General features: G+C 44.9%; 5 protein-coding genes and 1 long non-coding RNA gene across 24 annotated transcripts; 3 read left to right on the top strand and 3 right to left on the bottom strand.

Moving 5' to 3' along the window:
* The first annotated feature begins 16,523 nt into the window (after positions 1-16,523).
* FBXW4 (F-box and WD repeat domain containing 4) lies at positions 16,524-77,362 on the top strand. 4 transcript variants are annotated; one of them, XM_048311402.1, is made up of 10 exons: positions 16,524-16,993; positions 28,073-28,168; positions 30,895-31,080; positions 32,260-32,392; positions 34,885-34,979; positions 49,569-49,730; positions 63,486-63,551; positions 75,903-76,043; positions 76,201-76,342; positions 76,596-77,362. In XM_048311402.1, exons 1-10 carry the CDS (start codon positions 16,743-16,745, stop codon positions 76,710-76,712), a joined length of 1,389 nt encoding a protein of 462 aa, XP_048167359.1. In that variant the 5' UTR covers positions 16,524-16,742; the 3' UTR covers positions 76,713-77,362. The 4 variants fall into 4 exon arrangements, with proteins under 4 accessions (XP_048167359.1, XP_048167361.1, XP_048167360.1 ...); XM_048311405.1 differs by lacking the exon at positions 16,524-16,993 and adding an exon at positions 23,943-24,077; XM_048311403.1 differs by lacking the exon at positions 49,569-49,730 and having other exon boundaries at positions 16,529-16,993.
* A 1,627-nt stretch (positions 77,363-78,989) lies between these two features.
* On the bottom strand, positions 78,990-86,211 carry DPCD (deleted in primary ciliary dyskinesia homolog (mouse)). The gene is made up of 6 exons (XM_048311534.1): positions 86,114-86,211; positions 85,749-85,829; positions 84,955-85,079; positions 84,023-84,156; positions 80,313-80,415; positions 78,990-79,192 (listed from the first exon to the last, which is right to left on the bottom strand). Exons 1-6 carry the CDS (start codon positions 86,175-86,177, stop codon positions 79,088-79,090), a joined length of 612 nt encoding a protein of 203 aa, XP_048167491.1. The 5' UTR covers positions 86,178-86,211; the 3' UTR covers positions 78,990-79,087.
* A 27-nt stretch (positions 86,212-86,238) lies between these two features.
* On the top strand, positions 86,239-98,010 carry POLL (DNA polymerase lambda). Of its 5 annotated transcripts, none has more exons than XM_048311532.1 (9): positions 86,239-86,460; positions 87,577-87,695; positions 87,963-88,260; positions 88,873-89,038; positions 91,779-92,102; positions 92,602-92,775; positions 93,671-93,799; positions 95,774-95,942; positions 96,249-98,010. In XM_048311532.1, the coding sequence occupies exons 2-9, from the start codon at positions 87,581-87,583 to the stop codon at positions 96,611-96,613; spliced, it is 1,740 nt and encodes a 579-aa protein (XP_048167489.1). In that variant the 5' UTR covers positions 86,239-86,460; positions 87,577-87,580; the 3' UTR covers positions 96,614-98,010. The 5 variants fall into 5 exon arrangements, with proteins under 5 accessions (XP_048167489.1, XP_048167487.1, XP_048167488.1 ...); XM_048311530.1 differs by having other exon boundaries at positions 87,552-87,695; XM_048311531.1 differs by having other exon boundaries at positions 86,239-86,672.
* Positions 98,011-103,013: 5,003 nt separating this feature from the next.
* Positions 103,014-107,463, top strand: LOC125329569. Its single transcript, XR_007205213.1, has 3 exons — positions 103,014-103,285; positions 103,677-103,854; positions 107,248-107,463. It is a non-coding gene; the product is annotated as an uncharacterized LOC125329569 (long non-coding RNA).
* Positions 107,464-114,133: 6,670 nt separating this feature from the next.
* LOC125329689 (solute carrier family 2, facilitated glucose transporter member 5-like) lies at positions 114,134-122,397 on the bottom strand. Of its 4 annotated transcripts, XM_048311972.1 has the most exons (13): positions 121,681-122,390; positions 120,609-120,707; positions 119,998-120,158; positions 119,786-119,910; positions 119,385-119,530; positions 119,172-119,304; positions 118,982-119,068; positions 118,635-118,822; positions 118,397-118,507; positions 117,129-117,230; positions 116,539-116,614; positions 114,897-115,024; positions 114,134-114,685 (listed from the first exon to the last, which is right to left on the bottom strand). In XM_048311972.1, the coding sequence occupies exons 1-13, from the start codon at positions 122,170-122,172 to the stop codon at positions 114,446-114,448; spliced, it is 2,088 nt and encodes a 695-aa protein (XP_048167929.1). In that variant the 5' UTR covers positions 122,173-122,390; the 3' UTR covers positions 114,134-114,445. The 4 variants fall into 4 exon arrangements, with proteins under 4 accessions (XP_048167929.1, XP_048167930.1, XP_048167931.1 ...); XM_048311973.1 differs by lacking the exon at positions 118,982-119,068 and having other exon boundaries at positions 121,681-122,388; XM_048311974.1 differs by lacking the exons at positions 114,134-114,685; positions 114,897-115,024 and adding an exon at positions 115,035-115,910 and having other exon boundaries at positions 121,681-122,395.
* Positions 122,398-132,781: 10,384 nt separating this feature from the next.
* Positions 132,782-253,372, bottom strand: BTRC (beta-transducin repeat containing E3 ubiquitin protein ligase). 9 transcript variants are annotated; one of them, XM_048310749.1, is made up of 16 exons: positions 253,238-253,372; positions 234,981-235,049; positions 224,144-224,251; positions 203,602-203,679; positions 190,650-190,739; positions 156,393-156,624; positions 151,579-151,765; positions 147,600-147,696; positions 146,584-146,721; positions 145,987-146,105; positions 143,436-143,685; positions 142,649-142,767; positions 138,329-138,439; positions 137,652-137,730; positions 134,181-134,374; positions 132,782-133,158 (listed from the first exon to the last, which is right to left on the bottom strand). In XM_048310749.1, the coding sequence occupies exons 1-15, from the start codon at positions 253,283-253,285 to the stop codon at positions 134,213-134,215; spliced, it is 1,887 nt and encodes a 628-aa protein (XP_048166706.1). In that variant the 5' UTR covers positions 253,286-253,372; the 3' UTR covers positions 132,782-133,158; positions 134,181-134,212. The 9 variants fall into 9 exon arrangements, with proteins under 9 accessions (XP_048166706.1, XP_048166707.1, XP_048166710.1 ...); XM_048310750.1 differs by lacking the exon at positions 253,238-253,372 and adding an exon at positions 245,932-245,936; XM_048310753.1 differs by lacking the exon at positions 190,650-190,739.
* Between the last annotated feature and the right edge of the window lie 6,566 nt (positions 253,373-259,938).

Genomic DNA, 259,938 nt, shown 5'->3' with positions numbered 1-259,938 from the left:
TTAAGCTGATTCCCATCTGTCAATATCTCTTGTGAAGTGTCTTGGCCTCAGCATCTGGCGATACAGTCTGATGTTGGCTTGCTTGTGTCCAGGACCTTGAGAGGAGAAAAGATGCAGTGACCACCCACTGGGGTGATGTCTCTCTGCTCAGAGCTGGTGTTTTCCAAGAGCTTCTTGCAGGGACTTGAGGAGCAATTGAAGCCAACCATGGAGCTGTAACCCTCATTCAGATGGGACCACTATAACTCCAGTCTGTTTTGAAGAAGAGAAACATGGATGGTCCTCACAGGAGGTGCAGGTAAGGCAGTTACAGTCTCCTGGCACTTATTTCCAGCTGCAATGCCCACAGCACATCTCCAAGGCAAAGGCAACATTTATTTTGACATCTGAAATGCCAGATCTTGTGCTTTCTCAGGAGGACTCCATCTCCTGTCATCTAAATATTGATGTCTGATCTATTTTTGCTCTCAGTTGTGATGGGTAAAGCCACAGTCTTTCCTCCAATTTCACTAGAACCTCTGTTCACATGTGAGCAGAAGGTGGTTTGACCTAATTATCCTCCATGCCCATGTCTGCACTCTCATACACTAAGCCAGCACAGCGACAGCAGTGAGTGCACAAGTTTTCATATACCCAAAGGTTTTGGCAGAATGTGTTTTTCAGGAGCTGGTCACTGACCCCAGATGCTGTCCCACAGCACTTTTGAGGAGTGACCAAGATGTAGAGGGGCACAATAGGGCAGGAAGTGCTGTGGAAACTGCAAATTCCCAAGGCTGTAACTGTGGCTTGTGGCAATATGTTCAGCACCTGCTGCTCTGACCCAAATCCCACCACTACCACAAGCTGGTTAATTATAAGAAAAGCTCTTTCTTACTAATTGCTGCTGCCTGGTAAAGGGGCATCCCTAGCCCCTAAAGGCCTGGTGGGATCAAGAGCAGAGAGCGGTGGTTGCTGACATGTGCTGAGCCCTTGCAGCCTCCATTGTGGAGCCTGAAGAAGTGTCTGCACTTCACTCCCTCTCAGAGCGATCACTGTAAGGAGCTGAGAGTTTCACCACCTCCCCCTGCAGAGCCGTGGGTTTGCCGTGCACTTGACACCGGTGCAGGGGGATGACTTGCGCTTGACGACTGTCCCCACCACAGCAGCTGCCTGTCCTTCACCAGTGCTGCCCTCCAACCTGCTTGTAAGAGTTGTGGCATTCCTAGAAGGAGGCCAGACTCCAGGGTGGTGCAGTGTGATGTGGAGGTGGCACCCCCAGGGGCCATGTTGCCAGCTGGTGAATGTGGCAACCTCCAGGCCACTATGGCTCCAGACACTCCAGTCACCAGCTAGAGGTTTCCAAATCAAGTCTGGAGCTCCCTGGGGGAGCCAGTTTGCCTTCAGCATCAGTAAGGATGAGAAACTTCCCTATGGGGAAGAGAAAACTACAGCTGAGATTTTTGTCCTGATGGCGATGCTCTGTGAGCTGGCATTTCAGACAAATCCTTAGTGCTGCGATGTGGGATCACATTGCATGTGGTGAGGATGGGGCATTTCTTTTGTGTATTTGCTACCTACAGTGTGGAAAGCTGGATTGCTGATGTGAGCAAAGGGACGAACAGCAAAGGGGACAAAGCAGGCAGGAGCATAGACAAGTCCTACATGGAAAAGCACAAGCAGCCAGACTGGCCAGTGGAAAGGGGAGGTGGGGCTGTGGGTCCCATCCTATGCTAGCTAAAGTACATTTTCTGGGCATGAATATCTGTTGGAAGGAGAAGGAAGCTGGAGCCAGTTAGCGAAGCACATAGGCTTTCAGTCCTCCTGTCACTCAAGGGCATGCAGAGATGACAAATGTGGACCCTCTGCTATTGAGACCAAGTGAACCCGTAATGGGCTGCTTCAGGGGACTGTCACTTAGAGAAATGGTGGCACAGCTATTTCATGGCTACTTTACTAGGCAGCACCCACTGCTCACTGTTCCTCTGCTGCCTGCTCCACCCCAGAGCCAGGTTCACCCTGTGGCATGGCAAGCTGGGCTGAGCTGGCCATAACCTGTCCTGATGAATTGTCCAGAGGAGTTGCACTGACTTCCCGGGGGAGATGTTGGACACTGAGATCAGACTCTGCTCCTCGTCTGGGCAGCATCACAGGTACCATGCACTGGTGGGTACTTACGGGTCTGGCCTGCCCTGTTGGTGTCAGTGCAGGAAAGTTCTGAGTGTGCCAACTTGCAGGATTTTACGCATAGGATGGATACATGCTGTCACTGCTGTTGTGTGGAGCAGGTTTGGAGATGTTACTTGAAGATGGCCATGTGGGAAGCAGTCATGATACAAAAGGACATAAGGTAAAAGGTAGGGTGGGTGCCAGTGGGGCATGAAGAGCTCAGAATGGGGAGGGGAAGAGTCATCCACATAGCACAGAATCCTCATTCGCAGAAACCTTACTGTGTTGCTTCTTGCTCTGATTTAAACCTATAGAGAGCATGTGGAACTCTGAAGATATTTGTATATTATTTCAGGAACATACATTATGGGGAAGCAAGTCTTTCCCTACCAAAGCAGTGAATCCATACCTCTGCCAACACCCCACACAGAGAAGGCTCAGCCCTAGATAAGACCTGAGGAAGCAGGTGAACATCACGATGATGCAGGACCGTAATACAGACTTAGCTGCAAGCTGGGTGCAGCATTTACTGCTGGGAGCCATCATGGAAGGCAACAGGTCTCTGGAGTTATTTGCCTGTATTGAGCTGCTAGGAAATGTCTGACCTTCCTTGAAACTGGAGTATGCAGAGCAGTCTGCTTACCCTCAGCAGTGATCTCTGGGCAGGAAGCTCAGACGTGAGCGATGAAGGCAGCAGCTTTGCTGAGGAAATGCATTTAATTTGATCTACACTGCAGTTTTTGTTGGAAAAAATGTTGATGCAGTAACATTCTGCACAGTAACTAGGGGTGGATTAAAGGTCATAGAGATAATGTAGCACGCTGAATTCACAGGTGGCAGATGGGAAGAGTCCAAGACGCACTGGGAAAGTCTCCCTGAAGTGTCTTCTCTGCAGCTTTGTCTGTTCTACTCAAGAACTGGGTTTGCTTCTCCTTCCTAGCAGGTTTCACTCTTGCCTGGACATTTCTACACACTGGAAATAGCTTGGCTAGCAGGGCTACACCTGAATCTTTCCCCCATGCTTTAAATCATGGGGTGACCACTTGGCATGGTGCGGGTGGAGCAGGGAAGTGTCTTCTGGTTGGGATGCAGAGATGGCTGGGCAAACACAGCCTCCAAGAAGCAGTTTCCTGTGCATGCAGACAGGTCTCACTGCAGAGCATGCTTTTGGGACAGGGCAGGAGTAGGTTTCCCCAGTCTGCTGCAACTTTTGCAGTTATCCGAACTGGATGCAAAGTCTCCTGTGGCAGACAGCAGGTCTGTGACAGAAGCATTTTAAAGGACTGTTCCCAGAGGAGTGAAATTCAGCACTGTGCACTGGGAGAATGTGTGTCTCAACGGACAGTGGAGAGCCTCACATGTTTCAGCTCATGACATGGAGCAACTGGCCGACCACCTGAGCTTCTCCTGCCCCCTGTGTGAAACAGAGCTGGTGCCACATCCGTCCACAGGTCACTGGAAGTTTAATGCAAGTTTCCCAGCAGTTTTGGATCATGCAGTGAAGGATGTTGCAGTGCAAAGCATTGCTGTTTATTCCACCGTTAGCACCCAGTGGAGAAAAACGCAGAGTTTATTGTGACATCTACTGAAATGTCATGGGGGAAAAAAGCCAACTGTCCAGCAGTGAAAACACTCTGTCCTACGAAACACAGACACCACCCCCGCCCCCTCCGTATTTTGTGCTCTGTCCCAGCAGAGGGAGCCCGAGTTTATTAACAAATCCCGATCCCGGAGATAGCAGCTATCAAGGTGGTACCAAACCCCGGGCAGGATGCTGGCTGCTGGAGGAAGGCAGCAGAAGGAGTAGGGGTCTGGTGGTGATGTTGAAAGCAGGGCTGTGTTTCTAACCAGGGAAGCAAGCGAATGGTTAGCCAAGAGGCCCTGCAAGGAGCTCTGCTCCTGGAACACTGCAACCATGTCAAGAGATGGATGACCTGCAACAGCCAGCAGACATGCTTATTGCATGGGGAAAACATTTTGCATCAATAGATGCAGCAGATCCACTCTATGATGGATGATCTGAGTTTAATTTACTTCAGAGGCTACTTCAAGGCAGCCAGTAACCTGTGTACCTGCACTTGTACAGGGCTGGCCAGTTTTAATCCTGTCATCTGGACAGCTCTCTCAACAGTGCTCAAAGCCACTGATCACTGTGGGGCCAAACCCACAGCCTTTTGGCACCTTGTGCCTGAGTCTGATCCCATTTGGGCTGCATGGCAGTGCTGTATAACCCTTCAAGCACAGGACAGTGGCCCTGAGCCACCTAACATGAGCTTTTGCACTGATTTCCCTTGGTTTTGGAGGCTCTACGTTAGTGCACAGTGAGTTTAGTTGAAGGAAGCAGGAGCAGTTTTAGTGAAGTGCCTTCTCAGAGCTCATGAAGATGCCCTGAGTTTTCTCTACTGATAATGTGAGATGAAATGGTTCCTAGAGGAAAAAAAAGATTCCTGGCAGATGAAAGTGTGTTCTTTTTTACAGCCAGCAGTTGCACTGATGCCATGGATGCATACATGAATACAAGATTATCTGGGAGAGAAAAAGGTTGTGTGATTCGGGTGCAGCAGGGTCACAGATAATTTTAGGCCAAATCCAAAAACCATTAATATCAATGCAAAGCCCCTCATTAGCCTGAGCAAGCACAGAGATTCCTGTTTTAGAAGCTGAGTAACTGTGACATTTTAGGATGCAGGGATGGGAAGGCAAATGACTCAGGCTGCACTTTGCAGAAGGCAGCAGGCAGATATTTTCCGAGGCAACTTTTGAAAGGAAGGTTAAATTTCTCCAAGATAAGGAGAGCTCCAGCTCGCTGGAATGCATCGTGACCCCCCCTCCCCAGCTCATCCTATGATAACAGCTGTTGTGTTGGAAACCTAATGCCGATGAAAGAGTTAAAGGCTGGTTGATGGGCAATATCGGTGACACACCTCTGAATTGAGCATACTCCTGGAGTGAGACTGCGGACTGGTGTTACTCAATGAATAGAGGCCACTCCAAGGGAGTTTTTCCTTGAATAGAATGGGGTCAGGGAGCCGCTTTGGGGAACAATGGTTGCCACCGGCTAGCTGAATTTCTTACAATCACACACCATACCCCCTGATCAAATAGCTCCTTTGTCAGTCTGATATAAAAACATGTCATACAATGATGATCTGGAAGAATGACAAGAGCTGGCCTTTCAAAGAGATCAGAAGGGCTTGTTTTGCACAAAAAGAGCCCCCATCAGAGTCAAGACAGAAAAAAATGGAGAATAAAAGGGGGTGAATGGAAACAAACAGCAATAACAACAACAACAGAAAAGAGGGCAAGTTGGAAACTTAGGTCTGGCTTGTTTCACAGCATCCCATGGCCACAGCAGTGCAGCACGGTCGAGTTGAATCTCTTTCAGTATGGACGTGGATGTCAGATTGCGCTGCCACTGGGTTCCCATTGTCATTCTGCACTGGGACAGAAGAAATTGCTGGATGGGAAAAGGTCACTTGGCCCAACGAATCATCTCCCTGCCCCCCCGAAAATGTCTCAACACCATCTCTCTCCTTTCTCACTGTAGTTCACTCCTCTGCCTTTTTAATACAATGTTCATCTGCTGTCTTTATGCTCCTATACAAAGTTCAGATTGCTGAGAAGGCTATTCTTGTCCATCTGTTCGTGTGAGCTGGAAAATGTCTTTATTTTCCCCTACTATCTTTAATATTTTTGTTTCTTGAAGTGCGTACCCCGTTTTCAACCCTCTTCCCAGGATTTTCAGGGACATAATTGAGATTCTGAATGGAGAGAAAGAGTTTTTCCCCAAAGAATATTTCAAGATGTGCAGGGAAGTGGATCCCGCTCTGCTACTTGCAGGGGAGCTGCATTCCTACACTATCTGTCACAGGAGTCCCAAGAGATGGCATTTACACACAATCATTACAATTATTTGCAAGCCAGAAAAGCTCAGCAGACCTGGGAGTGGGCAACTAAAGCTGCCAGGCAATTTCAGCACCTAAAAGTGTTCGGAAAAGTTTATATTTAGATTTTAATCTGGTATTATATAAAATAAGAAGTCAGAACAGGCAGAAGAAATCACAGTATGTAAAAGACTGAGCTCTTGCGAAACTGCTCCTGAAAATACACTCACAATAACAACACCCCAAAGCTTTGCCCCATGTTTAAATTCTCCTTATTTTTTTTTAACCACAGCATTTTCTCTAAAGAAAAACAAACCCCAAAAATAATTGCTAATGCTTTCAGGAGTTTGTAAGACTAAGCACACTAGCTGGGACGTACCTTGCAGAAAGGATAACTTCATGCACCTTTTTTTATGCTCCAAGACAAGTATCTATTATCATCTAGGATTTCCCCATTATACGGTATGTCACTTACCCCTTTCTGCAGTTTTGTACAGAATCTGTTATACTCCTTTGCATGTTACTCAGCATATGTTCATTTTTAAGAAAAATACTAGGTAAACTGTATTTACACAGTACACTGTTTATTAAATACAGAGAATATTTATAAACACACACACACCACTGACATGTATAAACCAAACAGAATCGATGCTGACCTGAACAGTTGAACTCTTCAATTCCTTTACCTAAAAGTCTGTATAGTTTATACAATATAAAATTAGGGTCATAATTAATCACTTCTTCTCCTGCAATAAAGGTCTGAAAAGCTGTGCAGCTGGCTAAAAATAACGGCCACATTCTGGGTGCAGGCAAAATTAGGATACTTAGGAGATACTGGTTAGAAATCCTGGGTAGGTTAAGTTTCAAGACTGTTACTACCAGTGTACTTGAGGTGGTAGAGGAAATACGCTGTGCTGTGGTGTTTGGGAAGTAATTTGGAATTGTTGTATCAAAATTTGTACCACAGCAGAACAGTGCAGAAGGTAGGTGAGACACAGCACATGTAGTGTTAGGAGTCAGAAACTAGACACTGGAAAAAGTATTTAGGCACCTAAATAAATTTTCAGTGGTCTTGAGCACCCAACAGTTCTGCTTGATTTTCAGAGGTAGTGACAGACAAACGACTTTGTCAGTCTGAAAGGCAGGTTTTAGTGCTTCTTTTTATGGTTGCTCCAGCCTCCAGATGGAAACCACAGGTAGCAGAGAAGGTGACAATTCAGTTCTCAAATGGGATGTACCTGCCCTGGGACCAGCTGTTGAACTGACCTGAACTGAACACGTGGTAAGTGGTGAACACGTTTCTGCAGCACTGGTTTTGATCCAGCTGCCATTAATGCCTCATCATTTTGTGGTCTAGTGGGGCTACATGAGAAGGAGCTCTTGGCATGCCATTACCTGCTGGCTGGCTGGACTTTGCAAGTCCAGTTTGGCTGGGAGAGTGTTATGCATGTCCTAAAGGACCAGGACTCTGGTCCACTGGTTGTTGGTGATAACCTGCAGCTTCACAGCACCTTTATTTTTCTTACTTAAACTATTTTGAAATTGTGTTGTTTGGCTTTCACTGGACATTACTGGGTTTTCTTTATTATGGCAGTCCTGGGCAGGTGGATAATTTTTGTGTTTTCTTTAGATGACACCCTGTTTCAATATAAAGCAGCATAATTCTGTTAAACACAGTGAAAACTGTTGTTTACAGCACCCTCCATCTGGTCCTGAGACCCTGGACAACTCTGGAAAAGAAAAAAGTATGTTAAGGGAACACTCACTGTGGAATTAACTGTTCCAAAGATTGGAAGGCATAAGAGCCAGCTTGCACACACATCTTAATTTTGTCCCTTTGTCAACAGGTTGTACAATCAAAATTTAAATGACACTTCTGCCTTCTTTGGGCTGCTGGCTCTGCTGTGCTGAATCTCACCTGTTCAAGTTTCCAGTGAACCTTCTTGTATTCTCCTCTGGTCCTTACCCTACAGTTATAACCTCAGTATTGGGAGCAAGCCTGGAAAATTTCAGAATGAAAACTGAAACCTTCCAAAAGGTAGGAGCAAATAAAAAACAGAGGATATTAATATAGCAACAGCTGGACTTCAGCTTTAATAATGTATATTTTTTTAGAGCACGTAGCAATTCAGATCAGACAGAGGTATTTCTGTGTGCTCCTGTTAAATCAGGCCTCTTGCCAGTAACACAGTGAGAGGCTGGTACACTCTATTAAAATATTAATTACCAAGCCCCTTTCTTTTGATGGGTCTACTAAAGATACTTCAAATGGATATGTGAGAATTGATCAAAGATTCTGCAGGTTGTTGCCACTGCTCACTGGGCATTTCAAACTAAAGGAGAACCTGACTCTCATGAAAAAGATACTGTGTTTTTACAAGCAATAAAAAAACACTGGTCACTTGATTGCTATGGGGATGGATATAACTAAACCGGGCTTTCTTAAGGCAGAGAGCACGATCTAAGAGAAACAAAAAAAGACATGGGAGAGGGAGGGAAAGAGCGAGCAAGAGAGAGCTGAATTGATTTCAGTCTGTTCAGGTCTAGCTGGAAAACACAATGCAGTGAAACGGTCCCTTAGTCGGCAAGCTTCTTTTCCTAGGTTTTTCCCATGGTTTGAAGTGGAGAGGGAGGGATGGTATTAGAAAAAGTGTGTGTGTGAGAAAGAGAGAGGAGGCTGTAGGAAAGGCAGAGATAAGAGACATCGTTTGAAAGGGTGTAAAACAGTCCTTTCCTTCTGGGGAGTGGAAAACTTTGATGTCCACATCTCTGGTTTTAAAGTGGCAGTGTCAGGTTCAGGCTGAAAGGTCCTGGTATTTGAATCTTTGTGCTGGTGCTCGGGACTTTGCCTGTGCACACACCTGCACATCCAAACACCTGCCAGGGCATCCACACAGCAAATGGGCCTCACCCTTCAGAGGGGCAACAGAAAATAAGCAAGGAGATGGCTTCACTGCTTCCTTGTACAGAGATTCATGCTGGGGAAAAAAGCCCATTTGTATGTGTGTGCATGGAAAAAGACATAACCAAAAGGGAAAAAGTGCTGTGGGCTTTACCTGCTTTAGAAAGCTGTTTTCTTCCTGGCATTACGAAGGCAGTTATTAGGCTCAGAGTGTGTTAAAAGGCTCACAACGGCTAAACAGATGAAGAAGCACACTTACAGGTGAGAATAATCTGTGAGAAGCACTGTTATTTGTCAGGCTTCACCATACTAGTAAATTCAGTTTCAAGAGTCACAACCTATGTCTGTTAATTAGAAGCCTTTTTTCCTCTTCAGGAGCATGGGCGTCTTGCCCAGCCTGGATGTTTTGTTCTTGAAATGCATTTCAATATATTGCTACTAGTAATTCAGGCATACTAACAACAGTAAGTCCACTGCAAACTGGAGGAAAAGAGAAAGGATAGGAAAAAATGTAGCACTTGTTGCAGTCAAGTGACTTCTGCTAAGACTTGATCCAATGTGCAAGTGTCTCTTTCTCCTCTTTTCCCTTCCAAGAGCAGGAAGGTTTGTGCTCATGGTGGAGCTGACAGGGCTCATGCTCTGCTGGGTAGCAAGCTAATGTCACTGGGATCTGCGCCCAAAAACTGCACCATGTGCTGACAGGCTGCAAAACCAGAAAGGTATTTGAGAATTGTGCAGTTTCACATCAAGCCCATGGCAGATGTAAATGTTACTGTGATGGCCTGGGACTGTGAGGTCTCTCTTTCAACCCAGAATAGAAGCATACGTGCATGGGGTGGCTTGTGGGTCCTGATGGGAGACAGACAATGGATCAATCTATGTTCAATTGACAGACCTCCTTTACTGGAGGGGGAGATTTTGACTTGAATCCCTGGAATGTCGGCATTTTTCTTCCGAATACTCAATTTTCAGTTTAAATAGATAGAGTGAAAAGCCTATTTTCATGGCAGGTGGGCTGGAGAAGGGAGGTTTTAATGACTCTTTATTCTTGGATTTATAATCTGACACGCTGTATGCACATGTGTTTGTCACAAAACTGTGTGAGGTGCCCACCACCCAACCACGCATTGTCCAACAGATGTTAAAGCCATCAAGTGTGTTTGCTTCCAGTTCCAAAGGAAAACATTCTCTATTTTGGGACCTGGGATTTTTTTTTAAACTGATCTAAACAAACAAATAAAAATAGTCTTGGAGAGTGGGGGCTTACATGATCGTAAGAAACTGTGTAAATGAGGATCTAAGGCCTGTTCTCTGACCCATAAACTGGGTTAGCAATCAGTTGTTCCTGCAGTTTGTTATTGTCACCACTAAACCCAAGGTTAGGCTGAGGACCATTTAAAAATCACGTGCACTACCAATACAGGGTATCTAAACGTACACTTACTGCAGTGACAAAGCATTAATTACTCCTTATAACAATACCTGAGAGGCTCAGTCACAGCAGAGGTGATGTCATGTGAGGTACTGTAAGAGCACAGAAAGGACAGTGCCTTCCCCAAGGTGGGTCCAGCTGAAGACCCCAAATCTATCGTGAATCTGTGAGGTGGGACCATGCACAAGTGTGGCGCTTTGCTGCAGGACTAGGACCTACTGTGTGTGGACAGCAGGATACTTTCCTTGAGTTTTTGATATATATGTGTGCTTCATTTGTAAGATGAGAGAGGGTAAAACAAGCCTTATGGGTTGGCATAAGCTGAATGGAATAGAAAGAAAGGCTGTTTCTAGCACCAGCCAGATTCCTGTTGGTGCATTATAAGTTAAGTCTCAACTTCAAATTAACGAACTCTGTGTTTCAGTAATAAGAAACAGAATTAACTTAAAATTAGTTAATTGATTAATAAAAAATGTCAGCTTCCTGATTGAGAAATCCTACTGTGCAAAAAAGGACTAATAGTGAAATGTTTCCTCTGCCTGTAGAAAAAGAGAGAAGTAAGCCTAGGACTCTTAAAAAATTTTGCACATTTGTAGTTGTTGCAGGTAATTAGGCTCTGTCTCAGTTGCCTGGTCAAGGCAGACCCAAAACTACTTGTAGGATTACGTTTGCTCACTTTACTTAAACAAATTATTACCTTGTGATATGACAGCAGTGAATCCTCCAAGAGCAATGAACCCCTCTGTACCCATGGGCACAGGAAGAGTCAGGGCATTGTCAGACTTCCTCATGGCAGGTGAGGAACTGCATGACATAGCCATGTAGGTGGAAGGAAAATGCAGGATAAAACAGTATCACAGTCACTGCTACACCAAAGATATTTATATTGCTTTATAAACACTCCAAAAAGTTTTGGAACTACCCATGGAATTAATGAAAACTGAGCTGAGAATCCCTAGAAACAATTCTGTACGTCTTGATCTCACTCCCAAAAAAGCCAGCGGGCATTTGAATGTTTAGTTCCTCAGGTTTTAAGTATGAAAGGAAAAAGCCCCTAAAATATCTTCATAGGTAGCCCCTATAAAAGAACAAGATTCAAAAGCATTCCTTCAGGAGATCAAGGACGGTCCAGCCTTTGAAGCCTGGAGGATTGGGAAATTTAAAGATCTTTGTGGCAATCATATTGTGCCATTAGAAATCTACCATTTGGAATTGTAAAGCGTTTAAAAGGAATGATTCCAAATTCCACAGCTGTCTGGTGAGTGACAACTTGATGTGGCCTGGGGGGGAGGAAGAAGGTCATTGTTGGGAAAACAGTTAAAATGAACATTTTCTGAACAGATGCTTTAGATAATACTTTGATAAATGAGGTTTAAAACAAATAAAATATTCCGGGTGACTTCCTGGGAAGAAAAGCTTAGTAAAACAAACAAACAAAACTCAAAATGAAAAGACAAGAAATAGGTATATGGCTTGTATTTAGCAAATAGTAGAGGATTGTTCAAAATAAAATGCACAATAAACAGAGTCTAAACCAGCACGATGAGACAATTCTGCTGGCTATGGGAGGTGATACATTTTTTTTTTTATTGTACTGCAGTTTTGCCAAGCAAGAAAGATTCTGGAAGGCTCTGTTCATTTTGATACACTAAAATATTTGAGAATCCCTTTTTATTGCCTTTTTTCCCAAACCACTCAAGCAGCTCAGCTGCTGATCAAAATACAAAAGCATTGCATGTGCCTAGCAAGTGGATAATGAAAGTGATCCCCTCAGTTTAGTATCTTTGTCAGCAGAGTGTAGTGAGAAAAGTAAACAAACAGCATCACTGATGACAAACTCATTCATGGAATTGTTTGTTATAATTTTCAGCATAATCATGACTAAAAGTCCCAATCCTGTGGCTGCTGAGGACCTTGTAGGGGATGGCTGCTAGCTGTGTGCCATTAGTACTCATCAAAAGCTCCTTGTGGATAGGGTTTGGAATATGGTCTGTTGAGAATATCTTTAAGGGAAGATTTTTCATCTCCCTTTAACAGAATCCATATGAAACAGCTTCTAATCCTCGTTTCTTCTGGCAAATATTTCACAGGTAAAACGAAATGAATATGTATAATTTAGGAGAAAATTTAAAAGCAGAAAATTTGCCCCCAAATTCAGCATAACCTTTTAATTTTATCCTCTTTAATCCTTTGATAATTTTTGTGCTTCTCCTACAGAAAAGCAATTCTGCTAATCACCTTTGTGCCAATCCCTGCATTCCTGACAATGGCGTGAACAGCTTCCATCAAAGTCTTTGATGTGGGAAAGACACACACACACACATATAATCTGAAAACAATTCAGCTCCTTGGTTCTCAATGGTGAGCACTCTGCTTTAATAGAGTGCAAGTTCTGTGGAGGTTTCTAATCCTTTCTGCCAAACAGAAGAGACACAGTCAGGTAGCACACCTTATTCAGAAGTTAAAATAACATGTTACTTGCTCTCAGAGAAAATCAAAACAACTCAAGATCAAAAACAGATTCCGCCAACCCTAACGGGATAGACTTTCTACTCAGATAACTCTTGATCTAAGTGTGTAACAAGTAACCTGCTTTAATCCCTCAAAGCGATGGTGTTACAGATAAGTACTGTAGTAGCAGAGGAGGTGTCTTAAGTTTCAGAAATACACAAAAGCATTGGTTGGAAGGAAAAACAAAACAAAGAGCTGTCCACATGAATGTGTCTTTAGCTGGAAAGGTGTATTTGAGGGCACAGCAAATAATAAAACCCCTTGAAGACAGAAAAAAAAATGACAGGCAGGGATTCAAATGGTGTTTCTCCAAGCTGGATTTCATTGACTTATGATGTTAAGGCTTTACAGATATAAGCCCCCTGATTTTTAGAGTATAAACCCTGCAAGTCATGATGTCGGAATGGTCTGCTGCTTCAGCACAGAACCCAACCCCCTTTTCTAGGGGTTCAGAGAGGTCATGAGCCATGAAAAGGACTGAGATCTTTGACTGTAAGATTTGGGAAAGACACATTATTATGATTACACTGCACTGAGCACCTGCTCTGAGTCCTTTATTAGAGTGTGAACAATGCAATGGAAATAATCATGCTACACATACAGTTTTAGTAATGGTTCAGAACCTTCCTTGGTTCTTGCTCCTGCAGACACCTACCTAAGCACTTACTTTGGCATTGTTGGGAAGACTAAGGCCATGGGGTTCTCAGTCTGTGATGCACTGCTTTAACTGCTCTGCAACGGCTGTATCCGAAACCATGCCTGAGAAAGTGTGTGCAAGTGCATGCAGTTGCTGGTATATTTCTCTTAAAAAAAGAACCCAGAGAAAGTAATGGATGACATCTACGTTTTGGGCAAAAAATAACTATTGTTACTATGTTGTAAGACAATTATCCATACTTGAAAATAATGCCACATTTAAGAGCAATGTATAATAATTTTTTTCTTCGTACTGCTCTGTGTCCCCTGCTTGGAGCATAGTTGACCTTCTCCAAGAGTACTGGATGCAAACACATTTCATCTTAACCAAATATTTCACAACTGTTTATACCTTGGGTCACAAATTGAAGGGCACTAAGGCTCCCCTTCTTCAGATGCACTTGTCCATAACCTTGGACCTGGTATCACAGAGGGTCACACCGCACGTGTTACTTTGCACCCAGGCTTTCTGGTCTGTACCAAGTAGTTTTCCTTGGCAAAGCAGCACAGCCACAGGCTGGAGACTGTCCACTGGAATCTGGGTGCCACACAGTGCAGGGAGACACACTGTGCAGGTGTTGCCTCTGTAGAGTAAGAGAGCCTAAGACCAGAAGAGACCCCTTGGACTGCTGTGGTCTGATATCCTGAGTTAGGGCTCTCCAGGTCAGTTCCTGGTTAAGTTTTAGCAGTTGTGGTCTAGCCAGTCTCTCTCTCTAATGAAAAAACCTGAAACCAAACCCAACAAGTATTGTTTTTTATAAATCCAGTAATGGTGGATCTACCAGAAATCTTGGTAAGCTGTTTCAACAGTTAATTTTATTCACTACAAGAGCACACTTTATTCACGAACTTGTTTCCCATCACCTTCTGTCAAGAGATCTTACCTCTTTGTCTGTTAAACAGAAGATTCAGATTTTTCTTCCTGTTTCAGTGCTCATAAGGTATGATCACCTCACACCTTAACCTTCTCTTTAGAAAGCTAAATATACTGAGCTCTTTGGGTCTTACTACAAAACATGTTTGACAGTCCTGTAATCATTCTTTACTAGCCTTCTTTGAAACCCCTCTAGTTTTTAAACATCCTTCTTGAAATGTTGTCTGGACAAATTATTTCCAAAACAGTCACAACAGAGTCAAAACCAGAGGTAAAAGAACTCCCAGCTCTTGTTTTTTTTCCCAGGACAGCACTAGCCCTTTGGTCACAACACTGCAGAAGGAGCTCACGTTCAGCTGATTATTCATCTTAATGAAGTCTTTACGGAATTGCAGCTTTGCAGGATAGAGTTACATCCTTTCAGTGTGACCTACATTCTTTGTTCCTAGATGTGAGACTTTACATTTGGCTTGATTGAAATACATATGATGTGATTATGCCTAAACTTAACTTAGGGCTATGCAGCTATAAGCATCCTTTGCCTCTTGCCCCATGCTTTGTGCCTCCTACAAGGCTCAGCTAAGATGGATTTCAGGTTTTTTTCAGATTGTTAGTAAAAATATTAGAGAGTGTAGGGTGCATAAGTCTGTGGGATCCTAGTAGAGCAAGACCAACTTGATAAAATGCATGTATTTACAGTAACAATTTAAGACAGAGAAGTCACTCAGCTTTTAATAGTTTTAATGTTTCAGACAATGCTGTAGTCTGTTACAAAAATAACTAAGTTCCATATCATCAGAAAGATACGTTGATATAAAACTGCATTCACACACTGTTTCCATAATCTTAAGCAAAATTTGTATTACCTCCCTCTCAGCTGGCTACTAAAGTCCTGTACTAGATGTGCTGTTATTTCACCTGAGCTCAAACTCAGCTTGAGAAATTTTTAATTACTTCAGACATCACTCCTTAAAAATGCTGATAAAAATTTTGCTGCCTTTTGGAACTTCCCTGACTTCCAGGGTATGTTAAAACTCAGTGTAAATGGACCAGAGAGCTCCTTATCCAGCACTTTTGAACCTCTTAAATATGAGGATTCCAGAGTTGGTGATTTATTCATAGGAGTATTTGGGAGCTTGAGATTAGACGGACAAGATGACCTTCTGGAACAGGATGCAAGTACTGTCAAATGGCCTGTATGCTATGGCAACCTCATTATATGCTGAAATTTATTATCCTACTCCACCCTGCAAAATGAGATGTAGATTGTGGTGGCTAAGTGATACCTGTTCAAAACATTCTAGGCAGATGATGAACTTCTTACAATTTATCTAATATTAAGAAGCATTTCAGGCTTCTGTAGAGTGGAAAGTACTATAAGAAAGAATAACACAACACTAGACTCATATTTTCCTGCTCCACTGTCTGTGGAGAGCTACTTTGCCATTTTGGACCAGAATCCTTCTGCATTGTCAGTACTCCAGGCTCCTGTGGATGGCAACAATGACTCAGTTATTATGAACTGTTCTTTCGAGGTGGTGTGCTTGTGTATGTATACACACACGTGTGAATTGTGAGCACTTTTCCGCCCCCACTCTGTGGAGCTCTGGAGGGGGAAACGGACTGCAAGGATGGATGCTGGTGAAAAGCCATCCCTAAATCCACTGTAGCAGGGCCTGCTCTTACGTTGGGAAGACCCTTTCATGTGTCCCAGGAATTTGGGAGTGTTGAAAACTGCTGTGCAGCACCAGATGACCCCTGCTGTCATTTCGTGGGTGACAGGGGCTCCTGACCCTGGTCAAGGATAATTAATGAGCATTAATCACCTTGCTGTTCACCCTCCTTTGCAGGGGCGCAGTGCCTAGCTGGGGTTGCTCCAGGTGGTGAGGCAGATGTTCTGGTTACCTGGGATCATCATCCCCACCATTAATTGTTGACGTTATTAATGAATACTCGGATCAGGTGACGTTGCTAATCCCAGATCGGAAGATACAGACCCGTGAGCCGGTCGTGGCGTGGCGTGGCGTGGCGTGGAGAGGGGGGTGTGGGGGAGGGCAAGTGGCACGGGGGGAGTCCCAGCGGCTTCCGTTAATGAATTAATCCGCTAACGAGGGTGGGCTCGGCGGCCCGTGCCCCCTCCGGTCCCGGCAGCCGCCTCCTCCCCCGGAGGGGGCAGTGACAGGCAGCGGCTCCTGCCCCATGTGACTGGGGAGCGGCTGCCCCGTCCATGGCTTGGCCTCCCCCGGGCAGCAGCAGCTCCGGCTCCCGGGGAGGAGGGGCGGGGGCTGCTGCTCCATGGGGAGGAAGGGCAGCCCCCGATCCCCCCAGGCGGAGGGGGGATCCCGGGCCGCCTCCCCCCCGTCCCCGCTCTGGGCCTTACCCGAGGAGCTGCTGCTCCTCATCTGCTCCTACCTGGACGCGCAGGCCTTGGGCCGCCTGGCCCAGGTCTGCCGCCGCCTGCGCTTCCTCAGCGGCCGCGATCTCCTCTGGAGGCGCATAGCCCGCGGCTGCCTCAACTCCGGCTTCACCCAGCTCGGCACCGACCTGTAAGCGCGGCCTTCCCGGCGGAAGGGCGGGGGGCGGCGGCCGCGGCGGCCGGGAAAGGCCGGGGATGCCGCGGCCCAGCCGGTTGCCAGGGCCGCGCTGCGCTCCTACCGTGGCTGCCGCTGGGCCGCGAGGGGCGGGGGACGCGGGGCCATTCCCAAAGCGCGGTTGCGCCGCCCTTTCCCTGCGCCAGGAGGGGCGGCGAGGGCACAGGAAGGGCCTCTCTGGGAGAGAGCGGCCGATGCGCACCCCAGGGTGGCGGGGCCCGGCCCCGGCGCTGCCCAGAGAGGTTGGGGGAGGTGCCTCTTGTACCCGCGAGGGAGCGGGCGAGGATGGCGGGGGCTTCTCGGGATGTCTCATTGTCAGGCCCAGCTGGAGCGTGAGGCCCTCTCCACATCTGGAGAACTGTGTCCAGTTCTGGCCTCCTCAATACAAGAAAGACAAGGAGTTACAGGAGAGGGTCCAGTGGGGGCCACGAAGAGTGACGGGGCCACGAAGAATATGGGGAGAGACTGTAGGAGCCAGGCCTGTTCAGTCTAGAGATGACTGAGAGGGATCTCATCAATGCCTATAAGTATCTCAAAGGCAGGTGCCAGCAAGAGGATGAGGAGCAATGGCCATAAACTAAAACACACGAAGTTTCCCCTCAACATGAGGAAGAACTTTATGCTGCGGGTGGCAAAGCACTGGAGTGTGCTGTCCAGGGAGGGCATGGAGTCTGCCTCTGGAGACATTCAAAACCCATCTGGACACATGCCTGTGTAACCTGCTCTAGGTCACCCTGCCTTGGCAGGGAGATTGGACTGGATGATATCCAGAGGTCTTTTCCAGCCTTAATAATTCTGTGATTCTGTCATCTTGTCAGTCCCCAGATCCCTCCAAAGGCTTGGGGGCTTCAGGCTAGGGGAGGTTGGAACATGAGACGGACAGAGCTGCTGTGTGCAGCTGGGGTGGCTCCTGTATGCCCACACGCCCTCCCCACTTTTGAGCAGTGGTCCCTGCCATGGTCTTGAAAACACCTCAGAGAAGAAGCTGCAAGGGAGCAAGGCCTGGGACAACATTCTGGGAAAAGGCTGGAGAGTGGATTTAGTGCATTCTTAGGTGCAAGAGCTCTCATGGGCCCCCAGGAACACATGTGTCTTAGGTTCTCACAGAGCAGCTTGCTGGTATAAATGGTGATGGCTGGCACAGAGAAAATGACTCTTGGACTTTTCATAGCTTCTGTGTTTTAAAGTTTTGTGAGTAGGAATTGTTTGAGGTTTTTTTCCTGGGGTCTTTATTTTTTCCTCATAAAACAGCAGTTCAACAGCACAACATAGATTAGGCATAGGGTCAAGCCCTCTAGGCTTTGCAGTGTGTATGACACCAGCATCTCTTTAGATGAAGTGCCTTTGGGGCTTGGGCCTTGACAGTGGTTGGTGAGGATCCAGAGTTTGCCTTTCCTCTCTCAAATTTGTCTGTGTACCAAGCACCACTTGGAGGCAACCAGACAAAGTTGGCTTTCCTTCCCCATTTAAGGATCCCAAGAGGAAGTTTGTGTTCTTAGGATCTATGAATCCCTTCCAGTGGCTTCTCTTTAGCTGCCAGCATGGGTCTTGTTTGTCATTCAGTGACTCAGTATTGTTTCCATAAACACTGTGGTGACATGACTCAAAAGAAGGGATGGCAGGTTTTGACCCCTATTTTGCTGTCTGATGTTGCTGCCTCATCAATGCATAGACTTTAGAGAAACAATTAGGTCTTCTGCTGGCAGGAACAGAAGTTTGGTGCTGCTGAAAATCCTTGTGTTGGGTTTTCAGGCCAGCACTTCAACCCACTCGGAGTTCACAGATTGGAAGTTAAGCACAGTTCCCTTGGAAGTCAGCAGGAGTAAGCTCTGTGGAATGGCTGTGCATTGGACTCTTGTCTACTGTGATATATGATTTTGTCTCCTGAGGAAATGAAGTTCTGTATTTTTCATTAAGAATAAGGTGATACTCTGCTCCTTCAGTTGCAGGAGGGATCAGGTGTACAGCAGAGCAGGTGCTCTGTGTGTAAGGACCACCACTTCCCCCTGTGGAGGAATGCACGTCTATAAACAGCTACAGAAGAGATTTGCTAGGTCACAGGGTTTCAGAGAAGGGAAGGCTGCTTGAGTATCATAAATTCCCAGGGATTTCAGTGCTGTTAGATTTGCTATGAACAGGGTTTTTTTAGTAATTCTGGGATGTACTTTTGTGCTGTGTCCTATTTTCAAGTTTTCCTCAAACAACTCTAGTACTGAGAGCTGCTTTTAGCATCAGTCAGCACTGCCTTGGTCCTGGGGAGTTCAATCATGGGTAACACACCAAGTTACATTACAAGTGGTTATGAAGAAACCTTGAGATATATCTGGAGGATGTTTCCTTTAATTACTTTTAGCTTCATAGAAGGCTCAGACAGTCTCCAGTTCCTTGAAATAGTGTACCAAATCCTATGGAGAATACCTGAAAAACAAACACTTGTTTTTCCTGGGTGGAGATCCAGCATCTGGGGACAGTTGCAGGAGTTTTACTCCAGTAGGGTAGACAGTTTGGCAACAGGTAAAAGGCAAGGGCATATTGCAGTACCAGGAGGTCTGGATATCTGAACATCTCCAGAAGAACCAGTATGACTGCATGTGTTGAGCTGTACAGCTGTAAAATTTGTTCTTAGCTGAAGAAGAGTTCAATAGTCTCTCTGGCATCTCAGGGGTTTTAACTAGCCACGTCTCTTCTGTAGCACTTGCTCCTCGTGCATGTCTCCAAGATCAAGAGCAATCTCCAAGATTGCTGCTCTTGCAATTGAGGGAGTAAGATTTGCAGAGAGATACTGTATTTTATTTGACTTACCAGTACAAGTTGGGGAGGGAGTTTAGGCAAGCTTCTGGGCACACCATCCTTCTTGATAGCACTTCTAAGTAGGAACCTGGTAGATTGCTCATTGAAGATTAAATTTGAGCTGATTAGGTATTTAAGCTAAAATATTATTGCGTAAATAGAGTGGTGATGAAGATAATGGTTAGCTGGACCTTCTTGATAACTGTGCTTTCTTGGCGATATGGAATAACTCTTGAGTTTGTCAAGCTTGGCTTTGACTCATGCAGGAGCTGAAGCTTCTGTTGCGTGTTCTGGCTAATGTTGCATGAGGTGAACACTAATTTTTACTTTTGAGAGGTTTTTGTACAATACTGTGTGCAATTGAGAAAGCAAAGGTTGGAACTGTTTATGGTTAGTATACTTAATGAAATAACATACATGGTTCTAACATTAGATCTTAAACTGATGGTCCCTGGGAGGCTGGCATAAGTTAAAAATTAGTCTAGGGAGTATTTACAGTTTAAAACAAAAATCCATCTCAGAGTAGTTTGATCATTTCTGCTGTTAAGTGGCTTTTGATAAGCCATCTGTTGATGCTTTGTAAATAGCAATAAATTTGAGCCTAGAGGAGATAGCTGTGAAACTTAACCCCCGCCTTCACTTCCCCATTTTTAAAAAGGTGATTAACTTGAAAATGACACTATTTCTTTAAAATGTTGTTTCTGTTGGGTATATATTCAGATAATTGTAACAACAAGGATCAGAAGGAACAGGCTTTATCTTGTATGTGAAAAAACTGTTTGCACAGTCAGCTTGCTTATAACACTTCTTTCTGCCAAAATAGGGAAGAGAGAAGATTGATAAGAAACTGGTTGCAAACCCCTAGTTGTTAGCAGCGTGCAGAAGAAAAATAGTAGTATATGTGAAAAAATTTGATTTTATCTAATTTTTAAAGTTGTCATCCTGGCTACGTACCTTTAAAAATTGCCAGCTGTGGTTATCTCTGGACGCATGCTTGGGCTGAAACAACATTAAATTAAGTTGCTAATGATGTCAAAGGAAGATGTGGACTTCAGCCCAGACACTAGGTGTTATGCTGAAAGGCATATCCACAACATTGACAAGCTCTCATATTTGCCCTTTTTGGTAGATTCAGCCAAATGGGAGCCACAGATGTAAGCCAAGTTAAGTATTTAAGGTATGGATTCAATTGTGCACTTGCAGGAGAAGAAAGACGTTTGCTTTGAGGGATGTATCTGTACACTTAATTCCTTTGGCAGAGAGGAATCATTAGGTTCACATCAGCCTGAGTCACTGTATGTTAGGGATGGCAGGGGCTGACCTGGAAGAGTTCTTAAAGCACATTCTCAGTGTTAAAAATGTTCTATTTCTTCATTGAATCAGCAGTAACTAAATGTTCAATAGAATATTGTGTCACTATTATGGAACTACAGAGTGGTTGTAGATGGATGTGCTTCTTGGCATCTGAACTGTGAGCCTCTACAAATCAGGTCAGTTTTTCTGTATAGACAAGTTAATTTTATGTATAGATCTGTACTGCTACAAGACATTGTTGTGAGGATGGTAAAAAGAGAGTCCCTATGCTGAAGATTTTTGCTTTACTCAGTCATAGGAGCAGCTGAAGTAAAAGTTGAGCCACGTCTTCAGGATGTAAGGTGAAAGGAAAGTTCTTTGTTTTAAAAATGTGTGGCAGCATGTCACAGAAAAGTAAAGGCTTAACAACGCTTTCTGCAGCTAAACTGTAGCTGAGTAGTAGCACAAAGCCTTTGGGGGTTTTGGTGATATAGTGATATTACAGTTGTGTCCGGTAGCCTGTGTCTGTTTTGCCAGCTGTTGTACAGGCCCAGAAAGAGCAGTCTCTGCCCTGACGAGCTTGCTGCCTAAATAGCCAGGGTAAACAAGGGCTGGAGGGGAAGGAGAGGCAGGGAGATGTCAACCAAGCTGCCCTCTGTGCAGCAGGTCAGTGTCAGAGCCAGGAATAGCAGAGAGTGCTTTAAGCCTTTATCCAGGGCCTGCTTGCTGGACCACCTTGGACTGGAGAAATCGGAGAGGCAAAGAGCTCATTGCAAGGTGATTCTTTATTTAAAGCATGGAAGAAAGGAATAAAGTTGCAGCTGGGCTAAACTTATTTCCTCTTTGTTACAAAGGAATTTTAGAGGGCAGGTTAAAAGTTGGAACCTAAATAGCTTGACAATTTGCTCTTTGTAATGTATTAATAGATGTCAAAATATAGAAATGTTCCACTGCATGTTTTCTCTTTCCCTGTCTCCTGTTCTGCCTTGCCCACTAGGATCATGGTATATTCTCCAGTTCAGAGAAACAGATTCATTAATGCATAAGTTTATCATCTGTGAGTATTTAAGAGCTTGTGTAAGCATTTTGGTGAGTTAATAAAAGCTGTGTTTTCTCCAGATCTTGGAAAAATGTATACACCTACAGGAGCAGGAAATGGCCAATCTGTGCAAGTCAAATCCAAATGCAAACTGCAGCAATCATAGGAGACCTCAGCATTCACCACTGGAGGGGGAGGGAGTGTGAATGCTTGTAAAGCTGCTTCAGTTTCCTTCATCTTTTAAAACTTGTTTTAAAAACAAAGTTTCATTAAGACGAATGAAGAAGGCAATGAACTAGTGCATATGATGCAGAAGGGAATACTCTAGGGAGGATATTGCAGTAACAGAAGAAGCTTGGAAGAGGGAATGCAGCTCTTGCTTTGTGCTGGAAAAGTCAGTGGTTTTTATAAACTGCTGTTACATTTATTCTTACTCTGTCTTAAGCTCTTAGTGCTGGGCAGGACAGATCTGCCAGGACAGCTCCACAACAGTGAAACTGCTGCTTCTTCTGGGCATGTGAAGTTGTTTGTAAGAGTTTTTTGAGACCCTTACCTTAAGATCTTCACAAGTTCAAAGAGGAAGAAGAATTTTATGTAGTTCAGGGCTTAAAATATGTGTGCTTTGTCGCCGTTACCCCTGTTGGACTAGCTATGGGTTATTTCATTCTATCCAAGTGCTACCCTGACAATCTACTCTTTCAAATCAGAATACACATGACACCTATTCAACAGCTTCAGGTTTTCTCATATTCTTTCCAGGGCAGTGCATTTTTTGAAGAAGCCCAGATTTAATCTCCAAAAAGCCTATGCAAGTCCCTGAGAGAGTCCAAACCCTGCCTGGAGTTTCTAGCCAAAATCCCATTGCAATCACTTGTAAGGGAGAGGGCATCTGATGGCAGAGTGGCCTGGCTCAGTCTTGGTGGTGGTGTTCTGTTGGGAAGCCTTTGTCAAAGTGTGTGTCCTTGCTGTGTGTACAGAAATTTGTTTGCACCTCTGGGTGTTATGACAGCCTCTACCTTCTTCATGAGGTGACTTGTTCACAAGAGCAGTTTGGTGGAGCAGTTAACAGCCTGGTAACGTCTGAGATGGTACAGACACAGCAGAGGAAGCAAGAACAGTGAGGAATGGTTGCAGAGCTCTCTTCCATCTCGGAGTTATTTGAACCCGTGTCCCGTAGGGAGGGGGGAGTACAGAGGACAGGCTGAACATGGCAGTAAGCTAAATAAGGGTCATGTGCTAAAGGAATTCAATTGGAATTTTTGTCCCTGGAAGAGACATTTTGAAAGCTAGCTGGCTTGTTGAGGACAGCAACAGGGGCTCCTGACATAAATAGCTTTTCCCTCTCGGCTGTCTGTTGGTGGCCCATGACTTGTAGCTGCACTGAGACCCTGCCACTCAACAGGTGTGTCCCAATTACACAAATAAGCGCAGTTGGTCCTTGTGTTAGCCAGCCTTGCCACAGGGCCAAGGTTGAAAGTGGGGCTTAGCCACTGTGACCTGTTTGTTCTCTGTATGACCCTTCCAGTCAGGCCTCAGGCAGGCTGGTGACAGCTTTTATGCAGACACAGATTTTGTCCACAGAAGAAATTCAGTCTCAGCAGGTCTCTGCAGACTTGCATTTCCAGATGAGCTCTTCAGTACCTAAAATGTAGCAAAACATGAAGGTCTTTGGTGGGTTAGGATGCACCATGCAGCTGGGAAAATACACGGTATGACATGTTGGTGTTATGTTCTGTAACATGGTCTATGTTGTTGCAGGCACCACTGTTTTGGCACATGCTGAAATTGTAGACAGCCAGCAGAAATCTCCCTGGGATGCACTACAGCACAGAAGCTCTTGCTGTTGCAGAAATACCATTTCTGCTGGCAAAGGACTTTGGCTGGGGAGGGGATCATTGAAGGCAAGATCTGTTGGAGGTGATGTGCCCTGGCTGAGTGATTCTTTCTTTGCCTTCTTTTGGGGCCCAGGCCAGAAACTGCCTTGGTAGCTGAGGTCACCTGGGTCAGTGGTGCTGTGTGGGGACAGTTCCAGTCTCTTACTTCAGCAGCTGGGAAGTGGGGTCCAGAAGGAATATTACATTTCTTTTGGTAACTCTGCCAAGAAAGAGAGGAAATTCATAATTTGAGCAAAATACTTCTAGCTTTTTTTGTAGGGTGGGGTGAGGTAGGAAGGGGGAAATGAAAAGTCCTTTATAATGGGTTGCTTGGGATGACTTTTCTCTTGAAGCTTTCTCTCAAGCTGTAAGAAATGTTCAGCTTCTCTTTCTTAGTATAACGAAGTCTTTGTAAAGGGAGCTTCCATCAGGAGTGCATGCAATTGCAAACATGCATTGGCTCAGGTCATGTATGGCAATATATGATTTGGGATCCTGCTGGAGTGCTTGTTGGTGGTAATTAGGTAATAACAAAGACAGCCTTGCATGTCCTGAGTAATGTAACTTTATCAGATATTGATAATTGTGATGCCCTAGCAGAGGTGTAAGATGATGCACTCTAAAGGGCTTTAAGAACATTTTGCTTGAATTTCATTGTGTTTTCATAGTCAGTGTTCACTTGTTCCTTAATCCTGTGTTTCCTGTCATCCTTCTAGGATGCTGGACTGTACCTCATTTGCTTTCTGATGCAGGCCTGTGTAGGTCCTGCTAAAAATAGCAGCCCTTCCCCAGTGAGTCAGCCCTCAGCAGTCTTGAAGTTCACCATTGGGTGGCTTCTCTGGGAACAAGAATGCCAAGATCTTGATTTCACAGAGTACTTAAGCATGTGCTGAATTTTAAGCATGTGGCTTAGTATTTTTCTGGATTGTATATTAAGAAAGATCAAGGTATTAGTTGGCCAGTGGATAGTGTTCTCTCCATAGCATTTTATATAGCATTTGGCTTCATAAGGTGGTTCAGTCTCCTGAATCTTTTGATGTTCTATACAGTTGCTGAAGTGAGAGGTACCTAGTTAAGTCAACCACTCATTGCAGATATGTGATGTCTGTTGATTGCCTTAGGTCAACATGGAAAAGTTCTTAGACGTTTGCATGTGTAGAAAGTGTGTTGATCATGACTGAAACAAAATAAGCTCTTGTAGGGGAGAAAAGGAATTTTTTTATCAAATTGTTAAGTTCATATAGTAATGCCCCTTTTAACTTTCTAAGATTTGAGAATTGTTCTCATGCATTGCAGTGATACTCATCACAATTTTTGATGTATTCTGGAAATTGCTCTGTGGAGGTGCTGTTGAGGAAGCAAATTATCAAATTGTATCTCAGCACTTGGTTCCATAACTGTGTTTGATTTAACTTCTGGTATAAGGGATCGAATGTCTCTGACCAACACTGCACTCAATCTTTGCTGCCCCATAATTGGCAAAGAGGAGAGATGTATCAGTCCAATTTCTACGTCATCTTTCTCCATGTGTTTTGTCCCTTTTCTCGCCTCTATTTTGAATAAATAAAATGTTTGGAATATAAAAGGAGGATACTTTTAAGACATTTTTAAATTAGTTGGATCCAGAGTTGCTATATGGAGGAGGAAAGCTGGATGAGTAATATATCTATTAAGAGCAAAACAAAAAAAAAGACAAATTAACACCACCCCTCCCCGCCCTCCAAATCCCATCAGACCTCCCCCATATAGTCCTCTCCACCCAACGCTCATCCCTTCCAGACAGGAACTGTTGATATGTGGGAAAGAATGAGTCTGCTACAGGAGTAACTGCAATAGTGAACTGGTACTCTGGGCCAAGCCAATGTGTGACTCTTTGGAAATTCCATTTTCAGCAACAGGAGGGTCCAGGCCTGCTAGAAAAGGGACCAGCAGGGTAAGATGGAGGCTGCTTTTTTGACCTTGGATTCACCTTTTTCAGAGCCTTGGAAATTACATCTAGTCTTAGTAGAGTTTATGCATTGGGCTCAGAATGTCTGGTTGGGCCAGCATGTGTTGGGAGTGGGATGTGGTACAAGTGTGTTTTCCATCACTGTGCAAGCTGGTGACTTAAAATCTGTATGTAGGGAGAACTCAACTGAAGGTTGAGTGTAGGGAGGAGAAGTGTTTTGGAGTAATGAATGGAATTGGATGTAGGCGGAGAGCCTGAACTCTGTCTGGGAGAGTAATAAGCAATGATGAGAGTGGACCTGACCTGACTTTTCAGTATTGTGCATTCCTCATCTCAGACACTATCTGGCCTCATGAGCTCCTGCAAGTGCTCCCTTTAGAAAATGAACTCCTCTTCTTGCGGCCTAGTCTAACTCTATTTTGGGTTTGTTTGTTTGTTTTTAAATGGCTATGAGAAATAAAGAGCCTGTACCTTTCTAAATTCTGTTTTAATTGGTGTGGCTCTACTGATCATAAATGTAAAGTTGCAAAGCTTTCTAGAGGATGAAAAGCTTTTCTGTGTGTGGTTTCTGTTTTTGTTTAAAATGGGTCACATGCCCAGGAATGCAGTCAAATTATAATGGTGACTAAGTGCCGGAAAGCACAGAAAAGAGGAGGGAAGGGTGAGCAGAAAAAAAAGGAGCCTGAGGCTATGGAAGGAAGGCTGGGAAAATAAGAATCTGGCCAGACCCCAGGGCCAGGTTAGAGATTCCTACACCCATTAACAACCACAGGAGATGTTTATTTACAGGGAGCTAATCTTTGTTTTAAAAATGACAGAGTACCCAAAAATGCTACTTTTGGGAAGTAGATTGGAGGGACTGTAGGGATGGGAGGAGGAAATTGGTTCTGATGAGGCACCAGTTCCCATCTCTCAAGGATCTTCCCTTCTTCCTATGCATCTGGGTGTGTTGGTTGTTGAGAAATGTATGAAAGCCGGATAAACTCTTGTAGTCTAGTAAGCGGTTCACAACCCCTAGTTACAAAATGTAACTTCTAGAGTTTCTTCTTGTTTGTAGTTTTCTAATCTTTTCTACCTAAGCAGCTCCAGCAAGGATATTGAAAATTAAGTTTATGATATGAGAAAGATGGGAGCTAAAGCTGCCTTTCCCCCTGTCTTTAATCAAACCTGGGTCATGAAAGCAAAACAGATGCTGAACAGCTGCTTGAACTGGGTATGTTCATGTAGACTCTAAAGAGACCTTGGTCCCAGGTCTCTGTGGTACCTACTTTTTGTCACATCTTGAAGAGTGTTGATCTTGGTTTGTCTCCGCTCATTCCAATAACTTTGATTTGTAACCCAGCAACAGCTAATGATCTACAGTCTCTTTTAGTAGCTTTATCTGATTGTAAATAGAGAATTTTTCAGCGATGTGCTGGAATTCTCTATCCTTTGGTGAGCTGCTGCAAAAGATAGTTTGTCTTGTGGTGTGTGTGCATTGGGTGGTTTATACAGATGAATGTATTTTATTTTTAGTTGGAACACATCTTGATTTCTGAGTATTGTATCTGGTTATGTGATTGTCAGGCAGGTGAGGCTCTGGAGGGGGTTTCTTTGCTAGTCCTTCTTGGATAGGCACACTGGCTTCTCATTTCAGTGTTCTCCTGACTAGTGTTTCCTCTGTCTGTTCTTGTGTGGTGTTGTCCTTGTCTTAAATGGCTCTTTTCAGTCTCTATTTAAAGGGTGATGTCCTGTATCTCTGGTTCTTCTGGTGGTTTCTTTCTGTGTTATCTTGTTTGGATTACATTTTGTCTGAACCCTATGCTGCATTCAGTATACTTGGTCTAGTCTTTATCATATTTAAGGTTTGTAATCATCAGAGGTGGCTTTCTTTGCTGATGATTCCCCACTCTTCTCAGTGTTCCTTTCTTGTCAGCTCTCATGAGTGTGCTCACTGTAGTGTGGCTTTGGCACCATCAGTGTGTGCCAGTTCATCATTGTGAAACCAGGGTGAGAGCTTAAGAGTTTACCTGTGGCCATCTTGAGTGCATTTGTTGTCCAGAAAGCATCAGTCCTGGTTGCTAATCTCATCTCTCCTCCTCTGTCTGCAGAGCTGCTGGCATTCCAGTGAAGGAAAGGGTGAAGGTATCTCAGAACTGGAGGCATGGACGCTGCCGGAGGGAGACAGTCCTGAAATGGAAATGCAAGCAAGTGGCTTCTTTCTCTTCTTCTTTGTTATGTGACAACTGCTGTGGGGCCTTGGGTTTGTGCCTGTGCCCTGAAATGAGATGTTTCCTGCTCCTTGTGATTCATGGGGTCTTACAACTGATTGTTGCTGGCTTATTTTGGCTGTTGCTGGCTACCTGGGTATGGGGTAACTGGAGTTGCTGCCTTGCCCTAGGGATTCACGCTGAGTGTCAGGAGTTTCTTTCTTAGTAATTTGAATTTGTCTTTGTTCTGATCGGTGCAGTTCTAGTCACATTTAGCAACCTTTGCTACAGATTTCAAACTGTTGCATTCATGTCTACTGCTATATACCATGAGCAATCTTTTGTCCTGCTCTCACAATGAGCTCATCTTGATCCCTGATGTGGACTTAGGTGTCCCTTCAAAATGCTTCATTTGTCTCCCGTGGTTTATTCTGGACCCTGATTTGGATGTACATACCTAAAATGCTAATTGCCATTCGTCTGCCTTTTGCTCCTTTATTCTCATACCTTATGCTTCTCTCCTTCAATTAAAAAAAAGTATATTTGACATTAATGATAGGAGCTTGTTGTTAAATTCTTGTTTGCAAAGGCGTACTTGGCTTTCAAAGCAAAGTATAAGATAGGTCTCTTGTCTGAGCAGCACATCTAAATTTTCAACCTTCACATCATCAGACTGAAGGAAAAATGAGAAACACTACAGTTTGTTAGCTGCTGAAGAGCAGGGACCTTCTACTGAGCTTTCATGCCTTTTTGTGCTGTGTAGATTGAAGTGGTGGATAATGTGCCACTTCTTGTCGAAAGTCCTGGGAACAGCTGTAATGAGCAGAATGGGTTTTGGTGCAGGTTGTATACCTGCCTTTGAAGTGCTTGCAACCATCTGTGAAGACAGACTCTGTGGATATTAGAGATCATTACTAAACCAGCTTCCCAAGTGAAAAGGCAAGGACTGATTTAATGAGGCCACCATCCAAATGGCATCCCCTAATTTCCATTTATCCTGCTTCAGATTTGTTACTTCTCCTTATGAAAAAGCCATAGAAAAAGGTAAAAAGCTAAACTTCTGCAAAAGGAGAGCCACAGAAACTGGCTGTAGTCTAGGTAAGCTGGATATTCACTTGCTTTTAGAGGACTGTGTAGGAGTAGAGGAAGGAAGGGGAAATCAAAGCCTGCCTAAACCCAAAGCTCCTGCTCTAAAGATGCCTCTTACTTTTTCCATCTATATGATCAGGTCCCAGATGAACATTATAAACTCAACTGCTTTGTCCATGTGATTAAAAGCCTGTTACTGGAGATGAATACAGGCAAGCAGGAACCTTCTGTCTAATGAGCAACCTTGTCCTCTTGTTTCTAGTTGTTCATTGTGATGTTGCGAGGTACGGCTGTGTGTAATGACTCTGATGACACAGAAAATCATGACCTCTGAGGATAAATGATCTGAAAAAAAGAGTGAGACAGGTTTTTATGAGAAGCCCCCCTGCTTTCAAAGCCATTTGTTCCTGAATAGTTTGAAAACTGAAAAGCTGCTCTATAGAAAGGCTCTGGATTTGCTCGGTGTTTCCATGGGCGTTGGTGCACTTGGCAATGACTGCAGAGCAGAGCCAATTTCACACATCCATGCCCCATAGGACTTGAGTCCCATGTGTCTTTGTATCCAGCCTCGCTATATCCAGAAATCTTACTTGCTGATTCTCTGGTGGCTATACAAAAGCAAAAACTTGAGCAAAGATCTCACAGCCTAAGTGTGTGTTGTAGCCTGTTTTCTTCTGTATTTTGGTTTTATTTCAAGAATAAATAAACATCTTGAGATGACAGACTTGATTCAGACATTACTTGAGTGTCTTCTCCTCTTCTTGGTCTCCCAGAAAGTAAAGCATGTTTTCCATTTGTAGCGTCAGGCTTCAAAAAACTTGGAGTAGTTTTTTAACTCCACTGCTCTTGGCCTGGAGCCTGTCCGTAGAAACCTGCCACTGTCCCACATAAAGCAGGGGCCAGACAGGGTGTATGGCCTCTTCTAAAAGATGGGCGAGAGAAATCAAGAGCTTGCTCTACAGCTTCTGGTTTAGCAGTGGAAGAGGTATGAATGTACAAAAATACCTCCTCTATATGATGAGTGTAAAGTTCTTGGGTAGCCTCAGAGTGCAGGAGGTGGTGACTTTCTGTCTGTAGGAAGATCTGTGGTATTTTGCTGACATGCTCCCCTGCTTAGAGGTGTGTGGAACAGTGGCAGCTTTGTGGTCTCTGCTGGGCACCAGCAAATAGTGTTCAGGATCAAGACTGACTGTACCAACAGCCTCACATTGGATGCTCTCTTAGAAAGGCTTGGCATAGCTCACCAACACCAGAGTCTAGTTTCTTAAAAGGTATAGAGCTCATGTGAAGGTTCAGGGGCCCTTAAGTATTTCCTATCTATGCTCACTAGACTTTTGGCCATCTCTCTTTCAGAGATTCCATGCTTCCTTTTCCTCAGCTCTTGGTTAGAAAAATGCCAGCAATGTCATCCTCTTTTTATGTTGCTGGAGAAGCTTCACTTGTAGCTGTGCTGCTATATTAAGCCCTGCTTTTGCATGTGACCTGCAGCTCCAACTTCACCTTTCTTGAGTAGGCATTTTTGTTAATATGTTTGCAGATGGAATCTTTTTTTTTTTCTTTTTCTGTGTGAGGTTGTTTTGTTTCATTTTCTTCTCCCCACTCCTGCATGCCCCCAACCTGCTGTCTGTTTGCAGTTTGATGCCCTGGATGGAGCTGGATGGCGAGTATCTCTACCTGTCTCAAGCGGAGAACATCCAGGCCTACCACCTCTGTGCAGAAGGGACAGGTTTGCAGCGTCACCCTCAAGCCATCTTCTCTGGCCACCAGGAGGACGTGTGTCGCTTTGTTCTTGTCAACTCCCACATCGTCAGTGGAGGGGGGTAAGTTGGGTGAATGAAGGAGCCCAAGGGTTTTGCCACTGAAGCTGGAAAGATTCTGTGTAACTCCAGCCCAGAGCGGAGAGGCCAGTCCTGCTACACGGTGTCCTCATGCTTGGCTGTGGTCAGCTGCTGCTGCTTCCTCTCTTATAATTTTGTTTCTGGCCTGAAAAAGCTACTGCAGCAGTGAAGGAGCTGAGTCTCATGCTGTTGACCTTAAAAAGTGTCCTTTGCTCTTGTAAACTTGTGTTGATGTCCACAGGATTGTTGGATTGTGATTGACTGATCAGGCAAACCTGAACTGCTGTGCAAGTTTCATTTCTTTCCCTGTTAAAACCAGGGTAGCTAGACTGTTCTAATAATCAGTACTGCTGGTGGCTGGGACTGCAGTGGTGCAGAAAGTTTTCTAGAGACAAGTGTGTATTTATTAGACCCACTGATACGATAGTGGAGAGGGGAAAGCTGCCAAGCATTCCAGCACACACACACTTCTCCAATTAATTTTGCATTTGACTGACCTTTTTCAGTTACAGCAAATGACAGGACTTTTATTAATAGCTAAAACTTTATAAATATACACAGCAGTAAAGCACAGAATTGAGAGAGACAGTCATGGCTGTCTGCCCTGGGTATCGTGAGACTCTCCCTGTGAACTTCAGCCCAAAATTCAGGTGAAAATGAAGACTTCCATTTAAAATTCCAGTAACTGTGTTGGTTGAAAAAGGTCTAAATGTCTGTGTAGTTAATTCAAAGCACAGCACCCTGCATGGCTGCTCTGAAATGAATGAAAAGCTGAGGCTTGGGCATGGGTGAGAATGTCCTCTCACTTGTTCCCTTACTCCAGACATTCAGCATACAGACAAGATTCTGGCAAGCTCAAAGCAGTAGGAGGAGGAATGGCTGCTTTGCTATAGTTTCTGCAGCTTAACACAAAGTGGAGGGTGGAAAGATAGCCAGGAAAATTTTCATGTGCATCAGATCAGGCTTTGACTGGCCAGATGTGGAATTGCAAGAGAACAGGTGATGTGTGAAGAGTGAAGGGTTAATAATGCTGCATGAATTTCAGCCCCTGTCAGAGACCAGTCCTGGTCTTTTTATAGTGCTCTGAAGCATTAATAGAAGGTGCATGTCCAAGGGAGATGCAGCTCATACAGCTTCCCTGCCTGTGGATTTGTTTTTCAGAGATGGAAGTATTGTCCTTCACAAGATCCACGGCTCCTACAGCGTCAAGTTCTCTGCGCATGAACAGGAGGTGAACTGTGTGGACTTCCAAGGTGGCCTCATTGTCAGCGGCTCCCGGGACCGAACAGCGAAGGTGAGCAGGGGATGTTTCAGCAGCTGCAGGTGCTGCTGTAGAGGTGACTTCAGAGGTCTTGTGCCATGAATATTTAAGTGTCAGCAGAACTGTTTCGAGCCCTGTACTCCTTGCAGGAGGAGTGCTGACTATCTTGGTTCATGTCTCTGAAAAGATGCTTGCTCTGCCAGGCTTGTTAGAAAGCGATTTGGCAGTAATTTACAGCATCAGCTGCTGGCTTAAACTTAGAAGTGCAGAAGGCAGCAGCTGATATTTTGCTTCTTTCCCTGTACGTCTGTCTATACTGTACGTCTATCTATACTGGAGATGCATGCCAGTTAGTGTGAAATTTGCTGTATGTATCTCAAACCCATCCTGGTTTTGTGATTTAATATTGCAGTGTGATTTAACATGCTCTGTGTTATATATTCAATCTTTGTAAAGGATAACGTGATGTCTTTTCCAAATCTGTGGTTATTTACTAATTTTGTGGTTTATTTATTTGTGTGTGGGTTTTTTTTAAATGGTTCGCAAACCAGGAGTGAAGTTAGACTATGAATACTGTTAGCTCCCATTTTTCTCTTCCAGCTGGCGTCACTGGGTCCTGTCACATAATTTTTGACTATTTCTTTTTGGGGCAGGACCTTGCTGATTTTTTCCTTCTGGATCTGGTTGGCAATGCTCCGTTCCTATGTGGACCTGAAGAATTGTTCTTCTGAGCTGTAAGCAGCTCTGTTTTATCAGTTTAGGAAACTCTACACAGATGTTTCACCCGTGTCCTGCTAGCATGGTGCAGTACCTGTGGCATCTTCACAACCAACCACTTGTTTCATTGTTGGAAGTGGTTGCTGTGTGTTGAATAAGTTGGTTTTTGCTCTGGGTAGGCTGATGGGTACTCTTGGTCCCTGGTTTATATCACAGAGCATTCATGGAGGTAAGATGAAAACCAGCCAATTCCTGTTTTTCAAGAGGGGAAGTTGAAGCAAGGAAAGACTTAAATGTCTCTTTCAAGGTTTTATAGGAAGTGTGTGGAGCAGCATGACCTGATCTATTTTTCTTGGTCCCTCTGTACAGATGTACTCCTGAGTAAAATCACTTCCAAGTAAAGCAATGTTCAGATGCAAAAGGCAATTCTGGGGTTGCTCTTTGCCTACTGGGAGCAAGGCCTTGATGCTGCTTTGTCTCACACTTTAGCAGTGCTGCTCCTCTCTGGTCGTGGATCCTCTTTTCTGGGAGAGTGCCTTCTTGCTCCTTCTCTGACAGCTGGAGGACAGACATCCCCGACCTTGAGAACAAATTCCTGAAGGCCAGAGGGGAATTTCAAGCTGTTTTTCTTAGAGCTAGTGTGAGATCTTGCCCACCCAGTGCTCCCCACAGCATATACTCTGGGGATGTTCACCTCTTATTTTTTATCATCTCTTTTGTAGGCTGTCTTGTTTGCGTGAATGAGACCCTTGGAGGGTGGAAGGGAATCCCTACCAACCTTTTAAAGGGGCTCTTAAGTGTCTAAGCTATTGAGGGCTCTGCTGAGTGTTGATTAGGACTAAGCCCTGAAGAGCTGCTAATGTACATTCCTGTGTGATAGGCAGCAGACAGTGTGCTCTGAGCAATATTTTTAACCTGTAGGAGATAGGGATGCCTTAAAGGAGTTAAGCTTTTCTGTTGCTTTTGCTGACACTAGGTGCTAAATTCCCCGCTGACAAGAATAGCCTGCAATCTTGGGCATTATCAACAAACAAACAAATAGGGCACTCCCCGCTTTGAAGTCTTGAAGTGAAACATTGGGGGTTGGTTACAGACTACTGGGGGGCTTGAGTCCTGTGGGCCAAGAATGATGGCAAGGTGGAGAAAATGGGGGCCACTAGCAGAGGCCCCAGCAAGAATTTGGGGGCCTTTATTAGGGCCCAGAAACAAAGGGGTGGACTGGTGGAAGGAGATGTGCATGTTTGCACTGTTGGGGGAGGGAAGGAATTCTCTCACATTTTTAGTGAGCAAGGGGGGCCAGTTTGAAAACAGCCTGGGGTACACTTGAGAAACTTGGTCTAAAGGAGGGACTTATAAAAGAAGATTATTTTACAGGCTGGTGAATAATTAACTTTATAGCTAACATTAATGGAAAATTTTCAGGGATGCTACTAAGTCTTCCCACACTGTTCAAGAAAACAGATTTGAACAAATCCTAATTCTCATTTGTTTAACTACAGAAGATGAGGAGTTGAGCACTTCTTGAGTCTTGCCCCTAGAGAGCAAGTGGTGATGGGGGTGCTCTCTCTGTTACCAGTGGGGTGGAAGGTCATACTTATAAGCTGAATCTTTGTGTGATTTCAACTGCTTGTTTCTGCCAGCAATTGAAGGCTCTGCTCCCCAAAAATAAGTAATTGGAATTCTGGGAGAAGGTCTCAGGGAAGGTAAGCATGGCAGTTTGGGCAGCTCTTCTAGTACATCATTAGCAGCATGCATCCTACCTTCTGCTATTTTGGGTGATGTGGCATAACACGCATCTTTCTCTTTAGGTTTGGTCCCTGTCCGTGGGCAGAGTTGGTCAATGTCTACATACAGTGCAGACAGAGGATCGAGTGTGGTCCATTGCTATCAGCCCATTATTAAGGTAACAGATCTCTTTATTCCAAATTTCCAGCAGAGAGAAGTAAAGGAGTTGGATAGGCTGTGTGTCCACAAATCTTTCTGAGGCACCAATGTGACAACTCAGGGACTTGATTTGTGTGGAGGCTGATCAGGTGCTTGTGCCTGCAGCAGGAGCTCAGTGAAGAGTATGTGGTCTTTATTTCCTATACCAGTGGAGTGATCCGCTCCTAAGGAGGCCGTGAAGGTGGCCCTGGGTTCCTTGTAGTGCCTCAGGTGGGACCTGTTCATTCTTTCTTGATGAAGGAACGCTGACTTGCTAATTAGAAACAGTGAACTGGATCCTCTTGAGATTTTCTGTGCCGAAAAGATGCTGACTTGTATTCTCATTCTCTGGCAGAAGAGATGCTGAGCAAAAAGGTCCCTGCTTGAGAGCTGCATGCAGTGGTTAGAACTCAGTTTTCTTTGAACATGTTGAACTGGCAAAGATGGAGTTCAGGGATGTGGTTTTCCAGCCTCTGTTGCCTGTAGCTCCAGGCTTCTAGTGCAGGCATAATGCTACAGTCCAACTTCAGCATGGGAGACAAGGGCAATACATATACCAGTGTCTTCCAGGGTGTTTTTTAAAGTGCTCCTGTTCCTGAGGAAGTGAAAATCTGAGAAACCCTCGCCGTTAAAATCTTAAATCAACGAGCAATGATCTGTCTCTGTGGTTCCCTGTTAAACTGGTCATCTGCATGCAAGAGAGGTTCTTCCTCAGCATACCTCAAGGAAGAGGGGAGGAGGAGCTACTGTTGCTGCTCATGTGATGTCTGCAACTACTAAATTTTAGGCTTGTGCAAAACCACAATACTGTCCACAACTGCTGTTCTTACTAGATTTCCAAGCTTGTTTTGCAGGCAGCAGAAACTTAGTGGTACGGAGCTAATGACTTTATCAGGGAAATGACACTCCAGGCTTGCTATGATTTTGCTGTTCCCTTGTCCCTTTGCTCCAAGTGTTTGAGACAGACTGTTTTTGAAGAAGTGCCCTGTGCGTTAGTGCCGCTGCAAGATGTGATGGAAGCCCTGTGCTGCAAGGGTCCCTTTTCTGGCAGACAGGCTCTAGCTCAGGCACTGTGGCTGGTTAGAGCCCAGTGGCATGCTGCTTCCTACTCATAAGTGATGACCTACTGCCGTGGCCTCTTGTCAGGACAGTGTTCCTCTCCCTGGTGTGCACGCTTGTGCACACTCTCTGTCACAATATTTGCCCTCAGTCTCCCCACCCCCCCTTTCCTTCCTGCAGGGTGATAAATTGGAGGTGGTGGAACAGCTACCCCATGAACAAGTGGGCTTAAATTGTGTACTCTCATTTTTTTATGAGTCTGTGGACTGTACCAGCCTCTCCCACTAGCCCACTCTACTGCAGCCCCCCTTACACCTCCATATTTTAGGGAGGGGGGTGTGGAGAATTAGAGCCAATTAGCCACATCATTAATTCTTCAATTTGACGGCTGATATAGCAGGGCCTGAAACACGCTGCTGACCTCGTATAATGGGAACTCTGCTCCTTAACATATTGACGATGGGAGAAGTTAATTAAAATTCCACAGAGAGAAGGTGTCGGCTAACTTATAAACCTGTCGCTTCTCAGAACAAATCGCAGCCATCCTAGAAGAGAGAGAGGATCAGAGCAGGAGGGCATGTGGTGGGGGTGGGCCAGGGCAAGGGGCAGGGGAGATGAATTTTTCACTAATAGGTTTTATTACTTGTTGTCTAATGAGGGCGAGTATCAAAAAGATAATATCTGGTTTCTAGGAAGGTCTGCTTTGGGGAACTCTGTGGTTTCTGTTTTATTTGCAAGAGCCCATATTTCACCCATATGCATTCCCTATGCAATTGTGTCAAGCTTTTCATCTCTTGCAGTCCCCATCTTTCTAGTCAGGGCTTGGATCCGTTTGTTCCTTAGTGAGACTGAACATGGCCTATAACTTCCACTTCCTCCTAAACACTTAATGTGCCCTTCTCATTCTCCTTTCTCAGTTGTGCTGATGTAAACTGAGATCTCCTCCATAAGGACAGGTAGTTCTCCTGGTGTAGAACTGCTGGAGAATCAGGCTCCAACCACCTAAGTATTTTGGCCCATTGCTGCTCAGAACCCACTAGCTGTTTCTGCTATGGACACACAGAGATCAGAAACAGCTCAAAGCAGTTGTGTGCAGTGGGGTGGGAGCAAGGAAGACTCCTCCAACTCTAGCCGTTCAAAATTGCTTTGGGGAGGCTATAGTTTCCTGACCTGGAAGTTTGCCAGGACTGAGACACTAGAGTACTCAGGGTTGTATTCTTACTGAACTTCAGCTGTTAATGGGCTGAAACTTTTTGTCTTTGCAGTGATATCTTCCTCTGTGTGAAGCTTCTTACAGAGTATCCCATATGCTTCTGACTCACAGCTGGGTTTTTTTCTGTGCCTGCTTGTAGTCCTGCACTGCTGGACAGCTGCTCTAGGGGACAGTGCCTGTACACTCAAGCTAAATGTTAGGGACTTGTGTTCTTGGAGCACAGCTCCTCTGGCTTCAGGCATTTTTTCTTAGGTATCCTGCTTTGATTTGTCCATAGTTTCCCTGTGTCACTACAGAAGTCATCCTGTAGATGTACGGAGCTGGGGGAGGAGGCTTCCTTGTTCTTTGTGTAGTGGTGCTGTTCTGGATGGTTTTAGGGTCTGCAAACAGCATGATTCCTATAAGGGAGATTAAGTAGAGGAAAAGGTGGTAAAAGGGTACCAAGAGTATTGGATTTTCTGTGCAGGGAAAAACTGTGCTTAGTCCTTTATATAACTATTTCAGCCATGGAAGTGTCTTGGCATCCATGTGTGTTGTTGGAACTTCATTGCTCTGGGGATCCCTAACAGTGCCCTGCAGGGTAGTGGGGATTGGAGGGCGTTGTGTTCATTCTGCGTTTTCACCGAGTCTTCTGCAAAGTTGTGATGGTCGATGTGCTTTGGATAGCAGGTCACACACTGCGTGTCACGTAAGTGACTAGAGAAGAGTCTGAGAGTGTCCTTGAAGTAGGATACTTAAAATAAGGGTATCTCAGCTTCCTTCAGTGACTGGTTTAATTGCTCTCCAAAGCTGTCCTTCTCCATGGATTAGTAAAATGCTGTACTTTGCTGCGTACTCTAAACTACGGTTCTTAGCTGCTCATAATCCTCTTCTCCCTGAGTTCATTTGCCTTTTGAACTCTGCATCACGCAGATGTTAAACTTTCATTTACTGCTGCTTACTGCAGTGACTTATGTGTGCTCAGGGACCAAGGCAAGCCTAAGTGCAGTGGACCAATTCAAATGTGCAAAGTGAGGCAAACTCAGGAGTTTCTGGTATAGCAGTGGTACCTTCATGCTTTGTGGTTCCCTGAGGTGGCAGTAGCCAGGGAAGAGAAGGGAGCAGTGTACACTGTAAACTGGAGGGAAAAGAAAAGAAAAAAAAAAGTGGACCTTCATGTTAAGTTCATTATTAATCTTGGATCCAGATTTTTTTTTTGGTGTTGAATTAAAGATTACTCAGATCTAAGCTGGCTTCTCCTGCCAGGTCTGGCCACTGGCATTTGCTATTTTCATTTAAAAAGTTTTAAATATTTATCATGAGATGCTGTACTTGAAGTGTGTCGGATTTTAAAGCAAGAGAAGATGGAGGCACAAAAATGGTTTCCTATGTGCAACTGTAGATGAGCAGGAGGATGCCAGGTTTCAAGTGTAGACAGAGAGCTAGGAAACCCTTGGTACATTTTGGGGCAACATCAGGCAATCGTAAAGTGCCCTATTGTGACAGAGACATGCTTTGGGTGTGTAAGCCCAAGAGACAGTCTCTTCTTTTCTGACTGTGTCATTAGTCTGCTGCAGTAGATGACCTCTCCTCATGGATGTTGCCTTGGTGAAGTGCTGCTTAATTCCAGAGAGCAGGAAAGTTTGTACTGAGGACTAGCTATCTGCATTGGATGCTTACTTTAAAGGAAAATAAGTATTTATGTGAGCAGTGGAATTTAAAAAGCCAGGCTGGCTCTCCTGTTCATGCAGTGTTGTAGTTGAGACCTAACTCCTCTATTTGAACACGCTGACTTTAACCTAATTGCCTCTCCCATGGATTATCATGAGGAATTAATATCTGAGGAGATCTCTGCTCCTGTGGACAACCTCAGGCAAATTGTAAAACATACCCCAAACTCGCTGGGGAAAGGAAGGAAGAGAAAGGTTACTGACAGGCAACTTTACTGAATGGGCCTCTCTTCCGTTGGGAGCAATCAAAATGATTAATTTTGAGGGCTTCTTTTTAATGGTTATCTAGAAACTTTTTGTGAAAGTGTAACAATATGATCTTGCAGATTTGCCTTAGAGCAAAACCACCCACTTGAATCAGAGTAACTTTGCAGTGGTTTTAACTGTGCAATTGAAGCCCTAACATGTAGAAGTTAAAATGTTGGCTAATGTTCTCCCAATCCTCATTTCTTCCTCCAGTTTTATCTGCAGATTTCCCCTACTGCATATCAAGATGAGCTGTTGACCGTAGTGGTGCTCTGTTTTGACCTAGCTTTGTGCAGTTAACCTCCCTAAGTCTGATAGGACTTGGGAGAAGTAACTGGGTTTTGTTCGGGTTTGTGCACTGCCAGCAAAACAGCCGGCAGCAACAGCTCTGCTGTCCTTGGGGATCTTCCTAGAGCCTGGTCGGTTTGAATAATTGAGCGGAGACTCTGACCTGCAGCTGTTTCTTAAGCGGGACAGGAAGAAGCTGCTCAGCTGTGAGATCCCAGAGTGGACGTGCAGTGTTAGTGGTGGCATTAACTACCATCTTTTACTGACCTCAGAGGGTGAGCTGGATGTGGGTTTCTAGATATATGCAATAGTCATAACTGACTTGGTGCTCTTTCACCCTAAAGCTGAAGAGCAGGAAATGAGTATCAGTTTCTCCCCTCTGGAGCTAAAAAGACACCTGTGTCTTATCCATTTGCCCTGACTGTTCCCTTGATGTTGGGAGGAAGAAGACTTTGTTTTACCTTCTTTAATTGTGAGATAATGACTCTATTTAGTGTTCTTCACATGGGTGAACACATGAACACTCATGTGTCCTTTCCCTCTCCTCTAGAAACAAACATATATGCAAACATTTCTGTAGACTGAAAAACTGCAGCTTAACCTTTCTTCACTTCAATTTCTTTCCTTTGCCCTCTAAAGCTCACATGATTGATGACTTCCTCCCTTTTTGTCACTTTTCGCCAATACTCTAATGTATATATTTTCTGTGACTGTGTGAATTGGCTCACTAGTGATTGTGGGCAGGTGAGCAGGTTTTGGGAGGCAGTAGCTGACTGAGTTGGAACCCAGACATCTGTTTCTAATCGTGTTGAGCTGTGTTGCACAATGAATTTTTTTCCCTCCCCCTGCAGTTTTTTATCATCTTTCCCCTTGCTTGAGGGGAAAGTCTGTCTCAGAAAGCTTGGAGGAAGCATCTTTCTTGTGCTGCCTGGTTTGCACAGGAGAATCCGTGACTGTTTAATCGATGTGACAGAAGAAACTTAGTAGAGGGGGCTGGCAACCTTATGGTTTGAGGTTTCCATTTCCAGTTTGTGATTGTTTTCTCTTTGCTTTTTAAAGTCGCAGGGGGACAAGGTAACTTCACCAGACCTTGGCTGCTATTTACCTTCGCTCGGTTGTGCAGTGTGCCTTTGTTTTTCCACCTTTGATCAGTGTCCTGCCAACAGATAATTTAGCAATTGCATCCTAGGGTGGAAGTGTGGAGTTAATGTTAAAATTAGGGTTTTTTTCCTTTCCTTACTTCTGTGGCTGATGGAGCAGAGAAGAGGAGAGGGGAGGTGAAGGGGGCCATAAATTCTGGACCTGGTGATTCTGTTCCTTGTAGAGAAATGAAAGCCTCTGATGTCTCTTCAGCACTTTCATTAACATTTAAATTAAGGGTTTGTTTTCTAGGCGGCTTCAGTCGCAACCCTTTCATAGTCTGACGCATGGAGGTCGTTCTCTCTTTTTCTCTCTCCCTTTTTCCAGCTTGCATATCAGTGTACAATAGTAATCACTGCTGTATTTTTTTTTCTGATCTCTCAGGAGGGCAGCGACCTGACAAGCTGTACCAGAGGTTCAAAGAGAAACAGAAACGGAGTGCAAAGGTAGATGAGCAGGAGGATGCCAGGTTTCACTCCTACAATTAGAGTGGTGTCTGTTCCCTCCCCGCCTTTCAAATGACTGCTTTTGGGGGTGGGAAGGGACACAGAGGGATGGACCTTTCTTGCACGGTGAGAGCCCCAGGTGCAGATGCCTCTAACCAGGCTCAGCTTCCTCTGTTACTCCTCCCAGATGAGGCCGGACAGTGTCACTCAGAGGATGCGAGCTTATGCCCTGAGGTGGGAAGTGAAGCTGTAGTGTCCTAAGATAGCAGCCTGGCCCTTCTAAAGGAGTGTTGATTCACTCTGAGGACAGCAGGAGACTGGTCCTCAGCCTGCCATTGGCATTTAAAAGGAGAGCGATAGTGGAGGATATTGCCCTGAAGTAAAGGCAATATCTGTCTTTTGTGCTGCAGGGCTTAAGTAATGGCTGCTCTGAGCACTGCAGTTTACAGTGTCTGAAGTGTCAGTTTGGATCTTGGCTTACAACGACCTAAACCAGACCATGCCTAGCCATAGCTAAGCAGTTTTTGGTATAGGAGCAGTTGGTTCAACATCAAGAAGAAAAAGCCGTTTTCCACCTGCTTCAACAGTTGTGTAAGAGCTAAGGAACAAAGGGACAGTTTTAGGAATGTCAATGACTTGCAGTGGAGAAGCAATGTAGTAGGATTTGTGTAAAGACTTGGGTCTTTGTCCCAGAGCTCTTTTGGAATCTTCCACTTCTAATCTCTTACCCAGCTGGTCACCACTGGTAGGCTGTTACCTTCTGCAGGCTCTCTGACAGGAACTGTGGGGCTCCAGTAGCACTGCACTGGTATCTTTTAGCTAAAAGACAGAGTAAAATGAGCCAATGCATGAGCAGTGTTTAGCATAAAGAAACTTACAGCTTGTGACTGTTACACTTTTCATGACTTCACTCTACTACCCCCCCAAATTTGTTTTCCTTTCACTATGACCTTCATCTAGGTGAGCTTTGAAGAATGCCAACAGGATGAGAGCAGCAAGCTGGCATGGGATCAGGAATGATATTCTCTGAATGACAGTAGATATGGTGCATAAAGAAGAGTGCCAAAGATTTCTGTTTCTTCAAGACTGATCATAAGTGGTGGCCATGACTTATATCATGTGGCTCTTCTGGAGGACCTAATTTAAAGTCACACACTTGCAGAAGCATCCTATATGTGCTGAATAATGTTCCTGGTACAGAGTTTGGATTTTTTTCTTTCCTTTTTGTGTGAACTATCACAGACTGTAGTCTGTCATTTCTTGTGTCACTTGTCAGCTTGAAGTATTGTGTTCTGAGTGTACAGTGATGACTCAGTGAGTGATGCAGAACAACTTTTCAGAGGCAGTTGATCTTGTCCATATTCCAAGTGCTCTGGAGCTGTGTGATGGGATGTGCTTCTCTGATCCCATCTGACCCATGCTCTAATTGTCTTGTGCCCATCTCATTGTTCTGCCAGTGCACATGGGTCCTACCTCTTCTCTGTGTAGTCCTAAAAACTGCCACCGTCAAAATCATCTTGGTTTCTTCATCCAGTATCATGCAAGGGGGAGTCAGGATGTCTGCTCTGCACTGCTGGCATCTGTCCACTCTTCCAGGTGCTTCAGCTTTTGGAGACTCAGAGATTCACATCCACTGAGTTTTTCTTCTTCAGGACTCACTGTTGGATGGTGCTGACTGTGCTTAGTGAAACCCACAGCCTGCGCAAACCGAAGATCTCAGGAATGGGAAAAAGGATGCTTAGTATTTGTCACACAGTGTCCTCGATCATGGCTTCTGAGCCACCTCCAGTGTTGCTCAGTCTGTAACTTTTCAATGAGGAGTGCTTTTAATTTAAGCTCTCCTGAGGCTGGATGCCAGCATGGAGCTCTGCTTGGCTGCCCTAGTGGTACTTGGGGCAAGTGTGCTGCAGCACTAGCTGGGGTAACTCCTACTAATTCTCTGTGGAAGCTCCACTGTATTTATGGGTGGAGAAGGCAGGGGGATGCTTGCTCTCCCACCTTCCCCCATGTTGTCTCAAAAGTCCTTGGTGCATCTTTGATTAGGTGTAGGTCAAAAGAATTTCCACATCGTGACCTTAATAACTGGGGTTGATTGGCAGGCAGTCTGCGGAGAGGGAGCAGCCTGTTCCTTTCATCTCCCTTGGTGCCGTGCTGGGACAATGGGCCAGCATATTTTCCTTGTTGTTCCTCATTTGAAAAGGGTCTGGTATCTCTACTAGGTACCTGTGACATGGGGGTCTTGATTGGGGTCTCATAAAGGGCCCTGTCACTGTGTCCAAAGGCCAGGAATACAAAGGCGGTCAGTGGGTGGGGGTCTCAGCTGACCACTGAAGAAGGGAGGGGAGGGTCCTGGAAGCAGTGGAGGGAGAAGCAACCCCTGATGGGAGACCTTAAAGGGGGGAGGGGGGGAGGAGGCGGCCCATTTTTGTCCCAAACTCATCAAGCACATCTGCAGAATTGTCCCAGCCGCTGCCTCCCAGTTTCAAAAGAAAATGATCGTTTGATAAACCGTCCTGATTCACCACTTTCTCACAAGGGAGGGAGACCCACCTTTGACCTCTATGATTTCACATTGGGCCCAGCTCCCCCCCATCCAATTGCTGGAGAAACTTTGAAATGCATCCCTTGTGCTCCTTTTCCTTCTCCCTCTTTCCCTTTACTCTCTCTTCCCCCCTGCTTTTTTTTTTTCAGTCCCCCTCCTCCTCTTCCCACCACCCCCACCTTCCCCACTCTCCTGCTTTGTAGAAAAGCAGGCATACTGCTTTGGAGTTTAGGCAAGTAATTAGTAAAATCTTTTCTGCAGCACAATAAAACCACAGCCCTTGGCCTGCATATTCCCACAATTTACATACTCGCGGGCATTCGAGAAAACAAGTGGTATTCCCAGTGCATCGTTGCCTATGAAAATCATTTGGAAGGCAGGGAGGGGAGGGTGCTGAGACCCACTCGCTCCTGCAAGCTATAGGAATGTGCATGAATATATTAAAATGTTTTCACACAATGCTTGTATTTTCCAACGGGAAGAGGCATCTTCTGGATGAAAGGCAGCTGGCCCAGACACAGGCCTCTTCCGAACACTCTTTCCCACTCAGGGTTTGTTTGCATGGACCAGATAGAGAGGGGCCTGGAGGGGGAGGAAGGGGCAAGGCTACTATTTATGAAGAGTAAATCTTTGTGTGTCTCTTACCCGCTCCCCATTTGTGGTCCCAGAAAGTAAAATTATGAGGGAATTGTGTCTGCAGAGGGGGCAGGAAGGGAGATCATCAGGAGTTTCTGCAAAAGCTTTTGGAGGCATTGCAAATGTAGAGAGGAAATAGCTTGTAATGGAGCATATAGTGCTGTGACCAATGGGATTCAGTGGCTGCAGCAGGAAATGACTGAGAGGGAGCTGACTATCTTGAGCAGTATTAGCAAAGTGCCTATTAATAACAGAAAACACTCTTGCAGCACTTTTCCAGCTTCATCTTACTGTCAAGAACTCAATGCTCAGTCTGGGCAGCGTGTCCAGCTGTTCTCCTCCTTTTTCCACGAGGGTGGTTGTTCCAGGCTGTGCCACTGGTGGAACCCAGCAGTTTCCAATCCTTTTCAATCAGGGGCCACTTAGCTGCCTTTCCTCCAAAGAGATTCTCCAGGCACTTTCAACTTATAGGACGTTGACAACAGGTGTGTGGTGAAACTTGGTCTAGAGAGTGTAGATCATTGATTTCCTTTCTAACAGACAAGAACTGAAGGAGAAAATGGAAGTGAAAGGAGGGAGAGGCTGAACACAAGTCCTGAATGGCTTGGCTTAGGAGCAGGGTTTGTATGTAGGGAAGACCATGGGTTCAGCTCCAGGGATACTGTTTTATTTGAAAATATTGGGGCAGGCTGCAAAGAGGCTTTGCTTGGAGGTAGGATGGTGGCTGCATTTATTTATTTTTTTTTTTTCAGTTACAGTCTTTTGGTAAAAAAGCCCTTTGAAATTTCTGTGGGAAGTGGTGTGGCACCAGCAAGGTCATCTAGATGCCTTTTCCTTATGTGGTGTATACACAGCTCTTCTGGGTGGGTAACTTGTCCAGATGGGTTTTATCCTGAGGATTTACATGTCTGCCCAGGCACAACCATGGCATCACAAATTTATGGATGCCATGAAGCGCTATTCCAAGGCCCACACTACCCATCTGAAGTCTCTGGTCTCCTGAAGGAATTTGCAGAACACAGGCTCCCAGAACAAGGCATAAGCCATTTAGAGAGAAGTGGGAAAGCTTTATTGAGACTTTCTCCTCAGCTGAGCCAACTCTTCATGTCCTTTCTGACCAGACTCTCCCTGTGAGAGATGAGAGAATATGTATTCCCCAGACCTACAAGGAGCTAAACAATTTAGAATCTCAAAACCTTTTGCAAAAGAGTATTCTTGCATGGCAGCTGTTCCTAAAATGCATCTGCAGAAGAAGCAAAGCTCTGTAATGCTGTTGCTCCTGGCTGGCCTGCACTGGTCATACTGGTGTTGGTCATGGTGCAAAGGTCTCTAACCTTTTGTTGGAAACAACCAACAACCCAACTTGCAAGAGGGCTTACTTCTTATTTTTAATTATTGTCTTCCCAATTCCCTGCTCCTCCCCTTCATCTTTCTGCATTTCTTAAAGAGGCAGTGGAGGGAAAAAAGCTTTGGTTTTTGTTTGGGAAGGGGGTTAGGAAGGGCGACATGGCCCCTGCAACCTCTCATAGGGGTGTCTTGTCAGGGCGCGGCATGGAGGGCACAAACAGATCATAACCTTTAAATGAAAATGTGATGGAGGGGAGAGATGAAAGCAGTGAAACAAATTAGATACATCTAGAGGGGGTGCTCAACTGGAGAAAATTAGCATTTCTTCCTAATTGGAGTGCAGGGCATTCCATCACAGGGTTTCATTACAAGGAGGGAAGCACTGGGCCTCTTTGGGGGATTCCCCCCTGCCCTCAGTTTTTCTAGAAGTAAAAAATACATTTGGGAGAGAACTGCGAAAAGTACTGAATTTATGAGAGTGAATGTTTCAGACTGCTGCAGGAGGAAGAATTATAGTGAAGCACTAGTTCTTTGCTTATTAAGACAAGAAAGTGATGATTGTGTACAAATGAAGGCAGTTGCTACTCCTAGTTTTCCTGAAGGAAACTAAAAAGTATACAGGAGGCTACAGGTGATGGTAATTTTCTGATTCAAGTACTTGCTGAATCAAATTTCTAGACTATCCAAAATGCACTAGTTTGTTTGAAGCAAAGGGATATGTTTTTGATTATGGTCAATGGAGTCAATTCAAGCCTGTTTTATACTGCATATCAAGTCCGTGCTGTGCAAAACACTTGTTTAATGCATGTTTGCCTGATTCTACCTCTAACTACCTCTAACTAGTGCTGTTGTATCCAATAGAAATTTTTATATATCCCTGGGAAGACAATGGCCAACTTCCAGCACAGAGTGTCTGGTGGCTGTTCTGGGGCTTGTGCACAGCTTTGTGATCCAAATAGCTTGTGCCAACTTGAGGAACAGGCAGACATGGATGTGCTTTATATGTGCATCTGTATGTATGAATGGATGCAAGGAGTAACTTAAGAGGCAATTCAAGGGACAAGGTTTTACATAGCATTTCCTGGTTAGAAGTAGAGGGGGACAGTTTCTTTTTTCCAAGCATGGATTGGATCGTTTATCAGTTAGTGCTGTCAGGAAAGGCTGGGGGGAAGAGGAGAAGGGGGAGGAAGAAGAAGAGAAAAGCATACCTTCTTCAGGTGTGTGGTATGCTATGTATGTTGCTCTGCCAATCTACAGGTACAAACTTTTCTGTTCCAGCTCAGGAGAGGGAATGTATGAGCATATCAGTATGGATCGTCGGAAACTGCTGAAGGAAGGGTTCTGTCTGCAGAGAAGGTGGTTCCTGACAGAGTGGGAGATGTTTACAGCAGCACTGCCTTCATCCTGGGCAAGCTCTGTCATCCATGTGCTCAGGATGAGGTTGCAGATGGTATGAATTTACAGAGGTCGTAAATGTAAATCTCTGACTTATCACTTGCTGCTGAATTTTGGCGTTTTGAAACAGAGCATAGCACTGTGCACAGGAATATTTTCAGGCCTACAGAAAATACTGTTAAAAATGAAAGCATGGCTCAGAGGTGGGCTTCTCCCATATTAGGTCCTGCATACATCAGGATGATGATGTCTCCTGTCGCAACATTCTCCTTGTCACTTCAGTCCTCACAAAAAATGCTTGGCAGACTGTTTAAAATAAGGCAAGAGGGGAACAGGACCAGAGAGGCTAGAGTTTGGAGAAGAGCAAATGAGTAAGAGCAGGTAGTCATCTTTGAAGGAGCAACTGAGTAAGAGAAGATAGTCATCCTTGAAGGGAAACCAGTTCCTCTGAAGAATGGGAATTTCTCCTCAATGTGTGCATCTGGCTTGAGTGCTAATACACTTTCAAATGGAGCATGCCAGAGCGCCTCTTGCCTGTAACTAAGCTTCAGTTTCCTTGGGTTGCTGGCATCCTGAGTATCTGTTATGAGTTGAATCGGACACTGGAAACGTGGACAGAATTGTGTGGCTCTGACTCTCTCCTTGGCTCCATTGCCTCTGGTTTCTTTTCAGGTCAGCATGAGACTGTCCCTGACTGGAAGGCAGAGTGGAAAGTCTGTTCTTTCTGTGCACTGTTGCCTGTATTGTGTTCTGTGGTTCATTATCTAGGATTTGTCAGATCTTCTCTACCTTCCCTCCCAACTGCATGAAACACAACTGTTGCAACCACTTTCTTGCTCTAAAGAGGTGTTGTGGGTTCATGATGCTCCATTTACCATCCCACATGCCTACATGTGGGATGTACTCTTACTGCTTTGTAGGCATCCTGACACTTAGCAGGTGCAGGGCTAATTTGGGACCAGGTATTAAAGCCAGCTTTTAATGTGCATTGCCCTGTCTAATTAGTAAATTCTTTTTCTCTCTCCTCTGAGACTGAGGCACATACTCCTTTAAGTCTAACCGTCCATCAAAGAGGACTTGAATGAGGCCCTGCTATGGTTGGCAGACACAGGCAGCTAATGACAAGAGAGAGCCCATTTCCTTTGAGAAGAGCGACCTGTACCAAGGTGATTTATAGTCCCAAAGATTTATTAGTGTGGGGGCTGAAGAGAGGCTTGCAAGCTGGAACCCAACAGCTTGTGTTTTTTTCAGGGGAAAAAGAAATCTGTATGTGTACCTCTTCCTCACTCCTGAAAGAAGTGAACTCATCAGAAGCAGTTGCAGACTAAGCTGGGCCAAGCAGCAACTGCTACCATTGCTGTGCTTGGTCTCTTCCTCCTGGTGCAGCTGTGTTGAGCTTTACAAACCTGTGCTTTGTTCAGTGACCTGCTTCGGCTCTTCAGGCTGATTTAATGAGGGATGGGGATGGAGCAGGACTGTCTGATTGAAGAGTTTCTCTCTTGCATCTGATTTGCTGTCTTGGCCAAGAGCATGTTCTTGTTTTCTGTATACTTCCCCTGGATTTTCTCCTCTTTGACAGTGGAGAAGCAAGGGAGTCTGTTCCAGATATTAGAAAAGCAATAATGTTTCTCTAACATCTGTCTTCTGATGGTCTCAGGGCACTCTGGGAACATGGATGGTGTGCAGATCACTTCAAATAAGTTTGGAGCCTGGCAAAGCATGGACTTCATGCTCCTAGTACATGGTGGAAAATATGAGGTACTTTAGTAGTATTGAGTGCAGGTGAGCAGTGCTGTTGCCACTGTGCAGTGTCTGAGTCCTCTGCTTCCCAAACTGGTTTGTGAGACCCTCATGGTCCTGAGACCTGTGCTGGCTCTTCAGCTCTCACAGTAGAGCCAGTGATATTGTTCCCTGCTAATTTTAGGAGTGACTGAGGCTGGTTGAAGCCTCAAAACATTGAGCAATTAACCTGCCTCAGAAGGAGCAATGAACCAACAGGTTTTGAAGAGGAGGTACAGCAGAGGAGCACTCCTCTGTGCCAAAGAAATGGCTGCATTACTAGTTTGTATCGTGTTTTTGTGGTCTTCCCCCATACTCGGCCCCAAGTAAAACACTCTGCAGAAGTTAATGACGTGCTGATACTTGGTTGCCTCCATTATTCCTTGTAAAACCAGCCTGAAAAAAATATGGAGAGTAAGATGATGGTGGGTAAACTCGAATGTGGAACTGTTATTCGCCAAGTCCTACAACAGTAGTACCAGAGACATTTGAAATTACCAGGAGATTGTTTTAAAGTGAATAAAAGATACAGTATTCCTTCACACAGTGTGAACTTAGTGCTTCAGAAGGTTGTAGAAGTGGATGATGCCAGCAGTTTTGAAAGTGATTTTGTAAATTGTAAATTTTGTGAATTGTAAATTCATGGATAGCAGGTTCATAATGGGGGACTAGGTGGGGATACACTCTTTAAAATCCTTAATACAGCAATTGTGGATGCAAAGCGAATGACCACAGAAGGTTGCCAAGCTTACATGTTCTTCCTGAACAGCATCTGCCGGTACCACTGGAGACAAAATGGTGAGCTGGATGGGCCATGGCTTGACAAATGTGGGCATTTCTCTTCTTCTTCTGGCCATGGTGCCAGTCCAGCACACATCTACCCCAGCATTTGGTGTTCAGCAGTGGTCAGCAGTAAATGTCTATGGAGAAGGTAAGAAACAAGAGCAAAAAGATACTTTCCTGCCTGTTCCTTCCCAGCTTCCAATGAGGAGAAGTTAGGGTTTCCCTGGCTAGAGTTTTCATCTGGACTAGTGTTTCTTTCATATTTGCAGAGGACAGCTCTGTGAGCAGCTCATCTCTTCTTTCTGAATCTGTTAGTGTTCTGGGCTTCATAGGCTCCTTTCAAATTTAGTGTTGTGTCCTGAGGAAGAAACACGTTGTTCCATTGTTAAACCTTTTGCCTGATTGTCTTACAGGGTTATACAGTGAATGATTTCTCTCTCTGGATACCCTCCACTCTGTTTAAAGTTTTAATATTTTTCCCAAGCCACCCCAACTCCAATATTGATGGCATTGTGTGAAGCAGTAGCAAGCCACGACTTGCAGGTACTTGCTGGCCAGTTGTTATTTGGAGTGGAGTTCATATGGAGTGGAGTTCAGGCATCCCTGAGCTGTGGTAAGCTCATCACTTCCTCCCAGTGCAGCCTCTGACTGGAGTCCACAGAGATGCAGCCCAGCATGAATTGATGGCCACGTAATTGGTTCTTGTGTATTCACATGATAAAAGATGAGTGACAGTTTCGACTGGAACACTTGTAACTGGCTACAGAATCAAATACTGATGCTCAAGTAATGTGCTCATTTCAGTGTAGGACGTGTGAGTGAGCTTGGTTCTGGCCTTTCTTTGTGTGGGTGTTTGACTTACCAAGTAGAAATTGTTCTTTTAATAGCTGTGTTTTTGGATCTGACTTCCTAAATTCTCAGAGCACATGGAAATAGGGCAAGCCATGGAAAGGAAGGGAGGAAACTGTGGTTTCACACTCCTATCCGCAAAGCTGCCTAGGCATTTAAAGCTTCCAGACTTCTGTTCCTTGAAGTGTTGGAGGACTGACTGCCAGCAGGTTGTCCTGCTTCACCTAGACAGCAGCTTACTGAGTGGCAGGAGGCAGTGTGGTAGTTAATATCCCTTTATCAGATATTTCTTCTCATCAAAGGACAATGTGTGTTAGGGAATCCTCTGTTTGATTGCAGAGTTGAGATGTGTGCATGAAGAGTCTTTTTCTGAGTCCTTTCCAATACAATCCTTTCCCTCTTATACCATTTTATGTGTTATTTTTTCCCTGATATACTGACATAAAGCATCATAATAAATTACTGCTCACCTTCTTGTCTTATCCTTTCCCTATCTCTATGCCATCTATTTTGCCTGATCCCTTTCCCATCTTCATCTGGCTTATCTCAGTTATCTGTGAAATGTAATAATTCTTAGCCTGCTTTGCAGCCCAGCCTGATTACAGATACTGAAGGTGATAACCTGTGCTGTGAAACTGTGCCTTATTGATGTCAGCATGGTTTGAACTCTGGCTTCTCCAAAACTTTTCCAGCGAGTTTTTAGGTGGTTTGGGATCTGTGTGGGAGGTGGCCACTAAACATCTTTATGCCTTAGATGTGTGTTGTCTGTTACTGAAACCTTAAGTGCCTTTCTTACAGGGCTGGGGCTTTCTGGCCTGACTGGCAGGTTTGATTTCTCACTCTGGTGCTTGCTCACAAACAAGCATGCCCTGAGCCTGCAGATGGGGAGGAGGGGTTTTATTCAGGATCTTGGTTGCTTAAGGCTGAAGAGTTGACATGCTCCAAACACTTAGCATGAAAACCCTAAAGCAAATCATATTGCATAGAGTGGAGAACTGGGGAGGTGGAAGCTGCCCAGCGCTTTAAGGGCAAGTGGATTAAGGCTGTTGCAAGCGTGTCCGTGTCAGGGATGGAATGATCAGAGCAGGAAAGCTCTAGGAGTCATTTCATGGCTGAGTTAAACACAGATGAGGCTTTGCTTCCCTCCTCCACAGAGCACCTGTGTCTCCATGCCTCAGTGTCCTGGCCCTTTCTGTGTGTAGCACGTGCTGCATATACATGCCTTTCCCCTTTCACCTTTCCTGGTCTTTGACTTCTTAAAACCCTCTGAGCATTATTTCCCTCTCCGCTGGTGAAGAACTCATTTAGACTTAATTTGTAAATTGTTTGAATATCACAGGGCAGAGGAGGAAGACCAAGCACTCTGTTTTTGTGATTTGGCTTCTTTCCCCTAAAAGCATTGAACAAGTACAGCTCCTGCCCCTGCATGGTGTCGAGAAAGAACTGCTGCCCTGTGTGCTAAGATAAGGAAAGTATATGTTTGTTGAGAAATCCTCTTCTTCCTCACCATCCTGATTACTTTTTTCAAAATTCTCCTCAATATGGAAGTTTGAATTTGGTATACGTGTGTCTGTATGGCAAAAGGAAAAAGACAAAAATAATTTGTGGCTTGTGGCACCAGGAAAAGAGATTCCTTCCATCTCTACTTTTAAATTGAAACATTCTTGATTTTTAGTTGTTCTGGCAGACCTGAAAGGATTCTCCCCTCCCCCTGACCTCACTGGCATGCATGAATTGCTGCTTATTGAAAAGTAATTTTCTGTCATAGATTCTAATGGAAAAGTTTATATAAAATGTCATTCTATATATATACATGCATTTTTAAAACAATACTTGTTAACTGAAAACTTTGCCAGTCACATCTGAAAAAATATTGTGATTGGTCTTGGCAGTCCTGAACCTTAAAAAATAGAAAGGAGATATTTTATAAATAGAAGAGATTTTCTTCTTTTGCATCGTGATTCTTTAAGCATTGTCTATACATGAGCAAATATTTAGACTTTTGTCCAAAGCAGTGACAGCTGGAGTATTTACTTAAATCAATTCTACATGTCCTCTTGTAGGGTATGGGGTTATAAGAAGAAAAAGCCCTGGACCACTAAGGTTTGTGATAAAGTATGAGCACAGATGACATTATATCTCTTTTCCCACTGGTGCAGGTAATGTTCACTCTGTTTCTCTGTGCAGGCTTGAAGTTGGCCTGGTCTGCATGGGTCTGCTTATGTTCATTCTTGGTGTCTGCTTCTCAGATGCTGGCATGGATTTCACAGCAAGCGTACTTTGTCCAGAGGTGTGAAAAGTTGCTTCTGAGGAAAAGTCTTGAGCATTGATGGGTCAAAGGCACACAGTATCTGGCTGAACTCATCTCTGTGACAAGTACTTAAGGCAGCTTGGGTGAGGCTGAAAAAAATAGGATTGAAATTGAAAAATGATCCTTTCTGTGAGAGCCTTTTGTAAAATGTGATACAGATATGGACTGAAAAGAAATCAGAATCATTGGGTTTAATCAGGCAATTTGCTTCTCTAGTTTGCAACCTGCTGCAGCATTGTGTCACAGTTGTATTTTAGGCAGCTCAGAAATTACAAGTCTGTGCCCTGGGGGTTGTGCTGCCTGCCTGCTCCCTTCCTACAATTGGAGTCCCTGATGATCTCCTTTCCTTGTTGTCAGGATTGTTGTAATTTCATCATCTCCTAGGGCTTGCTCAGCACTCCAGTGTACCTGTGTTTTGATAAAAGTAGTGGCATCTTTTCACTTCCCTGCTTACCACCTGGTCTTCATTGCAGAATCAGGACCAAGCTTTTCGATTATGACAATTCTTGCTTTCTAGTAGGATACTGCAATCATAAGAGACACGAGGTGAGTTTTTTAAAACTACGGTTTAACATTTAAAAACAAACAAAAAATCCCCCAGACCCCATTGCACTGAAGCTGTGATGATCAATTCAGCTGAGCAGCTTTAACTTGTCTACAAGACCTGACCAGTCAGAACAAACATTTCTATCCTGAAGACAATGGTGATGGTTCAGAGGAAGCATAGACGCTAACAAGTCCTGAGAATCAGCAGAGGAAGCATGCCACACACAGGATGCCAGTTTCAGGCTTGTGGGATATCTGACATCAGTCTCATTTGACATAGGAGCGATACACTGGTGGCCAAGTTTTTTGAACCCACATGCAGCAGGTTTCTTGGTAGTTTTGCAAAACAGAAGTCTTGTAGCAGAAAGGGAGACACAGCAAGTGAGGTCCCACAATGAAAAACAGTTTTGGTTTGCTGATGGGAGATGCCTCAGCAAAAAGAGAGCGTTGAGCCTTTGTTGCTGTCCTCCTGGTTATGGTTGTTGCCTGACTTTTGGAGCAGATGCTGGAGGAGTTGACTTATTTTTCAGTGATTTTTCTCAGCAATAGGAGTTCTCACTCTGTCCTTGGCACAGTTTTTGCTATGCTGTTTGGGACCTGCACTGTCCAGTTTATTCTCCCTGAGTCTGTTGCCTTTCTAAATCTCAGTGCAAAGGTACTAGACTAGAAATCCTGTCGTGGGAGCATAGGCTACACCAGGCCTTCAAGAATCTGTCATGCATCGCACCCCTTCACATGCTTCTATTGTGCATCACTGAATCTCTTTTCTCCTTTACCGCTTTTTTGGCATCCTGCACTGCCCTGTTACCCAGGCTGGGGGAAGGATGCCATGGGCCGACTTCCTCAGTGTGTGTCCCACTGCTGACTGTGCCCCAGCTATGCCAGGCAGACTGTCCCACTCCCACCCCCTCCTCTTGCTTGCCCCAGATCGGAGCCCCCGAGAGGTCTTTGTCCGCCTGTTGAGAGCAGCCCCCGTTCCTCCATTCCCACATGGCGCACCCTCCCCAGCAGCCCTCTACCCATTCAGCAGTTTGGGCTGAAAGAACCTTGGCTAATTACGCCAGGCTGAAAATTACCACTTTGCTGTGTTGTCCTGCTGCTGGGCCCATTTGTGTGGGGCCTGTAGTTAGAGGGAACAAAGTCCCCCCCGTGGAGCCAGGCAGGCCCCAAGTGTGAAGCTACAGGTACAAGCAAGAGGGGAATGAAGGGAATAATTACCAGCTTCTCCAGGTGAAAGCCCCGTTAAAACTTCAATAAGCCAATTAGGGGCCAGGGTGGGTGTGTGGGGAGAGTCTCCCCCACCTATAACTGATTCCCACCAGGCAATTAACAGAAATAATTTCACGGAGGGGAGGATAAGAAATGGCTCTTAGAAATTGTCTTGAGTTGGGGGGGGCCTGAAACAGCACGACTGCTGCGATGGTCCTCATGTACTCCGACCTCCCGGCTCACTGTGTGGCCTGAAAATGTTGGTGGGGCTAGGAGGAGAGGGAGGAGGGAGGGAAAATGGCAAAGAAAAAGGAATCGCTGGAGCTTTACACCTGGGCAGGCTTTGAGAAAGTGAGGGCTGGAGTTCAGAGCTTCACGTAAGGCTGTGTGTGGGCCCAGAGCACTGAGCTCAAGGGAGCTGTTGCATCTGGGGAAGTGGGTGAAGATCGGGCTCAGGGTGTCTTCCCCATGGGAGCAAGGGGGAAGGATAACGGCACTGAGCTGAGGAGGGAGGGGAAACGTGCTGGGTGCGAAGGCTGGAAGTGAGTGTGCAGGTTGGTGAGAACTGAATGGCAGGCCCTCAGAGATCTGCCCAAGGTGCATGATAGTCTGTAGGTGCAAAGGGTGTCCAGTGTCTAATACCATGCATGTATCTCATCCAGGGATCATGCTTTTCTGCTGCTCAGTCAGCAGCTTCATCTGTTCCTTCCTTTCAATTCGTTCCAAAAACCCAGGGAATTTGTTCAGGATAGAGATTTTATGAAGTTACCTTGCAACTCCCATGTACTGTAATGCAGATGGCATGTGCAGCAGTTGGAGGTAGAGCATTCTGTCTGGTGGATACCTCTCAGGAGTCTTGCCCATTGGTGTTTGAAAAGCTGCTCTGGGGAGTAGAGCAAGAGTAGAGCATAGGATGAAGTTGCTACAGATGGCTGAGATTTCTGTAGTTACGTTGGAAGGGAGAACGCACTGTGTGAGTAAAGAAGTTGAGACACCAGCTGCAGTTATTTCACCTGCACTTGAAAAAGAAACAAAAAACCCAAATAAACCTTTAACTCCTCAAAACACAAATGTAACCTTATAAGCCACTTTCTTTGAATTTCTAATGTTACAGCTTCTGAGCATTAAAAATGTTCTTTGAGATTTTGTTCTGGTTACTGATAAGCTGATATAACCATACTGTAGTGGTGTTTAACCACCTAGTCTCAAACTCACCTGAAAGTCCCTAGATTTCATCTTTTTTCTTCTTTTTTTCCCCCCTCTTCTCTTTCTCCACAGAAGGCTCTCTGTGGTAGGAATAGAGAGCCGTATCTCTTGCACAGCGTAGACTTTAGCTCAGAAGTGATTTCTCAGTTGAGTCATGTTCATCATTCAGCTTCTAAGATGTAACCCCAGTGGTTGACTGCAAAGAGAGCTCTGCTCACAGAAAGGCCTGGTAGGTGTGCACAGACAAATCAGTTTTGGCATGGGCTTTGATTTTTGGTACAGGTTATTCCTATCGGTGCCAGTGTTATGTTCTGGATTAAATTTTTGTTATGGTTAAGGAGTCTCTTTTATCCTGTAATAACAGTAATAACTTGAACATCATTTGGGGTTTAAATTTGGTCTCAAGAGAGATAAGGAGTTGTACAAAGACCTCTGTCATGAACAACTACTCCATGCCTGGCAAGCCCAGAGGTTTGGGGAGTGAAGAAAGATAAAGATTGTTGGATATACCATGTAAATATGTATTTTACACTGTTAAAAATAGGTTATCAAGCCTTTTCCTTTAGTAAAGGAGCAGGGCTTATGTCAACCCAGTAGAAATACTTGTGTAGCTACAATAGCAATTCTGTTTGAAGTTCTGAAAAATGACAGAAGCACTGTTCCATTATTCCTCTTGTACAGGAACACTCAGGACCCTCAATCAGCTTTTATAGAGCTAATCTGAATGCGGTCCTCTTCTGGACATTTGCTTCTTCCTAAAAGTGTGTGTCATGTGGAGTATTGGGGAAGGTGATGATACCTAGATGTGAACAGCCCTAGGAACATTAGGACTGTTCTGTGGATTGAATCACTAGTTTCTAATGAAGGACATTTTCCTGTTCAATACTGTAGTGGGGAAGAGTATGCGTGTATTTGTCCTCTCTGGAATCTTTGTCTTGATGTCACTGAGCTAGTTTCTCTCCAGAAATGAGGATTGTGTTCTGTATCTGGTGGCTTGTTTTCACAGAACTTACCTGCTGCAGGGCTGGTGAAGGAACAGTGATCAAGGTTGCAGGTGTCTTGGGCACAGAGTATGGGGTGAAACTGCAAAGCAGTGAAGGCATGATTCATGTGTCTAGCTTGGACACCTGCTAAGCAGCTTGCTAGCGTAGGGGTGATCTCTCTCCCATGCCAGGAATTGGGCCTTTGGGGATATTAAAGGCTTTTTCTGTTCTTCAGCTTGAGTGTCTCTGAAGTCTGGAGGAAGGCATGAAGTTAGAGGCCAAGGAGGAAGGCTGGAGAGGTGGAGCTGATGTTCCCTCTACCATGAGGCATGCAGTAAATGGCCTGGGAGGCAGTGACGTGAGCGTTTCTTCTATCTCATGAACTGGAGGTCTGCCTCAAACGTCACTTCGTGTTTCAACCCAGCATCTCTATGGTGCCCTTCAGTACAAAATGTAAATGCCTTCTTTCTGGGGACCACTTTCTAGGGGTCCACTTGAGGTGGCGTGTGAATGAATTATTAGTCCATCTGTTCATGCATGTCACTGGTGCTCCTTGCAGGAGCACAGCATTTCCTCTTGGAGCAGTAGTGGTTGTCAGTGTTGCAGGGTTCATGGTCTTCTCTATGCACTTTGCTTTCTCTCTGTGCTGAGTCCATGGTGGGGTGTGGCAGAGTTCTTCTGTACCTTCTCTGTGTGGCATTTATGATGTATATCAGGAGCACAATTCAACTGAGTTGACTGGTGCCTTGGGGGAAGCTGTAGCATGCACATGAGCTCAAAGAAGTAGCAGCAAACCTGCCAGAACTTTCCAGTCTGTTTCTGGAACAAGCCTGGTTGTTTGTCTTCAGCTGCTGGGTCTTTTTGGCAAGGTTATTCAACAAAGGTGCTGCAGTGCGGTTCTTCTGCTTGCTCAGGTGAGCTACAGGTGCAACTGTCTTACCTGCTGATTTTTGTTGCATTTGTGGTTACAGAATGTTAACATATAACCCAGCTGTCTTGGCTTCTGAGATACTGAAGATGCTTGGTTCAATTCTCTGGTCATCCTGTGAGAAGTACAAAGTATGGCTAAAGGAACTGGTCTGGGGCAGTGAAGGGGGCAACACCAGCCCTGCATAACCACCCGGTCCTGGGTTTGTCCAGCACTGCCTGCATCTAAGGCAGGTGGTATTTCTTGCATGTTTGTAGTGCCTGCGTTCTCATGAAGAAAATGCCTAACTGATGCTGTGCTGGTTTTTTTTTCCCACCCTGGCAAATTAAATGCCCCCAGGGAAGGAGCACTTGCGTCCCTGCGCTCTCTGTCTCTCTCCCTTTGTGTGTATCTGGTCTGTTGGAGAAGTCTCATGCTGGAGGTGGCAAAACTCCCTGTGCTTGGTTTCCGACCCCCTCCTCTCCTCTTCACAATGTTGTTACTGTTGCATCTGCTCTTCAGCAGGGGCTCCATCAAGTTTGTGTGACCTTAGCACTGTATTCATGCTGGAGGAGTTACCTTCCATAATGATGTCAACTGATGAGGTTGGCGGGATGGTGGCGGCCACGATAAGACATGACATGTTCTAATGATTCGCCTTAGTGAGCTGCGTGTGTGTGTTGGGGGGGGGGGCACAGAGGGGCTTGGAGAGGGGAGGTGGGGGCCCCACAGGTGCCGACAAAGACTTTGACCTTTGCTGCTATAATATCAGTGTTTCACAGGCAGGGCGGTTCGGTAACCCACTTTCAGCCCATCAAAAATTGATTTAATTGCAATTTTTTCCCCCAATTAGGAGCACTGGAGCTTAACTAATTGGAGTAATAGAGAGTAATAAGGCTCTGATAAAAAGCCTTCCTCTGCCTCCTTTGTATCTTGTGTCATCGCCTGTCAGAGGTCAGAGAGCTTGCATATTCTATTAGGCAGAGTTGCCTTCATTTGTACAAATTAGTTTACCCAACAGTAATTAAAATGCCAGTGCGGGTCGGGGAGAGCTGAATACAATTGATGGGCACGTTGGTGAAGGATTTGACAGCTCCGGTGGCCTCCCTTGCCAAAGCGTGTCAGTGCTGAATCAAAGGCTACACAAACCCACAGACCCGTGTGTTTAACCCGCAGCACCGTCAGCACCAACTGCTCTCTCTCTTCTCCTATCTCCCTTTTGGACTTGCTTTCTCTTCTCCTCCTTTTCTCATTTCACTTGAGACTTTTAAAAATAGATGTTTCCCATCTTTGAGCTGTCCTTTCTGTTGATCGCTTTCATAACACTGCTACCAACCCCCCCATCCTGTCTCCCTTGGTTCTCCCCCTTCTCTCCCCCCACCTTCCACATTCCCAGCTGCAGGGCTCTGTCAAGTAATAACTTCTTTGTTTCCCAGTCCAATGAGTCTCCATATATAATAGTTTCCAAAATGGAACAACGATGTCCAATTCCAGCGGGCGGGGGAGCGCGCCAGGAGGAAGGCACAGACTCTTGCACGTGTCAAGCAGATTCTGGATTTGAAATCCCCAAAGAGCAGAATAGGACTAGAGAAGCAATCTGTTTACAGTACAGGGGAAGGGCACAAGCCTAGGGCACGGAGGAGGTGTAGTGAGAAGAGGTGGGAAAGGACCTGTTTTACCCAGGTCCCTTCAATGACTGTGCATTGCAGGATTCCCAGCACAGGCAGGGCCCACTCTGGAGGCTGGGTTGATAGTGGGGAAGGTGTGTGTGGGGAAGGTGTGTGTGGGGAAGGCATCTTTCCAAAAGGACTGATAGGCATCTACCTCTGTCCCTCTGGTTTGTTCACATGTGGCAGTGGTCTGTCGAGGATGGGGTAAAGAGGGATGCTACAGGAGTCAAACTGTACTTGGCACCTTGGGAGCAGCCATGGGATTATTGCAGCTGGACTGTAGCCAGAGCACTACTGCTGTTGCCAGAAATGCCATGGGATCTTCAACAACCACAAGTCAGTCAGATGTAGAGTTCTTGTGTTTCTTCCAACAGCACTGCCAGGATATGTGTTCTCTTTCATTTCCTGGCCCAGCTTCTATTGTGGGGGGATGATGTCTAATGAAATCTCTCTTCTGCAACATAGAAAAGGTCTGGCTTCTGGAGAAGCAGGCTCTCGGTTGTTTTGTTGGGGTTTTTTCCCCTCTTGTTTATTTCTCTCCTCTCTGTCAGTAGGGAGCTTCAAATAAGAAAGAGGACATCAAAGTATCAGATGAGTTGGAAAATTCCTTATGTTGGACAACAAAAATACGCTGTTTATGAAGTATGTGTGTCTCAATGCTGTGCAAAATTCTTGACTTCCTGGTTTGGTTATTGGCTTGGTTTTAGTTCCTAGGGGATCCCTGTGAAGACAACATGCCCTGTTATGGAAGCCGTGCAATGGTGCTTTTTTCCCCTTAGAAGGGCATATTAGAGGGAGCTTGTAGCCATGATAGCCAGCACCTTTCAAAGGAGACAGGAAAGATGAGTGGGGAATGGGCTTTACATCTCCGAGGCCATCTGGAGATTGGCCGTAGCAGTTTTTATGGTGGATGTAGATGCATCTGATCAGTGTCAGTGTACATAAGTAGTGTTGTATGTACTTCAGGTAGATGAGTCATGCCTGCATTAATATGTTTAGGGTATCCTGTACTCCCCTTTTCCCAATCTAGTCTCTCCTGTAGAAAGCAGCGTGGGCAAAATAAATGACACTGTCTAAGCTAGCAACTCAGCTTGAATTGTTTCTCTTGGGCAGCTGGCAACGACAGTTGTGAAAAAGCTGCACTTCTCCAAGTTGGAGGGTTTTCTTGTGTGTGCTCTGTGCTTTCTAACACAGAAGAGTTTTGTTGAAGATAGACTGAAAGGAGCAAGCCTGATAGAACGCTTCAGCTCTGCTGAATGAAGTTCCAGAAGTTTTGGAGCCAAGCTTTACATGCTTACCTCCAATATGCATGTTGTTTTAGGCCTATGAAAGCTGACTTGTGTTGCCCTTTTGCCTGAAGTAAAACTGTCACCTCTGAGAGGTTCCCAGTTATGAGACACCCGAGGCTTCAAGGTGTATGCCTGCAGATCAGACTCAAGGTGAGGGGCCCTGTATCAAGCCCTGCAATCCAGACTATAAGGTCAGTTCACTCTCAGGCTTTGAGAATTTCTCATTGGCACCACTTCTTGTGCATGTTGTCTTGTGAATGCTGCATTCTCATGCTGCAGTGAAGGTGGCCTGCTCTTGTGGGAGAAGTCTTATCTTTGCTTGCTAATGGGCTCAGGCTGTTAAAGATAAGGCCTGCAAACCTGATCCCGCTGAAGTATGAGACAAAATTCCTGTTGTCTGAATGGAGTCAGCTTTACCCAGAAGAGACTTGTTTGTGGCCCTGAGGCCTGTATTTGATGCTGGAGCAAAATCTCTTTATCTAATGCTTTTCTCTCTCTCTCTTTTTTTTTTTTTTTTTCTTCCCCTCTGAGGGGTGAGGGGTAAGGACCAAGGAGGGAAAGCTGAAGTCCAGAACTGACAGCATGAGGGAGGATTAGACCTAGCTGTTCCTCCCACCTTTTTCTCCCTGTTGGTGTGCCTCCATGGTAATTTAGACCTGTGGCAACCATCAAAGCCTTGTGCATACCTTCTGCACAAAGGGGTCTGTCTCCCACGTGAGGGCGTTCTCTGCTGGGACAGAGTCAGTTTGTCCCCCAAAAGAAAAGTCTTAAGCACCCAATTGCCTGCTTGATTGACTCCCTGACTGCTATTATGTTTCTAACCACAGTAATTGACTTTAGTAGTTATTAATGGATTATGACTGGGGAGGGGGGACAGAACCCAACACCTAGCTTTGTAGCCAGAGCCTGTAGCCTTTGTAGCCTGACCAAAGTGCTGCTTTCCAGACATGGGGTTTGACCGACAAGCTGTCAAAGTGGGTGTCTTTTGCTTATTTTCCTCTGAGATGGGAGACACTGGCAAAAGGGGAATGTTCCCTTCTGTCCTGCACTACGGTGGATAGAAGGCAGGCATTGAGCAGAAACCCTGTTTCCAAAGATGAAATGCTGCACACTTTCTTAATGGATCCTGGTGGCTGCTGCACAGCAACAGGAATTGGATTTTCCATAGACTCTCAGGCTTTGGTCAGGGACTTACATGGAGAAGAATATTGTCTGCACCCTGCAGCACCTGTGGGGACAGCCCAGTGCTACAGCTGCTTTGGCTGATCGCATGTGCACTGCCAATGAACCTAGAATTTTGCATGTAAGACATCCTGTTTGGAGACACTTTGAATAGCTCTAGTCCTGCAGGCCTTTTCTAGCCTAAAGGGCAGCTAAGGGTCGCAGGACTTGTGGACACCTCCAGGTGTGTGAGTTTGGGTGGAAGGATAGAGTCAGCGCAAAAGAGAGCCTTTGTAGCTGGAGCCCTTCCTAAATTCATGTAGCTCTTTGAAATGGTTTGATGTTACCTGCTTGCCTCTTTTGCAGAGTGTTTTGTCAGTGCTGCTTTTGGTCTTGTGGTTTGGAGAAACCAGCTGCTTGGCTAAACCACAGAGATAGGAGGAGTCCTGAGTTCTGGCCTTGCTTCCATCTGGCCCTTCTCTGGCTTTGGTTGAATTGATCCTGTGTTTAGCACTTGACTGCTGAGTGCCTTCTTACAGCAGCAGTAGCACTTCTCACAGAAGTCAAGGATGCTGCAAGAATCCATTCCTGGTGCAGTAGAGGCTTGGAGACACCTTGACTTCCAAAGGAAGAATGCTGTAGAGGATCGAAGAAATGTTTAAAAAGTACTCTAACTGCTATTTTTACAGACATGACATTGTTTTCTTATTTTGCTTTCATCTTTCAGCTGCCAGCCCTGTGTCATACTGCAAAAGTTGTTTAGGCAAAGCGTAGAGATGGCTTTTATTTAAAGCAGGTTCCATTTCCTGCATTCATGCTATCCTTGTTGCATTGACTTAAACATAGTTTTGGCATTTTGTTCTCTGTAGCTGCAATAAATATGGCTTTGTGAGAGGTCATTTATAACTTACTTAGAAATCCTTTTATGAGCTGCTTCCTCTTATTTGGACTGAGGATAGGAAGTTGGCACGAAACAAGCAGTGTGGTTTGGAGAGCCACAGCACCCATGTTCCTGATGCTTGATTTGAAGGATTTGTTCTGTCTTAGGAACTAGTATGAGGCCAGTGGCTGTCAGGTGACCTCTGGAGCCAGCATGTGCAGCAGGGACATAGCATTGCCAAGAGGACTTTGGAATGGACCCTGCTGGAGGGTGTAAACTGAGCCAAATCTTGCTGCAGAAGAGCTGTGCTGCCTCTAACAGAGAGTTCCTGAGCACTGGGGAGGGCAACCTGATCCAGCTTTGAAATTGGCCCTACTTTGAGCAGGCTGGACCAGAGACTCTATTCTGTGATTCTTTAGGCCTGTGATGCTGCAGCCAGTTCATGATTGTGCTCAGAAGTTGCCAACAAACAGAAGTGAGACATGAAGTAGGAAATAACAGTAAATTTTCCATGGGGTCTTTCTGCAGCTTACAGCATTGACTGTGTATGAATCATGCTGAGTACTCTACCGACTCATTTGAAAATGTTGTTTACGGCCATTCCTGTTTAGGTTTTCCCTTTGTGTTTACAAATACATGTTTTATGTCCTGCCAGTTCTCTGCAGTTGTGACCTGCTGCATCTGGGAAGCTCACCTACTGAGAGTCCTGTGGCAGCTCTCCCTTTGCTGCTGCCTGTCTCTTGTGAAATGTGGTGGGATATGCTGAAATCATCTTGAACCAGAATTTAAAGTCTGTCTTGTAACCTGTTTTCTCTGTCTTGCTCATGCACTTTGTTCAGAACATGAGGATTAGTAAGTGGTTTTTGTTTGCTTCTTTTTTTTTTTTGAACAGCTCATTTGTGACGGGGACAGCCTGCTGTGGACATACCTCACCTCTGAGAATCTGGGACCTTGAGAGGTGAGTGAGCTTCCAGATTACAGGGAGGGACTTGAAAAGTGAGTAACAATGCAATATTGGAAATGCTGCAAAATGGTATCATTTCTTTTTTCAATATAGGCAAGGGATGATTGAAGATGAGATGTGTTACGGAGTGGGGAACAAAGCAAACTGGTGTGGAAAGGCATATGTGGGGGGTGATTCTGGTTCAGTAACTTGGCTTTTCTTCTCAGCTTTTCCAGTTGATGGCACAGCCATCCTGGTTTCTTCCCATTACCTGTATACAGTCAAAATTTACCCGTTACACCTTCCTTTTCATCTGTCTCTGTTGATGCCTCAGCCTCAGCCAGAGGAGGTGAGGAAGGTGATCCTTATCCTCCCATTCAGCCACTTCTCTGTGGTGCTGGGAAGCCAGAGGCAACACAGGCTCTGAAGTCACCTTGTCCTGGCTGGCAATTCCAGTAGCGAAGAGAGGTGAGGTGTGGCAGCAGGTTATCTATGGAAGTGACTTAGGCACGTTGTCTTCTCTTTGTCCTAATAAGTACTGAGGAGGTTAATTGCTGTGGCCTCTGATTTGGGGTCTTTGAGTAGTTCCTTTTCGGTGAAGGTGCTGACCTTAGCAACTGGGGAAATGTTGTTCTCAAATCTTGATGTGAGACTCAACTGCTGACAAATTTGAAACTCTCAGCCTGAGGGTGTTAGTGTAGTGATGGACAGATAGCAAATATTTCACAGGATTATTGGAAGGGCAGCTCTGCCTTCCAGGACCAGTATGCTCTGGGTAGGAGTGGCACGGCCCAGATAATCCAAAGGAGTGCTGTCAGGATTGAGGTGAGCAATGGCAGAAGGGGCCTGAGGGATGTCTGTAGAGCTGTATTTGGGGAAAGGGGGTGCAGGAGCATTGATGCGGACACAGGGCAGGTCTGAGACCAATTGTCTTCTAATCTATAGTTTAAATAGTTTAGATTGTTTAAGTCAACTGTATCAAATACAAATTTAAACCAGCTGTTTTTTCTCTGAAGTAACAAAAATACTTTGCGACAATGCATCCTACAAAGGGTAAGCTGGAGCAGGAAAGAGCACCAGTGCATTTAGCTATGGTGCATGTTTCTTAGTGACCCATCCAGTGTTGCCTCTGGAGTACCCCAGAAGGATGCAGGCTGTGCTGTGATACCCCTGCCCATCAAGTCTTCTGGCTGTTCTTGAATAGAGGCATCTGACAGGGGTGAGGAGATGGGCAACCCTCTCCCCCCTGCCCCAGCCTTTCTGACAGCCTTTCCCAAGGAAGCCTGAAGAGATAATAAAGCTGTGTAGAAAATAGGATTAAGGTAATGAACAAGCACAGCGGAGTTTGATCTTTCAATAACGTAAAAGCCTGAGTGACAGGCAAATAAAAAAGCCAAGGCAACCTAGGCCACTGGGCCTCTGTTGAAATGGCTAGAGTGTCAAACTTATTCTTCCCTCTTCACCTGTCACAGCTGGAATGCACCATGCCACTGGGTCTTTTCCTCTCCAGGGACCTGTGTGTGAGCTGGTGGACTCGTCAGCATGTGCAGGATAGGAGGCTGAGTAGGAAGCATGGCTGGGACTCCAGCATGTGAAGCTTGATGTCATCATTCATAGAAAAGGAGTACAGAGCTATCCTTCCAGGTCTTGACTGTCCATAAACTGTTCATCTTCCCAGCAGAGCTTTGGATCCATCTTCAAAGACTCCAGTGATTGCCAGGAATGATCTTGTAGGGAATGCTGTCTCTTCCTTTGAGGCTTTTGAATGCTGTCTCCCTGGTCAGATTCCAGGAGTGAGAGTGTGGCATGAAAACTGAAAATCTTAGAGCCATCCAGGACTTGAAAACTCCTCCTGTGCTCAATGTGTCCTGATAACATCTGGCAGACAGAGCCAGGGCCTCTGAGTTTGCTGCTTACCCTTTTCTTGTGGCCACAAAAAGGCCCAGAGGCTGACCTGCAGAGGCTGAACATGGCAAGGATATTATCTCTGAGAACAGAGTCCAGATAACTTTCATCAAAAAAAATTAGGCAGGGTAGAGTGATGTGTAAGGTGTGCTCTTGAAAACCGCAGGATCCTTAGCACCACTGAGGTGTTCAGTGCTGTCCAGGATCAGTTAGTTCAGTTAGAGGAGTTTTCTTTGCATCGGGGGCTGAGTAACTAACAGTACAGCAGTTTCTGTGCCATTCTCTTCTGTTGGGGTAGGTGGTCTTTTTACCCAACAGCTGAGAGCTGGAACATGCTACAAAAGGATTTAAAGCTTAAATAACCTTTTGTGTACTGATCATCTTAGTTCCAGGCCAGATAAGTCCTTGGCTGGTGCTTGTAGCTGTTGGTCATGGTATGTTTCGTATTTATGACCTTCGCTGTTCCATGACCCTGGGGCAGCCATTCTCATCCCTCCAAGAGGAAGGGGATAATATCTTCACCTGTAAATATGTCCTGTGCTTTGAAAAGGCCTTGGTTGGTTTTGGTGTAGAGGAAATTTTTAGTGGGGAAAGGAAACGCCTCTTGCTGCATCCCACCCTCACAAATGTCTTTCATTTCTGACTCTGCTGAGACGATGGCGTTGGATCAAAGCCACAACAGGCAGCAACAAGCAATTGTCAAGGGAGTCTAAAGCAGGGGAATGACTGCATAATGCCAAGACACTGTCTCTGATGGCTGAAATTCCAGCTGCTGCTACACCTGGCCCTGTCTCCTGTAATGAAGGAGGATTTAGGTTTTTTTCTTATGCTTTTGAAGCTGGCTAGCTGCACTTCTGGAGGACATCTCTCACCCCACACATTCTACATTGTGCCATCTGATGGCTTTTAGATGTGGGGAAGTTGCTGTGCAGTTATTCCTGCTCTGGATCAAGGTGTGTGTGTGGAAGGCAGCTGTGAGTAAGTTTGGTGATCAGAGGCCTGCAAGGAGAACGGTGAGCAGTATGGGCCACAGGATACTAACCTGTGTCCTTGCATCAGGTATCAGCCCTTGCTGACTCCTTGTCCTCTTCCAAGTTCCCTTGTCCCTCCTTCAGTGAGGGATATGATGGCAGCTGCCCCTCTTGCAGATCAGGTTCCTCTGCTCAGTTTTGCCTTTCTCTGTTCAGACCATCCTGTCTTGTTTGCCAGTGTGTGTGGCTCAACAGAACAGCCACTTAATGGCAAGCAAGAGAAAAGGAAACTTTATTCAGATCCTCCTCCTCTTTCTTCTTCTTTCTATTGCCTTTGGGAGTTTAAACTCCTTGGAAGATGAGGGTCATGCACCACTGACAGCTCCAAGGCCGGCATTTGTCATTTGCCTGCAGGGAACTGTTGCTTCCCATGTTATTGGGGTGGTCTGCATGTCGTTAGGTGACAAATACCCGTCTCAAGGATGCTTTTCCATGAGATGGAATACTCCAGAGGTCTCTTTACAGCAACTCTTGGAGCTATTCTGCAAAGCCTGATGCTTGAAATTGACAGTGATCTCTCTGATATGGTAGTCTTCATGCTATAAACACTTTGAATGCACAAATCCTGCAGTGTTCTTTCCTGTGACGTGACATGACATGCTGCAGGGCACGAGAGCTGTGAAAACTGAACCAAAGTTAGCTGTGCCCTGCAAGCCACCCAGATCCTCTACCTTTTAAATATCCAGTCTTTGTCCAACTCCTCCCCCCTTTTGAAGGTATTTTTGGCAGAGTGGGGATTTTGTTTGTTTGTTTTCTGGTTTTTGTTGGTTTTTTTTTAAGAACCCTCTAATTTCTTGTTCAGTTTTTCTCCCGCTCCTGAGCCCTTTGAAAGTGGCTTTATGCCGTCACTGACACCAAACTGACACTTTGCGTTTCCCCACTTCTTATCCCTTTATGGCAACAGATGTTGAAATTTTGTATCCCTTTTATCTGTCCCTCTTTGCCCTCTTCCTGTAATTAGGTTTCCCTTGTTAGCAGTACAAAGTGGCCCGGTTTGCTGCCTGGCCTTTTGAGCCATTGTGTCGGAGCACATTTTTTTCCTCCTCTTTCGGAAGAGTTCCTTCCCCCTTAAGTAATAGGCAGGGTGTGGGCCAAAGCTGTGGCTTTTTCTTGTTTCTTTGTTCTCCATTTATCTCTGCCACCTTTTTCAAAGAGATGGAGAAAAAAAATAGAGCGTGCATGGAAGGGGAAGATACAGAGTTGCATTTCTTGACCGTCAGGCCCCCCTGCTCTTCAGGTGTTCAAGGCAGGTGCCTTTGATGTCTGCAGATTTTGGGGAGGTGGGAGGTAGAGGATTTGTGAGAGTGACTTGGGAGTGGAGGAGAAGGGAGATTCAGGTGTATGGCTGGTGCCCTCAGCAGAGGGTTGGGGAGGAGTCTCAGGTAGTCAGGCAGCTGCTGAGCAGGGTAGTAATGTGTTCTGCCTATGGTGCATTGCCCTGTGCTCTTTCTTTTCAAGAGCCAGCATGAGTGTTACCATCCTAAGCAGCTGGTTGAAGTTTGCTAATGTGCTGCTGCTGGATCTCTAGTGTGTGTTTCCATGGGACCCTTGCTAGGTTACATCTGTCTGGGCCATGGAGGGGGCAAGAATTAGTTGCTGTCTTTTCAGCTTTTGACTTATGTTGATCTGCATCCATTTTGGTGGCTCTTCAGAGCTCATTGAGTTAGAATTTGGGCTCCCTGTACTGGTCTTAAACAGCAAGTGTAATTTGAGAGTTGAAGCATATAGCACTGAACACCCTGGTCAGCTGATCACTACTGATGATTTCCTGTTTAAATCCAGTCCTTCTTGACTTTGTCTCCTGTTGTGGTCCAGTTTTTTAATTGTGTGGAAGTAGATGAGTGAAATGAGAATCTGCAGGTGTAGTTCTTGGTTGTAAGTCTTGCTGAATGTTTTCAATAGAAGTTTTTAATCTAGAAGCTTGGCTCAAGACTTCTTAGCATTGTGTTCTAAAATAATTTCTGTAGAAGAGCATTCTCTCCACAGCTTTGAGCTCCAAGGGTTATACAAGTTTGAGACCCTCTAATTTAATCACCAGAGGAGTTGTTGAGTGAAGGGAGCACATGGATTCAGAACTGGAGTTGCTAGATCAAAAGGAAAGGTAACTGACTCCAAGAAATGTGGGGAGTCTGTTTCACCCAGGCATTTAAACTGGATTTATCCAGTCACAGAGAAGTGGGTGCATATGTCTGATAACAGGAGAGACAAGCAATAGCAAATATTATCCTGTCACTGATAACAGTTTCACAGGATTTGGGGAGCAGAAGAATAATAGCATGTGGTGTATGTGGAATACCCCTTTCTGGTCCTGTTTTTCTATAGATTCATACGCCAGGTATCTTTTTTGCCAAGGAAACTCCTCCAGGTTTTGTGGGAAAGAGGCTCCCTATTCCTTTCAGATTTGCATTTCTTTCTCAGCATCTCTGTCTTGGCTGAACAGAAGCAGGACACCAGGCCTATGGCCAGCTTGAGCCTGTTCTGGAGAAAGCTTGCTGGTGCAGGGAGCCTCTTAAGTGGTGGTTTCTTGGATGATTGTCCCTTTTAGAAGACTTTGTTGTGTTCAGAACTCTGTCTCCTGTCTATAATGGATAGCTTCAGTCTTGTCTGTGCAACGTATTCCCATGGTATGCATGTGTTCTCAAAACTTCTCAAAGCCTTGTTGTTCTTTACTGATTTCTGGTTGGGTTTTGGATTTTTTGACACTGTGTTTCTGAACTCTCTCATATAAGCTGGGTGTCTTCTGCCTTCCTTTTGTTAAGAGTGCTCTGGTCCATCTTAACCTAAATGTAAAATCACTGTAAGAGGAGGAACATACAGGTGTTTATCCTAAATCCTTTCTTCCCCATGGCAGTCTTGGCCCTGCCTCACTAGAGAGGACCACGAGGCCAGCTCCTGCCCTTTGGATGTGTGCATGTTCAGGGCATGCTGCGGCCTTTGAACTCTTGTTCGGGCGTATTTATGACAACTTTACAAGGCCCTGAGCAATCAGAGAGCATGGGTGGGGGCTGGACACTCCAAGCGCATCAATCAGTTTCATCTCTCTGAGCCAAAGCAAAAGTAATCTTTATTTTTCCCTGGGTTGAGAGAGAATCAACAGAGGCAAGACAGAAGAATGGGAAGGAGTGAATGAGGAACCCCCTCTGTCACTGGCTAGTGGTAGCTCATTTAAACAGATGGCTTTGTTTTGATTTGGACTCTCCATTTTTTTGTCTCCTCACTAAAGGAGACCTGCAGAGCTCTGTCCAGAAAGGGAGCAATACAGCCGCCTGTTCCCACACAAGTGGGGCGAAAGGCGAGAGGCTTTGAGAATTCCCTGCTTCTTTTCCTCTCCTCCCTCTTTTTCTGTTCCTCCAAGAAATCACAGTTTGAGAATTCCCCCCTACTCCTCCCGTTGGAAAGAAAGACAGAGAAGACATTCTTGACATTCTTTGCAGAGAAAAGGGGTTAAATGTCTGAATTTGGGGGTCACCATGTTATACAAATTGCAATCTAATCGTTTTTACAAGAACACACGTGTGCTAAGAAAAGGAGCCATGGACAAGAAAGAAAAGGGGATAGACAACCTTTTTTGTCCTATCTTCTTTTTTTTTTCCCCCTCAAGGTTTTGGACTATTGTCATGTCCTGTCTCTCTCCCCTCCTCACCCCCGAGAGGGAGAACATTGGTTTTATAGTTAAATTGGTTCATAAAGCAGAAGGGCTTGGTGCCATTTCTGTTTGTTTTCCCAAATAAAAGCCCCAGCAGGGTCTCTTTTGCACCGTTGTGGCTTTATTTGAAGAAACTGGCTTTTTCCCATAGCCCAGTGTGTCAGTTTATCCTCTGAACTTAACCTTACAGGAACCCGAACAACAAAAACTCACAGGGTCCCAGAGCTGGAAAGGTAAAGAAATTGTATCTTTTTATTGGACCATTTAAAACGTGTGTGGGCCAATTCAGAGAAAGCAGAAGAAAAGAAGGCAAAACTCCCTCTTCTGTCTCTCCCCCCAACACAATCTCAGACCGTCGTTGGTGTCTTTCCCCCCTACTGCCTCGAGTCCCTTCAGCTGCACTGAGGAATCAGAGAGAGGTATTTGCCCTGAAAATCACTTGAAACACCATCTCTGAGCCATTTCACTTAGAGGTGCTCCTTCAAAATTCCCCAAGCCAATCCCACACCTCCCTGCAGGAATTAGTAGCCTGGCCTAAATGCAAGGGCAACTTTGGGGTAGGATAGAAGAATAACTTTGTCAAGGGTCTGTGCTTCTCCCTATGTACAATACAGATGTTGTTTGATCAAGCCTTTCCCTTCTTAGCATAAGTTTTTGCATCCCCTCAGTGCCTCAGCTGCTATTGCAAAGCACCTGGAAGAGACAGCAGCTCAGCTCTTCCCTTTGGTTTTGGTGCACTCTCCAAATTGGATGACAGAAATTGTGCAAATGCTGCACTTGGGATAATTATTTTTAAATGGATTTTTCTTTCTCTGTTTGATACTCAGATCGAATGTTTGGAACTGAACAGGGCTCTTTACACCTTTTTTTTAAAGTATATGCTTCTCACCTGTTTTGTTTCAAATAGTTATTGGGGCTGAAATATTGGTTTAGAGCTCTGTTTGATTTCTGAATAGTCATCTGCTTATGTGCAATGGATTCTCCTCTTTGATGGATGATCACAGTTCACAGATGAGGTTTCCAGAGCAAATGAATTGTCCTCAGTTTTGCACATCTCTGTTTTCAACATATGTTCGGAATTCAGCAGTTTCCTAGAGTTTGCATAGTTATATAATATCAATTCTAGTGAATTGGGGTCACCAGAAATGGAGGGTAGGAAGAAAAACGTTGTTTCATCCCAGCTTTTGGAGTGTGGTTCTTGTGTACTGGAGACAGCTGGACAAGACCTGCAGCAAATGGGCAGGGTCCAGGGAGGAAGGTGCAGACTTCTTTTGGACTCTGACTATCAGAAAGATCTCAGGGAGATCCCGAGCTTTTAAGGGCACACAAGTAGTTGCAGTGGCTTGGGAGGCTGTATGTAACTTTAACTTGGTGAAGCAACGTCCCATGGGTTATCTGGAAAGTAACCACCTGGGCTCTGTCATGACTGATCTTATTTTGTCTTCTTATTAGTGAGTGAGAAGTAATAGAACTTGAAGCTGTTTCTAAAAAGAAGAGCAAGAACTTAAAGAAACCAGCCTGTTTCTTCCCTTCACTTTGCTTCCAGGCTGCCTGTCTTCTGGAGGTATTAGGAGAGCTATGCTCATGGCTAGATTTCTAGCATAGAAATGAAAGAGTGAAATGGAGAAATCCTGAACAAATATCTTATTTTAAAAGTAATTTTAAAAAGTCTTGAAGAACTTGGAAATTAATTGAGATGAATCAAAGGATTCTCTATAGTGTCTGAACAAAATGCCTTTAATTTTTGGACTCATCAGTTGGATACATTTACCAGGCACATGGACTTTGTTTAAACATCTTTTTCTATCACCAAGGAGTCCAGAGCCTGGTGCTAACACAGCTTCCCTGTGCTAAAGATAAAATAGGCTGCTGGATTTGCTCTGGCTCTGTTCCTTGTGGGCTGGTACTGGATTACTGCCAATATTATTCAGTCTGTCTAGATGCTTAACAGGAAGCATGAGAAATTAGGAATATTATGAGATTCCTCAACACTGGAGGCCTACCTGTGTGTTTGTAGGTGCTGCACTGGCCCAGGTGGTTTGTGATTAAAGTGTTGAAATTGAGAGCTCTTTCTCTAGACTGGTCTTTGCAGAAAACCTGCACACAGAATCACATCTGTGATTCTGCTTCACAGAGCTCTGCTAGTGCAGAGTCATTTCTGGTGGTGCCACCCAGCACTGGGACTGAACGCAGGCACTACTTAGCCCAGGCTGTTCAGTGCAAAGACAGGCAAAGCTCCAACCATCTGCACAGGTAACTACCTGGCTTGCCTGAAGAAGACCTAGGAGCGAAAGAGCTACTTGCCAGCTGGAGGGCCATGGCAGGGTAGGGAGATGGTGTGGACCTTCCATGTTTGGTCTCACTTGGTCTTCACAGACACTTCCTGACTAACCTTCATTACCCATAACAAGGACAGGGCCTCTGAAGTGCTGAGGATCAGCCCACCTGGGATTTGAAAGGTGTTTAGGTGAAAAAGGGACCACAGAGGAAAGAAGGCAGCTGTTTCCTGCTGTATTTGGCTGGTGCTGCTGAAAAAGGTCCAAGATAGATATGCCATCTCTTTCTATCCCTCATGGAGAAGGTATCTTCTGTCCATCTAAGTTGTTAGAAACCGTTGGTGATGTGCTGGTGTAGCTGCTGCTTTTCTGTTGCCCATTCATGGGTTATGTTGATCCTTTATGGGTTATTAAGGATTAGCTGTGGGTTTTGCTCCTGAGAAAGGGGAAGCTGTTCAGGTGTGGGGTTTGAGGGCAGGGAGTATTTGGGATAACAAAGAGTGGACAATTTGTGGGCACTAACTTGTGATCCCAAGACTGGAAGAGTTGTGGTGGCAGAGTTCTCTTCCCAGCATGGGCTCAGCATGGTAGTGTATGCTGCAGGCACATAGAGCTAGCCTGGCATGGTGGTCGCTGGTCCAGAGACACCTTAATCTGCTGAAAAAAGGGAAATACTAGTCATGTTCTGCATCTTTATCACCTCAAGTATGCCCATGCCAGAACACATAGGTGTTTTGGTTTGTGTGCCCAGTGTAGAGCACAGTAAACTTTCCCCTGGTGCCAGATGTAAGTGCTTCACTGTAGCAACTACCACGTTGCCTCTGTAAATTGCCAAAGAGCGGCTCCTGTATCCTGGGGTTGCACCTCCCACCTGAGAGAACGTTCTTGGGACAGGAGAACTGGACTGATTAACAAACCAGCAAAGCAGGGTTTACTTTGCTGCAGTAACTTGCAAGTATCTGTGCTCATTTTATGCCTACAGAGAAAAGCTAATCCTTTTCTTTCTCCTCCCTTTTTTTGTTGCCTTTTCTTTCATTTTTGTTGCCTGGGATGGAAAGGGAAGTGGAGGGAGAAAAACGGTGTGACTGTTGGAATGCTTGGGTACCGCTGCAGTGAGATGTGAAGGCATGGAGAAACACGGGGAGCGAAGCACCTGGGTGGTGCTCGGGGTCCAAGCTGCTGGTGCTACCTAGGGCTTGCTGGGGTAGCTCATCTATTGGGAGTAACTCCTTGCTCCTGCCTGAGCAACTGGCAGAGGACTCTGGCAGTTGGGCAGTCTGGCCCCTTACTCATCTCACAGGTAGTCCAAGGATTCTTGTCTGGGAGAGCAGGTGACTCCTCCTCATACCTCTGTTGTATGTCTTACAACTCTGGGCCACACGTACAACTTGTAGGCTTTGCAGAAGGCTTTGCAGAAGCCTTGAGAAGGTGTGCATGTCCGTTTGTCCTGCTGGCTTTGCAGAATGGCAGATGGAGGTATCTGTGTGCTTGGAAGGGCAGAGAAGTGCCAGAGCACTCATGCCCATCCATTTTTCACTCCACGGTGGATCTGAGGACCCATCTGTGCCAACTAAACCCCATTGCTCTTGCTCATGGTGCTCAAACCATGAGTGCTTCAACCTCTCAACCCACAGACAGGTGCAGAGTTGCCGCTGGATTGGTTTACAAGTAACCTTCCAAGGGTTAATGTATTGTGAGAAGGTTGCAAAGGGCTGAAGCCTGGAATCCTCTCGATCCCTTGCCTGGAGAAACACAAAGTCCAATAAGCCAGCACCCCTGGATTCGTGTTGGGGGGGATTAATTCATGCACTTGATGTTAAAGCTTGTCCGAGAGGTTTGCATGGGGGGGCCATTGCTAGGGCTGGTTGGCCTCTCTAAATGGTTGCTAGGGCCCTGGCATCAAGGGCCAATGTAGCTGCCCACAGCCACGGTCACGGAGGGAATTACACAGCCACAAAGAAATTGTTATTCTACATAATCTGCTCTTTGGAGAGTGACTGTGGGGAAACAGGCTGGCCCCAGCATGCCGCCAGCTCTGTGATCATAGAAGCGTGCTGGCTGCAAAGATCGGCCAGGGCTCGCCTTCTGATCTGGGGACACCAGGGCTCGAGGCACTAATCTGCTTTATCAGCGATTTCTCTCTCCTGACACAAAGGTGTTTACTTGTTTTAACATCTCCCAGGACTCTATTTCTCCTTTTGTGTGGTCTTTATCCCCCGACGAGGGCTTTAGCCCAGATTACAGACAGAATTAAGGCATTTGGCGATGTGCCTCAGAGCTGTGTGATGCTGGATCAAGGAGCAGAATGTAACGAAATAATGGAGGGAGATGCTGGGAGTGACCCCACTGCGGGATCCGTGCTGTTGGCTTTCAGGACTGCTTCATTGTCCTGAGAACCAAGAGGGTGTTGGAGAGGGGTGGCCATGCAGCAGAGTTTGAAAAGCGGGTGCTTCAAGTTTTATTGTGTCCAGCATTTTTGATGTAGAGGGTGTGAGGAGAAGGAGAAGGAAGAAAAGGAGGGTTTGCAATAGGTGGCCATTTCAAGCAGCTAGGCAGATTGTCCACTCCATTCCCGAGAGTCTGTCATGGAGACAGACTGGATGTCACTGGCTGCTGCAGCAGGTGGAGTGATACTGGGATGGGCTGTGCCATGTACCTGATGCAATTCTATGTGACTCAGGGAAGGGGCTCAAGCTTCTGCTTGAAGTCTGGCAGGGTGGGACCTGGTGAGCTGCTGGTTCTGCACATGAACAAGCAGCGAGTCATACCACCACAAAGCACCCAGCACAGAGCTTCATGGAGATCTTGCTTTTGCTCTTTCACTGCAAGCAAGGAATTAAAAAGGAAGAAAGGGTCAAAAAAACCCCAAACTAGCCTTTGGAAGGTCATCTCCAGAGCAACCTTGGGGTGGTTGCTTTTGACCTATCACATTCAGCCCCAGAATGTTGTTTGCAGAATGTGGTGTAGCTGGAGGGGGTTGAGGAGAGAAGCCATGGCGGACTGGGTTAGGAGAGTCTAATTTGCCTGTTGATCTCTGCTGTGTGTCAAAGATCCAGGGAAATATCCCAGTGGACAGTATTTTGAAGGACAGAGTATGGGATGGGATTGAACAGGTAGATGGCTCTTGCAGATTATCTGGACTAAGGTGGGAGTTGTCTCCCAAGTGGGAGCCACATAATTCAGAATACTGGTCACTTCTCCCAGGGAAAAGGATTCCATTCTGCTGGGGGTCAGCTGTGCCTGTACCTTGGCTCTTCCTCTTCCAGCTGGGACTCCTGCCGGTCATCGTTGATGATAGTTAGTGACCCAACCAGTAGCAGAAGCTGGGGGTGGGAGAGGAAAACTGTGCAGGCTTTTGTATTCTGTTAAATCACAGAAATGAGATCTGGAAGACTTCTCTGACAGCATCTCTGCTCTGGCCAGCCGAACCGGAAGGGCTTTTTGCTCTGAATGACTCTTCCCCTAATGTGTTTCTGAATGACTCTTCCCCTAATGTGTTTCATTGCAGTGGTCAGCTGTTGACCTGTTTAGGGACCGACTTCCACCATGGAGCTGGAGTCCTGGATGTGTTCTACGAAACACCCTCCCTTCTCCTTTCTTGTGGGTACGACACCTACATCCGCTACTGGGACATACGGACCAGCACCAGGTGAGCCTGCCGTGCTGCCGTCTGGGGCCCACACAAGGCTCCTGGACCCTCCTTGTGCAGTGTCTGGGAGCTCAGCTCTCACTGAATTAGCTCCTTCAGGCAAAGTGGATGGAGGAGTGGAGGCTCAGCCGTGCTCTGGTTTGTGTTGCCCTTGCAGGAAGTGCGTCCAGGAGTGGGAAGAGCCCCATGACAGTGCCCTGTACTGCATAAGGAGTGACAAGAACCATATGATTGCCAGCGGCTCTTCCTACTACGGCGTGGTGCGCCTCTGGGATAAGCGGCAGACTCGGTGCCTGCAGGTGAGCACTGGTGGGAGGCTGGGCAGCACCAGAGCTTCTCAGCTGTTCTCTGGCAGCCCAGTGCTCATGCCTCGTGGGAAAAAGAAAGAGGGACTGCTGGGCTGTCTTGGGACTAGTCCACCATGGCAAACATAACCTATGTGCAGAGAAAACCTGCTTTGCTCAGACATCTCAGCCTTTGGATCTGTAACACCAGCTGGGGTCTTTGGGCTGACCGCTTTTCTGAAAGGTTGATTCTCTGGTTTTCTTGCAGAGCTTTCACCTGTCTTCACCCACCAGCAGCCCAGTGTACTGCCTCCGTTTCAGTACCACCCACCTGTATGCTGCCCTGGCATCAGCCCTGCATGTCCTGGACTTCACGGCCTCGTGAAGGGCACCACAGCTGCTTCTGGTGACCCCAACTCAGCAGAGCTGACACTTGGCTCAGGGAATTGCAGGGCAGGAGAGGTGAGAAAGGCCCACAAGGCTTCTGAAGGGACTTTTTCCTGCCAGAAAGCTACAATGAAGAGTGCACAAAGGGCCAAACTTTCTCAACCTCATCTGCCTGTTAGTGAAAATAATAGGCCCATTGTCCTTTACCCTTTTTATTTTGTGCAAGTCAGGGTTTGTTTTATTAACTGTGTTCCTGTTTTTCTTTCTTTTTTTTTTTTTAATTTCCTTTTTTTTCCTGTGGATACATCATTTGAGGGGCAAGTTGAGCCAGGATGCCCCATCAGCTATGTGCTGGTCAGGTTGAGATCAGCCAAGCTCTAAGCATGTGAAGCAAGACTAGGCTGTGTGTAGGGTGGACTGATTTGGTGGAAGGGAAAGGTGCCTGGAGTGAGGACCACCTTTCTCCTTAACTTGCTGTCCTGCCAGCTGCTTGTGTTGTCCTTCACACCCAAGAGCAACAATTGAGCTAAAAGGCAGAGCCAGCCCTGCTTTCAGTGTGCCTCCCCAAGCTGGCCGTCAGGTCAGGCTGTGCACTTGGCAGGGCTGAAATGGTCGTGTTTTGCTAAATAAAACTGAAAGGAAACAGAAGAGATGGTATGTTTTGTTTCAACTTCTGAAGGGGCTGTGGTGTTACCTGTTGGTTGCAGGGGCCTGGCTGGGTGGGGGAGGTTGGACCTATTTTCAGCTGCTGTCTCCATGTCTAATAGATCTCTCTCCCTGGCTAGACCCTGTGACACTGCTGCACTGAAGGCGGTTCCTGAGAGATTGGATCTCCTGTCACTTTTTCAAACAAGAATTCAAAAAGTAGGATCTGTGACTCATTTGGTGCCTGCATAATGAAGCAGCAAACCAGACCAGTTACAAACACCTGGATGTGATTTACTGGGATCCTGTAGGCACATCCAAATGGGCTCCTTTTTGTGTCATCCTTCTGAACCTGATGTGGGTCTCTGAACAACCATAGTTTTCAGTGTGCTCTGTGCTGTCTGATTGAATGTGGATAATGTGCTGCGAGTGAATACAGTGGTGTCTGGGGTCTGGCCCTCCTAGGGGAAGGAAGTGCGGGAACCCTACTTGGTTCTGAGTTTGGGTATCCTGGATAGGTAAAGGAGAGGTTTGTATCACAAACTGGGAGCATTTCTAGGGTGAGCCACTCAGCATGGTGCTTTGTTAGAACTTAGTTCATTTCCACTGTCAAGAGGCTGCTCTTCCCTTGTGATGCACAAGAATTGGAGGAATATGTTTGCTGGAGCCCTGGCCTCTAAGGAATTGTCGTGGTTTGAAAGTAGCCTCATCAGGTGGTGCTGGGAGCCCATGAGCAGCTCACTTGAAGGTAGGGTTTGCAGGGTTTGTTTGGGTAGTAACTGTTCACATATGAACTGGGATGGAACAACATTCAGAAATCTAAGTAGGAGGATGGCTGTTGGAGAGGAGTTGGTAAAGCAGCACTGCTGGGGTTGTCCCTGTGCAGTGAGGTTTGCAATGGGCCTTGTTTGTACCTTCACAGAAGGGTGGGCAGCTGCTGCTCCTGAGCCAGCCAGCGGCCCAGCCACTGCTTCCCCTCTGTGCCATGCAAATGGAGGCAGCTGCACGTTGGTTCCCGCGCTCTGCACAGCCATGTCACGTCATGGATGGCTGGCACTAAGGAAGCAGCTATGTGTCTTCCTCTTTACCCTGTTTCACAGGCTGTGCCCACTCAGGTCTAAGCACTGATGCTGTTTGCAGAGATGCCAAAGTCACAAGAGCATCCTTCTGACTGCACAGAGGAGCTGCCTAACTGCACAGGAGGGAGCTGCTTCCAAACACATCCCAGGCAACTAATGGGTGTGAGGAGGGAGTTCTTGTTTTCCAGACATTACTGCCTTCACCAGTGATGGCAGACGGGGAAATTCCCAAGGTGTCATGTTGCTCATGGAGGGTGGGGACAGGGCTGCTGGTTGTGGATGTCGTGTGCTTCCTTTGCATGCTACAGCTTCCCACAATTCATAGAAGGATTATTCCCATCTCTGCAAGTGTTCCAGGCCAGGTTGGATGGGGCTTTGAGCAGTCTGGTCTAGTGGAAGGTGTTTCTGCCCATGACGGGGTTAGAACCAGATGATCTTTAAGGTCCCTTCCAACACAAACCATGTCTGCATAAATCAGTAGGCCAGGCAGAAGACAGGTCAACTGCCCTGCCATGTTCCTGGGCTTACAGAGATTCCTCCAAATCGCTCTATTAACAACAGAACTCATTTTTATTAGATAAGGCAAAATAAACACCATGAAGCTGTGCCAGAGAGCTGCCCCTCACCTCAGCCTCTTAGCAGCGACTGCCTACTGAGTTGTACAGTCTCCATCTCCACTGTTAGCTGCCTTTATCTTCTTCAGCTCCTTCTGCAGCTGCTCTTCTGCAGCCAGGATCTCCTTCGGCTTCTGGTACTGTAGGACAGAGAGAAATGCCCTTAGCACTCCTGAACTCCTGTTCAGCCTCTGCTCCAAGCAAACCAACTGGGGCCTGTTGCTGCCGGCCCAGCAGGGGCCCTCCTGCCAAGGGAGGCTTTGCCATTACCAGCTGCCTCTGAAGCCCATTTAGAGAAGTTGTGCCATCAAGCTAGAGACATTTGCCAAGTTCTGGAGTGTCTTTTACAGTACAAGTAAAACTTTCCAGTTAGATGTGGAATCCTAACCACCACCAACCCCTCTGGAATATCCTGGCAAGCAGATCCTTGCTGTGCTGACTGTACGCTCACAAGTGGTTTTTTTATCTATAAAATATGATTTTCTTTTTTTATGCAAAGACAAGTAAGAATTGCAGTTCCTCTCTTCCCCTCAGAGGTCCCTCACCCAGCTGCAGCTTAGCAGTGGATGCAGGTGCTTTTTGCAAGGTTTGGCCAGTAGCAAACAGAAGCTCAGGAGGACTCAAGGTGCTCCTCTCGGCCTGTTTCCTCTGCAAATGCAGCCCAGCTCTGCTGCCAGGTTTCCCACGGAGGGTGTGCCCTCTGTGTAGCTGACTTCTGCACTGGGTAGGACAAGCACCTGTTGCACAAAAGCATCTGTCTGCTCCTTGCAACAAGAAGTGTGTGCCCATGTTGCTAGTCTCTTGCTTCCACCACGTGTGGAAGTGTTCCCTCTCTGACACAAAGAAGCAGGTGATTATTTTTTTATTATTCTTTTTTAAGACTGCAAGACCTCAAAGTGCAGCAGTCCTTGGACTCTTATGCTCTGAGACAAGCGAAACTTATTGTCACTGAGAGTAGAGCCTTGCTCAGGCCTGATGGAGGGAATACATGGAAAATAGGGCATGACAGACACTCTTCCACCTGCATGTCACCTTGAGCAGCAGGCAGGGCCCCTCCTGCAGCCTGGGACCTCTTGGCTAGTGTCAGCATGCCCAGTGTAATCTGAAACTCCCACCGACTGTGTGACAGAGAAGGGGCCGCATGGGTGACCGTCAGCAGATCTCCCTGCTCTGCCTTATTTCCCCACATATAAGAATTTTAGCTTCTTTGTGGACATAAAGACAAGGGCAAAGTGCTGTTCTGCTTGGCTAAAGCCTCACCGTGATGATCAGGGTGTTGTTGGCATGGGTGAAGCTCAGGGCAGCTGCATCCAAGGGAAGGTGGTATCGGTCCAGATCAGGAATAGAGAACTTTTTATAGTACCTACAAATAAGAGAGGAGACAGAAATAAGGAAGGTGGGATTTCTGTTCCCCCACTAGCAGTGCTGAGACACAGACTGCTGTTCTACAAGGTGTAGATGAGGACAATAGACCTCTCAGGGTTGGCAGGAGGCCCTTGTGCCATGTTGTGTGACTGCCGGTGCCCCCAGGTTAGCAGGAACACTAGAAACAAACCTCCAAACTGGAAATCAGAGCTGGCAAAGTCCTGAAGAGCTTTGGTGTGTGACAGCAGGCTTGGTCCTCCAGCTTGCCCTCATGTGTAGTGCCAGATTATGGTTAGACTACTCAGCCCTAACAAGGTGTTCCTTGTCTTTTTCCCTGCTCATGGCCTCTCATTCCTTCTAAGTAGCAGCTTCCTTTAGCTTTTGTCAAAATAGCTGTCAAAGCTTTTGTGCCATATGACTTACTTTCCTCAGCAAATGACTTACTTTCCTCAGTGATGTACCATTTTGTGTTGCAATCCTTCCTAAACCCCTCTTTTTAACTTCTTGCTTTACTTCCTAGGTAACTTCTTGCTTTGGTGGCATGGTGGTACTCAGGCATACCCCTGGGCACAGATCTCCAGGTGTAACTGCCCACAATCACCTGAGCCTCTGCTCTGCAGCATCTCCAGGCAGCTCCCATGGTGGCTGTGGTGCTCCTCTGCACTTACAGCTCTCCTAGTTGTTCCTTCCCTGGGTTCTATCCCAGTCTTCCAATAACCTCTCACATCCAAGCAGAGGACAGAGAGGTTTTGCCAGCTAAGAGATTTCCTAAGACTTTGGACCCAGAACCCTGTAGATCTGTGTCTATGTTTACCTGAGATCTTCTGTGTGTGGCATGGCTTGCCCTGCATCTACTGCTTCTCTCTGGGGCTGCATCAAATACACTGGCTGGTGGTCCTGTGCCCACCCAGAGGCATGGCTGGATTCTTAGTCTGTTCCAGCACTGTTGTGGGCAATCCTCTTCAAGGAATTGGCCTGTAGCTGGTACTGAGTTGCCTGGAGCAGAGCAGGAACAGGCAGTGGCTGCTACCATGCCATGAGGGGTGGTTCTTGATTCAGCTGGCTGTGTGTGAGGCTTGGCCTCTCTGGCTACCTCTGCCCAAATTGCAGTTTATTTTCCAAGTCACGGTGAAAACAGCTACAAAGGGCAAATGGCTCTCCCGGTGCAGTGGGAGGAATGTACACGGCTTGTTACCGCAGGGCTCAAACCGTTCTGTGTTGTCACTGCTGTCGGTATTTGGAAAAGGTGGCAGACATGGATAATAAGGGAGATGTCAAAGGTTAAACAGCAGAGATTAGATGAACACAAAGACATGTTAAGGAAGTGTTAACTTCTTACCGATTAGACAAAAAAAAAGCAGTACACAGAAAAAACCCACTGTTTCAAAGGGCCTTGGGAGTCATCAATGAAACAGCAGCATTCTGCTGCCCCAGGACTAAGGAGAAGGGGAGAAGAATGGCTTTGGCTGGCCTCAAACTAAAATCTGTGACAAGATCAAAGGAAACCAGATCTGCCTTGCCACCCCCCCCCCCCTCCTAACATTACCACTGCCTCTCACTACAATAATTGAATCAGGTTTGGCGTTTGGGGAGGTGGCTTTCTAGGTTTGTTTTTAGAGTTCAGTTTAATGGATTTATTTTACAGCAAGAGGTTTTAAGCAAATCCCACTTGAGCAGCCCTTGCCGTGGCCAGAGGGAACGGAGTGACTGGAGGAAGTGAAGAGCTCCTGTCTGAGCTGGGGAGGTAGCTGATGGGTGGTTATCCCAGCCGATGCAGGCCGATTCTCTACCCTTGCCTCTCACCCCATGGCCAAGGGCAGTATTACACTCTGAGCCCAAGTCCTGGCCCGAAATCCACAGTATATATGTGAAATCACCTCTATTATTTTCCTACTGGAAACCCACTTTTTGTCAGCCCATAGGGAAAACTGCTACTGGTATGCTGAGAATTTAGAGCTGAACTACTCAGTAGTGACTTGGCAGCCCATCCTGTTACTTGTGCCTCTGGCTGGCGGTCAGGACAGCTCTGTTGCTCAGAAGCAGCGTGGCTGACTTCCAAGGGTTGGAGAGGCTCCGAGGCTTCCTTTCTCTCCCGTAGTGATGTGCACTCTCTCTGTGGATTCCATGCTGTTGTTGCTATCTTGGAATTAGTTGCTGAGTGGTGCCCTGCCCTGGCCAAGACCCAGGAGAAATGATCTAAGATATCCTGGAGCCTGTACTAAGTGTGCTAGTGCTGGAGTCTGTCCCCACTCCCTACTGACAGCAACGTCATTCTTGTCCCCAGTGAGGTGGCTTTCAGCTTTAATTCTAAAAGTCCTTAACTGTCAGACACAGGCCATGAGTTACTGTTGGGTCCTCTGACACTAGTCTGAGAGAATAAATGTCAGCTGCTCATGGAGGACTCTTCTGAGAGCGGTACAAAAAAGCCTGAAATCAGGCAGGGGGTACGTAAAGGCTCAGTGCTACATTATAACCTTACAGCACCTACGCAGGAGGTTCCCACATACACAGGCAAGGAACTTCCCACATACACACCACTACGCCAGTAGGACTGGAGTAGGTAAGCCTGTCTGTGACAGTATGTGGTTGGCTTTAGGATCAAGTCCTCCATTCCTGTCCTAGTTCCATGCGTATCCATGTGTGGCCGGTAGGAATATCATTATCTTTTGCTACCTAGGTCTCCCTACTAAAGCACCACTGTTCTGTGAATCCCTCTGTGTGCATTCAGGCCAACATTTCTGTATAAGAGCTGTAATTGCTTGCTGTTTTCCCTGGGGTAACTTTCCTCTTTCCAGCCTTCTGGTTTTGAGCCCCCAGGTGTGCTGATGTGCAGAGCTCCAGCAGCCCTTTGCCGGGAGACTGCGGGTACCGCGTCGCGAAGCCCTCGGCAGCTGAGAGGCCGCAGTTCTGTGCCGACAGCACCACCTACAGCCACTTCCATCAGCTTCCCTTGTGCTCCCAAGGCTCACTCTGTGCACTCACTTCCCAACACTTCAGCTCATCTTGGCTTATCTGAGGTTGTAGATGCTTTGGGACACTTTGTGTTTCATTCCATGTGAGATGCCATGTACTGACACACTACAAGATGTAGCTTTAAAAGCATTTTCCATTTTTTTTCTTCCAATCTCAAATCTCTTTTGGCAGAACACTGTGGTGCTTCCTTTCCAGATTCAGTCTGTCTATTTTGTTTGCTACCTCCAGATGATATCACTGGCATTGTGACTATAGGACATGTTTATGCAGGGAGATCTGTCTGTACATGTTGAATCCTGCAGCATTCTGAGATGCAATGACTAAATCAGAGGGAGACGATGGAATGTTCTAGTTTCAAGAGGTCTGCAAGACTTTTTCTAAGGAAGCGACACCTAACGGGGCAAGAACAGAGCAAGCACCACCCTACTGGAGCCAAGATGAGAAGCCCTACTGTAAAGGTGTCTGAGGCAGTTGGGAATGGAAATCGGGCAGCAGGAAATGTGCTGCAAGGTGGGGCCCCTCAGCCCTTGCACACTAGAAGGGGAGGCAGCCCCCTGTGCAGTCACTAGCCTGTCCTCTGTGCCAGCCCACCCCAAGGGACTGTCAGCACTGGCAGTGCTGTCCTTACTGACTTCTTGTTGGTGGTCCGGATGACACAGCAGCGCTGCTCCTCCTCCACAGAGACACTGTAGACCTCCTTGGGGTAGGGAAGGTTACGGATCCGCCACTGGAAGCTGCTCAGGGTATCCTTCCTCATGAAGATAGGCTACAGCAAACAAGTACCTTTAGCAAGGCCCCTCCAGCTGTCTCCTCTCCTCCCTGTCTCCTTCCTGTACTACTTGTGAGACTCTGCATGGGAGTAGCTGTTCTTTCACACTGGAGCATTAGGGAGTAACTCAAGAAGCTGCCTGAGCATCACTTTCCTACAGCTAGGACTGGTCTGCCTTTGCCCAGAGCACTGCTTGCAGGAGGCTGAAAGAGTGCAGTGAAGAAGCCTTGCAGTACAGAGGGGGGGCCTCTTCCTCACAGGCAACCAAATACTGAGCTCTGCCTGCTCTAGGAACCTGCTAGGTTCAGTCCTAGCTCTGCCCAATTTTTGGTGCAGAGCTGTGCTTGTGTTTCAGGTCTGTACAAAAGACGGTGAGAGACTAAAACATCTGCCCCCTAAGCTAGAGGGATGTGAAGATGAAACAGGCTGTGCTTTATTAGGGAGCAGCCTGCTATGCACTGCCTGTGCCTTTCATTGCTATCACCTCTGTTTTCTATCCCCTGACTTGTCCTGGCACTGGCCCTCCTGCCAGCCTGCTCTTTCAAGCCAGGATAGTAGTTGGCCAACACAGCAATAGAGTTTCTTTACTTAAGGAAACTACAAATCTCTTGAAGACCCCCAAAGAACCTAAGCCTGTGCCTTCTTTCTACTCAGCCCTGCAGTTTTGGGGTGATTTGTAGCAGAGCACTGAGTGCATTAAGGCTGTCTCTTGGTGATCTGCTCTCTACCAACTACTGCTGTAAGCACAAGACAAGGTAGTTTTAGGTGCAGTGGTACCTGCAGACCCTTACATACATTTGAGCTGCTCTCTGTTATAAGCTCTGAATCCAGTGCTCCCAGAAGCGGCGAGGTCGGCTCTCCCACTTCCACCTGCCACTTGCCAGTGCCCCCTAGGGTGTTCTTCTCTCGCCATTTTCTACCTGGAAAAGAGAGAAGAAGGCTTTTCATTCTTCTGCTCTATAAGAGCTCCAGGAACTGACTGCCAAAGCTGCCCAGCACACTGAGATGATATGAATATATGTATCTTAATTCCAGTAATTTCCACTTTGGTGTGAGCTGATCTGCTAGTTGGCCTATTCCTAGGTCAGAAACTCTGTACTGAATGCCTCTCTTTTTTTTGCTACTTGGTGCAAAAAAAGCCATGGTGGGGTTGCAACAGGTGCTGTGCTGCAGCTGATGTGGTTTTGGACAAGAGCCATAATCAACACCTTGTCTGCGGTAGTAGAAGCCACCAAAAAGCGTATTTCAGCCCTTCATGTGGTACAGACTCGGTGCCTGGCAACTATGATGACAATCCCATGTAGTCCATCGAAGTCTGTTGTGACAGATGGGATGTTTGGGGGAGATCCTGGGCTAAAGCAAGGTCTGCTATGCCATGAAGGTCAGAGAACCCTGGCTGCAAGCTGAACCCTACTTCTGACCCTACAAAATTCCGCTACAGACATGCCTGTCTTCCAAAATAGTCAGGGATGATTTGTTCCTGACCAGCTGGTCCCTCTCAACACCCCAGCCCTGAAGGTATAGACCCACTGCCCTGCAGTTCTGCCCTGACCCACGTCTGCTGGGGGCCAGCTGAGAGCACCACTTACTCATTAACTGGCCAGTCTTAATGTCGTACTCTTCGGCCATCTCCTTCCCATCCTCGAACAAGTAGTGGATCTTCCGCTTCCCTAGAGGCAAGACAGATGGTGAGAGGAAACGGGATACAGCTACCTCTGGGTGCAGGGCTCTGTCCCACTGTCTGGGGCCCTATCCCATTGTCCAGGACCCCGTCCCACTGCCTGGGGGGACGAGGCACTGCCCCGTAAGCTCGCGTTGATGGCCTTGTGTCCTTCCCTGGCCCGGGGCGCGGGGCTGTGCCCGGGAGCGCTCCCCTCCGCACCCGCTCTCTGCAGGACCACCCCAGACCCCGCGGGGCAGGCGGGGGCTGTCCCGACCCTCGCCCCGCGGTTACCGTCCTGCACCAGCGCCGTCTTGCGGGCCGCCCGCAGCCGCTCCAGCCAGCTCGGCACCGCCATGGCGGCCGCGCCGTCGCCGCGGCAACGCGGGAACTTCCGCCGGCCCCCGGAAGCGCTTCCGGCCCGGCCGAGCTGAGCGCGGCCCTGCCCGGCCGCGGCCGCGGCCCCGCTCTCCTTCGGGGCCCTTCCGCTCTCCGGCTGCGCCCTCTCGGCTCCCGCCTGCCCTCGGCTCGCCCGGGCACAGCCGCGAGGTCTGGGGTGTCGTTCTTGCCCCGAGGTTGTGGGTGCTGCCAGCCCCGGGTTGGTGGCCTTGAAACCTTTACGGCCTGAGGAGGCTGGCAAGGCAGGTTTGGTACCCGGCGCGTGGGTTGTGCTTTAGAGGAGTTAAAATACAGCCTGCAGAAACACACTTCTGAGCCCTGGAACGTACTTGGGCACCCAGAACCTTGGCGGGCTTTTGGTCTGGGTTTTTTCTTTATGTAATAGAAAGGATTACTGTTTCCAGAGGGCTCTTTTTGGTCAAAACGACCTGAAAACTGAAACGTTTCAGCGAAGGTGAGTTTTAGAAACGTAGCAGGGTTTCTGTTCCCCTGGAGCTGAACTCTTCCTCGCAGAAGCAAGGACTTGATTGAGCTCTGGGTTGGTTTTCAGAGGGTTATGTTTAATGCTCAGATGAGAAGGTGACCATAGCAGGAAGCCATGGCCAGGTGGGACCATTTTCAGCCTTTCCAGGTTTGGAAGGATAGGTTTGTGTTGGACTGTGTGTGAGAAACCTCTACGCGAAACCCAGAGTGCTGCACAGAGAGGAAACCAAGCTGGTGTTGACTCAACGCTGCAGCCACATGGAAGGGGCTGTTGGCATATACAGTGATTCAGGAAACTGGGCTACAGAAAACTGAGCTTCCTTCTATCCTGGTAGTTCAAGCTCCAAAGTTTGTTTTTGCAAGGCTTGTAATGGTAAAGCTGCAGTTGTACCCATATTGAACTCGGCTAGTTAGTCTTTAGTAATTTGCTGTATCCAGATGAAGCCAAGTTGGGAGTTTTCCTCTTGTGGCTGTGTGAAGCACTTGGTGTCAATCAGCTGTTTTATCTCAATAGGTGACTGGATTTCAGCCCTGGCACAAGAGGTCTCTTGGGAATGTGCTTAAGAAATACCCGGGAAATGAAGTTGCTTCTTTTGGCTGAGCAGATAGGAGCTCTAAAATGTTAAAGCAGTTGAATGTTTTCCATTGTAAGAACTCAGCTGTAGAGGTTTCTAGGACATTCTAGGGCTGCAATTCTTGATTTCGGTTGCCTCCCTCAGGCTGAGCATTTTTGGAAGGCAACAACAAAAAAAGAACTTCAGGACAACAAAGACAGTGAGCAACAAGAGTGAATCTTGAGTTGTGATTAGGTAAGATCTAAGCAACCTTGCTCTTTCTCATTTGTATTTAGCGATTGCTGCTAACCTTCCCACCAGGCCTATGGAGCCACGAGGGATTGTCAAAGCCTTTCCCAAGAGGAAGAAGGTGAGGGATGATTCGGGGAAAAGCATCCCTCCAAAGATCCTGAAAGAGGAAGGAACAGAGATACCTGAGGGTAAGTCCTGTGTCCGTATGATGTAGGATATAATACTTACACCCAGCTTGTTAACTGCAAGTGCTGTTCCCCAAAGGCTTTTTCAGGCCCTCAGTGTGTTTTTCTGTAGAGGTCATGTCCAGCTTGCTTTGGTGTATCCAGCTGGAGCCCCCCAAAGACTGCCTGCCAGGGCTGTTGCCATCAAGTCCTGTGTGAGAGATGTAGTAGCCCTGCTGGGCTGGGGCACTTTCCCTTGTCACTGTGTCCCTGCCCCTGTGCTTTCCTCAGCAGAGTGGCTGAAACCAGTCATCGCCTACGTGTTGCAAGCCGGCATTGGCCAGGCCAGGGCCGAGATCTTCCACAGGCAGATTGTCCAGAACGGGGGTGTCGTACACAGCCAGCTCTCCTTGGAGGTGACGCACGTCATTGTGGCTGAGGACATGGACTGCGATCGCGCCTTTCGGCTCCTCAAGTTAACCAAGCTGCGCCCGGGGCTGCAGCTGGTGAAGGCATCCTGGCTGAGTGCTTGCATTAGAGACCAGAAGCTGCTGAGTACTGCTGGCTATGGTGTCTTTATGCCTCCCAGGTATGCAAATGCCACACTGCCATCCCTCCCTGCAGTTCTTCTATCCTAAACTGCACAGCACTAAAATCTGACCTCTGCTCAAAATCTTGGACTGCAACTCCTTGCAGCTCCTGTGAGCATGACTCAAAGTTCTGTGGGGTAGCAAAACATGTAATAGGGCCCAGACATATTACCATAAGTCCTTTCACTTGCTACAGGCACTAAAGGCACATCTTCCTGATCCATCAGTGATAACAAGATGTCTGTTAAAAATGCTGAGGTTTAAATACTGTTTCTTACTTATTGCAGATGAAAGGTAGAGAATTGGCAACTAGGCACAAGAGGAAATGAGGAATGGAGCAGCAGGCACAGGTTAGGAGCAAAATGTTTTGGCAAAGTTTTGGAGAGAGAGCCTAAGAATGAGGTAGGTAGGAGTGGAAGTTGCAGGTCAGCTAGGTAGATGGTAACTGGGGAGTTGAGCTAAAACCAGAGTAATTAATCTGTGATCTGAGAGAGTACAATTCATATGGGTTGTTTGGTCCAGTCCAAAACATGCAGAAGGATTTCTTGGTCAGACTTCTGGGGGCTGGGAAGTCCTCCTTCCCCTGTACTAAGACATCCAATCCATGGCAGGTACCTGGAGGAGGGAGAGTTCCAGAAAGAACAGCAGCAGATCCTGGACAGAGTGAAAATCCAGCCCCCAGCAGAGACGGGAGCAGTGAAACCAAATACTGAATCACAGGTGGAACATTCCTCACAGCAAGGCTTGGGCACCCTTGGACAGCAGCAACTGGCTGAGGTGAGGCTTTCCTGCACAGATCCATCTCCTTGTGAACAGATCCTGCATGCTGCTTTTCCTGGCTAAGAGCATCCCTGATCCCTGCAGGGATACAATGTGAGATTTTCTCAGCAAGGGGAAGGTGTTTGGATGTTTCAGTGAGTTGTGTGGCCAGACTCAGGCTGTGGACATGGTTACTGCTTCTCTTTGTCCTTTTTAGCTGTTCAGAATAAAAACAATGCCCCTTAAATTGCTGTTCCCATCAGAACATTTCCAGCTGAAGCAGTCCTGGTGCTCTGATCAGGCCAAGGCTCACTGTGGTGATCCTCACTTATGTCCTTTTGAGAAATATTCCCTGTCTGAGAATATCTCCCTTTCAGGAAGCTGTCTCTGATATTTCATCCCATGTTCCTGCCTTAGCCATATGGACCAGTTCTTCACTCCTTGGCAAACACCCTGTTCAGACCCGTGTTTGTACAGTGGATCAGGTTGCTACCAGAAGCATTGTGGAGGTGTTCTTAAAATATCTGTGTTGGGTTATTAGTGGCCTCTGCAGTGAGTCAGCTTCTGTGGCCTGCTGTTAGCTTTCCATCCTTTCTCTGTATTTTTGCTCAAGTTTGCTGAGTTCTTCTTGGGCATTGGTGTCATTCAAATCTATCTGTAGCAAGGTTACCTCAAACATCCCCAGCAGCTCCCTTGTATTGCTGGCATCTGCTTTGCAACACAAATTTTTGTTGCAGAAAACCCTGCAATTACTCTCTACCTGGCAGCTCACTGAGGACACAAAAGCCACATTTGTAGACATTTCAGTAAAATCCCTTGTCCCAAGCTTAGACTGTGTGACTTGGGGAGGAGTTGGGTACCTTGAGACTTTAAAGACAGCTACTTGAGACCCAACTACAACAGTAAAGCTGAAACTTAGCTTAGAAGTAGCTTCTGTTTTTTAAGCACAGAGTCTTTTCCAGCTTGGTTGGATGTTTTTTCTCTAGGAAATGATGAGCGTGCCAGTGTTTCATACTAAACAGGGACTGATCGGGGAGTTCTGCCTTTGGATGTAAACTGCTTTGAGGAAATCCTGTTACCAGTCAGACTGTAGCAATCACTTTCTGACTGGCATTCAGATGCAGTCTCTGCAAGGCAGCCTCAAGCAGTGGCTGTTACTCTCTGTGAACCTGGGGCTGTCAACCCAGGCTGCCTGTCTCCCTCTCAAGTAGCCAATTGCTACCAGTTGGTTTTGCACATGTGGTTGTAAAGAGTCCATCAGCTTTGCTGACAAAGCATAGAGTCAGGGATTTAAGGGCTGTTTCACCTCTGTGACACTGCTGGCCAAGAGGATGGGAATTGCTTCCAGCTCCAGCTGCAGAGTTCTTTGCATTGTGATTGGATAACGTGTCCTTAAATGCTTTTAAGGGGCTTACTGACTTACCTGAGCGCTCTGAGGCTTTGCTGCCCTTAGAGAGAACAGCATCTTAAGGGAGTTGCATTTCAAGACAAATTAAACTGATTTAGTCTGTCAAATCCTCAGTCTGACCCAGTCTTCAGAGTTATAAAACAAGACTGCAAAACACATCCTGTCTATTTTGCTGAAAGACTTCAGCTCTGTATCTTGCAGGAGTTGTGTCTCCAGACCTCCTACCTCCTCAGCCAGCAGAACCAGAGGTTGTAAGGATGTGGCTCTGACTAGGCTGACACTCTGCAGAAACTCGTAACAGGACATGGTGTGCTGCATGTAATTGCTGGACTGATCCCAAACAACCCTGCACCACTCAGAGTTACTTCCATGACATGGAAACTCTTGGATCTTCATAGACTCCTGTGTTTATACATCAGGGGAGATGGGGACCCCAGTGAGCAAAGCAGTCTACAAAGCCTCTGTGCGGCTTTCCACTTCTATCCCCTTTTGTTCATTACCTGAAGCCAAGGCTCATTGTTTCTTAAGTCTACACAGAGGCATCCTAATGCTGAGGGTATCAGCAAATGCATACATTGGTTCTTTCTTCTGTCACTGAGGAATGTGGAGTCCTTTGTGTCATTCCTTCCTCCCCCTTTTCTCTTGCAGATAGCCATGGGGAAAATGAGGGGGTTTTAATTTACTACTCTGTTGAGATTTTGTGTCTGTAAACTGAAAACAAAGTTCAGTGCCTATCTCCTGTCATCTGCATCATGGGGTAGAAGTTGCTGAGTCTGAATGTGAGAGATGTGCCTGTGCTGCCACCAGACGAGCTAAAGGTTTCCCAGTGGGAGTAGGGAGTCAGGATCTCTGCCAGCCAGGGATTTTGGCATTGTCATACTCACTATGGTGATACTCACTTATGTCCTTTTGAGAAATATTCCCTGTCTGAGAATATCTCCCTTTCAGGAAGCTGTCTCTGATATTTCATCCCATGTTCCTGCCTTAGCCATATGGACCAGTTCTTCACTCCTTGGCAAACACCCTGTTCAGACCCGTGTTTGTACAGTGGATCAGGTTGCTACCAGAAGCATTGTGGAAGTGTTCTTAAAATATCTCAGGGACTTGGCTGTAGGAGGGGCTGTGTGCTTGAATCCCAGGTGGACAGCAGTATAGTCTCCTGTGCACTGTGAGATGTGCATGTGTAGCTTGAGGCAGTCACTTCTAGAGGTGGCAACTGGAGCATGGTGTGCCCGGAAGGGAGGGTGGTCAGTGCTCTGGCTTCCTAGTCTCAGAAGTAGCCTGTGCCAAAGGGGACATATGAGGCATGCACTTACTCTCACATGGCTGCTTTCTGATCTCTCTGTAAAGAAATACTCTGATGATGAAGACAGTGAAGGAGAAGATGCTGGTGTCACCCAGGGAGATCTGGAAGCATTGATTTCTGGCCACTACCCTGTGAAATCATCAGAGGAGATCAGTGACAGCTCTTACACAGTGGCCCAGCCTCCCAGCAAGTGGGTTTGTGCCCAGTCTTCCAACACCAAGAAGGAAAATCACAACCAATGCATCACAGAGAAGCTGGAAGTGCTGGCAAAGGCTTACTCTGTCCAGGGAGACAAGTGGAGAGCTCTGGGCTACTCCAAAGCAATCAACGCGCTCAAGAGCTACCACAAACCAGTCACCTCCTACCAGGTAAAACACCTCCCCAGGGGGGTGGAGCAGGGAGGTAGACCTTCGATGGAGGTTGTATAGCAAGTGCTGGTTGGGATTTATTGACCACACACAGTGTTTTCAGAACAGCAGAAAAATGGAATCTGAGCATTTTAGGGCCAGATCTGAACACTCACAAGATAAATGCCTTCCTTGGACACAGTGCAGGGACATTTTCACCTTCCTCTTCATCAACAGCAACTGGCCACCAGTAGAGATAACACATAAAACTAACTGGAGTTTTATGGACTGTGGCAGTCCTGCAGTTCAGTGTGTTCATGTTTCAGTCCCACTCTGCAGGCTTGTCCTTTTCCACTTGAATTGATCAACCAAGGTAAGTTTGGGCTAGAGAGGAGGCTGTCAGGCAGAACTAGTCCTGCCACTTACCCTTTACTCATCAATTGACTAACCAGGCTGTGAGTCAGTAGCAGCTCCTCAGCTTGTCTTTGCTTTTCCAGTAGCAGCTCTGGTTTCTTTCTAGGAAGCCTGTAAAATCCCTGGGATTGGGAAGCGGATGGCAGAGAAGATCCTGGAGATCTTGGAGAGTGGGCACCTGCGCAAGCTGGATCACATCAGTGAGAGAGTGCCTGTGCTGGAGTTATTTTCCAACATCTGGGGAGCAGGGGTCAAGACAGCTCAGATGTGGTACCAGCAGGTAAGTTCAATGCCTTACATACAAGGCTTTCAGGTTATGATTTGAAGACCGCTGCTGAGTGTAGGAGAATTACTTTCACAAATGGTTTTAAATTGCCAATATCTACAGGTAAGATTTAAATCTGGTTTTTTGGGAGGACCTATGAGGCTGGGTCCCATTGTGTCTCAGCACCCAGCTGAGACTTTAGTTGTGGTGGGGTGGGTAGAGGACAAAGATGTGGAGAGGAGGAGTGGGAGACATGCTGCCTCTGCTCTAGCAGAGGCAGAGCTCCTTGGAGCTCATGTCACACTAGTCATGGCAATGACATTGCTAAGAGCCAGGCTTGAATCAGGGCATCTTGTCCATGAAAGCTCCTGATGCACTTGCTGGCTGTTGGCCTGTAGCTGTCAGAGCAGCCATCCATCTTGTCTGGAAGTTGTAAAAGTGAGGTTGAAATAATTGTGCCAATAGGAGCAGCCCAGCGCACTGGATGGGTTCCTTCTTTAAAAGCAGTTTGTCTCCTGAGTACGAGCTGATGAAGCCTGGTTTCCTGTAGTGTTTGGTTTGTGACTGGATTGTTGCTTGTCTTAAAAATATGGTTGTGTTCATGCTGTTGGCTTTCCCTCATTGGGATATTGTATGTGTTCCTTTACTTGCAGTACGTGTTTTCCTTCAGGCTGTAGGGACACCATGCCTTAGGAGCAGTAGCCTTCTGTCAGAGAAGGGGTGGAGATTAGAGATGTGAATGGGTAGTAGGATTGCCAAAATCCCTTCTTTTAGGAACCTAAAGTGTTCTCTACATGTGATCTCAGAAGCTTGAGACAGGCTAAATACAATCTCCCCAAATCTTGGTGGAAAGTATGTGAAGAGCAAAGTCTTGGTAGGTGTCTGAATATCAGCACATGGTCTGCACTAGGGTTTCCGGACACTGGATGACATCCGCACCAAGGCCACTCTGACCAGCCAGCAGGCTGTGGGACTGAAGCACTACACGGATTTCCTGGAGCGCATGCCTCGGGAGGAAGCTGCAGAAATAGAGCAGACTGTGAGTAGCTTGGCCCCAGGCCCTCAGAGTGCAGTACTTGCTGGGACATGACAGGAAGGTAGACGCTGTGAAAATGGCCCTTGTGTTACAGCTGAGCTCTTCAGCCTCTCCTTTGAGTGGGGTCAGTGCTTGGGGGACCCTTTCTGGGCATGGGCACACAAGGCACCTACCTTGGCCCATAAGAAAGTTCAGTGTGAGTGCCTGGCAAGGAGGAGGATACTTCACAGGGCTCAGTTGTACACACTGCTTTGAAAAAGGCTGCATGTGGCATGGATAAGCAGGTTCCCAGCTCTGCTTTCCTGCCTCTCATCATGTCTGGAATGTCTGCTTTCAGCTGAGGTCTCCCTGGTGCTGCTCCTCCAAAGGAAGCTGTGAGCACCCTGTGATCCAGTTGTCAGTCAGAGGACAGAGGGTGGATATCCTTGCTGGAAGCAAAGGGGATCCAGGCTGCAAACGAGTGCTGCTCTAGGATCCCTTGGCACTCCATGACTATGGGGTGCTAAGCCAGTGTACCCTAATGTGAGCAGAGAGCCTGGGGAACACACTGTCATTGCTATCCCTGTGCTCTCCAGTCACCATGGAAGCAGCAGTCAGTGTGACCCTGTCACTCGGCCACAGGGCCTGGCCACGAAGAATACCCTCCTGCCAGGCTCCTGCTGGGGTGTCAGTCCTGTGTGCCGGATTAGCCATTTTGGTGGTGAGTGGTCCCTTTCCCAGGCAGGCTGGGCTGAGGAGCTGGCTCTTGGGAGTGGGTCTATTGTTATCTTGATGGGATTACTGTGCTCCCCTCCATACACACACACACTCCTCTGATCCAGGCCCAGGAGAGAGAATGAGGGATTAGTCACTGTCTGTGCTGCCTGTCACAGTGAGATCTGAGGAGCTTTTAGGCTCTTGGGTGGGGCTGGGAGTTTTCTAGAAATCTTCATTTAAAGCCAGAAGGGGGGCAAGAACACCAGAGGAGGGCTTGCTCTGCATGAGAAAGGCTTGTGGCTTCTTGGAGCACCTTTGGGGCAAAGGTTAATGGGTTTATCTCTTGCTAATGAAGGATGATCCCCAAGAGTGACAAGGGGCTGTGGGCACAGACACTGCCTTGCTGAACCCCAGCCTCTGTGATGGCCTCATCACTGGGAATTGCTGAGCCCCTCATTATTTGCTGCCAGCAGGGTGATTGGCACAATCAGACCAAGAATACTTTAGACCTGTCCAGGGACTTGGGAGCCTTTCTTAAACATGTAATGAATGAAGCCATCAGAGTTAGCACTGTCTGCACAAAACAGGAGCTGGGGTCCAGCCTGGAGAAGACTGTAATAGGAGAAGTTCTGATTATGTGTGTGATTGCTGGCAGCAGCGTGTTGGCATCCAAACATAAAATGCTGAGACAATTGTGCTTTCTCTGGGTCAGGAAGCCTAGCTCTCCTGCAGAGGCAGAAGTCTCGGCAGAAATGAACTCCAAGGGGTACTCACAGATTTTCTGCTGTATTGGGTCTTGCTGCGGACACTTCATGAGCCCATCCCTGTTTTTGAAACAGGACCTGTGACTATCACCTGTTGAACTTACTCTCTTTGTGGGCAGAGCTGGCAAGCCTTGTGCCTGTAGGGCAGCTGAAAAACCTCTTACCTCTTGCTGTCTCAGAAACGGAAGGCTCTGAAAGCTTTGCAGTACTTTGCCCCTTTAGCAGTGCTGCATCTTCCTGCTTGTCCCAATCCAGTGCTCCCACAAGGTGATGGTCAATCACTGGATAGTGTGGCATTCTGCTGGGTGTTGGCAGGACGGGGTGGAGGCCACCCTGGCTCACTCCTTGCCTGACAGCAGGCCAGCCTTCTTGGTGGGGCAGTGTGCCATGCCTGTCAAGTGTATGGAGACTCTGGAGATGCAGGACAGGTCTTAAGGCAGGCACAAGATCCTTTGCTGCCGTGATGGAACGGGCATGAAGAGGCTGGTGTCTGACTCCTCATCCCTCTTTCTTGAAGGTCAGACAAGCTGCCCTGGCCCTGAAGCCTGGCCTCGTGTGTGTGGCCTGTGGCTCCTACCGTCGGGGAAAGGCCACCTGTGGAGATGTGGATGTGCTGGTCACTCACCCGGATGGGCAGTCTCACCGTGGGGTGTTCAACAAGCTGCTCGACAGCCTCCACAGGAGCGGTAAGAGGGTGGGGAAGCTGCTCTTAGAATGGCCAAGGTGAGGAGCCAGTGAGGTGGATGGCATTCATTGACGGATAGGTGATCACTTTTCCCAAGGATAGGACATCTTGTTAGTCCTTAAAATTACTGCCCATAGACCTGGCTCAGCTGTAGTGTTAAGGAGGGAACGTGCAGCTCAGCACGTTATCCCTGGGGTCCCACAGTGCGTTATGAGACATCTCTGCTGCTCTCTGGGCAGTCGGGAGTTCAGCATGGAGGTGTCAGTCTCTACCGTTCAGCTCCTCTTGGCCTGTTCTCTCTCCCCAGGCTTCCTTACAGATGACCTGGTGAGTCAGGAGGACAATGGTGATCAGAAGAAGTACCTGGGCGTGTGCCGCCTGCCCGGGCCAGCGCAGCGTCACCGCCGCCTCGACATCATCGTGGTGCCATACCAGGAGTTCGCCTGTGCCCTGCTCTACTTCACGGGCTCGGCTCACTTCAACCGCTCCATGCGCGCCCTGGCCAAGACCAAGGGCATGAGCCTGTCGGAGCACGCGCTCAGCTCGGCCGTGGTGCGAGGCCCTGGGGGTGCCAAGGTGTCGTCTGGCCACACTCTGCCCACTCCCACCGAGAGAGATGTCTTCATTCAGCTGGGGCTGCCCTACCGGGAGCCCTCGGAACGAGACTGGTGATGCCTGGTTGTCAGCCTGGGCTCACTGCTGTGCTGCTGTTTTGAAGGATCTGATTTCCCCAGTGCTGCTCTGTGGTGCCTGCAGGTTGAGGAACATATCCCAGCAAACTGGGGCTCCTTGCAAGCTTGCGGCCTGGCTGCTGGGTAGAGCTCTGTGGCTTCTTCAGCAGAGGCTGTGGGCTGGAACGACACTGGAAGTGCTGTCTTGGTGCGACTACCAGAAGGACTCACTGCCCATCAGCTACCCTGGCCCTGCTGTTCCCGGCTTTGGAAGACTGGGCTGCAGAACCTTGTGATCCAGCCCCTGACAGTGCTTGGGAACAAGGGAAGTGGGATGCATCTTCCTCTGTGTCTAAGCACTGACACTCCAAAATTTCTGTCCTGAGCTGTGAATGAAGGTAACAGCTTCTAGCTTGGCTCTCTGACGGGCCTTCCCCCTTCTCACTACTGCTGGCAGCTGCTACTGCAGGAGTCACAAGCCAAGCAGTTAACCTGTGCTGCTGCTGTGTCCTGTCTGAGCTGATGTGTCCCTTGGTGGGTCCCACTGCACAGGGCCAGGCTGCTGTGACTGCCACCAGCTTTCTCTGGTGCCAGCTAAGCCTTGAAATAGACGTAGGGACCTGAGGTGCTGTGCCTGCTTGCTCCCAGCCTTGTGTGCTGGGGATCCTCCAGATTTACTGAGAGCCCTGGTCTGGCCCAAGAACTCATTTCCTCTCAGTGCAGGAGAGGAACAGAACTCACAGCTTGGGGAGCTGTGCTCAGGAAGGATTTGAATGTAATGGCACTGAATGTAACCCAGCAGGGCTGTGTGTCTGTCTGTAGGAGTCATGGAGACAGAGAGAAACACAAGGAAATAGTTAAGTTCTAATTTGGGCAAAGCAAAGCTTTTTTCCTTTTTTTTGTGTGGAAGCCATGGAGTCATCTGGTCTTTGATCAGGGAAAGTGTGTGTGTGTTTGTATATGCATGTGCTTGTGGCTGGTCCCACCTGTTCCATGGGAGTGAATTTTATTTCTCAGGAAACCTGCACTATTTTATATTGTGGAGATGAATTTCCCAGAGTTGTGGAGTGCTCTGTCTGTTACAGGTATTGCAGTGGTTGCTCCTGGCAGAGGTGCCACGGTGGGCATCTCTTGTGCCAGGACCCCGGGGCTCCTGCTCCCTTGTGGGGGATCTGGCCCTGTTGCACATAGCAAGGCAAAGCTGCACGTTTGCTGCTAGGGCAGGCGCAAACCAGGTGTCCTGTGGCTGCTGGGCATCACCAGGGCTGGGGCTTTGCTGGGGTGGCCCAGACCCCAGCAGTGGCATTTGTGCTGGGACACCTGAGGGAAATGAATGTCTTTTGGCCTGTCTTGGTGCTTTGAAATTTGAAGTGTAATAAATAAATCCCTTCTCTCTTTTCCCTTGGTATCTGTGTCTTTTTGCTCTCTGCACTGCAACTGTTGGGACTTTCTCCTGTGGCTTAGCAGGAGCTCCTCCTGTGCTGGCCCATTTCTCTGGTTGCAGTGGAGGTGGAGAACATGCAGTGCAGACTGTCACGCTGTTGGACCAGCACTTCTGGCTCTCAGGGCAGGGAGTTGCTGGCCACCATCCTTCCATACCATCCTCTGTCCTGGCATCCAGCTGGCCACATGGCTGAGCTGGGATTGGCTGTTCCCAGAGAAAGGAGCGATTCTTGAGCTCTGAGCCTTGGGTTGAGCTCTTTCTTCAGGTGTGGAGTCAGGAAAGGATTGCTGTCAGCTTTTTCATATTCTTCAAACAGTAGAGCATGTGGGAGTTGGCTGCTGTTCTGTGTCCTGTTCTCTGCCTGGAACACAGCTCAGACTCCTGAGCAAGGAAATGCTTTAGTTATCCAAGGGGAATGTGAACATCCTGGAAGTCAAGGGTGCACATGGAGATGAGCAGCAGGAATGATTGGCTTGAAAGGGAGATGGAGAAGCTGGAGGACAGGGGCTGCTGAGGCACAGGGGCAGCGAGAACTGAGCTGGGTTATCCAGGAGCAGAGGGGAGGCAGCCTCGGACCAGGGGCCTGTCAGGTCCAGGGCGAATTCTTTGTCCCCAGGAGGGCTGTGCAGCCCAGGGACACCCCTCAGGGAAAGGGGTCCCCATCCTTACAGTCAGCCAGCTTTGGCTGGGCAGTACCACATCTGGCCTTGTCCAGGGCTGGGGATAGTCCTGTCCCACAGCAAGGTTAGATGGGGAGGCTGCCTTATGTCTGACAGGCCATGAGCCTTTTTTTGCCTGGGCTGAAGCAGAATGCAGGGCTCAGTGCAGAGCTGCTCAGTTTTGTGCCTTGATGAGCTCAGGTTTGCCTCCAGCTCTGGATGCCAGGGCAAGCTGCTTCTGCAGGGCCGGGGCTGCCTCTCTCAGTGGGGCCACGTGCTGAAGACATCAGTAACGGCATGGGAAATATGGCACTGCTGGCTCCCTACTCCTTCTCCTTTGTCACCCCCTCCTCCAGGGCCACAGTTCACAGGCAGGTGCTGAAGGGGTGCTGCAGCAGCGCCTGACACTGCTGTTTGTCCTGCTTTTACTTAGGGAGAGGCTGGACATGGGGATGTGTGGGGTCAGGGCTCCTCAGGAGCAAGACTTTGTGCCCAGTCCCTTGGGAAATGTCAGGGGGGGTGGCCCTAGTACATTCGTGTCATGTGGAGGCCACTGGGGCAGAAATCCCACCGGTCCCCCGCTCTGTGAGGGAATGAGCCGGGTGTCTGTCCATCCCCTCCCACCCCACACATCCCTGCCCAGGCTCTTTGGAGGGGGCAGAGGGCCCTCCTGTGGCTAACTGCAGCCAGGTGGGCTACGGATGGATAAAGCCCATTTCCCCTCGGTGTAGCTGTGGGGGTTGAAAGGGGCAGGAGGTGAAGGAGCACGACATGGAGCTTGTCCAGAGCAGCTGGGGGTGGCATTTCTGGATGCTGCAGGCTCCCACTTCTCCCTCATCCTGGTGCAAGGGGAGAAACATGAGGGGCTGGGCTGTGTTGCCCGCAGTGATTCAGCCCTGCCCTGGGCAGAGGGGACAGAGCTGCCCCACACCTGCTCCTCTTTACACCTCTAATCGCTGCCCTTGCAGCAGGGCAGGGCCTGACCACACGCTTGTCACAGCACACCTCCTGCCTCTTCTGAACCACGGGATGTCACCCTTGGGAAGAAGGTACAAGGGACGGGGCACCTGGGTTTGTGGGAAGAGGTGGGTGCTAAATCCTCAGGATGGGTGCAGTTGGGGAGAGCAAACACGGTTTTAAGCATCTCTAGCAAGGTATAGCCTGGTTTCTGCTTCCCAGGAAGGAGCTTCAGCTATTCCCCCCTCCCCAGCACACCCCCTCCTGCTCTCCCTGACTGTGGGTCTGATCATCCTGAAAATTAAAAATAAAACAAAATGCAGCAGCACTTAGAGACCGAGTGGAAAGTCATGGAGCTGGGACAGGCCCTCAGCTTCTGCCGTAGCATCCCTTGCTCCCAGCCTGCCACCCTGCCATCCCTGCACCCTGAAGGTGAGTCCAGATTAGGGTGTCAGGCAATTCCTGTCCCCCAACGAGCATCTCTCTGCCTCCCTTATTGAAAAGGAAGAAAAACTCTGGAAGAAGAAAAAGCTCTGGGCATTAGGCAGCTCTTCCCACCCTGCTCCCTACCCTGTGGGAAGGACACCCATCCTTAGCTGTCCTGCAAATCCTGGTGCAGGGGTGGGAGGGGGCTGGGGAAAAAGGGGGGCAGGGAGGGTAGTTTGGCCTCTAACTCCGGCACTTTGTATTCATGAGTAAATATTTGCTAATGGCAGCATGGCTGCGTGAATGTAGGGGAGCCGCTGCTCCCCCCGTCGGAGCAGGCAGGGAAATGAATATGAATTTATCATGATTAGGTGAACTCAGCAGGGAGAGCGGGAGAGAGAGGGCTAGGCAGGGAGGGGGCGGGCGAAGATGGATCTGTGCAATAAAATTAAATAAGGACACCAAATAGAGTCACTTCTCACGCACTCGCCCGCCCTCCCGTGTGCAGGGCCTCTCCTGCCTCCTGCGCTTCTCTGGCTTTGCTGATTTCTCTCTTTCCTCGAATTTATGAGGCCAATTATGAAGATGAGGTTGGAAGTTCTCGGAAGTTCACTAAATGCAAAGTGTGGTCCCTGCTGTTCCCATCAAATTAATTAACCAAGTGCTATTAATGGCCGGGGTGACGTCGGCGTGGTGCAGAGCGTGAGGGAAGGGCTGCTGGGGTGTAGCTGACGGAGCCTGGTTGGAGAAGGCCTGGAGGGCAGAGCACCCTGTGGGGCATCCTCAGGGCCAGTGGGTGCAGAGTGAGAACCCTGCCTGGTCTGCATGAGCCTGAGCCTGTGTCTGCAGGAGCAAAGCCAGGAGTCGGTGCCCTCTCAGGATCATCCCTCCCATATGGTGAAGGGATTGTGACCCCAGTCCCATGGGAGTGGTCTGCACAGGGGCTTCATGCTTGGTAGACAAGCGAATTTCCCTGTGGCTCAGCTGTGATGGTGCAGCTGGGACAAGTCTACTGTCACCTTCCCGTGCTCCCTGAATCCCAGCAGCCCTCCCTGCCTCAGTTTCCCTGTCTGGGCTATAGGAAGCAGCCTGCCTGGTAGGATCTCATGAGCAGAGTGTCCTGATTCTACACAGCCCCTTGGCCATCCCTAACCTCTGTGCGAAGCAGCCCAACTCTGTGCAGGGCTCAGGGAGCCAGTGAGTGCCTTTGCCATGGGGCAGCAACCATGTGCCTAAATCACAGCAGCTCTCATGTGCCTGGCTGTGTCGGTGTCATGTCAGCCCCTTCTGGGAACGTGTTTTGGGGGCTGCTGTCTCCAACATGACCCCCATGCCTGCCCTATCCCGTGGTTCACTCACTGCAGGGAAGGTGCTGCAGGGCTGCTGCAGTGAGGGGGCTGTGGGTGCCCAGGATGCTCAGGTCTATGTCAGACCCTGGGCACAGACAGGGCTCCTCCTTCACCTGCCTGGGGGAAGTTCACTCAGAACAGCTCAGGTTAAATCTCAGCAGTGGCTGTGCTACAGCAAGTGCTTGAGGTTGTAAAAGGATTCCTCTGTACTGAGGCCCGGGCCGAATCCCAGGATGTCTTTGCACACCACATGGACACTCTGTGCCTCAGTTTCCCTCCTTGCATTTCCTGAGGCTGTTTTTCCTTTGGACAGGGTCTGTTTTTCTCTGGGTGCAAATAACATCCCAGTTCCTGAGCATCCTTGGTAGCATTTATTGGCTGTGTGATGTGGCCAAGAAAAGGCTCACTCCTCACCCCCAAACCAGCCCTTTTTCACACCAAATATATGTGCCATGAGGCTCTGTGCTTGCGCCACACTGGCACAGGGGCCTTCCCCCATAGTGCCATGGACTCCTGATTTAAATCCTTTTGCAGCTGCTGGCCAAGCAAATGAGCTTGTCCAAGGGGTGAAAGAAGCAGTCTGTGTCCTTAGACCAGGGATCTCACAGAGGCAGAAGAATGCAGAGGGCCAGATCTGAGCATCCCTGCATGTGTTCAGCTCCTGGCACGGCTCTGGCTGCGTGTCTCCACCATTCCAGCTCCTGCTTCTCTTCGCTGGCTTCACTTCTGTCCCGGTGATCAATGGGCTCTGGTTGAGCTGGAAAACAGCACAAACAGAGGCATTTACAAACCCGCTGTCTCTCCAACAGGGCCATAACTCAGGCTCCCCGTCACCGTGGGGAATGGGAGGCAGGAGCTCCAGCTTCGGTGGCAGCAGCAGCACTGACATTTCTCCTCTCATGGTAAATTGTTACTTGGGGATAATTTACCTGCTTCTGTCAAGTTTTAAAAAGAAACAGACTGGCTGCTCAGCAGCTCCTGATACTTGCAGTGTGCATGGCATGAACGCACATGTCTTCCCAGAGAAAAGAAATCACCTAAGCTGAAAGGACCAGTTTGTAAATGCCTGCACTTTGGACGTTCAGTCTCGGCGTGGTGCCTAGTGCTGAGGCTGAGATCTTGCCGCAGTCCATCCCTCCATGGGGTCTCCAGGGCCTACAGCCACCCGCTGGTTCTGGCAAGACTGCCCACCTGCACTGGGGGTTGCTTGGGGCTGAGTGTCCCACGTCTCCCGCAGCGTGCTGGGAGCATCCTCTGCCCGCCCCCCTTCTCCAGGTGAGCGGACCGGGGGGCATCTGGGAGATGCTGGTGCAGGTGCCCTGTCGTCCGTGGTTGAAGACCTTGCTGAGGACCCAGGGCAGCCAAGACGCTGCTCCGGCCGGCTCGGGCAGCCGCCGTCCTCGCCGGCAGCAGAGGGAGCTGGAGGACCGGGTATGGCAGCACGGGCAGGGAGCCGGAGGCTGGGCTGGACTGGACTGAGCTGGGCTGGACTGGACTAGACTGGACTGGGCTGGGCTGGGCTGGGCAGCTCAGAGAGCGCCATGGCGGGAGAGAAACCCCTCTTCACCCAGATCCTCCCCCAGCAGGGCAGCTGACTGTCCTCTCAGCCCCGTGGTGTCACCCCTCAGACACATCACCCCTGTGGGTGGCCAGCTCTGTGGTGGACACCTCCTATCTGGGCTTTTAGGGTCTCAGCACGCTGTTTCATTCTGGGGAGCCATGTAGCTTCTCTCTGAGAAGTCCCTTGTCCTCTCTCTGTGACACAGTGCTTCTCATCACCTGAGGACCTGCTGGTGGGACAGCAAGATCCCCAGGGAGCCTGGTTGGATGTGATGGGGGTAAGGCCTCCATGCCTGGGAAGCATCCCAGGACCAAGGGGGGGGGTCCTGCAGCACGTGGTGGGCACTTGTCACTGCGGTCCCCAAGTCTCCTTGCCCATAGGGAGCTGATTTATGTCTGGGCCAGCCTGTGCTGACCTGCTGCTGGGGCTCAGGCATTGTAACTAATGGCAGGTCAGTGGAGCTACAGCAAAAGTGAAGTGGCTGGTATGGGTCAGGGAGGGGGGATGCAGAACAGCGAGTGCTGAGGATCCCAGTTCCAATGGCACAGCTGCCCAGAGTGGTGAACAGCAGGGGTGGAGCAGGTGAGGCTCCCAGCATACCCCCTCCACCCTGTCCCCTGCTCCTGAGCTCTCTTTCTGACCATGCTCTGCTTCCGTTTTAACCACAGGATGTTCTGGGTCAGTGGTATCATGCCAGGAGAGGTGGCTCCTTGTTGGGGGGAAACTGAGGCACGCATGGACTGGTGGTTTCATGAACATCAGCAGCAGAGCCAGGGAGGGCACCAGGAGTCTGAGCTCACCTCCTGCCCAGGACTCAGGGTGAGGAACCAGGAGGACCTGACACAGGTACAGCAGAGGGCAGTGCCACTGTAGGTGGCGTGAAATGTCCCCTTTGGTTGGTTCCTCTCACCTTCTGCTTGATCCATGAGCCTTAGGGTGCAGAAATCTCCTGTGGGGGGTTCACCCCTCCTGTCCTCTCGGGACAGGTTCACCTTCAGGTCCCAGACCCCCAGTGCACATGGGCCCTGTGTCACTCAGCCCAATCTCAGCACACTCTCTGTGTGTTTTGGCAATAAGCCCCATTTGTTTTCCCAGCTGGAGCAGATAACCAGCTCAGCATGCAGCCAGGCTACGGGAGCTGAGCTCTGGGGACAGCTATATCAGCTGCCACCCCAATCCCTGCCTGCACCAACTGCTGAGGTGGGACCTCAGCATGGCTATAAACCTGGATGTTCATGTACCCACCAAGCAGCAGTTCCCCATCCGAGGATGATGCCAGCCAGACCTGCCAGCTTAGGTGGTCTGAGTGGGTTGAGGGGAGCCCTTGGGGGTGCAAAAAGACACTCAGGCCACTCCTGGCCACACACTGGGCTCCCCTCTGTCCAGCAGTAAGGGAGAACATTTTTGCTGGCACCATGCCTTTGCTCTCTGCTTGGGAAGGGGCAGAACAGCAGAACATATCTGAGTAAGGCATTAGGACTTTCCCAGGGATAAGCTATATCTGCTTGCCTGCCTGTGCTGGGAAGGGCTCATTTTTGGTGAACAGCACAGCCAAGGGCTGGGGTGTGCAGGCTGCCAACCCCCTGGTTGGGCAGGCAGGGCTCTGAGAGCCTCTCCTGGCACTGCCTGGCCATCCCACAGGTGCAATGGATCTGTCACAGTCCTGCCAGGCTCCTGCTGCTGGTCACAAACTGAGGGGTGTGCTGGTATCCAGACTGACACTTGTGCTTTCCACCTGGTAACACATTTCTGCTCCCATTTCTCAGCCACAGAGTATTATTAACTTTGCAAGGCTGCAGCGAGGGCTCCCATCCTTCTAAGAAACCCCTCCCCAACAAGTTTGTCAAGTCCTCCACATGACCCCGCTGCAGGTTGTTTTTGCAATATTATGGGGGTGATTTATCTTTTTTAGGGTCCTTCTTAGGGCTAAGCTGGGTTCAGGCAGCAGCAGCTTGAGGCCAGTGCTTAAGCATCACCGTTGAGCACTGGCCACTGACAAGTCCAGGTGCAGCATCCAGAGCTCATCCCAGCTGGGGAAGCAAGCCCCTGATTGAACCTGCTGCAAAAACAGGAACTTGGTGCATTCCCAGCTGGCTCTCAGCAAAGGTGATTTGTTTAAAATCATTTCCACGGCCTCTGCACTTATTTTTCTGCTGGATTCAGGAGAGCAGGTTTAATCTAGGCTGCTAGGCAGCATCAGAGGTTGAGTTTCATCCAGAAGAATCTGTTGCAAGACTTGGCTCAGCTCTCACTCTGAATAAGTCTAAAATTAGGTCTGGGATTCAAAAGTTGATGAGCAACAGATACGTGAGTCTGGCTTCAGATTAGCAGCTTTTACAACAGAGCTGGGATGCTCCCACTGACAATGGTTGCCATTTGGGATCAGATTTGCTCCAGCAGAATTTCAAGTTTGTCAAAGCCCCTTTGAAGGCCTGGGCAGGTGAAAGGAGCATGGGGAGCTTTAAATAAGTGTGAACCTTAAAAAACTTCCTGAAATGACCAATAAATCCCCCAGGGCATGACAGGAATAATTCAGGAATCCTTCCTGAAGAAACCCAGCTCTCCACTGAAAAGGAAAAGTACTTTCAAAAGCATGCTCTCAGAGCAGCCCAGTGTGGTTCCCAGGAAGGGAGTAGCCTGTGTCCAAGCCTCCTTCTCCATCATCCAAGGACAGTGACATTCCCTGGCAGGTCCCTGTGCCACTTGCTCTCCATGCCTTGCTGTGTCCTGCCTGGAATTATTAAGATGTATGCCACAAAGCCAAAGAAATGGAGAACCTGAGCCTACAGACTGCCTGGCATGAGGTAAATACATGCCTGATCTGACCAGAACCTGCAGGAGGAGATGCTGCTCTGTGCTGTCCTGTGGGGTGTAGAGTGTGTGTGGGGCTGCATCCCCTTGGCACCACCCTCATCAGGTCTGGTGAGGGCTGGAGGTCACCCTGACTTTCCCTGCATATAGAAAAGATGGAAAAACTCCATTGGTGTGGACCCTCAGCACATCTGCACGGTGCAATCAGGGATAGATCCGGCCACACAGAAGGGCCCTGGTGGCAGTGCCACTGCTCCTCTCTCAGGAGCTGGACTAGAGGCACTGTTGGGTGTCTCCACAGCCCACTGAGACACCCCACAAGTCTGACTCACATCTGTGAGTGCTCTTCAGATCTGCGGGGAGAGGACGGGGCATGAGTTGTCACTTGCACATCTCTTTCTCCCTGTGTAAACACCCAAGGAGGCTGGGGATGTGGGGTGGGCAGAGGTGGAGAGGGACACCTGGCCTACCTCCTTGCTGGGGAGCTGGGAGGGGCTGAGGGATGTGCAGGCAGCTGGGTGGCAGTGGGGAGGTGTGGGGACAGCGGGGAAAGTGCCTGCCTGCGCAGCCTGGGCTGTGGGGGGTTTATCCCCATTGTGTACCCGTGGCAGGGGCTGACTCCTCCTTTCCCCCAGCAGGTGCTGGAGGGGCCCAGCTCCCACCTCACTGGCAGCTGTGGTCATGTCCTTGTCACCAAGGGCACAGCCATCGGTGTGCTCAGTGGGGATGGACACACAGAACTCCAGGAGGGGACTGACCCCCCACACAGCTGCCTTCTCCCACTCCTGTCCCAAAGCAAGTCGCTGCTTCCTGTGAGCATCCCGTGGACCCCTATTCAGCCCCGTCAATGGCCACCCCTCTCTGTCCCCACGGGACCCGATGGTCAGTGTTGGTGTCTTGCTCCACAGCGGCTGAGCCTTTTCCCAGGGTGACACTGTCCCGCCCGTCCCCTCTCTGCCGCGCAGCGCTCCCCCCGCCACTTCGCGTGCTGCAGCAGATGGTGGAGGTGACATTTGTCTCCGAGTGACGCATTTGACGGCGGCCGTGTCCCCCCTCCTCCCTTCGCCCTGGATGGAGGAACCTTGAGCCCACCTGGCAGAGGCAAGATGGGCAGGCACAGGCTGAGGGATCCCCCAGCCCCACCCCTACTGCACACCCCTCAGACATCTGCGCTCCTTGTCCATCTGCATCCCCACCAAAGCCCTCTCCCAACGCTCTGGGGCACCAGGGCAGCTGGGGGACATCGTCCCTGAGGGAGAGGGCCCAGCACCGTGGGGCGTTTGAGGGAGGGGACTAGGTGGGAGCCGGGCACCAGGGACTCCTGTTCATTCTCCGTTTTCTGCCTTAATTAGAACCCGGAGAGACCAGGCGAAATCGCATTAGCGCGGGGCCCCGGTGCGCTGAGCCATCCATCTTTTTTTATTACAGCGTAATGGGGCTGCTCGCGAGGCGCCGTGCGATTTGTCACAGGCCTCGTTCCCTGATAACGGGCATTTGTCATCACTTTCTTCCCGTGTTAATGTCATCATCGGCGAGCTGACAGGCAGACCCGTTGAGGGAGCACTGGCGACAGACCACATCCGTCAACCTAATATTTCCATGGCTGTGGGGATCAGCCGGGCTGCGAACACACATTAAAGTGCTTATGAGGGGAGTGGAAAAAAAAAAAAAAAAGCGTTTGTCATTAATTAAAATGTTAGTGTGAGAGTGTGAGCGCGTGTGCGGGTGGCACTGCGTGGGGACGGGGGCTGCGGCGCGGGAGGGCGCGGGGCGGCTGCGGCGCGGGTGCGACGCGGTGGCCTTTTAACGGAGCTCGCATCAGCTCCTGAAACCCATTTAAAAGATATTTGGGACTGGGGAATCAGCGGTGAGCACGGTGGAAAGGTCATTGTTAATAAGGGAGAGCACACGGGAGCACGTGGGCAGGGCGCAGGCATGGCCAGTGGAGGATGGAGGAGATTGTCACCCCCCTGGAGCCGGGGGCGTGTTTGTCCCACGGGGAGTAGTTGAGCCACTTCTGTCATGAAGTGAGTGGCCTCAAATCTACGTGGCAGAAGGATGGGCTAGGGGGAAGGAAACCCTGCAGTGGGGTTGCTCCACGGCTGGGCAAGGGCAGCAGGAGTGCGGTGTGGGATGGGTTGTGGGGCTGCACCCCCCCCCGCCCCCAAACAGGGGTTTGGGACAGGGCTCTGCAGCTGCAAGACGGGCTCGTGGCAGGAGAAGTCTAGAGGGTCAAACCTCAGATGTCACCCCTAAGCAACCAGGTCCTGAGGCTATTCAGTGGCAAGGGGGCCCAGGTGCCCACCCCAGAATGTGTGGCTGTTGCCATGGAAATGGGGGGTGGTGACTGGGAGGAGCGGGTGTGTGGTATCTTGGGTTTCCCCGGCAGTGAGCGTTTGTTTTCTGTACTTTTCTGGGGTTCCTCTGTCGTACAGAGCAGGAAGGCTTGGTGGGCTGCTTTCTTTTTCTTTAATTACCTTTCTGTTGTGCTTTTGAGGATTTGGGATGGGCATCTCAGTCAGATCTACCCAACTCCCATGATGTACTGGTACAACCCCGATTTGCACTGCAAAACGGGATTCCAGGAGCTCTCACACAAATGGGGCCAAAGATGCTGCTTCCCCTGCTCACATCCCATCCTCAGGTTCCCAGGGAAAAAGCCCCTGGTGTTCCCAACCTGCGGCTGGACACAGTGCTAGAAGAACAGGCAATGGCAGGCGTGGGCAGCGCTCAAACCCTGCTGAGTGCACATGGGGGGCTCAGGGTTTGAAAATGTGGCTGCACAGAGCCGTCCCTCCCATGTCCCCCAACCCAGGGATGGTCAAGGGCAGGCTGTGAAGAGGAACATGCATCCCATTGCCCAGAAAAGCTCACGACTCTTTCTTTCATTGTTTTTGTTCTTTTTCTTCTCTTCTGTCCTTCCTCATTCCAGTCACGGGCTCTGTGCATGGGAAAGTCAGGTTTGGGGTGAGGTGTGGGGTGTTTTTATAGATCTGGGTCCTTCCTGTGTGTGCAAACGAACACACACTCCCGCACACACACACATCCCCCTGTAAGACATTTCTGTAAATGCACTCCAAAATTTGGCTCACCAGTGAGCACTGAGGATAGGTAGAGCTGGGAGGGGGATTGTTATCTCCATGTCCTGATAGGGAAACTGAGGCACAGAGCAGGGATTTGCAGTCCTCATCCATGCCGTGGATTATCCACATCAAACGAGTCATCCCATGACCGGCAGCATCCGACAAGTCTGCAATCAGGGAAAAGGTGTGCAGGAAATTTTCTTAGGACTGCCCAGCAGTGGTCAGGCTCCCAACCCTGTGACATCCCCAACCCCCCCGGCAGCAAACCCTGCCACCAAACCTCCCTCCACTCCAGCTCCCCGCCATAAATCACTGCCCTCCATTGGCCGAGGACCTTTTAAAAAGGATTTATTAGGGGGGATTTAAGCACCGGCAGCGATACGGTTTCATAAATCGAAAGGCAATAGCGCTCATCGTCCGGTCCGCTCGGGGGGGCACCCCCGCCCCCCGTTCCCACGGCCCTGTAGCAGCTCCTCCCCGGCACGGCCGCCTCCGCCGCTCCCCTTCCTCCCCGTCTGTGGAGACCGCGAGTGTGGAAAATCCCCAGACAGGGAGTGTAAATGCTTGTTCTTTGTAAATGAAGAACATAATTAACATTAAATTAAGGTAATACAAATGAAGACAACACAGAGCCTGACAGGATGAGTGTTTGGGGAGGCAGTAGAGAGAAGTGATTCATATTTTTAATTTACTGTACAAATAGACTAGCAGGGCTGGGGGGAAAAGGGCCATCCAAGTGGAGTGGGGAATTTTTTTTTCCCCACTGTTGTTTTGCTGTGCTTTAAGCACACAATGACTATTAAAGTCAACTGCCCATATAATAGGACATCTCCTACATGACTGCTCTCCGAGAGGCAGCTTGCTGTAGCAATAAATTCTGGGAGTGCCATCTGCTGGTGTGCACCCTCCGCCGGGCACCCTCTCTTCGGCCACCCAGCCCGGACCAGTCCCAGCACCCCACAATTGCTGTGGAGACCTGCAGAGCACCAGCCATGGGCCTGCAGGCATCCCTACAGAGTTATTAAATTTCTCATAGGGTAACAAACACTTTCTCCCCACAAACTGTTAACATTTTTCGTTATACGTATTTTTTTTTTCTGAGGTTGAGTGGGGATGGTTGATGCCGAGGAAATATTTTAGGCTTTTAAAAGAAATGAATTACTATTCTCCACCCCTCTAAAATGCTGGGTTTCAGCTGAGTGCCTGTTACCCAGAACACAGTAAAAAAAAAATCACCCATTTTAGATTTTTACCTGCAAAAAGACTGTTGACCAGAGTCCATGAGAACTGCAGGCTGGAGCTGGCTCTGCACTTTAAGGAGATGAGAGCTGTGGTCTCAGCCTGGGAAGGCCCCCCTGAGGGATGACTTTCAGCCAGGAGGGAACCAGGTTTACCAGAGCACAAAAGTGTCCCTGGGGCTGTGACACTTGGAATGAGCACACCTACACTGCCTCTGTGTCCTTTTTCCCTTCCCTGGGAGACTGCTGACACCACCAGGCAAAGGAAAAACAAAAGAAGGCACCAAGAGGATCCATTCCTGAATGAAATCCCCCTTCCCAGGCAGAAGACGCCCTGGGATGGTGCTGAAAGATTCCTCTGCTATGCCAAAACAGAAGGTGTTTCACCATTTGTGGGGGGTTCCTAATTTTGGGGGTGCAATCTTCTCCCTCTGGGTGACTTGTGTCCTGGCAGCTATTACTGTGAGCAACACTCCTGGGTCCAAGGCATCCACTTGGCCAACTTGGCCTTGAACACTTGCAGGGATGGGGCACTCACAACTTCTCTGGGCAACCTGTGCCAGTGCCTCACCACCCTCACAGTAAAGAATTTCTCCCTAATATCTGATCTAAACCTGCTTTCTGTCAGTTTAAACTATTCTCCCTCATCCTGTCACTATATGCCCTTGTAATATGCCCTTCCCAGTCTCTTACAGCCCCTTTATCCAGTGAAGCTTCCCCAGAGTCTTCTCTTCTTCAGGCTAAACAACCTCAGCCATCTCAGCCTGTCTTCACAGGAGAGGTGCTCCAGCACTCTGAGCATCTTCATGGCCTCCTCTGGACTTGTTCCAGCAGGTCCACATCCTTCCTGTGCTGAGGACCCCAGAGCAGGATGCAGTATTCCAGCTGGGAATCACCGGATGTACTGGAGGGACAGAACCCCTTGACATGTTGGTCACAGCTCTGGTGATGCAGCCCAGGATATGATTGGCTTCCTGGGCTGCAGGCATGGATTGCAGGGTCATGTCAAGGCTCTCATCCACCTCCAGGTCCCTGAATCAGCCCCTGAACCCTTCAAATATATCCAGGGCCCAGGCTGCAAACACAGGGTCTGTTTGCAAACTGAGCTGACCCCAGGCGATGCTCCCTGGGTCCAGCACCCTGCTCCCATGGCTGCGATGCTGGAAGCATGGACTGTCTTAGTGAGACAAGAGGCAGGGACCAATTCTGCACCAACCTCTGTGGGGCAACAGGGTACTGCCCCAGCCCCACTTTTTCCACATGGAGTAAGACAGGAGGTGGAGCACACAGGAATCTACCTCAGTCAAAATTGCTCCCTGAAGGAGCTTCTGCAGTCAGGTGAGATTTGCGGGGAGTGAAGGCATCCCCGTTGCGGTGACAGGGACAGTTTGCTGTTAGAACACCTGATGAAACCAGTGCAAGAAAGTTTCAGCCTCAAAGGCTCGGTGGACCCCCAGGATCCGTCCTCCTGGAGCCCATCCCTGCTGGAGCCATAGGGTCTGAGGGCACTGGCAGGGTATGAATGCTCCGTGGCTTGTCTGACCATGGTCCGCAGCCACTTGTGGCCTCACCAACCCCCAGTGATCACACAGGGACACCAGGGTGTGTCCAGAAAGCCTTAATCAGCTTCCCAATTGGGATGTGACCACTCATCTGGAGCCAGGTACCCTCCTAGAGAGCTTCCATGCAGGATCTGCAGATATCCAGTGATGGGCCATGACCATTTCCTTGAGGACCCCCATTCAAAGTATCTGGAGACCTCGAACCAGGGTCTTCTCTCCCGTTCCAGATTGTCCTGGGGTGAGCCCCAGCCCTCCATGTGAATACCTCAGTGCTTGAACTCACCCACCCTTTAGCACTGGGCACACCAGGAGATGGCACTTGTGCATTTGGAGAAAGCACCTTCATCTTCGTTTCTGCAAACCTTAAGAGGATCAGCAGCATTTCCAGGTGTCCAAGTAATTTCTCAGACTCTTCTTTGCATCTCCTCCAGTCTTTCGAGATCTGCTTGGACACTGCTAGAGAATACAGCCTTATCCTCACCCAGCAGAACCCGTGCTTTTGGAGGCCACAATCCAGGGAACTGGATTTCGACATGGGGAAGCAGCTTTGGACATGGAAAAGCAGCTTGGAGATCACCCAGCCATATCCTTCACGAGAAGCCTGCAGTGGAGCAGCTGGGAAAGCCTCCCTGGCAAGACGAGCCCAAATCCTGCTTTTGCAAGAGTACAGGGTCAGTGGCATGGGGCAGTTTGAACTGACAACCCCAAAGACAGATTTTGCCCCAATAGCCTCAGAAAAAAGCTGATGAGTTGCCAGTGATGAGCATGGGGGTTCTTCACCCCCAGGCCCTGATGGAAAGGAGGATGAACATGTCCTTTGACATGGTACCCTCAAATGGGTCCCCAGGAGCAAATGTATCCAAAAGGCACCATGGAATTTTGCCAGTGACCCCCTGTCCTTGGAAAGAGGGCACTTCTGGCTCTGGTGGTGTCTGAAACCCTGACAGAAGTGGGTCCTGGCCCCACATTTCCCAGGTCTGCTGCATCTCACTGGCCACACAGAGCAGTCCTTGGCCATAAGGCAACATTCCAACTCCTTGGCTGTGCCAGGACCCCAGGAATGGGGGGTTGGTCTCAGGAGGGCCATTGCCTCCCACATGGAGGGCAGGGGGCATCTTCCAAGCTGCCCCACATGCTGGGTGGGAGAGATAGATAAATACCAGAATAAATAAATACAAGTGGCAAAGAGGCCTGAAATGATGCTGTCGTTTGCTGGGAATGAGAGACACAAGTGTAATTTAGGTTTTGATATTATCAAAGTCTCGCTGCTCTAAAACAGCAGGGCACTCAGTGCCTCATTAATAAAGGATAAACTTGGAGTCTATTTACAATGCACTTTTTGGGGTTATTTACACTCCATTATACATATGTAATGCTGCACATATTTACCGCTCTGTTCTGCTGCCGAGAGCAGCCGAGGCGGGAGGGAGGCGGAGTGGGAAGCGCCTGATGCTGCGGAGCTGTGACCCTGCTTTGACTGATGTCCTTTAAATGGCTCAAGATGCAGGAGAGACCCAAGCTGGTGGCTGAGGATGGAAGGGATAGGACCAGGCACTGGGGACCCAGTATGGCCCAGTCCCTGTCCCCACGGGTCCAGTGCCCACACACCCCCAGAAGTGCCCTGAGGCTTTGCCACAGGATGCAGGAAGGGTTGGCTCCTCACTAAGTGACCACAAGCACCAAACACCAAGCTGTGGACATGTCACAGATAGGGAAACTGGAAAAAGGGCTAAATTATTTGCAACAAAATGATGTTTGCGTTGGCATGAGAGGGTTTTGGCCACACAGCCCTCCCCACCACCTGGGTTTATCTCTCACCAGAACAAAATGTTGTAGTTTTCCTGCAAACCACAGCTCCTGGAGGGTCTGGGAACCCCATGGTCTGCCACAGTGTTTGTGGGAGCTGCTGTGGGGGTCCTGGGACATGGGACAGCCCCTCCCTCCAAGCACAGCCCCCAGGATTCAGGGCAGAGACATGGGGAGGTCATGCTTGGCGAGCACCTTGGGGCCACAGCAATTCATGGGGTGCAGTAAAGGGATGTGGGTGTATCCTGGATCCCTTTGTCCTCCAGGGAGTTTGGGAGTGTGCAGGATTCCCCATGGGAGCACTCTGCAGGGCCAGCACACGAGGCCAGGCACCAAGGGCTCCCAGCAGTCTGTGGAGGGGCACAGTGGCTGGACAGTCACTCCCAGCTCAGAGCTGCTCTACATCCCATCTACAACAGCCTCCAGCTTTGCATGACCAACCTGGGGTGAGATGCAAGAGTCTGGGAGCCATCCTGACAACCCTTCCTAGAAAATGTGGGGAAACTTTGACCTTTCCAGCCAGGCACAGTAGAGAGGAGAAGCCCCTCCTCCCATTCTGCTCCTCCCTGGTACTGGGGAAGCACCTGCCCATTCCAGCGCACTCCTGCTTGCAGCCATTCCAGGCTGAACTTGCCAAACAATGGCTCTGGTGGCCATGCTCTTTATTAAACAGCTCATGCCAAGGCCCCACACCCAGGAGCAATGAAAATCCCTGGCTCAGGAGGTCCCCTCGTCTCTGTGGGGATATCTCTTCCAGCAGGGGGGTCATGCCCAGCAGTCAGTGCAATCCTGGTGCATCAATGGGGCTCCTCCTGGGCACGGGCTGTGCCATGGAGAGATGTCTTGGGAGACCCAGAGATGACCAGGTTGGGACAAATTGTCCCCCCCATTCTTCCCCAGCCTGGAGCCTCCTCCACCATCCCCCAGCCCACTCAGATCAGGGCAGGCTGGAGCCTGAGCCCTCCAGGGAGCTGCTCTCCAAAGTCCCATAGCCATTGAGCTTCATCATCCCAATGAGATGGGCTGGGATGGAGAGGACAGAGCGGCGTGTGGCAAAGATGTGGCTGATCTCCATGAAGGTTTTGTTCTTGGTCTCGGGGATGACAAGGTAGACGTACAGGGCCACCAGCAGGCAGACACCACAGAAAACCAGGTAGCAAAAGGCACCAGCTGACATCTGGGGACAAGAGCAGGATGAGGCAGAGAGCCAGGCACTCCCACACTGGGCATGGCATGAGGCAGTGTCCCCTCCCACCACCCTTCCCTGGACTGGCTCTGGCCAGCACTGAGCTAAGAACACAGACATCCCTGACTTGGCACCCCCTCCTGGGAGAGCAGCAGGGCTGTGTCCATTCCCTCCATCTCCCAGGGGCCCTCTGGACTGGTACCTGCAAGAAGGGGAAGATGAAGCCGACGGTGAAGTTGCAGAGCCAGTTGAGAGAGCCCCCCACAATGTAGGCAGCCGGGCGGTGCGACTGCATGAAGAGCTCAGCTGTCATCAGGAAGGGGACACCGGCTGCAGAGGGAGGGGACAGAGCAATGGTATGGGGGACAGGCTGACTCCAGTATCCCTGGGGTCAACAGGTTCTGCCCACCTCAGTCCTGTGGCCAAAGGGCTGGAGCCCAGCAAGACTCATGGTTCAAACTGGTGGTGCTGGGAGAGCTGGGGGCGACAGGGAGTGCGGTGGAACATGTCCTGCCCTTGGTGTCCCATTGGGATATGTCTTGGGGGGTGGGTGATGTCCCCCTGACATGCCACACTTGCACATTGCTGGGTGCTCAGGCCAGTTCCACAAGTTGCATGACTGGGAAGTTTCAGACTGAGTCAAAATAAAGGTGGAACATTTCACATGGATCCTAGTTTTCCAAAAGTGTTTCTAAATGCTGATACATTAAATCTCAGAGAGACCACAGGCATAGAGAAACATCTTCCTGGCACCCTCCATAATGCCCTTTCCAGACTCCCTTGATCAAAAGAGTTTAGAAAACTTCCTTCTATCAATCAGCTTTTGTTGCCACTGTGGCTGATTTAGGAAGGAAAGAAGCAACCACTTTTCTGAGCATCAGAATTTCCCGCAGGACACAGAAATGCCATTTTCCAACCTGCTTTTCCCATGTATGGTGAAAAAACCCAGGATGTATGGAAGTGACTTCCCAAGCCAACTTGTAAGTGGACTGAAAACTGGACACAGGTTGTGGCTCTTTCTCCTGGAAGGACTCAACTTCTCCAGTCAAGTGTCACTGAGCCGGAAGCCCTGGGTCCCAGAACTGTCCCTGGACTGGGGGGCAGGATCCGAGGTCCAGAGTACATTCCAAGACACACAGGAATCTGGTGAGGGACTGTATTTGATATGGTGACATGCCTGGGGTCCCAACTGCCTGAGACAGGGCTGGCTGGACCCCTTTATAAATGAAGGGGAAAAAAGAACCAAAAAACAAGTGTAAGAAGTGAGGGAGGAGTGGAGCCCCTGATGGACTCTTACTCACAGCTCGCTCAGAACAGAGATATATATTTTTTTTGTTTTAAAACTCCTATTCATCATTGTTTGTGAACAATGAGCCATTAAAATCCTAATTAAAGATGTAATTACAGTGAATAAAGTCTGGGCTGAGGATGAATTATAGATCTGTTAAGAGCTCTGCTAATACATCAACTGGGTAAACCAGTCCAGGTTTCACTCCTGGCTGTTGGAGCCTGCACTCAGTTAGGGGCAGGATGATTCTCACCAGCTGCACTGCAATGGGAGTGGTGACGCCTCCACCGAGGTCTGGGGAAGGCTGTGAGAGCTTTCACTCTGCTTGGCCCTGGAGCATGGCCCAGGAGGAGGAGGTAGAGTGTGCCCTGGGGACGTGTGGGGCTGGAGGGGTTTGTGGTGGGGTTTCACTTGGAGGTACAGCATCATAAACCAGGGCCTGACCATGGGGATGGGGCCAAGGCTCAGGTCCTGTCACCTGCCTGCAAATCCCACTAGTCCCCTGGTGCCCCCATTCCCACCCCGCTGCTCCCCACTCCCCCTGCCCCAGACCCACCTGGTCCCATGCAGAAGCCAGTGATGATGCCGACCACGCAGGCAACGCTGACGTAGCGCATCCAGGGCAGGGTGGCCTGCGAGGGGACACTGGGCTGGGGATGCTGCTGGGGCTGGTCCAGAGCTTTGCACCCAGCATCCCTGGGACACAGCTTCATGCCTGCCCTTGGCTCTTGGGGACAGTGGCCACACAGGACACATCGGCAAAGCTGGTGAGGGTCAGCCTCAGCCAAGCTCAGCAGCTCATGATGTTGCAGTATCCCCAGAGCAACAGGAGCATCCTCTGGAAGCAGACAGCAGGAGAAGGACCCTCCACCTGTGCTGCCATTTCACAGCTGCCTCCCTGGGAACAACTGTTTCTGCAAAAAAGCTACCAGAAGCAGCAGGATTTTTCTCATATGGATTTGTGGGGTTTTTTTTTGTTGTTGTTCTTGGTGCGCTAAATTTACTTTAACTTTGAAGGGAAAATATGACTTGGAAGAGCCAGCTCACCTCTCATTTCCATGCATGCTCCCTCCCCCAGGATGACACCCATCCCTCCATCATCCAGCCCCAGTAATGGCCCAGGGGGTGGCAGTGGCCAGGCCTTACCTGCAGCAGCAGGGAGACGGTGATGCCAGCTGAGCAGACACCCATGGCACAGAAACCGGTGATGATGAGGGGCCGCCGGCCCACCCTCTCGATGGTGAAGCACTGCCAGGGGAGAGCAGAGACTGATGGGGTGCTGTGGAGCTCCAAGGTGGATGGGAGCACCCCTGAACCCCAGATCCAGCTGAAGGTGGGAAGATACTCCCAGTGGCATCTGGGCATCAGGGGCAACCCCAGCTCAAAGTTCCAGGGTTGGGGCTGGGGCATGGAAAGTGCCAGGGGTGAGCATGCATGGGGCAGGAGACGAGTCCCACAGAGCCCCATTAGGGTTGGGGCTGGCTGGGGTGACCCTGAAACCGCTTTGGCACCAGTGCCAGGTGGAGGTGCTGGGCTGGGCACGGGGTGTCTGTGGAGCAGTGGGCACAGCAGGGCGTGGGCAGGCAGCGTGGCGGTGGCAGGAGCAGGCAGGGTATTGACAGCAGAACAAATGCCTGTAATTTTATAACCAATCTCAGCATGTCCATTGGGGGCCATTTGTGAGGCTGCTCCCAAGCAATCTGGCTCTACGCTGGGCGACTGCTGGGGGGCTGGGACAACCCCACAGACAGGGGAGGGGAGAAAGGGGTACCCTTCGGAGAGGCAGGGGACCCCACTCTGTTCTGGATTGGGCTATGGGAGAGGGGAGCAGACCTCTACTTATTCCCTGTTTTCTGGGAGCAGCCACCCCCATCCATCTCTGTAATTGTCAGAGAGCGGATTTAGTGCCGGGTGGCTTGGGCTGGCCCTGGGTGACACTTGCAGATAGGACAAGGGCCATAAATCTGCCTGGCCCAGTGCTAACTCTCCAGCTAAATGAGGGCTGGCTGGGGGGGCCAGGGCTGCTAGCCTGGGGCCAGGCCAGTGCTTGGCTAGGGGGGGAAATGGAGACATGTGGCTCTGCTAACAGAGGGACAATGAAAGCGAGACCAGAAGGAACTTCTAGTTGCCTCTATCATCTCCAACCCGCTCTTTGCCTGCCATCTCTCCCCAACCTCCCTGCTACCCTAAAATTATCCCACCACTCCTAGACGTGACTCCTAAACTGAACCTGTCTCATCCCATCTCACATCCCCATTTCCATGCCAAACCCTTTGCCCCCCAGAAAAGGGGCTGTGCTGTGGCACAGGTGATATTTGGGGGTCCACTCTGTCCCCGCTGCTTGATGGTGCTGGGAGCTGGCAAGAGGGCTCTGGCATGGAGGAGCCGTGTCCACCTGTCCATTCACCACTCACCCCAATCAGCCCAGCAATGATCTCGATGGCGCCGGTGCCCACGGTGGTGTAGGGGATCTGGGACACAGGGATCCCGGTGTTCTCGAAGATGGTGTTGGTGTAAAACCAGATCTGCCGAGGAGGGGACACAGCATGAGCCAGGGGATGGAGCCGTGAGGCACTCGATGGAATGAGCTGCTGGGTCTTAGCTCAGCATCTGCAGAGCCGAGTCCCGAGGCGAGGAGCACGTGGGGCTTACGGCATCGATCCCTGAGAGCTGCATGCCGGCGTTGACCACCACCACCGAGAGCGTCTGCCAGCGCACAGAGCGGTCCCGCAGCAGCTGCCAGACCGACACCATCTCCATGGAGGAGAGCGACTGCTGCTCCTCCTTCATCTCCTTGATCACATCCTGTACATCAGGGGTCCCCAGAAACCGGTGCAGTGCTGTGGAGAGAGTGGGGGCCATGGACACGTGTCCCCAGCACAGGGCGGATGCTCACAGGTATGGCACAGGGTAGGGGCCTGGCTCTACCCTGGCCCAGCCTCCCCAGCAGCCTCCCTGTGGGGCTAAGCATACATAGGAAGTGAGGAAAAGTCTCACACCACAGTGCTGGGCACCATGGAAATCCTGCGGCACAACCAGGTGGGACAGAAGGGCTGAACCATCAGGGCTGTGGTGGGCTGTCAGGTCTGGGTATGGAAGAATGCCATGAGGATGCACCTTGGTCTTGGAAGACCTTGGAGAAGCACCCAGCACTTTCCAGAGCCATTTTCCCCTAGGATATCCCCTCACCTTTGGTGGCCCCACAGATGTCGTTTCTCTCTATCAGCAGGTACCGAGGGCTCTCAGGGAAGCAGTGCAGCAGCAGGAGCTGGAGGGAGGCAGGAACAACCACCACTGACAGGAAAAGGGGCCAGAACCTGTCCTGGGAGGAGTTGAAATGGGATGTGTCATGGGGAGGGCAGAGCAGGGTCCAGCATGTGTGGGCTCAGGTATTGTGCTCACCTCTCCCAGCAGTTCTGGGAGGCCCAGGACCTGGGCAGAGAAAACCCCCAGGCAGATGAAGAAGCTGGGCATGAGGCCCAGGAATCCCCGCAGGTTCTTGGGAGCGATTTCTCCCAGGTAGAGGGGCACCACACTGAGACAGATACCTGGGGGGCACAGGAGGAACTGGGATGGCAGAGGCAGTGGGGAGAAGGGTACCTAGCCAGACCCTTGGTCCATCTCTTCCCATGCCCAGCATCATCCACAGTGGGGACCCCATGGCCTTGGTGGTGGCCCTGGCTGTACCAGAGAACCCCTCCACAGAGCCTTTGGGGAAGATGAAGCCTTCTCCATCCCCTGGGAATGGCTGTAGGGGCCTGAGCCTTGAGGAAAGGGCTGTGCACAGCCCAGGCAGCACCCACCTGAGTGGAGCCCCGTGATGGAGCGGCCGATGATCACCATCTCAGGGGATCCCAGCTCCCGGCTGAAGCCCATGAAGCCGCCGGCCAGGAGGACGAGGAGAGCGCTGCGGCTCAGAGCTCCATTCCTGGCAGGCACAAGCAGCAGGGCAGCTCCTCCAGTCCCGTCCCATCCCACCTCTCAACCACCCTGGTCCATGGTGTGATGCCCTTACCTGCCGTACCGTGCCACCAGCATCCCCACTAGCAAGGAGCCCACCAGCCCGCCCAGGGCGAAGATGGAGACAGTCAGGGCGTAGAGGAGGGTCAGGGGCCCACGGGCCAGCCCATGTCCATACCGCTGGGACCACGTGGCATTGTAGAAAGCTTTTATGTGCTGGAGGGCAGAGACACACACAGGCACCAGATGTATTGGCAGAAAGGGGAAGACAAGGGAAGACAGGATCTATGGGGACAATACCATGGGTTTAACAGCATTAAAGGAGATGTAGAACATGCTTGAGGATGACTGGGATGCGCTGGTCTGGTTGCTCAGCACATGTCAGCACTGAGAGGCTTAAGGACAACTTAGAGATACCACAGACAGAGCTCAGGCTGGAGGAGGGAGGTTGGGGCCAGCTTTCCGGCCCCTGCCTTCCTGGGGGATCAGGCTGGTGTACATGAACATGGACTCTGATGTCCCTCCCATGCCATTCCTCTCTGGGTGACTGCTCAAGGAAAATGCCAGTGTTTTGATGTGGGGCTGCTGGACAGCAATCCCTTCACCCACCAAGGGAGGGATGCAATGGCGTTTTCCCTGCTCCCAGAGACGCTGCTCATCCCTTACCTCTGCTGGCGAGTTCATCACAGCAAGGTTGTAGCCATAGAGCATGGAGGAGCCAAAGGATACCAGAAGGGTGACAGACAGCAGGGGAAAGGTGAGACGCTGGGAAAGAGGAGGAAGGATCAGCACGGTCCTGGCCAGAGAGCCAGGAGCCAAGGTGTCATGAACTGTGTTGGGTCACTGCGCCTTGTCCAGTAGGGATGACCATGGCCCAGAGCAGAGACCCCAGCCCAATGGAATCCTGTGTTGAGCACTGCTTCATGCCGGTGCCCAGCACCCAGCCCAGCTCATCCAGCTTCCCCGTGGCTGGTCTTGTGGCTGTGGTGTGAGGTTTTTGACCGCGGCGGTGACCCAGCCTGGGTAACCTGGGCACGCCTGCCCCCAGCTGGGAGGGGCAGCAGACAGAAAGCGGCAGGTGGAGAAGGGAGGGATGCCCATCCCCCTACCTCAATGGAGCAGCTGAATGGTGCTGCTGCGAGTGGCCCAACACCATTGAAAGGTCCCCCACGGAAGGTCCCACCCAAAACACCACATACACCCACACCCACCTCCTAAACCCTCGCCCCCTCCAACACCTTTGTCTCCCGTTCCGGCTCCTCGGGATCCTCACTGCGAGGAGCCGGTAGCTGCGGGGGAATAGCCACCCTGCAGCCCTGACCCAGGATCGGGGTGCCCAGGAGCATTCGGAGCACCCCCAGCTGCAGGGGCAGCCCTGGGTGCTGTACCCCGGAGCAGTGAATGGTCCCCGGAGCGACGGGGCTTGCAGGGTGGGGACATGGGATGAGCCTGCGTCCCCCGGGAGCAGCCCCGCTCCCCAGCACCCACAGTCCGGCCCTCCCACGCAACATCCTCCGGCAACAGCCCCCGCACGGTAGCCGGATTCGTAGCACCCAGCAGCTACTGGCTCACGCACAGCAAATACCCCCTAATCCCGTCAGGAATCCCAAGCCGGGAGAAAGGGGAGGGGGATGTCAGGCCGGAGGGTGTCAGGCCAGGGGCTAGAGGGGGACAGGGACACCGTAAGGCAGACGGGAAGCAGGGATGGGGCAGCCCTCCCGGCCCGCAGGGAGCTCACCCCAGCGATGTCCCGGCCGGGCCGTGGAGTCCCTTTCCCGACCGGCGGGACGAGGCTGCAGGCGGAGCGCGGGGAGGGAGAGGAAGGAGAGGGGGAGGAAGGCAGCCCCGGTCCGGCGGCCTGGCTGATCTCTCCCATTTTTCGATGGAAGAAGGAGGGCGTAAGGTAAGGGAAGGGAAGGGAAGGCAGGGCAGGGCAGGGCAGGGCAGGGCAGCCCGGACGCCCCCGGGGCTCATTGGAGCCGCCTGAGCGGCCGGAGGAGGAGTCCAAGAGCCTCTCCCCGCGCCGGGGGCAGGGGCAGCACCTCCGCACTTCCCAGCCCGCTGAGGGGTCACGGCCCAGCCTGGGGGCAGCGGAACCACTGGCGTGGTGCTCTGCCACCGTTGAGAACTCTCGCATGTCCCCCCTAAACGGGAGTGACCCCGGGAACCGTAAGTGGGACAACATCACTGCACCGTGCCCGCGGCTGGCGGCGAAGGGGCGGCCCCACATCACCCAACACCCCGATCACCTCCGGCCCCTCTCCCACCGTGGGATAGACGTGCCCCATCCCCTGCGCTCGGGAGGAGGCTGGTAGCCCACGGCCGTGGCTCGGGGCAGCTGCCTTCCCCGGACACGGAGCGGCACAGCCCCCAGCCCCAGAGAGGAGAGACTCGGCTCAGAGGAATGGCGGCTCAGAGGAATCCAATTTTGCTGCGGCCAGGAGCTGCCTCCCCTGCTGCTAATGAAGTGCCTTTAATTAGCAGCCTAATAGCAAGCTCTTAATTTGCCGAACAGCCAGTTGAAAGGATGGGGACCCCACTAAGCCACGGCTGGCAACAGCTCCAAGGGCTTAAAAGGGACAGGTCCTGACAGGCTGGCCCCACTCAGGACGGTCCCGCGGGGCCAGGAAAGCGGAACAGAGCTGGGAGAGCCCCGTGGGCACCCCCATGCCTGCCGTGCCAGCCCCAGCCGGGCTGTCTGGGATGCGGGAGAGTCCGGGCACCACATTTTCCCACGGAGGATGTTCCAGCTCCGGTCTCCTCCCTCCACGTGAGCCTCCAGCTCTTCCTGAAAGCATCGGGGCCTCTCCCCCAGCCACCAGCCCTTTCCAGCCTGCCAGTGTTCAGCTTTTCCCAGGGCTGGCTGGCTGCTCAAGAGCTCCTGTGTCTTGCCCAGACTCAGTTTTTCCACATCTGGATCAGGACATCACCTTTACCTCGGTGCAGGTGTGCCGGCTGGCTGCAGAGACCTTGGTGAGAGGGCCACAGTGGGGGAGACCTGTAGGAGCCACAGTCCTTCTGGGGATGGTCCTGGTTCATTCCCAGAGCAGCAGGATGAAGATCCATTTTATTGGACATCCCCATGGGTGAGACGACTTGGCAAGAAAACATGCAGCCTGTGGGTCCCAGCCACGTACAAAGCACCTGCAGTGCTGCAGGGCAGCCCTAAACATGCCCAAGACTCACCCCAAGCCCTTGCTAAGCAGGGCGAAGCAGCAAACCTGGGACAGGATGATGAGCCAGGCCATGCTCTGTCCTGCAGCCATGTTCCAACTCTGGTCATTCAAGTACACGGCTCATCTCTGGGAGCAGCACATGGAGGGTTAAATGTGTCCAGTGGGCTCTGGAAAGAGGAAACAGCAGCAGCAAGTACCTACCAAAAAACCCTCCTGGAGCTTCCCAGCTCTCTGCACTGAAGCCCATAGCCATCCCCAAGCCCTGGGTTCATCCCTGCAGCCACAGCCCCTCCTCCTGCCACACACCCTGATGCTGGGGCCAAGCAGGGACATCCTCAGGACACAGCTCCAAGTCAGGGGATGGCTGCTGCCTTGATTTAGGGAATAAATATGGGTTACTGTCACTGGTTCCCAGCAGTGGAGCTTAGCAGTAGATGCAGAGGTGAGAAACTCGTGGTGGGGCAAGAAGGGGGAGGAGGAAAGCCTGGAGTGCCAATTAAGGATCACCAGGGAGCTGGGTTAATTACAGACACTCCTGTGACCTGACCCAGTGATGGTGGCACATGACAGACAAGGGCTGGTGAAAAACAGCCACTGCTCTGAGCTGCAAGGGAGCTTGTCTCCACATTTTATAGGCATTCCTCCCCTGCCTCCATGCAAGGAATTCCTGGCTAAAACATCCCCTGTGGCTGGGAAAGTGGCTGTGAGGCTATAACCCACCCTTATCCCCACCCATCGTCACTCCCAGAGCTCCTGGCCCCCTCTTGCCTCGCTGCTGCCCCAAACTCCAGACACAGCACTGGAGCTATCCCTGTCCCAGCACTCCATGTCATGGGATGCTGACACACCTCCTCTCCTCAAGGCATCTGACACAGTGCCTGGAGCACGCAAAGAAACCTAGAACTGGGAGAGGCAGAGCAGCAGGTGGAGCTGGTCCCAGCCCACATCCTGCAGAGTGATGGCATTTGCTGAGGCCAGGAGGATGGAGAAGCAGTTGGGAGACCTCAGGGCTTCCCCTGAGCTGACAGCTCCCCATGGGAAGGTCTGTCCCCCTTTCCAAGATGAGCTAGAAATCCCTTGGAAAGGATGTGGTCTTCAGTGCTGGTCCTGGGGGTTTGCCCAGCACTATCTAGTCCAAACTAGATAAATTCTGCAAGGAAGAAATAAGCAGCTCATACGAAGGCAAGAAGATGCATTGCTTAGCAGCCACTGACCCCTTCCTTCTGCTGGAGGAGAGGGAACTCGGCAGCACGGGCAGAGCTGCTCACAGACATCGCTACTGCTCCGAAGGTCAGAGCAGTTTGCCAGGGCTGCCCTTTTGGAGCTGACACTGCAGAAATGGAGATGGTCTGGCAGCCTCCCCACCTTACTGCCCCTTGGAGGAGAAGCTTTCCTTGATCCGCCTTTGTAAACAGCAGCAGGGTGCTTTGGGCATGGGACAGGGAGTTTTGGATACATCAGCAGTGTGATGTTAACCAGGGGCTTGAGTTTCTTCAAACCAGAGGCCTCCAGAAGAAAGTCAGTGCTGTCCCCAGTGAAAGCACTGCTCAGGCTGCTGTCTCTGCCTTGTTGCACTGGAAAGCCCATCTGACTGTTTTCCATCTGCAGGCAAGCTATTTACCTGTATAGGTGAGACCTTTCCAAGCCTAGGTTTTCATGGTAATGTTCCTTATCCAAATTTGGTGGTCCCCAGCTGATCAGCCCCACAGCTCAGCAACCTCCCTGTTGGTTTGGAGAATTCTAGCTGCTCCTAACCAGCCAGGTGCATGTCAGCAAATCATTTCGGAGAGAAAGCTCAGGATGGGAAGGTAACATGGGATGTGAAACAAAGAGATCTCTCTTGGAGATATAATGAATGTGTGTCTGAGCTGTCTTAGGGTAAAGCGAAGTGGCTGGTACTCACAGACATGCACTGCTGGCATGGATCAGCTGGCAAAGGGGTCACATTGAGATCTATGATGGCTGCAGGCCGTTGCATGGGAGAGCACAGCAGCAGCTTATTTTTCCTCTCTTAACTTCTCCTCCAGCAGCCCCTCCTGGGACAGGATCTTGGGCAGTGTCTATGGGCTGGCTGTGGAGCAACTTGAGCACTTGGAAAAGCATAGCTATCCAGAGCTCTCAAGACCAGGAGTGGCACCTTATTCCCACAAAAAATTGAATAATTTCCACATCCTGGGCACTGACACGAGTGCCACAGGGAGCTGTGCCACACAGTACTGTGGAACAAAAGGGGCCAGGACACTGCTGGAGCCAGGCACAGCCCTTACTCCCAGGACAGCCAGCCAGCTCACCCACAGAAATCCACAGCAGCATTACACGTCTGTCTGCGCAGGGCTTTTTGTTTCTTTGGCCATGCTGCCTCCTCTCCTGAGAGCTTGTCATCCTCTTCAACTGCTAAACTGATCCTAAACAATTATTGTAAGAATTACATTCTTTCTAGCCTAGCTAATCTAAACTGGCCAATTCCCCCTTTCCAAAAAGTACCTTACTATATTCTTGAAGGCATGTATATAAGATAACAATAAAAAACCACCAAACAAGAGAAGATTTCATTTTAAAGCTGTAGGTTGATCAAATGCTGTTAATTTGAAGCTATAGCAAACATTACTTTCCTCCTTCATTTGAAGTGGAAATAAGGCACACATTTTTAAACAGAAAGGGTAATTAACCACTGAATCTATTTAAGATAAGCTGTTCATTCTTTTCCAGTGGAAATTTACAACTGGGATTGCTTTTCTTCCTCAAAGACTCTCTTTAGTGCTTGAGTTTTTGGATGCGAGTCCAGATTTCCTGAGAGAAGTTTTCCAGCTCATGCCCTGCAGGACAGCAGTCATAGTCCTAGAAATTTGGAATAAAGACCCTGATTCTCATCTTTAAAACATCAAGGATAAGAAGGGGAAGGACTGTCTAAGGAACATCTAGAAATAACCCACAAGAAGAACCTGTTTCTCATGGGAGCAGGCAGTATGTGTGTTGTCTAGGTACACACAGACACCTGGGACTGTGGGTATGGAAGGTGTCTCATTTGTATGTGCTCACAGGTTGTTAAAATCAAGCTGCATTCTGTGTTACAGACCAATCCAAAGCAATGGATGAAACCTGTCACTGCAACTGCTCTACCAAATCTATTATTGGGTAGGAGGAAATAGAGAGGGAACAGAAAAGGTTAAAGTGGTGTAAATATATATATATATATATTACATATTATATATATATGTATGTAAAATATATATTATATATGTGTGCACACACACACATAAACACCAAAGCCTTGCCAAATAAAGCACGGGGCTGCTGGGAACTCTGTCACAAGGAGAGATGGAGATTGGAAGTGACAAGAATTCTGCTCCCAGCACTTCAGAAAAGCAGGAGCCTTCACAATCTCCAGTCCCCTGCTGGCTCCCAAGAATGGAGCCAGCAGGGAGAGAGATGTCGGAGTGCAGGGGTTTGTTTGTTTTCTGACCACCCCTGGAGTCAGGATCTTAAAACTGCGGTGGCCTTTGTTTTAAAAGGGGCTGTTAAGTAAAATGGAAAGATCCAAGGCAGCTATCCAAGGAGCACTTTTAAGAGGAAGGTATTCTGAGGGCAAGGGTGCTTGCATTCTGATTCGGGTGAGCCGTAAGCACGGCAGCATCCCCAGCCACAGAACTGCATGGCAGTGCTGCGATATGTCAATTACTCACTCATTATTGAACAGCAGGATTCTGATTAGCTTATAAAACAAATTTGTGCTTCTCCTACCAGGATCTTGCAACAGTACCCAGAAAAACACAAAATCTTTACAGCTTTCCCCCCACACTTTTTTAATGGGCAGGACAGCTCCAGCTCTTCTCTATCAGTCATATCCACTCTCTGGCTTACAGGGCAGACTCATCTGCCCCAGCCAGAGGCCATTAACTATGAATGGAGAGAGTGTTAATTAAAAAGTATGCTGTGGTTTTAGGAATAAGTGGTTTTTTTCTGACTGCCAGGGCAGTCTTTTATGCTGCATTCATCCATGAGCAGCAGCTCTGAGGTGGGACTGGCTACTGCAGACTCTGTGTGTCCTGTGAAGCTGCATCTACCACAAGCTTGGGGCAAAGCTGGCCACCTTTTGTCCCCAGCACTTCCAGGTGTTCATGCTGCAGATGTTGTGTACAGTACATTTGTAGCAGACGTGTGACTCACACACATGGGGCTCGAGGAAGATAGAGGATTGATATTTTGACAGTGTCTTCCCCCCACCCCCCCAAAGGAAAACAGGAGAGATTCACAGCTTAATCTTTGTATTTAAGTTATTTTCTGAACAGTTAAAAAAAAAAAAACAAACCACACTGTTACCATGATCCTAGCTCAAGTGAACATTAGTACATTAACTACACATCACCGTAACATAACCACAAAATTCAAAGCACTCATTACTTAAGAATCCAGATAACAAATATAGCAGAGTAACAAACAGAAAACTCTGGAGAAACCATGTTCTTTCTCACCTCTCCCACTTCCACAGCCACCTCAGCCTGAGCAGACCGGAGTGATGCAGCACAGGCTGGCCTGGCAGGCATGCAGCTCTCCTAAATGCAGTGATGGAAAATGACAGGAAGAAACGGGACAGTACACTTTGCTGAGGTCCACACTATTGTTCTGCCATGCTAAAACTGGGGCTAGGCTAAGCCCTGCAGTGCCTTGCATGATAAAGACAAAGTAGTCGAAAGCAAAGTTTTACACTCAAAAGCAGCTCCAGGTTTTCACACCGAATTGCCCAAAAATTCTCACAGGTAGCTCCTTGTAAAAAGTCACTGCAGACAGCCCACTGGCCTGCCCCCTGCACGTGGAGTTCTGCTCAGATGTAAACCAGTGCTCAAGTGCCAGGAGGTTAAAACACTTTCCCTGTGAAGGCAACAAACTCTTATTCATTGTGCAGGTATGAGCAGAGCTGCTCTGTGATGAAGACTTGTATTTCATGCTCATTTTCTGGCTACAGCTGCACTTGGCTCCTGCTTGAGCAGAAATCAGGGTATCTTTTAGGGTGATAGGCTATTAAAAAAAGGGACTTATTTAGGAGTTGTCTACAGTATCTAAAGGGCTTGCTGCACATCCATGTACATCAGAATCCCTCTGATTTTGAGAGTATCACCTTAACATCCCTAAGGATCAACCAGTGTTGCCAACTCCCATGGGTTATCTGCTGGGCAAGATACATGGAAGCCCAGTGATCTTTGGGAACAAGCACAAAGTCACAGGAAGAGTTTTCTGACCAGTCAAAGGATGATCTATTCTGGCAATGTGCCAAGGCTCCCCCTGGGGATTTAAGATTTTGTCCAGCAGTTTGGCTACACCTCATCTTTAAAAAAAATGGGGCAAGGGGGGAAAGGAGGGGAAGCCAAATGCTCAGCAGGCAGCCATTCCTCTCAAACCACGACTGGGATTTTAGAGAAGGAATACACCCAAGGGACCTGCTGCTCCTGTCTCGGAATTAAAAGCAGGGGCAGAAAGACTGTGACCTCCTCATGCCAATCAATCCAGTAGGTATCTGCCAGCAGGATAGAGGGATTTCATATGGAGACCTCCTCTGAGGACAGCTGGATCACTTGCTGTTTCCCCCCTCCTTCTGGGAAGCTGCTGCTTATCACTTTGAGGGGAACAGTAGGGCAAAGTTCAGCATGTCAAGTGCATCATGCATGCCACTTGGAGACCCTGGCAAAGCTCATTCTTCTCTTGGCAAGTATAGCTTAGACCATCCCTTTCTCCTTATGCCTCCACTTCATCCTAAAAGGGGCATCAACTGACAAGTTCAACAGTTGGAGGCCTTATTTGGTCACCTCCTGATGACTTCTGATCATGGCAAACCTCTATTCTTCCCAGTCAACTGCACAGGCTAAAAGATCTATTTTCAGCACTGTCCCCACTTCTGTAGAGATCCATCTCCATCCCCACACTCCCCTATAGTTTTTAACCACTCGGGTCATCTTCTCCTTTTCCTCCTATAGTTAAGGGCAAGCCTGCAGTAGGAAGGCTGGGCATTCCTTCTTGTTCCCTTCCCTAGCTAAGAAGAGCTGCTAGTATTTGTGATTTATTAAATGCACATATTGCCCTTTCCCAGTGAATTAAGGAATAATAAGCCACAAAGGCAGATCTAAAATCATGTTAAAGGAAGCTAACAAAGTCAGGCAAGAGCCCAACTCAGAGAGGTGCTTCCCATAGGAGCTGGGATGCCAAGAAACTCAGAACCAAGCCTGGAGCTCTGCTCAGACTGAGGAAGGGACATGTGGAAGGGGCAGATACACATACCTGGGAGTGGAGAAATGTGCATGATACTCTCCAGCTTTTTCAGTGTTCAAAAAAAAATTAAGAAAAAGAAAAAAGGATCCTTTGGAGCAGGAGCAGGTGGTGGGTAGGTAGAGCATGGCGGTCCAAGTCAGCTTCCAGTTTAGAAACAAGTGTAAAGCATTTCAGTGTTTCTGATGATCACAGACTTCTCAACTTGTCACCTGAATCCTTCCGTTCCAACAGCGGATGTGTCTGTCCTTGAATGTTAACAGGGAGCAGAGGGAGCTGCTCCAGAGGAGACAGCTGTAGAAGTTATCTCACTGCAAACTCCTTCATGCCATTTTCTATTTGCATATTTGAAAGCAAGCTGTGTTCCTCTGAGGACAAGAAATATTTGCAGCAGAACTGTGCCCTATTGCAAAGGAGTCACATGCAGGAGATGGTGTGGCCACAACAGATTGTCCCACACCTCCAGTACTTTCCATCCCATAATCCAAGGTGGAAGGCCAGCATGAGCTTCCTACTTGTGGGAGAAGTGCCGATCTCTATGCAGCAGAGGTATTTAATTTCAAAGCAATGTGCAACACTTAAAGCCCACAGACACTTCCCAGCCCTTTTTTATCTCCTTTCAGCAGGCATGTTCTAGTTATTTTCATTATAAACTCTGCAATTACTCCAATCTGGTTGAGGGATTATCCATTCTGTTCATGCTGAAACCTCTCTCTCACATGCACTCTTGCACACTCACACACACATGCACACATATCCTACGGGAAGGGAAGGGAGTTTGAAAGAGCCACTTTCTTCTGACATTGGGAGATCTACTCACCAGATTGCTCCTCCCTGGGTGCACAATAAACACCACCAAATGCCAGGCTGTGGCAGTTTCAAGTTCAAGTTAGATCAGTTAACTTCAGTTTCCTTCTTAGCTATCAGAAAATTTGTACAACTCAGGGAGTGGGGTAGGAATCCTCACCCTTCTGCAGTCCTGTTTGAAGTACCCACACACAGTCCCTTCTTGAGGGTGACGCACCTTTCTTACCATGTGCCAAAAATGGATTTCAGCAGTTGCTTGCTAAATGTACCTTAAACAGCTCTATACAGCAGAGTACAAAGTATGGTACCATACTTTGAGGACCCAACAGAATAGCAGCACAGAGCAGCAGGGCTATGACAACCAAGGACAATTTACAATGGTGGTGTCTCTTGTGTTTGGCCAGCCAGTCTGCCAGTTTTCCCAAGTTCTCCCAATTAGCAAAAATAAAACACATCCTTATAGGTGTTGGCCACAAAGATGTCATTAAAATATTAGGAAGTTCTGCAGCCTTCAGCAGCTGGAGTAACAGATCATTATTTTCTACAGTAACAGAAATGGAAAAGATAGAGGAAGACCAAACTGAGGAAAATAATTATTACATTTTCACCAAGGTCATGTAAACCCCTGCTGATATGCAGCCATGCTGCAGACCTTTTAATACCTGAACTTAGAGGGACAGTGTTCAAACAGTATGAAGACTCAGAACTTGAATTCAACAAAGTTTGGGATGTAAACTTTGATTCTCTATGCTCCCTTGTCACTTTGGCTTTGGACTGCAATATTCATGATATGTAGAGCTGTCTGAAAGCCAAAACAGCCTTCCTGGACTTAAAAAGTAGTGCCAAAATTAGTTGTGGATAAACATTGTGACTCAGAACTCATTTATGATTCTGCAGAGGTAAGCTGCTCTGTCACTGTTACCTGAACAGAGTTGTTAACCTGTTTGACTCTTCTACAGTAATAGTTCAAACAGAAAAGAGGAGTGTCATCACATGTTCTGAGATGCTTAACACTGCTGCCCACATGCTTCAGGAAATGCACTAGGTACTCCCCAAGAACCAGCTTTGCCCTCCTCCCTAACTTCATTGCCTTCTCGTCTGTCTTAGCTAAATTATTCAAGCCCTCTGGATTGCTCTTTGGGGACTCTAGGACCAGCTCCTTGCTAGATTTCACTGGTGGAAAAAGCACATCCCAAGCAATTAGAAACAATGCAACTGCTTCCCCAGCAAAGTGAAGTTGATGAGAAAAGCTTATAAAAAAATCCCATCTGCCAAGTTCAGAGGGTGTTAACAAAGCCAGTTTAAACATCTCCAGCCCAGAGACAAAGGACCTCAATTTCTTACTGTGGGATTGGAGCAACTCCCCACTAAAGCAGTGGAGATCATTCCAGACCTACAGCAGAAGATCTGGGCCTAAACCTGGAATGGCCAGGGACTGATTTACAGAGTCTTTTCTGATCTAAATGCAGGCCAGCTGCAATTCGTTCCAGCTCTGTGAAGAGAGCTGTTTACCCCCAGACCTCTGTCCCGTTCAGAGACATGCAGAATTGCTTCTCATGTACTTCCTCTTCAGGGCTATTTTTGTCTTCTAAACAATGACAATTTGCAGAAGTTTCAGCCAGAAAGCAAAGACCCATCTCAGCTATCAGCAAAAGGACTAATCAGCCTGTGTCCCTAAACCACAATGCAGTACATAAGTTAGAGAAGCAGACCAAAAACTCCTTAATCCCTTCTAGCAAAGCCAGCCCCAGAAACGTTGCAGAACTGGCCTGGAGTCACTGCTAAATGCAATGATTGTCCTCATGGCCACACTCATTTTACTCAACCACCATCTCCAGGGTGTGCATTTGCTCATTCAAGTGAGGCAAAGTCTTACTGTCACGGCCAGAATGTTGTGTAGTGTCTCCACTCTAGGGTGGCTCTTCAGAGTGCCACGAAGTTTTTAACAGCTCCCTCTTCCAGTACCCAGCTACAGCCTCTCTGAGGGGAGAAGGAATGGAAAGATAGGAGCAAAATCCAGCTTTCCTTCTCACCCCAGCCTCAAACTTCCTCCAATTTACAGAATGATTCATAAGCCATCAGCAACATACTGTCTTCAGGGAGAACAGCAGGAGGAAGATGGTACAGACAATCCCTTTGCTAGTGAAATACTGTCCTGGGCCAACACTTCATCTTGGGTGGGGGTGGACAGGATTTCAGCCCCAGTCCATCATGCTTGGGACTTTGGCAGGAGAGAGTTTAACTTGTCATTGACTAGCATTCCCCAGCCAAGCAGATGTTAAGGGGAGACTACAATATGCATCAGCTTCCAAAGGGTTAGCATAGCAGGCAGGAGAGGAAAGAGATGGATTTGGCTCATAATAGTCAAATTTCAAGGGTCCTCTCTCCACAAAAAAATAAGCCTGCAGTCAGAACAGCCAAAAGCCACAGGGAAGCTGGGGTTGGGGGGGGTGATGGTCTGGCTGTTATAAGTGTTTCTGTTGCTCTTCAGAGCTGAATGCTTTTTCAAAGGCCTAGCAATGGATATTGACTTCAGCCTGAGTAGCAGCCTCCTCCCCACCCACCCTCCCACCCACCCTGAAGTGACTCTCAGCAGGATGCACTGTGGCTGTAAGTCTTCTGCTTAACAGCAAAGCAACACATTCTGGCAACATCTTAAATATATTCATAGGACATTGGTGACTGGGCTTGGAGGGGAACCAAATGGGGTAAAGGGAAGAGTGAACATGAAGAGGGGAATGAGGGAAGAAAGGGATGGGAAGGTTTAAAAATGTTAACTGTTCATGAAAGATAAAAGTCATCTTCTGATATAGCAGCACTTTAGCAGTCAGCCGCGCTGAGTAGACCCTGTCTGAGATCAACCGCATGCCAACTTTGTTCCAGAAACAAGTCTGAGAGCCTCTCTCTTCAGCAAGTATTGGTTACGTGGATAGTTCTTTTGTCCTGGTATTTAAATACTGCAGCTTAAATGAGTCCTGGGAACAAAAAACAGAACAAACGAAACAAACCCCATTCATACGAAGCCTTTTAATGATTTAAAATAACATCTGATTGACCAGAGTGTTTGAGAAAATCAAGATCTGACAGGTCCAGAGCATCACTGTACAGTTACCGAAAAGGATACAGGATGTGCCCCATGATAGAGCATTTTCATGGGAAAATGTCACTGTGGACACCCCTTTGCAGAAGCCTGTCAGCTCTTCTGCCGTCTTCTCTCTTATGTTTACTTCTCTTAACAGTAATTGCGCATGTACCCACCCACGCAGGCAATCATGTTATCCCACTTCACTCACATGCATCAAATTCACTCTACAACTGACCCAAACATATGAAACATTTTATCCTCCCCCCACTGTGCTGGCCAAGACAAAAGGTGATGAGCAAACCAACCAGGCTCTGATATGAATAATTTAACATCCATGCTATGCAAGAGAGAACAAGGGCTAGGCGCTATCACTAAATTATTTTGCACACTGATGCATCTCGATTTAATTTGCCTGGGCTTGTGCTTGTGCCTCAGTGTCTCCTTCCCTAGCCAAACTGTAATCCTGAATCAGCTTGCTGCAGAGTGAGGAGAATGGTGATCACTTCAGAGGGAGGTTCTTGGCAAAACCCTCTGCCTGGTGACAACTGCCCAGGGTCAGGCCATCTGCATTCTCTTGTTAGGCAGCAGCTGCTCTACTCGCTCTGCAGAAACCCCTTCTTCCTTCTGGACAGCAGTATAACTGATTTAATTATTGATGATGATGGACAGAGGAGGAGGAGTTCGTCAGGGGGAGTCATAGGCACCACATGTCACAAATCCTAAAATAAAATCCCTATTCTAAGGTATCAGAACCATTCCTGTCCTTTTACAGGACACTGTAATTACTGTATAACCAAGATGTGAAACACTGATAGACCCAGCCAGTTATTCAAGCAGCAGGCTCACACTACCTCCAGTGTCACCTTTGAGCCTCACCTTATTTTTTAAAGTTTTTTATTTCTTTTTTTTTACCTGTGCGAGTGTGAGGTACAGTGTAGTGTTATTTATCTGGAGATGTAGGTGTATGTTCTGGACGGGGAACGAGTGGATTCTGCCTGGGCAGCTGGGTCATTCAGAAAATCCCAGATGAGGATGGTGTCATCATGTGAGCTGCTGACGATCTGGAACTCATCAAACTGAAGTCGAAAGACTCTTCCAGAATGCTCCTGAAATGCCAGCAGGAGACACGGCATGTTACTTTGCAAACTAGCTGGCACCTGGGATGGAGCAGGGAAGATGAACTTGGGCTTGATTTTAGTGTTATATTAATTTCTCAGTAAACCTCACATGACACACTGCATCACCATCACAGAGAATAAATTAAACCTTCTCTCAAGGAAAAGGGTTTGCCATATCTGAGTACTTGACGTGCAGGAAGTTTACATTACAGTTGTCCCACTACTCCTTAAATCCCAATATTAGACACACATTGTGCAGAACAAACCAAACTCCCTCCACCACATAATTCCATCTGCTGAGACTGACAGGTGCACTGTCTTCCTTATTCCATGGCAAAACTCCTTCCTGAAATTACAGTATTCCCAGGTGCAGGAGGTTACAGGGGAAGAGATGAGAACTTTGCATTCAAGACTTGGCATCCTTGCCACTGCTGAAGAGGAAACAGTTTAACCCTGGAGGACACTAAGGAGCCTGTTGTAAAGTCCAGTGACACAGTAGTAATTCCTCCTAAGCAGTTCTAAAAATATGATCTAGAAAGGGCATTCTTTATAGGCAGTTTGCATTCTGCTCCGAGGCACCAAATGAGTGGAAACGGCAATGATGATTTGGCAAGAGTTCAGATCATAATTAACAGGAGGCAATGGCAGGATCCGGGATATCACAGAGCAAATCCACTCTGCTTTCCCTTTTGTGTTGCCTATTTGCTCTTGGTGCTCACAACACTCCAAGAGCAGTAGCCTCCTCCTCGGTCATCAGGGAACAGAAACTGTGCAGCGAGGGTGAGCCCTATCTCTTCCACGAACACACATTTCTCTTTAGTTCTCACCCATTGTAAGGGGCTTCTGAGGGTCAGGAAAAAAACATGTCTTAAAATACTTTAATACTGAAATTACAGGTTTCTCAAACATTTAGGCAAAAGAGAATTGCTAGTTATGGAAAGGAAAGCCTTTGTCTTATAGCACAAGACTACAAAAATACAGCTCAGTTTACAAAACACAATAGCTGCTTTAAAGTGAATTTCTGAATCTTTAAATCAAAATTATCTGAAAATAAATGCTTACATAAGTCAGATTCTAAGATAAATTTTTTAGAATTTCTAATCAATGGGACCTTTTTGATCTTCGAAGTATAACTTAAATTTGTCTTATAAACATCTTAAGAGTTTCTGTCTTCCCACCTATTCTTAAGGGAAGTGTTTTTCCAGGTTTTGTGTTGTAGCAGTAAAGAAGTTCTTCAAAAAAGTATCATTACAACAGTCAGATCCACTGACAGATTACTCACAGAGATGGAGGGGGAGAGAGAGAGAGAGAGAAAGAGAGAGAGGTACTTTCAAAAGCTGTTTCCAAAACTCCCTTTTTGATCCCAGTCACTGTGGACTAGAAAGGCTGCCCTAGCTGGACTGTTTAGGTCATAAGGAAAGCTGAACTGTGAGCTTATTCTGTTCATGGAAAGCTTCTGTCAAATTCATGTGGCCACTGTTCCAGCTAACGGAAGACAAAACTGGAAGGGACCTGGCATGCAGCGAACATTTGTTATCTGTGCACTTTCCTCCTACTGTTTGAAAATTGAACACAAGCAGCAGGAGACTCATGATGTTCATTGTGCAGCCAGGTTTAATTTTGGAGGACGAGAGAAGAGGAAAAAAAAACCCAAACCATGGGTAAGCGGGTATAAGGACACCCTGTTGTCATAGAAGTCCTAAAAGCACTGCAACAGCTTCCTCTGCTCCCCACCCAGCTTTTGGCCCCCTCCATTGCTATCAAACAGGGATTTATGAGTATCCATGTGTTGAGATTCCTACAGTGTTTCCATCCCACCACTTCTGATTTATAATATAATTAGCTAGGGCACTTTGGCTGTCCACTGCTGGAAAATGCAGAGGAAATCACACCAGTTAAATTAAGTCTACAAGTTACTAGGCACACATTTGTCTCAGGCTGGAGCAGAAACACTGCTAATATCAAGCTTAAGTCTTAGACTCGCAGGATATGAGCTCATGGACCCAGAATTGTTCCACAGCTTGGAACTGGGTGACCAATGACAAAGCATATTTCTGGATTTCAGCCATGAAACTATTTGCGCTTCTATTTGGCTAACAAGAAGGTTTTTCAACATAGTACCTGTGGGCATCCAAAGCTCTCATGGACTCTTACCCTGTAGCTGATGGTCCAAATACATGATTGGAAAAGGTAGCATGGCTTAATGATCTTACTACCTGAGTCCTAGTGACCTCACAGCCTGCACCAAATGTGATGTAAAGTACTTCAGTGAAATCTACAACAACAGGAGCAATTCAGGTGGTTGATGAGTGTGCAGAAGGTCAGCCAGCACAGCTCAGCTGGTGAGAGGTAACCACACTTTTGGAGAATCAGACAGCCTTGGTACGATCCTGTTTTAGAGCACAGACTACAGTCACGTGCCACAGCAGGAAAAGGTCTAACATATACCAACCCAAACACTGCCCAAACACTTCCAAGCTAAGAAATAAAAACATACAGTACTTCTTTTTCAATGAGATTTTGGTACTGGTTGAAATCTTGCTTTATCCCCAGCAACGGTGCCATTTTTTTGGGTTGAATGTGGTGGAGGAACACTTACAGGAACCATCCCAAGGCCTTGGCTATCCTGGCATTCTTCTCACAACTTTCCCACATTATTGCAAGACCAAGCAGAGCCGTTAAACATGACTGTGAATGTTGTTAACACTCACACAATAACATTTTAACCACACCATCACGGACCTGCACTAGAAAGCAGTGCACAGGATGAAAAGAGCAATTGCTGTTTAAGCATAAGGCCATTTTACTGTTTCAGTCCTTACCTGCTTTTTCTTTAAACACCCAAAAGGCAGTTAAAAGCAATCCCAAGGGTGTTTTCGTTCCCATCCCTCAAATTTGGAATGCAGCAGTTTTAAGAAATTTCATGTCAACAATTCAGAGAACTTACTACTGCATCGTGTACTACCAGGTACACACAGGTTAATGTAAACCCATTGGCCCATGGATTCCAAAGATGAGTTCAAAAATGGCTTCAGTTATTAACTTCAAATCACAGAATAAAACTGTTAAAAAGCCCAGAGTGGAGTAAAAAGTCCAGAGATTCTTACTTTTAATGCTTGCAAAATTAAAAAAAAGCTGGACATCCAAAAAAACCAGACCCCTAGAAATTATTTCAAGATCCTGCAGACTGGAGGATGAGTTTTCACAGCTCAAGATGGCCCTGAACAAGCACACTTTTTTCAACACCTCTATCAAAAGCTCTTACCACAAGGGTTCGCAAGCAGAGGGTCCCTGCTGGAGCACGGGGATCCAAAGCAGCCACAAGATCCCATACTTTAATTTTCCTAGTGGTGAAAAAATAGACAAACACCATGGTTCTGTTAAAGAGAAAAGAGCAAGTACTCATGGAAAAAAAAACCTGTTAGTACAACTTAGCTAATGCACCAGTTTAAGGAAAATTACAGCAATCCTTCTGCTCTTGAGACCTGGTTCTTGCATTTCCCCTTTGGAAAGCTTATAGAACTTAATGGGAGGGAAAAATATGCTGTCAACAAAGTAAAACACATAAAAAGCAGGTGGTAATAACTAACAGAAACACATGGGAGTGCAGACATCTAGTGGCAAATGGTCCTGCAGACATAACCACAGATGGGAAAGATTGTTCTTACAAGTGGTTGAGCTGGAAGAGGTTTCAGGCTGAGTTGGTCAGATATTCTTACAAGCAAAAGAACTGGACCACACACATCAAATCACATGGACTTACTTCGAAAGAAGAACGAAAGCTATGCTCTGTAGCATGGTCCTCATTTACTGGCCATGAGAAGGTCCTCTTAGGATGACAGACAGAGAGTCTGATATTTATACAGAAGATGCACAAAGTAGGATGGGAGACACTGAGACAGACAGGAAGATGCAAAGCATTGACTATACTGATAACCTCACCCATCATATGCCCCACTGACTATCCTCTTGTTATCAAAGCGTATGCATCTCACCAACTCTTCATGGCCTTCCAGTACACGTAAACATGCCCCACACTCGATATCCCACAGCCTGGAAGAGAGTACAAAGAAGCATTAAGAATTTTTTAATACCTTAGCATTGCAATGAAACATTTGGTCTTTGCTTGTAGTTAATGGAAACTTGGAAATAAAGGTTATAATGGAACAAAAAAGAAGAAACAAACTACACTCATCACTCCTTTTCCCACAGTTAAATGGATTCACGATTTTCCACATGACCCTGTGATGTTACAGTAATGGGAGATGAGTCACAAACCAGTTGTGTCTAGTATCCACTGCTCTAGTAACACAGGATATCTCCCAGTTACCTTCACAGTAAGCCTCACTTTATTTTACTGAGGTTCATTTTTCATAAAAGTGTCGTGCCTTGGTTTTAAGATATTAAAAGAGGGAGATTTACCAATCCCCTTGGCTGCTTGTTTCAATTGATATGATCACCTTCACAGGGTATGAGCCCCTTTCTGTTACCCTACATGCCCATTTCTGATTTGGAGACTACCATCAGACAAATTAAGTCATCCATATAGTGGTGAGAAGTATAAGAATTAACAAGACCTTTTCCTTTGTCATTTCTTCCCGAGAAGGTAAATTTAATCTGTAATCTGGGCACCTTACGCATAAGCTAAAATGGATGCTCTGTGTTTATTATTTTGTAATGCATTTTCTTCTTGCTCTCAAATAACTCCTGCGGCTCTCTGTGAACTGTTTCTAATAATACAGTATTTTAAAAAGGTTCTGGCACCCAAACCAGTATACAGTAAGAGACCCAGCAACACCTTATTCTCTCAACTGTAAATATCCCAGAGTTTTGGCTTTTGTGATGGATTTTCAGCATGGAGAATAAATGAAAATACATAATTTTTACACTTGCATGCTACCTTGAAAAATAGTTAAACACTTCAAACAGTTATGAAGTAAGTCTATTTGTTTTCCATACTTTTTCCAGCTCTTTGACATGACTCCCAACTACCGTGGATAAAGAATGAGTATTTGCCTATAAGAACTGAAATTCTTTGACATGTATTGTCTAGAGGTGTTCCACCTCTGGCTGAGACATGCTCTGCTCATACAGTAGTCTTGTAATAGCAATATCTGCTCCGGCTCCCTGACACACAGCAGAAAGAAAGCAGTCATGGATGTTCTCAAATGCTCATTCAGTAAGTGCTCTGACTGGCATGAACTTCACAGTAGTGAGAAATATGGGGAAATATGTGGAATCTCTCTGGGTGACAGATCTTGAAGCAGCACAGCTGCTGAGAGGTCAGGTCACTTTTGCTTGAGAGACAATGAAAGAGATAAACCATCCCCACATATTTTACTCTTGAGGTTCCCCAGAGAATAATCCAGATCCAGTTGATGTGTGCCCAAGGCTGGTGGATAATGACTGCAGCTGTCTTGCCACAACAACTTGCTTTCACTTTGGACAACAGAGGAATGAACAGAACGCTTTTGTCACTGTAGAACCAAGAAAGGATAAGTTTATGCACATGTTTGAAGCCAACAAGGAGCACAAAGTGATTCTTCAATCTGTGAAGTGGATCTTTCAGGAATCTGTGAAGGACCCAATAGTTCTCACTAGAGTACAGCACACCAGTCAAGGTCAGAGCAAGCAACTCCATGGCAAAGGTCAGCCAAAGGCACTCTGGCTGGTCAGAGAGTACTACGTCTGTCAAGGACTGTAAACAGGATGGACAATGCCAGAGATTAACTGGTGCAGAAAGATTTGAGGAGCAATCTTGTGCCAGGAACTTTCATGCCGTGTGTTTCCATTCCTTGCCATTGATCCTGAAATTGCCAGCAGCTCTGGGAAGCTCCATCACACTAACTCAGGCCTGTATTTTTAGGTCCCAGTCTGAGGTTTTACCTGAATCTGAATGGGATTACAAGAGGTGATCATGTCCCTTGTCACGTGGCAAATGGGCCTTCATGTACAAAGGGATAACTGCTATTAAGAGTAGGGTCTTCTAGCAGAATTGGTGCCAAGGGTACTTCCCAGATTTCATAAGTTTCTCTAACTTCTACTTCTTTAAATATTCAAAGGAACAAACAGTAAAAGAGCTAAATTTAAGGCTTGAGAACTAACTAAAAAAAAAAAATCACTACAAAGTGTACGCAGTCAAAAACACCACCACTCTTCCTTCCTATAACTTTGGGAGAACTTCTGGAAGTAGAGGGAGGTCTGCAATTATCTCAGCCTTTAATTCACCTGAAAGCAGAGCTGGGAGATGTACAGAAGGCAGGTGAGTTGGAAACCCCATCTCTTAGCATGCTGTTGTCTAAACAGATCAGTATCAGATCCTTATGTGTGCACATACTAGAAACAGAATATATACTTGAAGACTAACCTAACTCATTAAAAACTTAACCCAAGATGATATAGTCTTATTTTATTTTCTTGCACTAAATTCTCTGATTCCCTTTTTTCTACACCATGTTTGTCTGTAGCAATTGAGAACTTTGGCCTTAGAAGCTAAGATACTGAAGTGATTGGATTAAACTTGATGGACAAGTTCCTTCTAGATGGAAATTAGCACAACGATAGTGATGTCTATGTAGTTGTGTCCTCTCACACTGGTGAAATTTCTGGCCTAAATCAAAACCTAAATAATTTTTCAATGTGAAGTCTCCCTGCAGAAGTCTCAGCTACTTCACATGTCCTTAATGTTTGCAGTTGCAAAACTAGAAATCACAAAGTCATCTTCTGGAAAAAAGTTTCCCTGCACCTGAGGTATAATGAACTTTTAAGTTCTGTATCAGCCTCTACTGAAGTCCAGCACACAACATCTGGTAGTGGATTAAAATCAAAACTACAAAGCACCAAGCCATCCACAAAGATGACTTAGGAACCTTTTTCTTAATCATTCTTCCACTGACTTGTGCCCTCTGCTAATGGCTGGGAGAAAACTGTCTTTTAGCATCAGGTAAGTGTTTTGCTTTGATCACACTGCTGCTAAACTTGACTTCCATTAAGATTCACTGTCAACATTCCTGAAATTCTAGCACAATTTATCTGTCAAGCAGGGATTTTGTCCAATACAAGCATAAAAGTAACTGTATTCCTGTTTAGCATTATCACTATCTTGACATTTATTTTTATTATCATTGCATATTTTAGATCCTTCCCTAACTGCTGTAGTATTTAACTATTTCTTATTCTACTTCTGAGACCAAGTTTCACAGTACAACTGCAGAGGCTTATTTTTTTCTCTTTGAAGAGCAGAAGTTCTCACCAAGTGGTGCTGTTCTTACACAGTCCCTGTAACACTTCTTCCCTTGATTAAGAGATGAAAGTTTCAGCTCTCCTGGTCATGCTCTCAGACAGCCCTGTACTAAAACCTGGCACAGTGTCCTGGTGATGTCAACCCAAGGACCGCTGTTTTCCTACAGAATGCAGAGCAGGGAGAGGCAGCATGTTGCAAACCAAGTCCACAGGCAAACAACAGCATGGATCATTCTCACTGAGGAAAAATTATTACTGACATGTGAAGTGAAGGGTTCCTGCTTACACTGTCCAGCTTTCAAGTTTTATCAGAAGGCAGACTATTACTGTAAAGAAATGACAAAGGGAAAAGGGAGGTTGCTGTTACTCCCATTTCCATGACAGAGCCATTTTCCTGCATCACATAAACTAATATTCAAGCTTGTTCTGTACATCCTGAAATTAGTGGGACATCCCTCTCCTAGCAGCTGCAGGATGTAGGGAGAAATTCTGGCTCATGATACCAGAAAGAGTTAAATCTCAGATTGCAACCAGGGCAGCTGGAGAAGTGTAAAAGGCAGCAAACTGAACTTCATGCTCTAAACCAGCTGTTCCAAACTTAACCAGGTGCCAAGTACCACAAGAAGAGTTTGGCGAGAGCCCAGGAGGATTTCTGCAGAGGATTAAATGCCTCTTACTGCAAATCTGACCCCTTTAACTAGACACATAGTCCAATTAAAATATCACAAGAGGACATCACAGAAAGTGGTACTTGCCAGCTCTTTCATACACCAGAACTGTCAGAGCAATGCAACTTGTTGATTAGTATGGGACTCTTGAGATGTAGAGGATGAAAGACAACACAGTAAAACAGGCTTCTAATATCTCTTTCCAGTAGTTCCCAATGTTCTATACCAAAGAAAGCATATTTCAAAGTTGACAAGGGTACAGAGCACTTCAGTTGCCTAACCTCTGCACGTGCCAGGGCACCAGAGACAATGTGCTTGCACAGAACTCTTCGATGAGGAGTTTGTCTCTCACCTGATGGTATTATCTGAAGAGCCGCTCACTACTAGCCTGTCTCTGTACTGCAGACATGCAATGCCTCGTTTGTGGCCATTTAAGGTGCGCACAAATTCGCAGGTACTAGTGTTCCATACCTGTGACAGGAAGGGGGGAGGGAACCACACAGAGACAAAATTATTACGAAGAGACTAACAAAAGATGGTGTCTGTATGATACATAGATGCATCCAGAATACTCTTAATGAAGATGCTATCATTAAGACTGGGAAAATTACCCCTCTGATGACCTGCGGTTATAGTCTGCAACTGATAGCAGGTTGGGTCATTGTACACAGAAGATTTTTGCCACACAGTATCAAATTAGCTTCCAGGTTTAGTATTCTTGGGCTATTATTTACACATGATATAGATTCTCTTGAATCTATAGATTCTTTAATGCTGCAGACTGGGATCGTAGCAGATACACTTAAGTGTCTCCTATCCACTCACCTTCACTTTTGTCCCCATGCTGCCCTCTAACAACTGTTTAAATGACTGAACAGACTATGGAAGTGGTCATGTAGAAAAACAACACAGGAAAAATTGTTCTTTTTCAACTGCAGCTGTACCTGGATCTGATTTACCATAAGCTCTCTAAACGAGTTGTGCAAGCTCAACTGAGGAGGAATGAGTGCAAATGAGCAGGAGGAAGAACACTGCTTCTAAAGGAAGATCCGGCCAAGGGCCATCTTCCCTGTGTGGTCACTGTTCTTCATTAATAAATACCCCAGTGCTACAAACAGAAAGCCTCTGAAACACCTCACCTTTATAGTTCTGTCACCTGATGCTGATACAATGTACTTGTCATCAAAGTCCACTACGTTGACGGCAGCTCGGTGCCCCACGAGCACCCTCCTCAGGGTGATGTCTGTCGGGGAAGCCATGTCCCACACGGCGATGGAGCGGTCTTTGGAACACGTCACCATCATGCCGTTGTTGAAGCGGAGGTGCAGCACGGCTTCGCAGTGGTGGATCAGTGTATTCAGCATCTCGCCTGCGTTCACGTCCCACACTCTGCAGGTTCAGATTTCAAACCAGAGAGAAGAGAGTTAAAAACCTGCACAGTGCATTTTCTGCAGAGCGAGAGAGGGAGAGGTAATTGACTCTCTAGTGGTATTAGAGAAGCAAACACCACAAGTTATATCTACATCTATTAAATAGTTCATTAAAAAATGTATTAGATAAATCTGTTGATTATGTGTACATTGAGACAGTCCAGCAGCCAAAAACTCTGCAATGCAGTTAACACCATAAAAATAACGCACCCAAGAAAAAAGCATTCTTTAATTAAGGGAATTTAGTGCTGAGGAAAGTTAGAAGACTGATGGCCTTAAAAACTGGTGTTTCCTGGTTGTGCCAGCCTATTATACACTTAATTTCCAGTCAATGTGGAGAAGTAAGTTCCCTGACAGGTTTAATTTTTGACCTATCTCACAGGACTATCAGCTCAAGTGCCAGTTTATACAGAAGCAGAAGACAAGACAATTCTTTTCAAACAAATACAAGTAATTGCCACAAGTTGCACCATGATTTGCATTTACCCTGCGGTGCATCTGGTACATAGCTACATTCCAGGAATGTGCTGAATACCCAAATTAAGACATAGCATTTATGTCAATTTAATGTTATTGGAACCAACTGTTTCAACTGAAAGATAATTTAAGATGCACGTTAGACAGAAGCTTCATACAGAACTTCTAGCACTTGAAATGAAGATTTTAAGCCTTAAAAATATTTCTTTTGGGCTATTCTGTTGGCAAATTTCTTTTGCCCTCCATAAAGAGGAGGCACTATGACACCTGTATCCCAGATACACTATATGAAACCAGAAAATGGCTGTATCATCAGACACATCAGACACTGCAGAAGTTAAAACCTTCCGCTGCCAATAAGGCAAGCAGTAAGAAAAGGCAAGATGTGAGAAAGACTTCTAATGTCTTATTTTCTAACTTATGGAAACTGAAGTGCATCAACTTACGGACTCTAAATGAGAAAGAAAACTGCGTTCCAATTAGAAAATGCAAAGGAGGAAGAACTGAAGACCTGAGCCATTAACATACAAACAGTTTGCAGACAGGGTTGCCAAACTGAACAGGAGCTGGAGACCCACTGACTTCTTTGGACAAGTGCATCCCTGAGATCTCAGAAGCATTAAGAGCCCATCTGTACTGTCTATTGGATGAAGCCTCTCTTCCTGAGGAGACCCAAGGATAAAAGTGATGCATCCTATGTGCCTCTGGGGTCTGCACAAACATTTATAGATACAGTGGGAGACAAAGTATTCCTGGGCAAGTAGCCAGTCTGCAATTTGGCCTGCCTGGCCTGATACAGAAAATGACAGTGCTTGTTACAGACATCAGCTTCTCCTTTTGCAATCTGTTTAGCCCAGTGCAGTTCCCACACCACCTCCAGGCAGGAGGTGTTGCCAAAATTCTGGATTCCTACCAATGACAGAACCCCAAAACCTAGCAGAACTGCAAGACTGCATGCATCACATGTCAGGAATTCAATTTAATAGTGATTAGCTACAGTAGTAGTTTACACATAAGCACAGAGGAGCTTGCAGCCACAGGAATGCATGCTAATAGTTCCAGAAAAGGCCACCAATGCAGCTTTTTGGTGTCTAACCTCACTGCATGAGCATTGCTTGTACTCTGACAAGGAGGGAGTATACAACAACATGGAGAAGTCAGACCTGCCCCTTCACATCCAAGTTCATATTGCAATTTATTAACCCATATGTGCCTGTATTTATAGTATGGGTCTTACACTCTCTGGTATCCTCTAGTATGACAAGTGGACTTCACAACTGCACAGCATGCACCACAAGTGCTACCTTGAGGTGTCCAGCCTTTTGCTGGAGACTTGAAGGAAAGAAAGGTTAGAAAGACTGAATGAAAAGAAACATCATGCTGAAATTTAATTTAAAGTCATGGGAGAGCTAGTCATACATATTTTGTTAAAATTAAGTGACAATGAATGACTAAACCTTCAAACTTGCTTTGAAAATTTCAACTCTTAAAAAGTTATTCTCAAGGAGAATTTATAACGTTCTCAGGGAGTGCCAAAACATGCAAAACCTTGGTGAAATGCCAGATGGCCTTCCTAAGTCATCTTGACCTTGACTGGCCTTGGCTTAGATTCTCATTTCTCCTTGACAGCGATTTGCATGGACATCTGATAAACAAGGACAAATATGCTGAACTACTTCACAGAACTGCTTAAACAGCACACATTTAAGAAGAGATCATTTCAGCAGCTTGCAAAGCTAAAATCTTAGAGGCGAACAGAAAGGTCCAAATCATAAGCACACACCTGACTGTTGAGTCTGAAGATCCAGTAATGATCACCCGTTCATCATACTGGAGGCACAGGACAGAACCTGTGTGTCCAGTGAGAATTCGCTTGCACTCCAATGTATTCTTATCCCAGATCTAAGAGAGCAAATATTCAAAACCAGACAGTTAGTAAAGTTTTAATCTTTCAGCACTTACTAGTTTGACTAGACTGTTTTTCACTACAACACATCATCTGCAGGGCACTTAGAACACCTTTAGTGGCATCTGATCTTCTACAGGCTCTTTGGTGCAATACATTGACATCTTTGCTATTACTGGCTTTACTATGAATATTGGTTTTACCCATCTCATTAGGGTATAGGGCCCAGTAATTACACAGCCTGTAATTACTGCCGGACAGAAACTCTGGTAGCAAAGCTTGTCTGTCTGAAAACAGGGTCTCTCTAGCCGGATAAAAGAGGCGTAGCTGCCGTGCTGGTGGGAGATGGGGGAAGGAGAAGGAGAAGGCTAGGTTACCAACAAGAGACTGGGTAGGTGTCACTGAAATTAGGACAGTATTATTTATGGTATAGGCACTCCAAGCCATTAGTATGCCATGATGGAGCATTCTCACCTTAATAGTATTGTCTCGTAGACCGCTTACTATCTTCTGATCATCATACTGTAAACAATAAACCCCTTTGCTTGTCTCACTTCGGCAGTGGATCCTCTGTAAACTGTGCCTTCCACACCGCCAATTCGACTCTATTGTCTTGAGGAGAGACAGGAGACAAATGAGACATAGAGGAAAAAAAAAGCATGGAACTATCTTCCTTTTTTTTTGTTTGGTTGAGAAGGCAGCAGACACTTTTCTTCATGCTTTTTCCTGCAATCAGGCCCATACAGTGACATACCTGCTTTCTAGAACACATGTAATAAATCCAATTAAACAGATAAATGCTTGGAAAACATATTTTGGCTAAACTAGACTGTGCTGTTGAGAATGGTGAGGAAGAAGTAACCTAAAAGCTCTTTTCTATCTCCAACCTTTAACCCCCTGTGACTCGACAGCTAAACAACTGAAGAGAAAGTCTCAGTTGAGCTCTAAGTGCTTGCACAAACTTGTCACAACAGTGCCTGAGCACTGCTTCTGCCTTTAGGAAACAACCAGAACATGCCATTTTGCTCACGCTAAATGCAAGGAAAACGTGCTCAGCTGCTTCCTGTTTTCCTGAGTCTTAGGATTGCAGACTTTAGGAATGCACTTTCTTCCTGCCTCAGTTCTTGATATCTTCCCTTAACATTTAGGTCTCATTGCACTGGGAGGAGCAAAGTACTGCGGAACAGAGAAAACCAAGATGTTGCAGTGACGCTGTGATATCGGATGTGCAAAGTGTGGAGACTCCACCTGCAAACAGCTCACTGAACAATCCAACTCATCCTCTGTCTAAAGGAGCAGCAGGATCTTATGTAACTATCCCAGATCTACAAACTCCAGACAAACACAGACATGTCAGATTTAATGAAATACTACACTGTAATCTAATATCCCCAGAACTTCAGCATCATGAATAAATCAGGAACATTTGAAGAAAACAAAACTAAAAAACCAACAGTGAAACACCACCACATCTGGCAGCTGTTTCTTACCTCTATGTCCTGTATAATTTTGGGGTAAAGTGCTCTGTAGAAGGAGTTGGGTGGCGCAGTTCCATCAGGAGGTTTATTTTTAAACAGATATTGCCCCCTGGAAGACAAAGAACATTTCCATTGAACACAAATCATGTTTCAGCATTTTGGAGAAAGGTCCTCCTGGCATTTTACGAATGGGTAACCACTGCTGACAGATTCACAGTCAAACTTAATTCATTAGGATGGGATGGTTCCTTGTTTGTTCGCCCTGCAACACGTCAGTGTTGCATTTTAACACTGAAATACCCAAGAAAAATCTGTGTCCAATAACTCGGGGAAGGGAAATAAATTCTCTGTTATGGACATGAGCCCATTCAGCTCAGTAAGGGTTGACAGTGGTTCATGCCTGCAATATTCACACACATTATCAGAGGTCACCTTTAAAAGAAAGCATGCAAAGTAAATGAAAGAAGCCAAGAAACCCTCAAATTCACTAGGCATTCAAGGCTAGCTTTTATCTGCATTAGCAGGAACAGTATCAGTTTGGGTACATGGACATTTTACTGCTACTACTCTGTTTTGGTAAGCAACACCTCATCTGTGGTGCCTCCCTCATTTCAACACTGATTTGGAATACTCATATCCCAAGCTAGAGTTTTGTTACCAAAAAAATCTGTAAACGGCAATCACTGCCTGCTGTGTAAAAAACTTTAATTCCTCATCCTGAAGTTAAGAAGCCACCAAACACGGTGTGGAAGCTAGTAAACCCCACCATGGGCGTACTAACTGCTGCTCTGCCTGGCAACATGCCTCACAAAATGGAGAGAGGCACAAATGCCTCCGAGTGTAATCCTGGCATCAGAGGCACAGAGTTTACACTGGGCCAGCTCTCCACTTCTCCCTCTCTTGCTCCATTACAGCATAATTAATTGTTCAATACTTCCTTGTGCACTTCATTCTTGTCCTTTCCATACAGTATACCTCGAAACTCATTTCAGAGACTGTACATTAGCTGCCCTGATGCACTTGAACTAGGGAGATCACAACAGTGAACCAAAATCTTTAGGCTGTAAGGCAGTACCAAACTACAGGACTGGACAAACAAAATGACAAATGCTCAGGAAAAGAACTTTTGATACTTTTTAAAATCAAGTATTCTAAGTACAACTCGAGAGAAAGGTGCTTTTGTCTTTGGACAGAGCAGTCACCTGATTCTTCAAATACAATGACCAGCAGACACACATATGGGAACAAACACATGTGAAGATAGCACACATGGATGCAGACAAACCACTAACTAGACAGATGCCTATTTACTGTGATCCAGCCTGGAAGTGCATTAATGAAAATTAATATTATTGGCCACGGAAGATGAAAACCTCTTTGGAGATAACAGAATACCTCAGAGACATCCTGGAAAACTTGGGGCAGGTCTACAAAAACCTGTGTACAAGGCTATGTGACTAAAAACCTATTTATTCTTTCTAACTTTACTAGCTAATCTAACACAAAGCCTGGTTGCTACCTATAAGTCCTGCCCTGCTGCATGTAGATTTACTTGTTTACTGTTCAGCTGAAGGATTGCTTGGAATTTCCATGGCATCCCAGTAGTCGTTGTGCTGTGGCTCTGGGATAAAAGGAACTATTGTTTGCAGGTTTTGATGGTCAGCCAATTCAATCAGATGGACACAAGCATGCCCAGATTTTGGGCTTCTGCTTTATATTTCTCTAAATCTGTGTAACCCTTACTGTTCCCTGACAATCTGCCAGTGAAGGCTGCCAAGCTGCAGAACGGGGGGAGTTCTGTTGTAAAGTATGAGCTGCAAATGCTGAAATCAGACAGCTCATGTGCAAATTGAGGAGCTGTAACCAAATAACACCAGTCACCCATCATTCTGAACTGTCCAGTTAGTCATCTCCTTGTGCCATGTGCAGAGCTAGCACTGATTACAAGCTATAATGCTCTATATTGCAGAGATGCAATTGCATTGGGTATTTCCTGTCTGCATCTCTTAACCACACAGATCTGCCTGTTCATCACAGAGTTAACCAGAGGGGCAATCTGAAAGACTTGGGCACAACATGCTCTTGTTGTCTCAAAGCAAATTCCAGCACACTTCCATAAGAAACACATTTCTGTAAGAAAAAAGTTATAGAGAAACTAGAACTAGAAGAAGAAGCTGTTTTCTGCCTGCTGTTTGCTGTTGCTACTTGGCTTTATCATGTAACCCTCCTGAACTCTGCCTTCAAGAAAGCTATGAGACTATGAAATAAAGAACTTAGCAGAACAGCAGCCTCCTCTGCTCATTTACCCTGGTCCAAGAAGGAAGGGTATCCTATCAAAAGCTCAACAAATGGTGCCCCATGTGAGGACAAACCTGAAGAAGAGGTGCAGTAACAGGGTGACTGTCCTTGACATGAGAAGCAAAATTTTGCATCTGTCTTTTAGAAAAGTCATATGTCTGTATGACTAGTTTTTGGTGCTAATGTTATTTCTAAAGTGTGGAGGGAGAAAACACCAGTGATGCCTTGGCAGAAGACACTCAGCTGATTACACCATACTCCAAGAATGAGTAGAGTAATTGGGAAGGGTCTAAACAGAGAAAACCAAAAATAGTAAGAAGACAAGACAGTACACCATTATGGTTGGCTAGTGCAGCCAAAACATAGGAAACATGATCATCTTCCAACACAGAAAAGATTACTGCAAAAAGGAGAATGAGAAACTGTCCTGCTTACCTATGCAGGTTAAATGTAACAAATCAAAGTGTAGCTAGGAAGACAGCCTAGATATCAAGAAAACCTTTCAAACACTGAAGTTAGAAAGAGTAAAAAAGTGAAACTGTGGAATTCCTTTTCCAGGCATCTCCATCAGTAGAGGATTTTAAGAACAAGCTAACACAAACATTTGGGATGAGTTAAGAAAAACCTGTCTCTGCCTATGGGAAACAAAAGGGACTAAATGACCTCTCAAGCTCCTCTTAGGACTTACTGTGACCTCAAAAATAGGGAGAAAAAATGGAAGTCCTAGAGAGAATAAGGCACTAAAAGAAATGTAGAAGTTACCACTGCCATGCTTGTGTTTATTTTACACTCTTTAGAAACATTGCACTATTGGAAGCAGATCAAAACAGTATTTATTTTTAAAGAATGTCTCATAATCCTGATTTACTTGCCTTTACTTACTAAGACAAACAGTATAACAAAATTAACCATAAACCAGGAGTCTTTGTTTGCAACTCTGTATCTTCTTCTTTTTAATAGCAACCAAAATGCCTAAGCTGTCACTTTTATCTTGTTTATGAAATATTCATACCCAGTTTCCCTTCTGCCAACATCCTAGGGACACCCTTGGAAAAAAAAATTATGTATTAAAGGGTGTACCCCTGAGAGGGAAAGTTCTAATGAAATGTTAGCAGAGCAGATTCAAACTTGAGTGAGACCTACATTTGTAGTAAGGCTATTCCAGATGATTATTAACTAATCTATCTGCATTTCTAAAGTCCCCTATTCTCCGTGGTACCTACCCTCAGCTTCCAGTTTGAAAATTAAACAGATATCTAACAGTGAAAATCTGCTGAGGAAAACAAACAGACCTATCAGGAAAGAACTAATTCATAGCACATGCTGCCCCACTGCCACTCCTGAAAAAGCTCTTCTGCTCTGAACTGCTGACCGGTTTAGGGTTCCCCTGAGGCACACACAGCTTCTTAATTTGAACTGAATGACAGCCTGGGTGTAAAAATCTCAGTTTGTATATCTCACTTCTCACAGTGGGGTAAGAACATGATCAGATGAGGAAGATGAGGAAAAAATCTCCCACATTGCCAAATGATACCCTAACTCCCCAAACCCTGATTTTTGATGTAAGCAACTGTCATTTGGAACAAACATAATGTTTCAATGTAGTGAATAACCCTCTTCAAATATGGTTTGAAACACACAACACCTACTGTCCTGAATGGGGGCAAAACACGTGAAGATTCAGTTTCCTTACCATCCTCTCCTCTCTGACAAACCCCTCCACAGGGAGTCTGTCCTGACCATTCTCTCAATGAGCTTCTTCCACAGCATCCCATCTGACGTCACTCGGTACCACTCCTTGCACACCAGCTCAGCAGCACACAAAGATTTGGCATCCAGGTATGACAGAATGTTCTCAGCAATGTGATCCAATCCCCGAGCTGGGGGAGAACAACAACAACAACAACAACAGAAGAAGATTATTTGCTGGACAGACAAAGAGTTTTAAACAACTCCCCCTACTAGTACAAAGATACACTCTCCCAACTCCTCTTCTGCATGCGCAGTTGGACCAAATGCACAGAAGAGCATTTGAGGCTAAGTTCAGGAGTGAGCAGTGTTCTCCAACTTCCTCTGGATATAGCACAACAAGTCATTAAAAATAATAAAGAATCCAAGAAGTCATTCCAATCTATTTCAATGGGTTTTAGCACTAGGGGGATATTCTATGGATGGCGTTTCCAACTCAGCAATGCGGCCCCCAAAATCTCTCTATATTAGGACCATTTCTCATTTCACTGCTACAGCTGTTCTCATGTTGCAACAGCTCAAAAGCTGTTTTTGCTAAAGCAGTAGCTTTTAAATGTAATGAAGAAAAAAAATATATATTCCCAATGTGTGCCCTGAAGGGTAGTGGTACCTTTAGACAGGGTATATATTCCCAATGTGTGCCCTGAAGGGTAGTGGTACCTTTAGACAGGGGGAGGGAAGGATATGCAGATGCACAGGGATGTCAAGAGGAAAGGAGAAGCTATGTAAAGAGAAAGTGAAGCAGGTTTTCTAGTTTCATTTATTTTAGTGGGTGAAGGAAAAATATGAACCAAAATAATATCATTTCCTGGTATGAATACCAGGACTGGCTTTACTTCAACATGGCTGGAGTGAAATGTAAAGCAATTGCCTGGTTAGCACCAAACAGCTCAATGTAATGTCTACGTAGCTGGGGGCAGGGAAGGTTATGCTATGCTCCTTAACTGGATGGATGTAGTCAGTAAAAATGTGCCCTTACCAACTCAAATTTAATCACCAGCAAGGCTTCAGGAAAACAAGATGCCTTTAAAATGAGAAGTTGTGCAAATACAGGTTCTCTTGAAGGCTGTTTAATTCACGAGTGAGACACACCACCAAGAGATTATCTCACTTCACAGGTTAAATTTCAGATGCTTTGTGAAAGTTTAGACCACATCATCCCTCAGGCATAACGTTCAGTCCAACCAAAAAGGAAGCATGGCAGATTGGTATTACATGCATCTGCCCTCTGGTTCACAACTGGGACAAAGTTAAATACATGTTTTCTTGCTTTTAAAACAGCAGCCTCAAATACCAGGCCCAGCTTGTGAGAGGGAAAGAAAAGGCAGTAAGTGCATTTTTACAGTCACACATCTGTACTTCTGCAAACTCAAACTGGATGCAACCAGCTGACTTGGATTGGAGTTCATGACACACAAATGGCCCAGCCTTTTTCTTCCTTAATGAAAAGATTTCAAAATTATCTCCCACTGCATGAAAATGAGACAATTCAGCATGCCTCCTCCTGCTGCTTTCAAATTTGCTCAACTTAGAATACACTTTGGGTAAGACATTCTGCTCAGCATTTTATGCTTCAATCTTTATGTTGAAAAAGCATGTGAATGATACCGGGCACAACCAGAGAGTGGAGAAAGAGGTCTGACATTTCTTATCTTTAGAGATGTAAAATTAGATGTCAGCCTGCAAAATAAAAGCGTCATCAACCTTTATTATGTATTTAATCTGAAAAGACATGTACAACCACTATTTAAAAAAAAAGAAAGTGTTCGTAAATTTAGATTGACTCCACAGCAAACTGCAGAAAGAGGGAGACAATGTTTTACTGAATGTGAACTGGAATTTGCAGGAACTCCACAACTGGCAGGGTAGTGAGGGACATCCTGTTGCCCTGTTCCTGCAGCTTTGGGTGGAAATGGCGGATTTCCCAGTCTGTGTTGCTTCCAGTGGGCTCACAGACTTCTGCAGAGCCACCAGACACTTACAAATGCCTGCCTGCATAGCATCCTTACAGGTGGCTTTAAGTCAGCAGCGTCACAGGAGGAATTCATTTTTTATATGGGGAACAACTGGTGGCTTTAGGAAGCAGGGCTACACTGCACCACCTGGGCACAGTACTCTTCACCCATGTGCCCTTCCTGTTTCATCAGGAGTTGCACTTCAGATCTTAGCTGCAGGGTGCTGTAACTACTGCCATGTCCTTAAATCATCCTTCTTCATTGATAGTAGACCCTTTGCAGAGAAGGAATACTAATGTTCTGGCTTCTCCTCCTCACATTTATGATAAGTGGATGGGCAGAGCTATTTTGGCCTGGTTGCAAACTCAATTTTATTATTTTGTTTCTTAGGAACAGCACAACTCACTGAGGCATGTATCTAACAAAGCACTGCTTCCTTAAAAAGGGAAAACTCTGCTTACAGAAGTTTTTGCCACATGGATGTGAAACACAATTAGCTCTTCAGCCCTACAAACCAACAAGAATGTTTCAGTTATTTCACACACGAAATCCTTATCAAAATTACTTTCCTCATAAAAAATGTTAAACAGCTTGAAAACGCTAAGCAGAAGCCGTATTTTTCAGAAACTGAACAAACTTTGTTAAGTACACAGTTAAGCTGTATTTTTCAAACAACCTTAATTCTGTTCAAAGCACTGGGAAAATAATCTGAGCCAACTTTACTCTATGTTAGTAAAACATGCCCATGATCTAAAACTACCTTTAATTCTGGTCATTCTTTGGGACCATGCTAGGAGGACAGAGATAAGATACCTCATGATTTTGAAGTAGCTTTATTGTTTTATTCACTCAAGGGGGAGAGCAGGACAGAATGAAGTAGTAAAAATGAAACCAGGGTACTGAACACTTGAGAATTTCAGAAAGCTAAAAAATATTTACAGAGTTTAGGGGTTTTTTTTCATTATATGACTTTATTTAGAATTTTAGGTTCGTCACTCTTTCCTAGGCAGTTTCTTACCTTTCTCCCTTCCCATTCCCCTCATTAGAACCTGCTTATACTCAGGACATCCTGCACAGACTGTGGAGCCTGCGCCAATGTAATTCCTTGCCATTAATTTTCTCCCTTAGAGCTATATCCAGTAGGACATTTGCACTTTGCAAATATGCAAATTGATGTACATACATTATTTATACACACATTTCCCCCAACTATTAAAATACATATTAGCTGCTTGATTCCTATTTATTCTGCATTCTGATAGAGTAAAATCAGCTGCTACCTGGGCAACTGTGAATAGACCAGTAACAAATATGGTTTGGCTAGGAAATTTGGAATGTCTCTAGAAGTATTTATAGCATCTGCCCAAAATTCTCAGAAAAAGCCCTGTAGAAAGAAATTAACCAAGTGCAGTGAGATGTGTTGGCTTGCTTTCATGGGGTTCTGTGGAGAAAGACCTGGAAAAAATGTGTATGTAACTACATGTATACTTCCTCTTTAAAAGTGGGGAAAGCAATGCAGTTTCCAAACACTTCCTATTTTTCTGAAACAGAGCAGCTCCACAAGTTATAATGCTGCTCTAAGTACATGAGATTATTGCCATTGGACTACTAAAAACTAACATAAAGCAGGTACTTAGCATAACTAAGATTTTTTTTTAATGCTACAACAGCCATTTGATTACTGGGCACAATGAGCTTAAAATCCAATGAGTCTACCTATTTAACTTCATAGCAAACCTCCTGCAGTGCCTTTATGCTTTACACACTTCACAGTTAAACATACTTTTTTCCATCTTTTAAGGCCAGAACTTATATTTCATGTTGAGAACTCCCTTCTGAAGAATGATCAAATGACTGGACTGATCAAATTGCCAAGGGTTCAGCAGTTCTCTGAAGGTATTCACAGAATAAGCTTTTGGCAAGAAGCACCTCTCTTCAACTAGATGTTTAGAGACAACACCTGTACCATTTCTTGCTCAGGTCCCTCTCAAACTAAGAACCTATGGCATGGGAATGCTAATCTATTAACTATCTATCTATGTATCTGTCTACAGAGGTATGATCTAATGGTCTGAAAAAATATGGCCAAAGAGCCAGGAATTTCTGTTTGGTTCTGAAACTCTATTGCTGTATATACCTGATCTCCCACCACCTTAGTTTTCCCATCTATAAGACAGGGACAATAAAAAACTGTATGTACACTACTTTATGTGTGCATTCTGTGAGATCTGCCCAATGCCACATCTGAGAACAGCTGGGATAATATTTTCAATGGAAAGCACTACAAAGGTGTAAAAAACAGAACACTTCCATCTTTTGCTCTTATGCCCTCCATTTTCTATTAGTGATAAACAGATAATCAAAGCAATGGCTGCAGGAAGTTATTTCAGTAGAAAAGAGAGACAAATACCTAAATAAGAAAAGGGAAAACCTCAGCTGAGCAACCAGAAAGAGTAGTAGTTTTAATTTAAAAAATTTTCGTTATTCATGCATTGTTGTGGGCATTAAGAGTACAACTACTTGCCCTGTGGCTTGGGATAACTACTCTTACAATACACAGATTAGCTATCATTTACTCCTAGACAAACCATGACGGTGTTAGATCATGCCTTGAGACACAGCAGGAATACAAATTAAAATACAAATTAAAATATTACATTTCATATTGGTATAGAACTTTTCATTCAAAAGCTATTATCTGTTTTGCAAACTGACCCTACAAGAGACCTCTCCAGCAGGGCAGGGTGAGATGGAATAGTTTTTTGAAAGACAGGGAGCAAGCTCCCTCTGCCTGCAGAAATACCTGGCAGTGCAGTGATGAAGTCCCGCTGTAACATGGGTTTGAGGTAGGAGTTTATGTGTCCGTGCTGGTAGTGACACATCTGGGAGATGAGGTGCTCCACAAACTCCACCTGGTCGGACTCGGACCACTGTTCAAAGTACTTGACGCAAAGCTCCTTCTCCTTCTCATAGCTTGCAGACAGTTTTCTTTGCTTGGGCACAATCATACTGGAAGTGCCATTGGCAAGTTTTGTCTGTAAACAGGAAGGAGAGGAACAACCCAAATGACACATACAAGAAGAAACACAAGCAGTTGTACAATTTCTTTTAGGAGGCAGACAATAGAAGGCAAAAAGCACTCTGACACATGAAAGCTGTCTGGGACCACGTATCCTGGCTAGTGCTGCCAGCCTGAGTGCAGCCACGGCGAGCCGACGCCCCTGCAGGACAACCCACTGGCTCGTGCCAGAGCTGCACACAAAGGGCTCTGGTCAGGTGGAAAACCTTCAGTAGCAGTTTAACATAAACACTTTATTTAACATGTAGACAGTAAAATGCATTTGGATTCCTAACGTACATATACCAGTTCAATGCACCAACAGCAATGCACCTGTACTCCGTTGGTTTTTTTCCTAAAGAATGGATTGCTGCTAAAATTCATAGGGAATGCGTGAAATGGATGAAGAAGATTGAATTATACCTTGAGAGCAAAGCGAGCTAAAATACACCCTGACATTTGGTAAATGCTTCTTTCACAGAATAAAATATTTTCAACTTTCTGAGCACTGTTAATATCTTGTCAGAAGGAGTCAGCTCAAAGAAGAGTCTCAGGGACAAAACAGAACACTGACATTTCAATTTACTACTTGATAGTAAGATATAAATTCTGTTTTCTAAATGATTTAACTGGAAGAAAAGCGCACATTTTGCATTTCAAGGGTATTCTTTGTCCAAGTAAGATTAACTGTTTGCTGGGAAATTATTTTTTCTTATATTGGTCAAATAGTTCCTATTTCATGCTGAAAACATATGATTTTCTCTTTCACTGCAACAGTTTAGCACCAGATAGCATTATAATAACAGTCAATATTATTACATCATTTTTACTGACAAAATAAATTTAGAGGTTCTTTGTTAATTATCAAATAATTAAAAATAAATCGCAGATATAAGAACACATAAAACACTGATGTAGGGATGCTGTATTTCTGTTCTATGATGATAATTCCAAGCATCAACCTCGCCAGGGGACCTTATTAATTTTAAGGTAAAAAAATGAGCCCCTACATCTCTCAGCAAAGATATCTAGTGAACTAAAAGAAATGCAAGGATTAACTGATTTTACAGGAAAAAGGAAAAACAACAAAAAAGCCTCTTTTCAGCAAGTGCCAAAACAGCAGGCTACTTAGAGACCACAAAATTTAGTTACCAGTAGTAGATTTGGAATGAAGAAGTTTCTCATTTCTTGGGAGTAAATAACTCCTGAACTTCAATACCTCCCAATCCCAACAGCAATCCTGACTTTGGAACACCAAAAACCCCGTAATTTGAAAATACTCAACTGATCACCATATACATTTCATTTTCTTAGAGATAATGCACCTAAATACTCTTTTTAACATTTCTAGCAAAGCTGGATCTTCCTTTGGTAGAAAAAGACAGTAAATAGCTGTCATTTTTAACAAGCAGCTTTTTCTATTTCTAGATTATAGTTTGACTTAAGTTTCTTTGAGAGCACCATCAGTGCTCCATTCTGCAGATCAATGTTTTCAACTTTACTCCTGCTCCTCCGTGTGAATGTGTGGCTGTGGCTGTGTGTGGCAGTGTGTTGCTGCAGTTAAACTGCCTGCAAAACAGGCATCCCAGTAAAAATGCTGGACTAAGACAGTGGGGAGATGTGTAACCTACAAGCTTGATCTCATTTAATTTCTCATTTTGTTTGCTGTGCATCTTACAAAACAGGCTGTCTCTACAAAGCATTTTTTAAAAACCTATACATCTGTCTTTTAATTTGAGAGACTGTGAAGTCTGCCTAATACACTGAGCCTGAGAGGAGTATACAGCTGATGTGCAAAGGCCACAAAGGTGCAGCTCCTTTCACAGGGTGGCACCATGTTCTAGCCTTTCCTTGCCTTCTGAACACCCTTCATCCAGCAGTCTTCAGCTCCCCAATTACTTCTAAAACATTGGTTTGTGGTATCAAACAGAAGTTGCAACATCTGCAAATACAAGTGATGGCTTATGTGTGTACAAATAGATGGTTCAGATGGGACAAAACAATTTATTCTGCTTGAACACAGCCTTCTTGGATAGGAATAATGAGCAAAATAAAGAGTCCATTGACCAGCCTTTTTAACAGCTCTGGAAGTGAAACTCCAGATTTATAAAGTGGTTCTGCTAAGAAAAGCATGCTACAATGTTTATGCCCTAATTAGTGAACATGGGAACACCATATTTTTTTAGCTCCATACTTCAGCTGCATTCTTACAACGTCATCTTGAGACCTGGCTTGCACCCTTGCCTGTTCTGATTTCCCACCAAAAGAAGTGAGCATAAGCCCAGAGGTGTGCCCAGTAGATCCAATGGTTTGTGCAAACAGGGGGACAAGAGGACAGGACATGCCATGAACACACCAGTTCTGCACAGTAGAGACAGGTAAACTGTCAGGGCTCCCAAATCACTCAAACTACAGTTTAGAACAAAAATTCCAGAATTTGAAGATTCCTGAAAATCCACTGGCAGTTCAGGGAAAAAGGCCTATTAGGAAAAAAAAAACATCGACAAAACATCATCAAGCATCTGTATTATTAAATTGCCTACATCCTCTTCCCTCTCTTGATACACTAACCAGGCCTCACCTGAAAAAGAAAAACCTGTTCCACATGCGATCCATACTGCTAGGGTAAATATCCATCCAAATGCACTGTGAACAATCCAATTTTTTATAAACTTCACTTCCAAAAGTGGCAAAGAAGAATAAGCTCTGGTAGTTTATCATTTGGGAGGAAATTTGGGCATAACAGAGCAAACTACTAAGCTGGAACAGCTGAAGCTTTACCGACTCCCTTTTCACAAAGCCCTGTACGTGAGGGCTGAGAGGTGCCCCAGCTGGCTCTGGGCACCATGACTCATCTGCAGGAATGGCAGAGGTGTCCTCCGACGATGCTGAGCCTGATCTCATAAGCTGTGCCAGGAAACCCAGGGGATTGAGTGCCTCAGGTTGGTACTAGCTCAGGGATCTACGTACCATGCTCCACTGCAGCCCGTAATTACAAGACCATTTCTCCAAATGGCTACATTTAACACAAAGCACATTTGTACGCCCAGTGAAGTAGAAGAGGACTAATATATGAAAAGACTTTAATCTAAATAATGGCTTGCTTGTAGGAAGGTGCAATATTTCAATACAGATAAATAAAGACTGGATAAATCTACTGCTTTGCATATAAAACAAAATAGCTATGGTCTATCACAGCTGTAATCCATGTATTACAAACAAGGTTACTTTTGGTTTTGTTCAGCACAGGGGACCAAGGAGCCTCCTAAAGCACAGAAAAAAAACAAAACCAAGCAACTCCTCTGACTGTAGTACAGCAATAGTGTTTACCCATCAATATGAGTGGTCACAACTTTTATATTTTTTTTTTCAATTACATCCTCTAGTCATTGCAGAGGACTTTGTTCAGGCACCTTTCACAGAGTAGATGAATTCAAGTTTTGAGTTCCTCAATGCAAGAAGACATCTCTTAAAGATAAACTATCTCCTAGAATATTAAGAATGGCTTAAATGATCCCAGCAAGGTTTGGGATCTTCTCAACCTTCAAGACATCTGCATGCTGAAGCTCTGAAAGCTTCAGCATGCAGATGTCTAAGCTTCTGAGAGCTTAGACCACCACTGCAAATTTCAATTTCTCCCCAGATAAAAGGAAAGGTCTTCTCTTCCACATTCCGGTACCAACAGGCCATACTGGGCTTCTTCCCTCCTTCCTGGACTCATTGGGACCACAGGCTCTGACACAGACAAATGTCCTTTACTGCTTCTCTGCAACTGCAGCATTTCACCTCCAATTGCTTGCACTGCCCATTGTGGTTAAGTCACTGATCTAGACAGAGCCACCTTAACAGGAATTTTGGATGGGTCTTAGTGAAGGGGCGGAAAAAAGAGGACATAATGTTTAATTATAAGAAATGATTGAAATAGGCACAGACATACCCCGGGTGCCTCTGCACTGCAGCAAGCTCTAAACTTGTTATCGTTAATGGTTTAAATTTCACTGTGCTAATCATTTCAGGACACAAGCCTTTCTTGATAATCTAATGAATTATTCCAACATCCTTCAGCAAAAAAAATCCTCCATGACAGCACTAATTACAAGACGTTTTCCCAGTGCTTATGTAAAATATGACAGAGCAGCAGCTTAGGGAATTGCAGAAAACTGCTTCTAATTTCCACTGAGAAACTGACAAACACCTCTCTTCATCTCTCCCAGCTCTCAAGTAAGATTTAACTTTCTCATTTAGTTAATTACCGAGTGAGGATCATCATTTTCCCGGATCGGAGCGGCACAGAGCCTTTATCGTGTTAACTTGTGAACTTGATCGATGGCTGCTGCTAAAACTTAATAACTTCACCCCCTGGCAAATTGTAAGATAAATATAATAGAAGAAACTCTGACAGTAAAAACCTGCCAGAAATGAGCGCTGTGTTTATGTTTCTTTGCAGGCAGCAAAAAAACAACCGACAGCTTATTACTGGGTGCGTGTTACTTATATTTAAAAGACTCCAGGCAGTTAACTTTCTGCGTACTGTTCAAACTTTACTCACAAGATAAAAGACACTGGGGAAAAAAACCCAAGCAATGGAATGACAAAGGAAGGAACCACGGAGGTGTATGTCCAGGGGCTGAGGAAGGCAGGGAAAGACAGGAACTTCACGATGAAAGCAAAGTCACGCTTGCCTCTATATCTTGAATATTCTTCAAGATTGACCACATCAGAAATGCCCACAGCTGTGAATCCAAACATGAAACTACTTTCACCAGCAGCAAAAGCTCGGGAATTTTGGATCAAGTAAGAAGCATGTGGGAAAAGCAGAGGGATTAAAAAGTACCAGCATGGCCACAAGATTATTTGGTTTGATGCCTGCAAAGGTGCTCTTAGCCAGAGAACCTCAGCCCAGCTGGCTTTCCCAACGTTACTTGTGTGGCCATTGAACTGCTTGCTACTGCCCATGATGAAGTAGCACTCAATGCCATGACAATGCAACCACAGCAATGTAACAAAAGTGGTGAAATGGAGCTGAGGTATGCCAGCCCTCCATGCTAAAGGCAGAGATAGTTATTTGAGAATCCAGTTTAAAGGGTGTTGTTTGCAGGGCCTAAAGGCAGTTACACAATAATTTAGATGATACAGGTTCAATTTCTATGGCTGGCTTCTTTTTTAGGCTTGTAATTACCAAATGCTGCAGAACTGATTCCCAGACTGCCAAGGCTAAGCAAAGGGGAAAGAAGTTCCTTTGTAGCTCTTCACTGGCAGCTTCCTATAAAAGAACTCCTTTGCTTTGAGAATTGGGGGATGTGAGGGGGTTGTCTCACCATAAAAAACACGATCTCATGAGCCATAGCACCTGAGAGACATGAGTAGGGCAGCCAGCTCCTCATTTTTCTCCTTTGCAGGATGAACCTGCTTTTCCAGTGTTTGAGTTGACAGCAAGGCTACAATGCTAGGTCATTAAACAACTCACTCCATTTACTTTTATTTTAAAAGCTCAGTTTAGAATCTACCCACTTCTGCCCGCCTCCATCTCGCATAACAGCCTCTGTGAGGTTAACCATGGGTTTAGCTCATATATGGACTTACTCACTCAGTACTGAATTACTTTCCACGCTGCAAAGCTCACTGAAACATTCTGAAAAACGAACATAACCCAGAAGTAGATGATCATCAATCACATCTGAGAGTCAAAAAGAAAGCACCATGAAAGAAACCACAGCATCTCTACTGTTTATTTTCAAGAGAAAATTCAAAACACACATACTGAAATTAACAGCACCCAAAGAACTAGCAATTTTGCCTCTCTGGAGCTTTAGGCTGCTTGTCCACATCTGGTTTCTAATCACACTGCAGAAAAGCTTTGATAAGAAAGGATATATCTAGATGAAAGATCACTGGAATTATGCTGGACACAGCAGCCCAACCTGCTGCACTTTCTGAAATCCTGCGAGGGCAATAGTTTTCAGAGGTACTATCTAAGTACCTATGATGTGGTGTCAGCCTCGAGGGCACCTGGCTAAGGATATTACCTCAGACACAGAAGAAAGGGAAAAGGCTGAGTTTGTTCAGGGCCAGGAAAAGCTGCAGACACCAGAGAAGTAACATGCAGAGTCTCTCTAGGGACCGGGGAGACAGGACTGAGCCATGGGCACTTGCACATAGGCAATACAAAGAGCAGCAATAATACCTTGCTGGACAAGATGCTCCCCTCCCACACTGCTACACAGTAAACAGCAACAGGGAGAGGAGATTAAAAAACTATTCTTTTAAGCTAATACTTAATGTTTCAGACAGGCTAATAAAGTTTCATTGTCTGGAATCTCATAGCTCTTACTGTAAACTTTCCTTCGATATAGGTCTCCCACCTAGATTTTAAGTGTTGACAAAAACCTCCAAAATAAAATTTCTCTGATGCCAGCAATGGATGTGAATTGGGAGTCCCTCTCCTCCTCATCATCTCCACGATGTCTTTGCAAATAACAAGCACTGATGAGAAATCTGCTTGCATCAGCACAGCACTGGCATATGTTATTTTCCCAAACTATGATCCCTGACCAAATGCATATCTAGACATATGGGGGGGAGGGCAGGCACCATCCCTCTTAAAGAGCTAGATTTCAGAGCACACCTTTTACTAACTGTAGAGCAGTAACACACAAATTTCAAAGCAGACACTCCATTAACAACAAATCTCTTTCAGTGGAAACCACCAAAGGAAATGCTTTCTTCCTTGGCATGGCTACCAGAACCAGAGTTGAACTGCTGGGACCATTACATGTTATTACTGTTAACGGAGGGAAGGAATATGCACATTATGACTTGGAGAACCAGTCTACTAAAGTCATCAGGTAATGGCCAGCAGCAGCAAAGTGCTCATTTATGTCAGGGAGAGGCACAAGTAAACAATGCTCTAAACAGCAGTTTCATAGTTTTCTGGAACAGTTGCTTCTGTTTTTAAAACATTCAAGGATGATCTACTGCGTGAGTGAAGTTACTGTTTATGGGTGTTACTGTTGACTTCCTTCCTGCTTCGAATGCTCCCCTAACTCAGAGAGAAAGGCAGCCAGGAACAGGTAGGTGGACTCAAGTGATTCAAAACATGGCTGAAGTAACAGTGAAGACTGATACCACTGTGAACAACACAAAAATAGAGGGACAGAATGATCATAAAAATCTGTTATCTGCTTTCCATAACACTATTGAGATTTTCACATCACCTGGTTCTGCCTATGTAAAGCTTTTAGCACCGAGAAACATGAGCCCTCCAAGGTGGCTTACTCAGTAGTATTTTCCATGAGTTTTTTCCTTTGAGATGCATTTTGCTACCAACAACAAAGAGGGCACACGCACACCAAACTGTTTGGCCAGGGCAACATTAGAGATTCAGAACTGGAAGTCAGGCATATACATGCTGGGTATCATATAACATTTCCCAGCTACAGGAGTACTACATATTTCCAGGCATACTGGAGAGATGTAACAAACAAAAACCCAGCAGCACTCTGGAGAAGCACAAGATTCATGTATGTGCTCTGCTCCCATTGCAAATGTACTCCTTGGATCTGCTGGAGGAGTTGGCTACACGAGCACTCCCTAACCTATTTCAGTCAAAATAAGCTTGTTAGCAGAGACCTGCTATTTAAACTGTCTACGCTAAAACACCTCATCTTAACTGAGAGCAGGTTTGCAGTTTTGCTGACAGATCCTGGAGGGCAGCAACCTGCAGCAGCCAGGCAAAGGCTGCATGGTATTCTTTCCTACCAGTGCAGCCAGATCTAGAAAAGGAATCTCAGCAGCTCACACTGGCTGATACCAATACTACTGCTGTTAGCAGTCACCACAGAGGCAGCTGTAAGAGGACAAATGCATTAAATATTCTTGTACAGTGCTAAGTGAAAGCTGGTCAGTGGGCTGCAGCCAAAATCTTGAGGTTTTGCCTTGTAGTGTCCTAAAACCCCTACAAGATCATCCAATAACCCCACACTCACTAATGAGCATTGTCTCCTCGAGATGAGCTGTTCTGCTAAACTTTCAGTCAAATGTTACCTTCCTGGCAAACTGGGGTGATTTCCATGGAGGATCCCTAGGATTGCTAAGGAAGATGAATGTATTTGGCCTGGAGAAGACTGGGGGCTATCCACCAGCCTTCCACTACCTAAAAGGAGGTTACAGAGGAAAGAGAGACAGAATCTTTTCAGAAGTGCATAATGACAGGAGAGGGGCAACAGCAGCAGGCTGTAGCAAGCAAAGCTCTGGACATTAAAAGGAAGACTTTAAAAATTTGAGTGGACAAGGTTCCAAGCAAAATGAACTGGTTGTGAAGTAATCCTCCTCTGAACAGGCAGTTGAACTGGAGACCTCCAGAGGTCCATCCTACCTTAAAATTTTCTTTGACTTTATATTTTAAGATGGGTACCTGGCAAGAGATTCATGACCTGAGGAACAGATTCCAAAAATACAAGCTTAAGGACAATGAATTCTGTATCTTCAGGCACTGCATTAAGTTGGGTTAGGCCAATTGCTGCTATGTAAAAGCACATGACAGAAGAAAGGCAGAAACCAGTACCCTCTGCTACAGCAGCTGACCAGCTCTAACAGCACTTCAAGAAGGCATATTCAGCTCCACAGCTGTGCAGACTTCGTCCCTATCAGCTGACACTCAAATTGCACAACTCAGAAGCCCAAGTCACAGACTGTTACAGTAGGGATTCCCCCTTGGCTCAGTGTTTAGCTGCCAATAATCTTTCAGAAAAATACCTCAAACTAAAGGAGGAAAGGAGCTTTCCATTATTCTTCTCCCTATAGCAGACTCAATCAAAACGGATGCATTTGAACGTAGCATATAAGGAACACAAATCCCCCAGTAAATTGAGGCAAAACAGAACTGCTAACCTCACTTGGTCCTTCAACATACTGTATTTTCCACATAACGTTCCTTCAAAATCATGATTCTGCTGTTACTTTTAGTGAGTTTGTTAATAAAAAATGAAAATAGCATCAGTTCACCTACATTTCCCCCTTTCTACAAATAAAAACCAAGTTTCCTTTTCTTCTTTTCATCTCATTTCTAAGAGTTACTTTCTTGTCATATCAAGAATGTTATCAGTGTGAAGCATATGATGTGAGAAATTTCTTCCATCTTCACACACTGATGCATCCCATTGTAAATGTATCTAACAACCACCACTGCTTTCTATAACTTCTACTATAATAATTGGATAAACATCTAAGAACCTATTACCCGCTGAGTAAAGTAGCTTCTACTTCCAACAGTTTAAAATGTATCCTCTTTTAAGTATCATTAGGTCTTCTGTGGTGACAGTTTTTCTCCTTTGTGAAAGGAAAGGACTATTAGACTTTAGCATTCACTATTTGCTAAACACCTCTGTGGTATCTCTCACTTGTTTTCTGTATTTTCAGGTAGCTCACAATAGCCTGCATTGAATCTAATAATAGAACACTCACAAACACACTATTTGCATCTTCTCATCTAGGAAGAGCAATTTGGGCTTATGCCTGGAAAAACCATATGCAACCTCCTGCCATAAAACAAAATTAAAACGTCAAAAGAAGTCAACGCTTCCTACCACAGCCCAAACTCTGAGATGCACCATTGACAGCCTGCTCCTCGATAGAGGGGTTAGAGCTCCCTCTAGCACTCTCCAAATAGAAGAGCCATAGATGCTAAACTGTGACTATCTAATCTCACTCAAAGCAGTCTTGGGTACTGTTGTTTGTAATTTTTACTTGATTTACTTTTTTTGTCACATGCATAATTAAGAACACATCCACTAATTTATCTGAAATTCAAGAGAAACAAGTGTCATTATAAATTCCCTCTATAACCGATTAAAAATACTCAGACTGCTGTAATTAACTGATCTCTACTTTAAAATGTAATTTAGGACAAGCTGAAGGATTATCATGTCAGCTGTGTGTACAATGTGAAGTGTAGCAAGAAACTAAATGAAAAAGTTGTTGAAAATTTTTAATTTTCATGGCATAAAAAAGTCTTACTACCTCACCCCCCTTTCAGCTGACAAACATCCCAATGCAGCTGACTGCAGTTGTGAATTACGTGCTTCTATTTCACATTAAATATTGAGTAACGCCACTTAAGTAAAACTAAAAAGGTGCAACACTGCTGAGTTCTGCACAATGCTGAAGACAGAGAAACATCTCATGACAGAAAGAGTGTCAGCCCTTTTCAATCACAGGTTATTACTTATTAATTCTTGATAAACTGAAAGCTGGCAGTACAATGTAAAAATTAGAAAGGAAAATGGGAGCCAAGTCTTTCCACTTTTACTCCTATGTCTCCCACTGTCTTCCTGTGCTGCCATAGGCAAGTCACTCCATTTCACAAGTCTATCAGTTAAACAGATGTGTCCCAACACACTTCACACAAAGACAAAGCACTGCTTAATGCTGGGAACCAAGCCTCTGCACCAAAGGTGCTCGTTGAGGTCAATGTCACAAAGTGACACCACATGAGTGTAAACTTCCCCTCAAGCATCAGCAAACAAATCTGTCATGCAAAAACGAAAACAAAACAGACTCGTTAGTAAAGGTGTGGTCTCACTTCACCAGTTAGAAAAAATGCAGCAGTACTAATTGTTTCCACAGCCTTCCAAAGCAGAATAAAAAGTCGCGTGTGTTATGAAAAAATTTCACATTGAATTTTCTCGAACTGAGACACCCAGATACCACCCCAAAATCAATACAGACATGGCAACAACTCACATCCCGAAGGTAAGTGCCCTAGGGAGGACATGCTTTAGGTAAGTTTCTTTACTCATCACAGCCATTCTGACGTGTAACCACTGGGGGACTTCAGAACATCGCCTGGGTTTAGAAGTTTGTGATTTTAATATTTGTATGTGACAGAGATGAGGAAATACAGTAGGATGTGTTAGGCTATCCACAACTACGTTTTTATGTCTCTGACAAGTCCAATAAGAAAGACTAGAAGTAACCAGACCCGAGTAGATGACAGAAGCACCTGACCAAAACTTCCCAACATCGCCTGCCGATGTCCCTCAGTCCCATCTGACAGCTGTCCTTGCCATTTTGGGCCCGAACTCTGTACACAGTCCTGCTGCTGCACCCAGATCCTGACACACAGACCTTCCTTCTGCGGTACAGATGGCATCCAAGGCCGTTCCTTTTATCCCCTTAAGAGGTCTTGAAGAAAAGCACTGGCAACAACTTCTCTCTCCCCACACCTCTTGCATGTGGCAGGAGAGGATTACAGTGCGACATCTGACCTGTCCAGCAGCAGCAAAAGGACATCTCAAGTGAAAGCAAGATCTCAGCAGTTGCAGATCCATTAGTTGGGCTGGTGACCTTCAGCTGGGTGTCTCTTGGGCTGACACCACAACCCATCTGTTCTGCCCCCACCCCCACAGAGCTGTGGCTTGGGTCTGAATGAGACAGGTAAAAGGTGGTGCTGACAACACTGCAGGAAGACAGCAGCAGCAGTTCCCCCCCCATACATGACCAAATACTGAAACTTTTGAGACCTGTGATTCCTTCTGTATATTAGCAGCAATATATCTTCCTTCCTTTTAGGAAAACGGCTTGCAGCTGTTTTTGTGTCTTTGTTACTTCAAGACTACATAACTTGATGTGGTCCTTGGTGCTATCTTAGGAGATAAAGGCAGGCAACAGCTAGGGGAAAATGTTGCCCTTCTCACGCAAAGAACGTGCTGGCTTCATTTCTGGGTGCAGTCTGAGACCTCAAATTATAGGTAGATGTTCTGTAGATGTAAAACCCAGGAGAAGTAGGTACCTGGCAGTGAAGCTCACTTGGGAGTAATGAATTCAATATTGGCTCTGCCATGAGCAGAAGGCTGGACCTTGAGGTCTTTTCCAGCCTAAGTGACTCTGTGTTACTAACCTCACTATCAAAGTTCACATACACTTGACAGGCTTTTGGATAGTTATAATTGTCAGATGTTGATGTAGTTCATTTATCATAAGCAAAATCTGAAACTCTTTTTAAAAGATGCTGTATAGAGAATTATTTTTAATAAGAGTTTCCAACTCTAGGGCTCACAAAGCCTTTGCTGTTCATTTTTTGCAGCAACCAAAGACCAGGTTCTTCAAGAATACTGCAGATGCACCTGCCCTCTGGCTTTACAAGTTGAGAGCAGGCAGTATTCATCTGTTCAGACATCCAATACTGACTTTCAATTACATCTGTCCAACTATTTAAAAATTTTCAAAAACTGTCAATTTTTCTATGATGCATGTGTTCTCTAGGAACTTCAGCTGATACTCTCCACAAACTATTAAATTCCAAACTTATCTTCACTTATGACCTGAACCAGCTTCAAAACTCAGGTTTTACAATGAATTAACTGCCTGTGAAGTCTAATCATCTGCAACCTTCTAAATCAAGCCTTGAAATACTCCTATTACAACCCACCTCAGAACTATTTGGGGTTACCAACAGATTACCCCAGAATAGGGCTGACAGATCTAAATCAACATGGCAGGAGAAAAACCTGCTTCAGCTCTGTAGTTCACACAATTTTGTAAAATCCAGCGACTTGAAAGAAAACAAATGCACATAATTGGCATTAATTAAGAACATTTTTATTATCTACAATCAAAGACCTATAAGGAAGGTTTACTTGTCAGAGAGGGAGCTTTCTTTGCTGAGAAATTACAAGTCTTAGTTAATTAACTGATTTTTTGTAGTATAGTTGTTAAGTGGTTTACACTTTTATTTTCTTCTAAATGAATGTTAGTCTAAACACGAAAGCAATTGTTTAAAGTGAGAGAAGTGGGGTCAGAAAAAACAATGCTGAAATATTGTAGTAATGTTTTAACTAAATTCTCAGTTTGTCATCACTGTTACAAAGGTTTCATTGTGTGTTGAGAAGCAACAGGAGTTTTTCACACTCTAATGTTATGAAGACAGTTAAATCTGAACCTGTGCACACACATTTAGGATAGACCTATTGTGTTTCACAAATTCAGGGCATCAGGAAAACAAGTTTGCCTGTTGGGCACAGGACCCAAACAGCTTGGTTACACGAGTTGAGCAGGTAAGGACTACTTGCATGTCAAGATTCATTATTATGGTAAAATAAGTAACTGCAGCCACTTTGAATACTATTTTCAGGACTGTGAGAGCAACTACTTTGCTGCTCATTTTTAATTTTCCTCAACAGTAAGGTTCAGCAACGTATACAGTGACTACTGCTGTCTCCCTCCAAGCTGCAGCCTCAACTAAGCCATCGGTTACAAGCAACAAGGGACTGCCTGCCTGCCTTGCTGAAGTTATCTTAGGTATGAGCTTCCACAGGCAGACTAATTCAAATCTATTTTTGTAAATTACAGATTGTGTTAAATATACATGAAGGAAAATATGGAACAGTTGCTTTTACTGCACAACATGAGTTATTTCCCATTACAAGTTCCCTCCGAGAAAACTGTAAATTTTAAAATCTTCCAATTAGTGGCAGTGACTACTGGTGATTCTGTATTCCATTCAAGCAGTAGTATTTGCTGAGTACTGCACAGGGCAGAAAAATATTCCAGGAAAATCAAGAGACCATGATACCTGACAATAACAAGCTGGAGTATGCAGTGATTTGTCCAAGCTTCCTCTTTCTTTCAGAAGGATGCAGGTTGTATCACTGCATCAGCCAGAAGGATTAAATCTTTACATGTATGTAAGACTGTCAATACCTGAAGTACAGTTCAAGGCAATAATTCGACAACTTTTGCCTAAAAGAGAGTGATCAGAAAAGTAAACATAAATAATTTTTTCCTAGAAAACTAAGTCCTCAACCACAAATGCTTTCTCTTCCATTTCTTAAATCATACCACTCCCAAAGGACCATTCAATTTGTCCTAATAAAAAAGAAGTGGGTATGACAGCTCTCTAAAACTGTATGTGGATAAACATCAAAAATGGAACAAGAACTATTAAAACAAAATGAAGAAACAAAGAACCACTGGTACAATCTCTCCATGAATAAACTAGCTTGGAAACTCAGTAGAGGATTTCCAGTCATTAGAACAACTGGGTTCTGGAAAAATCTTCTGATGGAAACAATGAAAAAAAGACCACAGACCAGACTGTAACTGGTTGTAAGATGGAACTTCCTAAGTTCACTAAGGGGACAAAGTAGTATCTACAAGACAAGAGGCTGGAACCAGTGACCTGCAAGATCCCAGAAGGTGGAATCATGGAATCACTGAGGTTGGAAAATACCTCCCAAATCATCAAGTCTATCTGTTAACATTGCCAGGTCCACCACTAAACTAAGTGCCACATATACAAGCTTTTTAAATATCTCCAGGTCTATGACTCAGCTTCCCTGGGTAGCTTGTTCCAATGCTCCATAAACAATTCAGTGAAAAAAGTTCTCATAATAGCCAATCTAAACCCCCCCTGCACAACTTGAGGCCATTTCCTCTTGTCCTGTCGCTTGTTACTTGAAGAGGCTGACCCCACCTCAGTACACTCTCCTTTCAGGCAGCTGTAGAGAGTGATAAGGTCTCCCCCCAGGCTTCTTTTCTCCAGGCTGAACACCCCCAGCTCCCTCAGCCACTCCTCATTTGGCCTGTGCTCCAGACCCTTCACCAGCTCTGTTGCCCTCCTCTTGACTTGCTCCAGCACCTCAATATTATTCTTGCAGTGAGGGGTCCAAAACTGAACACGGGATTTGAGGTGCAGCCCCCACCAGTGCTGAGTACAGGGGGATGATCACAGTCCTGGTCTTGCTGGCCACACTACTGCTGATACAAGCCAAGATGCCACTGGCCTTCTTGGCCACCTGGGCGACTGGTGGCTCATGATCAGCTGCTGTTGACCAGTACCCCCAGGTCCTTTTCCGCTGGGCAGCTTCCCAGCCACTCTGCCCCAGCCAGTAGCACTGTGTGAGGTTGTTGTGACCCAAGTGCAGGATCCAGCACTTCACTTTGCTGAACCTCATACAGTTGGCCTTGGCCCATCGATTCAGCCTGTCCAGATCTCTCTGTAGAGCCTTCCTACCTTCAAGCAAACCAACATTTCCACCCAATTAGTGTTGTCTGCGAATTTACCAAGGGTACACTTGATCCCCTTGTCCATATCGTCAATAAAGATGCTAAACAGAGCTGGCTCCAATACTGAGCCCTGGGGAGCACCACTGGTAACTGGCCACCAGCCGCATTTAACTCCATTCACCGCCACTCTTTGGGCTTTGCCACTTTCTCCAGGAGAATGCTGTGGGACATGATGTCAAAGGCTTCACTAAAGTCTAAGCAGACACACCCACAGCCTTTCCCTCATCACAGATCAGGCTGGACAAGCAGGACTTGCCTCTCATAAGCCCATCCTAACTGGGCCTGATCACCTGTTTGTCCCATATGTGCCCTGTGATGATCTGTTCCATGACCTTCACCAGCACCAAGGTCAGACTGATGTGCCTGTAGTTCCCTGGCTCCTCCTTCCAGCCCTTCTTGAATAACAAAGCAGGTAACGTCTTGCTCTGCAGGAGGACATTCATCACTTCATAGCTCAGAGCATACCTGAGAAGGCACAGATGCAAACTGGCTGATTGTTAACTAAGCAAAGTGACTTTCAATGAGTACAGAACATTGATGGGACTGTGGACTCCAATTTGTTAATACACAAAGATGGGGCTTCATTCCTCTCTCGTGGATGACTGAAAGAGCTGCCAATTTTCAGTCTGGCATGTGCCCAGTGAGCTTAAGCCTATCTGACATTTATGAAATGTACAACCTACACCTTTCCACCATGTGCTGAACTGCTAAGTTGCACACGACACGCAGGAACACTACTTATTCTGGTGAGGTTTTATCCATCGATCTTGCCTCCAGGAAACTCCCAAGTAACTTCACATTGCCCTGAGGCCATATTCACTGTGCTTCTCACTGGTTTCAAAGGACATCCCTCATGATCTCTGATGCATTTACAAAAAATGTATTACATGGGAACAGAGATATCTCTTTTCATACCTTCACTGCATCCAGGTAAACTCTCACAGATCTGGGACAAACCTTTAAGTTCTTCATTCATGTGATGTTTGGATGTCAGATGAAGATCCAGATGTGAGTAATGTAAGTGACTTTAGTGTCCCTGCTATGGAGGCACTTTTGCTGGAGGAGTTCCCTTCAAGTCACTTACCGGGAAGATCAGGCCAAGATCTGCTGGGCAGCAATATGTTGTAACTATGAACTCCATTTTCTCCAGGGCCAATTGTCTATTGTTTCAGCAATTGGAAGAAAAGGTACATGGTTGATTTCAATATTGTTGCTGTCTTGTGCCTTTAACTGACCAGTTATATGGGTATAGATTGCAGTGTCTATCCAAAAACTCCTGGGATTCCAAAGAGCACAAACTCAGACAGGTGCCAGCTGGATCCCAGTACAGCTCCAAATCAACTCTTACAACCATCAGGATCAAAACCTATCCTGCCAGTTGATAGTGATTTACTTTGAGAGAAGGGAGATGGAGGCAAGTGTCTGACCTCCACACAGCCTATTTGTGTTGAGTAACTTGAGGTCCCACATAAGATGGAAAGTTCTTTAGTGCAGTATCAGGAAACTCTGAAAGAAAATGTGTCTCCACCTGAGGATAGGATTTGAAGCCTGTTGATCTGGTTTTTCATAGTAGAAGGGATTCTACTTATCAGTACTTGATCCAAAGAAGTTACTATGGTAAAAAATTACCAGAAATAAAGGAAGTTACATATTTGGAAGTAAACCAAGGGCAAGACATCAGGTTGTCCAACGATAAATACTTTTTCTATTATGCATTATTGTAGGATACAAGACTGCAGACTCAACAGTATCTTGTATCAGCTGCTCCATTTCCCAGCTGATAACTTATCTATGCAATGTATAAATTCACATTTCTCTGACCCCACCTTCATGGGAACTACAAGATGTATTTCAGGAACCAGTACTTTAAAATATGCATTAATTTCGTTAGTACAGCTAAGGTTTTATGTCTTTAAAGAGAAATTACATTCTGAAACAGTTTATAAGTAACTGTTCAGCTAATAAAGAAACCTTAATAGGTAAACTTACAAAATTATTTGTCTTAAAATAAATGTTATTCTTGTGTTTTAAAATTATTAACAAAAGAAGTTTAATGTACTTACACTTTTTAGAGCAGATACCATGTTTCATTACCCAAGAAACAAAATTACTATGTATCACATGTTGACTCATACTGCATATATGACAGTTAAAATTAAGTGAAAATTTTGAATCTCAAATTTTAAAGTGTTTCACCTATAATAAAGACTACTGCATTAAGAAAAGAAGGATTTCTGTGGAAGAGTAATACCATGTGTAGAAGAGTATAAAGAAGAGTATTGCTAATACAGCTACAAAAAACATACAAAACCTTTTAATACATGAAATTTGTTATTACTTTTCAACACGCAAAAGTCAGTCTAAATTGAGTCTGAAAATTGTAACGCTGTTTAACACAGGTTTTTATAAAAAATAAAAAAAGAGAGAAATTTAAAAAAAGAATGTTGCTGATATTCTGTCAACAGTAGACAGTTTGCTAGCCCTCAGAGAGCAAAGAAAGAAATGATAACTGGATTAAGTAAAATATAGATAGTTTCCCTAGAGATAGGAACTTTCTAACATGTAATGCAAACAGGCTTGGTTTTTGCTTCATCAGCAGTATTCAGAAAGGCTTTTGGTGTGCTGGACAATGCATATATATTCTAGGTAGACCACAGGAGCCCAGCATTCTGCTTGGGAACATTACAGGGAAAATGCTTTGGGAACTTCTGTTACTTAAACATAGCCTGGTGTGTGCTTGGTTCCCTGAGACCTTCCTTCTAGCAATGTGTTTACGGGGACTCTTTGAAAGCTACAGAGCAGGGTGAAAAGAGAGGGAAGGGTTCTGGGAAGATTTCTGCCTGTATAAGCTCAAATTACTTAATACTTTTTTTTATTAGGTTGAGACTAGGCTGGCTTGTCCATACAATGTCACTTGCAGCAGCATGCCCCGCAGCAGTTTGGACAGGGATTCTGGGTAGTTTCCTCAAAGATGAAAGCCACCTCTTTCCAGAGAGGAGTCTTGGTGGGGTAAGGATCTCTTTAGATGCTCTTTAGGTCCCAAAAGGCTGTAACCCCCTGAAAGCACACACAGCATTGCCTGAGAACTTGGCTGTGCATCAAAGCCAAGTGGCCTTGGCCTTGTAGTGGCCTCAGGCCACCACTAGCTGGACAGGAGTAGGTATATTGCTCTATGGGGTTCACTTCCATGTCAGTCCTGATGTTCAGAAAGTTATATTCATATGAGGAGCATTTTAAAGGGAGTTTGATAAAGAGAAGATGGTTCTTGAACTTGTGATTAAAATTGGTGGGAGTCCAGAAAGCAAGCACGTACCTACGTGAAAGATGCGCTTGTAGTTGCAGCAGATGTTAACACTGTCAGTAGAGCTACAGGACAACTTTTACTCCTGGCTCTCTGCAGGTTCCTGCCAGAGTGTGGCTAACACATCCCTTTTCTCCTGAGATACTACGCAGCTGCTTCATAGGGTGTTGCAGAGTTATGTCCAAGCTCCCTAAGCTCACTGAGCCTCAAGGAGAAGGCACTAAGCAGTAACACTCTACACACAGCTCTTGTGATCCTGAAAGATGGCAGACAAAAACATCAGAGAGATCAGATTAAAAAAAGTGAAGACAACTACCTCAAAGAATGACTTTGCCCCCAGCTTGCTGTGAAGACAGTGTTCTCCAGTCTCAAAGCAGCTCTCAAACTAAAGGCCCCAAAACAGAGAGAGCCAGTGTGGGGATGAAAAAGAGAGAGGCAGGAAATCTGCACAGAGACAATGCAGAATACAGACAGTGCAATGTGAAAAATATGTGAAATGCTTTAAATCAAATTAACTGAAAATAGTATCAAAAAAAACCAAAACCAAACAACCCAACCAAGAAATTCAACACTGGTAAAAACATACACTTGCAAAACCCAGCCAGGAGCTAGAATGAAATTATTTTATTAGGTTAAAAAAGAATTAGTATTAGCTCTATGTTCATTTTAACATGTATGTAAACATTAACAATCTCAAGGCTGCCTATTAATTCACAAGTGGCATATTTACAGTATTTATGATATTATACCCCATGTTGGGACATCCCATTACAGAGTCACGGTGTTAAGCTCCATACTTAAGGTGGATTCTGCAATGCATTGCATCTTTCCAGTTACTCTCCTGCTGTATGATTACTTTGGGGCAAGAATTTACCACTTGGTTTCTGCCCACAGGGGAATCTCTTTGGAAACTGACAAACTGATTTAAGCAGCTGTGGAATAATTTACTGGGTCTTGAGTTTTACTAAAGGAGAACAAAAGGTTTTGAGAGCTTTCGGTGTTTTATGCCACAAGAAGAAGAATGTTTGGCTTAGTAACTGTCCACTTTCTCTGAGACTTTCCTCTTGCCTCCCACAAGGATCATATTTGACTGCCACTTGAATGCAACCATTGGTAAGTGCATCTTTCCCAGGATGCAGGTCTAACACAGCCTTTTAAAAATGTAGATGGTCCTGGGGAGAGAGAAGACACCCCAACAACAGAGCCCAAATCAACATTAGGTGTATATAGACAAAAACAGTGCTTAAATACAAAACATGCTTCAACTGATAGCATGTTTCCAGATTCCCAAAAGTCAAACAAGGAAATGTTAAGCAGCATTATCCTTTTACAGATGACAGAACTGAGACAGAAAAGCAGAATATGACAAAGATAACGGATATCTCAAAATCTGGGTTCATAATTCCTAATCTAATATTCCTCCTGCGAGACCTCATTGCTTACTATAAATAAACTATTTCCTCCCTAGATTTCAGTTGTTGAAGTAACTTTTGAACTCTCTGCAAAAAAGGGATGCTGTGGGTCCAATGCTCACCCCAAGAAACACTGAAAGGATTAATCAAGGTTTGTGAAGCACTGAAAGTGCAGGGGAAACCCCCAGGAGGAAGTCTGTATTTCCATATTCTGACCAGGACTTAAAACGCATGCAATAAATACAGCCTGGGGCACAGAACAAGCAATACAAATAAAATAAAATATTGAACAGCTGTTTGTTAAGTGAATACTGTTCATCCCACACACCAAATTTTATTTCTGCCTCAGGCTGCAGGGAGTGGGAGGCTGAAGTAGAATGTTTCTTCAAAGGGTTAAATAGTGACAAAGTTATAAAAAATTGAAACTGTTTCTTGCAAAGGAAAATATTAAGACAACCTTTACAGGCAGAACCGCAAGCCCCACTCATTATTATATTAGAAATACAATTGGTTAGATAGTATAGAAAGTCTACAATTTACCAGGTTAACTTCTTTGTGGAGATGCACTGTCTTTCAGGCTACAAAAACTATGTGGACACCACCAAACACATACAAAGCTCTCATTTTTTAAAGAGGGGTGAGAAGGAAAGAGGTTACATCACTCTTACAAACTAGGAAAGTTCCAAACACTGCAGTAAGCAAAGATGGTGAGATCTGCCTGGAACTAAACCCCAAAGGAGCCAACCTCACCCAGAGCAGCTTTCCTTCCCAGCATGCTGCCTAAAGCAGGCAACACGAAGTTGCCGGTGGGTGTGAGCTCACAACTCACACAAACAGCCCATACAGGTTGCTGAATGCAGGGCGCTGACTTTTGCTGTCTCTTGCAAACTGACAAGAGTTTATTTGCTTTTCAGCATCAGAAAGTAGAATACCTAAAAGTAAAGAGAGCCTGTGTCCTGATTAGAAAAATGAAAGGAAAACAGCACAGCTGCTGTGCACAGAGTGACGGAGCCTCACTCTTCTACCACTACAACTTCTTTGGGAATTAAGGGGAAGGAGAATTGCCTGAAAACGACAATACAAAGAGCAAGGCAGGAAGAACAGGAACCGTGGTAATCAGAAGTAGCTACACTCCCACTGCAAACATTATTTTCTAACATTTCTTATTTTCCTTTCCAGAAATTGCTCTGTAAAACCACTTCCCCCTAGCCCCCCCCCCCCCCATTATTTTTTCCCCTTTACAAAAGTAAAGATTTTCCTAAGACTGGTATTCAGAACTGACAGCCATTAACTCCAGTGTCTCTTTTTAGAATGTACTTGAGAAAACTCTGATTTTCTCAAACCACTAGGAAAAAACCCCAAGTCAATCTTAGCAATTACAGCAGTCAAATATTTTTAATTATAATTTCTTGTTGTTAAGTGAATAACCCGAAAAATACTGGGGCAAAAAAACACATCGAAAAAAAACCACCGAAAAGGAGCACTAGGAAATCAACCCAGTATTTGATCTCTCCTCTTTTTTTGCTGCTGAAAGCCACATGGCACACATAGTATTTTTAACTGAGGAGTGTCTTGTTTCAAATATATACTGAGGAATCTTATTTCAAACATATACTAAATAAGGAGAGGAGTATTAAAACAGGCAGTCCCTTACTCTAATTTTATCCATCTCCCTCCCCTTCTTTCCTTGATGCAGTGAAACTTTAACACCAAACCCTGTCTCTCTCTCTCTCTCCTTTTTTGTAAACAGTGATCAACATTTTCCTAAATGACCCCCGAAACAACCTACTTCGAAACTACTCATTAGTAACAGCCACGTTTGCAGTATTAACCTGGATGTGGCTGTTTATTAAGATCTTTTAAGGGGGTTAGAATGAAGACACACTGCCGGTGTACAGGGAGCACAGAAGGGGTAATTTAAAACCCATGTTTTTCCTCCCCCTCACCGAAAACATGCCCAGCATTGTGCAGCTGTGCTGCCAGCTTCATCACTCCCTCCATCTCCACTCTTGCTAATTAAAAGGTTGATCACAGAACAATGCTCTTCTCATTAATTTCGGCTTTCTGATTGGGCAGGATTCCCACTCGCTCCGCCTGATCTTTTCCACACTGCTGAAGTTAATGTGACAGGAGCCCGAAGATGGATTACCCGCTGCCATATTGCCCATCACCTCCAATCAGCAGCTATCGGGGTAAACTGATTGTTCTAATTTGCTCTCATTATTTTTACAATATCAGGAGAAAATAACGCACACAGCTCACTGTCAAAGCCGTGAAAATCAGCCATTAGTTAAACCCAGACACTGAGTGGCTTTATTAGAAGCACTGCAGTTTATTGATTCAGCTTCGGTAAACTAAGATAATACCTGTCCTCTTTAAACACACTTTTTTAGGTGCACTTACGTAGCAAGAAAATATTTATTAGGATACTTTTGGAAATGCTTGCTGTCTCAGCCTGTTATTTTGATACGCTGGCAGACAACAAAGATTAAGAACAATGGAAGCTTGACTTCCACATAAAGAAGGGCAAAATATGCAGCATTATCCTCACGGCAGCCTGCATGCACGTCTCAGCTACTCTTCTACAGTTTAAATAAAAATCATCTCAGGACTAGTATGACAGGTGAATATGTAAATACACCCCAAAATCACACAAAATACAGTACTACCATAAAGGCAGACATGGTACAGGCATAATTGTATGAGCTGCATGTACAAGGTCAGTGATTTAGTTTGGGGTTTGTTTTTTTTGCTGGGGTTTTTTTGGCTATGCAAAAGAACCTCTCTAGCCCAGCATCAAAACACAGGGACTGAGAGCAGAAGGTCCAAATAAGGGAAACTGTTTTGTATGGCTGGGAACTACTTTTTCCCTATGTAAAGGCATTGTGCTGCCACAACTTGGGAACGGGATCAGAAATGTCACTCCACACTGAAGCCTCACAGGATCTCAGAGCTAAGAAATGAATAAAGTATTGTTAGCAGTATGAAGTAAGGCATTTTTACACCACAGCAGTGTTAAGAAAATGCTGAAAATCCTGGACCTCTTACTGTCTCTGTGCTATATATAAAGGACCTACATTATCTTGCCTGCTGCCTATCTGCATCCTAGCAAAGGGAAATGCTAAATAATGGGATTAACAGAAATACGGTACTTTAAATCTTGCTAAACATAAACCTTAAACTGGTGTCTATGATGCTCTAACTGGCAACGTACTCCAAGAGTGACAGGCAGAGCACAGCAGACTGATTTTACTTTTAAATAATATCTAAATTAGATTAGTTCTTTGTGTAGATCTGCATGAACCAGAGGGGACATTCATCATTGTGCCAAAAAAGTTAAATTCACTGGGGTACGCTCAAAGTGAATGGTTCTAGACCTACGTTTTATCTCTCAGACACATCATCAAGATGCTGTGCCAATATGCATGAAGTCAGCTAGGAGCTGCAAGAAAGACAACGGGAGAGTAACTGGATAGCAGAAAAGGTTTAATTTTTTCCTCTGTAGATTATGAATTGCTTGGGACAGGATCTGTGGTTTCTCTGTCTTGTAAGCACAGAGCATCCCTTTCAAGACTTGAGCTTCTTTTTTAATATTTAAACAGCTTAAATATAAAGAAGGGTATTCTCCTCCCTCCCCCTCCAAACCAGATGTAATTCTAGTTCCCCCTCCTCCCCCTGATGTAATTTAAAATGCTACAATTTTCATTACTGCTTTTTAATATTTTTAAATCCTCATCAGCTAGAGCCTTGCGTTTGGGGGTTGGTTTTTCCTCCCTCCTAGAAAAGCCACCTCCTAGCTTTGTTTGGTATCTCTTTCGACCCTTGCTAATGGTGTTCTCTTGGAGGGGCGTGCCATGCTTTTCCCCTTAAAATTCCTGCACTGAAAGACTGCACCACACCACACTCCACAAAACGTGCTGATGGCACAAATTACAAGCCCCCAGCCGAACACTCCAGCCCCCACCATTCGGGCAGATTTATGTGGGCTCTTGCCGACGTTATTACAAGTCAGAGTTTATTGGGAAATTGTTACATTATGCGGAGTGTCTAACAAATTGCTTATGCTGCTATAATTGGATTACAACAGCCGCTTGCTCCCACCGGTAAGATTAGGCAAGTAGGACTCCTGCCGATCTCTGAGCGTTAGCAGTAATTTTATTTGCCTTGCCTCTCTCTTTCCTAACAACATGCCTCTTTCCCTGCCAGCTGTCTGCTGAAAAGGCACAGGCTTGTTCCTTGGCCCTAACAATGCAATTACAGCCCTGCAGATCGCACTGTTTGTGCATTAAGTACAGAGCCAAAACGAGGCGAATTGATCGTTTGACTTTTGGAGGAGCCATGTGATCTCTGCGTGCGGGTGATCCGGCATGCACCAGTGGGCAGTGCTGCAGTGCGCGCCTCACGATGAACCCGCTCCACGCTACCTCCCCTACCCTGACTGCTCCCAACAGCAAAGATGCTGCAGCCCACCCCACGTTAACCCCCATCAGGCTACAGAAACAGCCTCATTTTTGGGTGCTCTCTTGCTAGGCTGAACTCAGAACTCGCTCTGCCTTCTGAAATGTGATACTTGGCCACACCAGTGGCTTCCCTGCAGTGGGCTCCACTAGGAAACTGCTATTACAGCATTTCATAACATGAGCATTAGCACAAGAATTGGATGTATTTTCAAACAACTTTTTTATTTCTTGTATGTGAAAAATACTAAAAATACATCCAGTATTCCATACCATCTGAGGGTGCTGTGACTGCAGGTGACTACTTAAAAAGCAATGTTTCTCGTCGTGTTTGCCACCATTTATCACTAAAGCCACCAATGACATGGATTCCAAACTGTTTCACATTTCCAACACAAATCCAAGTAAATCCAAGTCCAGTTTGTTTGTAACACTTATCCTGGTAAACACTCCTTACAGGCTTAATGTGACAGACCTCGAATGAAGACCTCAAGGCTGTAATTCTTTATGCAGAGTATACACCACCAAACCAGCAAACACACAGCAAGGAACTACAGCACATGATACTACACATAATACTGGCGCGGGGGAATTTTGACTAAGGATGCCAGGTCAAGCTCTAAATTTTAAAAGATTTCTATTACATCTTCACTGCCTGTACACTGAGAGGATTCCAGGATGATTCCATATAGAAGAGACCTCCAGAGTTCTCCTGCTTAGCCTCCTGCTCAAAGAAGGGTGCATTGTGAGGTCAGATCAGGTAGCTCAGGGCTTCATTCAGACTGGTCTTGAAAACCTCCAAGGATGGAGGCTGCAGAGCCTCCACGAGCAACCTGCTCCAGCTTGACTGTCATCACCACAAGAAAACTCTTCCTTGAAACCACTCAAACTTGAGATGAAGTTTCTAATATCTGTGATGGGACTTTCCAGTATTTACTGAACTCAATCTGAAATGTAATGCAATTTGCTTTATCAAGATTCCAAACCATGGGGTCCAAAAAGTAGAAACATCTCTATTGAGTTGACCAAACTTTGAAAATGATTCTTCATGTCAAGATTTTGCCTATCCCTTGCCTGACCATCCTTACTGCAGAGCTTGGAGAACTGATCTCCAGAATACACTTATGAGACCCTCAGCTACAAAGCAATGTATGAGTTAGTTTTTTTATTGCTATTTCTTCAAAGTCTCTGTTGCATTTAAAAAAAACCCAAGTGTAATTATTTTTTAATTTGTGGTTTCATTGACATACAAAGTCATTTTGGGTGGTAAGAGAAGCAGAAATGACAACCACTCCACAATTTTTGCGTAACTGAAGACTAAAGAAGTCTGTTTACACATAGTTTAACACTCAAAAGAAACTCTGAACAGCTGAAATGCCTTATAAATAGCTCAGACCCAGAGGAAGTGCAAACGTCTGCATTGTGAATTGTAGATCTTAATTACAGACAATGGCTGGTACAGCAAGTAGCACAGAAAAAAAAAAAGTGAAACAGTTGCACTGTTCATGGTTGGCAATAACTCTTCAGGAAAATATTTACTATCAATCAGTTATGAGAAAAGGGACTCTGCGCTCATAAAACAGCACGTTGCTTCTCATACCAGGACCATTTTGCTTCAGTATAATCTGAATTTAAACAGCTTGTTTCCTGCGGATATAATTTTGGAAATAAATAAAACAAGTCTATCAAAATCTGGAGAATGTGTATGGTGGGGTGGAGTTGGGGGAGCAGGAATATCACATTTCTTTCTCTGTCATTGGCAAAGAGGTTATTAGATCGAGATGACGCTAAAGCATAAAGATTGTCTTGACCTAAAAAAAGATAGACAAACTAGCAACTAAGATAAAGGTAGTCATATTTGTGAAAGGAAGATCATCATTAGGTCAAAGCTTTTACATAAACCTCCAATACCATTTTCTACTTTTGCTGAGAATTCACTTTCTAAGCACCTTTTGCATGTTAAGTACTCCCAGCAATATCCCTGCAATGCCTGCCATTCACACAACCCTCTTATTACAGAGAGAATACCTCCAACAGAAGGGTAAAATGACATACTTACATCTCTATCAGCCAGGGGTTGAGGCAGTGTTTATCCAGTTTGCAACAACCTCAAAAACTGCTGCCCCTCCCAGAGAAAGGTATATCCAAGACACAGTAGAGGACACTTTAGTGAAGGATTTGGGGCTGGAAGCATGTCCACTGACAGTCCCTCTGCATCATTACACAGAAGCTTAATACTAAAAATTAAGCTAACATACTTTCTTATTAAACCAGTAGAACAAGTACCAGGAAACTGAATGTTGCTAGTCAAATAATATTTGTTCATGATTAAATTGCTCTAATTTCAATCTCAAGGACTGGAAAGGCTTCAAAAGCACTAGAAAACTATGCATTATCTGAAGATATACTGACTCAGCGGTATATCACAGCAGAACTCTGAGCTGGTTGTGCTATTCATGCAAAGTAAATGCAGACACACTCTGGAAAAAAAGAGCCATCAATCTGTGACATAAAGGGACTTGAGAGTACAAGAGGGACACTCTTCAGATCAATTTGTCCTACTGCCAACTGGAACATCCAGCCTGGAACCTGAAATGCTTCTTTATTAAAGAGTGCTTGTGGTTTTTCCTTTAAATTCATATAAAAATTCCAAACAATGTTATTATTGTGCAGACTATGTTTGTTCTAAAAATTCAACAGTAGCAACGCAGAAAGAACTGACAAAGGAAAGAAGATTTGAATTACCAGCTACTTCCACCACTCCTTGCTTTAGCTGAATCACCCTTGAGTGTAAAATACGTAGCTATAGCTAAGTAATAAGATGCATCTTTGAAAGGAAATTTCGCATAGCATACTGGAAGTGCCAAGGCCTGTTCTGTGTTTCCAGAATTGAGCATAAGAGCTCTGTCCCCCTGCACACTACACACAGCTTGCCCAGCCGGTATGCTTAAGCAGGGCTTTTCATCCAAGGGTCAAAGAAGTATTACACAGTTTCACAACAAAAAACTCACAACAAAAATTTCACAGCATTGTTGCAAGAGTATTATTCAGTTCCCTTTTTGAAGAGAAGAAAGAAAAGCCATCATGGTCACAGCACGAAAAAAAACCATGCTGAAAATAAATGGTATAAACCCTTTCTAGATTCCCAGTTCAATATATTAACCACTGCACATTTAAAAGTATGAAGAACAGCAAAGATTCCCTAAAGGACAGAAAATGCTTAAAAGACCCTGAGAAGTCCCTTAGTTTGCCAGGATCTTAAAAAGCAAGACCAGTTATCACATGTGAGTAGCAAGCAGTGGCCTGAAACAGAGGGCTGATTCTTCAAGGGTGGTGTGCGTGACTATATTTTTCTTCTACAAGTTTACTTAGATCAAGGTGGAGGCAGAGAACCTCTCCCAGCTGGTGCTGCTGAGTTCAGAACTATGCAGAAACCTGGGGATGCTGCAGGCCATTTTGAAGGTGTCTCATCAGTGCTGTCTGGCAGGGATGCCATAGGGTGCCTGTCTCTGGCACAAGTAGGAAAGAATTTAATGTGCAAAATGAAACCGAGAACACTCCTTTGTACAGGAGATACGGATGAACTGGAACCGACTGCAGGAGTTAATAAACAGTAAGACCTATCTAATGAATGGAGGAAATGGGTATTGACTGTAGAACTCTGAGATCAGTTATACACCAACCTGTCAGGAAACAACAAGTGCTTGGAATCAAAAGGGTATTTCCAGGATCCAGGGAAATGCAAGATCTAACAGATTCAAAGCAAACAGCAAAACTCAGACCTAACACAGCCCATATAACGAAAGGGTGAAAAGGTAAGACCTGTTTGAAAACAGGACTGTATATAATCCATCCAAGCAAAGACTCAGCCAAGGAGACTGAAGACACACTGGAGCATCCCTTACCACACATCAAATAGAAAGTGTGAAGGTCATCACAGAAAGTGTTCCTGGGTACAGAACAGAAGAGAAACTTGTTTGGACACCCAGGAGAATCAAAAGAATCCTAGTGACATACCAGATGCCAGGGGACTTTTAACTATGTCCCTCTCTAATTGAGGATGAAGCACACATCAACACCATTATCTGCCTGAAGATACTGGCTTACGAAATATGGAACAAACAATAGGAACAGATGCTCGTTTGGCCAGATTTCAATAAGCCTCATTAAAATCAAACACCCTGTCCTTGGAGCTCAGGTTCATGCTACATTTCCACCTTATTTAAGCACCTAGTACCAATTCCTGAGAAAGTTGTCCACTTCTGGTTGCACACCAGTAGTATCATTAAAAGAAACTCTCTTGCAGAGATTTTTTGGTTTTTAAAGAGACAAACAGGAGGAGTTTTTACATATATGCCTCTGTGTGTACACACACATATAAAACACAATTAGAGATTGCACTTCCTTTTAAAAGACGCTTGCTTGAATATACATCAGACTTGTTGATCACTCAAAGGCAATGGACAAAAAGATGCCAAAAAAATAACAGAAAAACTCCTGTGCAAGGGAAAGAAATGATGTTACAGATCACACATGTGAAATCTGTGCATCACAATGTATAATTTTTAATTTAAGATCCCAGCTCTTCAGTCAAGACATGCACACACTTGAAACAATTTCTACTGCTCCTTATTTGCTGCTATCCAAACTTGTACAAATCCTATCAATGGAGTTTCAGAGGACAAATACCAGAAAAGAAGGGCTAAGAATAAGACACAAAGATTCATCAGAATATGATATTCTAGCTTTATTTTTAAATGTCTGAATAAAACTAGTTAATTCATAGGTTTGTAAAAGGCACTGAGCACCTGGCTGCACCGGCAGCATGACACTGTACACAAAACCAGATAGACAAAGTTTCCTAACAAACACAAACTTCCTTGAGTGATCAAAATACTGTCGCCCTGTGCTGCTTTCCATACCTGAATATGTGTATCTGTTTTTTCCCCCTCTATTTTAGGAATCATGCCAGTTGTTAGGTTGGTAGCTTACACTGGATGTCTGTTGGGGCCCTCCCCCTGACATGTGGTCCTGGGGGGGAGACACGGGGTTTTCCTAGCCCCTGATCAGCCTCGTTCCCCATGCAGCTGGGAAAATAAACACCTCTCTGAAACATCTATCAAGAATCAGTCCATATATATTTCTTTTTCACTGATTGATACACGTGTTGCAGTTTCCACACATTACCAAATGGTGGATGATGCGGGCAGAACGATCCCCGATCCCTAAGGACAGTGACTGATTTGTGAAGAAACTCTGGATTTGTCTTCTTGTTTTTGTTTTGCTGTTCCATCTCTAAATTATGGAGGAACTGTGGAAAGACTCTTGGCTCTCAGAGCCGCATATGGACACTTATCTTAAACTTGAAAAGATTCTTGAACAACGATTTGTAAATTTTAGCTTAATTCAAGCTCAAAAGGAACTGAAACACTTCCTGGAATCTCGTTTAAGAACTTTTTCTACGTTTCTTGGGATTTAATTCTTACCAAAGACTTTTGGAAGACTGTTTGGACACAGTTAATTTCTGAGTCAAAATACATGCCGATGGAAGAATATTTTCGTGAATATTATTTAACTACCAAGACTGTTGAACAATGTCAGCTGTGTCCTTGCGAAGTTAAAACTGCTTCAGGGACTGTGCCACCCAGGCCACGTGGACCGAGCGCTCTGCGAGCAGCAGCGAGGCAGTTCCCGCGCGCAGGAGAAGCAGAGCGAGCTGCAGCGTCGGCAGCGGAGCGAGGCACGGCGGGAGCGGGGCGATCCGGTGGTGCCCGCCCGGCCCCGCGCAGCGCGTGGTGGAGTGAGCCCCATGAGAGGGGCGGCATGCGGGCGGCGGCTGGCAGCGGAGTGGAGCCACGCCTCGCCGAGACGCGCTGGAGCAGGGTGCGGGGGGGTCGTCGCTCGGGGGCCTGGCCGAGACGTGGGTGTGGCGCCAGGCAGCGGCAGCGCAGCTGAGAGCAGAGGAGGCAGCGCATGGGGAGCTGAGTGGCACATTCCCAAATGCGACCCCGGGAAGAGCGCGCAGGCACGAGCAGCCCCGACAATTCCAACACGGGAGCGAGCGAAAGCAAAAGAGAAAGCAAAAATGCAGCGAGACAGAAAACAGCAGCCACTCAGAAAAAGGAAAAAATCACCGTAGCTAAGGTTTTAGGAGTAGTAAAATGGTATAATGTTAAACAAAATTATGGTTTTATAACAAGATGTGACAACTGAGAAGACATATTTGTTCATAGAACTGCTATTAAAAAGAATAACCCTAAAAATTACCTGCAAAGTGTAGGAGATGCGGAAGTTGTACAATTTGATATAGTGCAAGGAAAGAAGGGTTTACAAGCAGCAAATGTTACTGGGCCTGGGGGTATTCCAGTCGAAGGCAGCCGTTATGCACAAAATTATAAACAATATCCATCCCAGCAGCTTCCCTACCCACAGCCTACTTTCCCCTTTTACCCTATACCCAATATGAACCCTTTCCTAAGGTTACCCCATCCCCAGTTTATTCCTAATCTGTTTTTCACCCCATGGCTTCCCTATACAATTCCCTTTCCCTACAACTCCTCTCCGATGCGGGGATGAAAAGGGGGAGGGAAGAAATTAACTATTTTTGTTTAGAATTCCAACAGGTACAAATGGAAGAAACCCTCTCCTGCCTCAGTTTCCCAACAAAGCATGCCTGGAGAGCCCTGTCTCCCTTCTGTCAGCCTTAAGATGTTCCAGAGAATCTGTTTGGACATTTAAAGACTCAGGAGGGTGGCTTGTTTTGTTTTGAAATTGTCCTTGTTATCTCATGTTTATCCAGTTGTTTTCAATGTTAAGTTTTAAATCTCTTTTGGTTAAAAATAAATGGGTGAAATTGGGGCCCTCCCCCTGCCATGTGGTCCTGGGAGAGGGGCCCTGGGGGGAGACACGGGGTTTCCCTGCCCCTGGTCAGCCTCGTTCCCCATTGGTTGTTTTGTGTTCCCCTGCGCGGGCAGGGACCCTCGGGTCCCACGATTGCCGCAGTTCCTCAGCAGATCCTCAGCCACGCAGCTGGGAAAACAAACATCTCTCTGAAACATCTATCAAGAATCAGTCCATACATATTTCTTTTCCAAGAGCCTCGTTGATTGATACACGTGTTGCAGTTTCCCCACTGTAACAGATGTCCTGTACAGAAGCACTCGTTCACAAGAGAGTTTAATGAATGGACAGTGCTCCAATCTGAGAGAAGATACCTCAGTACTGGTATGTGTGGCCTCAAGGGTAACTGCATTTCATTCTTTGATCAAACTTTTAGAAATGTCAAGCACACGATCAGTAAATGCCATTAATAATGGTGCTCCTAACAGAGCACAGAGCACAATTATCTCTTCTGCAAGTAGGTGCAGAATCAGAAATTTAGTTTTCAGAAAAACCATTGTCTCTTGCAGACTGACTGACACATCTGACAAGCAGGTGATAATGCAGACGGTGGCTCCCGGTCAGGGCTGATACTGCACTGCAGAATCAGAAAGAGTAAAACATTTTTTCCAAAGTAACCCTTTCTATGTTTCACTGCAAGTTAAAAAAAAAAACCTGAACCCCCTACAATACATTTGGAAAAGTGCTGCAGATAATAAAAACTGTAGCACTTTCCAGTATTCACCTTCCACATTTTAAAGTCCGAGGCTATAAAATACATCAATCATGGAGGATAAAACTCGCCATGTGCATGTGGTAGGAGAAAGCCTCTGAACTCCCTAAATCCCATTTAAGCCCTTCACCTAGGGAACATTTAACAGTTGTGCCATTTGCCTATGCCATCACTGAGCCATCTGCACTTAGATAGCTGCATTTATAAATGCTTCAACACTTCTGGAATTTGAAAGACAAGCTTTCGTAGAACCAACTTCATTTGGTTTGTAGCTAGGAAGGCAAAGGAAAGGAGTACGGTAGCCAGGCAAGCTAGTACTAGAGGAATTGTATCCCCCAAAAAGTCCTTACGGTTTATTAGAGAAAGATACATATATATTTCAGATATAGATCTACACACATGTATGTGCATGTATGTATGCATATATATATGTGTTTATATATGGTTTTCCATACATTTATATGATGGCAGACTGTCCATGAATATATATACATACATATATTGCCCTACAGCATATAGAGACACGACACTTCAAAAACACACACTATTTTATCTCCAGGGTGATGGCTCAAATTCATCCTCAATAGCATAAAACAAGTCTTGCTGTTCTTGCCTTGAGGCCTACCTACGCCTCTCACCATAAACCTGCTGAAAATGTAACTTCAGGAGAGCTTATTAGCTAAGGCATGAAGATGTTACAGTATGTGATTTCATTTAAAAGAGGCACCACTTAAATTAGCTGTCCTTCTTGCTTACCCTTGCTCCTTCGTGAGGCGATCAGGTCAAACAGGACGCTGTAGAGCAGACGGGGCTGAATGGGTTTTCACCCATGAGCCTGCTGTGAGCTGCTTTATGGCATCGGAACGATGCTCTACGATAAGACAACTCACCCAGAGTTGCTCTGCTTAAAGAGTTTCATCTACTCTGTATCATAAAGCACCTTAGGAAGCAGTGTGCAACAGCAGTGATGTTAAGAATGGAAGTGCCAGTATGAAACTTTGTACCAGGACTTTGTACCAGAGCTGGTAGCTTCTCTCAGAAGTGCTTCTCCAGTGGAAGGTAAGTGGCATGTCAAGCACAGTTTATGAGCGCTAAGCCACCTGCAAGCACCATGACAAACTTTTGTGATAGCCAATTCCCTGACAAGAGTCAAAAGTAATGGGACATCCAAAATTCACCTGCAAAACCCCAGCAAAGATTTAGCTGGGAAATTATCTTAAAGGTCAATACAAAAATGGCCCCTGAAGGGACAAGGCACCTTTAACAACCAATCAAAGTATGAAAAAAATGGACTTCAAGAAGATCAAGGAATAAATAACTGAAAGGGAAAACACGCTTTTGAGTGGTCAGGTTTGTGGTGACAGAGGAGCAACAAAATGCCAGCTGGTTTCAGTAACAGATGGCTGCATGCACTGATCTGTCCTGCATGCCCATTCTAAACTTCCTTTCAGTGGAAATACAAAGCTTACACAAGGCTAAACACATCCTTCGCGCAGCCTTTCCACACATGGTCGTGGTTCAAATGTCCTCCATTGACAAACAGCCCAAGCTGTACATTGTTTTACTTTAGTTATGCTGAATTCTAAGAAAGAGGGTGGGTACTGGCACCTCATCTTTTCCAATCACATCTACCTCAATTCTCAAGAAATTACTTTCCTGTGACAGGCTAATAAATTCATTTTCTTACCATTCTGACTGTAATATCCCCCTCCTCCCTTTCCTTTAAGTACAGTGTTCACCGTATTTTAATTGAAAGGTCCTTCTTTTTGCACCTCCCTTCTGGTAGCTAACAAAGGGAATCATGATACAAACAGCTCTCATGCAGTATTTCTAATATGTATCTGGACATTTATCATTTGAAGTTGCCACAGCTAATTACATGGCCAGCATAGGTCATCCCACTGGAAAAGCCTATTACTTGTATAGCAGAATGAACCCTTCAATCCTATATAGCTCAGGACTCAAGTAATCACTTCCAGCAGAGAAAAACAGCAAGCCTAAAATCTCCACACTGAAGGACAGAAAATCCTACCCCAAATACTTGCTTCTTGTTTAAATACTTTTTCCTAACTGTAATATTTAACAAGAACTTTTTGTTGACTAACAATGAACAATTTGCTAAAAACCCCTCAAAACCAAAGCTGTTCTCTTACTTACTTTGGCCACACAATTTTCAGTCTTCATAGCAGTGCTTCCTAGACATACTGTTTCCTGGTTTAAGCACAGTCTGGCACAGCTGTTGTAGGTCTGCAGAAAGATTGAAATGGTTATGAATAGAAGAACACAATTTTCTTTCAGGCACCACATTTTTGGCACAGGAACCTACACTAATTCTACTATTCTACAACATTTCCTTTTTCTAAGATGTAAATGTTTCAAACCCAAATAAACCAGTTTATAGCAAAAGTCTATGTTCAGGGCATGCATGTCCTCTGAGAAGCTATGAGCAATTTTACAGTACTGAAATACAAAGAAAAGATTTTTCTTCTCTGTTCCTTTGAAAATGGAAAAAAAAAAATCTCATCTCAGTTTTTAATTCTTTCACAAAATGCTGCATAATGGAACAACTAAAGCAAGGTGATTTCTACACACTGGTTATCACAGAGTATGTCAAATGTGAATAAACATCCCACTTTATCAGAATATAAAATGTAAAATACATGGGGAGACTATGAAGGTTATAATCAGAAGGGAGCAAATGAAGACCACATTTCATTGTTGTATTTAATCTCCTCAGTTTTGTAAAGCTTTTTTAAATTTTTTAAAGTAGAATGTCTTTTTTCTTTAATGCTGTCCTGCCCAAGTGACCCCCAACTGGGGCCGCAGACTTCAAAATCTTTCCAGAACGCATCACTCATAGTCTCTCCCCCTTCTGAGGGAAGTGTATGAACAATACTTACAAAGTGGACTTAATATCATACTTCGGTTGACTTGGCTGTTTAAACTAAGATGCCTGAAGAACTCAGGAGCTTCTAATGGAGGCTCTTCTCCTCACCCCCAACACCTCTGCTCCTCAGAGCTTCAGTATGGGATTAATCCACCAGCATTTACAGAAAAATGCTCCCATGCAAAAGTGGCAACTCAAAAGCAAGCACAAACTTGCTTTGTTACAAGAGCAGTAAGTGGACCACAGAGAAGATGTTGTTACCTCAAATAGTTGCGTGGGGAAAACCCAAAAAACACGCTAAAACAGAATGAAATTAAACTTGTTACAAAGACATTTTCAAGAGCACTAAGTAAAACATACTAACACTCATGATATTTTTAAGATTGCCTTAATGGAAGGACGTACAAAGACTTGTAAAGAGCTGCCTGTCAGTTCTCTCCCTGCAATACTCACTGGCAATCTCTGGAGATCTTTTTTTCAGGGCTTGTTATGATTTCCATTTGTTTGATTTGAAATTACTTCAACCCCAAACCTACTATAGGTTACAAAACCTGTGGGCAACACTGGCACGATAACGGCTCCTAAACCTCTCCCTCTGCCCCAAACCTCTACCACCAGAGCCAGATTCCCTCAGTGCCAAGCACCAAGAAACAATCTCTCCCTTTTGCCCCTCTGCCAGAGGCCTGACTGTGCAAAATGTTGTCAGCAGCAATACAAAAACCGGCAGAGGAGCACATGGCAAAGGATGTCAGAGGCAAGAATGCGAAGAGATTAAAAGGGGTTTATGCTGAGTGATTGGAGATGTGTCCACAAAGCCAGTGTTCCCAACAGCCCCAGCTCAGGGAAGCACCAACTGACGGGAACTGAGTGTTCACAAACAGTTTATAACATTCACCTAAGTTCGTATGATCCTCATCCTCCACCATGGGAAATCAGTATGCTGGTTCAAACGTATCTGTACTGGACCAGCACAGGGCAAACATTCTTGGAGAAATTCAGGAAATCACAGTCCTTGCTACCTTACCTATTTAGAGAGCCCCTTTAAAGTTCACCATGAAACAGAAACAAAAAAAAAAGCACAGAAGCCCTATCTCCTCCATTGCTTGGGCAGTTCATGTTTTATTTCTCAGCTCTCTAACCAGAAAACAACCAGTGACAGACAGGAATGCAGAATATTCTGGCTCCAGCAGTTCTCCTTACATGTCACAACATTGACATCTGCTTTGACTAGCAGCCAGCAAGCAATTTCTGACCCTGGATCCAGAAGGAGAAACTGAAAAATTCAAAAACATGAATTCATTCAAGGTGCTGTGCAGATGAACAAAGTGCATCTTTCAGCAGGAGAGGCTCAGATTCAAACTGGATTAGGCCACAAGCAAACAGAAGTCTGATGGCCTCTTGCAAATACTTGCCAATCTCATAAAACCATCACCCTGGTATGCACAGAACTTTCTCCTCAGAAGAAAAATCAGAATGGTATAAACTACTGTAAACTGGGGCTTAGATATAGCAGCCCAACTGATAGACAAAAAGTTGACACCATCTGCTTTGCACTGGCATTCAGACAATACCATGCAAACCTCATTTTACAGGCATGGTATTAGTTAAATTCAACCAGATTGTGAAGGTGAAAAACCATGAAGAGTTTATAAGATTCTTTGTTCAGTTTTTACATTTGTGTAATTTAACCCATTTATTGTAAATCCGTGATTTCTTTCATTTGTAATTTAATTCCTAGAATTCCAGATGCAGTATTTCTGCACAACTTGTCTGCTACATACTGTAAATTTCACGAGGAGCCCTGACTTGAGGAAATCTACTACTAACTCCTCTTTGCAGATCAAAAGCTCAGCCACAAAAACATTTACTGAAAGCAACAAGGAAGTCTGTGGCCCTGTGAACTGAACCATGAACTCAGATCTTGTCGGTCTTTTTCCTCCCAAGACAGGTACGCACAAACCTTGGTTGCACGCCAGCTTTTTAAAAGCTGGGCTTACAACAGGCTTTCTGCACATTTATAAATGGTAAAGAGTAGACAATCCAAATACAAAATGTGAAATACTAAATGCTAAACCTAAAGACACCAGCATTTCCTGAGAATGAAAGAAGCTCACTATGCACTATTCAAAAGTTATGTGCATGTCAGAATGCACATACAAATAATTATTCCACTGTATTGCCTAATTTTTATTACTTTCATCCACACATTACATCTCAGTGAGAACAGCACCAATTGAACTTCCAATGATGCCATGATGATTTTTTGCCTTTTCTTTTATATCCCTGTCATACCTTTTTACAACTTCTGCATTCTTAGTGCTTTTTGCCTACATTCTTGGACTTGTTTGTTCAGCTAGGAGACTAAACATTTTAGAAGCTTCGTAGGTAGGGGTTAGTGTGCCTCAGACCCCAAGGTCCTCTCCAGAACACATTCTGTAAACTGAGATAGAACCATCCAGGGGAAGGTTCTTTGGGGAGGGGGGTTCATTCAAGCCTCTCATTGGGGAATCTTTGATAGATATGTTAATTAGTAAAACCTATAATGTTATACCTGATCTTTTGGGGGGGGCATTGTGGTGTGCATTTTGGTGCATCTGACCTGGACGTAGTGCACCTAAGGATCCTCAAAATAAATACCAAGGTAAAATCTCTTTTTCCCTTCTAACCATGTTTGACTCTTGATTTTAAGACCAGGAAAAGGCATCACCAGCATAATTTGTTCATCAATCCCACAATACCAGGATTACTGACTTTTGACAGAACTAATATAGCATAAATTTAAAGAAGACAAAATAAAATACTTCTTCACACAGCTGGCAGTGAACTTCTGGAGCTTGCTGCCCCAGAACATCATGCAGAGAAACATCATCAGAAGTGGAAAAAGAGACTAAACAAACTCATGGACAGCAGCTCCATAGATACTCAGCACAGATATCCCCTAGACATCCCTAACGCAACAGCAGTAGATGCTGCAGGAACAGGAGGGCAGTCGAGTACCAAAAGAGGCCAGACTTGTTTGCTCTCATTCAACAGCACCTTCCACTGACAGTGCCAGAGTTGGCAGTGGATGAGCAGACTCTGGGTCTGACTGACCAGGACATTCCCATGCTATCAGTACCTCTCTGCCCTTTGACAACATGCCAAGGAACTCCTCCTTCCCAACCTTTTCAACCACAGAAGGAGAGAAGAACATGCTTTTACTATGAGAGCCAACTTTTACACAGTAATTTTATTACATAAGGATTTATGTATGTGCCAAATTACCAGACAACCATTTAGTCCTTCAGCAGCTCTTTGTTTCTCAGTGGAAGTAAAAGAGAAAAAGGAAAAACCAAAAGGAGTATATATCATGTATTCAACACACCAGGATGCATATTTGAGATTAAAACATAAAGTACTCTTCAGTTTGACATACATTACTGTCTTTGCAAAGTTACAAAGTTCTTCTTATTTTCCCATTCTCACAAAAGAATGCCTTATTGGCCTTGTGGGATGAATAAAGAAGGCAAAGAAGATTCACATGCATGTTCTATAATATGTTTTAAAGGGTTGGAAGCAAAACACAGAAAACCTAGTTGTCCTTTGTAGTCCAGGGGAAAAAGAGGTAATGTCACTCTACTTGATAGGTCTCAATGGAAATGTACTGACAATGTTACAAAGAAGCTGCATCTGGCTCATGAGGCCAAGTTGTAAGAAGCTTGGAGAATATATTGTTAAGGCAGTATTATATGGGAATCTCTGAATGCTTTTTTGCAGGCAGCAGTTACTGGCTACAGAGAGACAAAATGGCTGCTGGACACAGAGATTTGGTTTCATCTGATATTGTTTGTACACTAGTAATTACTAGTGAATAGATCCAGTGAATAGACTAGAGAATTCTGAAAGCGGAGTTAATGTCATATCAAGTAATAATGCAGAGCCCTTCATGTTAGGTGAAACATTTGATGGTGTCTAATGCTATACTGCAACATAAGAGTACCTCCTTTCATTTGTTCCAATGCCCACGGGAACACTGACTTACCTGGAAGAAAAGCAGGAAAATCAAAACCAAAACTAAGCCTCAGAAAAGGAAATTTCTCAAGTTCAGCTTTAAAGGTTGACCCTTTTACATATCTCATGTAATCTGCACCAAAACTCTTCAAGTTTCTCCTCACCTTTCATCAAAATAAGAGGTTTCTTCATCAAGAAAAAGTATTCTGAAATGGTAGCCTGGTTCAACGCTACAGGCAGATAGCTTTGCGTTGGAGTGCTTTAATATGTTTTTATATTGCATATAAAGCATGCAAACATAAACCAGTTTGTTGAAAACTACCCTCTTTGTGGAAGCTGGCTGTAATTCTGAACAAGTTTTCAATTTTCACACTGCTGCTAGGGTAAAACATTTTAAAGAGTTTAATTTTTACAGTGGCTTCAATGACACGAGATTATCTAACAAAGTAATGGTTAATCAATAGAGGGTTTAGTTGTCAGGTGAAACATATAACACACTAAAAGGGATTGATTGCAAGACTCCTCCTTATTTACTGGGAGGTATATATTTAAAATGACACAAACTTGTTACCAAGCCGCATTCCTTTAACCTTGCAAAAGCCGTTTGAGAAGAGTGTTAAGCAGCCCTATAGCCAAACAAGCTCTAATGAAAAAAAAAAAAGAAACCTACAAATATATGGGAGCACCAAATCATGTCAGAAGCAGGGGAACCACAAAGCTGTATTCACTCTCAGCCAAAGGCTTAAAATGCCACAGAGGCACTAGACTATGGTTCACTAAAGATAGAGCTGTATCTGATCTCATTCCGTAAGTGTCTTTGGTTACATTTTTCTTTTTAAAGAAAGTATGATCCTGCTCTTTTGACACAAACACATAAACATTTCTCCTCTTGTCTGTGCAGCTCTGGATGAACACTGAGCACCAACCTGAAGCCTCGAACTCCAGGCAGAACTCCATGTGTGTGCAGCTTTTCTACCAACTGAAATCCATTTCTTTGGCCATTCATTCCAAGAATCCCCAGTCCCTGAACAAAGCTCCACTTTTTAATAGAAGCTGCAACCCAGGAGCTCAATAAGATTCCCCCCCCCCAATTGTTAGTAATTACATGATTTATCAGAGAAAGATAACACTAATAAAAACACAGCAAAAAGACAAAACCCATACCCTCCCTTCAAGTCATTTTCAGGGAAAAGATTATTAAACTGTTCTTTTTGAACAAGGGCTTTTGTAGCTAAGCACAAATTGCCAAACGGTTAGAAAAAAAGTTATTAGACTCAGAAGAATTCAGCAGAAATGGGAAGTTATATAAACAAATCACTCCAGCAGATTTGGAAAGATCGCTTTCATCTTATTTAGAGTCTTAGGAGACTTGCATTAATTACCCTTTAAAGGTCTTTCACATGGACTATTTAAAATAAATGCAATTTATTTATTTATTTCAAATGAGGTGCTTCTTCTGAAAGAATTAAGTAATCTTAGCAAATTTAAAAACGCTTTTATAAACAGGTAATTAAAAAGAAGACTAGAATTAAGTCAAGCTGTAAGACATTACCCAAGATCTGCCTCGACTATTTTCTTAAGACGAAATTTTTGTTATCCCTTGCCCAGCCTTGGGAAAGATAGTCTCCACAGAAAGTTGCAAGACAAAATAAAGACTAGCCAAACAAAAAACTAGATCATTTACAGGATTTTCCCTAAAGCACAGTTTGTCATATTGCAATTACACCTTGCCGACTGTGAAAGCCAGAGTCCTTAATATTGCCACTAGAGGGAAGACGTGTCTTAACACATGGCAATGGTAGTTGGGGAGTGGGTTTCCTTGAGCAATTACCATAACAAAGCTCCCTTGGCTGTGTGTACCTTCTAATTACCCAGTACAATTAAAATGACTTACCTAAAACAAACATTAAGAAAAAGGCCCCTAAAACAAAAAACCTCAAGACAATGCAAACAAAAAGCCTTAGTCCAATATGCTTGTTACCTGAAATTACATTAAAGCTGAAGATCTTTTTAACTCATCCATCAATGCACAAGGGGGGGGGGAACACAAAAAGGAGTATGCCACAATGCCAAGCACCATGGGGTTGTTCAGCTATGTAAAAGCATTAAAACAAACAAAAACAAAGAGCAAGGCAAACTAGATCTCTTGTTAAAGAAGGGGAAAAAAAAAAGAAAAGGAAAATGTTGTGGTATTTAGCCATCTGGTAGCTGCTTGAAAACAAATTGTCCTCAAAAGAGCAGAAATACAGTATGTCTTCTCGCAGTTCACTGGCTTATGAATCAGACTACTTTTTCTACTTTTTTTTTTTTTAATACAGGCATGGTAGTGTTATACTTCTGTGCTGCTGCTTTCACTTCCCTCTTGTCCCACTGTGCAGACATAACCATGGTCATCCCAGTCAGACCCAGTTATTCTAACTTGGATGCATTATCCACAGTCTTTCGGGATACATCTTGTTGGGCCCATTGTTCAAAATCCCCCAGGATTTTCTTTTCCTAATAGCTACTTGCTGATTTTTAAACCCTTAAATCTTTCATTTTATAAGGCATATCATTAAGGGAAGATGGCAGCCAAGTGATTTTTCTTTCCATTGACAATTTGTGACATTTTTCCAGCAGCGCGCAAGGTGTTGAAAACCTGGCAGCTGTTACCTCCCGGGATGAAGATCCTTTTTTATCCTCCCTTGACAGTTTAACTCAATGGGTCAGCACCTTTAAAGACTGCAAAGTACCACTGAAGTGGATGGAGGCTTGAATTACTGCTCCCTCCCTAATCAATGTAAACCCTCACTGCAGGTGAAACTCTTCATCTATAGAGGTGCATGGGGGAGGAAAATGTAATGCCCTGAGCCAGATGGTTTTCATCTTGTTTTTTAAAGAAGAAAGGAACAAGCTAACAAGGGGACAGCTACTTTTGTTAGCTTCTTGGCCTCTCTCATGGCTTTGGATCCCCAGGGTTCCAGCCACACAAGAGAAAGAATACAGAAAAACATAAACACTTAAAGAAATATAACTAGGGGGCTGGCAACATGCTGCTTTCAAAGAGCTGGGAGCCCTGTTCAGCGCTTTATTTATTACTGCCCACGTTCTTCGGATGGTAAGTGGACATGGACACAAAGGGCAGGGGGGAGCAGACAACACTTGCAATTTACTCAATTACAGAGGAATGCAGCAATGCGGTGGGGTGACAGATTCCTATTAGCACTAATGCTGAAAGAGCCCAGTGGCCTTTCCGCCACAAGGCAGCATTCCCATTGTAACAGACTCCAGCACATCCCGCTTTGGATAGCTTTTTAACACACATGAAGCGTCACAAAGGAATGGAAATTATTCTTTTGTTGTTGTTGTTTGAGAATAATAAGTAAAAAAGATTAAAAAGAAAGAATAATCTTGCAAATAAAGCTAAGGGTGTACCTCTAGCAATTTCAGGGGGCTTTTCAATCAGCAACTACTTACTACCAAGCATTGTGTAAAAGATGAGGTAACCAGAATAACTTTATAGACTAGGACTGCCCTGCCTCAACCAGCTCTCCAACAGAAGGCAAATCTGAAATGCAGCATCTTCCCCAAAGTGATGGAGGGAGCTGAAGGACCCTCTCTTCCTCCACACCAGGCAACCTTCCTCAACAGTCAAGAAGAGGGCTTCAATTTTTCACAGCAGAAACACTTTTGCGGAGGAGAAACGTGCCTGGAGGGGAGCCCTAAGCAGTGGGACAAGGCTGCCAGCTGAAAGTACAGTGCTAATGGTTGCTACTTCTTGTTTTCCCTTTGCTCTACCTTTCAGCCGCTTTCTGCTTCTCACGGTTTTCTTGAGTACTGGCTTTAAACTCTTAAGATCAGACTGTGCCTATTTTAACTTTGAAATAGCGCCCAGAGCATGTTTTAGGTGCTACATGTAATTTTAGAAAATTATCTCAAATCTGTAAGAGTGAATTGAGGTAATATTCTGTGCCAAAACCATAAGAGGAAGAATTCTTGAAAATGCTAAGGGGCTTGTCTGAATGGGGTAATAGACAGGGATTTTTTTCCCCCGGACTTCCATCTGGAAGCTTGCAGAAAGACAGCAGAGTCCAGTGTGAGATTTGCAGGCAGCCTCGCTGCTGCCAGCTTTTCCCCACAAGGCACCTTCGCCCACAGATGAACCACAGCAGCAAAAGGTACTTCATTATTGCTGCACTGAAGAGAAGGGAGGGAAGGTTTTAAACAACCAGCATTGTGCCCGTCTTCTTTAAAAACCAGCGGGGTAATCAAGTTCAGGGCAGCCCCGGACAGCTGCCCTGTGACCTATTCATGTTGACCCCCACTATTCATCACTTTCTGTAGGACTATGAGGGCAAGCTCCTGGGGAGTGACCACCACAATAGACAGATACGAGCCAACAATAATACAGTTCCTGCAAAAAAACCAGATGGCACTGCAATAAATTTACAAATCTGCATTCATGGCTCTGTTAAAAACACCCAGAAGCTAAAAGGCTGGAGGGGCCCCCAGAGAGCTTCCCCTTCCCAGTTTCTAAAGGCCGGCTCTCTCCCCAAGACTATTGAGCTCATGTTCTTCATAAATGAAGGATGGAGACATAGCCCTTAAAATAACAAATGGCCGACCTAATCAATCTAGTGTTTGGGTCTAACACTAAATGATAGGCACTGAAAACTAATTATGGTTTTTGGCAAGGAAGTTGAATTAAAATGGAAACACACAGGTTAAAAACGCACTGAAGCATTTGCGAGTCCCTTTGAAAGGGCAGCACACACACACACACACACGCTCACATGCAGGGCTTGAAACAGGAACCTGATTCAATAACTCATGCATTTATTTTTAAAATGAATCAGATTAGTCCCATGTGTGACCTGCCGGTCCATCTGTATGAGCTGGACTTAATGGGCACTCTTCTCATACTTACTTCGGTTTGAAGTATGAGAGAGATAAATTTAGTTTAATTTTCAACAGATCAAGCTATCCATTTTCCAAATGGACCATCTGGATCAGCCTATTAAAATTAATTTATAACTTTGCAGTGTGAAAATTCGTTTGTTAGCTTAAATAAAGTTGCCAAAAACTTTTGCCACTTGTCATTGTTTTTTTCTGGTCTGTTTTCATACTATGATTTTCTGTTTATCCCTTCAAAATTTAATTTTGTCAGATCAAGCACTCAACAAAAACTGAATGTCTGCATCCATATTCCAAAGTCTGTCATAGCTTAGATCTTTTCACTGTTCCAGATACCAGTGAAAGTCAAGTTCATTGCCTTTTTCTGTTTCCCAGTGCTAATCTCCATGTCTCTTCGGCCTTGCTGCCCCCACATGCACCCAACAGTGGCTGTGCTTTCCACTTCCAGCAATTTAAGGACACAGCCCCACTTGTTGAGACTTCTGAAGACACACTTCTCCATAAACCATTTTAATCAATAGCAAAATGACATTTCTTCTATTAAGAGTTCCATAGCACTGAGCAATGGGTGTCTTCAGCTCCTGCATACAACTTCAGATACATAAAGTAAGCATTACACCTCCTTAATACCTCCACCTTCTGGTATGTCTTTTCCATAAACCCACCTGAGAAAACACTTATGCTTAAGGCTGCATAACAGCACTGCAAACAAGGCAAGAAAAGGAAATGCACCTTTACTTAAACTTGTTAGCAGCTGAACATGTCAAGAAATCATACTTACCTTGAAGTGGTCTGATGCATCTCATTAATTTCCTAAGACTAATCAAAAAGTACTAAATATGTGGATACTTCCACTGGAAAGACCATTAAATAAACAGACTTCCCTTCTACCCACATACACTCAATTTCTCTGTGCATGTAGGCCCACGTTCCCAAATAATGAAATATTACGGGAGGAACAGAAAATACGAAACTGTTCACACAGTATTTACCAAGGTAGCATCTTTCCACTGGAATGGAAGGCATTTTTTGTGTATTACTGCTTTGACAGCATTGGCAGGTCACATAATTTTGGTTCTACAAAGTATGGATAGACGTAAGACATGGCAGCCACTCTGCATACCTTTCTGTAGGAGATGCAGATCTTTCCAGTAGGTATTACTCATTGATTGGGAGTATTTAGGCACATGGCTAAATATGTGTCCGACTTCAGGAATGAGAGCTGGAAAACTCCCCACTGCTCCTGGAGAAGAGGAGCAGAGAAGAGGAGCAATCTGAGCTTTCAAAATGCTCAGACAGCTTTATTTACATCTATGTAAAGAACCAGAATTCCTTCCATAACAGACAAAAAATCATGGACCACCACCTCCTATGATCTAGACAAGAGGGCACCTGCTTTAGACTAAGACTGCATCCTGAATTTATCTACAAAGACTGTTCCCAGCACAAAGTCCCCAGATAGCAGTAGAAGACCCAAGGATTTTGTCCTGCATCTGTCACTGTAAAGACTGGACACAAAGATGGAGACTGATACAACGTCTCAACAATACTGTGCAACACAGCCAACCATCTTCAATGTAAACAATGTCCATTAAATTCTTTCCAATATGAAATCTCGGGACACTACAAGTGGTTTTTTAGTTGTATTCCTGGTATCTACTTGATTATGATGAATTGTGGGCCTGAGGGAAAAGACAGCTTTCCTGTGACACTAAGAATACTTCTACAGATTGAAATATAACAAAATGGAAACCCAATTCAAGAAACTGTACCTTCCTCATCTGTATAATACAGTTTGTAAATATCCGTTTCCTCAATCAATAATCATGAGGAAGGACTCAGTGTGATGAGAAGACACACAAAATAAGTAACTCATGATCCTTCTTATTTAACATCTCTTACTATTAATCTTTTCTTGAAGAAGAGACATATACCTCTTCTTACTGAACCTGAAAGCTTGCCATTGATAACATAACTCTAAGATAAAAAAACCCTGATTTTCTGGCATGCTGGGGACCTTGTTTCCTATCCTGGGGATACACAGCAGGGACCTAGTAGCTTTGCCCTCCTCCTCCAGCTCTTGTTTGTTGTTGAATGCCAGAAACAGTTTAAGTTTCATCTAACATATTTAATCAATTCTGCAAGATAATCCTTCTCAGCAATAAGTGGGACCTCAGTCATTATGCCAGCATATTGCCTCATGTCTAGAAGACTTATATGGACTACATCTGTTAGATGGACCTGTCTTGGTCACATGTATGTGGTCCCTTACATGACACCTCCTCCCACAAAATCAAACACTCCTAACACAATGCATTATTAAAACACAAAAAAACCCCCTCCAAACAAATCATGCAAAACCAACAACTGAGCACAAGTGCTCTGTATCAAAAAGATACTTCTTCCTTTACTGTGGTTCTGACCCACAACTTCTCCTGGAAATAGCAGATGTGGGGCAGGATTGTGCCATCTTATTCCTCTGCCTGAGACTGCTGCTCCTGTGGCTGAGATGCAGAAGGAAATGTAATAATTCTTCAGCTGCTGCAATCTGTGGCCTGGGGTATTCACTGAAGTCACATTCACCAATGGTTTCACTCTGATTCACCGGCCAGCAACCTCAGGCAGCTAAGGCATGGACATAATTTTCCTTCTGCTGCCTGAAGGTTGCAGTGGGGAAAAAGACCAAGGTGAAAATGGACCAGAAATCACTAAACCAAACTTAAAATTTCCCAGAAAGCACATGCCAGACTCCCTTTGTTGGCCATGGGGATTAAAAAAAGGAATTATTTTGAATTGGTAAGAAATTTGCTTTACTATATATAAAAGACAAAGAAATAATGTTTTATTAGACCACCCTTTCTCTTTTTTACCCATTAGTCATTTATATGAATGTAAAAGAAACAAGAACGGGTCATTTTTCAGGTTATTAACCTGGATATCACCTCCAAGAAAGTTTGCCTTCAAGGGCAGTAAAAAGCTTAATTGTTGTAGAACATTTTGAGAGTCTTGATCTGAGGCAAGGCAAAATATACTACAAACAAGACAGGAACAATTACAGAAGAAAAGGCTGAAGAGGGCTTGATGAACACCAAAAGGAGAAAGGTAAAACTAGAGTCACAGCTGACTGAACTATACTGAAGCATGTATTTCTTCAGTCATCAAACACCCCTGAATGCTAAATCCTTGTGTCTGATTTTCCTGGGTACAATTGTGACTTGCTCAGACTTCAAAGAAGAAAACACTTCCATGAGCACAAGCCAGACTTCAGCTTCCAGAAGCATTTAAGGATTCAAATAGCTAGAAAGTTTTATCACATTTTTAAAGAGACTGATCACATACCTGTCTAAGTGAATTCTTCTCAGGAATGATCTTCCTAGGGGGCTCATCATTATTACAGTCTTCTCTCTCAGAGGAATTCTGTGAAAGAAAGTAAGCTTTAATTCAGTTCTTATCCCTAATATTACTCTGGGAGGAGAAAAGAAACAATACTTTTCCTACATAGGCTGTAGTACTTTACACATACACATACTGGAGGCTAACTTGTACTTTTATGCCAAACAGCTCGTTATGGCAGAGAAAGAATTTCTTGTCCTCAACACAACAATGCACCACTGTGTAGGTATCTACTGAAGAAGCCCGTGCTTTAGGGATTTATTCTGAAACTACCAGTAACAGCCACTTTGAAAAGCTGAAATGGTGGTTGCATCAGCATGGCAACATCGGTACTCCTGAAAACCCCAGAATAACCATTTACAACAGTGAAACCTGTTGAAAACAAGAGGCTGTTAATGGGTACAACTGTTGTTCTCTGTGCCCCTATATTTTTAATCTGCCTAACAATTATTAATTGCACTGAGTCTGCTTGGCTGCTTAAAATCATAGAGAAATTATGATGGAGCTAAATTCTTGTGAAAGAGGTTGTCAGGAGATCCGACCCAAAAAACGCCCAAATATTGTGTAGGTAGTGTATGAGAATACAGCTGTTTTCCTCTCCAGCCCCCTGACTCCACATACATGTACAATTTCTAGAAACACTGATGCTCCAAAATGTAAGCTGTCACCTCCAAAAAAAAAAATCAGTAAGACAAGACAAAGTAGACAAGAAATACAAGGGCTTTTCCAGCATGAGTAAAAAATATAACCAGGAAACTTTTTCCTGCTAAAGTCATGATTAAAACCGAATATTTATTGGTTTAAAGAGAAACTGTAGTTGTCATGATTAAAACCGAATATTTATTGGTTTAAAGAGAAACTATAGTTGTATCAGGACATGAAGAGTCTCTTGCAAATGTTTGGTTGAGAACTACTGGATACAGTGGGAAGAATCCTGACCTCACTGCCAAAGTCAGCTACTCTGGAAGGCAGCGTTCCTTTGCATGGGTTCAGCTACTGCATTGGGGGAGAAATGACAGCCAGCTTTGGGGGAATCCCACACACACATCTAAAATCAGTTGGATCACCACAGTATTCACAGCCTTAGGCCACACTTCCACACATTCAGTAGTGAGCAACTAAACAGGTTTTAAAGAGATACAGAAAAACTGTGTAGGGAGAGCTCTGCCAGGAAAGGGGTGGTTTTCCAGTTACTTGCAGACAAGCTCTGGACCACGTCTATTACAGCAGAAGTTTGCATTCTGTACCTGTCCCCCAAGTAACCTGTCCTTTGCTGAGCATGGCTCTGCCTGGCTTCTCACAGAGACAGCTTCCAGCCCAACACCTCAGGAGACAGAAGTGGCATCTGTTGGCAGAGGAGGAGCGGGGCCCTGCGAGCAGTGGCAGCGCAGGGCCAGCAGCAGGCACGGCAGCTGCGGGAAGCCGTCAGCCGAGCAGAGCGTGTGCCCACTGCAGTGCTGCGTGATCCGGCAGCAGCGGGGCAGCGCGGGCTCGCTGCTCCGGGCAACGGGGAGGAAAGCGACAGCCAGGACACAGGGCAGGGGCAGAAGCTGTTTGCTGAGAAATGGCAGATAAGGGGTTGGAGGGAGAGGAGCACAACAGTAAAACCGTACTTGGGATGTCGTAAACTGGTCAGGAGTAAATCAAGGCTTGCAGACCAACTACTGATTTTTATTTTTTAATTTTTTTTTAAACAAGATATAGAACTTGTAAGGCACCATGACATTTGGGATGCTGTAACCAGGGTTTTATAATGGAAATCAATCCTAAACAAGCCTGATAAATCACTGTAAGAGATGACCTTTTTAAAGTTTTTGTATGAGGTCTCAGTCAGGACCAAGTTATTACATTAAATCCTGCTTTGAAAGAACTGAGATCATAAAAACATACAAGCTAGAATCGCATATATACAAAAAGGAAGGTCAGACATCAAAGCTGCTCTTTTCTGCTCATGAAATTTAGTTTAGTAAGTGGTTCGTTCAAGTTAGGATTTTAATTTTTGTGCTTTGGGAAAAAAACCCCAAAACGCCAAGAGTGAAAACCGTAAGAACCTGAGGTGAGTTACTACAGATTTCCAGGAAATGCATTTTGTTGTGGCTGCAGGGTGAAGAGGTTGTTTACTACTTCTGGATGTATTTTCAACATCCACCCCCTTCCCTACAGTAAGTGTCAGAATGACTTCCCTTTCGAAATAATCTCTCTACAGCAGTGAAATCTTGCATTCTTCTCACCTTTCAAAGCCACTAAGGATCCTCCCTCACACAAACATCAAAAAGCAGGAACTGCTGATGAACTGTCAGCCCTTATTTTGAAATTTCTAGTTACTACAAAGCTTCAAGTTATCTACTTTTTCTTTAAGCTGAGCATCTAATTTTAAGAGCAAGCAGAGGACCATTTTGCATTCATTATCTTTATAGGTGGCAAGGCTAAGAGGTTGGCTGAACAAAGACCAGACAAAGACTGCCAAGTGCATATGGTGGTTCACAGCTTGGCGTCTCACCATTCTACAGCACCAACACAGCAGCTCCGATAGCAGACTATTAAAGAGGAGCGCTGCTCATGCACTTTTGTCGGCAAGTGAGTTACGCTTAGTGAAGACAGAATGACTGGAAAGCATTACACTTAAGAAAAAGCACAGATGTTTATAACTCCCGCTCATTTCTCAGGAAAAGGAAACCTATCAATCCAGGTGCAGGTACAGGAACCCGCATATTTCAGGACTAACTGTAGCTGCATGGAAGTGAATTTCACTTGACAGGGCAACACTTATCCATGGCCAAGGGAAGAGCATAACGTAATCGACTGAAACGGTACATCTATATATTTCTCCTTGCTGAACAAGGTGGGAGGAGGGATAAACATGTGCGAGGTCAGGATAAGGTTTGTCTCAGCAGGACTCCAGCAATGCTCTCGGCCACAGGAGAGGCAGACAAAGGGAAGAACCGCTCTGAGCACCCTCTCGTGGTTACTGAAATGCAAGTCCCGGGCACAGACCTGGAAAGAAGCATTTGGTATCCAGACGGTAAGTTGGGTGTACTCACTGGGAATATTAAAGAACTGCAGCAACTGTACTTCATACATAGTAGGGGAACGATGGAATTTGTTAGGGGGAAAGAAGCAAAGAAAACCAGTGCATACAGAAAGCTGAAAAGCCATACAAACTCCCTTCCATCAAGGAAAATTTTTACTTCCCGCAGGTAAGCCTTCCTCCATAGACTAAAGCTGGGCTGGCTAAAAGTGTTTGCACTTGCATGCAAGGGTCTCTTCTTTTGAACAAATACAGGCAAGATTAGATGCTGAAGTCTCCAAAGCACCCCCTCTTTCCACAGACAGTTAATTTTTTTTTTTTTTGCCCAAGGTCACACAATGACAGTGGAAGTACTGAGAAGAGAAGTCAGGAAACCCAAGCTCATAGTTCTTGTAACCTTGAAAATTTCTCTCTAACAGGAGATTCCTGCAAAGGGGCTCTGCCTTCCATAGCTCATTTTTCCTAAAATGGCTACTGCCTGTAATGAGATCCTTTTAAATCTGATTTGCATTTAAAACTTCAGCCTGTAATTAACAGAATATAACTCCATGGCAGGTTGTCTTAAAGACCACTACGAAATTATTACTATTTAACTCTCCCCATGAAGCCTCCTCCACCACTAAACACAACATGCTACAATGCATACGAAATCCCCAGACTGAAGCATTTGACAGGAGATGACATGCAGTATTTTGTGTACACAACCCAGCAAAACACTGCTGGGAATGAGATATAATACATGGAGAAATGCACTCCCAGGGACTACCAATTGGGTAGAGCTACCTTCAGTACCGCCTCACTCGTCGTGGTGGAAATCAAACCCCTGCCAACTGGGGGAGGCTTTCTTTGATGCTGTTCTGCCCTGCACTAATTATAAAAGAGTACAGACACAGCCTTTTTTCCAAGTGTGTGGAGGTGGGGGTGGGGGAGAAGCGTGTGTCTATGTGAAGAGCACAACTATTTTTTATGCTTTCAAATTCTTAATCCTGTTTGGAGCTGTCAGTGGGGGTTAATGGAAGCCTTGGATAGGAGAATTCCAATCTGGTTGGCAGATGGATAGGTTGGTTATAGCTGCATAACTATGTCTTGCCTGCAGGCACAATTCAGAACACTGTTAAAGCAATATAAAGTCTCTGTCAAGCTGAACCATTTGGATCAGTAGCAAGGAGAAATAATAATAAAAAAGGAGTTCATTTCTGGGCCTTGCGCGTTTATGCTAGTATGCAGAAACTGATTAATTGTCATCGTGTGCTGGTCTGCTATACCTCGGATTTCTACTTCTGGAGTAGATTTTGCATGCTAATATAATCATTCTCCCTCTTGAGACATTAGCAAATAATCAAATGAAAAACAGGATCATAATTTACTGAGATTCGGGCAATTCTCTATGCAAATTTGACTTGTTATTGCTGCTGCCTCGTTAATCTGAATGCCTTTGACAAACTCCTTTGATTTATGAACTCATGACAACTCCAATGTGTATATATTTTGCTAGATTGACATTATCATTAAGAGTGGGTGGACTGAGCTCACATGAATGGCTGATTTTATTCGCTGGTGTCTGCTGCTCAACAGCTGAGCATCTCCTTCTCACAAAGCCCCTGAGCGCCAGGCTCTTCCCATCTACCCATCCATTCATCATCTCGATGTTAATTGGCCCAGGCTTTAAGCAAATTTTCAACACGATTTAAAGGCACGATGACACTGATTACTGACCCTCTGCCATACGGTGCCTATTGATTAACCTGACAGAGATGATGAGCTTGAGGGAAACTAGGTGTGTGTGGGCCTCGGGGAGGGGAAAAAAATAATATATTGTTTATGCAGGCAAAACACTTGTCTTTATCCCAAAGGCCAGAATTTGTGCTGCACTGGCCCTTAAAACACACTATTGCTTTAAACACCTGCATACAATACAGAAAATGCTTGCTTGCTTGCTGTGGAAAAATGATTACAAATTTGATGTCATGTGCAGTCTGTATTTTAATCGAGTTCCCTGATAAATAGACCCCCTCAAGCCAATCAAGTCTCGCTCCAGCCATTGCGTGAGTATACATCAGTTCAAACAGAAGCCTGGGCAGGGTGTGCTTTTTAGTGGTATCAGCAGATCCAACTGCATGTAGGAAATCTACTTGGGTATTTTAGGTCTCTAAGCAAATAATACAGTGGGAACACAGTGTGCAGTTACAGTAGAGTAAATGTTTCAAGGGCAAACTGGATGCCAGACATAGCTGTCTCAGTATTTCTGCTGCCACATTAAAATAGATGCTTTAGCACACACCAGTGAAGTAGTGCATTTCTCCTTTTCCAGTGCAAACTGTTGATACAACCTGACCCTCAAGCTCCTAAGTACATTGAATGAACACAGCATTTTATCAGAAATTGAAAATAACTGACATCCTTTTTCACATTCCTGGAAGTGTCCCTGCTCTGCACTCGGTCCTCCTCATCAAGGACAGAAGGGTACTCTTTCAGTCAAGAGGGAGCCACTGAATAAAGAGGTACATCAGCATTCTGTCTGCAGACTGGTGCTGTATGAAAGGAAAAGGAAGCAGAAGGCCTGTTTAACCCCTGCCCAGCCCCGGGTTAAGTCTGTCAGTCAGGGCGCACTCTTCTTCTCCAAATTCAAGTCAGCAGCCTGCCAGAAGTCAGGATGTTCCTCTTCTTTAGGAGGGGGGAATTCTGGCAAAAAAGGGTATTGCTCCAAGATTCTGCAAAGTTAGTTGTCTTGCAGAAAACAGGACAAAGCATCATCAGGTAAAGGTACGGCGAAATTAGCTGTAATTGCCTAATGCTGATGTCAGTCAGAGAGGACTGAAAAGAGAGAGAGATGTGTGGAAATAAGTGCCAGTCTAAGACTAGAGGCACATAGAAGTCTTATGTTCCCTTTCCAATAACCTCTGTAAGTGATAGATGAGTCCAAGCCCATTGTTATCGTTAAGGGACTGTCAGCATCATCATTTTATAAATGCTGTCTGTCAGTTTATAAATATCTCAGCCATTTCAAACAGTGCTAGGATGAATCCTGGCATAGCCAGTGTCAGCCTGAAGCAGTATTACTGTTAAAAAAAATAAGTGTCTAATATACACTAAAAACATGTAAGGATAGGAAAAAAAGGAGAAGCTATCATGAGGCCCAAGACATTCAAATTCACACCTATTTGGCTAGTCACTAAAATATATAAAACCAGTCCTTAGGATTGGTAATGTTCTTTGAGAAGAACAAGTATGAAAGCTGCAAGTTTGAAGGCAATTCTCTGCTCTTCAGTAGATAAAACAAAAATGACAGCTATAACACACAGGGAGATCCACAGCAATGAAAATGCAGAGATAAGTACCAGACCCCATTCCTCCTTGGCATTTTCTGCACTGAACATTCACTGAGATGAGATCCTTTTAGAGAACACCATAAATTGCAATGTGTAGGCACAAGGGGGTGACTTCAGCCTGGAATGAAGGCACAGACAAGTTTCCCAGCTCTTACAAGTTTAAAGTTAAATGGTACTTTTGCAAGGGGCTTTGGCTGAGCATCAGAATGATGGAAGGAGAGGGCAGAGAATCTGCAGCCTGCCTTGCACTGACTGATAGCAGAAAAAGAAAGGGAATAAACTAAAAAGGCCTTCCAGTTCAGTGCCTGCTTTACAGACTGGCATGCATGTGTCTATCCTGTTTATTATATCTATTATCTTGTTAGCTGCCCAGAATCATGGCGCTTTTTTCCCCTCCAATACCTTTATAAATGCCCCATGATGGAGACTTCATCCCCACCTGGAACATTTACAAGTTGAAATTTATGCCCAAGCAGCTCAGGTACCTACTATAACTTAAATTCTTAAAACTGAATCTCTGACAGAGAAAATGGGGAAATACAACACTACCCCTCCAACCAGATACATATATGCATGTTCACACAAGTCCTAATTTGGTCTGCCTCAGTGTTAACACTGATGATGATAACATAAGTTTCAACAACATTTTCTGCAGTTGAAAACCAGGACAAGATTCTGTTTTCACATCTGTAGAATGGATCATTCACAGTTTTCTTTATTTTTCACTCAAATCAATAACTGGAAAAAATATACATTTTCAAAGCAATGAGAATTGATAACAGAACTTCATAACATAAAGAAAAGCTTCTTATGAAGTTCTTTAACTTAGTAATTATTGGTTGGCTATAAAGGGTAATTTCATGGTGTGGGAAGTCAGCATTACTAGAAGGTAAATTCAGTTTACACTAAAATATCAAAAACCAGCACAAATATCAAAGATCTGATGAACAGATGCATTTTGAACAGCAAAAATCTAGTTGTAGCTAAAAAAACCCACCACCAGCCCTCTCCCCACCAAAATACAGATGCTGGGAACAAGTCATTTAGGGGGAATTTTAAAAAGCTAGCTTTACTTCATCCACATTTTTCAAGAGGCAGGGAGAGAGAGGGGGAGAGAGAGAATATGGCTAATGAGAACAGGCTTTCCATGTTTCCCAGAAAGCAGCCCTGCTTAACAGTTCTGTTCTGTGAATTTAAGAGAGTCAGCAGTGGCAAATTTGTTTTTAATATTCAAGCTTTCAAGCCTTGCAAGCTAGTTGGCCAATGGCCCTTTCTATTCCAATGTTTGTTGGTGCCTTATTTACACACATATTACATCCAGAGAGCCTTTGAATATAATTTCACGTGGATTAAGGGAAGAACATTTGCTTCTGCTAATCAGGACATCTGGTTATTTTTGTAACTCACAGACATCTGCATTAGGCAGTTCGACTTCCCCATTCCTCATAACAAGGTTAGAGCTTAGGAAGCCTCAAGGACCTCTAGCTGAATTTTATTATTTGCATTTCCTCACAGCCGGGTCTGTTTCGGAATTTCCTTTCCTAAATAGCACAAATTGATCAGCACCTTCACAGGTATACACGTTTTTATAGCTAGCACTTTCTATGCATGATTTTATAGCGTACATCTTGTACTCCAAGATTTTATGTAGTTCAAAGCTATCTACATCTTTTTAAGGAACAGAAAGCACACATTCCCAAAAAACATGGATGAAACCATCCAATTAACCTTACAATACACATAATATGGGTACGCTTTCAAATATTCAACCAGATCACCTACGTAAGACTAGTGTCAGGACTTGTTCTGAATCTTACTATCTCTGTGCTTTGGTTTGCCTCTTCCTAGTGACTTACCCTTGTGTATCTGCTCGTCACATTGAGCAAATCAATATTCTTCCCTTTCTACAGGACAACATTAATAATTTCTACAAGCTTTCAAATTCATGTTAAAATTCCTTTATAACAGTTTCAGCCAGGGTTAAATTTCTCTGCCAAACTGCGGAATTGTGCCACACATGCTTCAGGAAGAAGGATTTTGCATGCAACAGAAGCCTTTTAGAGAAGAACTGAATCAATCCAGGCTTGGCTCTCACTTCTTTGTTGCTTTTATTTTGCTACATTCCTTCCACAAAAATTAATTTTCAACACTCATCCCAGAGTATGAAAGTACTAAAGTTTGAAATTATACACCCTTAGTTCACAGCATTCTTCCCTCCCATGCCCATGAATTGTAGGCTTTTATCAGTGATTTTGTATGCTGGAATAAGATGTTTTCTTGATTTCTTTCCTCTATATGTAAGGGGGGGGGGGAAAGCACAAAGTCAGCTTTTACAGGCTTAGAATATAAGCCAACATTCAAAATACAAGTCAAAAACATATTTCTAGTACTAACAAGAGTACGGATCCAGGGAGAGTTTTTAAAAACTTTTTATTTATTAAAATTCTCTAGATACAGTTTAACTTTCTTTGTACAATATTTATTACAGCTTCATCTGCATAGGAGCTGCAAGTGCTCTTAGAAACGGGTTGTAAAAGTGTCTAGCTTTGCTGTAGATTTCATGTCCTTCTTCAAGCATTATTTTCTAACTTTTTATAACACTTCTCTAAAAGAAACAATGCCATCTCACTGGTCTGACTTTAAAACCCCTTCCCCTCTCATCCCTGGTCATCATGTACACTTATTACTATAATTTCCTTTTTCCAAAACCTCGCATTCTGAGCTTTCCTGTCAAGCAGACAAAATACCTCCACTTGTCATCACATCCCTTCCTCAGAGCCTGTGGCATTCTCACTCCCAAACACCTAAATCAACCACACCATCCTCATCTCGCTGTACTGCTTTATGCTTTTCTTGTTGGTTTTCCTTCCTATTTTTTATTGCAGGAAAGGGGAAAATGAGATACAAAACAAAGGCATGAAGCAGAAGTTGTCTGTCCAAAGTAAAAATGACACCATAGGGGAACAAAACTTGTTAACTTTTTAGGCACAGTTTCTCCCCCAAAGCAGCTCACTTGCTAAGAAACAGCTACTCAGTGATCTCACTGCAGTGCCAGACTGATGGGAATTCACAGCACACCGTCTACACCACCGAATGTGGAGGCACCCAGATCTTTGTCTTAAGACACTGTGAGCCAGGCGACCCTGTAGCCAAAGCTACTTGGTTCTCAATCTGGAACAGGTTCAAAGTACCTACAGTCACCATGGAGCAGTTTGGATGACACAGCTCCACCTCCCCAACGCACCTCACAGTAGTAATTAGTCCGTACAGTCAGGCTTTGGTGCTTTTTCCAGCTTCCAAAGCTACATTATTACAAAAAGGATCAGTCACATCATTGGACTATGACGCAAATTTAGTTAGCTTCCAATACAGGGTGTTTACCCCCATACAGTGCTGTTGAAAAACCTCATTGATGATATGAAAATAAAAGGTGTGTTCGTTCAATCATATTAAGCAAAAAGAATTATAATCTTCTAATAAAAGAATCAAAAGTTACAGATTATGCACTGCACATTATAATGTTTGGCTAGCAAGCACTGCTGCCTTTTAACAGCTGTGACCCAAGAAACAAACCCTTGGGTTCTCCTGATTTGGCTGGAGCAAATTTAAATGTGGCAACACAACAGCCCCTCCTGCAACATTTAAATTTAACAGCTCACTATTAGGTTGTACTATTATAAAATAATTCCAACTCTGGAATGCCATTTTCTTGAACTAGAACAAGGAGTTACCAAGTATTATTTTAAATTTCACTGTGCTGGGTAAGGAAGAAGAGTTGGACCTGCTTTGGAGACCATCAAATGGGATGAGTAGCCAAGCAACCAAAGAAGGAAAGATAAAGACATACATAGGTTCTCACCTTCAGATACCTTGGGGCTGGCAAACATTTTGTTCCTAGAGGAAATCATACAGCTCTAGACCACCGCCTATTGAGATCCGGTAGTTGCAGCTTTTTTGCTACAACAAGAATGGCTTATTAAACCTACAGCATATCTGTTTTATTTAACTTCTTGGTGGAAAGGGGCCAGGAAAACAAAATGTACTTAAATGCTGAATTTTTTTTCCAGGCTGAATGCCTTTCATCCAGTAAGACATTCAAAGCAGTGACCCAGCAAATGGATTGAAAAAGCAATCTTCCGTCTCAGTGCCACATTATCATTCCTATTCAGTATTCTCGGTGAGATATCTCAATCAGCTGGATGTGTGTGTAAGTGACAGCGCAGCCCATTGCTGGGTTAATTAAACATTTGACTTTAACACCCTCCCCATCATTAAGCAAATAAAAACAGATAATTCAAACTGCACTTCATCCACGGGGTACACAACATACATGTCAAAATTAAGAGAGTCCAAGGCCCTCAGGGAGTTCTACTCGGGGAGGTAATCAGTTTAAATCTTATCTGGTTTATCAATTATTCTATTGATTAAAGCAGGGTGATTATACAAAACTCCCTCTTGCCACATGGGATACATGTCAGCAGAGCAGGACAACACACAGGCTCAAAAACGATTTAAAGAAAATACAGACAGATGAATAACAGTCTTTTAGTACATGCCAGCAATCCATAGATGGAAAACCTGATACTTCTTTTAAACAAGTGAATTAAGTCCTTCCAAATTAGAGTGCCAATGCTTTTACCTCATCTGCTTTAAAAATCAGATCTGTATGTTGAAAGGACTATATTTTTTCATTTTAAACAGGTAATTTTTTGCTGGTATTTAAAATATGTTTTATTGATACCATCCCAGAACATAACAGACACCAAACACCAGAAATTCCAGACTTTTAAACGGTATCATACTTACCTATCAGTGACTCTGAAAAAGTCGATGGAAAGGGCATTCTCTGTATTTTCACCCTCCCACATACATACATGGCATAGCCATAAGTAGAATGTTATATTTTAATGATATAAATGTGACAGATCATCTCAGACAAAAACCAAATATGCTCTGGAGTTGTGCAGGTTTTTTGCTTTTGCAACTCTCCAAAGTGAGATATTAGCAGCTGTGGGAGCTGCCACTGCCACATACTCATTTTCAACAAGCCCTCACAGAAAATCCCACCACAGTAGTCCTTATCACAACTCTCTTGCATGCAGCCCCACTACACAAAGCAATTCCAGTTACTTCTCATTTTTTGTTTCCAGGTGAAGACCTCTTTCTCTTCAGAGGTCTGTGTCCTGAGTTTATGATCACAGTCCCACCTTCACTGTCTCCCAGTAATACTATGTTTCAAGTTTCATCTTACCCTAAACTGGACTGTACAAGACCTTGCCCTACACATACAAAACAGGAACCTTTTAAAAACAAAACACTGGAGGCTAGTGCAAACAACAACTGGAATTTACTTCCAGAAGTTCCCTCAAAGCAGTAATTAGCAGCAAAAGAAAGCTCAGCTTTAAACCAGGGCCTTTTTTTTTCCTACAGCATGTCCTACAATCTGTTTCATAATGGTCATACTGGTAGCACAAATTACTTATTAGTCATCTAATCACATCTCAGCTCTTAACCAGGATACAGGGTATGAACCACAGCAGTCAAAACATCGACAAGCCAGAGAGCCCCAACACCTCACCAGCCAGTGCTGCTGGAGTTGCAGTCACAGGCATTTTAAGCAACAAGGACAGCTAAAAAGCAGGCCTGAGGTGTGTTCTTGCCCTTCACCTTCAGGAGGGGATTACGTGCTGCTCCACATTGGCATTGTGTGTGCATCCAACCATACTTCAGCCTCTTCTCTGTAGATCTCTTTTCTTCTTTGGAAGCAAACTAGAAGCCTGCATTAGCATGCTGTATTTTGCTCTCACCACTAGAAATACTGAGGGTGCTATTTGTAATTGTATTCTTTTAAGAGGTTTGTTCTCTGCAGCTGTTTTCTGCTTGCAGTGTATTTTGTGTAATCAGCACATCATCATAAATACATTGGCTGTTCCCCCGAGGGAAGCTGTCACTGTTTAATTTACAGAACAACCTGGCCAATGTGAATTCTAACACTACAGCACTATGGCAAGAAGTTACCACACTCGGAAAAACAGGTTTCTATGAATTTTTATATCAAGAGCTGGTCCCAGGACAATTTAGTTTCTAGAAATAGATTGATTTTAAAAGCACTTTATACACTGGATGGAATAGATTCGTTCCCATTTACAGCCTCTTAAGGCAGCACCAAATTCACTCCCACATTATTTTAAAGGTGACAGTCTCACCACGACCATCTTCACTTCTGGCTTCTACCAAAAGAAGGCACTGGATATAAGTGTATTATCCTACACACCAATTCTGTGTGTGTGCCTGTTTGGGTTTTTTTAATGAACAACCACCACAACATCAATGTGTTAAGTTTGTCTTCATTTGGGAACGTACTGTGTTGCAAGGTCAAATGTTATTATCTACATCAAAGGGTTGCTGCACAGTTTATTACTCTGAAGATTCGAGAGAATAGCAAGGTATATTCCTGAAAGAGTACAAGCGTATGCAGCTTTATTGGCTGAATGAAGAGTTGCTTCCTTTGTTTGCTGGATATATTGTATTTCGAGAGAATAAATCACAAGGATTTTTGTAGAAGGTAGGCAAAAGGTGATGGTTGATCTTGCTGTACACAGACAACTTAGAAAATTCCACAATGGTACCAAATCATATTGGCAGTCATTTAAGAACCAGATATGAACCCTAAATAAATATTTGGGCATGATCAATGAGTTACTTGGATATTTCATTTGCAATGACTACTAGAAGCAGTCTACCTGACTACTTAGAAAAGGAGCCAAGTAGACTGAAAACCTGATTTTTTTTATTCTTATATATACACACACAAATATATTTATATATGTAAATATATAAATAAAATGCTAAAGAGAAACAACTATAAACATAAATAAAATCAGAAAAATAGAATTCCCAAAGTATAAACTTCATTGGGAATTCTCCTCAAAAAGCAACAAAAACCTGTTTCATATATTTACCAAAAAATCTGCTTTTTATTTTGAGGGGCAGCTGGTTGTTAAATAATTTTCAGTGTAACTGAAAATTATTAAAATTTCTATGTATAGCAGCAATTTTGCTAATTCTTGGTGGTAATCAGAAGCCCTGTTTAACATCACCAGACATAGGGCAAGAATACAAACATCATAAAGAATCATGCATATTACAGAGTATTTTGACAAGCAGAGTTTAGTTTTACTTAGTTTGCAGAGTATTTTAACAAATTACTTTTATATCAAATGTAAAAAAATACAAGAAACAACTATTAAAGCAAAACAAATACCATCTTGTCTCTGATAGGGGTTATGTTTATGAAAATGATCTACCAAACACAGGTAAAACTGAGTGAAAATAACTTGAGGTTTTATGGAAAAGTGAGTTTTCTGGTTATCTATAGAGGAAAGAATACAGGAAAGAGAATATCTAACTATTTTTACACACCATGTAAGTAATAGCCAACAGAAAGCAGAGGAAATAAGAAGAAACCCACCCAACAGCGTAGCAAAGTATCTCTTAAATCTATGAATTCTAAGATTTAGCAAGCGCATTTCTACTGAGAGTGTTTGGGTTCGTTCCCTGAAATTTTACATGTGTTCACATAATACCTTACTTCAAAGAAGAAATATTTCATTTTCTTCTCCATATACAGAATTAAACAGAACTATCTCTGCATATTTCCTAAGAGTGACTGAATTCTATCATTGGCTTAAATTTAGAAGCTGGATAAAAAAGTATTTCATGACTTCTCCAAATTTGTGGTAAAATTCCGTATTTGCATTTTAAAATCAAAATTATTGGTGTTATCTCTTTGCCAGTTGTGCACAAATAGGTACAACTTGATCTTATGCCACTGGCTCCCTCTGAAGCCCTCACTGCCCGTGAAGCCATCAAATCCAAAGTGATAATGGAGCGATTTACAGGGGCTAGGCTGGGTCTAAACGCACTGGACCATCTGTGACTGGTGCGAGGGGGCTGCAGCGGGGTACCCTCAGAGCCTCCTTTCTCCACAGAAAGGGACAAAGATGTAGACTTTGGAGCAGCGCGGAAGAGTCGCAGAAATGTTATTTAAGTACCAACCCCCCGCGGCTGCAGTTCCGGGCGCGGCCGGGGGAGCGCAGCACAGTCCGCGCCATGGCCCGGCCCCCGCCCCGCGCCGCGCCCGCGCGGCAGCGCGCACACGCACGGCCCCGTTCTAATTCAATTAGCGCAGCCTGCAACTCCAGAAAAGAGTAATTCAATTAGTGCATTGTGGAGCTCCACAATACCTCCAAGCAGATGTTCGCAATCCTGAGGAACCGGAGCTAGCTTTAAAGATACCTGTATGCCTCCAACGCGGCGCTGCATATGCCGTTTGTCACTGCGGCTTTACACACCTTCCTGACTCCTAACGAGGGAGGAAGGAAAACTCGGATGAGTTTTGTTTCGTTTTTTAAACCAAAGAGCCAAACTGCTGCTGGTGTGCTAGAGACCTTGCCCTCACCTTAGCGGGAAGAGCACATTAGTAGTAACCTGACCATCACTACCAAGGCTGAAGGAGGGGAGGCCTTGTAGCTAAGATGCAGTTTAAATTAATCATTGTGCTGGACACACTGGGATGGTATTTCTCAGTGACAGATACTGTCACACTTCTTCATACTCAGATTAAAGAGCTAATAAAAGCACATGGAACTTTTCAGGATCGATGTGGGTGCAGAACAAATGCCAATTTCTATTACTAAATATAATTACTAAATAAAATTAGAAATTTGTGACGTGCTACCAAAAAATAACCAAACCCATCCCCAGTGATCCACAAAGACAAGATTTCTTTCTAGTCCCCTTCATTTCTTTGCCACCTGAAATGAGGAAAGTATTTCTTGCTGTTGCTATTACCAAGAGCTGAGATCTTGCAGCACACCCTAGCAACTCCCCGAATTTGGTGGGCTCCCCAGCATCATGCAGCCTCTGCACAGGTTACACCACCAGACAGACAAGGCCACCAGATTTAAGGAGGGATAAATCCTAAATATGTTTAAGAAAGCTCTTCTGTAGTCACTGGGCACTTTATTTAAAGAAATCTCCAGCCAGGCTAAGTATTGTGGTCTTTCTACAGTGAAGCTCCCAAAAGTCTGAACTACAAATGGGGGGCTGGAGTCAAACACAAAAATTATACGATTTGGCTTCCTTTCTGCTCCTTCTTGTATCGCCTCTCATGCCTTTATAATTGCTCCTGCCAGGTGGTAAAATGAGGAAAAACAGAAGAGACTGCTGCTGAACACCTCCAACAAGAAACTTTGCTTAAAAAACCAGGTGTCACATTGTGGCAGTTCAATATTTCATAGCCAATACAAGGAATGTGCAACAGCACTGCAACTTTAAATCTTTGCCTCCTGTGTCAGTCTATCTCCTCTCATTGTAATGCCAAAGGGAACAGCAATCAGAGTGGAGATGTTCAACGTGATAGAGGTCAGGACACCAGTGGATCAACGTACCAGAAACACGACCTTGTTTATTTTTTTCCCCAGTATTATTGTTTACAGGGTGCTTTGCTCATGTACCTTGTGGTTCTTAGCTAAAAGATGAAATTACAGCCCAGGATGAAGCGTTCAGGCACACATCCAATTTGTGTTTCCATCTCAGAAAACAAAAAGCTTCTGAGGCCCTCGGGCTGCCATTCAAACTTGGAGAGGCTGACATTTTTAACAGCATGAACCAGAGACTGGCAGAGGGAATGATCTAATGCATTTCTGACTTGTCAATCAAAGATCTCACCTCTGCTGTCTTGTAAACAGTTGGGGGCCACCTAACTACATTCACAACCAGGGCAGAGCCTGCTGCCAGCCGGGGGGGTGCTGGAGCCACATGCTCTGGCTATTAGTCACCAAAATTAGGATTCTGCTTTAGAGGTGCACTGTAAACAGCCCCCGGGCAGGTTTCACACGGCCGCTGGCAGAGCGCGAGGGGCGAATACAAAGCAGCCTTAGTGTCTCCATGCTGATGGAGTCTGTGACTGGACACCCCATATCTTTCCCAATTAGAGACAGAACTATGCACACCAGCAAACACTGGCTCCGAAGCCAAACAATTTCTTTCAAATGTATGTCTCGCAAACGCATTTCTGAGCATGCAGTTTGCCCACCCCAAGACTCTAGCTCTAACCTCCTGTATAACCAGAAATGATGTACTACTACTCACATTTACACTGTATTTCCAGCAATAAAATGTCAACTTCTAACAAAAAAAATGCATGAACAGGCTGAAGGAAATTTACAGACACAACTGTTTCTACCAACAGACTGACAATGTTTTTTTAACAAATACTCTGCTTTGTAACACAAAAATATAAACACTAGGAAAAAATAATGTAAAAATAATTTTTAAAATAAGTACAAAATAATAAAATAAGTAAAAAATCTCTGTCTCACAGGGACAACAGACTTCCCTCATTGCATACCTTTGACATCTTTTGCATTTTCACCTTTCTCCAAAAGTAATCTCAGTCCATAGAGGTCACGTCCACACTGCACAGCCTCAAGTACACTCCATTTGCTTCAATTTGCCTAGCACACTACACCCATGCCTTTCTCCCCAGGACAGAGCTTTTAGCCCAGACCAAGGAAGCCACACACATGCTCACTTCTGCAAAACCAAGCAGAAGCTAGTCCCCTTCACCTGACAAACCCTGATGTGTAGTTCTTTATGGCCAAGGTCTTCAGGTAAAACAAAATGTGAATTTCTGACATTCTATAGAGACACTTCTGTGTTCATCAAGATGCTGCTACCTCCACCACAACAGTTAATCCTCCTCTTCGATTACTAGAGCCTGTTACAGAAACAAAGTTTCAGCTTTGGCAAAATAGAGCTGACAAGCAACTCTGTTCTTCTCCACTTGTGTCTAGACTCCAGACAAAGGTAGTAAAAGCACAACTCTTGCCCCAAGAAGTTTACAATCTAAAGAAGAGCTGGTATTTCTGTTGGCTGTGAATTAGGTAAAAAGGAAGAGGTGGACTGCTCTCTGCCATTACCATGATACATAAAGTCTTTGGCAAGACTTTTGAATTCCTCTTCAAGCCTCCTCATTTATAGAACAGCCTACAGAAATAAATTCTAGGAAATACTTCGGTCTTCTGCAAACCTGGAAGGATTAATACAATCATTTCCTTGGCATACTTGATGGGCGTAATTGTAAATTTGAATTTTCAAAGAGCTGCAACTATGAAAAGCAACATAAACGGAGCCTTGTGAGCCTGCATGGAAAAATATTTTAACAGGGAAAGTAATTATCTTCACATGGAAAATGTCATGAAAACAGACACCTGTTGGCACATCTAGAAGCTTCCAAAGCACAAATTTCTAAGAAGAAAGAGTATGTTCTGCATAATTTATTTTTTATTATTAAGAGAATCTACATGCAACCTAATTTTCAGTTGCTTTGCAGAATAACAGTACAGTAAAATCTGGCATCCAAGACACTGAAAATGGAATGGCTGGCCTTTTTTTCTTGTTAAAATATCCTCTTTGGCCCCTTCCCACAGTGCCTTATAGGAGTTCATGTTCCAATTTGCTGCAATCTTCCACCATGATTACTATGAAATTCAGTTACACAGTAGACTATCAGTTGCAACGTCCTTTGAGATAAAAGATGTAAAAAAGAACTGTTTCTAGCTCCTCATTCCCCTATTCATGGGTTTAGCCTTAAAGCCTTTCCCACTGCAGGATGATTGCCTAAAAACAGGGCTGAGGAACCAGAAGATCCTGTTTTCACCTAAGTGTCACCAATAATAAAAACACAAAGAAGAAAACGAAGTCACTTGACATATTAACAGAATCATCTCTAAATCGACTACCTGCCAATGCTTCCCATGAGGAGTCAGCAAGACTTTAACTGAGCTATTCAAAAAGAGCATCTTTCCACATTTCTGTCTGAGCATCTGAAGGCAGGCATGTAAATAACTAGACAAATTCAGCAGTGACTAAGTAGCCTTCCAGATGGCATCTTCTCTTTTGCCACAAGCAAAGAACATTGGTATGCTTCTCCAGTTACTTCAAGCTTGCTACAGAAAAAAGAAAGTAACTTAATAAGAGAAAATTTGCTGGGCTTCAAGAAAGTCTTTAATGCTTTCCTGAAAATTTGATACCAAAAAAAAAGCATTAAAGAATGATGAAATACTGCAACATCACTGCTTTAAGCAGGCTCCAAACCACTCCCTTCTGCACTGGAAAATGCAGAAGCCATGCCTCAGAGGGGAGTTTTCTTCAAACCGTGCAAGCTAATGAGGATCAATCAGAGCCCATTGAAAAAAATGGGCTGAAATGTGGATGACTCAGTGCTGCAGAAGCTGTTGCTGGCAATGTGGTTTCTCTCTCAACTGGCAGTAAATGTGTTCCTCAACACAGCAGAGTTCAGTGAAGAGTACCAGTCTACCATTTCACATAGCAAGTAGGACATACTTCCCCAATTCTCATAGTCACTAAATACACACAGAAATGTCTCTCCAAATCTGCAGAAATGCAAATGTCAGTCCTACCAGTATCCCAACACAATGACTGGTTGTGCAGCTCACTCATTTGACCCCAAATATCAATGCAGTGTATTAGCAGAAAAGTTATTCGTATCTGTCATTAGCAAGGACATCTTAAACTAAAATAAATTAATTTCTCTTCCCACTTTGTAATATATGCCTATTTTAAGTAATCGAAAATAATTCAAGTAGAAAGGAAGAAGTCTCAATTTGAGTTTATAAATTACTTTCCATATACTGCTAAGCTTAAAGAGATCTGAGATTTACTCAACAGCTAAAAGCCCAAAAATTAAGCCCATCCGATTTAGTCAAATTATGCAAATCAGGATTAGGAGTCTAAACTCTGCCTGTTGTCTCTAGAGCCCTCTCAGACTAATAAAAAGTCATCTCTCCCCCTCCCCCATGGAAAGCTCTGCTAAAAGCTTGGTTCAGCAAAGGAGGCCTGGCAGGACACCTTCCAGAGTCCATCAGTGCTACTGCTGTGTCAGCAAAGAGAGTTGTAGCAAAATGATGCAAGACACTTAAGCCTCCCCTGGGACTAAGAGGATTATTTCCACAGTACTATCCTAGCTCTGGGAGCAAGAAGTAAAATTTAAAATAATCTTTGCATGCTTTCCTTTAGAGGCACATAATGAACCTACCCCAAAACAAGTGAAAATTTCAGAAAGATTCCGGCCTATTCTTTTTATCTGGTTTCGTAAGATGCTGGTAAATAAAACTCTCTGCCACAGGTTAGGCCAGCAGTATCATAATCCAGCAGCATAAACCTTGAAGTAAATGTTCATGCTACAATAAGCTCAAATAAACATGCTCTCTACAGAAATACTCCTAAAGCCCCTCACTGGAGTTCATAAAATACCTCAGAGTATCCAACATGAACATAACACCTCTGGTGCCCAGTCTCTGCTGTCATGTTCACATGCCATCAAAAATGCTGGCAGTCATCTTGAGAGCCTTGTCTAGGTTTCTCAATGCTCACTCAACACCTGTCTCCACTCTCTACACACAGGAGAATGTCTGCATTTTTTTAAGATTCACTGGTCACCCAAAGGGTCTGAACAAACTTGTTTGGCAGAAAGCTGACTCATGACAGAGAAAAGCCTGGATCTAACAAATTCCTAGACCAAAGGAAAAGAAAAGGTTTCCTTTATTTGCCTTTTGACTGACAGCTTACATGGACAATAATTTTCTGTAGTCCAGATGTCCAGACTCCTGCTAACAAAGCTGAAGTAAAGAATTGCTGGCATCAATTATCATCATGGCAATGAACTCACCCTCTCAGTCCTTTAAGTGGCACACAAAAAATTTAGATAGGACGGGAATCACTGCACAAATAGCCAGATTGGAGACTGTGTGATAGATACTGTTTGCCAGATATAATTAAGTGGTATCTTTTTGACACAATTTAAAGCCAATGAAAAAGATGATGGAATCAAGCCGATTTAAATAAAATAATTATATGAAGGTAAATGGAAATGCCCCAACTGCCCTGAATCTACACAAAATGGGTTAAAATACCAGAGATCAGAATGACACAGGAAAGGCACAGAGTATGAACCAGAATAAATAGAGGTCAAGCAGGCAAGTAAAGGAGGAGATGCACACGCACACAGATGGAGAGAAAAGGAGTGGGGAGAGACAGAAAGTACCTGGAAAGCTGGGAGTGCGCCAGTCCCTGGGTTATACAGGCATCGCAGCGAGGGCATGCTGTCCGCCAGGCTGGAGCAGCCCAGCCACAGAGATCTGGGCATAGAGCACTGCAGAGAAAGGACAACTATGAGATGGGACTGTATGAGACAGGATGGCACAGATTACAGGAACTTTTAAGGCTTAGCCAAATGGCATCAACACAACTGCACCTGGCCTTAAAAACAGAGACCTCTTTAGGAGAGCAGTAACTGCTGAAGCATCTTTTCCTTGAGAGAAGCTTTACAGATGTTGTAGTAGCAAGAAAAAGGCACTACGGATCAAGAAGGTAAATTTTTGATCAATTTTCTACACCATTGTGTTGAGTTTTCCCAGTAATAAAAAGTTTCTTTCCAATTAATCAGACCTCTTCTCCATCCACAGCAACACTCCAGGCAGAATACAAGGCAAGCAATTTTGCAAGGAAAGCAGAAAAGTAAATGACAACTTTAAGTGTAACAGTTCCAGGGAAAGGTTTGGGTTTTGTCTGTAAAGGGGATAAAAGGAAAAACCTGTGATCCAAGGTGAATAGGAAGTTGGTGACACTTTACAGGAGTTTCATGTTTCTGCTTGTCTTGTTGTTTGTTAAATAAAATAGTTATAATAAATTGATTCAGCTACTACAAACAAATACAAAAAAGGAGCCAAAGCAGCCAATCAAGGAAAATACTAGCCGTTTTGATAGTTAAAGCCATTACCCCTTGAAATAGAGAGCTGCTTATTCATTTTACACCACTACTATTAAATTTAGGGATGCATTATGATAGCAACTGTTTTTACCAGACACAGAGTTTTTGAGGCCATAAGCACTACTGTATTTGTGTAATTACTGGCAAGGAAGGAAAAAATAAGTGTATTTTAAATTGGCAGATAGTCATGAAAACTGAAGGATGTGATAGATTAGCTGCTAGAGATTTTAAACCCTCATACTCTCCTTTTTTGCAATCCTGCCTCAGCTTTTTTTTTTTTTTAATAGAGGGGGAGGGGATGGAAGGAAATTTGAGTGGAAAGGGCAGCTGGAATGGGTATGAAATGACAGCTGCCTTCTGAACCACCATTTCTTCCTGCTCTTGAGAGGGCTAGAAAACCTTGCACAATCTTGTGCTAAATGAGTATGTAAGAGCAACAGAACCCATCTTTGAATGAGCAGAAAGGTGATCACCAACATCCATAATCTGGTCCTGTGCAGACAGACACAGAGATTAACCCTGTCTGTCACCACATTCTTTGCTGTACTTTGTTGCAATTTACACTGCTGGTCCAGAAATAGTATTAAAAGACTGCTGGGGAATATAACCTATATAAATGTTCTCAACAGAAGTTTATGATACCTTAAAATAAATTCCTCGTCGCATTTGCATTTAAAAAAAACAACCAAACAACTCTTCACTTTACAAAGATACTGAAACTCAAGAATTTGAGTACTTCATCGTATTACAATATCACATGAATTTATATGTAATGCCCCTCCTGAAGCCAAAAAAACTACAGGCATAGTATTGTAACAAGCTACAAAAGTGAGCCATACTTCCTTGTCCACCATTCTAACCTCCTAAACACTCCCGCATAAAAAAAACCTTCCAAATGCTAGCAATCTTTTCTTTTCAATGTAATATGTATCACTACAGCTACTGAAAGCTGTTGTGACAATCACTTTTTTTAAAAAAATATTCATATATGACATGGACATCCATGGTTAAGCATTTCACCAGTTTAATTTACTTAAATCAAAGCTATTTATTATTCTCCAAGAATGTCACAGTAACAGGAGATTCACTACATGGTGCCTCTGATGATGCAGAGCAAATTCACTAGGTAAGCATCAGCTGCTTACCACTAGCCATCCCAGGATTCATAACATACTACCAAATAAACAGGGGATGATTTTATTTTTTTTTTCATACAGAGTTATCCAAGACTTGCAGCTATCATTTATTCCATATTCTCAAGCTTTCCCATCCTTTGGGCTGGCTCAAGTTTTTATGCTGTGGTAATGAACTCAAAGAACTGATTGCCATTAAAACTGACTGACAAGAAAAAAAAAAAGAAGTTACTTTTAAGTATTTGTACTGACTGAAGCATGGAAAGGTACAGAGGCAGGAAAAATGAGGAGCACTCTGCCAGTGGAAGGGCAAGCTTAAGTTGACTCAAAGTTTATGTGAGATTATGGCTCACATCAGAGTCATTAGTCTGCAGGTAGGGCACTCTATTGTGCCAGGGAACTTAGAAGGTGATGAAATGTCTTCCTCTAAAATTGCCACAATAACAAAGGAAAGCATTGAAGGGCTATTCTGCAGAGCTCTCTGTCCAGCAGAGGATATCATTCCTCACCCATGCAGTCCTGCCACTTAGTATTGTTCCAGAATTAGGAAGTGTGAAGTAAAAAATTACCAACACCTTAGATGATTTCTGAATCTGTTCCAGTATATAACAAAATCTACATTAGTGATACAATTCTGTTACCTATCTTAAAAATATAAGTGTGAAGTTGCACAGTGTGGAAGGAAATGTCATTCCTGTACTTGCCTTTTTACCTATTGAAGGAAGCAGAGACGCTAAATTACTGTTGGTGACTGAAAGAGGCTTATTCACAAGCCTGAACAAAAGGCCCCAGGTGCTTCAATAGAAACAGCTTGTGTGTAAATCAGATGAGTGACCCAACAGAACAACTTCATTTAGAGCCTGGTCTCTGAAAAATCTCAACAGCCTCCATCCCCTCGAACTGAGCAAGCCACACGTCAAACACTCACTTTTGTACTGTCAGCTCCACAAACAAGGGACTGGCCTCAATGTTCATGACTTGAAAGCTGACTGACAAAAATCCTCTCCTGAACCCAAGTCAATCTACATCGATTCATCAAAACAAAGATACAGCGGCACAGCGCTTGGACTAGAGCCAAATGGGAATGCTGGTATTGCTTGCTAAGTACTGGGCCAGGATGCAGTAATCTCTTTACTTTCCTAACTCCCAGTTGCATTAATGCTTCGGATGTCTGCACAACCTTCAGGACCAGAGATGCATAGCTTTTTATTTAGAAAAGCTAAGTATCTTTAATACACATTGAGTGGCATAAAATAGGGAATTATTTGACCAAAAACCCAATTTCTCTTTCCAACTGATTTTAAAATCCCACTCCCTGAACTCTGAAATATATTTTCCCACTAAATAAATACACGGAATAGAGTTTCAAACAAGACCAGCATCCTCCTTCTAACAGAGGCTGGTTCCAGCTGCTCCACTGGTGATTAAAATGGGTTTGCCTTATTTTGAATTAAAATAGGCTAGAAGCATTCACAGCCACTGCCTGAGCTGAGTGGACAGTAACTGAGCTAAAGGGAAGATGTATTTTAACCTATTCAATTATTCTTGCAACTATATTGCAGGAACATTTTTTGACTACATTAGATGTTCTGCCTCTAATAGTCTACCCTCTCTTCCAGTTATCTGATGTCCTAAAGACAAATTTCAATACACAGTCAATGGGTAAATTTTTGCCAGTGCTAAAAATTGGTTATTTACTTTATTTGCTATTGCATTACAAGATTATACATTACCATTTCAGACTGCGTTTTTCTTATCAAATTTGTTCTCTTCTAGACCTTCAGCAAATACAATATACTAGGGGTAACTAACACAGTTTTAGTAAATTGTGTTACAGGTCAGAAATATATCACCTTGTCCTGTAAAACTAAGTGGCTCTACACAGGGAAAAAGAAGTTATTGGACTACTACAGTTCACAACTATAGTGTACACCTACGAAGCATAACCTACTATACTGAGCTCGCTGTAAAACAAGAATGACCAAAAGAAAATCAAACAATAGCTGAAGGATATTTTCTTCATAATCACTTCAGAGAAATTAATTAGACAGCAGTACAGAATGACTGTCTTTAATTGTGGCACATTTTAACATAGTGAGGTATTACCTACTACCCCTGCATGAACCCTTGTACTGAACTTTATGATAACCTGTGCACTTAAAACACCTTTGATTTACAGGCAGCCTGATATATTTTTGTACATCTTCACACTTTAGTGACAAAGCCAAAGAGGAAACCCAATTTTTTCCCCAAAGGCTGGTATTTGGTCTACTGTACATAAGATTAATTTCAGATGCTAACCACATCTATTTCAGTCCTTCCCTAGTTCAGAATTATTTCCCTTCTAGTACAGCATCCAGTGCCTTATGCAGGTGAACTCTAAAGATAAACCAATAACAATTTCTAACTATTACAAAAACCAAGACGAGGGGAAAAGAGGTCCTAGAAATTCTACCACCCAAACTGGAGCAGATAAAATTAAGGGATGCTCTGAAGGGTATTAAAAGTATATAAACCAGATGTGAGCTTGATATGACGAGACAGATCTTTCCCCATCTTTTTATCACTTCAGAAAGTGAGTATGGGATGGCTGGCAAGAACAATTCTCCCTGAAAGTCTCTTTCACACTATTGTTTCCTGCATGCTCTATAAAATCTAATTCTCAGGAAATGTGCCTTAGGAATTTTAATCCTTTATCAAACACATGCTCAGATCTTACTGGGATTCCAAATATTCAGAATTATTTTTATCAAATACCACAAAAAATGGGAGAACAAACCTCAATACCTTTACATCTCACTCAGTTCCTCTTACACTCTTTTTGGCCACATACCTAACTAAGCCAATGCCAAAAATATAACATACATCACTTTCACATTGTGTCCAGTCTGCACTATTCCTGTCACCACAGAATGCAACACACTGCATGAAACGTATCAGATAAGGCAGCTGCTATTTACATTACAAATGTTGGTCTCATGAAACTTAATAACAATTCCAGAAATTTACTTCTGGCTGAAAAGTGATTTTTCATTCTTTTAACCTCTCACATACACATAAAAATGAAAAGGTATCTCTTATTTTTCCCTCTACTGTTCTGAGAGATGTTTTCTGATTAAATATATATATAAGTATTAAAAAAAAAAAAATACTCCCAGTGCATCTTGTATACTTTTCACAGTTAAAAAACCTGCCATATATATTTCATTTTTTAGCCTTGGTAGCTCTTCTTATCTGAAAAAATAGTATATAATACAACTTCTGAAAATGCTGCCGAAATCGAATGAGAATATTCATTATTTACTTTAGTAGATTTTGTGGGGCTTATTTTTTTTCTTTTCCCCCTATCCCAACAATGGATACAAGGCATACTAAATACGTAATTACATGAGAGAGCCACACAGCTTTCAAAGGAGCCATTCAAGTGAATTGTGTAAATAATATGCCTTTAAAAACCCTAACATATGAATACAGATTTACCAGTTATGAAGTAGTTATATACCTGAGAGACAAGAATATGCATTTAAAAAAAAATTCTGCCCAATTATGAACTTACCAAAGAGACTAGCATGTCTCAGAGCAAATTAATACTTTTATAACTTTCTTCAAAAGTTTTTTGCCTGTTTTCATTTGAAAATAAGAAAAACATTAAAAGCTGTAAGTCTTAATTAAGACAAAAAAACCAATAGTCAAAGCCATACAGTTAAAATTTGCACCTCAGACTAGTTTTCCACACCTATAACCAGATAATTCCGACTTTGTCACTGGCAATTTTTCTTGAAAGTCTTTCCACAGTAAGAAAATTAATTTATAAAAATAAAGAGGCAACTGTAGTAATTCTTGGAGTGTGACCATGAGAAGGGTCTCACAGAGCTCAACTAGCCCACCAACTGTCAGCTCTTCTAGCTGCACATATTGCACCAGAATTGTGAAGGGCCAGATGCAGTTGCTGTCACAACCAGTTCTTTGCACAATTCCTCACCTTCTATTACGCTCAGACACCTTGGTCACATTTCCACAAGTGCGTAAGGGATGATTCAAAGTGGTTTGTGCTCCTGTTTCACCATAACAAAAGCTATATCATTAAAGACCCTTGGACCATTTTTCATGAACTGCAAATCAAGCAAACCAACATTTCACTTTGGGAAAGCTGAGCATATGTTTCTGGGATAACCAGGGTCTGACTTCTAAACAATTAGGTCTCACAAATCAGTGGGTGAAATATGCTACTAGGATTCAACTATAACACTCTTCCTAGATTCCAAACATAGGTAATACTGGACTTCTTACCCTGGTACAGATCACTGACTTCAGTGCAGCAGTTTTCCCCTTCACCCTCAGGGTGTTACTACATTCTGCCAGCTTTGCTGTGCACACTGAGCTCCAACTGCTGTAAAGGGTTCCTTTTCCTTCAGCCTCCCACTTTGCGTCTAATTGCCCAGTAAATTTTCCTTAACATACGAATTATGCAAACTCTTCTCTAATCTTCTGGTAACTCCCTAGCTAACAGTAACTTTTTACAAGATATTCCAGTTCACTAACTACTTTTAAATATCAACGATAAGACACATGGAAAAGGATTTACATATTCAGTTTATTCAAATTATAACTTACCTGAGTGGAATCTGGGAGGATCAAATCACAGCTTTTAGGTAAATGTTTGTGAAGAAATGTTTTCCCCAGAGTGGTTACTGGAGTTCAACCTCTGTGATTCCAAGTCAACAGAAATTACATGCCTCAGCAAGGGGCCAACTTCCATCTATAAGGTATACAAGATCCTCATTTGCCAAGTGCTTGAGGGAACTTGTATGGATCACATCGGAACTAGACAATACTAATGTTTTCATAATTATAGCTTTTTAATGCATGAAGCTGATAAATTTAAACCAGTGCAGCTGCAGAGCTTTAAGATTCAGGTGCCATACCCTTCCTTAAGGAGCAAAACTTGCAGAGACTTGTGTGTGCTCCTTTAAACAACACCAAAGATGGCAATGCTAAAAACAAACCCTACACAAACTTACTAAGAGCAAGCTCACCAAGGTCTAAAGCACAAAACTATGTGAAGGCTTAAAATGGAGATCTTACAAGAGCAAGTGCACTTGGCTCTTTGGTAAGCAAGAAAACACAGTGGCTACTAAGCTCCATTATGTCTGATGATCTTAGAAGTATTTTCCAAACTTAATGATTCAATAATTCTGTGTCTAAAGCCTGATCAATTCCAAACAGTTTAAAATCTTATTATGTAATTCTTTGACATAGGCATTCCACATGAGTTTGAGCAGAGTAACACAGCATCCTAAGGAATATGTTGAAAGCTCTTCATCTTGGAATATTTCTAGAAGTTCTGTTTTCATGCCACAAACTGCAGAGAAAAAACCTACACTGGTGGAGAGATGAAACGGAAGTTTCATTAGATTTTTCCCTCATCTCTAGCTTTATTTAATTCCATAAAATCTCTCAGAGTTATTGTTATGCACCTACAAAAGTGTTTCAAGGATAACTGATATGTCTGCATAGCACTTTGAGAACATAAAGTACTATATGAGTGCCAAGTATTAATAAATGAACTGCAGAAAGAAATCTTATTTCGACTTTCCACCCAAGGAGTTAGCATCTGAATTTTAAAAAGCATATGGATCCACTGAAAATAGATGCTTTAGAAGTTAAGGAGAAGATGCTATATGGCAAAATTACAAAACCAAAATATTTCCAGAATCATTGCATTTTTGTCTCAGGTAAGTGCAATTCTAGCAGAAGAATCCTGTTTTCACCACAGTCCTGGTTTTTACACTCTCTTTTCCAGCTGACTTGACTGAAGTGCAGACCATTAATATCTGAAGTGCCTTCTTTTGATTATACTGGCCTTTGCTGGTACCAATCTAGTTAAGGTACCACCAAGAATTTCCAGCATAAAACACATTTACAGGTTTATAACTTGGCTTTAAAAATTCTACTACAAAAAGACAGTGGGAGGCAGAAAGGCTCAGATGAATGCGTTATATTACATATCCTATGTGATGCATACTTGCTCACAATGCTATGAAAAAGGGAAGGATTATCTTTAACTCTGAATTACCATGTTTCAGAAGCCACTTAAAATGATACTTTTACTTCCCCGTTTATGTAATCAAAATAATGTTTTGTAAATGTTTCAGCTAATTAGCTTAACTTGCCCAATTTCATAGTCTGGCATAAATTATAGGAAGTGTCCATATAATACAGGAATTAGAATGTCATGTCTATTGACTGTATTTATACACAAACATTCCCTCCCTTTCTCCCTTCAAAAGTCAATTGTGGCTTGTCTCCAAAGGGTCAACATCTAGGTGATGGGATGATACAGACTGCTAGCAAGTCAAAAGCTTAAATGAAGATCAAGGCTGAATAAACCAACTGCAGGTGTTTGCCTTTTTGTAGAAGATAAACAGGAAACAGCTAGAGTAAAGAGAACAGTGCAGGCAACTTCAAATGCCAGTCTTAAAGCAACATATTTCTGGCCATTGGTATTGTATTTCCTCTAGCCCACATAAGAACACAATATAGCTCTCCATTGCAGCACACCAACATTAAATATAAAACCTGCCATTAAAGGGCAGAGGGTAATGGCATCAGTGTGGGCGACCCATGCTCAGGTAGTGTTCAACTATTATCTCCAGTCTAAGCAGGCTGAAAATACGCAAATCCAGACAGCATCTGGTTTTAGACAAAATTGTCAGTTTTATGGATATTTATGGTATGTGTCCAGTCTTGCAGAACTCCATCTTCCTCCACCTCATCTGTAATATAAACTGCTTTTAGTCCACATTAATACAATGTGTTACTGGGATACTTCTCACATTTTGTCTAAGTCTGGCAGTAGATCAATACTCAGCCATGCTGAGGAAAAAAAAAAAACATTAAGGTAGGATCCTTTTAAAAATACAGACAACAGGAGAATAAACCTGATGCACAGCCCCCATTCCATCTGGATGCATATGTAGACTATGCTTTTACATACATCAAAAGTGGCTTTCTTTTCAATACATAGTGTTAAGGAATCCTACAGGTAGTACCTTTGAAAGATATCCTATACCAAATCAATCTCACCTCAAAAAAATTTAACCTCTCTGCTTCTAATGAAAGCTCTTCCCAGCCTTTTTATCAACTGCCTTACCCTTACACTTCCTGTGGTGAAATCACAGCATGAAATTGGAATAGCAAAGCTACTTCCACGACAGTCTCTGCTGATGACAAGCACAGGTTTATAACTTTTCCTTGGGTCAAGGAGTGAGAAGATTGAGATAGACACTAGAACCAATATCAATAAACTAAAAATCAAAAGGAAAAGCACACTTACAAAAAATACCTTTTTTAAAAAGTGCAAGTTCTTCTATTATTTGAGGTTGCCTAGTTTAAAGCCTCCTTGGAAATTTTACTGTGCATTTTAGGCTTTTTACCCCCTTGGTATTTTGCAGAGTCCAAAAACCATATATCCCATCTGCACCAGAGCACTGGTAATATAAGGCTGGTCTGTTTGCCTCAGAAGTAAAAGGAAAACAGAACAGCCACACGATCCTCTTCCTATTGTTCTCCCAACCCACATAAGAAACAGAAACTGATGCCATGCCCCACAGGTCAACAAACTTGAGCTCTGTGAGACAATAATTGCAGAGTTGAGATTCCTCTGAGACACCCTGCCTCCGGCTCAGCAAAGTTTAAATCAAGAAAACATAAGCTTCAGTGTCCCAACTGACCTTTACTAGTGTGGACTTGAGGAGAGAGAGAGAAATGGTCTCTCGGAAAGAAGCTCCAAAGCACACTTCACCTTTGCAGCACATCACTCATTCAAAGAAATGGTTTGCAAATATAATGTTAGACTCAATGCCCATCTTCTAATAGGTGTTCAAGCTCTGCTCAGTTTCACAGAAGTCAATGTAAGTTGACAGCAGTAAGCACCTTGCACAAGCAAGCTACTTACTGCTTGTAAGATACTGACACAAGACTGGAGACAATCAAAACCATGCTGTTAGCACCTTCAATGAAGCTCTTATGTTTTAAGGGGATATGCTGCTGCAGCTTTTCATTCTCACACTCTGCTCAAGTGACTTGGCTCTTTGTTTCTGTTGGGCTCACGGTACCACCTTGAAGATCCCTTCACCACCATGTTTTGTCATTTCACAACTGCAGTTGCCATGACAACAGGATGCAGCTTATCTGTACTGTTTTCATATTTCCAGTTTTTGTTGCCATAACAACACATTCTGGCTTTCTACAAAACCAGCAACTTTAAGCCGTGTATTCTCAAGGACACAGGATTCATCATATATGTATGTTCATCAGAGAAGAGATCTGTACAGGCCATTTGTAAATTAAGCTATTCTTTCTGAAGGGGGATTTTTCACTCACGAAAGTGAAAAGCTGACAGCAATTGCTAGAGGCAGACTGCTGAGACATCTAAAGCCTGGCCTTTAATAATAGCCAGAGTAATATAGCACTAGGCCACTTCCGAGTGGGGACTCCCCACAGTGTCAGACTGTGTCAAACTGCACAATTGTTATGTGATGTGAGTAAGTGTCCATACTTGATTCACCCAGGCAGATCTGAATTAGATGCTAGACACAATTCTCTTGAGTTTTAACCCAGTGGCCTCCCCATTATTACCAGCACCACCACCATGCAGCTTTGTGTTTGAAGGCCCATTTTAATTCTGTAATTCAAGCTGTTGTTGTAGATTTGTTTTCAGACTCTGACCCTCTTCGCTTCCAGGTGACTGCATTTTGAACTTTTATTTACAGGAAGTGCACATTCATCAGACTGGTGAGAAAATGTTATACAAACACAGCATGCATAAACACAAAACAGTGATGGCTATGAGGGGTATCAGCTAACATGGCACTATAACTTCATTACACCCTCATTTATGTACTTCACTAATGAGACAAGCACAGGTGTCCAACACGGTCCCTCACATGAGATGAATAACAATAATACAGTCCAACCTGCTTTAGCCATGCTTGGTATCCAGAAGATATAAGTTGGAATCCATCTTTTGGCATGTGTATTCGGGGCTAGGAGAGAATAGACATAAAGAGAGACCTCCTTTTACACTGGGACCTAGCTAACCTAAGGCTAAATTCTGGAGCATTTTAAACAATGCAGATCTTTTTAAGCCACATATGAAGGTTTAGTCCCCAGATTAGTTCTTGTTTACTGATCTGATATCAGCTGCTTTAAGAACACTTTTTTAATAAAGTCACCATTTTTATGTTTTTCACCATTTTACATTTCAGTTCAGTATATATATATATGTATTTTTTTTAATTTCCACAAAAATGCACTTGGATAAGCACAGCCTCTGTGGTGGGTGCAATAGCAAAGACTAATGGTCACTAATGCTTTTGACACTACGTAAAAAGCAAATGGTGTCAAAACAGCAGTAGTCAAGCTATGAGTGTTTTCACAGTCACCATCCTCAACGTGGTCAGACCAGACACTGGACAACATGAAGAGATTACAGAAAATTCCTGAAGAGGAGCAGCTTTAATAGCAGGACAACAGGAAATTATACTCACACACAGCCATAAATTATGCCTCAAATCGACAGACAAACGTAATCTCCCCCCCACTTACTGTTTTCATGCTTTACTGGGTTGAAGAAAAGACAAGACATCCAATTGCTCTAGAAGCACAAAACACATACAGCATAACTTACAGCTAGGAAAAAGTACGCAACAAAACCCAAAGCACCGCCTGGCATGACATTTATTTGTAGTTCAAAGATACTCCCACATTCAAGTGGATTCAAGTGCTCCCCCTCCCCACAAAAAAAGGAGATGCTTAGAAATTAAAATCACATCTAAGCAACGAGATCAGACAGGACATCTGCAAACATCAAGTCCAGAGATGTTTCTTACTCCTGGAAGCTACTTCACAATCCCGTTCTTAACTCACAGTACTTCCCCTCCAAATCAGAAAGGAAAGGCTGGAAAAAGCTTTCTCATTTTCAGAATGGCTCTACTGAAAGTTAGTTTACTCTCACTTGTTCTTGAGTCGACACAATATTTAGTCTGTACAAACTGCATCCACTTTGGTACTAGTAACACCAAAAACCACAATTTGTTGGAGAGAAAAAATGTATTACGGCTGAATGACGAACCTTCACACCTATGGTGGGTAGTCCAGCCTTGGAATTTGAAAATAAAGTAAGAACTAGAACAGACTAAAATCTTGCCTCTAAAGAGAGGTACACACTCAGGATTTTACAGTATACTTTGAGCACTTGTTATTTTTGCTTCTCTCCAGTTTGAATTTAAATCCTCCTAAATCTTTCAAAGTAGTAGAAAGATTATGCCCTGGTGTCCTAGCCAATGATCTCAGTTGAACATGAATTTAATAACCACCATTGTGCTGATAAATTAAAGTCAAGTATATCTGGTTACTACATTCACCTGCCGTGTTTGGACTTGCAATGCTTAACACATTAACAAACTACGTTTTAGGAGACTTCTCACACAGCTAGAAGCATCACCCTCCAAGACCTAATCCTTCCTTCAGCACTAACGTCATGGGTGGTTAGTCTCTCTACAACTGTAAAATGAGGACAACACTCATTTAACCCACCTCACAAGTTTGCTGAGAGGAGCTCTTGCCATTTCTATGTGCTTTGAAAATGCAAGAAACTATATGAAGTGCTGCATATCTAGCAAGAACACTACAGAAACACACATTGTACTTCTGGCTCAAGTGCTTCAGTTGCTTTTTTTAAAGTAGCACAGCCCAGTATGTATCTACCCAGGAAAAAAAAGAAGTCCTCATAAACAAGCAGAAATAAATTTTGAAATCACAGTGTCAGAAGCAGAGAGACCTGAATACCAGTCTCAGATGTGCCCAAGTTCACAAAACAAATTGCAAAAAATTACTTCATTTCTTTCTGTTTCTGTCACTTAACCTACAAATTAAAGGATAACACTCAAACTCTTTGGACCAGCAGGCTGCTTAACATTTGCCAGCCCATCAGTCCAGGGCAGTCTGAATAACTGATTTGAGACACAGACTTAAACCATTTCATATGAAGACTCTGGTCCTGCAAATATATAAGTGTATTAACTGATCTGTTGCCATCAACAGGGTTACTCTTAAGCAGAAGTGTTTCCAGTACTAAAGATAACACTGTATTTCTATTTAGACAACTCTTACCGGCACAATTTTTTGTGACTTGAAAGTAAAGTTGCTTGAGTATTGTAATAAAAGCAATCAGGACTTTCGGCAGATTAGCAGCTACTGTAAACTCAAATTATTTTTCAATGCTGACAGGTGAAACATAAAAAAATAGGAGAAACTAAGACCCATCACTCATCCCTCAATACTGTATTTGCAAAATCCTCTCAATGAGGTATGTCTTCTCTACATTTGCTAAACCTACTCTCATCTAAGAAGATATGAAACTAAATAGAAGGGAAGTAAAGTTTACCAGTATGAGGTATGGGTGTAATTACCCACATACTGCTGCTTATGCCATTAAAGTGGGATATTTGCACAGGTGAGCCCCTATTCACGTCAAAATAAGCACAATAGAAAAGCATCATTTAATTAAAATTTCTCAGATTGATGATTGGCTAAACTTTTACAACCAGTCTCCTAAATTCTGAATTTCTCTGGTTCTCCAAGGCACACTGTAAATGACCCCTAGGAATGCATTCTTCAGCAGAGAGAGGCAATTAAAGTAGTACATCCAGTTAAAATATTCTGAATTGCAGTGTCCCAATGACAGCAGACAGGACTATAAGAGGACTGTCAATTAAAGAAAAAAAAAATTCTCTCTTCCCCCCAGCCTTAAAAAGATGTGGGACCCAGTAAAGCATCTTGTTTGAAAGCTGTATTAATTTATCAATCAACATTAAAATCTTCCATGATTATGATCCATTCAAAGCAATTCCACCAGCAATACAATTCATTGCCCAGCAAGACCTACTCATTTTTGTATTTTCATGAGCACGCATCGTTTATGCTCATGGTTCAATACCATTCATAAGCACAGTATTTTCTCTTAGCATCTGCTCCAGTATTTTCCATGACTAGAAGTCAGGCTGCTAGGGGAATTTTGCTCTCTTTTTCAATAGCATCAACAGTGATTGCATTCCTCAAAAAGTAACGCTGAAAGCTCTCTAACTGCTAATTTCCATCAAGCTATTTTGTGAATATTTCACATTTTGATCTAGGTGAGTGACTACTTTATAATATAACCTATTCTACTTCCTTTCCCAAGACATTCATGTTAATTATTGAGGCCTTGCTTTAAAAATGAGCCTTCCATCACCACAGATGTCTTATTCCACAACCATCAGCAACTTACTCACAGTCCTGAAACGCAGTTTTACTCTGTATGAAATCTTTACTCTCCCTCTAGTCTTTCTGATGTCCACAGAACTTGTTATTGATACATTAGCCATATATTAAAATTATTATATATATTGCATCTGTCTATAACCTGGGAAGCCAAAATAGCTTACTTTGCTCATCTCTTTGTCTGCAACCTCTGATTTTTTTTCCTTTAGTAATCTACTCTTCCATTTTTAATCCATTTGCTTTCTGCACTCCCTAGCAAGGCCCAGAACAACAGAATGATTCTTGAGAACAAGTCAGTAATTTAAAATTCAGTGGTACCCTCTCCACTTCTCTACAAAGGCTGATTTTCAGAGGACATTTAATTACAGGCCTGAGTTCCTATTTTCTAAGCCTAAACACAACCCCTGAAGGCTTACAAGATTTGAGTCACAGCTGGAGCTGTGGTTACTATACAGTTTAAATATCAGCCTCTTTACTGTGCAATTTGTTTCGAAAATCAAATCAGATGCTGTGTCATAAACAAGTGCTAATTAAGTACTGAGTGGAAATTGGGCTTTTCTGTGCAAGAAGGGTTCTTAAATATCTGCATCGTCACTTCCATAAGAAAGGATAAATATGTCAAGAATGATAATTATAAAAGGAAACCTATTATGGTACTTCCAAGGCAGTACTGCTGCTTCTGCATTTCATCTGCTTCCATGTAAGAAGAAAGGAGGGGGGAAAAAAAGTTAAGACCTGTATGAAATATGTATGTACTAAGGATCTTATTAATCTGATCATATCACCCATAATGCTTGCTGTTCCCTCAGAGAAGACATTCACTCTGGGTTTCAATCACATAGGATTTAAACAAGATAACTAAACCCATCTCTCTCCGTCACTGCAAAGCAATAATGAAGCTACTTATATTACCATTTCTTTTAAGTCATGATCCACACACCGTATTTATTTGACAATAGCATTGAATTCATTAGACATAACACCTTGTTTGATAAATATCAAGTGAAGAACAGGAATAATGCATTTTAATACTCTGAAGGTTGCCTCTGAGTAACAATATTCACGACTCCATTAACTAACAGGCTCTCGGCTACAAAAGCAGAATTAGATCTGTCAGTCACTGACATGGAAGGGCATGGCCAGTTGCACTGAAGATTGTCCGGTTGAGATGACTTCCACAGCAAAGGAAAGTATCCCCTGTGGCCTAGAACTTGTAATGAGTTTGCATCCATTACAGCAATAAACTGAATTCCTATTACAGAATATACAACTTCATGGCCCAAACAGATCCCTGACTCTATTGCCCAAAGCAATACTCAAAATAAGGCACAGTTAGATCTGTGGATTCCAGTTCAACAAAACCAAACACACGATTTGCTATTTTGCACTGCTATTTGGAGAAAAACCCATGAGCTCTCTGATCCTAAACCCATAAGTTGCCAATATTTAAGTGTGCCCTTTGTGAGATTTTGTGGAAAGAATGAACAAACACTAAGTCAGCTGACTGTCAGGTCTCACAGTTTGATACAAACTCCTTCAGAAGGACACAGTGCTCTCAAACAGTAGGTTCTGACTGCCTGCGACCTTAATGAGTTCACCGCACGTGGTGAACATGGCTACTCCAGTTCTTTAATGAATCTGCCTCAGTTCGTCGACTGAGATCTGCTCAAAACCAACTCCCACTGGAGAGTGTCTATTTATACTCCTTGACAGATAAATAGATGCAAGGTTTTTTTATATCCTGCAAGAGCAGCAGCAACCAGGTAAACTACTTTTGTAACATGAAACACCTGGATACCTTCTTTAGGGCTCACAAGAATACTAAGCTACAGTATTGAAAACCAAATGGAGATCCATGACAGCACTCCATTAATGTCTGAACAAAGTAACAGCAAGATCCACAAACATGCTTGCTGTAGTGGTGTGGAGATCCTCTTTGTGCCCATGCTTGATTTAACAACCATTTGATATTTTAAGTATGAAATTCAAGTGCTATATCCAGCCTCCTTTAAGACTGCAAGATCTGTGGTGAAGACCATTTCTCATGCTACTTTCTGAATTTGTGCCAGGTAAGTATCCAATAAGAACAGTGACATTCACAGTGCAAGCATTATGTATAAAACAGCAGCTGGGAGCTTGTTCAGAGATCAACAAAATGAAGCTCCTGCCTTCCACGTATCTTGTCTCTTTTTTGTAAGTCCATAGAAAAGTCAGAAAGTTCACTTGGATTCTAATTTTTCACTGAAATTCAGAGTATCTGGAATAGAAAGTCCTGTACTTAAAAAAAATATATATACAGCCAAGGTAAACCAAATTGTAGTTTTCCAAACTTAATCTCCATAATGAGCATAAGAACATACAGTGTTAACTTTCACCTTCCTGATCTCCTGCTGAATTTTAGGTAGCAGACAAAAAAGCATGCAGCAGAGATGGGTTACAGGCCTGTGCCAACTATCCTGGAAGGAAATCTGCAGTTCACACATCAAGCAGACAAATTTGTAAAAGGAATACCATTTATTTTCTAAAGAGAAGGAAACACTTTCAAGAGCAGACTCCAGCACTCAACCACATTTTCTGCTTAGCTACAGAGCTCTTGTCTTCTGAGCAGGCTCCAGCACTAGCCAAACATTTTCCTGTTCAATAAAGTAAACAAAACACTCCCTTTTTGCAGGAACGGCCATTCTGTCCCAAAACATTTCCCTTACAAAGCACTCTGCTACAATTACAATGCAGGACCTTTTCACCCATCAGAAGTAACATGGAATCCGTAACTAATTGCCTCAAGAACTTACCAAAATATATTAAATTTCTTTTCCTTATATAAATACTCTGTACCAAGTTCAGCTCCATGACAGTTCTCAACTCCTGGCATAGGATGTAAATGTTACTTTGCTTGGCTTAACTAGAGCAAACTCCTCCTTCAACCAAGAAACACCAAAGCATCACCTGCTGTCTTGGAGGACCACAATGCCCGAATGAAGCAGGGGCAACAGCATCAGCTGAAGACACCTAATGGGCAGCCCCTGGTAGCAACCTCATGCAGGACAACCATCTGTAATTCTAACCAGAATGAATCTAAAATGTTGCAGAAATGGCTGGCCAAAAAAGAAAAAACCAAAACACAGACAAACAGTATGTCCCCCCTCCCAAGAAAGGAAATCTCCTGAGACTGAGTACTGGTAACTCTTGCCAAAATGAAACAGTCATCATGGGACGCTAAGAAAATCTGCTCCCAATTTAGAACAAATGAGAATTAGCGCTAGACTAACCCAATCTTCTTCTTTAAGAAGATCACTGAAGTCCAGACAAATTAGAAGTAGTTAAGCATTCGATAGAGAACATGTAGGAAGTTACTAGTTAAAATGAAGAGGATTAGCATTAATACCAGAGTTAAAAGGAGGCTAAGAAACTAAAAACTGTAGAGCATCACAGGCAATTTTGAATAAGGAACCACCAAGCTGTACAGAGAATGATCCTTTTTGAAATCTATTATTACTCTTGAAATTGAAGTTAAATATTCTCACTGATGGCTAAAAAACCCCAAGAATTTCTGATGTGCTAATGAAATTAAAGAGGCATCATAAATATATAGGACAAAGCATCTTGAAGATTTGGTAACAGAACTGACATATGATGCATATAAATCAAAAAGTTACATTATTTCCATTATAAATTAGGAACTTGGTATCTGAGAAGAGGGAAAGAGGCCCTGGGATATGTTACTCATTAGATAATGATGGCTCACCCATAAGATGTGGCCATGGAAATGGCAAATACTACTACCAAGAAATTGTATAAAGTAAAAAATTCCAGAAGAGAGGAATTAGGATTACTGCTTTAGTAGAAGGAATCAATGAAGTATTTCCTGGAATGTTCTATATAGCTCTGGTCATTCATATTTTAGGGAGACTAATCTAATTTTGAAGCTGTTTAAAAAGGTCTACTAAGATGATCAAAAGTTCTAGGAAATGTCTTACAACACAAGGAAAAATAAATTTAAAAAATCTGATTTAGCCTGACCAAATCCAGCTCAGAGCAGACTATGATCACTCTTCACAAATATCTGCAGATGAACACAGGGGAACATGGAGAGCTATTTAAGCTCAAGGACATTGGCATATGAACAGATGAGAATGACTTAGCCATGAATGGAGTTAAGCAGTAAAATAAGAACTAGGATTCTGACTTTCATAGTAGTCAAATTTGGAATAGCTCTGTAATGGCACAGCAAAGAGAATTCCACTTAGCTACTGCTTTCAGTAGCTTGTAAAAGCTTTAGAGAGTACATTGGCTGCCAATATCAGACTTGAACCCATGCTCCACAAGACCTATTCAGATCCAACACAGAGATGTGTCTTCTCACTGACGGGGCCTTTATCATCTCTGCCTAAATTCTTATTTTAAGGTCAGTGAGATTATAGATATACAGGAATATTTTCTTGTCAGTAAAAAACTTGCAGGGTATTTATGCTTGCTTATAACAACAGCTGTAACAAAGTACTAGAGCAATACACTTCACCGGAGTCACCCTAGTCAAGAGAAGGAAAAACAGAAAGGAAAAAGTTACCAAAAGAAAAGGGAATGTAGATGTTTGTCTTTTTGAATATATTAGCAACAGGAAACACCTTCTGTCATATTTGAAGAGGCTGTTAACATTATTTGGATTTCTTTCTGTTGAGATGCCTCCAAGACTCATCTTCTAAAACAAGATTGATCCACCGTTTCTTGAGACTACACCCCCTTCTCATTGTTCTAATTTGCAGGAGATGAATGATAGCTGGCTGCATTTCTCAATCATGCTGAGAGTTTTGGCATATAAGAAGGAAGGGCATTGAGCAGACCCAATGAACAACCCCCCTGGAGAATTGCCAACATCTTCCTAATAGACAGAATTCAAGGCCAACTACCCATAAACTAAAAGCAACTCCCACATAAACACTGCTCCATTCTGCATTGCTCTCACAATAAATTACAAATGATGTATGTAGAAAGGGAGACTGACTACATTGTACGACGGACTTTCATGATAGACCATTTTTCTCTGAAACAACTAGAGACTGTTCTGGTTGCTGTATGGGCAAGCATGGAAACGTTCAGACTCTTTTCTAGTCAGCATACAGTCCAGTCCTAATTAGTATCATGGCTTAGTATAGGTTGGGTTTTTAGGAAAGAGGGCTTCAGCCACGGAAGTGATTCTCTTGCAAAGAGGTGCGTACAGCTTCCTCTATAACCCGACAGAACCAATCAGCTGGCTAGTTTGAATATTGGCAACTTTTTAAAGCCACTTAAGAAGCTTGACACGCCTCTGTGATCCACATTTAAGAAGGAACAGAGCCCGGGAAAGCTCTCTTGCTTCCAGCTTTCAGACAGGTAACTGGGGGGGGCTGCAGGCGGCCCAGTGGGGCTGGGCCAGGCCCTCCCGCGGCCCTGCTCCATGCGGGCCGGCCCCCACACAGCCCTGCTCTGTGCAGGCAGCTCCCTGCTCCATGCGGGCCGGCCCCCTGCCACAGCCCAGCTCTGTGCAGGCAGCCCCCTGCTCCATTCGGACCGGTTCCCACACAGCCCTGCTCTGTGCAAGCAGCCCCCTGCTCCATGCGGGCCGGCCCCCTGCCACAGCCCAGCTCTGTGCAGGCAGCCCCCTGCTCCATTCGGACCGGCCCCCTGCCACAGCCCTGCTCTGTGCAGGCAGCTCCCTGCTCCATGCGGGCCGGCCCTCACCCAGCTCGGCCGAAATTCATCTGAGGCCACTGCCTGGCAAAGATCATGTGACCAACAGCGAGAGGCAAATTCCAGCTGCGGGGCCTCCAGCTGTGAGATGAACCCTTTTAGTGCTGTAAGATTCTCCAGAACAGATGAAACCTGCAGACATCAATCCTCTCCCAGGTCAGAGGAAACGGAAAGGTGAAGGCAAGTGAAGAAAACACCATAAAGACACCAAAGTCAGTGAAGAAGGAAGAGCTGAAACCCTGAGGGAGAAGGAGGAGATGCTTCAAGCTTAGAAGCTGAAATTCTTTTGTAAAGCTATGGTGGTGATGGGCTATGATATATCAGAGTATCTGTTGTAATTTCATGAAGCATGGGGGGGTAGAGCGTTCAAATTACAATTGTGAGCAAAAGTACCTGTGCTGAAATGAGCAAATGTTGAAGTAGCTGTAATTTGATGAGAAGCTTGAACAGAGAGAAATGAAAGTGATGAGGACCCTTGCTCCCAGGGAAGGAGAAGACCTCTGTTGCTAGAGATGAAGATGCTCCCAGAGATAGGTGAAAAGAACCTTTGCTTCTGAACAGCTCAAGTAGCCCAAGATTGAACCCTTGAAGACAGTTGTGGGGAAAGCTGTAAGTCGAGGGAAGGGACTTTCACATGCGAGCAGAGAACGAACCTGGGCGGCTGTCTCGCTGCGACGCTGAAGCCATGAGAGAACTGTTTCTTGTGGAGATGTCTCCATAGCATGAGCAAGAGAGACACCCCTCCCTAAGTGAACTGAAAAAGATTTTTATAGAGGTGGTAAACTGACTGAAAATCTCAAGGGTTGTCTTTTTATGTTGTCAGTGGGAGAAGAGAGAAACGTGGGGGGAGGAAAGTGTTCTGAAGGTTTAGTCTGACTTTTTTTTTTTTCTTTCTTTTAGGTCTGTTAATAAACTTCTTTATATTCTTTTAAGTTTTGTGCCTGCTTTGCTTTTGTCCTGATTCTTATCTCACAGAAGGAAAATAAGTAAGTAATAGATATTTTGAACCAAACCACTACACCAAGCAAAGACTGCCATCACCTTTCTACACAGTGTTCTTTCCCACTATATTTGGGGAAGAAGAACCCCCTCAAATCTGTAAGAATAACTATGTCCTAAGATGGAAATATCATGAGAGAGTATTCCTACAAACAGAAAAATCCCATGTAGGCACAAAGCCAGCTGACAAAACTCACACCAGAGTTCTGCACTGGCTGGTGTTATCCTAATTCCCTCTCCAGCATCTTCTTCAGATCTGGTTTGCTCCAGCTGCTTCTGAAGAAGGTAAGTCCATCTAGACTACAGTTAGAAGAACACACTTATTATTGTTCTGACAACATACAATTGCACTTAAGAACTTCTTCATTCCTTTGTAGTATGCCCCTGCAACCTTTCCCATCTCACCATGGGATGAAGAAAATTAAACCAGCATTAGGCCTTTTTGCTGCTTCTAGTCCAAACTGGTTACTCCAGTGGATTCTGCCAAGAGGCTGCATGGCTCCTGCCCACAGACTGTAAACACTTCTGTCCTTCCCTCAAGAAGACTAGAAAGACCCCTTGCTGAGCTTTCTCATTCTTCCTCATTCTCTCCTTTCTGTTGCTCTCGTCAAAATGACTGCACAAGACCCTGTTCTAGCAGTGGGGGAGGGAAAATTAAATCAGATGTTTCTCAATCTTTCGTACAGAGGAGGACTAGAAGCAGCTAGAGTGCAAAATTATGATCAATCTTTTGTTTCCAAGCAAAATCATTGTGGAAAAGTAAAATAATTTAAAACTGTAAGTCATCGTGTCTGCTTCTGAACCCTTTGCCATCCTAGCTAACAAATCTGGCTGTGCACACAGCGGCAAATAGGCTGAGCACCCATTGGTTAATGGGACCATGGAACTTGCACATCAAAGAGAAAAAAAAATGAATTTTAATGCAGTTTTTAGAAATACTTGACATTGTTTCAGCATTGCCATTTAGTGAATGGGACCGATTTCTCTCTCAGTAGGGGATGATATTTTAATGATGTAACAATGTACTTCCCAGAAGAAAGACAAGCCTCATGAGGCAGATTAAAACTAAGAATATTCAGATCCCATTAAAATCAGACAGTTTCAAGCCATTTCTAAAATTAATTTTGTTTAATGATAAAATGGGTTATCTTAACAGGTGGCTAGCCAATTGTAAAATTAACCAAAACATGGTCAGAAGCACAAGGGTAGCTATTAGAAGAACTGGTTTCTTTGTATTCTGCCTTCTATTATCAGTGTACCATAGGACCCTACACAAATTCCTCCAGTCCATGACCCCCGGCAAATTTCTGTGCTTCAGCTTTCTCTTTCTGCAAGCAGGGGTAGCATTTGTCCAACACCAGAGTTCCCCAGGGCCTCAAAAAAGTGGCATTAGAAAGCTCTGTTGTTTAATAAGCAGGAAATACTTAATGCAATTCCCAGGATGTTTATTTTCAACCATTTCTGTGGTATCAAGAAGTTTTTTCACAACACTAATCAGTATCCTGTTAAGGAAACAGCTTCATGTTTGATTGCTTATTAATTGTATTTTGAGCACTTACTCTTTAGCTGCAGCCACTGGACTCTGCTATGCTACAATTAATTTTCAGCTTCCACAGCTGAATACACAGTGGATTCAGCCCTTCTGTGCAAAATCACTTAAAATGTATAAAGAATATGCCTTGTTGAGCATCTCCTGAATTGTGTAAGGAGGAAATGAGGAAGACTGAAGAAAATACTCAGTATTGGAAACACCAGTTAAGGTTGCTCCTGAGGACAGTTAAATATTACACAAATCTCACCAGCATGCATGGAGTTTGAGATGACACAATATAAGCACAAAGAAGTGAGAAAACAGCTTATTCCATCTGCACTGATGAATTTAGCACGAAAATTTTTATACCAAACATCAAGTTGCTCAGTTTGCTGGTTTTAAATGTGACATGATCATTTATACCCTAAATACTGTTTCAGTAATCACTGAGAAAATGAATATGACAAGAATATATGACAATCAATATAGATGAAAAAAAGTTAGTGGAATCCCTACACACAATAGTTAGTGAGAATTCCTAATTTCCAGGTATAAATTACTTACCTTGTAACAGAAAATAAGTACCTTTCATTAACATGTTTTATCATACAAACAAACTACCAACACAGTAAAATCCATAGAAAACAAAATAATGAACACATTCACTTGACAAACATATCCATTCAACATTTGTATGTCAGGAAATACTTTCTGATTCCCACTTAAAATGTTTTTAGAGTATGAATTTTAAATGAGACCAGACCAGGAAGTTTCCTTTACCATTTAACTTTCTGGCTCAAGTTATTCTTTCTGCTACCTCAGTAGCTGCTAGAACTGAAAATAAAGAAGAAAACAATATAACTTTATATTTTCATCTCATTTGTGGCCCAGACATCAGAGTTTGGAGTTTTTCCAGTCGCCAACCACAGATGACCATTTGATTTTTTTCTTCATCAGACACCTCTTAAAGAAGTGATCTCTGAACACTGTGCATTCCTACCTTACCTCTAGAGATGATACACAGCTATGGAATAATTTTATTTTCTTCCTCTAAAATCCTCATTACCTTTTTGTATATCACAAACCATTACAGAATACTGAGAATGTTGAGGCCACCACACATCTTTTATCTTCCAAAGATTATGTAGGAAGCCCTTTGCCTAACCAAACTTTGTGGTTAGAACAGTCTGCTTTATCTTACTAATGAGAATGATAATTTAGTACCAAATACTCATGAGGAATTATAGCTCTGCTGACTGGCAAATAATTTGCCAAGGCAGATTAGTTTAGCTGCATAAAATAAATATCCACCTGCACATCCTAGCACTAATCAGGGCGTGAAATTAAACTTTTTATTCAGTGGGAAATAACTGCTGCAAGGCGGCGATTTAGTCTGAGAAGCAAATATTAAGGTCAGCCTATTCTCTCTGATGTTTATAGTACATATTACAGCACAGAGAGCATGGTGCAACAAATTTGGCTTTTTAAGTCTATGAAACAAAATACTTCAGTGATGTGATAGCAAATTTGCCATTTGCTTTTCTAATTGCATACATTTAATGGAGCAAAGTGGCTGAAATGAAACATTACCAGAGACGCAAGGGTGAAGTTACTGAAGTACCAAAGGCCTGCTCCAAGTGCAGAAAAATCTGCAGCATGAAGTTCGGTGTAGAAGAAAATTAATCAGCATTTTCTATACAATATACTAGTCCCAACAAATACCCAAAATAACAGGATGCTATTTCAGTACCACTGGAAAAACTGGTAAGCGTATGTTTAATATTCAAGCAGGATTTGCAACCCCACATTTAGGAGGCAACACTGCTATCCCAGCTCACAAAATTATTCTCACTGCTTTCATGACATCCTTGCTTTGGATACCCAGGATTCTCTGCTACAATGTCCAGGACACAAATACGTTACTTGGAAGACTGCAAGGTTCTCAAATATTTTTTTTAAAATAGCTAACAAATAACAGGTCTTAAAAATCCTGGTCCTACTGACACCATAAATGACATAGGTTCAGTGCAAGCAGAGCCTCTTTTAAAGAATAAGCCTTTGTCCATCTGTTCCATATATATACGCACACAGCAGGAAGGAAAATTCCAACTTTATTACCCTTCAGCCTTCAATTACACTGACTATTCTTTACTATATTACCTGCCAGTTATGTGGGAGCTCCTACAAACATGCAAATATAACAATTAATGAACTTCAGAGTTTTCCCCTCATTAAAAAATAAAACAACCCACAATCAAAAAAAATCCTCAACCACAAAAAATCCCCCCCAAAAAATAACCAAAAAACCCCCAAAAAACAAACAAAACAAAAAACCAAACAACAACCCGCAGATGCATCTTAAAACACAACTAGAAGGCTCTGGGTCTTCTGCGAAACTGGAAGGCCCATCAGCAGCCCCTAGAATCCTATCATCCAAAACCAAAAGGAAAATGGTATTTTGGGGGGTGAAACAGAAAAAAACCCATGAGGAACCCTCAGACAGACTTCTTCCGATTCATGAGCCAGGAAATTAAATTAATTATTGCAAATGAATTAATTCATAAAAACTGAGAAAGTGAAACTTAATGTTAAGTATCAAGCTTTTGCCTCTCAAATGGTCCTAGATGGGAGCTCAAACTGGTCAGGTACTGTTCCAAGCACTGCTAATTAAACACAACTGAAGTTGTCACTAGTCCATTCAAGAAAACAGATGTTGCTTCATAGAGCTTTGATATTTTTCTTAAATACCTTTCAAAATGAGGAACAAAAAATATGAACTCTTATAAAAAGGGCTTTATTGTATTTTTATAGCATATTACATACCTTGTAACAATCATTCTGTTAAGTGTGAATGTCAGTTTTATTTTCTGTCCCTTTTTTCCTGGCTATTTACAAGCTTTGTAAGAATCATTCCTTAATTAAGTCTAAACATAGTTTTATATAAATGGATTCCTGGAATTAAAAACGTTCAGACTTAAGAAATGATTGTCACAGAGACTGTAACAGGCCGTAAAAAAGAATGCCACTTTAAACAAAGATTTCTCATTTTAATTAAAAAGATAATCATCAGAACATTCGTATACTTAACAGAACCATTTGAAGCTACTTTGAAAAAATATCTACTATTCTATACAGGCTTATGTAGTTTACTTTATATGACATTTAATCAAAGTCTCAGTTGAGCCTATCACACTCATACTTTAAATACTGTATCTACAGTTTCAAACACTTATTCGAACATGAAAGTTACTTATTGAGCACCTCGACTTCTTGTTCTTTTGTAAATGACTATGACTATGGAAATCCCATATTCCTGAACGCATAAAAGCAGAGCTCTGTAAGGCAAGGGGTTTGGGGTGGGACTTTTGTGTGCATTTTTTTAGGTTAATAGGCACGTTCACCTCTCTCTTTAGCTTAAAATAGGCACGTTCACCTCTCTCTTTAGCTTGTGCATCAGTCTCTTACACACTGTACTTTATAAAGAGCGCAGTTTCATCAGTAATACTGTACAAAAAAAAAAAGAGGCTGAAGTGAACTAAGACAGGTTCTGCTCTGGTAAAATCCTCGCTGTAGGTGCAGGACACTTGACTACATAATTTAAAACATTGTATTTTAAATCTATGAACTGTCTTCCATTCAAAAAAACACCAAAACCAAAACCACCAAAACTTTTGAAAGACGACATGCGGAACACACGATACAATACACTCGTTCACCAGAAAAAACAATCTTCCCTGGTGAGCAGTTGCATTGTATTGTGTAGTGTTAATACACAGCAATTTAATATCAGGAATAAATTAGGTCTTATTAAGACATAGAGGTAAACAGAGCAAGCAAATAAAATTGAATAAATTACTTAAACCTTAAAGTATTAGATTATAGATATTGTACCTGACCACAGATAACCAGGAAACTGGTAGCAGATATCAGTTAAATGCAATACTGCTTCATTGGCAAGTAATCCAGGCAACACCAGCCAGTGAGAAGGCAGGTGCCTTCTACTCCCATCAAAAAGTTGCACAGACATGAACATACAGAAGAACAACAGAGTACTCTTTGTCTTTTAAAGCATCAAATACAGATGCTTTAAAGCAAAATAATTTCATTTGTAATATTAGCACTGGATGAAGCTCCCCCACGACATTTTTCTGTTAGGAGTTGGACATTAAAATGAAAATCAATTCACCAGGTCCATCTTGCCTGATACCTTGTGATTCAAGAGCTGCTCAAAGTCCATGTCAAAAGTTAAGTACTGACATTTTTAAGTGGAAAGAAGTATTATTTTCTAGAGAAGCACCAACATACTACCACCTAGAGGGTGGCTTTTCAATATGAAATGAAACCTACCCCAAACACTTTTCAAAACCAAAACTGTCTCTCCTGCCTTTGATAATAGGCCTCATACCTCCAAAATGTATTTGAATATTTACCTACAATGCTCCTTGGGAAGCTCTCAGGGAAAATCAATAATTAGTAGCAAAGCTCACCTCAAGCCAAGCTGTGAGCCACCTGATAAGGGAGACGCAAATGAAACATAGCACACACTGAGATGGACAAGGTAATCACTGTGAATGATTCAGCATCAGCTGAGAGGATGCACGAGCTGGTCTGCTACCTCTGCATGGACAACTGTACCAGTGCCATTACTGCAGTGCCTGAGCACTGAGTGCTACAAGGCAGAGAAAGGACATTTCCTAGAAGGGCCAAGATGATACTTGCAACTGATATCTTATGTATCCTGAAGTATCCGTCTGTGCCACCCTTCCGGCAACACCAGAAGACCCCACCAAGTCTGACAAACACTTTTACTTCATCAGCAGAATGAAAGTAAGAGCCACCTTCTGGACCGATGTGTGCTAAAGAAAAAGCCTGAGATGTGCTTAACAAAAGCTTTGCTTACTCTACTCTCAACCTGTAAGCAAAAATACCCTAACAAGTTCAGAGTGGACAGAGGGAAGCCACATCTTTCACTGCATGTTTTACAAGCATTTTGCATACAAGAGACATTTTAATAAAACATGAAAGAACGTGGGTTAGCTTTTAGCTCTCAGTGCAGCCTGGTCTTGATAATTCTTCCCTTTATCTGGTGCTCTCAACAGATGCATCTCCCAGAAGTGCATCTTCTTCTCATGCTCATGCCTCTCCCCAGTGCCAGGGAGCTCTATTGTTTGAGTGGGACACTACCAGCTGCAGGATGGACAGGGATTCCTTCCCTCAGCCTCCAGGCCCAATCTTACAGATGATCTCAAACAGCCTGGACTAAGCCCCTGAATGAGAATCTTAGCACAGGGGGGTGAAAAAAGTAATGTATGAGAAGTCAACGTAGCATGTTCACAATGCTGTCTGGCAGCAGACAAGAATGTTTCAGCAGAAACTTTTCGGGATGTGAAACTCACTATCTAGAGGCAGGTTGTAATTACCAAGCTTGGCCAAACACAAGTGCAGCAGGATCTGGGACACTCCTTTGGACAATCCCACACCAAAGAGGGCCATTCATTATTGCTAATTGCTACCTTGTCTATTTAGGTGTCCATAGCATTTTTCCACTTCACTGAGCTGAGACTCTATAAATCTGACAAACTTGGAGATTACTAGCAAATGGGTCAAAAAGTCTCAAGAGAGAAACAAGTTCTTCCAGATTAGAAAACAAAAGCCAAACGAATGTTTCAAAGCTCGATTAAATATTAAAATTTGCAACCAGTGTTTCCTCAGTTTCATTTTGGGCATATGTTCTGAAGATTTAATAGAATTCCTTCTTCCTGATGAGCTCAAATTTAATTCTGTGCCACTAGAAGCACTAATCCAAAACAAACTTTTAGCAAGTGTTGCCAGTCATTTAAATTATATCCTTAGGGTAAGAACAGTTTGGGGCACCTGAAATTTACATTCAATTTAGTTGGCAACACTTTGTTTTCATTTCTAAATCTTACATTTCTGGCCAAAACGCTTAGAAATAGCAACAAATGAAGAAAAAGAGAATGAAGCTACATTCAAGTACATACATTTAAATGCACAGTGACTCAGATCTATGGAAATTAGCCACATTTGAAGAGCATCTTGGATGCATGTACTGTTTTCCATACCAAAGGTGAAGTCACAAACCTAAACAATGTACGTGCTCCCCGCAGTCACTATCACTGATATACTGCTGCAGCAGCAGGTGAAACACTCAAGTGCCAGTATTTAGAGATCTCGCAGTAGAATGGGAGGAGAAACAAAATTACAGAGGGATGGTGAGCAGTACAGAAGGATAGTCTAAGGTGCACAAATAAAGAGAAAAAGCCCGAGAATTACATGCGCAAAGCCTGACGGTGTCTGTGGGCCCTTCTGCCAGGTCCTGCCTCACTCCAGTTTAACTTCTCCCGCTCCCAGGTGGCACCTGCAGCCCCCTCCCTCTCTTCCCAATGCTCCCTTTTCCCGGATCTGGGGACCCCGCTCGCTGCCCTCCCCGCAGGCAGGACGCCCCCTCCCTGGGCCCCGCTCACCACCTTCCCCCGCCCGCCAGCCCGGCGCCCCCCGGCCCGGCCCAGCCCCGAGGCCCGGGTCCCCTTCCCCACTGCCCCCCGCTCCATCTCACCCCCCCACCGCAGCCCCTCCACACACAGAGGTGCCCACCCTCCCCCGCCGCCTCCGCCAACCCCCGCGGCCCCTCACCATGAACTTGAGCGCCTTCTCCTGCAGGACGGCCTCGGCCGGGTCCATCGTCCTGCGGGGCCGGGCCGGGGCCGCCCCCCCGCTCAGTGAAGGCCGCAGCGAGCGCAGACGGGAACCTGCGCTGCCCCGCGCCCCCCCCACCTCGCCCCGCTGCCCTCACGGCGCATGCGCGGCTCCGGAGGCCCACGGGAAATGGAGTCCCCGACCGCATCCCTGGCAAGGGCCCTACTAGCCAATTAAAACTACAAGTCCCGGCAGGTGTCGGAGCCGGGGGTACGCTGGGAGCCGGCTGGCACATGCGTTGTGTCTGTGCAGGGGGCTGACGGGAGTTGTAGTAGTGTGGGGCCGTGACGGTGCGAGGTGAGGGCAGGGGTGGGATGGACACGGCCTCTGTGGGCAGGCGAGGGAGGGAGATGAGGAGGCGCATCCCGCAGGTGCCTTGTGGGCGGCGTCCAGCTCCAGACCTTCACTGGGGTGGAAGGTACGGCTGGCTCCTGAGTCACGGCCCCGCGCTCTCAAATGCCCCCCCAGGAGGGCTCGGCTGCTCCCACGCTTTGCTGCGGTTGCGCTCCGTGCTCCCGCACTGTGGTGTTCGAGCCGACAGTTGCTGGGAAACCTAAACGGAGCCCCGTGCACTGGCGCACCCCTCCGTGCGGGGGTGCCAAAATTATCCATTGACTTCGAAGTCACCCGTCCGAAGGCCCACATGGGATGTGGAACAGGAAAATTTGCATCACTGGGATGGATCAAGTAGGCTGACATCATTCTTGAGAGATGTTTGTTCAAAGCCATCCTGTGCATAAAAAGCCTCCCGTGGTGCTTTGGTGCCTTTTTTTCTAATAATGCTTCTAGATAAATTTTCCCTGAAAATTGGACCAAGTTTTCTTTGCTGTACTAAGCAGCAAAGAGAAAAAAGAATTTATCAGCACTCCTTGACTAGCAACTGCACATAGACTGGAGAATATTTACCATATCCCCTCTGTTCCTCTTTTGCACACCCTACAAGACCAGCTCACGTGGCAGCCATTGCTTCTAATCCTCTTGTTTATTAAATTTGTCTGATCTCTTTCCAGTTTTCCTACATTTTGCACAGTGCCCAAAAACTGAAGCCACCTCGTATGGAACAGCAGAGAGGAATTACTTCCTGAGGTTTTAATACCAACTATAAGACCCTGATAAGTTTTTACTTCGTTACAGCAAACACAACACTGATTTCTAGCCGGTTTGTCATCTAGTGAAACACTCAGGTTCTTTTCCTTGCTGCATTTATATATTTGGCCCTGCATTTTAATTGAGATACCCTGAATTTCTTCCTATTCAAATGTAAAGAAGCCAGGCACAGACATCAGCACTTGCTTGCCCATATGCAGCTCAAACCCATTCTTTTCATTCCTGTGTTTGACAAAGGAACAAAAGTGAGCTTCAAGCAGGTACAAAACTGGTATCTCCTGAGTACCAGTCCCCTCCCTCATTTTCTCTAAACATTCCATCTCCTCCAGATATTCAGACAAGATGATCAGAGACAAAACAGAGGATGCAGAGAATATGCCCATTACTGGATTCCTCCCAGGGACACATGACCTAGGTGGTGCGTCATGATCCAGTGCCAGGAGTGTCTCCTGCAGCCAGTGACCCAGCAGAGGTGACAGGGAATGTCAGCCTTTGCAGGGTGTGGTGCTGGCATGATCTACGATCCCAGAGCAGTGGTCTAAGAGAAGGAGGTAGAGAGAACCTGATGTTCTCCCTCTACAATCCCAGGGCATAGAAATCTTCCAAATAAAGCTTCCATGTCACCAGGACAAGAGGATGCCATTGTCACCAGGACAAGAGGATGCCATTCTTGGCCTGGCCCAGCCATGCTCTTGGCCATCATACTTTAAGGCCGGACTCTTAACAGTGAAATGCCTGAAATGCTTGGCTCTAGTGGGGCTGGGCACTTTCCAGACTGCTGACAGCACTGAAAACACTCACCACGATTATATAAATAACAGTAATTATAATGAGGGAATCCTGTAATTACAAAGGGAGGGCTCCTGTAACAGAACTGAAGGCAACCAGGGGCTGCTGGTGCTTGAGGCAGGGCTCTCCCGAGTCTCCTCCATCCAGGCATCCTGCAGCTGGCTGGGGATGTAAATGGATCCTCCTGGTAGCAGCGTGGCAGGCTCAGGGCTTTGATTTCATGGTTTATTTGTCAATAATATCTGATGCTGGCCTAATTGTTGGAAAATTGGAAAGTGTAATGCTTCAGCTCTAGACAGCAGTGTCCCAAAGCCCTCCAGGCTGATTGATCTGTCTGGACTGTAACTCATAGGGGATTAATGTCCCTGAACTATGTGGGGCCAAAACTAATGAGTGTTTAGGTGCTGGACTTAAACTTGGTGGTAGAAGATCATGGCTTGGTTATTCTGACACCCTGCCAGCAGGACCCCACAATGCAGAACCACTGCAGAGGGACAGGGCAAGAGCCTCAACCACAGCACAGAGTGACTGGGGAAGGACTCGGAGAAGCAGCAGTTGGCCCAGCAGCGCTGAGCATGGAGCAACACCTTGTTGTGGGAACCTCACCTGGATCTCTGCATCTGCAGCCCGAACTTGGGGCCCCTTCCCACTGTGGGATGCTCCCTGCAGCTGGATGGCCAGCTCTGCACCCACCAGCTTTCTATGTCCTCTGTGGCCAGCACGCCAAGCTGTGAGACCATCAAGGTGTCCCATCACACAGCAGGCAAAGAAACATTGGGAAGGTCTGTGGTGCATAAGGCAGGCAGAAGGCACATTTCAACAGATTTCCAACCAAACAATTATTTGTTTGGACTGCAGGAACTGGACATGTGTAGTCAGTGCTGTCTCTGCCACAGTAGAGCTGCCCTGACCAGCTCCTCTTTACTTTTCTTTGAAACAGCAACCATACCCCCCCCTCCCTGCCCTCCACCCCCTCACTGCAGAGCACGTTGCATGAAACGAGCCATATAGTGCTCAGGGACCTCACCATCCTTCCAGATGAAGGATGCTACCTAACGGTAAAGATATTACTGTGATCATTTTTGCAATAGCATATTGCTCTGTGCATTCTGGACTCTGCGGACCACATCCACGCCTGGTGTAACGCCATGTTAATTTGCTGTGGCAATCATTAATTGGGTAAGGAACAGCTGGTGCTTTGCTTCAAGTGAAGCTGATTGGGTCAGTAAGTAACTGGTTAAGCCATCTACAGCAGGTACAGCCCTACCTTTCTCTGCACTCCAAAGGGGTTTCACTTCTTGTCCCAGTGACCCTTGGTGGAAGCAGCAAGATTTGGCCATGAAACATTAGGGAACTTTAATCAGTGCAGTTCCTTTGGGCATTATTGCTTGAATTTTAATATTTTGAATAATAAAGGATGATTTTAAATTAAATTTGTGGAGTCACCATCTGTGTGTGCTTGGCCTTGTTTTCCTCTACTTTGGCAGTGCCTTGGCTTCATTCTTTCCAAGCTGGAGCAAAAAGGAAGAGAAGTGAAAAGAAGGGAGTTCACTGGTAGAAGAATTTTTTGTTGTTCCCTTTGTCCTGCAAGAACTTGGTAGCAGCAGTGGCAGCAGCTGTTACTGGGGGTGCGTTTCACAGTCGTAAGCACACAGGCAACCTCTGATAGCACAAGAGCTTGTGAGAAGGTGACAGGGACCCCTGCACCCAGAGACATCCCAGTGGTTCAGCTCAGCCTCTCCAGCCCAGCTCATCCGTGATGGTGACATGTTTCACACAGGGCTCTGGCATCTCAGCTAAAGGGACTTGGAGTGCAGTGGCCTGGGGAAACTGAGGGCAGAATGGCTCCCTGCAGCTTGTGGGCAAAGGGGCTTTTTTAGGACAAAGGGACACTCAGTCATGCAAGAGCAAAGGGAGAGAGTCCAAGACCGCACAGTACGAATTATGTTACTGAGCAGGACAGTACTTATTACCTGGTATAAGGAGATGTGCAAGGCTGCACGTATGGAGGGGATGACCAGAGAGAAAGGCTTGTCTGCAGAGAAACCACAATAGTGTGGGCTGTAGATTAACATTAGAGGTTGAGCTGATTGCATCCCTTGTGCTGCTGAAAAGGGGAGCTGCATCTTCTCTTCTGTCTCTGGCAGCCACATGTTACTTCCTCTCACCCCCTGCTGGCTCCGAAACCTGTTTGCTAGCACAGTGAGCTGTTTTAGCTCACACAGTGGCAGGAAAATGATACTCAGGATATATAAACTAAATATTTCTTTGCTGGCAAGTCAAACTGGCTTTTTTTTGTGACCCCACAAATAGCAAAGCTACTGTAAGGGCAGGTGGGACCAGGGCAGGGAAGGATAAGACTGGTCCCTCTCAGTTATTGGGAGCTGCTAATTCAGTAAATAGAATGTGGAAAACCTTGTCTTCACACTTGTCAGGGTCTCCTGACCCTCCTGGGAGTTGAGAACCCTCCCTGCACAAATAACATTATCACTGGCTCTGGATGGCCAAGGCAGAGAGTCTTGGGCAGGCCAGATTCTGAGAGTTTGGGATCCTTACAGAGATCCTGAGCAGATTAAACCTGAGCTCATTTCCCAGTTTCCCATCTTACCACTGTGGCTGCATGGTGCTGTTCCCCCACCAGATTCACTTGGCCACTGGGAAGCAGAAGATACTGAAGCCCTGGTCCCAGTCCTCTCCATAGACTCTGTAGGTGCTTTGCTTAAAATATGGATTAAGAGAAATCAGGGTGACAACATTCTTGAACACAGACTATAGCCACTGTCAGCAGCCTTCCCAGTCTCCATGGTCTTGCCAGAGGCCCTGGTGTGGAGCACCAGGCTGAGGCACACACAGAAACACACACCCTGACTCCCAGCCAGCCAGGTGCCCCCACCACAGACCTGGAAGTGCCTCTTTACCCTTAGAGCAGCTCCTTCACTCTCTGAGGCCTGGCCACCTCCCCTGGGATGTGTCCTTTGGTGTTTGCAGCACCTTCCATCAGCCTGTCCTTGAGACAGCAGCAATGACTAATTCATCAGTCCTTCGGCAAACACGAGTCCAGAGGAGCATTGCTGGGAGTTCAGTGTCTGAAGGGTGCCAAAGGGGAAAGAAAGATTTCTTCTTACAAGGACAAAAAACAACCCCAAACCACCAAACCTGGCCCGACAGAACAAAAACAACCCCAACAAGTACCTTGTAGTCAGAACAGCCTTTTAAAGCCTCATGAATATTTAGTTTGTCCTCATGTAAAATATATGACTTTGTGTAAGGATCAGGCAAAGGAGGTGCATGATTTTTTTCTGATTTATGGGCCCAGCAACGGATTATTCATAGCAGAGCAGCTGTGTGGAAAGATTCATCCACTGCAAAATGTGATTGTACATCAGGCAGTGTGAGGGAACAGAGCTATGACTAATGGCTACTTTACATATAAATGAGAAGGTTTGCGCTAGGAACTGTAAAAAAAATACAATCGTTTAGCTGACGGGCCTGGCCTCTATATGGCAAGTGCTGCACAGGGGCCAGGGAAAGCCAGGAACAAGCCTGGCTGAAAGCGCTGCCTTCCCTCACATCCTTCAACATGCAATCAATGAGGCAACAGCAGTCAAGGCTTCCAAGGGCCAAGCTTGTTGCTGGCATCAATCTGCAATGGGGGAAGGCAGATGTTTCTCCTCCTGCCTTGGACGCCCCTGAAGTCCCTCCTGGCTGGGCTGGGATGGACCCTGCTTTGAGCATCATGCTCAAAAGCACAGGGGTAGCGTGAGCCAGGGTGCTTGGCACAAGCCCCAGCATAAACCCTTTGCTTCCCCCCCCCACTGTGATCACAGCACCCCCCACGCTCGCTCTTCTAGCCGAGACGGGTTGTCTAGACATTGCAGATGTGGACAGATGTTGGGGCCATAATTTATAACAATGGCCTCCAGAAGGCAATTCCAATTTGTTTCGCTAAAGCTTTAAGTTACAGGCAGCAAGATCTCCTGTAAATACTCTTGGCTTACATAGTAAGTACATAAGAGACTTTTCCTGGCAAAAGCCCCCTTGCTGCAGTGACAGTGCCTTTCCCCATATCTCAGAGGGACATTACAATTCATGGATCCAAAAGCAACTGCCCCCTGCCTTGGACACAACTAGTCCAAGAGTGACCTGGGTTCCAGGAGCTGACAGACATGCAGTTCTTAGAGGTTGCTTCTCCAGCATTATTCACTGCTCAGAGGAGTTTGGGATCCTGCCTGCAGAGCTAACCCCCTCATTCATGTGCACCCTGTTCCTCATGGGGCATTTCCCTGCCATTTGGTGCCTGAAGGACAACTCAGAAAAGGAGATTTTCCCAGCCCTTGAACATACTCCCTAGAGGGACACCTCTCTTGAAAGCAAAAGGGCCCTCACAGGAAAGATTTCCCTCTAGGAAAACCTTTTAAACCCAAAAGGAAGTGAAGCACACAGCCTTGTCTCTGCCCTGGTTCCTACCAATCCTCTTCAGAGCAGCCCAGAGTAGGCATCACAAGGCCTTCTCTCTCCATCACCCAGTATCTCAAACACTCCTTTTGCTGCTCTAACCTTCCTGTGAAAGACAACCATGGTCCCAGTTTTCCAAACCTGCAGCAGATACCATTGCAATGAAGTACCCAGAGCTGTGAGCCTGCAGCCATGGGAGAAGAGGCCACCAAAAAGGGCACGGTCACAAGCAGCTACTTTGAGTTCTTCTGTCATTCAAAGCCTTCCAACCAGGGGTTAGACAAGAG

This window comes from Corvus hawaiiensis, chromosome 8 (genome assembly GCF_020740725.1).
Source record: "Corvus hawaiiensis isolate bCorHaw1 chromosome 8, bCorHaw1.pri.cur, whole genome shotgun sequence".
Taxonomy (NCBI): domain Eukaryota; kingdom Metazoa; phylum Chordata; class Aves; order Passeriformes; family Corvidae; genus Corvus; species Corvus hawaiiensis.
Note: the sequence above shows the minus strand (reverse complement) of the source record. Positions and strands in the feature narration are given on the sequence as shown.

Coding starts and splice junctions, on each gene's coding strand:
- FBXW4 (XM_048311402.1), top strand. CDS start 16,743: ATGGGGAGGAAGGGCAGCCCCCGATCCCCCCAGGCGGAGGGGGGATCC. Junction 16,994..28,072: donor ACCCAGCTCGGCACCGACCT/GTAAGCGCGGCC, acceptor CTCTGTCTGCAG/AGCTGCTGGCATTCCAGTGA. Junction 34,980..49,568: donor GCTATCAGCCCATTATTAAG/GTAACAGATCTC, acceptor CTTCCTGAACAG/CATCTGCCGGTACCACTGGA.
- DPCD (XM_048311534.1), bottom strand. CDS start 86,177: ATGGCGGTGCCGAGCTGGCTGGAGCGGCTGCGGGCGGCCCGCAAGACG. Junction 85,830..86,113: donor GACGGCGCTGGTGCAGGACG/GTAACCGCGGGG, acceptor TCTTGCCTCTAG/GGAAGCGGAAGATCCACTAC. Junction 80,416..84,022: donor ATCCGGACCACCAACAAGAA/GTCAGTAAGGAC, acceptor TCTTATTTGTAG/GTACTATAAAAAGTTCTCTA.
- POLL (XM_048311532.1), top strand. CDS start 87,581: ATGGAGCCACGAGGGATTGTCAAAGCCTTTCCCAAGAGGAAGAAGGTG. Junction 89,039..91,778: donor GACAGCAGCAACTGGCTGAG/GTGAGGCTTTCC, acceptor CTCTCTGTAAAG/AAATACTCTGATGATGAAGA. Junction 92,103..92,601: donor AACCAGTCACCTCCTACCAG/GTAAAACACCTC, acceptor GTTTCTTTCTAG/GAAGCCTGTAAAATCCCTGG.
- LOC125329689 (XM_048311972.1), bottom strand. CDS start 122,172: ATGTGGGGCCGCCCCTTCGCCGCCAGCCGCGGGCACGGTGCAGTGATG. Junction 119,911..119,997: donor CTGGTGGCACGGTACGGCAG/GTAAGGGCATCA, acceptor TGTGCCTGCCAG/GAATGGAGCTCTGAGCCGCA. Junction 118,508..118,634: donor AGCTCTCAGGGATCGATGCC/GTAAGCCCCACG, acceptor CCTCCTCGGCAG/ATCTGGTTTTACACCAACAC.
- BTRC (XM_048310749.1), bottom strand. CDS start 253,285: ATGGACCCGGCCGAGGCCGTCCTGCAGGAGAAGGCGCTCAAGTTCATG. Junction 190,740..203,601: donor AGAAGAATTCACTTAGACAG/GTATGTGATCAG, acceptor ATCTTTCTGCAG/ACCTACAACAGCTGTGCCAG. Junction 142,768..143,435: donor CAGGTGACAGAACTATAAAG/GTGAGGTGTTTC, acceptor TTCCTGTCACAG/GTATGGAACACTAGTACCTG.